At 48.1% G+C, this 212762-nt stretch overlaps 5 protein-coding genes across 13 annotated transcripts in view; 1 reads left to right on the top strand and 4 right to left on the bottom strand.

Moving 5' to 3' along the window:
• Nucleotides 1-39926: 39926 nt before the first annotated feature.
• On the bottom strand, nucleotides 39927-55800 carry gus (splA/ryanodine receptor domain and SOCS box containing gustavus). The gene is made up of 6 exons (XM_089574059.1): nucleotides 55540-55800; nucleotides 51493-51700; nucleotides 49421-49690; nucleotides 48287-48510; nucleotides 46115-46317; nucleotides 39927-43476 (listed from the first exon to the last, which is right to left on the bottom strand). Exons 1-6 carry the CDS (start codon nucleotides 55671-55673, stop codon nucleotides 43337-43339), a joined length of 1179 nt encoding a protein of 392 aa, XP_089430185.1. The 5' UTR covers nucleotides 55674-55800; the 3' UTR covers nucleotides 39927-43336.
• Nucleotides 55801-71888: 16088 nt separating this feature from the next.
• Nucleotides 71889-86792, top strand: LOC149364059 (46 kDa FK506-binding nuclear protein-like). Its single transcript, XM_089574058.1, has 9 exons — nucleotides 71889-72125; nucleotides 72358-72447; nucleotides 74572-74841; nucleotides 77166-77333; nucleotides 79133-79251; nucleotides 82159-82239; nucleotides 82722-82874; nucleotides 85211-85337; nucleotides 86611-86792. Exons 1-9 carry the CDS (start codon nucleotides 72116-72118, stop codon nucleotides 86736-86738), a joined length of 1146 nt encoding a protein of 381 aa, XP_089430184.1. The 5' UTR covers nucleotides 71889-72115; the 3' UTR covers nucleotides 86739-86792.
• Nucleotides 86793-93940: 7148 nt separating this feature from the next.
• Nucleotides 93941-117643, bottom strand: Iru (E3 ubiquitin-protein ligase Iruka). 4 transcript variants are annotated; one of them, XM_089574053.1, is made up of 11 exons: nucleotides 117527-117643; nucleotides 116862-116932; nucleotides 115288-115333; nucleotides 112514-112707; nucleotides 108464-108496; nucleotides 107310-107350; nucleotides 107203-107230; nucleotides 104997-105072; nucleotides 99970-100063; nucleotides 98687-98802; nucleotides 93941-95145 (listed from the first exon to the last, which is right to left on the bottom strand). In XM_089574053.1, the coding sequence occupies exons 1-11, from the start codon at nucleotides 117617-117619 to the stop codon at nucleotides 94744-94746; spliced, it is 1194 nt and encodes a 397-aa protein (XP_089430179.1). In that variant the 5' UTR covers nucleotides 117620-117643; the 3' UTR covers nucleotides 93941-94743. The 4 variants fall into 4 exon arrangements, with proteins under 4 accessions (XP_089430179.1, XP_089430180.1, XP_089430181.1 ...); XM_089574054.1 differs by having other exon boundaries at nucleotides 104997-105069; XM_089574055.1 differs by lacking the exon at nucleotides 108464-108496.
• Nucleotides 117644-118560: 917 nt separating this feature from the next.
• Nucleotides 118561-176351, bottom strand: LOC149364057 (transducin-like enhancer protein 4). 5 transcript variants are annotated; one of them, XM_089574048.1, is made up of 21 exons: nucleotides 175912-176351; nucleotides 147699-147863; nucleotides 146862-146906; nucleotides 146710-146772; nucleotides 146060-146134; nucleotides 144705-144734; nucleotides 141849-142038; nucleotides 141205-141221; nucleotides 139533-139637; nucleotides 138937-138978; nucleotides 138316-138465; nucleotides 137627-137753; nucleotides 136664-136788; nucleotides 135320-135405; nucleotides 127872-128121; nucleotides 127125-127226; nucleotides 126414-126559; nucleotides 125354-125465; nucleotides 123863-123945; nucleotides 123028-123208; nucleotides 118561-122497 (listed from the first exon to the last, which is right to left on the bottom strand). In XM_089574048.1, exons 1-21 carry the CDS (start codon nucleotides 175930-175932, stop codon nucleotides 122390-122392), a joined length of 2223 nt encoding a protein of 740 aa, XP_089430174.1. In that variant the 5' UTR covers nucleotides 175933-176351; the 3' UTR covers nucleotides 118561-122389. The 5 variants fall into 5 exon arrangements, with proteins under 5 accessions (XP_089430174.1, XP_089430176.1, XP_089430175.1 ...); XM_089574050.1 differs by having other exon boundaries at nucleotides 135320-135390; XM_089574049.1 differs by having other exon boundaries at nucleotides 144705-144731; nucleotides 175912-176350.
• A 24890-nt stretch (nucleotides 176352-201241) lies between these two features.
• LOC149364056 (transducin-like enhancer protein 1) overlaps nucleotides 201242-212762 on the bottom strand; it is a 41972-nt gene continuing 30451 nt past the window's right edge. For both annotated transcript variants that reach the window (XM_089574046.1, XM_089574047.1), the window contains 8 exons: nucleotides 211857-212037; nucleotides 210164-210232; nucleotides 209058-209159; nucleotides 206630-206775; nucleotides 205575-205686; nucleotides 203598-203680; nucleotides 202629-202809; nucleotides 201242-202456 (listed from right to left, as the gene is read on the bottom strand). In XM_089574046.1, the coding sequence (XP_089430172.1) occupies nucleotides 202349-202456; nucleotides 202629-202809; nucleotides 203598-203680; nucleotides 205575-205686; nucleotides 206630-206775; nucleotides 209058-209159; nucleotides 210164-210232; nucleotides 211857-212037 (982 nt within the window). In that variant the 3' untranslated portion in view covers nucleotides 201242-202348. The remainder of the gene's footprint in view (nucleotides 202457-202628; nucleotides 202810-203597; nucleotides 203681-205574; nucleotides 205687-206629; nucleotides 206776-209057; nucleotides 209160-210163; nucleotides 210233-211856; nucleotides 212038-212762) is intronic.

The following is a 212762-nucleotide window of genomic DNA, read 5'->3' as shown; positions in this document are numbered from 1 at the left end:
CATGCTCTGGAAAAGCTCCTTTCCAACAGGAACACCGCTTCCAACTGCATGCCATTATTACTTTTTATTCTTTTACGCTGTCCAACCTATACTTTGTACCTAAAAGTGGAAACGGGAAAGGACATATACAAGATTACACAACTCATGAGCCCGATTTAGCTCCAAACTTAATTATAAAACACTGGGAAGGCAGTAACGTCGACGCAGGCAAAGCCACAGGATGATGGTTGCACGCCAATCAACTGTGCGTTACTCTGAAATGACCCGTGCTTCAGTTCGTTCATAATAGAGAAGCGTGAACGCGTTTGGGACGGCGTGACGGAAAATCAACCCTTTCGTAGAGAAGGGTAATCCTAATACCACGAATGATCGGGGAGTGCAAGCCCCTTGCCAGAAATTAGGCGGACGACAGCCCTACCGCAGAAGGGCCACTGAGACGAAATTCCACTGCTTCAGATGTTCAGGCATGACGGAGTATAGTACGAGCGCCTTCGGAGCATTTTCACGGACGACAACCCTTCTTCGGAAGGGTCATTCCGGTGAAATAATCCTTAACGAACGACATCGGGAGAAGGCCGTGCATCGCGGAAGAGGTCCGGCATAGAAGGCGGGCGTGATGGTCTACAGGCAACCGAGTCGCGCGCCGCACTGCATCATGGCGTGGCGGAAGGCGGCTGACGTGCCCGCGGTCGCTGCCGCAGTAGTGTGCCAAAAGAAGGCAGCGGGAGCGCGCGCGGGATTTTCGAATATCGGCGGCGCGCGCGCGGTCTGTTTCGGGCCACCCACGGGGCCGTCACGGACCTGACAGGCGGCGCCTCAAAGGCTGCCAACGGGGCCCGCAATTATCACACGCCGGACGACGGCGCCCCGCCCCGCGGGCGGCCGCTTCAAAGGGGACGCCGCCGCCGCCGCGTGGCCCGTTCCCCCCTCCCGGCTGCTGCCGCTGTCAGGCGCGGGGAGATTTGCACCCAGGCTGCCGGCGAACCGCGAGCCCTGCCGCGAAGCCAGCAGCAGCAAAATTCACTTTCGCTCCTGCCGGCTTCCCTGCAGCCGCCAGCCGGCCGACCAAGAAAACGCAACGCCGATATCCTCCGCCACGCAGCTGAACCAGCAGCGCATCACCCGCGCGTCGCTATATACTACCACTGACCGCTTCCACAAACGACACCGCTGGTCGAAAGAAGGCGCGAAGGGCACGCGCGCTTGCTGCGCTTCTTGCTGCGGTTCCTGCTTCCGCTGTCGTCGTCGTTGTCGTGGCGTTGTTTCGGGGCGAGTCGCTCGACCGAACGAGGGGCGCCCTCGAGGTGCAGGGTGCGGGCGGCAGCCGTGCGGCGGGGGCTATCTCGTTCGCTCCCCCCTCCTCCTCAGTCCGTGGGCCGATCAAGCGGAGTGATACGCGCGCCCCGTCATCGGCGGCGGCAGCGCGCAACGGGAGCGCCCGTGACGGGGAGGCCGGTCCGCGGCGTGACAGGCGAGCGCATCCTCTCGCGGGCGTGCAAAACAAGCCCGCGGCGGCGGCGGCGACTGTCGTCGACAGCGGCGGAGGCAGGCGACCTACCGCCGGCCGCACACGCGCGCTAATGGCCACTTGCCAAAACGCGAGAGACCTCCGGGGCCGGTCATTACCGGGGCGCCTCATTGGCACCTGTCTGCGCCGCCGCGGCCCGTACAATCGGCGACATGCGCTTCGTCCCAAATAGCAGCCTGTCGCCGGAGACTCCTTGTAGTACTGCTCGCTCGCTGCCTGGCAGGTCCCCCCGCAATGAGGGGAGCGCTGCGGAAAACACAGTCGGCGTCGGTTCGGTCGTCGCAGGGACCCACAAGCGAGGCAGCCGCGGGTGGCCCGTAGCCTCCCGTAGCATTAAATCAACCTCTTGGTCGCACCACTGCGGAAAGGGCGCGTGCGAGGAAAGAACAAGTCCGGAAGCACGCGCCCTGCGCCTGAGACAAGAACGAGCGCCAAGGGGTGCTCCATCCCAGCTGGGAACACGCGCGCCCGTTTCATGGCGATTACACAGCCGCCCGTTCCTCACAGCGCGCTGAAGTAAACGCTGTTCTTGCTGGATGCTCGGGCGCGCAGAACGCCGTTCTGGCGATGGTGCCGCTGGCTGGTGAACTCGGGTGTTCGTGCCCTTTGATTTTGGGCGTGTAGAAGGGTTGGGACGAGCATAAACGCACGAGCTTCTGGAACAAGGCGCGCGTTCCTGCAAGAATAGGAGCGCGTGTGGTGCAATTAGAGGCGCAACTATAAATATGCAACAGCGCATATTTTTATAGACCAGATTTTTGAGCCTCTCCCGGGCGCGGCCATTTTGCGCCGACTGGCGCGCCGCGGTGCGGGCGTTTCTTTGGGGACTGCGGGGCTGCGGCAGTTCCGCGGCCGCGCCTGCATATAGCCGCGCTTCGGGCGCTAAAGAAACATTGTCGAGCATACTTCCGCTGCGTGGCTGTGTTGCAGGAAGTGTTTACGTTATCAAAGCGATAACATTGACGTATTTTAATGACATTTAGTTTGACATTCAGATTAAAACGCGCTTGTGCTTATATCGAATTCCGTCTTGGTGCTCCACCGCAAAGAAAATTTTTGTTCAATATCAAGCATTAGATGTGCGGATAGCATGCAGTTCCAATTCCCATGCACTCTTATTCCTTCCTGCCGGCCGGCCATAAAGCCCCCCTCCACAAACAGGGCCTTCTTGTTGCCGCGCCAGTTATCAACAAATTACCCCTGTGAGCTCAACTGCGTCGCAGTGCCAACAGAAAACAAATTTTGCCATGGTTTATTTATGCAACCTGGTGCATAAAAACGTACTTTCGCTTAATTTATCAAAGCTTGAATAGATATGAGCAGCTAATCCAGCTTTCACTAATTCTGAGGTTCGAAGTCGCGTTATTTTATTCAGGAGCTCTCGCCGCGTGTGAGAGCGTTGCGTAGCCGTTTGGCTAAGTGTAGAAAATGTAATGAAATCGCGCATAGTATTTTCCTATGAATAAGGTAGATACCGCACCGCTGCGGTGGCTCAGTGGTTACGGCTCTCGGCTCTGGCCCAAAAGACGCGGGCTCGATCACGGCCGCGGCGGCCGAATTTCGATGGAGGCGAAATACTAGAGGCCCGTGTACAGTGCGATGTCAGTGCACGTTAAAGAACCCCAGGTGGTCGAAATTTCCGGAGCCCTTCACTACGGCGTCCCTGATAGCCTGAGTCGCTTTGGGACGTAAAACCTTAATAAACCAAACCAAACTAGTGTAGATACCAACAGCAGAAAGATACTATAGATAAACCTTTACCCCCCAGATCCCTCTGACATGCGTGCGGAAAAAGCAGCTGAAATCGGTAGCGGTCGTGCTTACAATCGTGTCATGAAATGTGTTTAATGGGAACAAGAGCAAGCTCAGCGCAAGGATGCCGAACACGTACTGGTGATCGAAAACACGCGCTCCGTCGGGACAACCTTCAGTCTGCAGCTCGCCTATCCAGTTACTATACTCCACTGAGTCAAATCAGTAGATCTACATTCTGATGCATAAAATTATCTTAGATGATATCGCACGTGAACGGCGACAACAAACGACACGACAGCGCAGAAATCTGCTTAGAAGTGCCGGTTTCCAGTCCGTACACTACCTGGTCGACTACCCTCGGATGTCACGTTAACGAGTAACTGCGCGCAAGATAACCGCAGTACTGTCTGGAAGAGGGAAAATGTGAGTAGTGACGCACAGCACACACCCTCATACGTTAGCTGATGAAGCACAGCAACGGCAGAAGCGAACACGTAAACATGCGTTCTACGCGCGGCGCCGGCGCGACCCGCAGTCCCTCGGGCCGCGCGCGCCGACAGATGGCGACTGGTGTCGAGAGTAGGAGCGCGCCCGCAGCCTGCGTGCGAGGGCAAAAAAATCTGGTCTATATGCAGTCTGTAAAAAGTATGGCGTTAAGTTCGAAACATCTGGCCCTGCTGTACAGCGCGGTAGCAGCGAGGAAGGTTAGCTATCCGTACGTACGGTTGCCACGGGAACTGTACATTTCTTTGCAGAGGGCCATGGAAACTTTTTTAGTTTTCACACAGTGTTTTTTCAGAAAGGCATGATTTTAATATTTGTTTTTATCGTCTGGAATATGAGCAGCGAGAATGGGTGATGCGGAAGATTGCGTTGTTATGGTGAGGGGGTTACAGAAGCCACTCACACGCTACAAGATGATCGAAAGGGGTAGAAATTATCCTGCTCACTTCAAAGGGAATCTACTAAGGACGCACAGCACTGCTCTACAATCCGTAGCGACCACTTTGAGAACTTTCGAGAGTCACCAATTTTTGAGAGAATTTGAGATCGAAAACTTAGAAGTGACCAGCAAGGCAAGGATTCTAAAGTGCTAAGAAAAAATCATTTTTTACATGGCAGCAAAGTACGCACGTGGGCTGACCGCGTGGACCATACTGCAGAAGACAAAGCCGCTGCACAAGCAAGGAGCGGAAAAGACCTTGCTGTACGTGATGCAAACTTTCTGTGGCTCTGCAGCCAAGGCTAGGCAAAAAAAGGGAAGGAGACGGACCTTTGTCCCCGTTCCTTGGGCAGTGGGTTGCTGGTTGTTCGGGCTTCCCGCGCGGAGGATGAAGGGGGGAGTTATACGGATTAACCGCGACGTCATGAGAACCGGTCTCTGCCATTCCCTGGAGGGCTTTCTGTGAGGGGTATTTGCCACTGCCTTCTTTAGTTGTATCCGACTATAGACCATTTTCAAAACTTCGATAGTCAGCATCTTTGCACAGCAGAAACCTTACACCTTGACGCCTCAGCCCGTCCACATGCTCGAAGATAGGTACAATGCAGCAGATCCACAACGCAAGACTGTGCTCCATCAAGCAAGCTATGCGCTTGCATTAAGCTGGCTTGTATTCTGCATGAACCTTGTTTAATTTTTTTTGTTTTTTGCGTACTATTGCGTCGCAAACAGTTGTTTGTCCTCGAAAACGCACTGACGAGCCACCCCGCCATCCCAGTGCTCTGAGTAGCGGCAACTGAGGTGATAAATCAAACACTTGTTCAAAGCAGTAAACGCTGCAGCGAACGCATAGCAACGACGTTAGCATAGCGCTGCCTGGGGATTACAATAACCGGTTGGGAAATGAGCTCCGTTACATTTCGCCAGTGATGGGTCTATCCAGTGCAGCTTGTGCAGCACACTGCACGTAAATTGCTGCTGCGACATGTAGCTTGTTTGCACCGCAAGCATAGCAAGCTGTGTTATGCAAGCCTGCCTGGCTGTGGCTTAACAGACATGCGCGATGCAGTCGCGACTGCATCGCAGGGCAGGCGTGTACGAAAAGAACGCGCAATTCTGGCTGTAAAGAACACCGCACCGCCGTGGTGACGGGGTTTTCACAGTGCAGGGAAACTAACTTTCAGGGTTTGAGCCCGACAGCGTTAAACTTGCCGTTCGACGCGGACTCCAAAGTCTCTGGGATGACAATACCCCATTGGTCGAAAGGGATTATGACGTCTCAACCCTCGTAGCCAATCATGTTTGGCGTCGACGTCAGAAGTCACGTGGTGGTTTGTGGTGTCAGCCGTCACGCCTCACAACGATCACGCTGTTCAACAGAAATGACGTCACTACACAATTCTTCATTCGTCTAAAGAGTCGTGACTGCATTCACCACCATTAAGGAGTGCCTCAACATGCAGAAAGAAGAGCAAATGCGCTGAAAAGAAAAATGGTTGAGCCGGGACTCGAACTGCTGCCCTTGGGTCGTGATCCGAGAGGGCTATCCCTCGATCACTGAGGAACGTTCGATTGTGTGTCTTGAGTTAAAAACAAAAGAAATAAAAAATACAAAGAAAATTTAAAAGGATATAAAAAAGAAATGTCCGTGTATGCGAGGTGACATATAAAGAGGGCTCCAGGCAGTTGAAGGGACCCATAGATTGCTTGGGGCCCATAGATTTATTGGATCTGCCTAGGTGGGTGTGTATAATGTGTCTTTTTAGACGTTCAGAAATTACGATAATTTACTCATCTCAGTTTTGTAGATATAATACGTCTTTCGTCCATCTAATTTCTTTTCGTTGTCTGCAATATATCATCAGCCAGTAATGACGAAATGCTAGAATGTCGAGACTTTTACTTCACATTTTAGGTGGCTGGGCATCTCAGGGCTAAGAGATTCACACTTCATTAACACTGTGCGCTACAAAGGTCCCCACTGAGAGAATGGGATCACGTTCTTAGTGAAGCCACTAAGCTGAACGTACTATGGCGTTTTTCTGTAATTTTGTGTTTTCTGTAGTTTTTATTGTGTTATGTGCGCGCCAAATTCATTCGAAGGCGACCTGCCGGCGCTCACAGCGCAAGGGTAAACCTGCTTGTTCAGATAAAACTCGATCACTTCATCAATTCTGAACAATACTGCACTGAACTGGTAGAAAACACGACCAACCAAGAGGACCGTTCTGCCTGCTGCGTAAGACCAACGTCAAACGAATCTTGTTGAGACCGCACTGCAGGTAAGTCATACAGTCATCCTAGAATTGCTGGAGGCCTCACCCTGCCTCACTTTGCACCTGTTTAAGCTCTGCAAACGGGCCTATTTTGCACGCTCATGTTTTTATTAAACTGCAGCCGCGTAGCTTTGGAAGAAGGCCTTATCTCACCGTCTCGCAGAAACACCGGTTGTGAACAACGTTTGTATCGCAGTGGTGCACGCATACATGTGTGTTTTCATTGTTTTGTTCAACGCATACATGCTTACTCTAGTTAGCTACATCATTTAGAGCAGTTTACTTAGCCTCCAAGTGGATGTAACATCTTGCATATGACATGCGCACAGTCATCTGAAACTGACTTGTTACTCGTAATGGTGGTTCAACAGCGCAAACACACACAGACCAAGAAGGGACAAGACACACAAACCAGCGCTTATTTGGGTGTCTTGTCTCTTCTTGGTCTGTGTGTGTTTGCGCTATTGAGCCACCATTATGAATCAACACCAACTAGCCCAATCTGCAGTTCTTCTACAGTTGACTTGTTATTCTCTGGACTGTGTCACTGTCTTTTTTTGTTTGTCGCATCACAATGTTGAGTAGTCTAACACATCAATGATTCATCGATCCTTATACAGGAACGTAATGTCGAACCACTGCGGCTTCGTACAGGGCCTCGACTGTTACATCCAGCTCGAACAGTATACATGTTCTCTGCTCCGAGCATCACGTATTCTACTATCGGAGTCTCCATTGTTCTTTGCAGCACTGTGATATTGGAAGGCAAGCAGCGGCTGGCATACTGGACTACTCACGTCACTCGCTTGTTTCAGGCAATATTTTGTTTGTATTCATTGGCCACTGTGGTTCATTCCAAACACAGTTTAACGTTGTCGTGGTAGGCTACGTTATGACTTGAATGCAGCTTTCTTTTTAATTACCCTAAAGCAACGACGAACTCAGCAACTCTAGGACGGGACCGAGAGACCATGAAATTAAGTATCTCTTCGGGGCATGTCAACAGGAGTAGTCTGGCGCCGTTCGTTGTCCAGATGACATTCACACACCGCGCCCTCGTAGGAGTAAAGACACCGACGTCGCTTGGAATAACGGAGGAATAACGTCGCTTGGAGTAATAAACGCCCACGGTAATATTTGCATAGTAAACCATGTTGCGGGGATAGTTGGTTATGCATTTTCTTTCGTTCAAATTTAAGCAGCGCTAACTTTTAGGACGAATACACAGAGGACATGACAGGACGGGCGTCCTAAAAGTTAGCGCTGCTTAAATTTGAACGAAAGAAAATATTTGCAGTTCAGCCAGTGGCGCACGCCTCCCGAAGGCAACCTGTATATTATTCGCGCTGTCTTGGTCGTGTCAGCGAGTCCATAACGCGAAAGGCTTGTCTAGCTTCCTAACATGCATAGCATGAGGAACCCGGACAAATACGCGTATGAGATTGATTGATTACAAACATCTTTATTTCTTCAATGTTCTCAGAACATGTGGGTGGGCCGCCTAGTCCGGTAGTCCACTGGCTGCTGCTGCTGCGCTGGCCCTCCCCACCAGCCAGTGCTGACGGTCAGGATCATCGCTGAGCAGAATAGCCTCCCACTGCTCCTCCGAGGGGTTGGGAATGGGGTCAACTAAGGGATTATATTGGCATGCCCACACCATATGGTAGAGGTTAGCTACCGCTCCACAATGTGGACACTGCGGAGAGTATAGTGTAGGGTACCACTGGTGTAATTTAGCTGGTGTTGGGTATGTGTTGGTTTGTAGTCTCCTAAGGGTGTTCTCTTCTAACTTTTTGAGGGATTTGTGTGGTGTTGGGTACTGCTTTCTTGCTGTTCTGTATGGCGCAAGATTGTCTGTACGCTGCATGGCCACACTGTTTGTACGTTGGGATAATCCACTCGAACTTTCTGTTGGGCTATAGTCGGTTGAGGTTCGTCTTCCTTGGTGTTTTGTCCCGTTTCAGCTCGTTTATCACCCTACTCGGCTTGGCCAGCTAGAAAACTATGAACAATAAATTATGACACCCGTAGGTAAAGAAGCAGCAAAAGTTGCCCCAGAATGCGTCTCCAAAGAAAGGCTGGGCGAGGGGGCTTGCGACTACACCACGGTGGACTACACTGAGAGGTAAAACGACTTACAAAAACATACGACAAAAAAAAACGCAACGTTACAAGCACAAGTAACAATCATAAATAATTCATTTCGAGGGCAGCTGTCGCCAAACACGACGTAAAGTGACATTTTAAACAGAGAAGTTTGCCAATTAAGAATAAAGGTCAAAATTAGCCCTTACGAAAATTTTTAGACAGTCTATAGTCTTTCCATAGCCCTTTGTCAATAAAGACTGCAGGCTAGTCTATAGGCAATACAACCCCTACAGGCGATGATTGAGTAGACTTGTCTATAGCTATATCTAGAGACAGGCAACAGTCTATAAGAAGTCCATAGAAAGTCAAGATACCATTTTTATCAGAGAACAAAAATGCGAAGAAAATGTTTGTTTGCATGATGCCTGAAGCTGTGCAAAGCAGTGGGCCCCGAGGAGGTGATTTTCGGCAGGCAACGAGGGGCACAGCACCGACCGGAGGAGGAGGCGTCGTTGTTGCAATCGGCGGCCAATTCAACTCGCGCCTGCAGCAAGCCGAATGGCACGAAGAAGCGTTCGGACGACGCTTGACAGCGGCGGCGCGGCCGGTTTCCGAAGCCTCGCGAGGTCCTTGGCTCCGGCGACGACGAGCTCTTCGCGGCGGCGCCTTCAAAGGAAGCCGACTTGGCGCGGTGGGAAAAGGGAGCCCACAAATGACGCGCCGCCGCTGTTCGCAGCCGCCGCGGACTTCGATACGTCCAATTACCGCCGCTCTGGCCCATCTCGCGCCCGCAGAGGGTCCAGCTATAGCCTACCGCCCGCACTTGCAGACTGCGCGCGCGCGCTACTGAAAAAGAAAACTGAACGGCCCACGCAGAATTGCGGACAAAATTGTGCTCCAGTCCCGGAGATCCGATTCCGTTGCCTCTCGTTCGCTGAAAGTTGGGGGATTAACTACAACTAGGTGCTCTCGTAACTCTGAGGAGAGAAATGAAAGGGACGAGACTGTCAGTGCCTGCGAGTCCATGCGAAAGCTTGCGTGTCAATGAGAGTCAAATGATAAAGCCTGCAAGTAGATGCGGGCGGCAAACAAACAAAAAACTCTGGCGGCAAAGTATCGCTGGTTAGGCCGTCATTTATATAGTTCGGTCAGCAACGTTAATGTCAGCCATAGGTCAGTCAGCTCCAAGTGAAAACGTGGAGCGCGTTTATACCGTTGTTTCTTCCGAAAAATAAACAGTTGTTAGTAGCGCTTCGTCGTGTGTGTCTTGTACGCAGCCAGCGCTTCCAAAACGTAAAATGATGGCGTACTAACTAGCCCCAGCAACCATCTTGTCATCACCGATCCGCAAACCACTCGAAGCATGCATGTTCAACAACCAGTGCGTTCCTTGTGAGCGATCTTCACCAACGTTCTTATACCCCTCTCACACGAGCAGTTTCAATACCCATTGAGTCAATGGCCATCGAAATTTGCGAGGGCCATCCAAATGCACCGCTGCCACAGAACATATTTCAACGATCATTGGGTGAATGAGCATGCGATCCGACAGATGGCGCTATGGGTAGCAACATATAAAAAAGATACTGAGTGAAACTGAGTACGAGCAGAATGTCCGAGCAGGTGCACTGTTAATTTAAACTTTTTTTTTGGAATGAGCTATTCGACTACTTCACAGTTCGGCGCAATCTAAAAACAGCGATGGCGGGATGACGACGGGCAGCGACGCGCACTTCGTTTCAGAAGCATTCACTTTTCGCCGGCGAAGCTGCGACAGATCGGTGACAGTCTTTGTCGTGTTCATAGATGCTATCGTTGCAGCATTTGTGGGGCACTTCTTGGTATGCCGCAAAGTACGCAAAGAGGCGAAAAAAAACAAGAGAAACGAAGCGGAACACCGCGACGCATCTGTTTGTTTACACCTGTTTGTTTACCAAATAAGAACTGGTTTGTGAATAATGTAGTCGAAAATTCTGCCATTAAATCAAAAATATTTTTTTTTATTTCTAGTGTTTATGTGTTGTTTTTCAACGTATGGTGAATGCGAGGCTGTTCTCAGTGGCAGAATCCAATGTCCATTCGCGAACCTCCATTGAGTCGATGTGACCGCCCTGTGGCACTCAATGGGTATTTAAACTGCCCGTGCAACAGGGGTATTAGTTTCGTTTCATCGCAAGACGTAGTTTCTAACGTTGTCTCAACATCCTCCGTTTCTTCTACTAGCCTTGACAGAAACGCGGCCAAGCAGTGACGTCTGTGACAGCGAAGTCCGCGCTGATTTTTCGTGTTTTCTGCAAAGCCTATACAAATAGGAGAAGAGAATAATTAAAGAGCCTAACGGTAATAGTTAAACAGTTAACTACTACATATCAGTTCGACAACCTGCTAATTAGCACTTCTTAGTTGTGCTCTGATGCATTACACCACTGACAATGCTATGTCGGAAAAAGCGCTGCTGTTTTTAGCGCTCATTTCTACGATACCTACTATGAAGGTGGACAAGGTGTAAACCATGGAGCGAATGACTTTTACTACACACTCTGTGAAACCTGGCGACGAACCAGCGACGGACAAAGCATCAAGTGATACCCAGCGCAATTGAATGCTAACTCTCACGTTGTTGCCGCATTCGTGCTGGATGAATACCAACGAACGCACAGTACAGTATATGCAAACCACGGTGCTTCATAACTTGTTCGCACCTTACAGGGTATTCAACACAGAGTCCCAACTGATTTGAAGGTGATTTATATTACCTCTACACAGGCGCTCACACAGTCACAAAAATTTATTTACAAAATCTATAGACTTTCCATAGGCTTTTACCTATGAAGTCTAAAACTTTCTATACACAAACCCTATAGTCTAGTCTATAGGGAATACAAACTCTATAGACAGTCTATAGAATTATGGCCATACACTTTCAGTAGGCAATAGAATGTACAAGAAGTCTATAGACAAACTATAGACCACTTTTATAACACAGTATTCTAAAGGCGTTTAGAAGAACTTGGCTGCGTCTCTTGACCATGCTTCCCACCCGATGTCGACAGCGGCGATAACAAAAACAGGACGCTTTTTTGAACTAATTTGGCAATTTGGGTAATTTGGCACTGACGATGAAAGTGGCTCCCTGGGTCAGTGGACACTTCAATTGCGCTTTCAGTTAAGTGGCGGTGGTGTCCACCTGCAAAAAAACTGTTTTCCCACAATATATCGTGCTTACCAATGCTAAACCACCAGCCATCCCTTTGAAACACAGTGGAAATCTGCAAAAATGGCCCATTGTTAAGCAGTTATGTTGCCATAGCCAGTGCAAATCGACAGAAAACAAGCGGTGACTTCAGTGCCATTCTTGGCACAGGCTCAGCTTAGCCATACCAAAATATATTCGCGGAAAGACGCGTTTTCGCATTTTTGAGTCATGAACCGTCCAGTAGTGCTGCCTGGAATCAAAATTTTGTTAAGAGATCAAAATTTAAAAGCGACGCATAAGTTATATATATCCTGCATAGCAACAACGAACTTGCGACATGGCTGAAAGTCCGTACGTGAACGCGAAGAATGCTAGGTGGAGGCCTAGAAAGCATGTCTTCATTAAAACTAGAGAAGCGAAACGCGCCTCTTGTCATTGTGGCTTTTCCAAAACGTCAACGACTAGCCCCCGTAAGTTCATGGTAAGTCATTAAAGCGACACTAACAGGGAATGCCAAACTAAGCAAGACGGAGAGATTATTGGAAACACCACCCACATTTTTTTTTGGTTTTTTTATCTGCACGGAAAAGTGGCTGCGTTGCGGGGAAGAAACCGCATACAGTCCCGAAATCCTTTCACATTCAAAGCGCCCGCGAAAATTGAACTGCCGTGACGTCATTTTTATGTACCAAAGCCAAGATAATCTTGTCTGACAGTAAGGCAGCTGTTCACAACTTTTGTAAGGGGGTGGTCTCCAGTCAAGCCACTAAATTACTACGAAGATACCCCTCAAGCAGAGAGGTCTCCCTCATATGGGTTCCTGCTCATGAGGGCATTCCGGGGAATGAGGCTGCTCACAGCCTCGCTCGAGAATTATACATCCGAGCAGCTCTGGAAGTGCCCCGGAGTGGGAATAAAGACCCTCTCATAACGTATAAAGAAATTACTGAAACACCAAGACTAGATAGGAGAACACTCTCACTTCCGGATAGGTCACTCACTCCAAAGGAGTGCAGGGCCTGGAGGAGGCTTCAGGTCAACAGATTCTTTCCCTACTGTATGCTACACGATGAAGACACTGGGGAGCCTGAGCTCTGCAGCAGCTGCCACAGAATCACTTCGCAAAATCACTTAATTTGGGAATGTCAGGATTCTCCTGGGGCTAAAACACAAATCATCCCAGACCTTGCCACCTGGGAAGCGCTGATCCGAAGCCACGACCCGGATCAGCAGAGACTCATCATCCGTCAGGCGGAGACAGCTTACCACAAGACTCTCTCCGCGGTCTCCGGTGCTGAGAGCCGGCTGGGAGGCGCCCAAAGTTCATTCATTCATGACGCCTTTGCAATGGAGATCTCCGACCAATCAAAGGCGCCACTTCAAAAGACCAGAAAGTAGTAGTAGTAAGTGGTTTTAATTATAAATGGTAAATGGAAGGAAAAAGACTGTTGGTAGCCCCGGCATCTGCCATCGCTGCTGGAAGCACCTGAGCTGGGGCAGCAGAAATAAAGGATAGCAGGCAGTGTGTAGACGTGAAATTAAACAGGTGAGGGGTATGGGGTTTAAATCTGGGGGAGCTAAATCCGTTCTCCCCGTTTAAGCGCGGCTGACATAGTTCAAAACCGCCCGGACCCCACCCCGTGGTCGCGTACGCTATCGAGCGCACGCCGACCACGGCGGGCCGTGCTCTGCGGGAACAAAGGAACGACACACTGGCTGACACAAACAAGGCATTTATTGCTATAACAACAATAACGCCAGCTAGCAACAAAATACACTGAGGAATCGAGGAAGTCCGACTCACCAGCACGGTTACGAGCGAACGTTCGCCCACGGTAGGGCAAAGGGATAAACTCCGAGGCCGAGCGGTACGGGCTCGGCGACAGCAAGTTCCGACCAAGAGGCGCCCGTCGACGAAGAGCGGAGCTTTGCGCGTGAACGTCCACACGCGATCCGGGACCCAGGGAGAAGAGAGAGCTAGCCTTCCCTCGCGCGCGAGCGGCAAAACACGCCATCCGTGGCGCTGCTGTCGCTGCGACGCGAGCGCCCTCCCCTGTTAGCTAGAGTAACCAAACTGAGAAGGGTGCGTTGCGGAGGAGCTAACTACAGGAAACTAGTGCGTTGAGGGAAAGCGAACGCAAGGGACGAAGGCGTCCCCACAGGGGATAGTTCAAAGGACAGGGGGAGAGGTACACTGGTAATAAAACTATTTACATATTAACATAATAACATATATACAGGTCGCGCGCGCGTGAAGTTCTTGTAGAGCACAGTACAAACACACGCGCAGCCAGAAACGCGGCCATAAACCGAAACTATATAAATGGGACCAAGGGCGTCCGCAGAATTTTTTGCAGGGGGGGGGCCCGTTGGTGCCCCGGGGGGGGGGGGGGGGGGGGTATATTCGTAGCAGAAAGGCGCTATTTGCGGAGTAAATTTATTTATTTATATATAAATAAAAATTAAACAAAATGCACACATGAAAGAAAAATTACAAACAGCAAATTAAAGCGCGGCTAGGAGAGGTACATTGGAGTTTATCAACGAAGAAACAACTAAAATTAATAAAAATGCAAAAAGATGCTATATCACTTCGTGGAGAAGAGTGCTCAGTCTTGCTGCATACGGGTTCTCGACTCACCCGGATTGATGACCAGCACACAGCACAGGCAGAGTTTCGTGAGACGTACCCGCCGTCTGCTATCCCAGTGTTGCCATACTGTAGTGTTGCCAGACTTGCGCGACTCCCAGTGTTGCCAGGCTATAAGGTTGCCAGATTGTGAATTAAAACCCAGTGTGGCCAGACTATTTGTTCCCTCTCCCTTTTACATTCTCCTCCGCCTACAGCTACGCTGTCGCGCCGGAACCGCCCAGCTCGTTAGAGCAGCCTTGCCCGGAGTGGCCGCCGCCTGTTCGCAAAGCGAAAGAGCACGTCCGCGGCGGTTACGAAATTATTTTTTTAGTGACTTGTCGAGCAGGCGGGTACCACAGACGAAATCTGCCGATGCGTGGCCCCAGTGAGCGTATTAAGACGAGAGAAACGCGTGATTTCGTTGAAATAAGCGTGCTATGCTCAAATTCACTTGTCGAGCAGACGGGTACGACAGACGAAATCTGCCGATGCGTGGCCCCAGTGAGCGTATTAAGACGGGAGAAACGCGTGATTTTGTTGAAATAAGCGTGCTAAGCTCAAATTCACTTGTCGAGCAGACGGGTACGACAGACGAAATCTGCCGCTGCGTGGCCCCAGTGAGCGTATTAAGACGAGAGAAACGCGTGATTTTGTTGAAATAAGCGTGCTAAGCTCAAATTCACTTGTCGAGCAGACGGGTACGACAGACGAAATCTGCCGATGCGTGGCCCCAGTGAGCGTATTAAGATGAGAGAAACGCGTGATTTTGTTGAAATAAGCGTGCTAAGCTCAAATTCACTTGTCGAGCAGACGGGTACCACAGACGAAATCTGCCGATGCGTGGCCCCAGTGAGCGTATTAAGACGAGAGAAACGCGTGATTTTGTTGAAATAAGCGTGCTAAGCTCAAATTCACTTGTCGAGCAGACGGGTACGACAGACGAAATCTGCCACTGCGTGGCCCCAGTGAGCGTATTAAGACGAGAGAAACGCGTGATTTTGTTGAAATAAGCGTGCTAAGCTCAAATTCACTTGTCGAGCAGACGGGTACGACAGACGAAATCTGCCGATGCGTGGCCCCAGTGAGCGTATTAAGACGAGAGAAACGCGTGATTTTGGTGAAATAAGCGTGTTAACTTGAAGCACTGGTCATACTCATCCTGGTCACGGCACCAGTTAACTTGAAACTCTGATCCTCCTGGTCACGGCGCCAGTTAAGTTTCTCCTCTGGATCGTCGTCGGAATGGCCGGCTCGTCTATGCATGTGGTTAGCAGTTCGAAGGGCACTTCGCGCCAGTGGCTGTCCCAGAGGTTGGTTTTAGGGGGGGCGGACGAACTTCCGTATAAAAAAAAAAAATAGACACATTTTTTTATCTATATTTTATTTGTACAACTTTTGCGCGTTTTTTTTTTTTGAAAATTAAATGATGAACGATATAGATGTTATACCATAACTCTTGCCTTGAATGTTAACGGCTACGTGAGAAATATTCATTTCGATGCCAGGGAGAAACAGGTCGTCGGATGAGACATCCCCCCGCCACGGTGGGTCTAGCAAGGTCAATGCACCTGTCCGGGCATTTCACGAGTGCGATTGGCGGCCCTCATTACTCAGTTCGGGGAAGGAGCTTTGTTCCGCCCTTGGTCACCTCCGACAAGGCGGCTGGGCGGTGCGTCTTGTGAAGCCAACCGAAGGGACGATCCCCACGCTGGCGTCGCTGCGTCTCATGGTGGGATAGGTGGTAGCGGTTTATTTTAAAGAAAAAAATAAAAAAAAGGCGAAGGAAAAGAATGTTGCCGGCCGCGTCAATTGCCATCTAGTATCGTAAGCACGCGAGCTGCAGCCGGCTGAGGTGAAAGGGAAAATATAGCGAGGAGAAGGACAGGGAAGAGCTTTGTATGCTATTTATAAAATACAAAAAGTAATCAAGTTCGCGCCGCTCGCGCGCAAATGTCCGGGCTCTGTCCGAAAGCAAGAGCGCGCGAGCGGCCACTGTGCACAATCGTTTACAGAAAACGACAAATTGTACGTAGCGTCCTGTCTCTAACTAATCGCGCGCGTGGCACACTGCACGAGCGGCCGGGGTGGGGCGCCCGGCCTCGTAGAGTCCGAGGTAGCACCTAAGGAGCGTGCATGCCACGCGTGCACTACCTAGCGAAGAGCAAGCGGGAAGTCAAGCCCGCCTGCTCGCCCACGGTGGGATAAAGACATGAATGAGTGGCTCCACGTCGCCCCGACGAGGTTGCTGGCCACCGCAACCGCATGTGAATGGCACCGCCGTCGTCGCCGCGCCGGCGCCAAGGCAAGACAACAGCGGGGCATGGCAGGGCCCCGATGCCTCGACAATAACTACGAATTTTAGAATTGTGTGGAATAAAACTGCCGCTAACACGTTGAACGTACAAGGTAGGGGACTACTGGACACATCACAGACGAAAAAGGTTTGCTGATTTACGTCAAAAATCACATCTCGCCCTGTGAGAGCCCGAAAACGTACGTTCGGGAAGATATGCAAAGGCTTTTGGGGAAGGGGGGGGGGGGGGGGGAGCGCCCCCTCCGCCCTTTGGACCGCCACTGCTTCGCGCCTTCGTCCACTCGTCCGGCGACACGTTGCCGGTTGGGGCAGCAACTCCAAACTTCTTGAGAAGCAAAACTAGTTTATTGAAGACGGAAACAAAACTAAAGGCAACAGGAGAAAAAGGCGGTTAAAAAACAGGCGGTTTGAAAAAAGGCGGTTTGAAAAAGGGCTGTAGAAAAGCGGCCGAGATTGGGACTCGGCGCGCTCCTCTTCTTTGTTTGCAGCTGGTTTTAATACCGTCGATAATTGGTCGGAGCTTTATTAAATCTGCTCTCGCGCAATTTCAATCAATACTGCTGGAGTGGCACTGTAGGTACAAGTGGGCGGCGGTCAGTGCTCGCCAGAACCCGACTCCCGACCTTACTGACCCCCACCCACTTGAGAGCTAATCTCTTTTTAATAGGAAACGGTCGTCGGCCCCTTGGTCCCCGTTTCCCGCGGCCTTGGAGAGCGTCCGAAGCGCGCGACGCGCTGTCACCATTCCTAACCCCTCTAGACTTCCGATGGACACGGTAGTTACCGTCGAGAGGGGGAAGGAACCTACTGGCGCCGTAGGCGTCTAGCTTACAGGTACCAACGACGCGTGCTCAGATTCACGCAACATTGACACTTTTAATTGGGGTAGGCAGTGTTGAACTGAATAACTGATAACAACGAAATTGTAGGCTGTGCTTGGTGAGCTTCGAAAAAAGTGCGAAATTTGGGCGTCGTCAGAAGCAACCTTGCAGAAATAATTACTTCATGTGCGCGCATCCTATTATTGCCCAGTCACTTCGCAGTGGCTAGATATTTTTTTCTTCTGGCAGTTAAGAATGCTCTGCAGCTCGTGCTGCGTTGAAAGCCGCATTCAGAACAGTAATTGTAGGAATGAAAACATCTTCGACCGAAGTCCGTCTTGATGGGTTTTTGAGATAGTTGAGAGGAAACTGACGCCAACCAATATTTTTACTTTTTTGCCCACCGTTTCGGGGCCAACTTGGTCCCTTCTTCAGGGGTGACTACAGTGTGCCAGCAGCAGCGGGGTGCTGCCTTCGCTCTGCCTTTGTTAGCCCGTGGCGCAGTGCACTAACGCACGACGAGGGAAGCGTTCCTGGAGTCCTATTCGTCGCCGCCTTTGTGAACCGGATGTGCCATGACTCCACATGTCGCCTCTTGAACGGTTTTTTTTTTCGCGCAGATTTTAAAGGTTTATTAAAACGAAATACAAATGAGTTGTAAGTTTCATAAAAAAGTTAGTACAGTAGGAGGTCCCAAAGTGAAAACTGTCTGGGGAACCTCCCATCAGGAATACATAAGAAAAGTGCACAAGTTTGGCAGGGGAGATGGAACAAAAGTATACAATTAAGTTAAAACCTATTAGTGTAATTTGCGCCAATGAATAAGTTATACAATAGTTAGCGGGCATAATTTAACAAAAATGGCATAAAACAGCAAAGCATAAGAGCAAGAGAAAGAACACAAAAAGACATCGGATAGCAATGGGCATTCAATAAATGCAGATATAAAACATAGGCGGAGGAAAAAAAAGAGGTTCCAGATGAGTAACAATATGACCGTTTGCTGTCAGAGTGGGGAACAGAAAATAAGATTAAGGCAAACTTAAGCATGGCATGAAGCTGAATGGGTTGATATGAGAGATGTTTTTTTAGTAAAGTGTAGAAAGCGGACTGCGAACGTGCGGATTTGATTGCTAGTGGTAATGAATTCCAGGTTTTGATGGCGGAGAAAAAAAGCAGTTTGTTTTCCATAATTTGTACTCACTTTTGGTAGAAGCATATTGTTTTGTTCAGATAATCTAGTGTTATTGCTATTAGCAAGGAAAGATGCGGAAAAACAGAGAAGTTGATTTCAACAAAATCACGCGTTTCTCTCGTCTAAATACGATCACTGGGGCCACGCATCGGCAGATTTCGTCTGGTGTACCCGTCTGCTCGACAAGTGAATTTGAGCTTAACACGCTTATTTCACCAAAATCACGCGTTTCTCTCGTCTTAATACGCTCACTGGGGCCACGCATCGGCAGATTTCGTCTGTCGTACCCGTCTGCTCGACAAGTGAATTTGAGCATAGCACGCTTATTTCAACGAAATCACGCGTTTCTCTCGTCTTAATACGCTCACTGGGGCCACGCATCGGCAGATTTCGTCTGTCGTACCCGTCTGCTCGACAAGTGAATTTGAGCTTAGCACGCTTATTTCAACAAAATCACGCGTTTCTCTCGTCTTGATACGCTCACTGGGGCCACGCAGCGGCAGATTTCGTCTGTCGTACCCGTCTGCTCGACAAGTGAATTTGAGCTTAGCAGGCTTATTTCAACAAAATCACGCGTTTCTCTCGTCTTAATACGCTCACTGGGGCCACGCATCGGCAGATTTCGTCTGTCGTACCCGTCTGCTCGACAAGTGAATTTGAGCATAGCACGCTTATTTCACCAAAATCACGCGTTTCTCTCGTCTTAATACGCTCACTGGGGCCACGCATCGGCAGATTTCGTCTGTCGTACCCGTCTGCTCGACAAGTGAATTTGAGCATAGCACGCTTATTTCAACAAAATCACGCGTTTCTCTCGTCTTAATACGCTCACTGAGGCCACGCATCGGCAGATTTCGTCTGTCGTACCCGTCTGCTCGACAAGTGAATTTGAGCATAGCACGCTTATTTCAACAAAATCACGCGTTTCTCTCGTCTTAATACGCTCACTGAGGCCACGCATCGGCAGATTTCGTCTGTCGTACCCGTCTGCTCGACAAGTGAATTTGAGCATAGCACGCTTATTTCAACAAAATCACGCGTTTCTCTCGTCTTAATACGCTCACTGGGGCCACGCATCGGCAGATTTCGTCTGTCGTACCCGTCTGCTCGACAAGTGAATTTGAGCATAGCACGCTTATTTCAACAAAATCGCGCGTTTCTCTCGTCTTAATACGCTCACTGGGGCCACGCATCGGCAGATTTCGTCTGTCGTACCCGTCTGCTCGACAAGTGAATTTGAGCTTAGCAGGCTTATTTCAACAAAATCACGCGTTTCTCTCGTCTTAATACGCTCACTGGGGCCACGCATCGGCAGATTTCGTCTGTCGTACCCGTCTGCTCGACAAGTGAATTTGAGCTTAGCACGCTTATTTCAACAAAATCACGCGTTTCTCTCGTCTTAATACGCTCACTGGGGCCACGCAGCGGCAGATTTCGTCTGTCGTACCCGTCTGCTCGACAAGTGAATTTGAGCTTAGCAGGCTTATTTCAACAAAATCACGCGTTTCTCTCGTCTTAATACGCTCACTGGGGCCACGCATCGGCAGATTTCGTCTGTCGTACCCGTCTGCTCGACAAGTGAATTTGAGCATAGCACGCTTATTTCACCAAAATCACGCGTTTCTCTCGTCTTAATACGCTCACTGGGGCCACGCATCGGCAGATTTCGTCTGTCGTACCCGTCTGCTCGACAAGTGAATTTGAGCATAGCACGCTTATTTCAACAAAATCACGCGTTTCTCTCGTCTTAATACGCTCACTGAGGCCACGCATCGGCAGATTTCGTCTGTCGTACCCGTCTGCTCGACAAGTGAATTTGAGCATAGCACGCTTATTTCAACAAAATCACGCGTTTCTCTCGTCTTAATACGCTCACTGGGGCCACGCATCGGCAGATTTCGTCTGTGGTACCCGCCTGCTCGACAAGTCACTAAAAAAATAATTTCGTAACCGCCGCGGACGTGCTCTTTCGCTTGGCGAACAGGCGGCGGCCACTCCGGGCAAGGCTGCTCTAACGAGCTGGGCGGTTCCGGCGCGACAGCGTAGCTGTAGGCGAAGGAGAATGTAAAAGGGAGAGGGAACAAATAGTCTGGCCACACTGGGTTTTAGTTCACAATCTGGCAACCTTATAGCCTGGCAACACTGGGAGTCGCGCAAGTCTGGCAACACTACAGTATGGCAACACTGGGATAGCAGACGGCGGGTACGTCTCACGAAACTCTGCCCACAGCGGCAATATGTTCACAAACACGCAACTACAGTCACTCAGTCAGTCTTCCTTGAACAGCAACTGTAGGCGCCTCGGATTTTTCTGGGCGAATTGCGTAATTACACGTGTGATAAATTCACTTCTGTGCTTCATTACACGCTCTCGGTGCACACTCATCATACACATTGATTGGAAAAACTGTTGAACGCGTACGTTGAAAACAAAAGATGACTATATATACAACGAAAACTTATTTACAAGATAAATGCACGCTCGCAGCTTCATACACCTCGCTCCATCTTGCTTGCGCATCCGCACAGTCGAGCAACCGCACACACACTGCTCTCCGCTCGTCGTTTTCTCGTCCGCTGTCTTGGTTGTTCTCAGCTTCGCTGACAACCGGCCACTAAAAACACCCAAGCACAAACACAGAGGCGCGCACACGTGCAAGGGCTTACTTGCCGCAGTATCCCCGAATGCGCACTTTGGGGGTGAAAGGAACGCCGCGCAACTTCCGAGGGGAAGGGACACTCGCCTCTCCAGTCGGAAAATTTGTTTTTGTGTTTTTATGGGGTTCAGAGCCCCAAAACGACTCAGGCTATGAGGGATGGAGTAGTACAGAGTTCCGGGTAATGTCGACCACCTGGGTCTCTTTACCATGCACTGACACGCACAGTACATGGGCGCTGTTGTGATTTAAGGCCCAGCCAGAGGTGACAGGCGAGCCAGGCAGGCGCCATCGGGCTGCGTTGACCAAAGGCGCTGGTTTTCGCAGAAGACGCAAAGAACGCTGGTGTGGGGGCGCCTCGGGAGACTGCGTCGCCGTGAACAAAAGCAGCTAATCCCCTTTGCCGGAGATTCTGAAAGCGGCGCTTCTACCGAACTGCGCTACCCGTGGATCGGAGGAGACAGCGAGCGGCGGCGGCGCCAACTCATCGCCCGCTTGCCCCTGAGCAGCCCGACAAAGCGGGGGTGGACACGGCTGATTTTACCTTCCCTCCTTAAGAATTCATCGGTGACCGGCGTAACGATAGGCGAAAACAAGATGCCCCGTGCACTGTCTGCCTCCGTGTCGCTATCTCTCTAGAGATCAAAGAAACAGACACCCATCTCAAGGCGGCTCGAAACACATGCTCGCCGGTGCCGCTGTATGTCTGGAACAGGTCGCCCTTCAGTAGAGCTAACGATGGCGTGGTTTGAAAACGGCGGAACGACGCACGCCCGGACGCGGCATTTCGCAGATGTGACCATGCGGGGCTGCTTTTACCCTTTTGACTGAGCGCACCACCGCCCCTGGCGTGCGGCCATCACTCACGGTTCGAGTGAGTGATTTTCCAGGGGGGTGCAGCCGCCCCCCCTTGCCCCCCCCCCCCCCCCTCCGGACGCCCATGAATGGGACCAGTTGAGGCGGCCGTCGCGGCGGCAAGTTGCAAGTTCAGGCCGCGTCAGCCGTTCACTCAACACAGAAAGGCTGATGCTCTCAGCTGCATCACGCGCGACTGCGTTTCGTTGTAACGTAGAAATAGTCTCCGTGGGTGTGCAAGAAACCACGCGAGGTTATCCAGGGCAGCCGCCGACTGCAGAACACACTGCTGATCGTGCTCACGCATCTATTCATCGGTGACGACCATGCGAGCCTTCGGTGCGTTGTTAGCGACGAGCGCACGTCACACATCGGCACGCCTGTCACATGCTCGCTGCCCGCTCCCAGTTGGGCGCTGCGAAAGAAGCAGGCGATACACGCACCACTGTGTGACACGCTCTCGTGGGCGTGGCTAGCGCTTGTTCTGCTCTCGCGGTTTCGGCCGTGTGCGCCCCCAAAATTCCTTGCGCGGTGAGCGGCGACAAGAACGGCATTTTAGCAAATCTAAAAACTGACATAGACATTACTTACGGACAAGCCTCTCAATAAATATGAAGCTTAAAAATAATAGTTAAAGTTAGCTATTCAATATCCAGGCTGATAGTTGCGAAATCTATACCCCTGAAAATGCTATGCCCCCCAAAAAAAATCGTTCTAATTCAGAAAGCCTAGTTTTAAAAAAAATGCTGTGTCTTCGGTGAAACAGCCTTTATAAGGGCATATGTTTCTCGAGTTCATTTGCAAAATATCGGGAGTTACGATCCACTGCAACTCCCGTTTGTTCGAGGACGTGTTGCACCCTCTATGTTCCTGGCTATGAACTACAGCATATACCGGGTGTTCCAGCTAAATGTAACCAAACTTTTGAAAAAGACGAAGTGTCCTAGTCCAGTGAAACCAACTCAGGGTTGTTCATAGTCGCGTGGCCTAGTCTTGAGTATTTTTTTCGCTCTTCAAAGTTAATTAATTAGTTAAGTTTAATTATCTAACTTTTTAATTATTGATTTCAAGAAGAAAGTGTCAATGCAAAAGTTTTAGGTCGCCTCGAAAAACCGCTAGCAGTGCTGTTTCCGTGAAGTTTAGATTTACGTAGCTTCATTTATTGGCCTTAAAAGAAAGTTGTCACGTGACCAGCTGCTCGCTCACTTCTCTGCCCCACAGTGCACCCAAAGTCTCATCGAGGAGAGGACTTCAGAAAAAAACGGATTTTATTCTTTAAGGCGCGTCTTGGGACGTTGAAGTGGCACAGTTGTCATGTGGAAGCTTTTTCTTATTGTGCGCGTTATGGTTAAAGGCCGGCAAAAAAACTACTTTACGTAAATATTACTTTGCTGCAAATGTCTCAGTAAGCTGTTTCTCAAAGCGATCTACAGCTTTTTCATTGACACTTTGTTCCTCAAGGCAATAATTAAAAGGTTAGTTACTTAAGCTTGACTAATTAGTCAACTTTGAAGAACGAAAAAAAAAATCTCTGCGCCTCCCGTAACCGAGAGCAGAGTAAGCATGAAATGCAGAGCGATGCAGAAGCGTACGTGGACACGACGAGACGCAGGCCTGACAAGAATGTATACTTGTCCACTGACCCCGGGGAGCCAGTTATGCGCACTTCCTTTCCTTAAAATTATCGCAGAGCATAAAACGTTGTCAACGCCAACGCCAATAAACGCAATGAACGCCGAGGGCCTATGTCTTCAGCGCCGCGTTTTTGGCACAAAGTTGTCAATGCCTGCAGCCCACATCTCTTTTTCATCACCCCACGTACCTATAAGCGCGATTGAGGCGTCCACTGACCCAGGGAGCAAGGTATGTGCACTTCATTTCCTCAAATGGCCGTCGCGGTGGCTCAGTGGTTATGGTGCTCGGCTGCTGTCCCGAAAGACGCGGGTTCTCTTTCTCTAAGCGGCCTTCTCTCAAAGCCCCTAACAGATCACGTATGACAACGAAGTGTATTGTGGCATGTATGTGCTTTTTGCATGCGTTATTAGAAATCGGAAATTATAATTCCGTGCATTATCAAATGAACAGCGCGACTGATATCTTGATAAACATTGAGAAGACACTGGCAGCAGTATTTTTTGTGACTCGTTTGGAGAGCAACCGGCGCTTGTATGCCGGTCCCGTAGGAGGGCTTAGAGAGTCTCGTTAAATCTCGTTAAGTCTCGTACGGTGCCCGGATGTTCTCGTTTCAGAGCCCGGATGATGGCTCTCGGTCTCGGCGTGACGTCACCACACTGCCGACAACGGGAGCTAAAAGCATTTCATGCTTAAAATACTGCAGATTAGGTCACGCGACTCTAAATAACCTTTTTTTTTGTTTCAGACGGCTAGGACATCCCGTGTTTTTTAAAAGCTTGGTTACATTTAGCTGGGACACCTGGTATAGATACATTGCAGAGGTTGTAGTAGGTTGCGTTACTGTAGTCACTGAAAGCGTTCCTGAACATGTTCCGCCAGAGTTGCGCAGAGGTCAGTTAATATTGTTTCAAGCTCTGCGGAGAAGCCGCTCCACGTGTGGCAGGAGCAGGAGCAGCGATTAGGGCATCGCCGGCGGTGTTCGCTAGTTCGCTTCGATGGATCACAAGCAACGAGTTTTAACGAGAGAGTGTTAAGGATCCCGTTCAGCGGAGAACCCGGCGTAGTCGTGTGTGCGGAAAAGTGGCATTGGACGAGAGTACTGTGACGTCACATGTGGAGCTGTGACAGGGGCGCCGGAAGTATATTTTCAGTGGGGGGGCTCGAACAAGTTTCTTTTTACTATTTTTTGTTCATGTACTTAGGTTTTTCAGATATTACAATCCAAGTTTGGCTCAAGAGAGAATAATTAACTGCGTGAAAAAAATTGTTTTGCTTACGCAATGTTTCTTTGATCGCTAGATGGTGCATCTGCGGCCACTGGTGGCACGTGTTAAGTTGCTCCTGCTTTGTTGTAGGTATCCAGCTCCTGCCGAGTACGTCGTCGCTTTTGCCGCTGCCAGTCAGCAGCACATCAGTTCAGCAATCTGCGCCTTATCGACCTGCAAGCAAGCCCTCGGTGGTGACAGCGGCGCTGCCGTCGTCTCCGTGACGTCATCACTGCTGACCGCACCACCTGGATACATAAAAGGAACGGACAGCCCCCGGACCCTTGGGATCTGCGGCCACTGGTGGCACGTGTTAAGTTGCTCCTGCTTTGTTGTAGGTATCCAGCTCCTGCCGAGTACGTCGTCGCTTTTGCCGCTGCCAGTCAGCAGCACATCAGTTCAGCAATCTGCGCCTTATCGACCTGCAAGCAAGCCCTCGGTGGTGACAGCGGCGCTGCCGTCGTCTCCGTGACGTCATCACTGCTGACCGCACCACCTGGATACATAAAAGGAACGGACAGCCCCCGGACCCTTGGGATCTGCGGCCACTGGTGGCACGTGTTAAGTTGCTCCTGCTTTGTTGTAGGTAGGGTTCTGTCTTTTTCTTTGTAGCTATATTTGTCAGTACATTGTGGCCGCTGATCCCGTTCTGGTCTGTTGGATGTTTGCAACTTGTAAACGCACCTTGCAAAATGGGCATTGATGTGAACACGTACCGCGCTCGCATTGGCACCTTTCTACCATCTTCACATCGCTGCAGTACATTAACCGTCCAAACAAATACCGCTTCCGCGCTACTTCAAGCTCTTTTACCACGACCTTCTTATGTACTAGCATCTGTATGCTTAGCGCTGCTCCTCCTTTCTGCTGGAGACATTGAGGCCAATCCTGTACCTGGAAAGGTAGAGGACGTTCTTAACTTGCTGGAAGACTTCATTGCTGAAAACGACCAAAATTTCAAGGCTACGACAGCCACGTTGGAAGAAATCAAGCGCGATGTTGTTGACATTAAATCACGGATTGATGTCATTGAGCAGAATATGGGTGGCGTGTCCGGCATTAAGGAAAATGTCTGTTCTGTTCATGGGGCGATTACTGAAGTCAAATCTGTGGTTGCAAGCACAAGCAATGACCTTGGAAATGTAGTTGACGATCTTAACAATAGAATGAGGCGAAACAACCTGTTGGTAAAGGGCATGCCTGAAACAGAAGGCGAAGAGTATGAAAATACCGAAAGCAAAATACTGGAATTCATTTCCACCCACCTAAAAGTTAAACTGGATGCAAACGACATTGAACGAGCCCACCGCATCGGCCGGCGTCGCGATGATTACAAGCGTCCAATCATCATCAAGTTCCTAAATTTCAAGGTAAAGGAAGAGGTACTGCGGAATGCATTCAACCTAAAAGATGTCGTGCCCAAAATGTGGTTGGAAGGAGACTTTTCACCCAAAATCCAACTACAACGAAAAAAACTGAGGGATTATGCAAAAAGTATTCGGGAGGAAAATGAGCGATTCACTATTCGGTTTAATAAGCTGCAGTTGCGTGGTGCAACCTACAAATAATACCCCGCTTTGGAACAAGTTGTGAAGGTATTCGAACAAGAAGCGCGCAGTCCTAAATGACCGGAAACTGAAAGCAAGTGGTCATCCGGCAGGCTTCGAGAAATTTATGTGCTTCTTGCAAACTTCCGCAGTATTGTTCCCAAACTTGACACCGTGAAAGGCATAATTTTTACGTGCTCTCCAGACATCATTCTTGGCACCGAGACATGGCTAACGCCCGACGTTTCCAACAGCGAACTATCACTTCCTGTGGACCTAACTGTTTTTCGAAAAGACAGGAAAGAGGGTAGGGGAGGAGGCGTAATGATCGCCATACGGAGCGATTATCAGCCATGTCCCGTCGCCTTTGAAACGTGTCTTGAGCTGATGTGGGTCATGGTTCGGCTCAAAGGTGTCACATATGTCATAGGTGCATGCTACCGGCCTCCAAACAGTCTTCCCGATTTTGTCGATCACCTGCACGATGCACTAGAATACATTTTCGCTACATACCCCCAAAGCATTGTACTGTTAGGAGGCGATTTCAATTATTCCGCTATTAACTGGAAAACGTCATCTGTCACTTCCGGATCGAATCGCCATGAATGTTCCCGCCTGCTTGATACAATGACAGCGTTTCATTTAACTCAGCTGGTACAGGAGCCCACCCGAGGTGGTCACGTTCTAGATCTGTTATTTACTAACCTTCCTACTCATTCCCGCACCTACGTACTCGAAGAGATAAGCGATCACAGATTCGTCCACAGTTTAGTACCCATGTACGTTCCTGCCAAGCATATTACGACCAAATGCATCCTAAACTACCCGAAATGCGATCATGAAGAAATGAACCGCATGCTAAGAGACTTTGCGCATATGTTTCAAACCACTTTTGTAACTCGCACGGCAAACGAAAATTGGTTGTTATTTCGCGATAAGTTGAAGGAAATCGAGCATGCCTGCATCCCAAAATTTCACGTCAAAACAAGAACTGACTCCCCCTGGTTCACAAAAGATGTTAAGAAGTGTCTAAACAAAAAGAAAAGGGTGTACCGCAGAGCTAAGGAAGTTAACTCTGACAGCGCCTGGCAACAGTACAAAGACGTATCTGCTACGACTGAAATCGCCATAAAGAAGGCTAAATACAAATTTTTTAACCACACTTTACCCGACTTGTTAAAAGCCAACCCTGCAAAATTCTGGCAAGTGATAAACCCTAAGGGCAGCCATGAGATACCAGTATTGAAAGATGCGGATGGACGTGTGGCACCTCCTGAGGCAATGCCTGACCTATTCAACAAGCATTTTACAGACACCTTTACAACCGAATCAGTGCCTTTTAATTACCGTGAATCTCAACAACCGTTAGTGCTTCATCCATCAGAACCAATCATCATTAGCGCAGCTGGTGTTGCCCGAGCTATTGAGCGACTTCCACTTAATTGTAGCCCTGGTCCAGACGGTATCAATACCAAACTTCTTAAACTTACCGCGCACGTGTCGGCTGCCTTACTAACTTTAATATTTCAGCAGTCTTTAGATACAGGATGCATTCCCGATGACTGGAAAACCGCAAACGTCAGCCCAGTTTTTAAATCCGGTGATAGCACGTCACCGGAAAATTATCGCCCCATATCACTAACATCGATTTGTTGCAAGTTGCTTGAACATATCCTCTATTCAAACATAATGACCCACCTAAACGCTAATAACTTGCTTATTGCTAACCAGCATGGCTTTAGGCAAAAAAAGTCCTGTCAAACACAGCTATTTGAGCTCTTAACAGATCTTCATGAATCGGTACACGAATTAATATATACTGATGCCATATTTATAGATTTTTCAAAAGCTTTCGATCGCGTTCCCCACATAAGACTAATGAAGAAAATTAACAACCTACAACTGCATCGCGATATCATCCGTTGGATCGGAGAATTCCTAAGTAATCGCTCCCAAAGCGTCAAAATTAAAGAGTATTCATCGAGCAGTTCACGAGTCATATCGGGAGTCCCACAGGGATCCGTTTTAGGGCCATTACTATTTTTAATTTACATTAATGACATAGCATCTAACATATCATCTAACGTGCGACTGTTCGCTGACGACTGCGTGATCTATAGAAGGATAGTCACCCCCCTTGATACAGTTATTCTACAGACCGACTTAGTGCGCCTAAATTAATGGTGCCAGCTATGGCAGATGGAAATTAATGTCAAAAAAACAAAGTTGATGACCTTTTCCACGCGCACTAATATACCTTCTAATGTCTACACAATTAATGAGAATACAGTTGAAAGAACGGATTGTTTTAAGTACCTAGGTGTTTATCTCAGTGCTGATTTAAGCTGGAACACCCACATAAATCACATCACAAACAAAGCATTTAAGAAACTGGGACTCATCAAACGTCGTCTATATCTTTCCAACCCCGAGACAAAGCTTCGCGCGTATACTACACTCATAAGGTCAGCTTTAGAATACGCATCTTTAATATGGAGTCCAAGTAGCGTTTCATTAATTAACCGTCTTGAGTCTGTGCAAAATAAAGCTGTCAGGTTCATCCTTTCTTCATACTCACCGTATGAAAGTGTGTCATTATTGAAGCAAACTATCAGTATTCCCGACCTTATCACTCGACGCAAGTTCTCTCGTTTATCGTTTTTTCATTCCTTGTACTACGATGGCTCCCCGTTCACAGCTGATCGCATCGCCCCTGCCCATCATGTTTCATCCCGGTCTGATCATTCCCACAAAGTGCAACCCATCTTCGCACGAACACTGAAATATCAAACATCACCCTTACTATTATCCATGGCAGAGTGGAACTCGTTACCGGCTGACATAGTTTCTGAAACTGAGTTATCACATTTCCAAAGAAAACTTTCATCGCACCTTGGCCTACAAAATTCACCGTGATATTTTCAGTATTGTCGAAGCATTGTCTTATACGCTCAACCTATGCATCTTTCAGCGACTGCAGTGATGTGTATTTGCAATTTGTATATAGTTATTCTTTGTATTTGTTAACTACTGTGTGCCAATAATCTGTATTGTGTTGTTTTCATGCCCTCCCCCCCCTATGCAATGCCCACTTGGGCCTTTAGGGTATTTAAATAAATAAATAAATATTATACAGGCATTAACAAGAAAAAACTACAAAAAAGGAATTTTCAGTGCGCACATAATTATTGCTATTTGAAAAATTTACATATTTAGGCATTCGCGCATGAACAAAACCATGACATAAAACAATTTAAATACCACAATACAAGCACACGCGCTACAGTACATGTATACAGTTACCAATAATGTACGCAAGCAGGAGACATTTCAGACAACGCTGCTCTTTTTAGGTGGTTAGGCGGGACCAAAGGTTGCTGCTCGCTCCGCTGTTCTGCTCACAAACTCCCTGATGACGTCGTCTAAACTTAATTAGGAGCGCCGTTCTTTCTTTGTGTATACGCAAAATCAAAAGATGCGATAACCTCTTTTGATGGTTTGGTTTGGTTTATGTGGTTTAACGTCCCAAAGCGACTGAGGCTATGAGAGACGCCGTAGTGAAGGGCTCCGGAAATTTCGACCACCTGGGGTTCTTTAACGTGCACTGACATCGCACAGTACACGGGCCTCTAGAATTTCTCCTCCAAAGAAATTCAACCGCCGCGGCCAGGAGTCGTTCCGTTGCGCAAATACGTTTTTCTTCTGCGCAGAGCACTAAAAGAGCGTTCCCCAGAAGCGACAGACGCTGGTATGGAAAACAGAAGCTGAACATACCTAACGACCTGATCCATCAACTCGCGCATGTTTTGCGATTCCCTTTGTAGGATCTCCAAATGCCCAGAGCTATAGTAGAATCAGTACCGTTTAGAAGAAGAGTTGGTAATAGCATAAACTGCGCCGAGAGTCTGCACAAGTCAAAATCAGCTGTATGCACTCCCAGAGCTGCCTCTACTTCATCTGCTGTATACCGACTGCCTCCAGCGGCGCTGGTTAAGATGTGTTCTAGTTTTACGAGCTGTTCCATGCCCGGCTGCTCAAAACGCTGTTTTGTTTCACTTATGATTCGGTCGGCAGCAGCGAAATACTCCTTGCGCAGCGCGGCCTTAGCGTCAAGTGCAACTGGCTGGACAGGTCTATCAGTCGTCTCATGCCTCGCAAGAGGTTTTGTCGGCCTTGACATACGAGGTTCCTTCAAGCCTAGGCGCGCTGCTGCTGCGCTCGTGTGCTGTCACAGCTTCTCAAACGCAGTTTCAGAGCGCAACTGGGAGATTGCCTCGCGGAGAGCCTCTGCTGCCTTTTTTGCACCTGCGGTCCAATATGTTGAGCTCTGGAGAGCCCTTGCTGGTTCTTCACAAGGCCCAAAGAAGGCTACGGAAATGTGGATACCTAACAAATAGGTTTTTGAGGAAAGGAAATGGAGCAGTATCTGTCTCACATATCTCGGCTAACAAGGTTTCAAATTTCTGCAAAAGCCGATCGTAAACTCTAAAAATAGCCTTGCTGCTTTCGGTCACTGAACCTGGTGTCTGCAAGAGCTCCTTGAGTGTCTCTTGGACTCTGGCGTTATTCTCAACGAATCTTTGCATCGACTTGACTCTAACAGTCCATCGCGTCGGTCAAAGCGGCAGTAAGTTAATTGGCCTTAATCCACTCTCCACAGCTGACTCGCGTCCTATAGGAAGTACTATGTTAGCATAATCCCTTTTGCGCTTCTTGGAGTCGAGGACTGCGTTGGAAACATCCTTAAAAGTGCTAAGAGCGTCTCCAATTATGCCGCAACTCCTGCTAGCCTCTTGCAGTACCGGATCTAAACAGTGATTACTGCAATGAACATACAGTGACCGTGGCTCACTGTCACTCAGTCTTTTTTGCACACCCGAAAAACGACCGGACATATTCGCCGCCCCATCAAAGCAGTGGCCACGTACACAGTGAAAGTCTAGGCCGAGGCGTAAAATCACGTCCTTGATGGCCGAGTACAGGGTCTCAGACCTACTGTCAGGCGCGTTATACAGGCCGAGATACTCTTCCCGCACGCAAAAGGTGAACTGCTCGTCACCATTTACATCGGTTGTTCATCAGCAATTATACCAAAAAATGGACTAGACTTCACGTCCTCTACAATTTCTCTTTGCACACTATGGGCCATAATCTCTATAAGCACATTCTGCATGTCACCGCTCACCCATTTATTTCTCTTAGTTATCCACGTCTTAAAGGGAAGCTGAAACGGTTATTCAAGAATTCGAATCTATCAAGCTTCTAGATAAAGCATCAAAAGTATTTTTGCACTAGCATTTAAAATGATGTCATAATCATTGATTAAAAGCACGACGATGTTTAGGCTCATTCTCCCTACGTTGGAGGAGTGCGGGGAAACTCGACAGTGACGTCATTGTTGCCGAAATGTCAGATGTCCGCTGCTTACGCCTGCATGCTGCTGTGTGTCGTCAGATGGGGCCAAACAATGCATAATGAGCTTCACCTTCGATGGCGTCGGTTTTCTTCCATGGAATAACCGTTTCTTCGCTGGAAACGTAGGGCCGGCATACGTGACGTCATTATCGGGGCCTCTGCCCGTCACTGTGCACTTCGGAGAAGCCTGAACGCCGACGACGACTTTATTCGGCGATTACGCCACCATTTTAAATCCTAGAGCAAAAAGATTTCGCAGGCTTTACGTGCTTTTCGCACATTCGGCAACCTTGAACTCATCGAATCCTAAAACCGCTTCAGTAGCCCTTTATGGACTGGGACATCCTCCGATCTCTCGCCGAGCAAATCGAGCAAATTTCCATCACATTTACCTCGTCCTCGAAGAGCTTTACCTGTGCGGCAGAGGTAGCGCACAGAGTTAACTATGACACGAAGTGCTGCCCTGGAGGCCAAGTAAAATTTGCACTTTTCATGTGATTGGAACTTCTCGATAGCTTTTTTCCCCATTGTTAAAACCAACCTTAAAGAGGTTCTATACTTCCAGCACTGTCCCCTCTTTCATCGAAATGTCGACGGCACTCGTGACACAAGACTGCGTCACTCTTGCTTTCATAGAAAAGCCAAGGAAATCGCACAAACCAATCACGTTGACACCATCTACCTCCTCGGTTTCTGTGGAACCTGTAGGTTTCGGCTGGAAGTGACCGACATTCGTACAGCGCTGACTCGCCCTCCCTCGATCTGTTTCTTGAATTCGCGAAGGCAATTGGTGAATTCACATTGCTTGTTTCATCAAGCTGGTTCCTCCTGCTGTTCGACGTGAAGGCCTTGGTGTTGGCGCTTCTACAAATGAAATCAAAGACGTATGGTCACATTTTGCTTTTCACAACGGGCTCCTTCTCCTATTTTCAGTGAATGGTTTTTAAAATATGCGAAATCAAGTTTCCTCAACATTTTCCCGAATCAATACATAACGAGGCATTATCATTAGCATAGCAGATAGGTGACTTTTTTTTTTTTTTTTGGAACACTTGCCCGCGAAGCAGTCTGCAGATGGTAAGGACAGCTCGGAATGATGGCTACAGTCATCGCCGAATGGTTGAACATCGACGACATTCGTTCTGTCGGGACGGGCTGGACTAATTTCTGCAGTAGTAGTGCCATCTGGTAGCGACCGGCGAAAGCGAAGAAGCAAAAAGTGTGGTTGAACGGATGCATTGACACAAATGGAAGTCGAGATGAAATACTATAGGAACTGTAAGATATCGTACCTTGAGATTCTCCTCTTCCTAGGCACGTACGCTTTGAAGCCGGTATGAAGAAACTGTTTATCTTTTTTGGGCCAGACATTACGTGTAAGGCTGGAATCAATCAAAAAATGCAGTCAGTTTTCAATCGCTGCTCACATAACTGCGATGCGATGAGGCGGACGCCCGGTCAACAAACCGAGAACACTGGGGGTTACAAAAAACTCAGTGCAGCAGCGTCGACTGCCACTGCCAGGAAAAGCAAAAAAAAAGGACGAACATCATCGCGTACACAAATACGTACCTAAATATACAGTCCGACAACTGGCTGCAACTTTTTTTTTTAATTATGAAGCGTTATATGTTTTAGGCCTGCCTCGGGGACAGAGAAAAGGCTGCCAATTTTTTTTCCGACTTCGAGCATTGAAACCAAATCCATCAAAACTAATGAAAACAAACATCGAGCTGCTATCATGCAGCAACGCTCCTTTATACGACAACTTGACATCGTAAAGTCGTAATGTGCCGATGCGCGTGATAAAAGCGTCTTAAATCATACTGCCACAGATATTACGACTATCATAGCTGCACCATGCACCAGCACATTTCTATAATTTAACCTATTTCAAAAGGAGCAAGACTAAGCATGCATATTCAACTATAATAATAATGTAAGCGTAAATAGAGCGGTACATACCCGAATAAGCCCCCCAAAAAGCCGGAACTGTCCACGGAGGTTGACAAACGGCGCCGGCCTTCCTTGATCGCAATGCAAGCTTCCGCCAAGCCCCTAAAGGTCAACTCCCAAGGCCCTTCCCAAGCACTTCTTTACAGAGCCACTAGAATGGACCACTTTTCCAGTAACGTACTGTGCATGTGCAAAGCCAAATTTGACGACTGAATTTTTGAATAGGAGAGGAGCTCGCTGAACGTGCTTTTCCACGACGTCCCCTCGACGCGACAAACTCCTGCACAATAATGGACCATTTGGAGAAATCTGTAAGTCAGCTTTCTGCAAGGCTTGTTTTCCAACCAAAAGGTCTCGTTCCAAGACGACACTCTCGCATTCTTTGTGCAGTCGCGTTCCCCCTTCTGAGTAAAGAATATCGCCGTTCGACTTCAAGATGGCCCCGAGAGAGGGGGGGTGCCACTGTCAACCTCCTGTAGCACCGCAGTAGAGGTAGAGTGTACTAGAATTCTAGTACACTCTAGTAGAGGTTAGGCAGGAAATGCAAGGAAACGGGCTTTGCTTCCGTGACGGCAGGAGTCGGCTGCCTGATACAGGAACTCTGCTCATAATAACTTTCATAGAAGTTTCTGCTGAAAAAATTAGACTGGCCCGCAGCGTCGCGCCAACTTTCCTCCCTTCACCCCTCGGATCCGTACCCCTATCCCGAACAATGAACAGCCGTACAGCCCACCAGCCACTTCGCGACGACAAAGATCCTTTCGTGCGGCACGCTGAGCGATGGCACATCCGACTCACAAAGACGACGGTGACTGGGACTCCGGGAAAACTTCCCTTCGCATACTGCGAATTCCAGTCACTCCTGAAGAAGGGACGGAGTTGGTGCCCGAACCTTGGATTGAAAATAAAGGGTTTTCTGCATGAAGGCCATGATATATCCTTTTGCATTTCAGCGCAGAATGAAACTATAGCGAGCAAGTGGCGCTCGGCGTGGTACCTGCGCCAGTGTTGTTATTGTTAAAATTACCATTCCATGAAAACCAAAATGAGGGCTAGCACTTTAATTCATACCTGTTCCAGAGACTTGCGGGTGCCTTCAACATGTAGTTTCCTACTGGGACGTCATGGAAACGCCGAGGTCGTAAGTTAGGTTACAGCAAAAAAAAAAAAAATGTATGGAATTGAGATGGGGGAGGGGCTGAGCCCCCTCATGAGAATACTTGGGGGGGGGGGGGGGGGGGGGGCTCTGGCCCCCTCTGTTCCGGCGTCCCTGAGCTGTGAAATGATCAAAACAGAAAACTGGCGCGTAGAAGATCGCGACGTGACTCAAACGTCATTAAGACATGTATAAAGTAAATGAACTGCGCTGAAAATAAAATTGGGGTAGCTGGACGGTAATCGAGCCCCCTGATTTGTGGGTTGCAAGTCAGACACGCTACACCTAGGCCACACAGACACATTCGTACGGCTTGGTTAAAGCGGGGCTTTATACGCATGTCGTGCGGTCTTTCACATACGGAAACAGTGTCCATGTCTGCGCGGGCAAGATGAGCCGCTGACGGGACTTGTTAACTCTATCGCGGCATACCTTTAAAGGCGGAGCTTAAGTGTCGCACCAATTTTTTGTTACTGTATACTGTTCAAATTCACAGCCACTGATGTAACAGTCCAAAATTATATCGAATAAGAACAACGCCCTGAAAACTCGACCACATAAGTCGTTCGAAAATCTTCGGGGATTTTCCCAGCGTTTTGCTGCATCATAGCATGAACTGGACTGACATGCATTAAATTGAGCGTATCGCAACGCGCGTTATGCTAAACAGACTTGTACCGCCACTTCTACCACGCACCGCTCGGCGCAAGTGACAGTACCAGAGCGCACGTGCAGATGGCGCCAGGTGCCTGAACGAGGCGCCTCGGGGGAAAATGTCCGTATGCGAAGTAGCAGCACTGCACCTGCTGTCTGCTCCGCCGCAACGAAGTGGAACATTTGACGTCAGCTGGATCATGTGAACGCCGCTCCGCGAATAGCCTAAAGGCCCATCTCCATGGGTGCATCCGAGGCTCACGAGCGCAGCGCCTACGCGTACCCAATGTTACTAGTGACGCGTACCAGCGTACGCCGGGGCCGGTCTGCGCATGCGCGACGCTCTAGTACACTCTAGCGACGCGCAGACGCGAGCTGGCGCTGGCGCTTGGCAATAGCCCCACCTCGATGGACACTTCCCAGGCGTACACGCGAAGCGCCTGCGCGCCCAGCACGCGCCGCGACGGGCATCGAAAAGTGGCATTCACCTCCATGCTCCTGGTGCTGGCTCGCTCCCCCTCCCGAGCCGACTGAAAGAATGTCAAGCCGTAAACAAAAGATGTTTGGGGAGCGCTGAAAGGACGAATTAAACCGCGAAGAAAAGTTCGGGGGACACGAAGCTATGAAGAAAAGAGTCCTCGAGAGCCCCGCGGTCCTCCGATTGTTGTCAACCGGACCCCGCTTCCGACGCGCGCGCTAGCGCCCGTGCGCAGGCGCCGATATCTGACATGCACAGATATCTGCGCCCCGCTCGCGCCTGCTTGCGCGTCGCGCCTCGCGCATGCGCAGACAGGCTCCAGCGTACGCCCGTGCGCGTAGGCGCTCCGCCCGTACGCCTCGGAAGTGTCCATCGAGGTGGGGCTATGTCAGATATTCGCGCCTCGCTCGCGCCGGCGCCGGAAGTGGCCGCTGGTTTGCGGTCGGTGTAACCAATCAGAGAACGCAGTTCTCTCGGCATCCGGTACGGCCCTTCGCGCCGTTTGCTTCGGCTAAGCCACCATACTTCGGCGAGCCGAGCTGAACGCCGTAGCAGCGACAGGTCATCGAGTTGCATATGTTTTCCTACGCTTGTCGCGGTGCGGCTGCTCCCTGGTAGTTCACTTTAATCTGCAATTTTGGGGCACGGGTTCATTTATCTACATCAAAATATTTTTTTACGGAAATCAGCGTTTTCGCGTCTTTTGCCCAAGGAGGTGTCGAATATAGTGCTTCCAGACAAGCTCTCTCTTTATTTTAAGGTTCACCGCATTCCTAGTGCCCCAAAATGGCGTCTCCCGATCGAACAATGGGCATCACCGCCCTGGGAAGCATTGAGGCACCAGAAGCAGAAGCGCTGGAAACTCACTTCACGTACAATGCAATGGCTCATGGTTTTGCTTTGCTGAGTCGTCGGCACGTCCGGCGACGATATTAGGCTCAGATTGAGCTCTGACTGAGGTTAAGCTGATCCGATCTGTTCGCGCCGCATACGGAGGTCGATGACGACGATGTGCGAAGTACAGCGCTCGAGTTGCAGTTCAACGCGAAGCGCGATTGGCTGCGGCGATATAGCATAGTGCACTCGTGCAGTGGCCAACAAAGTTTATCTGTTTGCGCCGCCGTAGGGTTCAAAACCCAGTCGCGGCAGTATTTATTTCTGCATGGGCTGTTGTTGAGCTGGGTTTCGCCAAGGTCACCTTCGCATTGGCTACAGCTGGCGCGACGCTCCTCCGAACTTACTCGAGCTTCCTCCCATTGGCTGCAGCTTGCGCTACCATTCCCAGGGTCCTTCAACACAGCTCCGATGGCGCAGGGAACTACTATCAAAGGACCCTGGCCGTAGTAAATCAAACGGCCGCGTACAAACCTCGGCGTTTTTATTCGCTATTACACCAAATCTCAAGGCGTCTACACCACGACACTGACACAGACATCCAGCATGAAAGTGGCGGCTATCCGCTGCGCGAGCACAACAGTCCACGAGGCAAGGCGCGCCCACGGCCGTCGGCGCAAGCTCGGCTCGACAATCTGGGGCGCCAGTATCGCTACCATCGCTACATCCACCGACTACCGAGCGACAGCTGCGCACAAAGAAAAAGCGTTCGGGCAGACCCGATACCACGCTCGCGATGACGTCACGTGATCATACTTGTTTCCGATGGTGTGCTGCTTGACTCAGTCGCACGAGCAAGCACATGTTGATGTCCTTGAAAGCTTTCATGAATGGCGGTACAGCACCAGCAGGCAAAAATTAGTGGGGCAAGTCATATGTGCAATGCCTGAATCAGGCCTTCGGCTTATTCGGGTTCTATATGCTCAGTACTTGCACGAATCACTGAGTGCGGGTGGACTTAAATGCGACACTCACGGGCCCAACTAGGTTTACGAAATCCCGCTGCAATTGTAAAAGGCTGTTCTTGAAGCTAGGGCAATGATGAAAGGAAACTGATGACCGTTATAAGTTAGAAAAAAAAAATCAATGTTTTCCAGATTACTACTACCAGTGAAACGTTTAGACGCTGCAAGCGCGGACGACAAGAAAGGTGTGCTGGCGAGGCCATTGCTACTTGTCATAGAGCACTGCGGCTGTCCGATAGACTGAAACGCTACCGTGGAACGAGAGTGCTGTGCAGAAAAAAATACTTATTATTCAGTGACCAACAATGGCCTAAACTTCGCACTAAAAAGTTTAGCCATTTAATGTCATTATTTTCAGACTGAACTTTGTTATGACAAAGGACGCAACGTAGACCACACTGGGTTTCTGAGACTGATCAAATAGCTACCACGTCTGATGGGGCTTGCTTTCGCGCTGGTGAACTCCGCTGCTTCAACAGTCTCTCTAAAGCTAGTCTTCCAGGGATAGCGCCCAGGGCGCGCGCGGAAGTGCATTCAAAAAGTGTCCTGTGCTATCTAATTTTTCACAGAGCCCTTACAGTCTCCTGTGAATTACAAGCCCGAGGCTTTGTGGCTATCTCCCACAACCTGGGCTGACAAAAAGATGCGCAGTCAAAAGCTGAACTCAACTAACGCTTTGACAGTGAAATTAAGCGCATGAGATCTGTCACAGTATGCGACGACAGGCCACATGATTTGACGCTGTCGCAACACTACGCATGCACCACTCACTCTAAGACCGGCAGGATCAAACTTGCCCACCTACCATTTTGCTGATTTATGAAGTTTACAGTTTAGGAGAGTGCAGAAGGCTTATTGGACAAACTTTTGCGGCGATATCTGAAAGCAGCCTGCCGCGCGAAACTGCCGCGCGAAAGAACTGCTGCAATGTTGAATCCTTCCATGAAGCATGCTTTTGAGTGAACACATTCCTGAACCAGATTAGAAAAACAAAGCAACATCCTTCCATTTGCATAGGCAACTAGACCTGCTACCAATGTGTCATACTAGTGAACACAATAATTCGAACTTGAAGAGAACTGAAAATTTCTTCAAATTATGCAAAGCTCAAGTTAAGACACGCATTCTTAATGTTCAGAGCCCCAGTGGGACCAAACCATCAGTTCTAATAAACCGGAGTTTGAATTAAGAGAGTTCAAATTAACAAGACTCAACAGAGATATGTGAGACAACTTTTTGCTGCCACTGAAAAAAGCTGGTCCATCAATGTAGATAAGGTCTGTCCTGTCAAAAGCACATAGGCACTCATAAATAAATAAATATCCAAATAACATGCCGGTGCTCATAGACAGCTCTGCAAAATTACGAGACATTCAACACCCAGTTCAAGCGTGTCACTTCCAAAGCTGAATGTACAGTCTTTGTCAAAAGTAACCAGGCTGCATGGTTTGCTTCTAGCTCGTACAGTGGAGCCCTTACACCTTCCCTGAAGCTGAAATGGTCGTTATAGGTAAGGACTGGGGGTCTTCTTACCTTCCAACACGTTTTGATCTTTAGGAGAGCCACAAGAGCTCCACTATACAAGCTAGAAGCAAACCATGCAGCCTGGTTACTTCTGACAAAGACTGTACATCCCCATGGCATTATGCATCCAGCAACTACTCCCAGTTGACTGGCTGCAAACAAAACTTCTCTGGAAACTTATCAGAATGTCAAATTGTCACTGAATTTAATTCATTACTGCACATGACATGGGGACTATAACGTCCATTAACACAGAGACAGCAATAAATATATTACAAGCCGTATGTGGCCAATGCCACACTAATACAAGAATGAGCCTATGCTTTCTGGTCACCGATGTCAGCGACACGTTTAGAGGCAAGCACCGAAACACTGAAAGCGGAAATGCCGATCACTGGAGCCTGCACAAAAATTACACAGCTGCATGCCCACTGCACAGCTTTACAAGGCCGAAAACTCACGTCTTCCAGCATCAGCTGTGACAATAAGTGTCAAGAGACAATTCTCTCGTCACCTGCAACAAGGAACAATTTTTTGGTAGATGGGCTGGCATGTGCTCAGATACTGGTGGAGAGAGGGGTAGGGTTAGGAGGAAACAGTTTTGTGTCAATAAGGGGAGGAGAATTTAGCCTAGGCCACTTCCCTGCTATGTCCCCGTCACAAGTCATTGGAAATGCATAATACTAGTTCCATCAAATTCCATGGCAATCCCTTGAACAGCTGACAGATGACCCACACCAAAAATTGTGCGTACACATTACCTGACTGCATTGCAGTATTCACTTGACCTGAAAAATTCTAAGAACTAGCTTTCCAGCCAGCAAATACTAATGTGCACAAATTATTACTTCGTCCTTCACACTGCTTCCCAAAAAAGTGGACACATTCGAAAAGCTTTCCATGAAACTCAGATGGCAATACATTGCTGAAGGGAGTGGTGGAATACAGTGCAACACACTTATTGCACCCAGCTCTGGCATGAACAGACTGTTCAGAACAGATGGTCAGAACAGAGGCGGCAAGTGGAAGAACAAAAGCAGAGGCCCGCTGCTCACAGCAGCTATACCCATTACAGCAAAAGCACACGCAAAACTCATAACTGGGTTCCCTGCTTCATTACCAGACTTCATTACCACTTCATTACTTCATTACCACTTCATTACCAGACGTGAAAATTTCGTGCGACAAGCCACGAGCAGCACAATCCGTTTTCGCACTTCGCGCCACACACACTGGAACATACCACAACAGTAGCCATCTCAAAGCTGACATCACCTGCGTGGGTCTCAAGGAAAAACCAAGAAGTATCCTGCCCAAAAGAAGATTCAGCATTGTTCGCTGCAGCCTTCTCTCTTTGCAGCAGGCTGAAGACAGTGCAGCAGCTTACGAAGCAGCCAACTCCACGCACTATTCCAGCCGAGGATGCTGCTGTCAGCTGAACGCAAATGTCCGAGCGCACCTGTCTCTATGACAGCAGTGTGATTGGCGTCTATGTACACTGAGAAACCATGGTTGAGTCCACGTCCACAATGTTCGGCATACACGGTGTCACAGACACAAAAATATCCTGCCGCTCTTGTTCCGGCTGCGGATGTTGTTGCCGCCAAAGCAGACACAATCCTCGTCGGTACAGCCTACAGCTCTATGGATGGTGTCCATCTTGGAGAGCGTGCCAGCTCAAAGTGATCCCGAAAGGAGAGCTCAAAGCGAAGCCGACGAATAGGGACGACGACGATGACAACAACACTGTGCACACAACATTGCATTGGCAGACAGTGCCATCACCAGGAGTGACTAAAGTTTGCCCACACACAAGGCAAAAGGCAGCAGTGAGCAGGCGCTGTGATTATTCTTTACTTTTTTTTTTTTTTTGCAATGTCGCACCACGCTGCACAAATGCCTCCGAGTGCCACACAGCAAGTTCCACGTGAATCACACGTTCCTCCACGGTAAAGAGGTGTGCCTGAGCTCTGCGAAGCCCCCACCTGCTGTCGCTAATTTCTTTTCATTTGGCCAATTTTATCGGAATACAGCAAGTGTGGCTTTTTTTTTTTTTCACCTAAATCACTAATACAATTTTTACTAATTACTTTGACATGCTTCATGCATATCACAGGGTGGATTCGTAACAGCCGCAATGCATAACGGAGAATATAACAAAGATCCCATCAGTTATCGTATCGATACTCGTATGTCCCAAATACTATGATCAGGGCTCACGCCACCAGCCTTGTCACTGGCTGGCATACAGTTACTCCTCACTGAGCATAACAACAAAAAGGTCAAACATCTAATCACTAAATGTTAAAGCATTGCCATTCTAAGCAACTGCAACACAATAAAGAGCAAAACACCTTCAATACTTTCACATGAAATAATAATAACCTGGCAGAGTGCCTCAACCTGCAGCAGCACTACAGTCTGAATTTAATTCCCCCCCCCCTTTTTTTTTTACTTATGAAAGTGGTTTTCAACAGTGATTCGCATGATGCATTTCGCAGGTTGTGGTATTTAGCCTACCCACCTATACGTCAAGCAAGAGATTGAACGTGCAACAAGAAACTGAACAGCATTAAGCAGCAAAAAGAAAAAAAAAAAGCAATCAAATATACTTTACTGTCAAAAATCTGGCCGTCGTGGCATCACAGCCTATTGCCGAAGTGAAACGGAAATGTGTTAAGAACACAATAAATAAATAATGGTTTGCATAAATATATACTTAATTATGTACACTTAAAAACCTCGAGAAAGATACCGCGCACACCATGCCTGACTCTATGCAAGAGCCGCTAGCTTTAAATTGGGTGCGCTCACTGGCCTGACTTAATATCATATTTACATGATTCCGAGCACTGCTTCCTAGTAAACAGTGGAATGGGAAAGCAAAGAGGAAAGAGTACCGAGAAACCTGAAAGATGCCAGCTTGTCAATGGCAGGCAGAAAGCAGATCGAAACGTATGTCCGTAAGATGGGCACATCTTTTTGATCGAATCCAATTCACCACAGCTCAGCTCTCGTGCACTGATGAGCACTGACCCCAAAGCTTTCTTCGAAAGTCTTGGCATTTCCTGAATGGATAACTACCCTTTAACCCACAAAAGTTGCAGCAAGGTTAAATGTACTCGTACTAAGATTTGTTTCTTCAATAGCAAATGCCGGTTTTAGAAGAATGATGACAAGCTTGAAGGCATGCAAGAACAGCACTGCAGATTATCAATAGCTTCAATAAAGATTCCTACCGTTTAAAAGAATCAATCCATTCAACTTAGCAGACTAAATTCCATTAAGACCTACAAGGCTAAGAGCCTCACACAGTACGAATTGCACAGTTCCTGTCTCAGAACAACTACAAACAACAAAGCAAGGACTGAATTGTGCGTAGCACTTCCGCATGTAGGGGAAAGAAAAAACAGAAAAGAAAGAAATCCCTGCCTTAAATCAGTATAAACACGGCACGAATCCACCCTGCGCTTTGCTCATGAGGAAGTGGACTCCTGGGGCAGTCTCGCGACGTGAGACAGGTGTGAGGCTTGGGCTCGGCAGTTGGTGGCCTCTAATCGGCCCGTGCGGCGAAGGGCTGGTGGTCATTAACTGGTCCGGTCCTGATACAGCAGGTATGCCTTGAGAGCCGTCGGGAGGTTCAGTTCATGCACCCGTGATAAACGAGCCTTTCCAACACGCTGCCGAATCACTCGCCGGCAGATGTCCTTCAGGGGGAGTGGTTCCGCTGCAAGAGCATCATCACCGGCTGGTTAGAGTACAACAACAAAGGCTTCCAGTAACTTAATTACCATTACAGGTGTGCGGTACTTATGAATTTCTTTAACTCACCACTTAACCCAATTCCCTGATATCAAAAACTATGTTTATGTTTCCCTTAGCCTTCACTCTGTTGATTGAAAAGACCAGCAATGAGTTTTGCGTATTACATACATATAAGCAAACGAGCACCACTCACTGCTCAAGTAACGTTTAAGCTCCCTACTGACCAACTATATCTTCCACGTGTAATGTACAATGGCCATACCCATCTATATTTTAAATATCATCAGCTTGTGTTTGTTCATAATCCACGCTGCTCCCTTTCTTTCAGCTGATGATGTCATTAGTCATTAAACTTACAAACGAGAAACATACATTTCCAATCACCACCAGCGGTCCTCCTGTCACAGTAGTCATATTCTATCGCCTTCCGTATTATTTCAATGGCATCCCTGTTGACTCGGATTACAAAACAGCCCAGGATTTACACTTGCTGACAACTGCGGCATTGCAGCCAAGGCTGAAGGACCACAGTGTAAGTGTTACCCTGGCAAGTCCTGAAGATAATGAGGACAAGGCCAAGATATTTGCACAAGAAATTCTACCCCTCTGACATGCTCAACAAATGAACGACATCATGGGCTGCCCTCGTAATTACAGCATTATGCAGCTGGAGAGAAAGTACCAGTGTGTCAGTTACCGAAGACAAAAGTGTTTCTGCTTCAGCTGTCAGTCGCCAGACGAAAGAAAAAGAGAGAGCACGCTCATTTACAGGCCGTACTACTTGGTCTTGGCTTCAGTGCCCCAGAATGTTGTCCCCAAGTATAGTATTTCAGTGAGAATGTAGGCAAACACTGCTACAACAAATGCCACTACAATGAAACTGATACTAAAACAAAGCGCTTCTGATATTCCGTCAGCAAAACAAGGTACAGTCGAGCCCACTTACAATGGCCACAGTTATAAAGAACACTCGCTTATTACGAACAAGGGTGGAGCTACCGTCAAAATATGTATAAGGGCTATGGAACTACGTCTCAGGTAAAACAAACATCCGTGGCAGCACCCCTCGGATATAACGAACTAGGAGGCGCCGTTAACTCATCCCCGCTCAAAAAAAAAAAAAAACGTCTGTTTCCCGTCAGCACAGAGACTGAAGAGCGTCTCCCAGCTCCTATGACCCCCCCCCTAATAAATTGCTGATCCCCAAAAAACAACAAAAAAGGCGGCATTGAAACTGCAGTTAACCATCAGGCAAGCGCGGCCCAACAGGCTAAAAGGTCAACTGGCGTGTGCACGCCAAATTGGTGCGGACTGCCAACGCATGCAGGCAGCACACAGGCGGCAGATGAACATGCGTAATAGCAGGTTCGTCTCCGCACACTTACAACTGTCTAGAGAAAAGAAGATGACGATGCCAACCTAGTGTAATCAGCTGCCATAAATGTTTCAATCATTCTCATACGCAGCAAAGGTCTCAGCCAGCAGCCCATGACCACGGTTGAGAGCTTATAGAAAGCGGCTTGACAGAGTCTGTCTTGAAGCATTTTCGTCCGCAAGTGCTTTCTGGCTGTACTAGGGCAAGTCCTCTTACTACAAACTTTGGACACAACGAACGCAAATCGTGCGATTGTCGGGTTCATTATAAATGGGCCCGACTGTAATGCAATTTATTTCCCCCACAGAGTAACTTTTTTTTTTTTTTTTGAAGCTGGATTCCACACTTCAACAAAATTAATTTTTACGCAGTAAAAGAAATCTTGCAATTTGTTTTGCAATGAGGAAACATATGGCTGCAAATTTGTTAATTTTAACCCATTCAAAGATGCCTATAGAGTTCAATAGCCCGTTAGGAGTTGCCAAGAACCTGACTTCAGCGACCTTCAAATACACTACTGACATTCCTCGCAAGTAACTGAGTGGCTTTAATCATTGCGGCGCATCCTGTGCAGCGCGAACACTAGACACCAAAGTTCAAGAAAATGATAAAAATCGCAAAGATCTTCCAAGAGCAGACTGCAAGCATGAAACAAAATCAATCAAGGCTCTGACATTGAAATCACCGATGTTAACTAGTGTTTGGCTACCTCTGAAATGGCACCAGGAACTATGAGTATGCCACTTACTCATTATCTTGTATGAAACAAAAGATAAGATTTAATTGAGGGCTTCAGGCTATTAAATTGCATTTCAGGCAGATTTTGAATTTCTCATCATTGAAGCCGTAAAGCAACAATGAAAATGGAATGCAATATCAAGTTCTAAAATGTGCACACCTCAGTAACTTTCAAGGTTCAACTCAAAATGAATGCTAGCACGCCTGAGCAATTTGATATCACAGACAATTACGACTACGTGGGTTACCATAGCTACCATGCTAATCAATCATGTTATTACCACACATGCCAAGCCTGCACACCCCATGTGTTTCTGCACAAAGCACATCAGGGTGCTTTAAACCTGACACTTATTATGGCACGTTTTGCTACAGCCCATAAAGAACAACAAGGAAGACAATGTGGCACGACTTGAAACGAGCCCAGAAAGCAAGCTTTCTGAAACCAATCTCTGGAGGAAGGCTGTTCATAAAAAGGAGCACTCACGATCAAGTCCGCCAATGTATTTCATGGTGATCTCGCAGTGCCCCCATACGGCGCTGACTACAGGGTAGAGCTTCTTGCCACGCAGGCCTCGAAATGCCACGCCGAGGTACCGGCCTTCAACCACAAAGGCCAGCGTGCCTTCGTCCATGTCCAGGACCACCAGGAACGCGTCCGGCACCAAGAAGAGCTCGTCGGCCGGGCGGCTGCGTTTGTAGGACAGACAAACAGAAGCTTACATTTAGACTGACACGATTTGTACAACCAACAAGCCAGGCATGCCTACATGGGAAAGACTGGTTTATCGGATTTACCACCCCGAAGCTACAGTGGCAAGGCAGTGGAGAGCTCCAGATTAATTTCGACAACACGGGTGATTTTACGCTTCACTTCCACTGAAATGTGGACGCTGGGATTTGGTTCCATGACCCTGGCCTCAGCACACAAATAACAAAGCCAATGAGTCCCTGTAGCAATAACTTCAAAAGTCAAGTTTGTGCCCTTGCTTTGAACGTGCTATTGTAACACTTCTTAATATGTGTCGAAAGAGCAGTTACAGATCAAAGCATTTTCAGAGAGACAAAACAATAAAAGCATTTGTTTAAAAAATGGTGGGCATTTGAATACTTCAAAATGGTTTTCTGTTAGGCTACCCTGCTTTTTTCATGCTGCATGCTCAGGATATAGATGATGAAAAAATAAATAAATAAATAAAAAATTGTATCTCAGAAAGGATGTTGCAGCCTGTGCTTGACACTGCAGAGAAAGTCTCCATGAAAATATGGACCACACAAAGGGCATCAAATTCACAATACCATGTTCAGCAGCAGATTGTTACAGCCACTGAGCCGGTATGATGGGCAGCCATGCATCATAATGGCATTCATGGCAAGTGCACCTGTCCAAAAATTTCTTTTGCCATGCCCAGTTCCATAGCTCAAGATGCACACACAGGAGTTGCCATCAGAAAATATGGCTAGACTTTCAATTTTGCGGAACCTTTTCAATGTTAAAAAGATGCTACTTAGACTTACCCACGATGACCAAATTTACTCTGTGAGATGTGCTGTTTACAACTAGCACTCATGGATTCCTATACCATGCCGCGTTCTTATGAATTTCATGAGCTTATTCATGCTGAGCCATTCATCGACATGCCTACATGACCTTCCATTGCTCTGCTATATTTTATGCAATGATTTTGTAAAAGCTAGAGTAATGCAAGTATTGAAATTTTTGAAGCTGAATTGAATATGAATATCAGCTCAGTATAAAAAAAAGTATTTCAAGAAAAGATGAACAGGCAAATGCTATCGTCCTTATATTTTTTTTTAAATAATGCATGGTGTCAAAAAGCAAAAAGACGTCATGCAAATGAGCACGAACTGCATGCTGAAAACTTGCTGTACTGTCGCAAATCACTACAGAGCATCATTTCAATTTATCCTTCTCACCGACTTCTCCAGGTGCACAAAATTTCCCTGATAATTCTAGGTTTTCCAAGTCACTACACTCCGTTCCATACATAGCAGGCAACGCTGCAGAGGTTCCTGAAGTAGTGTGTCCGCGAAACTATATTACTCCGCCACGTATCATTCGTTCTTCTCGAAACTCCAGTCACTGCTTGGACGAATACAAAAAGCGGTATAAAACGATGTAGTAGCATTGAAAATCACAGTCAAAGCTGTGAGGCACTCAGTGTTCAGGCTCACTGGACCTAATTTTCACGGAGTGTGAACTAGTTTTGGGGCGCGGATTTAGTAGAAGCCCTACCAACCACGTATCATACCGCCAAGTGTACTTTTTGCTTCTCGAAATCTCGACGAGTCGCAGGACAAAAATGTGGCAAGAGGCAAAACGATTTCCAGGAGGTGCCAGTCACGGCACTTTAAGATTTGTCGCAACGATATATGCTTGTGTTCGCTTTGGTTGTATGGCGAACTACTTTTTGCGTGTGGACTTAGCCTGCGTGAACGGGTGCGCTAGCTTTGGCAGCGTTGCCTGCTATGTATGAAACGGAGTATAGACACCCTGGATAACGTGACAACTTTTCATCAAACAACCCTTCCCAACTTTTTATGCCCCACTTCCTTTTCAAGATGGAACCCGAACTCTTCCGCAGCAACAGCGCACCGGCTGCAGCAGCTAAAAAGGGAAGAAGGGTGCACCACTCACCAGTCACCGGGGTAGGTGACGGCGGGGTTGTTCTTGACGTCGTGGTAGAGCTTGTTGCGGCCCAGGTCCCACCCCCAGGACTCACGGTTGCTGCCCACCAGGGACTGGTAGCCGACCGAGTGCAGGGGGGCATCGCGGGTGGCCACACCCACCACCGCATGCGTGCCCCGCTGCCGGGTGCTCCAGCGGACTTCCCACACGTGCAGCCCTCGGGTGTAGCCCACCTGGGAAGATATACATATTTGAAACGCAGCCGGTGAACGATCAGCCAAGCCAAAAAGCCTGCTGAAGTGATGCTGAGAACAAACACGTATAATTAGTGAAAGCTGACTGTCTGGCTAGGTTTCAATCATTTGGCTATACTTGGCTATGACTGTTAGGGCATTTTTGGCTACAGTGATGTCTGCTTGGCCACAGAAGACATTTAATACTGAAAAAAAATGGATTTAAAAATGCCACTCAATTCAAACTAGTGATGTCTATAACAGAAAGGACCCCATGACGACTGTTTGGAAGTGAACGGCAATGTGGCCTATTTTCCGAGATCCGCTTTAAAAAAAAAAAAAAACTACTAACATCATGGTAGTTTACTTGAAGGTATTACTTGAAATAATGGCCAGTGCATAAAAACCTGCATTTTATCTTTTTGGCCTTTTTTTGTGTATAGTGGGTTCATTTTCAGCGAAAGTAGCTTTTGCCGTTATAATGTGGACTTTGAGAAATGCGACAGTGGCGTGTGACTTAAAATTATGCTCGATGCTAGGCTCACTCTGCCCCATAACACTGTCATGCCCTGATCAAGCTCTGCCTATCATTCAAAATTAGCACAGTAACCAGTTCATATAGCGATACTTCCGTTTTTGAACCTAGTTCAAACAGAACACCTCCTGCAATGCTACAACTATGGATGCGAAGGAATTCAAGCCAACCACTACTTTTGATAGCCTGCAGCTTTGTTGCATTGTAATTGTTCTAGAGCCTTTACCCAATTCCTCTTTGTAATGCTTTGGCCTCAAATGGACACAAAACAGAATAAATGAACATCAGCGGTTACACAGCCACCTCCCTGCATGCTACCTGTTCCCCAATGAATGCAATGTCCAAGCATGCTCCCTGCCAGAGAGCACTGCCCACCTTGCCACGGATGCAGTCCGTGCTCTGGGCCACAGGGTGCCGGTGGAAGGTGAGCCGGTCATCCTCCTTGACAAAAATGTTGAGCGACCGGTCTTCGGGGTTCCAGGCATGCCGGCACTGTAGCTCCGCTCCAGCCGGCGGCATATCTAGAAGCAGCTCAAGACGCAGCGGCCGCTGGGGCTCCCGCACTTCGTGGATCCAGCCAGGACGATTTGGGTGGGGAACTGATGGGGCACCCACCACGCTCTCTTCCTCCATTGGCTGAACCACCTGTGCAACAAAGAACTCAATGAAGAGAGAAGCTCACCACACACACAAGCAAACACCCTCTGTGAAAACACTTTCGACGTTCTCGCATAAGCAGGTAAATCATCTTCTGTGCCAAGGCAGAAGCTGGGTAAAGTTGGCACGACATTCTAAAGAAAGGTAAAGCGCGTTGTGTGTCATTTTCTTCGTTTGTTTTGTGTTTAGCACTGGTTTACCTTTCTTTAGAATCATATTCTCTGCTCAGTTAGCAAGCAGCACCACACTAACAAGCATGCTGCTATGACCAGAAAGCGCTAGCAGGCACACACCAGCACCCCTGCCAATGAGCACAAAGAGTGAGCACAAGCGATATAATGTGATATATTTTATTAAGAAGAAGCCACAAAGAGTGCAGAAGGCATAGAAGTACTACATGTGACTATTTTTCTAGGTTGCAGCTTAGCGCTAGAAAATTCAGGGTGCCGCCATAAAGCTACACAAAGTAAACATGTACTTCAAGCCTCAGGGTGTTCAAAATATCGTATTTTTTTATCATAGTGTGCAAAAGGACCTGGTGATTCGTTCCAAAGTACTAGACACCTGCAACATTTTCTCCCTGAAGAAGTCTTTTCTGGATCCTGCGGCTTTCTTATCCTGTACTCTAGTCAGATACAAATCAAGAACAAAGTGGCAAATGAGTAATTTCAACATATTTCAGCACATGAGGAAACTTAGCGCAACCTTAACTAGAACTGGTCACTATGCTTCAGGCCAGATGGAGCAAGTTCAATTTTGCACTTACAGATGCAAGGTTTCACCCCCTTCACACATGGCAATCATGTGATGAAAAATCATTGAACAATCATGCACAACATGGCCGGAGAAAAAAAAGCCACCCGCCGCGGTGCCTCAGTGGTTAAGTGAGCCAGAGTTCCCGGGTTCAAACCTGGCCGCAGCGGCTGTGTTTCGATGGAGGCGAAACACATAGGCACCCCTGTGCTGTGCGATGTCAGTACACGTTAATGATCCCCAGGTGGCCGAAATTACTCCTGAGTACGGCACCTCTTTCTTCCTTTCTTCTTTCACTCCCTCTAGTATCCATCCCTTTATGGCACGGTTAAGGTGTCCACCGAGATGTGAGACAGTTACTGCGCCATTTCCTATATCACCAGCTAGTCAACGAAAAAGTGCGTTTCAACGCCATCTGCAGGCGCCATCTCGGACCCAGACAGCCAATCTGTGACCGTTATTATCAGCAGGCATGTCGCTTGACTTGTTTCAATGTTTCATTCTTTTGCTCGCCAAAATTCCAAGCGGCACCGCAGCAGTAGCAATCTGGTGGCCCTCTTTCCATTTTGCGTCTTCTTTTTTTCAACGTGCGTTCGAGATATGGCTTGAGAGCCGGCGCGCGCACCATCATGATGCAATCAAATGCCCGCGCGCATGGCTAACTTGTCGTGGAAGCAGTGCATTTTTGAAACATTGAAACGAGCCAAGTGACATGCCTGCTGATAATGAAGGTCACAGATTTGCTATCTGGGTCTGAGATGCCGCCTGTAGACGGCGTTGCAACGCAGTTTTCCGTTCCTCCGGCTCCCACCGCATGGAGTATACCACTTTTGTCCCCGATAGTACATGTGCTAACAAGAGCTATGTGCAAGTATATGTGCTGTCTTTGTTTGTCATCTACATTTGTTTGCATTTGTTTGTTTGTCAAGTACAAGCTCCACAATAGTTGACAAGCGAAGGGAACATGGGGTCGAAAAACACCTTGCCAAACTGCCTCTGACGCATCCTGGTGGAGCAGCACCAGAAGGGGTTCTCACCTTGAGGCCGGTGGTGACCTTCTGCCCCATGGCGGCGCCCCTGTGGTGGTGTCGGTGCCTGCGCTGCTGTCTCCTCCAGAGCGCACTGGGGCCGAGCCTTAGCGCCTTGGCTGGGCAGGCAGGGCCATGCTGCGGCTGCAGCCACGGCACCACTCGGCCCTCGCAGCACAGAAGCAGGCGCGGGGGGGGCACTGCCGCAGCCAAGCACCTGAAACGTGAAAGAGGGCAAATGACTATCAACTGCTGCTCTATTTCTGCCGCCTTTTAATGTGTTTAGCACCTATATACACTACACCTCTTTGTTTAGTGATAGCACAGCGAGCCTCAACACCTGCCTCTATTGTGTTCTTTCTGTCCTTCGAGCACTTCAAGTGGCCCATGGATCACCAACTAGCCACATCATTCACAATGCTATCTTCCACAGTAGAGATCTAACAGTGTACTACAGCAGCCATAACAGGCCCTGCATTTGTTAAAAAAAATATCGGTGGCACACGGGCTGAATTCTCTGCTTTTCATTGAAGAGTATCTCTCTCTCTCTCTCTCTGTCTACACTCACAGAGCACAAATGACTTTTAGAGAAAGCTGTCCCAAAAATTGCATAGTTTTAGATGCAGATCACCTGAACCTAATTACCTCTTTAACCTAATATCTGAACTCATAAACCTCATGTTCATTTTCACAGAACGACTGCCATACATCCGAAACAAAGCTGACGAAAGGCCCTCATTTTGAGCAGTTCAGCAGTACTTATAGCACAACTGGGCCGATGCAGGCACCTGGAGCATGTAAACGTAAACAGATAAATTTTGAGAAACATAGCTGTTGCTGCAGCTGAGCAAAGTATAGACGGTGGAGTAGATTTGTAATCAGGGAGTAATTACTCATCGACATCCACCCGAACGCAGCCATACGGCTACAAAGGAAAGCTAAACAGCTTTCTCGGAAACTTCGTAGATAAAGAAAAATTCGTCCTGGTCTGGGGTTTGAACCCGGGACCACCGCTTCAATGGAGCAGTCGCTCTAGCAACTGAGCGAACCGGGACGTCATGCTTATGGTAGGGCAAGAGCGAATTGATCAGTAACCTTCCTTTGTAGCCGTAAGGCTGCGCTCGGGTGGATGTCAATGAGTAATTACTCCCTGATTATAGACATAGATGTGCACAGGTCTTTCCATGAGGGGTTAAAGTTCACGGCAGTGCTTGTTCACTTCTTCTGGATAGCAGGGAACAATATGGGACAAAATTTGCACACCTCCTTCCCCATGTCTATTAGAGGGGACACTACTCTGCTTTCCCCTACTCTGCGCACTCCTATTCACATTGAATGGAAGCTGCATCTTTGCTTAACCTATCCGAGGTCTATTTTAAATGAGGTACTATCTGCCCAGAATAGTGCAAGACAAAATAATATCAGGGCAGCACACAATGCAATCTGCGGTAACATACAGGACGGTGAATTAGGCACGACGATCTGAATACCCAAACGCAGAAAAAGGCAGTGAAAGAGCAGGGGCCCACACTCAAGAAGCCCCGAAGCTCAGCAGCAATACCTTGGACCTGCCACTTGAACAGACAACCAAACAATGGCGTCAGCAGCACATAAGTAGTGAGTTGCTTCAGTGCATTCCAAAGGACTTACAGTGGCAACGTCATCTCTGCGGCCTCCACAAAAACACTATAGATTCGGGGCACACAATCTTGGATGCGACGCGTACGACCACAGACTACGCTGACCGACGCGGGCCGCAATCTCCCGAAGGTGAACGCTCCCGCGAGAGGCCGCAATATGTCCCAGCACTACAGGAGGCACTGCCACACTCCGGAACGGCGCAGTCGCAGGATGCAGAGATGAACGACGCGCAACTCTGGCAACGAGTCCCGGAGCATCACACCAAGGAGAAGCACGTCGTCCCCAACACCGGCCGCACTCGCGAGCACTCCTGCGCGCGCTTGCGCGAGACCTTTTGTGGCGCGAGGCCGGTACACCCGAGGCGGGCAAAGCCGGGAGGCACAGTAGCAGGCAGGCAGCTCGCGCACTCTTCCGGTCGGCCGAGCGACCAGCTGTCGGCGGCGCGGAAACAGCTGCTGTCCGTCCCGGTGCGCGGATCGTGAAACACCTCCCCCTCCCTCTTTCCCATCGTTTCTCTTCTTTCTTTTCTTCCGTCTCGAAATCGAGGCGCGGCTACGACAGCACGTTACGCGAAACCTCGGAACAGCATGAGCGCGGCTTCCCTCGACCCCACCACCACTCGCCCGCCCTCCCTGGGGGCCTGCCTGCCCAAACTCGGCAAGCTTTCTGAGAGTGCCATTGACCTCCTTCGCGAGGGCCCCCCCACTTCTCTGGGGGTGGGTTCCCACAGGCAGTCGCGCAGACCTGTGCGGCTTCGCTCGCTAGAAGGGAGACGCCTACTCGCGACGACAGTGTGACATTAGGCAACAAAAAAAAGTAACGAATGAACGGAGCTACGCTGCCGCTGACCACAATCTTCTTTTTCTTCATTTCGTTAGCGGACATTTTTTTGTTGCGCAGAGGACGAAGAACCTAGGGGTCTTTTTTTTCTTTAAAATTTTTATCACTGATTTCCACTGGTGCGTGAATACGAAGCTACACGACGGTTTGGACACTTAGCCAAAACGAGAACCTAAAACAAGCCTGTCGTAGACGGCGACAGATGAGAAACCGATCAACGTGACCAGTCGAGCGCCGGTCGAGCTCCTCTTTCAATCAGCACCCTGCGCGCGGCCGGCCAGTCATTAATGAGGCGGAACATGCAGGCAGCAGCCTGGAACTTTTGGACACACAATTGGAACCCGATTGGTTCGAAATGCGGTTAATTTCTTTGTTTTCGACTGCTCCATAAAAGGTTGCCACCGCCTGTGACTGAACAGCTGATAGTAATCACGCAATGCCTATACCCCGGCGTGGTATTAGCGGTGCTGTTCACCGTCAACTACAAAATGAAAGCCATGGAACGAACAACCTAAAATGGTCGTTACAAAGCACGGCTGCAAAACGCCAGCGGCGAATGAATGGCGGGTCAATTCTTGGCGGCACCCCGCTACCTCACAAATAGACAACCTGCAGTCTCGAGCTTGCAGTTATCGGCTGTTCGCCCGCTTCACTCATTACATATTCCCGGTCTCGCTGCGTTTTCCGCGTCCTAAACACGCGACAGCGCTTTCAGCCTCAACCTTTCCATCGGACGAAGATTATGCGCTTTCACGGAGCGCGCTTCGGCTGTCCGTACGCGCTGTGATCGCGAACCGGCAAAACACCCGCCGCTGCAGCTGTCACGGCATCGATTGCTGTCCGGCCCGGCGCTGCGATACGCGAGAGCGAATGGCAGCAAGGGCATAACCGGAACACGCGCGCTAGCGGAACCGGACGGGGAGTAGCGGAGGGAAGGGGGGGGGGGGTCAAAAAGGCAACGGCTGCACACTCGACCCCGCTCCTCCGCGTCACTATATTTACGGTAACGGCGACCGCGTGGAGCGAAACCGGACACTTGAACGCACGTCGCCGGCAAAGGGGTGAGAAGCGAGCCAAAAAAAAATAAAAAACGCCCATATCGACCGCTTTTTCACATCGGGGCACAACTCGCGCATTGACTGCGCGCCTCACAGAGATCCCAGAAACAACGCTTTTTTTTTTCGCGCGTACTTTGCAAAACAAGGCGGAGCAGCTTGCGCTTGGAGCGCGCAACTCTCGCTCGCGCTATGTACTGACGCGAATACCGGTTAACGCGGAAGTTTCGATTTCTTTCGGGACCTCGCAAGCTTTCGCCGTCGATAGGCGAGTATACGTACAACGCGCGAAGTCGGACACGCGCTTATCGACGACCCGCGCTCCAATCAAGGCGGCACAAACCAGGACCACTCGGGAAGTCCGCGCACACGGATTGACCGCTACACAGCGAACAGACCAGGTGTGCGGGGCGCGCCAGACTTCTAATCGGCCGGCCGCTTATCGGTGGATGGCAGATAAAGCTGCTTCGATCGACCGAGTGCTACACAACACGGCGCTGGCAGGGGGGCCGAGTCTCACCGGAAGTGCTGCGGCTCCCGCCTGAAGTGCGGTAGCGGCGGCACGTATCCCAGGCCGGCCTGCAGCAGCCACGGCCCGAGCGGCGAGACCAGGGCCAGGGGCGGCGGCGGCCTCCCGACACACGGCGGCATCATCGCGCGCACGACAACAACGCGCCGTATCGCTAGCTGCTGCTGCTGCTGCCGCCGGTGCGGCGCCGACCACGACTCTGGCTCCACGACGAGCGGCGCTCCTCGGCGAGCATGGGGCTCTCCCACACTCTTCCCCGGGCGGCAGAGGGGCCTAGCAGGACGACGACGACGGCACACGCCACGGCGGCGGCAGCTGCTGCTCACGGGGCGCGAGCAGCGAGCGCGGGGGACCGTCTCCTCGACTGCACGCGGCGCCGCGATCGATGCTGCTCTGCTGCCGCGCTCGCACGGCCTGCCAAAACGGGCCGCGTCCCGGCCGGGAAACCCGGAGTGCTTTCGTTCATTATCTTTTTTTCATTTTCCCCAACCGCCAACGTCGCGAGTCCTCCCTCGGGGCCCCCAACTTCTAAGCAGGCCCGAGCCGGCTTCTTTTCGGAACCCGTCCTCCTCCCATTCAGCTGCACTGCCCTGCCTGCGTCCGTCCGTCCGGCCTATTGTTTGCACGAATCGCAGCGACGCCCAAAGCTGGTGGACGACACCACCTACAAAGACCATGTTTCCGTGCAGGTCATTTTCTTGCTCTCATATCAAACCGAAGTAACCGATTTCCAAAGTAACGCCCGATCTTCCTGTCCAAGTTCGTTTTGTTTTTTTTTTTTGTTTTTTTTTTCGCGGAAACCTTGTAAGATCGAAATGGGATCTTGTAAAGCCCCAACAAGACTTCCAGCTAATATCCACGCTGCCTCTCACGGAGACCCTCTCCACCGGCCGCAACGCGGAACCCCCCCTGCGCGAACTCCCCTGCAGAGCATGACCTCGTCGCAGCACAGAGGATTCCAATCTCGGCGAGGAGATGCACTACAGGCAACAACGCCCAGACCTGCCGTACAACCGAATTAAGCCCCTGAGCAAGCAGCTTCTCAGGCTTCGTAGAGTAAAGCCAGAAGTCTCCCAGGTTCGACATTATGTTGTGGCTCTCTTCCTCCGACTACGTTCCTTTCTTATCGGCCACGTCTTATCACGGCGAGGGCACGGAGGCGTCACGTAACCCCGGCCCTAATCTTTTCTATTTCTTGCCCACAGCCATGGTCGCACAGGCAGCTGCATACAGTTTCTCGAAGAGAATGCTGACCACAACCAGCATCGTTTAGCGAGAAAATCGTTCACTCCAACTTCTGAAATCAATGAAATTTCCGGGTGTGAAATGCAAAGGGTGACGTCACACTAAGTATCTACGTGAAAGATACCTTTAGAGCACCAAAGTCAGGTGAATCTAGTCCAGCGCCTGTCTGTTGTTTTCCCATAACGACACCGCGAGTTGCGCTAAACCATTGCGTTCGCAATGAAACGATGAGAAAGAGCTAAGACCGCGCCGACTAGAAGCCACCACCATAACAAGCGGCTTCAGCAAGCGGTAACACCCATTGCATCAATAGGCAGAAGCTTCAGAGTCAGATCCACGCCCTGACCGCTGGAAACATGCAAGGACTGCGGAGCACACGACTTGGTCCTTGCAGACGCCGCTGTTTTCGGAGCTGGTGAGACTGCGGGCACTGTCGTCGACTGCACGGAATCGCCCGAGGATTCTGACAAGACTGAGAGAAACTACAGGCATCAACCGACAGTCGAAACGCAATCCATGCAAGCGTCGTTGTGCGCCATGTCGACAGTCTAGAGTACAACAGAAAACTTCTATCGTTACACAACAGTGCCAGTGCGGGCTCCAGCAGGGTGTCTACTATAGGGTGTCCTTGGTCTACGACTGCTTCCCGAGGCGATGACAGCAGCGCAATATCTTCGGGGTTGGATTAAAAAAAAAAAGCGGTTGGCAACTACGGAAGATCCACAGGACCAATGAAGACCTACTTATACAGGAAAGTAATGAATATAATTAAAAAAAAAAACGTTCAAGACTAGACGAAGAGTCTCGTTACGACACGTTACGAGCAGTTTGCCCTGGTGAACACTGCAAATGGACTTTCTTCACTTTCGTGTAGAGTTTTCCGCTCGTTCCGGACCTTACGAATAAGGCGGAGTTCACGATGAAAGATATCTCGCAGGATTCCGGAAAATTCGCACCGCCGACATTCTAATACAATGTGGTGGCAATGTGATATTCCCGGTAGTGCCCTTTACAGCTGCTAACCAATTAATAATAACGACTACCACCAAGTAAGTCAAGTTTATCCTTCAGGTCCATGCCGTGGTCGGAGAGACAGGGAATTCAGGAAGAGAGAATTCTATTAAATTAAGCCTTATGTCCGGAGAATTCTTTGAATAGGATTACGAGACCAGTGGGGTAGGCACCGTGTTCAATCCCTCACTTCGATTACCCGATGCAACCGATCAGGCAACCGATCAGGCAACCCACGCTCTGAAAAACTGGTCCACCCGATCGGGCAAGGGAGCCAGCCGCTCCCGCTTGAAGGGGAGGCGGGGATTTGGGGAGGGCGCGGATTGGAGACAGCTCTATAAAAAAAAAAGTAAGTGAGCGACTCGGGATAGTCCCCACAATGAGGGAATTTAGGGAGCCGGGACATGGCCGATGAAGAGGTGTGTGATGGGAGTGTATACGTTTAGCTCCGCGGGGCGATGCTAGCAGCGGTCTTGTAGGGGGAAACTGGAGGCAGTGGAATGTCATGGCTGGGGTCCTCCGGTGAAAGTGCCGGACCACAAATACTCGCGCATCGACTAAGCTATAACAATAATTTCGTTATGCAATGAAACAGTTAAAAGAACATCACTTGAACGTTTTGCGAAACCCCGAAACATCACTGTATCCGAAGCAAATGCATTTCAATCGAACGAATTTCACCACACTGCTACCGTCAGTTGCACGAACATTTCAGCAAATACGAAATTCTCATCCGCTAAACATCGGCCACTGCTGTTCTGAAGCTGAGCGGCTTACGTAACTTCGCAGTGCCACATTTTCACGTGCAGAAGTTCGGGAATATGTTATGACTGCGTAGCTGGCTTTTCTTGAGCAGTAGCCGCTATAGCCTCACTTTCAGTCTCGGGAAGAAATCGAGGAAGAACCTGATTTTGAAGAAAGTGCAACCAGAATTTCAGAAAGGTACTAATGTTGACTAGAGACGCGATGTAATCCTTCTCCGCCCAACCGGCATTCTTACCAAAAAAAAAAGCATGAAAACAGACGAATCAGTCCGGTTTACTAAACCGGCAACGATGAACACATAAGTACACAAAAAATCGCGCATTTTATTCGTTAAGAAAAGTGCACAACGCATGCGTAGGGTTGTCAGCGTTGTGAAATAAATGTCTCTATGAAGGGTTCGAATGCTTCAAATCAAATTAACTTCAGTTCTCATTCCACAGCGAACTCTCACCTGAGTGAACATTTTCCGAACGCCCCCCGGGCTTCGTTCAAACGGTATTTCACTGTACACGGTTCCGCTGCTATGAACTACACCATTCCTATTGATGTATGTGACGGCCCTAATGAGGGGTCACAATGCGCAACCCGGTGGGTTGCCGTCTGGGATTCGTGCAGAGGGTGGGAGTGAACGAGCCAACATCACAACTGACTGATAAGGAAAATATTTAATCGTCAGCTGTGGCTGCCTGAAGGGGGTCGGCGATCTGCTCACCCGGCGACGAGACGGGGCTTCTTGTGGAGTGGAGGGGCGGCATCAGCTCCACCACGGGACCATGGAAGGGCTCAGCAGCTCAGGGTCGATCTCGGCCACCCGGACGGAACTCTCTTGGCTCTCACTCTGCTCCTGTCCCCTTCGCTCCTCTTGCTTGCGGTTTTTGTTCAGTTCGTCTTCCCTAGGCACCTAGCCAGGGAACCCCCGGTCGCTGCTCGAGTCCAAATTCTTGAGCTTCTTCATAGGCTCCGCCCTCAGCACGTCACCGCGCACACACCACGAAACACAAGGGGGGGGGGATCATGGCGCTTTTCAGTCGCGAATTCTTTGGCTTGCCGCGGGCCTCTCAGGTGCATGCGGGCGGTGGGCTGGCGCCGTAATCCTTCCGCCGTCGCCGCCACTCAAGTGTTTCTTCTGTCGGTCCACAGGAATGCACCGTTCGGGAGAATGCGCCGCCCTCAGTTTCCCCGGCAAAGTCGTCACGCCTGTCCCATTCTCGTGAGGCGCATTCAGGCTCCCTACGTTGGGTGCGCTGACCCAGCGCCATCTTGAATGCTTTGGCTGACCTGTGTTGGGGGGGGGGGGAAGTCTGCAGGCGCGTCAGGGGCAGCGACGGTGCTTGCCAGCCGGGTCGGAACACTGCCGCCGGAGGCAAGGCTACAAAGCGTATGCCATAGCGCGCACATCACACATGGTCGGCGCCAGGCGGCGTAGCAAACGAGCATTTCACCCAGCGCTGGATTAAGGGGGGAGGGGGGGGGGGGGGTTGCAGCCTAGGGCCTCAACTGCGACAGCAAGAGAAGGGGGCCCATTTATATTCACCTGCTTAGTGTATGGAACCACGGGCAATGGAACTTCGAGCGACACATATGAAGCGAGAAAACCAGTACGAGAAGGCGGGCCCCCACCTGATGTAACTTCGTTTAGCCGAATCAGTTGGGGAGAGCTTGTCGAGCTGCAAAAACAGGAATCCCCCACCACCCCGGCGAGGCCCCCTTCCTTACGAAACGATGTGCGTTTGCTTACGGATTGCGGAAGGGTTTTCATGGTTTCCTGTCAATCCCCCGTCCAGTGGCGTCTGAAGGTGCAGTGTGTTTGAGAATCCTAGAGTCGGCATAACATCCGCTTTTACAGAGCGGCCAGGCGGGACTCTCGCCTCGACGCCAAGCATTCCGCTGGAGCTGCTTTCCTAATCCGGAAAAAATCCAGTAATTTTTAAAACCACAAATATATCCGCTAATATGCAATGCGGTGCTCAATGTGAAAAATACTTGCATTGCGCCCTTTGCATGGCTTACAAATGCAAGGAAATGCAACGCTATAGTGTCACAGCAGGGTAGGCGCGCCTACTTGTGCGAGTATCATACACAGATAGTTGAAGAAATAAACGCGCGCAGTAGAATGCTTCTCTCAGCTACACCGGTGGATTGTTCGTGTTCAAGTTTCGCACAGATATGGCATTTGGTCGTCAGAATTGTTTCATACAACATCGGGTTTTTTTCTTCACCTTTACCCAGTTGAAACACAAGTCAGGCTGTGCTAGCTTCTTGGAAGTCCCACAGTTTCACTTCCTGCTCCGGCGTCCACTATGAAAGCGAAACACTCGTTTATGGGTTTATGTTTAGGTTTATGTTGTTTAACGTCCCAAATCAAGTCCGGCTATGCGGGACGCTGTAGTGGAAGGCTCTGGATAATTTCGACCACCTCGGGTTCTTTAACGTGCACTGATATCGCACAGTACACGGGCCTTTAGCATTTCGCCTCCAACAAAACGCGACCACCGCGGCCGGGGCGATTTATTTTGTTCGCTCTTTTTTTCTTGGGGTTGGTTTCGTAGAGCCAGGTGAAAAATGTTAATTTCTGAGGAAATAAAAGGCGCAGTAACTGCCTCGCATATCTCGGTGGATACGTCAACCGCATCCTGAGGGGAGGGAGGAACGTGTGAATAAAAGAGAGAAAGGGGTGCCGTACGTAGTGGAGGGCTCAGGAATAATTCCGACCACATGGGGATCTTTAACGTGCACTGACATCGCACAGCACACGGACGCCTTTTTGCATTTCGTCTCCATCAAAACGCGGCCGCCGTGTGGCTGGTTTTGAACCCGGGTACACGGACACGTGTCGCGCGCTCCAAGAGTCGCGTTGTGTCTTGTGCGCTGTAAAACTAATGCTAATGCGTTGCATGAATCCCATTAATTGCACTCTGCTCTTTTAATTTTGGTGCAACTAAAATGAAACATGGGATATATTCCAGTATAGTGTAGCAGGCGGGTGAGGGGGCGGGGGGGGGGGGGGGTTCTGTGAAGGGGAAGGGAGAGGGGCCAACATGCGCATTAGCCCAGGGCCCCCATTTTAATCCGCCCCTGATTTCATCAGACTAGTGGACAGATTTTACATTGTCGAGTCGGGTTGTTGCCGCCATAAACACTTCGATCTTCGATCTGTTAACAGGTCATAATGCCACACGTGCCAGCAAGAATACAAACGAACGGCGTACTGGCACGACGACCTAAACGGTTTTTGGAAATATTTGCAAATGCATGAAGTAACAACTCGCTCAAAACGTAACGCGTCTGGTCTAGACGGAAAAGTTAACTCCCAAAAACGAACGAAAGAGATTGTACGCGCTATACATACAGCGAACGATTTCGTTTCAGACGCCAATGGAGCAATCCCGTCACACAGATTTCGCGGCTGCCTCATTAAGAATGCATACCAGGTGTTTCAGGAAAGACTAAGTAATTTTCAAAAATAGGCTTTTTGGTGTAAAAATATGGCTTTCACGGCATAGCAGTACCAGTGTTGGCGGACACCGGAAAGCCGGTGAACTGTCTTCAGTAGTGAGCTGGTTAAATAACTTCTGATAATGAACTTTTAACCATCACAGCTAGGCAGCTGGTTGCAATTTGGTTTCGATTTGTAGCCAGCCGTTAGTAATAGCCATATCAGTTTCTAGAATTTTGAAAAAGCGATTATCCTTGGCGCTGTGGCTCGACAAAATTTGGCTACATCGTGCCAAAATACATGCGCTTTCGAAAAGCATGCAGGCAAAGCAACCTTTCCAGTACACGTAACTAGTCAAAAAATCTCAATTTTGTCGAGCCACAGCACCAAGGGTAAAAGCGTTTTAGAAATTCTAAAAACTGATATGGCTATTACTAACGACCGGCTACAAATCTCTAACTGCAACTTGGCGCCTAACTAATAGTTAAAAGTCAATTATTAAAAATTAGTTAACCAGCTTGCTTAAAAACGATTCACCGGTTTTCTGGTGTCCGCAGCACTGGCAATACTATGCTGAAAAAGCAATATTTTTACCCGAAAAAACCTCATTCTGAGAATTACTTAGTCGCCTCTGAAACACATGATATGTAGCCACAGCCAACTTGCTCAAAACATGCCTGCACATCATACCAACCTCAAAAGAATTGACCCATATGCCTGCAAACGTTAGGTCAGTGGCTTCATGACACATTGTCTGCAAGCAGTTTCTGACTCATTCGTCACTTCCATACCCTTGTTTTCCCCTCTTCACGGCAAATAAGATTTACAGTGCCGGCGGCCAAACAGCGCCACAGCAATCGGAGCAGCAATTTATACTGCGAATCAACGTGCCCGCAAACATACCAGATATCATCGAAATATCGCACACACAAAAATTAGTGAGAATCGTATTTTCAGCGAATGGGAATGAAGACAGACGGACGGACGGACGGACGGACGGACTGATTCTAACCAACCACTATCGAGGAAAGTCTCGAGTAGTGGGCGCCATTTTAATATGTATTTTGATCCATAATTTTACCAAGCTAATCCTTTTGTTTCGAGGAAGCCGCAAGGCGTACGAAGAAACGTTTATCGGAAATATACTCTCTCCCCACCCCCGCTTTTGTGAAAAACACAGCAGAATAAAATTTCGCTTCTTTTCTAGAGCCGTAAACAAAAGACTCAACACGTTACACGGCCGTAGACAAAAGACTAACTTCTCAGGACAGACATATGTTCAGGCAAATGAGGGGCTGGTTATGACATACACATGAGGGGCGCGAAACAATCACTGAAACCAAGGAAAGCATAGGAATTTCTTTTTTACTCAGGTTAATCAATCGGATTAACAGTTTAATCGCATTATGACTCAGATAACCAATTAGAAAGTACTCGGGTTTCTCGAAAACAAAACCATACTCTTCAACTGAAATTGCATATTTCACTTGAACGCGCCTAACTTGCCGAGGGGGCAAAACGGAGAAAACACACACGCAGAAAAAGCGGTAGAGTTTTAACGTAGTTAAACCGAGCAGACGTGCGAAAGCGTGTATTAGCCTGGTTGGCCCATGGTTTTGCTTTGCTGAGTCGATTTGATCCATTCGCGCCGCGGATTGAAGTTGGTGAAGAAGACGATGTGCAGTGCATAGCGCAAGAGTGTGTTGCAGTTTAACACGAGGCGTGATCGGCTGCGGCGACAGCGTAGTGCTCTCGTGCAGTGGCCGCGGGTTCGAAACCCAGTCGCGGCAATATTTCTGCACCCTCAAGGTCAGGGACGCCACGAGATTCTTGGTTGGGTTTGACCCCGTGAAGTAGTGTTTTCGTACTGAAAGCTAGCTACCAGACCGCCTCACATGTATGTACTATAAGTTGCCATGCGTGAGCAGGAAAAAAAGTAAACACGGATACGGGTGACAACAAGGACAAAGCATGCGCACACATCCGATAAATATGCGATTTCCTTGCGACGCAGAAAGACAGGCGTTGTGCACAGTTCTGATCTTCCTCAGTAATCTACATTACATTAACCAGCACAAGCAAGTACGTTACTACACAATTTGCATAGTTTCGATGTTCCATTCCACCGCCGCTAGCGGTAACAGACCCCATTACAACACAGTTTAGACGGTTTTACTAGCTCGCTTTGCAGATCACTAGCTAAGCCTTTTAATTTTTATCATATAGAGCAACAAGAATGAGGGCATTGATGGATAAAGGTCTCTCCCGATTACATTTAACTGCTCCCGGTCTGTGCAAGCCTCGGCCGAACTGTGCTAGCAAATTTATTGGTTTCGTCACCCCATCCGACTATCAACTGACTACCGAGCTCCTCCTCTCGATGTCCACTCAAGACCCTAACAGACCATCCGTCGTCAGCTTTGCGCATTACGTATCCTGCCCATGTAATTTCTTCCTTTTTAATAAATTTTTGGATAAAACATTCTCCACTCATGTTAGCTGCTTTACTCTGCTCTCTCCGTCTCCTGGTACTACATTATCGTTTTCCATACCCTAGTCATACCCCTTTCCTAATGTCACAAAGTTCGTCCGAGCCTTGCGTTTCTTTTTCTTTTTGGCCAAGGTGGCCACGGCGCCGGTTGTTCGCAAGCATGTCGCGACGCGGAAGCAGGTAAGCCACCGTTTCTGCCCACTCGCTTGTGACGCTTGTACGTTTTTCTTTGTCCTGTCGCTCTTTCTTATCCTAACGTTTTGTACAGCATTGCTTTGATCTTGTAACATTGTTGCATAGTTATCGCCCTTATGTTTTGGTTTGGTTTACGGGATTTAACGTCCCAAAGCGACTAAGGCTATGAGAGACGCCGTAGTGGAGGGCTCCGGAAATTTCGACCACCTGGGGTTCTTTAACGTGCACTGACATCGCACAGTACACGGGCCTCTAGAATTTCTCCTCCAAAGAAATTCTAGCCGCCGCGGCCGGGATCGAACCCGCGTCTTTCGGGTCAGCAGCCGAGCACCATAACCACTGAGCCACCGCGGCGGCACCTTATGTTTTCCTCTTCTTGTTAACAGTTGTTTGCGTTCTCATTCTGCGTTCGTTATTCGCGTCTTGCTTGTGTATTCACGCTACCTTGTTGGGCTCGGTGTTGTAACTTTCTGTTGTTATCGTTTGCCTCAGTAAAGGGGTTTGGTAAAGAGCTTGTCTACGCCCCATGCGTCCGGTCAAAGGCTAATCAGGCGTGGCCCATATCGCTGGTCAGCAGTCGAACCTCATCTTTTGCACGCGGGGTGGAGAAGTTTGTCGCTCCTCCTCCTCCAAATTTACGGACAGTGCAGTGGTGGGCAGGTTGGCCCGATTAATTATAGCTTCGGCGCCAACCAACCATCGAGCCGCCCACGATATCATGACACTTAACACTTGTGCACGCTCTAAATACTTCAATTTCCACTTCACTTGAACCTTACGAAATCGGCAAAGTAAGATCACTCGGTAGACACGGTATAGATTGGGCCTGCTCGTGTCGGAGGGTGGGAGAAACGGTCATTTTTATCGGCAACACATAACTTCCAGCATACCCCTAACAGAACGCTATAAGCACAGTTCTAAGGACTCTGCTATAACCTTCTTGTGAATGGGGAGGAGGGTGAGGGGGCTGCTTTTAACGCGACGTTCACAGTGACGTCATCCGATCGTGCACGCGCATCACGGCGCTTGGTCCACAACGCTCGCGCTCGACGGAGAGTCCTTACTCGTAAAACCAGCGCCTAAAAGACAAAATTAATCAACAGGAAGCCACACGTCATACCTCGGGACCACAAAACACTGTTAGCTTCGTGGAGATGCTCTCTCAGGCAGAAAGGCTCGTCAAAACAAGCTCTCAACCTTTTATCTTCGTGGCATAAGACGCGAACCTTAGGAAATATCGCATAAGGGGACGTTTGAGACAAACAGAAGTTGGTCCTTATCGATAGGGTACTGAGATCTAATTAAACGCACACCATTCTCACCGAAAACGGAGCTAGGAACGACAAAAACGAAGTGCAGGTGTCGCCACCATACGCCGCAGATCCCAAGCCGTGGTTACATGGCAGCGTCAAAGTCGCAGCGAAGCGAGTTGGCGGTGAATGCCGGGTGTCTATGCAGCATTAGCAAAGAGCTTGTTAATAAAAACTTTGTCCGCCGGGGAAAGCATGGAGGTGTCAGCGAGAAAACCCTCAGGAGTGGTATCATGAGGACGGCGACGACTGGCGTTCCTGAGGTGACTTAATCGTAAATATAAGACGACAACCTTCTGATCACGCAGAGCTTCAAGAGACAATTATGGGACGTCCTCTTCAAGAGGATCCCGCGGAGGACGCTATACACGATGTTATACAATACACAATTTCAGGTGTCAGACGAGAAAATCTAGTGTCACTTCCAGCGGCAGGAGTGTCCACAGAGGGCGAGCGCACATCTGCTTGGGCTAGACGACTCCGGCACTGTTCCGAGAAGTATGGCCACTGTTGAGGACGAGGTTCGGGGTCGCGGCTCGACGGATCCACGGTCTGCACGACGCCCGTTCCCACCTCCAGGCCAAGGACAGGAGTGCCGCAGAGCGACGGAGTTAGAAGGTGGCAAAAGAAGGCTGAGTTTATTTACATAATTACATGAGTGAAGAACGGAAAGTGCTCTTCGACGGCATTCGTTGCGAGTTTTATACCATCCTTCTTCCCTAGCTTCCCTAGGATGATGACGTCAACTCCAGGGCAGGTGTGGCCGGAAACTCACTCGCGCGCACACACTTCCACTCCCGCACCTGTGGACACGTCACGCGTTGAGCCGGGGAGAAAAGGATGCCCTCGAGGTAAAGTTGAGGTGAAGTTCTCGGACGCGACGAATGTTCCCCCGGGCTGTTGACACCTGTCCGTCAGAAGACATCAGTCACGAAGGGTCGGAATGCGAGACCGTCAAAAAGGCGGAAGTGGGCCTTTGTCCTTTGGGGCCGTTCTTGAAGGTTGCGGAAGTCCCCCGCCAGCCCGCCGCGGTGCTCGGTACGCAGAACAATCATCGAGACGACATTCGCAATGGTTACTGCGAAAAGGGAGAGGTAACGTTCACGTGCTGATGACTCCACGCACGTGGGCCGACTCCGGAGAATTGGGCGCTTTTGTGTCCATTGGGCCTGCACGGAGACGTAGCAAAGGAGGCTACCCTAGCCTCGTGCCGAATCCGGAACGACTTGAGGCAAGCGTCGTTGAGTGACAGGGGTTTCTCGGAACCATCCAGGCGACACGTGCGTGTTGGCTGCTTCCCGCTGATGCCGTCCTTAACACCACGCAGGGATTTGTACAGGAATTTTCGCCGTATACAGAGAAAGAGACTGCGCACGTGGACAGCGCGAAGTGCGTTCAAGCTGAGTAGAGCGTGTGTCACTAGCTGAGAATGACACTAAACTTGCCGCTGTGACAGGGCTATAATATGAAATACGAGGTATTAAAGCAAAACACTAATGCAACACAAAACTCAGCAGCGGGTTGCTTTTTGAAATAGCACGTTGTTGGGCGAGTTGGTCGTTCAACGTATAAAGAAAGACGGAGAAGGGGACAGCCGCATGGGGTCTGGAACTTGCTTTAACTAGGGATCTTGCTCGGCACCTGCAAAGTTACTTTTTTTGATCAGCACGGATCATGGGACGACAAGGAAGTACTCCAAGTGCTCAGACACGCAGAAAACTGTGCCTGTCCTGTTCTCTGTCCACTCCATGTCTTAACTGCGCAGTTTTTGTTTTCCTCCTTGACTTCTGAAGCCCAGGCATGCTGCTTACGAGAAGTAACACCCAGAGAAAAAGAAAACAGTAGGGTTTTAACGTAGTTAAACCGAGTAGGCCGTGTGAAAGCACCTCAGACAACACCGCCTAAAAGGCAACCGCATGCAAGATGTTATCGTCAGCCGCGATTAGCAGCCACAAGCGGGAAGGGGGTGGGGAGCAGCTGCGCAAGGCATCCGCCACTGGCGCTCCGTCAAAGGTTGAGGCTTCACACATAACTCGGGTTTTTCAGCTTTGCTAGTTAGGTAGCGCTTTCGCGCTAGACGCATCCACGGCAGGTAGGTTCCGGAAAAGAACTGGAAACAATTCAGCACACTTAACATAACGTGAAAGTGTTCGACCAGTCCACAAGGAAGGCAAAGTAAAACTTTCTGCAATGGAAACCGGCAATGCGAGGCTGGAGTGTTGGTGAGGGAAAGTGAAGATAACAGAGATAGCGCACTTAAAAAAGTAGTCTATAGAGAGTCTAGTATAGACTTCTTATAGACTTATTTCCGTTTGTCTAATCACAGTCTGTAGATTGTCTACGGACAAAAGTCTAGTAAAAGTGTATGGCCATAAGTATATAGATTGTCTATAGACTGTCCATAGGATTTGCTTGGGTTTATGGGGGTTGAACGTCCCAAAGCAACTCAGGCTATGAGGGAAACCGTAGTGAAGGGCTCCGGAAATTTCGACCACCTGGGGTTCTTTAACGTGCACAGACATCGCACAGTACATGGGCCTCTAGAATTTCACCTCCATCGAAATTGGAACGCAGCGGCCGGGATCGAGCCCGCGTCTTTCGGGTTAGAAGCCGAGTGCTATAACCACAGAGCCTCGGCGGCGTCTCCATAGGATCAGTGTTGTCTGTACTCTATGCTCTAGGATTTCTCTATGGTCAGTCTATAGACTTTGTACACAAAAGTCTATGGAGAGTCTATAGAATGTAAAAAGAAATTTTCGTAATTACCCGCCGCGGTGGCTCAGTGGTAAGGTGCTCGCACCCGGGTTCGAACCCGACCGCGGCGGCCGCGTTTCTATGGAGGCGAAACGCAAGAGGCGCCCGTGTGCTGTGCGATGTCAGTGCACGTAAAAGATCCCCAGGTGGTCGAAATTATTCCGGAGACCTCCACTACAGCACCTCTTTCTCTCTTCCTTTTTTCACTCCTAACTTCCTCCCTTCCCTTACGGCGTGGTTCAGGTGTCCGCCGATATATGTGAGACAGATACTGCGCCATTTCCTTTCCTCAAAAACCAATTTACCAAGGGCGGTACAACTTAGCTCCGTACAGCCGTCGCTACAAACTGTCTTTTTGTACTTCAACAAGAAAGCATAAACCTATTGGCACGTTAAATGACCCCTTCGGGAATTTTCCTTCGATGTCCATGTCGTTAATTAAACTTTTACAGGTGGTTCATCTCCCCGTCCGGATCTCCTGACATCCCCGTCAAGCATGACAGCCAATAGTTAACTAGCAATACTGCAGAAAAGCTGACCTACAGGAAAATGTTTTCCAACCAAGCACCCTCGTTCACTGACTGCGTTTTCACTTCCTGCTCTACTCACAACAGGGGTTAGCCTCAGGGGAGATGAATCAGTCGCCTCTATTGTAATCTTTTAGAAATGGAGATGGGTGGATTCGCTGTAAGGAAGAGAGGCGACCCTAAAGAATATAACACATTCCTCAACTCAAATGATAAAAATCCCACAGATGCCCTGTACTGTTGCAGACTTCAACAGGTGTTTTGCATGCAAACGGCGCAAAATGACCCAGAGCTGGAGAGTGTTTTAGTAGGGTGTCGAAAGAAGAAAAAATAATAATTTTGGTTTAGTTTCAGTAGGGTGTCGAAAGAAGAAAAAAAAATAATTTTGGTTTAGTTTCAGTAGGGTGTCGAAAGAAGAAAAAAAAATAATTTTTGGTTTAGTTTCACCTATATCGTTGAAGCGTGAGACACTACGTGGGCCTCACCGTGCGCACGCAAAAAAAAAAAAAAAAATCTCCAAACACAAGGACCCACAAAATTTCATCACAGCTTGAAGGCGCGATCAGACCACCAAACATTTAAGAATGCACAGTGCCGGTCGCCCGAAGACACCACCCAAATCGTTACTGCATGTTTGGACTGCCAGGAAAATATTTTTTTTTTTTTTTCCGGGGATTACGAGTTAAATGCTGCGCGCACCAGTACTACGTCTGGCCGAGCCAGAGTAATCGCGATGATTAGAACCAAGGCAAGGATTAAAATTGGGGCACTTCGCCGTAGACGTGCAACAGACATTTTGCGAAACGAGTTTTTACATGTTCGTTCCATTTGGGCTCGATACACAATAATAAAGTTAATACGACACCTCTGCCGACTCTTTAAGTTCCCGTGTTTTCCTTTTCTTTCTTTTTTTTTTTTTACGGCAACGACTACCGAACGCACCGGTATGCGGAGCCTCGAACCGACGCGGCAGGTGCATTGCAAGAGCGAAACTCGAGGCGGAAAGTGGAAGCCGAGAAAATAAATATTACGACATAACGACGCAAGCCCCCACCTCACTTTATTTCTTTTTTCGCTGAGTTACAGTGAGGAGACGCGGGGATAGATGTGGAATGCAGGTGTTGCTTCCACGCGGCTGACCCCGTTTCGGTGCCCAAACAAAAAAACTCCGAACAGAGCCGAGCAGCCGCCACACCGAAACGAAGGCCCACACGCCTTCAACTCCACACGACGCGACGTGCAACGACAAATTCACTATCAACACGCACCCGAGAGTTGGCAGGACACACATATGCCATAAACACTGTTGCGGTTTAGTGTCAAGTAGTTCGTAATGATCACCTACCGGTGATCTCGTATGTGGCGACGGGGGAACCGTGTCAGCAGACGTTCGCAATACGACATAAGCAGTAAAGCGCGGCCGTCCGCGGATGAATTTCTATAGCATGGAAGCAACAGGGCTGTACTATGTTTTCTTACTCGAATATGACGGCAGTGAGACGAGGTGGGCGTTTATCTGCTTCCTGATGAGTTAGGCCCAAGTTGGCAATGACTGCGACCGAAACTGAGTGTCACACATACACGCGAATCGCTGGTATTATCTCAGACTGACAAAAGGATCGGTCGACTACAGTGTTAAGCGCAAGACCAGCATCTACCAGTAGCATGCTTACGTTCTACTTTTCAGAATAATTGCACGAAGTTTTGTAAAACAGTGAATCACGGAACGTCTAGTACGTTATTGACGACTGGGCAAAACTAGACAGACAATTTCCAACGCAGGGTGAGAATAAAGGTGTCAACCCATGAAAAATGATGTCTTTTCACACTGGCAGGTGTTTTAACCGTCGGTGTTTGTCACAATATGATGTTCTTGCAGCAGATTTGCTGATGTTCAATAAAACTGCAGCTACAGCTGCTTTAGCATGGCGACTCACCGGGAGGTTACCAGCGGCAAGCCAAAGGCAGGGGTCGCTACAAGGCCGTTCAAACTGTCGCACAACACATGTCACGTCGTTGGCTTCACTGGTATTTCGAAGCACAAGTGACAATCACACGTCACGCTGAAACTTTCCGAAGATTTCGGTGTTGGTACGCCATTATACTAAACAAAATGGCGCTGAGCTGAGCTGTGCATGTAGCCCAACTGTCGTAAAACTGTTGAGTTATAACCACGCTTGAGCGAGTGGCAGAGAAGCAGTGAAATATGGTATTTTTGAAAGTAATAAAGCCACTATAAAATTCATTATTCGCAACACATGTGTACAGCGCTGCGGCTGGTCTAAAAAAATACCATAAAGAGATAAAAGCCAAAACCACCAAACGTTTGCAGTTTGTTAATTCATAGTAGTGCCACTTAAAGTGCATTGTTGCAAAGAAATGAAGCTGATCACGACTGTAGCGTTCTCTTTAAGCAACAAATTTTTTATTGTGATTGTAATTTATTAACAAATTTTACGCAGATAATGCAGTTGTATTCGCAGTTACGTTGTTAGTTATTTTTATAGAAACATAACTTATTCAATAAAAAAAATTTTTTTTTTTGTGAGGGGCGCGCAAATCGCTTGTAGAACAAATAATTGTTTTCTTCCACACAGTGCAGTTCGAGGGCTACACATTTCTGGACGGCACCTGGGGCGCCCTCTGTTCGCGCACGGTGAAGAAGCGTGCGTCAGTGGCGCCGGTTCGCGCGTGTGCCTTTTTCTGTGCGCGGCTTGCGTTCCATGCGTCCTCTGACAAGGCAAGGCAAAGCGCGGCAGTAGCGAAGGATCTGTAACCGCTGCGTGAACACTGAGACGATCCATCGCGTGGCAGAAGCGACAGGGCGGGAAAAATGTTTTGGGGTAAGCGCATGTTCTTTATTCCTCGTATTGCATGCGCCGGTACCGGTTGCAGTGAGGTAGCATGATAATAGTTCAGTTTTAGTGATTCTAGTTCTAAACAATAAGACGTGGTGATAGGACCACGTGGGTGGCACAACTATCGCGTTGTGTCTTCTGTAGTTGTGCTTTAATGGGGACAAATGATCTCGAACGACCACAGTGCGTACTACATGCCGACCGCCGTCTTTTGCAGGCGTCACTTTGGAGAGCGGGAAGCGCTATTCCCAGGTGGTCGATACTTCGTATCACCTATCCATGGCTGCTTTGGAGCCAAGACAGGGAGGTAAGCCGGCACACAGTCTATCTTTGCACGACGAAGTGGTTTCTCCCAACACCCCGCATCGCCAAAGTTATTTGCATCATCTGTGCTCCAGCTTGTCTAGCCGGTAGGGTTTCGCGAGTGGTAGCATAACTCGCTTTTGTGGTTGGTAAACTTAGCGCAAAGCATGAATAATAGCTTAAAAGATTTCACAATCAGGGCAGGAAATCACAGTACTAGTGCGGCCTTGTAAACGGCGTTTGTTTAGCTACGCGTGAGATTTCTCTCTGTCGCATGGTGATTTGTCACTTTGCCTTGCTCATAATAAGTGGTCGCATTTTTGGCTTAAATTGTAAGTGGTGGCTTTGACAGCGCACATCGGAGCATGTGGCAGTAAGCGGATTAGATACGCGCGCAGGCTTTCACAACTGTCCTGTTCCACCAACATGGCACCTGATGTGAAGTCTGTACAAGCCACCCCTAATTGTGTCATTCTTTTTATTAAGAACTAACGAGCAAGTCATATTCATGAGCGTTGTAAGTATTGTACTTAAGTCCGTAACCATTTAGTTAGCATCTCGTAATGGCCGCATAATACATCTTGAGCACCTTTCATTTTTCACCGAAAACAACTTTTTGCCATAATTAAGCCATCAACAGTAATCAGCTGTCATGTGGAGCATTATCCAAGCCATTTTATATCTCTTGAAATGGAAATTGCCTCGTGATGTGAGGATATGATGAGGAACACTGTCAGTCTTGTTTTCCTTTTTATATGGGTCGAGTCCTCCGAAACACTATCATTATAAGTGAACATTAGCAGTGGCTCAAGGCAACACAGTAGACCTCTCAGTTGTAAACAATGTGACATCAAGGGTGCGCAGCCCAATGGGCTAAATTGTCCACTTTTACCTCTGAAACAGTTTCTCACAGTGGTCGAGCATGACCTCGACCACTGTCGACCACTGTCGAGGTTGAAACTGGAATTGAGCCCTATATTAAAAGCAAAAATTTTTTCATTATGTGCCCAAGTGAGCGTTAACACCCTCTGCTAAGTGGCATTGTAGTCAGCTTCGTGTTACCTACTTATTCACTTAATCATTTTGCCAAGTCAGTGTTGCTGAAGTATTGAAAGCATGTTTTGTAAGTAACAACGCATCAGCTGGCAACTAGTCCTGTATCCACCGATCCACTCCAAATGCACATGAAACTAGACAGCCGTACCGGTTAGTGACAAGTAGGAGTAGTAACAGTGCTGGTTATGCTGCCTTGGTTACAGCATTTTCCGCAACATCTGAAAACGGTGCAAATGCTCTAAACGCAGCCTTTCATGCTTAGAACCTTCTCTCAGGAATGGGTCGAGTCAGCAGTCCTTAGAAAAATTTTGTTTTCCTTCTCAGGCAGAGAACCTATACTGCATGCATTGCTTGGTATTGTAAATTAGAGCTGTGCACGGGCTCGGGCCGGCCCGAAAGCCCGTACCCGGCCCGGCCCGCGGGCCGGGCTCGGGCCTTGCGGAAGTCTATTCGCCCGGGCCGGGCTCGGGCCACGGTATATTTGTCTCGGACGGGCCGGCCGGGCTTCGCGATCGCGATTGCTCCTGTGTGGCTCCAGCCCCCTTGCTCAGAGTTTGAGCTATCACAGTTTTGGAGAAGCAAGGCAGCGACATACCCAAAGCTTTCTCTTCTTGCCAAGAAAGTGTTAGCCATTCCGGCTACCAGTTCAAGCAGCGAGAGAAATTTCAGCGATGCCGGGTTCATTATGCAGGAGCGCCGCACTTGCCTCAAGCCGTCATCAATGGACGATTTGTTGTTTTTACATAATAACTTGGAGTGATAACTCGCTACATGCGCCGTGTTTGCATGTACTCACTAATTTTCATCTAGACCATGAGAGCCGAGCTTTTTAAAAACACTGAAATAAACTGATTTTCCTTAAATTATCTCTTTCTGTTTCGTCGTCACTTCAATTTCAGTTTTGCAGGTCGGGCCGGGCCCGGGCCGGGCCTTAACTCGGGCCGGGCCCGGGCGGGCTTAGGTTTCTTCAGTGTCGGGCCGGGCCTCCGTCAGTAGTGCAGGGCTCGGGCCGGGCGCGGGCTGAAATTTGCGGCCCGTGCACAGCTCTATTGTAAATGTTGTTTCCACGCAGGGGAGCCTGTCATGGTGATGTTGGAACATGGAAAGGCGGACTTCCTCCTCTGCACACTGGACCAGGGCAGTACGCGACAGATGCCACTGGACCTCAACTTTGTTGAGGGAGAGGAGGTGACCTTCTTCCTCAATGGCAAAGGCACCGTGCATTTGACGGGCTACTTGACTGATGGCCTAGAGGATGATGACGAATCTTCAGATGAGGAAGTGTCTTTACCAGATGAGGAGGAAGAGGACCAAGGAAACGAGCTCGCCGTGGACCACGAGCGTAAGCTGCTCTTAATAGTTTCTCACTTTATCATCTGCTTGGCTGCCTGCTTATTGGCACATCCTGTGCCAACTTTAGCAGCATACAAGAAGGACGTCATGGGAGAGGCACGAACTGAAGACTTCAGTGACTCTGGAGCTGTATTATGCACTTTATTGTGTGTCGCTACAGAAAGTGACATCGTCCACTCTTTTGCATTGTTTTGTTTGTAACACTTTTATGATTTGAAATGCGTGACTTGGTAAGAGGATTGTGATGCACACACTAAATGCAAAGAATAGAGGGTCAGTATCTTTATTGTTTTTATTTGTCGACAAACCATACCGTTTTATAGTTCCAAACAAACAGCGTCTATGTACTTCTTGCACATGTATGTCGTTTGATTGGAACTATACAAGTTTGGGTTGCACTGGTCTGGGACATCTGTCCACACAGGCCAACAGTAATCCGTCCTGAGTGTCCCCTTTAGTACAGAAAACCTTATCGCATTGCTAAAGGGTACTGAGGTGTCGCTGATGGGTCCCTCTCCTGTTTTGTATTGATATGACATGCCTCCAAAATTTTATGAGCTATTCACACAGCAGCCTATTTGTTCCAAGTAGGACTTATGACATGTTAATGGGATTTTATAGATTACCTCCAAACCACAATCAGCGTAGGGCATGACAAGTTGCTTAAGGCAACCTTTTTCTTCTTGCATTCAATGCCTGTGCACAAGTGGGCTTGTTTCCGAGGTCCAAAACAGCTGCTGGCGCTTTATGCCTGCTGTCAGCTTTCAGAAGATTATGGGAAAACGCATGTGGGTATGACACAACAGAGGAGGCATTTGTCCTGTGTTCTGCGGACTGGGTATATGTTCCTTATTGTGCCACAATCCTCTTACTAAGTATGTACTGGGACTTTTTTTTTTTACCATGTCCCCAATGTAGACGGAGAGCTCAGCGCAGTAAGGCCGACTCACTTTTCTTCCTCTATGCTCGTCTTTTGCTACACTTTGTCGTGGACACAAATCGCATGACATTTTATTTCTTTCGCAGACGAAGCCCTCAGGACTAGTTAAGCAGGTTCTCGAGGGTGGAATGTTTTGAGCCGAGGGTCATGCACCACCTTGGTCTTGTGCGAGCAGTGGTCATTGTCAATAAGGTGCAGTATGACGTAGTTCAGATTACTGATGCACTAAAGCGCTGCAAAAGGGCCATTGTAGTGTGACAGAAGCTTCTGACACAAGCCACACTTACAGAATGACATCCACAGCCACACTAAATCACCGGAGACATAAAAGATGTGCTCATGTCGGATATTGTAGTGCTGCTTGGAGCATGCCTGCTAATCCAAAATGTGGATGCGGGCAAATCAGTGTGCTTATCCAGCTCGGCACAGAATGGCGGCGATAGAAGGGTCATCATAGAGATAGACAGGAAGGCCAGTTGTCTCACGTTGCACAGTGTTGTATGTGTATGGAACGAAAGGCAGGATGTCTTCCCAGTTCTTATGATTGGAAGCAACATATAGAGCCAGCATAATGGTGAACGTGCAGTTTGTGCATTCAATGAGGCCATTTGTTTGGGAATGATATGATCCTGAGTGACGGAACTTGCATGCACAGAGACAAAAAAAAGCTCTTCAACCAATGCAACATCGGGAACAGTGCAGAACAGTATCGCAGCTACTTCAGGGTATGGTTTTAGGTGGTAAACAGGCACAACGACATATTGGTTACCATTGGAAGACCATAGAGCGGTCGGAGATGTGACAAGGTGCAGCTGTCCTGTGGACGTGACATAGAGGGCTTGAAACTGCCATGGCTACATAGTGTTGAGTCATTTGACGCATTTTGGGCCTGTGAAATCGCTCCAGTGTGTGGCGAAGGGTCCGGGCAACTCCCAAGTGAGACGTAGCATTGTTGCACATCAGTTGAAGAATAGGAATGCAGAGACTAAATTCTTGTGAAGTAAACTGGCATGAACGCAGAAACGGTTAACAGGTGAGGCACTTGCGGTGTCAAAGAGCGGCGTCAATGTCTTGTCCATGTGTTGTTCACAGTCTACAGAGCATAGATCGTAGTTTTTCTTATAATCAAAGTTAGGCACACTGCTAGTCGGAACCCAGGAAATGCATGGGGTCAAGACTTTAGCCTGCTGTGCACAGCTGTCATGTGGGGCTTCATCACGGCTTGCGGGGTCCTGGTTCCAAAGCAGTTCCTCGCGCAGAATATGTCGAATCATGTCAACCATAGACGCACAAGCGGTAATGATATATTAATGAACAAGTATTTTTAGTGAGGGCCAATGAGTAACTTTTGTCTCTCCTCCTCTCTCATTCAGCCCAGAAGCCATCGAAGCGTAGCAAGAAGGCCAAAAAGCTCCCAACGCCTGTGCTGCCGGCATTCAATGGGGAGAGTGAAGATGAGTCTGACACTGACTTTGATGTGGACCAGGTGGAAGACGAAACAGAAGATGAAGATGATGAGGATATAGATGAGGAGTCCTCAGGTTAGTGATCTTTGAATACAGCATTGTTCCGCATAAGCCGGACACTGGCCTGTTGAAAACTCAAACTGTGGTGCTCATTTAAGGTTAAGTACCCTTTTTGAGTGGGCTTAGCACAGAGCATTTCTTCACATTTTCCACAAAATATTCTTGAGTGTGTTCCTATCCAGCGTGCACTGCACGAAATAAATTTGATAGCCTACTGTGTTGGGTCACAGGATTAGTTACCTTACAGTCACCTAACTTTAATGTTGTATTCTCTGCTGTTTTTTGCAACAGTGCCACCTGAGGCAAATATGGCAGTCAAATTAAAATGTTTTATTAGAAATATTAACAATCCCAAAACCAGATTTGAAAATTGTAGCATTAAAAGGTTGCAACAACTCTATATAAACACCACCGCAGTGGTTAAAGGGATCATGAAATGGTGTATACTGAGGTCAGGGAAAGTGCACAAGCAATGGATATTTCATCGCTTGTCTACACACTGCAAAAATTTTTCAGCTAGCTTCATAAACACCAAAGATAACGGCGATTAAGAATGATGCTCCTTCCATTGAGGAGGCGCACCCATACTGTTCACTGATATCATCATGGTAGGGAATGAATGGTGAGGTGTCACCCTATTCAGTTGCTACTGCGAGCAGTGATTTTTAAAAATTATTTGTAAAATATAGCGCCCACGCAGAGCTTTTAAACTTGGCTCAAATATTCAAAAGACCACCTCTACTGATATGTTGCACTAGAATATGACCATCTAAATCATTTCAGGGTCCCTTTAATGGCTACGGTGTAAATGCTGGTAACAGTGCAGTGATCATTAAGTAGATTGCTTAAGACATGATGTTTTGCTATGGATTGAGGTTATCAATAAATTCTGAATTTTGTGCACTGCTGAGGCTCTGCATTGGGATACTGCATTCAGTTATAAAATGAATGCGAGTTTCCCAGTTTCGTGCAACAGTAAATGTTGTTGCAAACAAATGACATTAGGGTTGCAGGGTACAGCTTGAAAGAAACAGTAGTTGACGACAACGTGTGGCTTGCAGGGTACTGTATCACTTTGCTAACCAATCACACCTCTAAGGAAATATGACAGAAGCCAACAGCCACAGAAACCAAGGGGCACAGGGGATTTTTTTAAATTAATTTATTTATTTTGTGGTGTTGATCAATTTAGAATATTACTGAATATGTTATCGCTTAAAGCTAATTGATTAGAAAAGCAGAAGAAAAAACAACCACATGCCGCCGGTGGGATACGAACCCACGATCTCCGAATTACGCGTCCGGTGCTCTACCTCTGAGCTACGGCAACGGCTGTCAGATCTTCTGCTTTCGGGGGTATTTATATTTACAAGTAACCTAACCTTTGAGAGTGTTCATCAGCGCCACCCACGTTCATAAGCGGCGGACGTAGAACGTCCTGAGTTACCGCAGGTGTGACGTAGAACGTCATCGAACGGAGAGGGTGGAAGCTGCGTGAGACATTTTAATATTTCATTCTAGTAAACAACTCAGAGGCATCAAAATCCTTGCACATAAAATATTGTCTCATGATCAGCTTTTCGTTAAGGTAGTGGGAAAGGCTTTCACAGAAGGCTATTTTTCTTGTCGCTGGGAAACAGTGTGTGGGAGCCATGAGTGTGGGTGGAGCTTCATTGCAGACGTCACTTGTGTGAAATGACATTAAGTTTTCCATGTGAGAGGATTATTGCTTTTGTATTTAATGTAAGTAGACTGCTTAATTTGTGAAAGGGCTGGAGTAAGTATTTAAAAACGTCTTTCATGTGGTTGCGCAGAAGAAGAGGAGGACCCTCAACCGTTGTCACTTGTACAGCCAAAGCACTCGCCACAAAAACGCCCTGCAGACAAAGCGCTTGGAAACGCTACCCCATCGGGTGAAAAGCGTGCCTTGACGGTACGTCTACATTTTGTTAAAGAGCTCAGCCTTTAGCATGTGCATGACTGTATGAGGATTTGTTAATGGACTGTTGGCTTCAGCTGCCTGGTATTCGCATGCATGATCGTGCCACTGGGTTATGCACAGGCGATGATTGGAGGTAGGGGTGAGAAATAAAGGAAGGGTAAGAGCTGGTGAATGCGAGGTGTTTTTCTTTTTTACAGCGTACTATGATGCCATTTAGCCAGTTTTGCATAATGCATTATGAGCAATTGATTACTTGTAATCAGTTACATCTTTTGTAATTTTGTAATTCAGTTACTTTTTTCTGTAATTGATTGCTAGTATGCAGTTACTTTTTTTTTTTCCAAAAATAAGTTGTAGCCAATGATCCAGCTATGAGGACCTCAGTCTGAAGGCAAGCACTCGTGCTAGCAGGGATGTTTCCTTCATGACCGAGCGACCACAGACCTGCTGTGGAGAGAGAGAGAAAGAAAAACATTAATTTTCTGACCATGATCGGGGTCGGAGAAACAGGCACGGTCGTGTTTGGACTGCAACCAGCTCACCACTGCCTTTTACGGCAGTTCTCATCCTGAGAAACCCCCATCCTCTCGGATGACGCCGCAACTTTCCTCCCATTACACCCAACATGGCGGCTTCCACGCACAGCAACAACGAGGCGCAGTGCTTCATAGAGGCTCTGGGCACTAGCATCGAAGTTTAAATAACATCGAGCTGCTGCGCGAGGTGTTCATACGTTATAATACTGCCCGTCCCTCCAGTGTATACATTGAGAGTGTTCAGTCAAGCTGCGATGTCTTCATGAGGAAACTTGGGAAAATTAGCGATGACATCATCGAAAAACCGTTCCTCGTGAAAATTAACTTGTAACAAAATGTCAACCAAGCCACAGTGTTTCATTGTAGTCTGAGTAAATTTGTGTAATGGCAATAAATGTTAGAAGGAAAATAACGCAACGGCAATCAATTAGTTCTTTGTACTTGTTGAGTTACTTTTCTGGGGCTGTACTCACTGTCGTCAGTTGTATTTCAGATGGAGTAATTGTAAATGTATAATCGGTTGGTTATTTTCTGTAACATGTACAAGACCACATTTACCCTAGTGAAAATCCTTTGTACAGCTGGATTGTAAATTTAATCGAGAGTGCCGGTCAGTACTGACACTGCCTCCACAAATGCTATGTGCAGTGATAAGCCTGAGCTGACATGAACGTTTAGAAGTGCCCTGTATCGAATGCAATTAATGCAGATCATAAAGCACAAAACTGCATTTTCCGCAGTAGGTCTACACATTATATATGTGATGCTACTGTAGAGATACGCATGGCAGTTGACACAGGCGATCTCGGATGTATCAAATTATTCCTTATATCAAACTGTTAGAAAATCTCCTTGAAAAATCTCTTCCAGAAGTACAGCAGCGTTCTCCGTGTTTATCGAACTCCCATTCAGTGGAACATTTGATATATCGAACTGCGCCCCTGCAAGTGGTGCCTTTCCTAACAATGCTTCTGCAAATACTTCTTGTGCACGGTGCCAGGTTGGCTGTGCAGCCTTCGGCACCTGCTGGGAGCGCTAGTGCTGTGAAACTGTGGGACAAAGTGACCGTGGGGTGTGCTTTAGTGTGACCTTTGGGCTGGCGCACTTAGTTTCAGTGCGACACTGCTGGCATGCGGTGAAGCCAGCCTAACTGATTGAGGGCTTGCAGCAGCTTTCGTATGGCCTGCTTCCCTGCTAAAGGTGATGCAAACGTCAACTGTAGCCAGCCTAGTTTTAGTTGTGGTATCATTGCATTTATAGCGTACCGGCAACAGAATTATACCCGTGCCACACGGACAGATTTAATGCCATTAAGTGCTTACTGCCTTAAGTTTTAATGGCATTCGTGCGGTGCCACACGCATAAATTTAATGGCATTAGCCTTACTGCCATTCGAGACCTACTGAGTTTGCCACAACTAATTCGCCCGTGCAATGTGTACTCTCGTTCCCATTCCACACGCAGAAAAGCATGCAACTTTGTTAGTAACAACTTCCTAACCAGTAGGAAATAGTCAATTCTTAACTTTCAGTAAGATGAGGCATCTATACCGCATTTTCGATGTGAAGAGCGCCATTTTAACCAGCCTTATTGACAAGTACTCTCGACTTATGTGCTGACATGCGAGTTTATGGCTACTTTTTCGACTTGTAAAGCAGGAACAGCCGTATTTTCTGGAAAATAGTTTTATACATTGTATTTGAACAACATTCCCGATATATTGTGCTCATTAGGAATGTTTATATTCAGATGAAACTTTTGACTACCTTGCAAGCGTTATCGTCATCGTCACTTTCGATAATGGCATTAAATGTGGACGTGTAGCACGAACTCCGAAAATAATGGCATTAACAAACTTAAGGCCTTAAGCATTTACTGCCATTTCTTGTGCGCGTGTGGCACGGGTATTAGACCTCTTATGATCAATGGCAGCTTCTTCCAGAGCACCGTCCACTGTGGCTGCAATGCAAAGTGAGCTAAGCCTAGTGACACCCAGCGAGCATTGTGCTGCCAGTTTGCCGGCGGGCAGCATGTTGCTGCAGGAGGCACGCCGTTAGCATGGGTGCACTGTATCCACTCTTCTGAATCACAGCTAAGCTTATGTGTTGCCATGTTTTATATATCAAGCTGTTTTGCGAGCCCCTTCGAGTTCGGTATATCTGGGATTGACAGTACTAGGCAGTTGGAATTAATCGGGAGCCCTCCACTTTAGTGTCCTGTATAATCCACAGCATGGAGTTTAAAAATGCGCTTTGATGTGATGTGTGGATGTATGTCACGTGCTGTTTCATTTGTGTTCAAATGGTTATACCTCTTCTTTCCGGCCCACACATGACCATACTCCCTATCTCCTTTTATGCAGCCTTCGTCTTCACCCGGGGATGCCGTGGCGAAAAAGAAACGCAAGAGAAACAAGAAGCAGCGGAGCGAAACTCCCACTGCAGTAAGTAGCCAGTACTAATGGGAGTGGCAAAGTGATTGTGCTTCAAAGAAACCAGCTGATCTTGATGCAGAACTAACTACTTACACTGTCGGTGTGAAGTCGGGAGCCAGTTGTCCAATTTAAAGATTTGTTCAAACTTAAGTTCGAGCATCTTGACTCATGGCTGATGTTACGGCTACCCCGAGACCAACAGCATGGGGTGTGCACTGTAACTGGATGGCAGCATCGGATAAAATTTTGTTGCATTTCAGCTTCTTTCATGCTGTCGAAATGGGGTGCAGTTCCACATTTCTCACAAAGGAGAGTTTTAAACTGAAGTTGCTTGAATGAATCCACATATGAAGGCAGTGCAATGTGCTGTACAGAAAATACTTAATGGTTGTTTACGTTCGTGTGAATTTGCAGACTTTTGTGCTCAGGGTAATGGCAGTAGCTCTATGCGGATGAAAACTTATTGATGTTGCACGCACGTTTGTTTACAGGATTTATATAATGCACAGGCTGAGCCCCAGGGAGCAGCCAGAGCAGCGCACACACAAGAAGACAAAGGGGCTGCTTTGACTCAGCTGCCCGGAGGTGTGGTCAGCACTGATTTGCGGGTTGGCAGCGGCCCTCCGGCCAAACCTGGCCGAGTCGTAAGTGTGGCAGCAAAGTTTTTTTCATGCAGGGACAGTGGTTTTCCTCTGCCATCAGCTACTGCATTTGTAGCAAAGGTGCGAAAGGGAAAACCTTATGGTGCCGACTTCTTGCACTTGGTAGCTTCAGTTCAACGTAGTCCTTATTTCAACAAAGTCCTTGCACACTTCTTTTGTAGAGGAGCACAGAATCATTTACGTAGCGGCAGGTGATCAAGGCTGGGCTTGCAACCGTGGGGTGTGAGAGCTAGTCTGATAAAAGCAGGTTTTTCCAGTCAAAAGACCCCCTTCCAGACATTGACATTGGCCGATTCTCATGAACCTGCTAGCGTCAGTGGTGTGACGATGTAGGGAGGGGATTGTCCCTTTCATCTGCCACTCCCTGCATTGTCACGGGGAAAAGCCGCTTTTTCTTTACTTTTATCCGACTATAAGGTGCAGGTGGTTTTCTGCAAATGTTTCCTGTCAGTTTTACTTGTCGTGGACCTGTTCTCGATTTTGCTGCCCATGAACTTAAGCTGTCTCTGTGGGCTACTTAAAAGTAGTTCGCCAGTCACAGCTACTATGATGCTGGCTGTCGGATACTGCTCATACTGTCAGACCTAGTATCTCATAGTAAGTACTGCAAAACCTCGTTAAATTTGGGCTTCAAGGGAGTGCAGAAACATCCAAATGTCGAGTTATCAAATGGTCCTCACAAAACTGCCAGAAACCGTTTGCATGAAAGTATCATTTATAAGGTGAAAAACTGGACGTTAATCACCTTTTTTTGGTAAATGGTAAAGGTCGATGCGGTAACGCTTGAGCTTCGCATGTGACGTGCGTGGAGTTTCGGTGCCCTGGAATAACGAAAATACCACGCAGATGGAAGCGTGGTATTCAGATCGGTAACTCAGGCAGAGCAATTGCTGACAAGCCACTGCAAGGCTAATCCCGCCTGCGCATTCACACCCCCACAGCGGAAGCAACGGGAGGGAGTGTGCATACGAGGGGCTGATAGGTACCGTCGCCAAAAACTATGTGACCGACTCCCTCCAGGCCTATCAGGAGCGCGCCATCTCAATACACCTGCCATTGCGTGCATGTCAGAGGGGTTTGGGAAACAATGTAGTAGTATGCAGTTACGGCCTGAGGACAAATATTTGAACAGTCGCTTGTCGAGCAGGTCATACCTCGACACAATGCAACTGCGGGAGTCGATTCGAATTCTGAAGGGCGTCCAGATATAATAGCCCCTTGTATAAGATGTATACATCCACATATAATAAGTAGTTTTCTTCCACGTATACCTCACGACGCAGTCACTAATGGAAGCAGGACAACCGCACTTCGCAAGATGTCAGGAGCACGAAAGCAGTGCGTGGTCACTTTTAAAAAGGAAGTGATTTTAGCTGCCGAAAACAACCACACTGCGTCAAGTGCTGCTACATGGAATGGATTAGGCACGGAGTACCTGCATTTAGTGCTGCCAGGCCTCTCCAGCCACGCTTTGCATTTGGAACGCAAATGCTTGGGCCAGCATTCCCGAGCAGCGAGCTCGTCAGTCGTGCTTTCGAGAAATGCAAGGTGTTGGAACGCACTCAATGGTACCAAAGAAGAGTTTCAATGGAAAGGCATTTCTGGCAAGGGATTCTCAGAAGACAGTACACCCGACGACGATAATCACTACTGCCCCAACTCCAAGGACACTTCCGACATACACGTAGACACCGCGTACCTGCATGCACACGCATGTGCCTGAGCTGGTCTGTGCGTGTGCAAGGCACGAGACGCAAGTGGGTGCAAGCGTGCCACCCAGATTTGTTTTGCATGCCAGATATCAGTGCTCGCGCTGCAGTCCCGCACACGCACCGGAAGCAGTGCGCCAGTTTGCAACAAACATAGGTCTGCAGGGCTCTTGCGATCGCTGAGGCGACTGTGAACTGCTCTTTTCTTCAGGGCGTGATATTAATGATGAGTGCCGGTGTGGGGTGGCACTAGAAGCCCCACCCCGCGAGTGTCCATCAGTTCAGAAGTCAAGTATGAAATGCAGTGAAAATAATTGCTTTCGGTGAACTTTCTTCACTCGCATTATACACGGACGAAAAGTTTTTTTTTTCCCGATTTTGCTGTCGCCAAATTAGACCTCGTATTATGTGCCGGTTTTTACGGGTACATGGCGCTTGGCAAGGCTCGGGCGACAGTCTGAATTAACAGGGCTAGAATTGGCGTGCTTTTATTGTACTGTGCGATACTGGCAGACTGTATGAAAAACTTTAAGGAAGTGTGATGTGATTTAGATGTGTTGACGCCACCCTTCAGAGATGAGAAAGGTTTTCGTTTCCCTCCATTCGCAGATGCACGTTTACTACACGGGTAGGCTGGCCAACAACAAAGTGTTTGACTCGTGCACGTCCGGAAAAGCATTTTCCTTCCGTCTCGGCAAGCATGAGGTCATCAAAGGCTGGGACACAGGAATCCGGGGTAAGTGCCAATGCTTGCTTTGTTCTCGGAGTAAATGACCATCAATAGAGCTAGTATACTGTGGCTTTGCAAGCAGGGGACTGGCGTGGCAGGCAAACACCTGTGAAGCGCTGATCCAGTTGCATGGAACAGTTTCACATGCTCATGTAGTAGAGTTCTCTTGTGTCACACACTGTTTTCAGCTGTTATACATAATCTACCCTGTGTTCTCGATACTCTCTTTATTAACTTCCAGGGAGTGAAAATCCATAAGAGAGACTGCAGCAAGCTATGAAATATAATGTGCATGTCTGGCAAGCGCTACTACCTGTCTGTTAGAATGTGATAAAATTGGCAATTTGTTCTGATCATAAATGCTTCAGAGCACATGATTGGCTGGCTTACACTGTTTACATTGGTAAATTGCAGCATGTGGTGCTGAGCAGAAATTGTGCTCACATAAAATAAATGTTTGCATTCACATTCCAGTGCTATTGTGGGGGTATTTTGGACACCACATTGCAGGTCATCGCTTAGGGCATAGTTTAATACCCGTGCCACACGGACAGACTTAATGCCATTAAGTGCTTACTGCCTTAAGTTTTAATGGCATTCATGCGGTGCCACACGCATAAATTTAATGGCATTAGCCTTACTGCCATTCGCGACCTACTGAGTTCGCCACAACTCATTCGCCCGTGCAACGCATACTCTCGTTCCCATTCCACACGCAGAAAAGCATGCAGCTTTGTTAGTAACAACTTTCTAAGCAGTAGTAAATGGTTAATTCTTAACTTTCAGCCAGATGAGGCATCTATACCGCATTTTCGATGCGAAGAGCGCTATTTTAAACAGCCTTATTGACAGGTACTCTCGACTTATGTGCTGACATGCGAGTTTATGGCTACTTTTTCGACTTGTAAAGCAGGAACAGCCGTATTTTCTGGAAAATCGTTTTTACATTACATTTGAACAACATTCCCGATATATTGTGCTCATTAAGAATGTTTATATTCAGATGAAACTTTTAACTAGCAAGCGTTATCGCCATCGTCACTTCCGATAATGGCATTAAATGTGGACGTGTAGCACCAACTCCGGAAATAATGGCATTAACAAATTTAAGGCCTTAAGAATTTACTGCCATTTCTTGTTCGCGTGTGGCACAGGTATAATAATGGACTTTTTTGTCATTTTTTAGCATTTCATGCCAGTGCACATCTTCCTGAGGAGTGAGTGCTGCCTTCTAAGCGTAGAGCAAGGTACATTTGAGCACTTTCAATTGCCCTTGCAGGTATGAAGGTGGGCGGAAAGCGTCGCCTGGTCATCCCTCCCAGTCAGGGATACGGCAACAGCCGCATGGGAGCCATTCCGCCGAACAGCACCCTGTTCTTTGACGTGGAACTCAAGGCTGTCTCCTGAAAAGCTCATGTCTCTTCTCATTAAAATTGTCATCATTTTTTTAACCTAGCATCATCCGGCCTCCCTTGCCCAAATCTGAACTCAAGCACTGAAGCAATATCCAGGATTGAGACGTGAAGTGCTTGTGTTCCTGGTATACACAGATCCAACAAAAGCAGGAAATTTACTATCTAGCGTCTCACCAAACAGAGCGCAGAAGTAAGGCCTACTCCTTTTCTTGTCATCGTGCTACAATACTGCGCCTAGTCGTGGGGGTTAGTGCCAACAACGTTGCCAGTTCAGAAAGACCTTATCGGCTGAGAGGCGTTACTTTGAAGCAAGCTTGCGCAGGCTATCTATAATATGACTAAGTTCGACCTGACTTCGCTCGCATTCAAGCATGGAGCAAAAGTGCAATCAGTGAATTGCTGCACAACCTTGTGCCAGCTGTCATAGTGAGCAGTCAAGCACCTACTCATCTTTGCCCACACGTGTCTGGCTAAAATAATTGGGCACCAATTAGTCGCCGACCTTATGCCAGCCATATACCATTGGTCGCTTGGGAATAGAAGTGCAACAATTTACTTATATCTGCCTGCTAGCACCAGCTCTCAATATGCATTTGTTGCATTAGTGCCCACCACAGGCAATGAATTGCAATAATAAACATTATAAAGTCTAAAATGTGCAGTGCAGTCCCAATTCTGTAACACAAAGTGGTGCTGCAGTGTCAGATGCACAAGCGTCAATGCAGAGAATGAATGCTGAATGAAGTTAAGTCGCAGCTCGTTGCAATGGACTTGCATGAACCAGGAAAAAGTACACTCTGTGCAAAACAAGGGAAGGATCGCAACAAAAATTTTAGCTTTTTGCCAGACGTGCTTTATTTTGAAAAGACTGTACGGTAACGCCTCTCTCAGCCGATTAAACAAAACCTGCAGTGACTTTGCACTGCTTTCTATTACATACACAGTTGCAGAACTTCAGCAGAGCAGTTGTCTTGATGCTCCAGAAACTCCATAATTGTCTTAATGTGCTGAGTGTTGTGCAATCTCACTTGCACAAATATGAGTCTTTTGCAGTACAACTTCAGTGATGGACTGCTGTGATCATTAAAGCCGACCTGCAGTAATCTTCTCACTGCAGTTCTACCACATAGCCGCAGAACTTGAGCAGAACAGTCATCTTGCTGCTCCAGGAAGTGTGGAAATATAACTTGACAGCTTCGATGTGCAGAACGACATTGTGCAAGCTGTGTAACCTGGAACTCACTCTGTTCAGCACTACCTTCATCTTCTTCATGGCTGGCAGTGATTGATGGATACCTTTGTAGCTGATGGTGGAGGTATACTTCATTTCAGACGCATGCTAAGATCTAGAACATCCATAGCTTGCCACGCCAAAGCTGGTTGGTCATCTCGTTGATGTGATGACAGCTGGAGGAGGACGGTTGAGCAGTTGAGTTCACAGTTGTAGGGCCTCACATTTGATGGAAGCGGGCTCTGCTGTGAACGCTTGGCGACGAGTTGTTACACGCCACAAATGTCCACTATAAAAGTTTGTTTCAGCCAAATTTTTACCCCAAATTTAATCTGCTGAATGTACAAGGACTAAATAAAACTAATGATGTCGCCCGTTATATCTCGATGTCTTTTATTTGGTTCTGTTGTCACGAGCATCAGCTGCAATATGCATGCCACTGATGATAGATTTTAGTAGTAGTGTAGGCTACAAGAGGTACCATAGTGGAAGAGTGTGGGTTAATTCCGACCATGTGTTCACTGGAATCTTTGTTAGTGGCTGTTTGAAATCCACGATTCTTTCATGTAAGTATCTGTCACTGGGATAGTTGTTACATGATGCAAGTATGATTAAAAAAAAGCACAAAACCGGAAGGAACTAGACGGGGTAAGTAGGTTGAGCACTCTAATTGAAGTCCGGGCTTTGTGCTATCATGACCTCGTGCATACAGACTAATGAAAGTTGAGACATTTGGCTAATACATTGCCACTTCCCAACAGCTATGTTCAACATCGGACAAAGTACAATTTTTATGTGCTGATGCTATGCTCTGGAATGCAAGGTACATTGTAGTGGAGAAGGCTCGGTTAATTTCAACCACTTGAGGCTCTCCAACGTGTGCTCCCATTGCATTGCATATAGGTTGCTTAGAAGCTATGGAACTAAGATGCAGAATTGAAGAAGCGTAGCTTGTTGGGCCAGTTGGTGCATGGTATGTAGAAAACCAGCGAAAAAGACGCATTCACAAGGAGGAGAAGTACACAGGACAACGCTGGAAACACAACTGAAAATTCTTTACTTCGCCAACATCAGAACAGGGCGCACATGCGCGAGAGCACCACAAATGCTATCAAAACAGCAAAACACAAAACTGATTAAGCGAGCGAAGAAACATGTGGCAACCTATGTCCCATTCATGAAAGTGTACTCTTTTGCCGTGAACCTGACAGAGCTGTCGCTGACGCATTCAGTACCTAACTGCTTGATTTTAAAAGCTTCTAAGATTTCTCGTTCTATCTGTGTTTTGCCGCGGCCGATGATTTTGACATTATGGAACAGAGGGGTGCAGTCTTTGCAGTGGTTGCAGTGTCTTGGAAGATTTGCTGCGTTGCCTGGCTGCAGCGAAGTGCGGTGCTGCCTCATACGGTCGTTGACGCATTGACCCGTTTGACCTATGTAGGCCTTACCACAGGACAGTGGGAGCGAGTAAACAACATCGGTTGTGCATTTGGTGAACATGCTCTGGTGTTTAACATTACATTTCTTTTTTGTGCTGATTTTTGAGATACGTGAACAAAGCGACGACAGTTTGGTGGGCGCAGAAAAGACTACCTTAACACCGTATTTCTTGGCTACCTTCTTAACGTTATGTGAGACTTTATGCAGGTATGGCATTACAGCAGGTCTGGATTCCTCACTAGGCGTTTCATCTCTTTTGTATTGTGACTTAAATTTACTGGTCAAACTTGTGAAGAGAGGCATTGCCAACCTTTGCCTCGGTAATGCTCTGCGCAGGTCTTGTGCACACAGTATGCAAAAGAGTTTCTTAGCGCAACTTGACCGCTTGAGGTCAGCGGGCTACCCTGAGGACGTCCTCGTTTCTATTGCTGAGACCTTGACCAGTAAATTTAAGTCACAATACAAAAGAGATGAAACGCCTAGTGAGGAATCCAGACCTGCTGTAATGCCATACCTGCATAAAGTCTCACATAACGTTAAGAAGGTAGCCAAGAAATACGGTGTTAAGGTAGTCTTTTCTGCGCCCACCAAACTGTCGTCGCTTTGTTCACGTATCTCAAAAATCAGCACAAAAAAGAAATGTAATGTTAAACACCAGAGCATGTTCACCAAATGCACAACCGATGTTGTTTACTCGCTCCCACTGTCCTGTGGTAAGGCCTACATAGGTCAAACGGGTCAATGCGTCAACGACCGTATGAGGCAGCACCGCACTTCGCTGCAGCCAGGCAACGCAGCAAATCTTCCAAGACACTGCAACCACTGCAAAGACTGCACCCCTCTGTTCCATAATGTCAAAATCATCGGCCGCGGCAAAACACAGATAGAACGAGAAATCTTAGAAGCTTTTAAAATCAAGCAGTTAGGTACTGAATGCGTCAGCGACAGCTCTGTCAGGTTCACGGCAAAAGAGTACACTTTCATGAATGGGACATAGGTTGCCACATGTTTCTTCGCTCGCTTAATCAGTTTTGTGTTTTGCTGTTTTGATAGCATTTGTGGTGCTCTCGCGCATGTGCGCCCTGTTCTGATGTTGGCGAAGTAAAGAATTTTCAGTTGTGTTTCCAGCGTTGTCCTGTGTACTTCTCCTCCTTGTGAATGCGTCTTTTTCGCTGGTTTTCTACATACATAAGATGCAGAAGATTTAAAGCTCTCATTTCAACAGCATCAAGTGCTAGGTTCCGACATTTCAGCCCTTGTAGAAGGTTATCTGCAAATCAGTTGGCTCATTTTGGCTTGAAAAGCTGAAGGTTGGTGGTAGCGTCATGCTTGTAAGATTAATGCATTATCTACTTTCTTGTTTGCAAAGTGACTCACCATAGGGCTGTGCGATTTATTTTTCATAACTTTATTATGGTTGTGGTTTTTGAGGTTTCATGTCCCAAAGCAACTCTGACTATGATGTTGCAGGGAAGGACTCTGGAAATTTCACCTCCATTGAAATTCGACCGCCACGGCCAGTATCGAACCTGCATCTTGAGGGTCAGCAGCCGAGCGCAATAGCCACTGCGGCGGCATAACTTCATTATTGTTTTTTTCGCCTATTTTCTACAAGCAGTATTTAAATTTTTTTTTCATCCCTTGTTGCTCCTGATTGCAAGCTTTTTCTATACCCCTGTGTAGACACACCGTAATATAGCCAACAGCCACAACCTCGCTTGCATGTCCTGCTTGGCTTTTGCCAAGTTTTAATTAATATGGTTTTTAGTTAGCAGCATTCAGTGCAGTGTTTCTGCATTACACTTTCCAAGGTTAACTGCCCACACCGAAAACACCAGCGCCCTGTAAGGCACACTTCAGCAAAAGGCAGATGCCTTTTCTTAAATTCACAAGGCTCCTGTCCATAAAATTTGACTCATTGCAAGCATGAAACCACAAAACATGGATCATCTCTGCCACACTTTATCAGTGTGACCTATGTTTAGGAAGAAATTTTTAATGAAGTCAGACTTCATAACATATGTTGAGCACTTTCTTCAATTAAAAAAAAACAATGAGCTGAACATTACTGTGGACAGCTAGCAGCAAGAGTTAACGGGATACATACACTCGAGCACAAATTTACTGCAGGGCTGCCTAGTCACTAGCTGCTGATGTTCCAGTTTAAACTGAACAAAACTGATAACAGTACACCAAATTAATTTTCATTCAGGTTGTGTGGTATCTTTTCCTCATGCTTTTCTTGTGTTTTTACTTGTGCCATTTCATTTATATGCTGCCTTGCTTGTAGCAATGAACCATTTGGTCCTTAGTCAGCACTCATGTTTGTCCTTCTCTTGTCTCGCCGTTTTATCCAATTCTGTGCTGTTTTATCCAATTCTTCAAATTTTCTGGATTTTGGTTTTAACTAGTGAATGAGCTTGGTATCCTTACCATGTTCACCATAGTTTGCTGGCTATGGGGTATACGAGTTGTAGTTAGTCTCAAGAACAAAATTAACAACACTTGATACGCAAGCATGGCGAGATCACTATACCAGGTAGTGCTGTCGCATATTTTGAGGGGTTACTCTGTAATAACAGATGCACGCCAGTGCAAACCAGAACTATCTATTAGCTCTATCTATCTATTACCAGAACTATCTATCTATTAGATCTATTGATCTATTAGCATAACGCTGTCAATGAACTGTGATCACCCGTTTCAAGCCCGAGCCTTCATCTGGTTAGAAAGTTTTTCCACTGCATGCAAGGACCCTGACCCCATTTGTAACCATCATGTTTGTAACGCCAATGTGAAACCATGAGCAAGCATCGCAGAATGTGCTCCTGCAGCGGCTTCAAAAGTTCTTTCCAGTCTTAAATTTTGCTTTTGTGAAACGTTTGCTGCCATCATTGTTAGCTCGAGTGAAGCAGTGGGCAAAGAGTTGCAAGATATTAGTACGAATGTATCGCAACCAGATACATACAGATTCCCACTTGAAGGAGACTATAGAAAAGCATCGCCCCGCCGCGGTGGCTCAGTGGTTACGGCGCTCGGCTGCTGACCCGAAAGACGTGGGTTCGATCCCGGCCGCGGCGGCTGAATTTCTTGAAGGCGAAATTCTAGAGGCCCTTGTGCTGTGCGATGTCAGTGCACGTTAAAGAACCCCAGGTGGTCGAAATTTCCGGAGCCCTCCACTACGGCGTCTCTCATAGCCTCAGTCGCTTTGGGACGTTAAACCCCAATAAACCAAACCAAAAGCATCGTTCCATTTTCCTCAACATGGCAAGTGTATATGTGTAGCTTGCTTGTTTTCACATGCTGCTTTTCGTTTATTTGGTCCTTGCCCAACAGTTTTTTTCCAAATATGTTTTGGTCTCACTGCACATCATTCATCTCTATCACTGCTTCTCTTTCCCACGGCGACAGCATATTATGGTGCAAGTCATTAGGTCACACGTGCATTAACTACCGGAAAATCAACTGCTGGTACTAACAAGCCTACGTAAGCTGTACGAGATTTGACTGCACAGGGGTACCACGTACATAACAGAATAAATGAAAATTCTTTAATCGGAAATAATGTTTACTAAAGAATAGAGAATTCAGTTCCAAAATAAAACTAAAAATAAAAAGTCCAGCCCTTACTTGTACCTCTTTACCTGGCACTGATACTGATTTAAAGCTTGCGCATCCCATCACACTTGTGCCCGTTTTAGGCAACTGGCTTGTAGGACAATGTAAATTTTTTTCCACTTGTTCACATCCCATAAACTTACTGTCAACTGTACTAAGCGCCCACAGCTTTTTACCATTCAGGATTCGGGAGTGGCATGTAATACAGCTCATTTACAGCTTAAAGTAGAAATCACTTACCAAGTACCCCTTTCGTACAGGTGGCTTCAATCTAAAAAGGATGTGTTGATCACTGCTTGCAGAAGCACAGCTACTATATGAACAGCACTGCTTTGCACACTGCAAAAGCTATATGTACTTTTGTTACAAAATTCTCAACACAGCTGCGCTTGCAAGCTTCGCAAAGCTTACTACAGACATCCCTATGGATACAACATAACGAGAATGAAATGTGAACGGTGCAACTAAGATGTGAACACAATATCATTACTAATGAATAAATACAAATGTGGTATGCGATCACTTCTAAAATGTAGTCACTAGTCATAATACTTTACAAGGTATGATTAACATCACAATATCCCCAATGTAAAAACTTTCCATCTGGCTGTTTTGAATTGTCCCATCACATTTCACAAGTCTTCCAATAGTTTAATGCAAGCAAGCAAATTTTTCGTACTCTAACAAATCCTCAGAAACCCATAACAGTTGCACACTTTGTTACCGATGCAATTTTTTCTTCTTTGTAAACATCAAAATAGCGACTTTCCGACTTGTATTTAGCTACCACCCTATACACCAGTTACGTCGCTCTGTCGTCTCCAACAGGATGTGTTAAGACGGCACCACAACACATTGCTATTCAGCAACTGCCGATGCCATAAGAAACACCCTCAAGGCTGAAGAGCAGCATAGCAGGGGCACTTGCCCGCTTTCTTTATTCACTTCCTGAGGCCCGGTGGACAGAGGTCGTGGCGCAGGCAAGCCACAACTTGGAGAGAGGAGTGGAGGCCAAGACCACCCTCTCAAGGAAACACCGGCAACAGCCCATTAAGGCTTGTCACACGTTGTGAGCGCTAATTATCGGCCTGCAGGCAAGACGCACAAGCCTACAGTTGGAGCATGCCATTCTTTTTCTAGCACTGCACAAGGCCTTGCTCGGAGCAAAAAATGCACAAGCACGTGCTCACCGTTTAACAAGAGAGACACCTGCAGGGCAAGAGCAGATGTGAGGGTATCTCGGCCTGGACCAAAAGCCAGAGCCAGCCATATTTCCGTCACACTCTCACGTCTGTAGCAAACTCATTTATCACACCGTAGGCAGTCTGCCACTTTCCTGCCGGATAATTTTTCACACTAAACAAGGCCAAGTTAAAAAAAAAATTAATCCAACTTACTTCGGTGTGTTAGATCATCCACCTTTTTCCCAGGTCCAACGAGAGAGAGGTGGGGGGGTACAACACAGAACTGCACATGGGGCAGTGTCCCCCAGCCACCCTCCCACTCGCCATTTTTTTTTCAGACACCACCTCCGCCATGCTTCCTCAAAAGACTTCACTTTCTTTTTTTCTCAATCTAGTCTTCACTCCCGCGCGGTAACTGCAGTCCCAGCTGCAAAACACCGCAGCGAGAGGGGGAAAAGTGTTTTTTTTCTCGTGGAGAGGAGTGCACAGTTCCATGGGAGTGCTGCCGCGTCGAGCAAAGTCTTTCAGTCGCACTCGTCGTTGAAATCGTACACTGAGTACTGGTTGCCGCCCGAGTGGCTTCCTCGTCGAGACGTCGACGAGTTGGCGGGTGAATGCCGCCGAGGTCTGCTCGTCGGCGGTTGTGAGGAGGTCGACGAAGATGAGGACGAGGCTGAGGGGGGTGGTGGTTGTTGCTGCTGCGGCTGCTGTTGCTGCTGCTGCTGCTGGGTGGAGGAAGAGCGGCCAATCCTCGACCCCACGTGCATGCGCATAACTGCCGCCATGGCATCGTGGCGGTCGCTCTGCGAGCGTGGCAGCAGCCCTGCGCCGGCTGCCCGCGATGGCCCCGAACTGCTCCCAGCAGCGCCAGACTCTGAACCGGCCTCGTCGTTTAGCAGCTTGCGGCAGATCGGGCATGTGCCATGCTGAAAGATACAAGCGAGGTTGCTTCATTAACTGACTAATGCAACAGCTGCTTGAGGACTGCAACAAGTAAGAGCACACATACTGTATTTACTCGCGTAATGAACCTTACCCCCAGTCTTGTCATTGAGAATTTCCTTTTTGTTTAACCACACGTAAAAAACTTGCACCTGTTGACCTTCAGGGCTAGTATTCGGCAAGTTCACTTTATCTCGCAGTGACTAGTCGCCACCGTCGGCTATCATAAAATTATCGGATTGCATCGTGATGTGGCACCTTTTGAGGTGAACGATGCTGAACACTGGCGACATGAGTGCAGGCCACGCAACTTGTCGACCACGCGTTTTTTTTTATGGTCGGGCGGAGGCAGAAGTGGACAGACGGGCAAGTGGGCATGCAAACGGCGAGCGGGTGCACAGACCGGCGAAAAAGCCGGTGGATGATATGAAATTCGGACTCTTACAGAAACATCTTTTGAAGTTTTTTTTTGCCGTGTAATGAACCCCCCTCCTAAATTGATGCCAACTCTTCTGCAAAAAAAGTGTATTCATTACACGAATAAATAGGCAGTTTGTGAAGCCACCTACTCAGCCAGAAGACGACGCATGGAATTTCAGCACACTGTAGAGATGCAGCTGTTCAAACACCTCCTTTCTGGACAGTTGCAAGCCAGTTAACCGCTTCCCTTACAAAACAAATTTTTGGTTGGTTGGTTGGTTTATGGGGTTTAACATCCCAAAGCGACTAAGGCTATGAGAGACGCCGTAGTGGAGGGCTCCGGAAATTTCGACCACCTGTGGTTCTTTAACGTGCACCGACATCGCACAGTACACGGGCCTTGAATTTCTCCTCCAAAGAAATTCAGCCGCCGCGGCCGGGATCGAACCTGCGTCTTTCGGGCCAGCAGCCGAGCACCATAGCCACTGAGCCACCGCGGCGTTTGGGGTAAAAAAAAAACATATACCGTATTTACTCGCGTAATAGGCGCACTCGCATAATAGGCGCACCCCTAGTTAGGGCGCGAAAAATCAGATTTTTTTATTTCCTCGCATAATAGGCGCACCCCGAACTTGGCACTGTGATCAATACTGTATTTACACGATTGTAAGCCGACGCCTCACCACCCCCCGCTTCCCAATCTTTATTTAGCAGCAGCTGCTGCGGACCCACAGCACGTACAACAACATCGCGTAGAACAGCCGCACACAGTTTTCAGGGATGCTCACTTTAAACGTCTGTTTGGAAAGCTTCATCTCCAGCCGGAAACGTTCCCGACTTAGGCCCGCGAAAACCTCGGCGCTTGGAGTCGTGTACGAAAATTTAGGGACGCCGCAGTCGCAACTGCCGCACTTCTCGGCCACGTCGTATTTTCCGACCTGCCGCACGCTTGCCGCGTTAGAGAGCAAACTCCCAGCCGTGTAGCTGTTAAGGTGCTTGCCCATCGAGCTAAAACATCAAAGCTCCGCGGCAAAGCCATAAACCACGATAACTATCGCGCTACCGCAAATCCCGGCACTTGACAGCAACAACAACAACAAAAAAAAAACGAGCTGGAGATGCTGATGGCGATATAGATAGCGAAAGCTCGCGGCGGAGGAAAACGATGATGATGATGATGAGCGTGGCCTTGGGCGTCCTCCGTGGGCGGCATCTGGAAGCTCCTGTGCGCGTGTGTGGCCTCCGCGATCAAGCGCCCGTTGCGCGCAGCTGGAGACGATCGCGGAGGCCTCGGCGCGTGCATTCCGAAAGTTTCGATGCGGCCGATACACGGACCTTTTTTTTTTTTAACATTTTCTTCGCGAAAACGGGGAGCGGCCCGTACACGAGTGCGTTTACGCGGTGTGTTCAATTTTGCGAGTCGAATAATTTCCGGAAATTTTACCCCGCGTAATAGGCGCACCCCGAACTTTGAGCCGGATTTTCTGGAAAAAAAGTGCGCCTATTATGCGAGTAAATACGGTATATATATATACAGCGATCTACAATTGGGACGGAAGGGCCCATACCAACCATAATTTTCAGAAAAACCAATCGACACTCACTGATTTTTGTAACTGAAATATGCTTAAAAGGGACTGCAGCAATTGCTTTCCCTTTCGTCAATTTTGTGATGACAATGTTTACATGTCCCCTCATTTTCTTTGAAGTAAAATTCAATTCTGTACGGGCAGCTCCAACATCAAACCAGGGGCGGAATCCACGAAAGAGTTCGCTTTGGAACGCATTCGCTTTCTCTCTCGCCACCTCGCTCCACTGGCCATGTGTCACCCCTGGTGGTGACGTCACTTCACAAAAACAGGACCATGGATTTTGTTTACGTCACAAGACATATCAATCAAGTGAAAGCGAACCTGTTCGGTCACTGTGTGTGAAACTCGGAAAGTGGCGTTCGCTTCAGCACGAGAAGAAACATGCCGGTACCTCCCGTTGCCCCACTGTTGTTCGCGGTGCTCAGCTAATGTGATCGGCGGCATCGGCGGTCGCGCATGCATGACAATCTTTTCAACATGCCTGACGATGCCTTCCGAAGGCACTTCAGGCTGTCGAAGGGACTCGTATGCCGGCTATGCGAACAGCTAAAACCCCACCTTGGACCAACGAGGTAAAGTGCACTCAAAACAGAGTGCAAATCACTCTGCACGCTACGGTTCTTCGCTACCGGGGGCTTCCAGGCGGCAGTCAGCAGCAAGGCAATCATACGGCTCCCACAGTCGTCTGTGAGCCGGACAATTTTGGCCGTCGCTCAGGCAATCGTGCCTGTCGGCACAGAAAAAAACTGGGTGTCCGTTTCCTTCGACTCCCGAGGAGAAGTCCCGCGCCAAGGCAGTTTATGGAGTGTGGTCGCATCCCCGGCGTCATCGGGTGTGTTGATGGAACGATGATCACCCTAAGTGCGCCTTACAATCTTAGCCCCGGCGAGACGCAGGCTTTTATGACGTGAAAAGGGTACTACGCCCTTCATACAATGTAGGGATGCTCCTCCATGAACTCAATGAGCACTTCATGCTGACGCATTGAGACGTGCAGGCCCAGGCAACAAGCTTTGAGCGCTGACATGACTATACCGACTAGTGAAAATGTCAAGTTGACAAAGTGCTGCCACGTGAAAAGTCTCCCGCACAAGTTCAAAATGGTTAGCGCCCTCTCGCAAACACAAATTAAAACAGCACAATCGAGAGCACCCTCTCGGGAACACAAAGGAAACAAGCCAATCAAGAAACATTGAAACCTTCTCAAAATAAATTCTATTTTATTTTACAAGCTCTGGGTAATAAATTCGCAGTATTGTAGCCAAACGCACCGAAGTTAGCATATGGCCCCTTAAAAATACAAGCAACTGAGATGGGACCACCCAACAAAGCCGACTGGCTGTTGTCTGCACCCTCGTCCTCCCAGCCTTCTCCCCCCGATGCCTACGTCAAATTGACATCACGGCAAAGCGAACGCGTTCCAAAGAGAACTCTTTTGTGGATTCGGCCCCAGCAAACTAGACCACAACCCTCGTCGTATAAGCTACGAACTCTGCAAGATATGCACACTGACCAGTTCCAGCCAGGGCACAATGCAGTCTGGGTGAAAGTGGTGCTGGCAGGGAAGTCGCTTGACTTGTTCGCCCGTCTTGAACTCCTCCATGCACACCGTGCACTGCAGCAATTTGTCTGCAATTGGACAAGACGCAGACACACATCTGTCAAGGTGCAGAAACACGTTCCCCCTACTTGTCTCCTTTCCAAGGCAAAACAAAAGAACAAGAACGAATACAGGACTATGCCTGCGGTGTCATATAAAGGTCCTGACAATTGTTGAGCATGTTAACAAAGTCGCACCTACAACATTAAACCAGGCTGCACTTTTGAGCACTGCATCCAAAAGTACCACGATTTCACCAAGCCACAGAGTAAATCCCGATGCCACCGTCTCGTATGCATCATTTTGACTGCCTTGCACCCAATTTCCATGGGTCCCTTTCTTTTCTTAAGTGTAATCAAATTTACTTTGAGTTGTTTGCTCAGGATTAGCATCCAGATATACCTATTCATGTGGACCAAGATCTTATTGCTTCCGTCGACAAACAAAGCCTAACAGCATCATTATATCTCATCATCCATGTGCTTCACCGCACAAGTGCCAATGACTGCACTGCACAGTGCCATGCGGGAAGCAGGTTCTTTTTTCGGGCAGAACATATGTTGAGATGGCAGTACCAAATCTTGGCCACATAATGTAGTAGACGGCAACTAGCAGCTGTAGTACTACAAGCATCCCTATTACATCTTGGGTTGCACAAAAAAAATCGGCAATTAGGATAAAAGTAGCAGGTAGAAAACAATGCTCCAGAGTGAAAAATAGTTTAGTTTTTGGGCTGGTTTCTCAAGGTATTTGTCAAAACTGCTACTAACAGCACTCAGAAATCTCGCGACGGCCAGAAAAACAACCAAACCGAGGTTATTTGAAAGACGGTCCGGATGCGTCCGGCCAAACATATTCCTGCTCTACCACGTCACCCCTCACTCACCCAACCTGTCGCCCTGAGATTCTTTTCTTTTAACACCCCCATACGTAAATGCCACTGAGAAGGAAGCGCCGTGAAAATATGGCAGCAATCCAAACAGCTGTAGCAGATGCGCTGAGAAGCCTCCTGGATAAAGCTTTTTCTGCTTGCTTCTATGACCTCTAGAAATGGACAACTACTTTGACAAGAACTAGAACTGCTATGTATTACTGTATTAACGCATAACTCTGTGTGCCAAATCCTGGTGTTTTTTTGACAAAGGCTGAATTCCACCACTGCATGTGCAAAGCACCACAAGCGCGGCTGCACTTACCAACTTGCTCTTGGGCAATCTTGACAGTGGGGATCTGCTCAATCTTCTCCTTTGCTAAAGGAGGGGGCCCTGTCCCGTCCAACTGATTGAGGAGCTGCGAACAGGGTACAAGCTGTCTCAAGAGGCAGCATCAAGGGGCCAACAGGTGCGCTACGCACAAACAGGCCACACCATGTCTAGAAAAGCCAGCAGCCAGGAAACCCGCACAATATTACAGGCACCAGAAAGTCCCCCATAGGTTTACCTTCAAGCTACGAGCCCTCGTAAATGGGAACCAACATTGAAACAGCACGCACTACCTTCAGTTTAAGGGGTGACACTGGTCTTGAAAAGAAAATTTTATTAATTTAGTCACAGTTATGAAATTTTCAAGGCACATGTATTTTTTTGCGCTGATTCTAGATATATCATTTAATTTCATGTAAAACAATTCCTTGAGCACTTATGCACTTTTTATGCAAGTATTTTGCGGAGAGTTTTGAAGAAAATTTGCTGCAGGAAACTCGCTGAAACGTATGCCATTGGGTTCTCTTGACACCAAGGAATACAATAAGGGTGAAATTTGTGGGGACGCGTTCGTCCCCTGCGTTCACTTTCCCGCACTGCACCCCACTGTTGTTAGCTGCCCCCGAAAAGCACTCCCTTTAGTTTGGTTACTCTAGCTAACAGGGGAGGGCGCTCGCGTCGCAGCGACAGCAGCGCCACGGATGGCGTGTTTGGCCGCTCGCACGCGGGGGAAGGCTAGGTCTCTTCTGCTCGGCATCGGGAAGCGTGTTGGACGTTCACGCGCAAAGCTCCGCTCTTGGCCGCGGGCGTCCTCGTGTGGAAACGTCTTCCCCTCAGCTCGTTCCGTCGGGCCTCGGAGTTTATCCCTTTGCCCTACCGTGGGCAGACGTTCGCTCGTAGCCATGCTGGTGAGTCGGACTTCCTCGATTCCTCAGTGTATTTTGTTGCTAGCTGGCGTTATTGTTGTTATAGCAATAAATGCCTTGTTTGTGTCAGCCAGTGTGTCGTTCCTTTGTTCCCGTAGAGTACGGCCCGCCGTGGTCGGCGTGCGCTCAGTAGCGTACGCGACCACGGGGTGGGGTCCGCGCGGTTTTGAACCGTGTCAGCCGCGCTTAAGCGGTGAATACGCATTATCTCCCCCCATTTAAACCCCATATCTGGCAGCCCAACGTGGGGCCTGCTCTTGGAACATTGGACGACAGTCTGTTCGGTTCGAGGAACACTCTTTGTCCGGACTTGACAAGTGCTAGGCCTAGAGTGAAATTTGATCGCTAGGACCTGCGGCATGCTTTCTTGAGTGCGAGGTGTATTGCGCTGCAGCATGTTTGAACTTTTCGACATGCGCAGCATGTTTTTTTTGTGAAGTTTTCTTCCTGGAGTTTCTTCAAGAACCACTTGGTCCGCATCGAGGGAGCGCGAGGCCTAGCGCCCGCGGAGTTGCCGAGCTGAAGCGAGTGAGTACGGAAGCCGCGTGGGTGGTCCGAGTTTTCTGTATATATTTTCTCGCTGTCTCTTTCTCGACTCTGGGAGTCGCGGCTCCGGGAGCCGGGTGGCCTGGGGCCACAGGTGCCGCTACGAGCTCGCTGGTATTGCAGCTCGGCACCGGGCGTTCCGACACCGTCCGATACGGTGGGCGCCGATCACTCAGCAGCTGCTTCGTGCAGTGAGCGGGGAGGACCACCCCACAGCGCTGATGTCTCCTCGCGGCTGCGCGCACGAAACCCGTTTCGGGTCTTTCTTTTGTTGGGGGTCGTCGACCTTCACAGTGGTAGTGAGGCCTAAGGCTATTCATAGCTGCCTGCACCTTGTCAAAAGTGACACGACCACCGGACCGTGGTATTGAGAGGGGGCGCACTTTGCTGGCCCACCCGTTTTTTTTAACCTCGCATGAACCGAGCATTCTCGTTCAACTCAAGAAAGGGCTTTGTTCACTCGAACTTTGCATTGCGCCCGACACGTTTTGCTAGCGAGTTGAGCATTGAGCCACCAGGCCCTTGTGTACGCCGTTTCCCCTCCCGTGACCTACGTTAAAGGCGTGCGGAGTGTGTTTCGGAAATTTTGCAGATCCAGTGGAGCCACTCCGGCTTGCTGTCGTGTGCACATCGTCTCGCTGCCGCCTGCTGCGACGGAGCGGCCTGTATCCTGTTCGCCGCATCCATCCGGGGCAGCTGTGGCGAGACCAGACAGCAGCCACCTCTGGCTGCTGTTGCCCTGGCGACTACTGCGGAATCTTGGACTGCAGTGGTCAACCGGCCCTCCTCTTCACGGGCCTGCGGGCACATAGTCCGCGGGCCATGCGAGTCGTCCCAGCGGAGACCTTCACGCCGCCTTCGGAATACCGCGGAAGACTGCGTGCACTCTGTCGGCGTGACCTCCGCTGCACGACCTGCCTCAAGCGCATGAAGACCAGGAGACTCCTCCATAGCATGTAACTTGCAGGCGTGTGGGTCTATTTAAGGTTGGGGGGATGTGGGGACGCGTTCGTCCCCTGCGTTCACTTTCCCGCACTGCACCCCACTGTTGTTAGCTGCCCCCGAAAAGCACTCCCTTTAGTTTGGTTACTCTAGCTAACAGGAGAGGGCGCTCGCGTCGCAGCGACAGCAGCGCCACAGATGGCGTGTTTGGCCACTCGCGCGCGGGGGAAGGCTAGGTCTCTTCTGTTCGGCATCGGGAAGCGTGTTGGACGTTCACGCGCAAAGCTCCGCTCTTGGCCGCGGGCGTCCTCGTGTGGAAACGTCTTCCCCTCAGCTCGTTCCGTCGGGCCTCGGACTTTATCCCTTTGCCCTACCGTGGGCGGACGTTCGCTCGTAGCCGTGCTGGTGAGTCGGACTTCCTCGATTCCTCAGTGTATTTTGTTTCTAGCTGGCGTTATTGTTGTTATAGCAATAAATGCCTTGTTTGTGTCAGCCAGTGTGTCGTTCCTTTGTTCCCGTAGAGTACGGCCCGCCGTGGTCGGCGTGCGCTCAGTAGCGTACGCGACCACGGGGTGGGGTCCGCGCGGTTTTGAACCGTGTCAGCCGCGCTTAAGCGGGGAATACGCATTTATCTCCCCCCATTTAAACCCCATAAATTGTCTTCCTGCCTATCATAGAACTTGAGTAATAGGGTACTGAAGCTGCAACTTCACACACGGGAGTACACATTTTCCTTCTCATTTCTGAAGCGACAACTTCAAAACTCTATAACTTAAGTTCTATGATAGGCAGGAAGACAATTTCACCCTTATTGTATTCCTTGGTGTCAAGAGAACCCAATGGCATACATTTCAGCGAGTTTCCCACAGCAAATTTTCTTCAAAACTCTCTGCAAAATACTAGCATAAAAGGTGCATAAGTGCTCAAGGAATTGTTTTACATGAAATTAAATGACATAATTAGAATCAGCACACAAAAATACATATTCCCTGAAGATTTCGTAACTGTGACTTCATTAATAAAAAAAAAAATTTTTTCAAGACCAGTGTCCCCCCTTAAAACCTACCCTTAGAAGTTCGCTCTTCACCTGCACAAGTCGTCTTCCTCCCTGCACCCGCCTGCACCTGTACACTTTGCCTCTGCCTGTAAGCCACAACACGTGCTTCATAGCCACAACCAAAAATAAGCCAATGAAACATTAAGTTACAAATTCTGTTCAAAGTCAGTATCCACTGCTACTCACAACTGCCGTCACCACTGAACAACCCCTGTCATTATCGAAATCCACAATATTATGCGAAGTTTCAGGCTAAAGCCTCACTTAAACTTGTACACAACGGTACAATACAGCAGACTCCCTCGAGAACAAATCTGAAGGAGCCGTGAAAATTTGTTAGTCTGGTCAGACGTTTAGCTTATCAAACCGTTTATTAATAAATGACGATACAGTTAAACCAAGTTGGTTTTAATAAGACTCTACTAAACTACTAAATTTAAGCTTAGACTGCACGGCCCCACGTGATCCTAGATCAGCAGCTTCACTACCTCGAATCTCCAAGAAGATACAGGGTCCCTTGCACTGTTAACACTGTGCCCACTTGTGATGGAATGGATTGGATAAAGAAGTATGGTATGCAGCTTTGATGAGTAGATTGGTCTGGCATTTGCTGGTGGTTCGGTTCCAGGCTGGGAGGCATCCAGTTTGGGCCTGTTTCCACAGGCGACACCGAGAGCAGTCTCCTAGTAAGCCAGCCTCGCCTGTGGCCACCTCACCGGGAACACTCCATCGAGCTCCTGTGTGTGCTGTCATGTAAACATACCGTCTATTGTGTAACCACGACCTCTTGACCACGTTCCTCCACTACATCCCTTCATGCTGACTAATACAATAAAGTGTGCTTGGCCAAACACAAGTCTGCACGAAAACACGTATTCCTTCATATCACCTGAGGACCCATACAGCTTGCAAAAGTTCCACCATGCTAGTAGTACAGTCATTGAGCTTCAGGGCCCATTGCAATCATGAAGCGTCCACTGCTCGCATACCAGGACTGCAGAAATGAAAACATGCTGCTACCTTTCATTACTTCTAATAGAGTGGCCTCATGTTTTTTTACACCGAAGCCAATCCTAAATGCTGAAGAACAGAATACAGGCCGACGTTTCCAAAACTTGCACGCATTTTTACCCTTCGGTCGTGTTCAAGACAGCAGACAAGCAGAAAGCTTGATAAAGCGAAATGTGAACACCCATCCACAATCACAGCAGGCTGCTATGAATGTGCTGTGCAAGTGCAGGCTTCAGTAACGGTGCAAAAAAATGTCGTGAAAATAATGCTTGCAACCTTACTGGCCCAATGTTTGTCTACTTATCTCGCCATTCTCCAATGTCCATAACCTCCAAATCCATTAAGCAACATGATGAACTCTCTTCTACAGTCCAGTAAAGCCCGAATATACGAACTCGAAGGGGATCGCGAAACAGTTCGATATAGCCCCAATATAGCTAAACAGTCCCGATTTAAATGTTTGCAGTTCTCTTCCCAAGAAAAGGAAAGAGTACAGCATTTTCCCCTTCGCTGCACTTGAGAAGGAAGTCCAGTAGCACCTGTGTGATGACAGCATCCAAGCCTCCTCGGCCCCAGGCATAGTCTCCTGGGTTGCCATGCAGGTTGACCAGCCTGCTTTGGGAAGAAGTAGACACGCACAAACCTGGTCAGCTACAACACACACACGGCACAGTAGCCCCCACTTTCCAGAGGGAAACACGTTCGGCCCATTTAACCTGCCTGCATTTACTTCAATCAAAAGTTTTTTGTTATAACTGAATCCAATGCAGAGACAGTTGTGAAGACTACACCATATTTACTCCCATTTGGTTGATGGTTCATAATGGCTGACCCCCAACTTTGGGAACCAAAAAAAAAAGTGGTAGTCTCATTAATTAAGAGAAGCTCCCAACATTACAAGAAGGCAACCAACGCAGCACATCACATATCAAAGCTGCAGTGTCACAGCAAGGAACTCGTCACCAAAGACAGCACAACTGTGCACCAAAGAGGAATGCACAGCAGAACACACGCGAGACCTAAAAGCTTTCATTTCGTCTTAAAGTTCGGCAGGCACCCTCAACATCCAACATGGCCACCAACGTAGCAAGCTAACTCAATCCCATTTACTTAATGGCTTGTATGACTTGCCATGCAGTTGGGCGACTGGAAGAAGTTTCGTTTTTTACAACGAGGCCTCAAACACGCACAGTCAACACGGCAACAGCACAGCAGGACTATGTGGTTATTTTTGTATCAGCTTCGACAGACAACCTTTCGTGCAGCCTGGAATGGAGGCCAAAATAATGAAGTACAGGTACCATGCCGTCACCGGTTGATTTCTGCACGCATCAACAGTTTTATGGATGCATATCCCGTAAACTAGGCTACACCGCCTTCACTTAAAAATGGTAATAATGAAGTCTTTTTCGGTGTAGATGTGTAATAAGTTTGAATCGAGGGGCGAGAAAATTTTTAAATGAAATTCTGCGAGGAATAAATAAGTCTTTTGCTGCGAGATAAATACCAACGTACAGAGAAAGAAGCACAGAATGGACTTTTAGTAAGAAAATTTGATCTCGAAGGTGGTCGCTCTCCCATGAAGACTAGGCATAGGAATGCAGATTTCTGAGGTACCGTCTTTGTCAAAACTGCCTGCGGTCATGAGGCGGCATTGCGATCACCGGCGCTTGCTAACAAACGCAATGCCACCTCACGACCGTGCTCCCGGGCAGTTTGTGCCTGCCCGATTACTTTTGACGAAGATGGTACTTAAACCTTCTACCCAACTTTCTGTGTCCTGCAATCTCGCTCCTCATGTTACATTCGAGTACTTTCTTTCCCCCGTTTCACGCCTGCAAAATCAATCCTCGGGTTACCACCATGAATGCTTTACATTCGGGTCAACACAACAGCTTTTGAAGCTGTCAAAAGGGAGTAACATGCCACTCATCCCCATCCTTCCAGTACAATGAGTTCCACTCATTGCTTCTGGACATAAACTGAAACAATGCACGAACAGTCCAATTCAAGAAACCGTTTGTGCTGAAGCGCCAGGCAAATGCTGTCGAGGCACTCAACACAGCTACCGGGAACACCCTCAAGGTTTATCCGATTTCTTCTTCCTTTCACGGAGTAGCTAGAGCTCCCTGTCAGCCACACCTCTTTTTCAACACATCAACTTCATGGCAGGTCATCCGCAACTAATTCTGTGTGCAAGCAGATACAGAAGTTAGCCCTGGCATGATCAAGCCAGGAGATCTTAAAAGATTTCAGCGCCAAAACTGTTGCAAAAAATTCAGTGATAAAGGAAAATTTCAACAACAGGAACAAACATTTCGTTCTGCTTAATGTGTAAGTGGAAGCCACTGTACATAACGTACAGCAAAGGCACTTGCTGTTATCTACTGAGGGCCAAGACAAACATAGCTTCGGCGCAACATCAAGACAGAAAACAGAAACTGAAGTGTAACAAGATTCTGGCCGGAGGAATGTCAGGCTCCCCAAACACAGCCATTCTTTTGCTTCAAATAAATCGCAATGGGGCTGACAACAGCTCACAGAAATCTAGAATCAACGTATTCCTCTAAAATAGCAATTTTCACTGCCAATCCCTTAAAAATTTCCCCTAACTTGGTTACAAGCACCAACTAGCACAACTCTCTTCTTCGTAATGACCCGTAGAAATCACTGCATTACTCAAGGATGCTAGGACCCCAGGAGCAAGACAAGGGTTCCACAAAGATGCCTCCTCTTGATACTCACACTGGGAGCCCTTGATTGGATATGAAACCTGCAAAATCGGGGAAGAGCAACTCAGAACACTGCACCACTGATGAATGGTCAAAAGGGTTTGCACTTAGGCTATTTACCTGTGGTTCCTGTGAGGTTGGCAAAGATTTGATGGATGATGCTGGAAAAAAATGGGACGATTTAGCGCGGTTAGGCCAAATGCGAATTAGGTGCACTGGCACCTCGATTAAGGGGGGACACTAGTCTTGAAAAGAAAATTTTATTAGTTTAGTCACAGTTATGAAATTTTCAGGGAACATGTATTTTTGTGCGCTGATTCTAGATATGTCATTTAATTTCGTGTAAAACAATTCCTTGAGCACTTATGCACTTTTTATGCAAGTATTTTGTGGAGAGTTTTGAAGAAAATTTGCTGTAGGAAACTCGCTGATGTGTATGCCATTGGGTTCTCTTGACAACAAGGAATACAATAAGGGTAAAATTATCATCCTGGCTCTCATAGAACTTGAGTAATAGGGTACTGAAGCTGCCACTTCATAAACAGGAATACACACTTTCCTTCTCATTTCTGAAGTGACAACTTCAAAACTCTATAACTTAAGTTCTATGATAGGCAGGAAGACAATTTCACCCTTATTGTATTCCTTGGTGTCAAGAGAACCCAATAGCATACATTTCAGCGAGTTTCCTGCAGCAAATTTTCTTCAAAACTCTCCGCAAAATGCTAGCATAAAAAGTGCATAAGTGCTCAAGGAATTGTTTTACATGAAATTAAATGACATATTTAGAATCAGCACACAAAAATACATACGCCCTGAAGATTTCGTAACTGTGACTTCATTAATAAAAAATTTTTTTTCAAGACCAGTGTCCCCCCTTAAAGGTGCACTGAAGAGAATCTGAACTTGTCTTTTTGCCGCGGGAACTCGATCTACACGTTCTGAGCATTTAGAAATTTCGAATTGTTGCCCTAGCGGCCGATTTCCCTAATTTAAATCGGATTAACATCCGGCTCCCACCTTTTTTTTTTTTTTGATTCCCCGCAGACGGTGGCAGTAGTCTACCAATGCATGGAGTGCCTTTCAGGCAGTCGCATGGTGGCTTTGCTGTCGCTTTTACTTTGTTTTTTAGGCTTCCGCGAATTAATAGATCTAGTTAGAGAATACATAGCTGCAATTTAGGCCCACGAAAACAAAAACACGCGTGGACTCTTTGCTTCCACCAATCACTACGTATCACTCCACCGATGGCAGAGCGGCAAGCCCCCACGGACCTGGTTGAAAGGTTGGTCGACGCCTCCCACCGTCTGCGGGGAATTCAAAAATAAAGGCGGGAGACGGAAATTTAATCGGATTTAAATTAGGGAAACCGGCCGCACAGGGCAATAATTCAAAGTCTCTAAGAACACTCGGAACGTGTAGATTGAGTTCCAGATTCCTCTTCAGTGCACCTTTAAGGTCAAGCAGGCTTCAGAAACAAATCGGCGAAAACACTGAGGGTGGCTCAACTGCTAACAATACACTAAAAAGCAATCATTAATGTAAATACAAACAAAAAACTGCGGGGACAAATCAACGAATAACTTGTAGATCGTAGAGGTGGGAATGGCCAACAGCGTTTGAAGGCAGAGTCTGTTGCAAGTAAAATCTCAACCTGAGGCAGCGCTTGTTCCGCAGCAGGAGCAACACTGAGAAAGTAAAAAATGAACCTATACTCCCTCGAATGCGCAGATGTGTGCTTTGAGTAAAGTCAAATACCTCTCTGAAGATGGCATGTAACACTGGAAGCCCACAGGCCTAGACAGAAATTGCAAATAAACGCATACGATAAAAATATTTCAGGAGCAAGCCCATAAGGCTTCAATAGCATACGAATCCCTTGCTCGTTTACTCTGCCTTTAAACTGCACTCGTAGCCACTTTGTCTCTCCACGTTCCAACAATAACTATCCAACTCTCTAGCAAACTGGGTTTTAAAGTTTCACATGTCCCATAAAGTCTACTATATACTCCCAAATTTACATTCTTCATCACCCGCTTAGTTTCTACTTGTAATAACATTCACATGCACAGCCCCACATTTTGTATACACCCCATAAGTTGACCAAGAGTGGATAATCGTGTGCGAAAGTGAGAGCAGCGTCACATAGAAAGGCAGCTGTTGCATTATGTCCATTAGGAATGCACCCAAACGGAATCCTATGTTTTTTTTAGTGCAAAAGCTGCGCTTGCAATCCCAACCAAGAATCTTGTGTGAAGCCTCGGGTAAGCTCTGGTTAGTTCAGAGGAGCGTCACGCATGCTGCCAGCTGTAGCCAATGGGAGGAGGGCATTGCACCAGCTACCGCCGAGTGCAGAGGGGGTGTGAAGATGAAGATCGAGAAACTTGCGTGCACATGCAGATGCCACAAATAGGCGGAGAACAAACACATGCTCTCATACGTCCACTCGGTTTAACTACGTTGAAACCCTACCACTTTTTTTTCTTCTGCTACAGAATTTATTGACAGTAAAAGCAAGTGGTTGCAGCAATGACCGCGTTGCAGTTGTGAAAGCACGAAACACAAGCACACCTTACCAACATTTAAGTGCATATGTGCACGAGGCACGCACTTTGATTGCATACGTAGCCCCCATCAACCTTTTCATCATACAGAAAGAACTAAAGCACGAGCTTCTGTAACGAATGTTAACCGCCGGCACCAGGCGACGGCTGCGACTCCTGCTAGTTGTTTGAATTGTATCCATGCACATTGTCAGTGCAATTTCACAAAAGATCTTCCTTTTGCAACAGGATGAAGTAGTCTTAGCGAAGTGCCACAGTTTGGCCTTTGATGCAGCATTCCCACCGAGATTTACCAAACGGCACTTGTCAATATGGCCACAGTGCTCGCATGCAGCAATGGTCGAACAAAACTATCGAGAGCAACGCGAAGTCTAAAAATGTAACCAAAGTTCTCCACAGCATAATATCAGACTGATTCTGGCGTAAGGCCCTACAGCAATGGCTAGAAGCAACATGGCAGAGTAGTACCAGCTGACACTACCAATTAGAAGCAGCTATCACATACAGAATTGCCGAAGAGGCAATTTCAGTGTGCACCCTCTCCTACGTTGGTTTCTTGGGGGTTTAACATCCCAAAGCAAGTCATCCTTACAGAAAAACTTTGCACTGCATGTCAGTGAAGAACACTGCTGTTACACAGTTATCTGGGGAGCATGTTTTCGGATGCGTGCTCCTCATGAATATGCCCTGAGGAGTGCGACCTAAGATGCAAGTCAACCTTTTGGGTGGGATGATGAACATAACGTGTAGCCCAAGGAAATAGAAAGCAGGTAATGCACTGTTAATTTTCAGTGAAGAAACTCCCCAGGGCACAGTGGACAATGAAAACATGAACTCCCCAGTTGAGGGATTAAGGGGAGACGTGGGTCTTAAAATGAAAATTTTTATTATTAAAGATATCGTAATTAAATTAGGTGTGTACAGTCGACGACCGAAAAATCAGGCATCTGATTTTTCGGACATGCTTGATTATTCGGACTTTTTCGTGGCACCACGACATAGCCCATAGAGCCAATGTTTAAGAGCGCTTGAAATTTCGGACGCACCGCAACTGACCACTCGATTTTTCGGACCTCGTTCGCACTCGCCGCCAGTATCCAAGCCGCCATATAATGTGTACAGTGGAACCTCATTAACTCGAACTGCAGGAGAGATCGAAAACTTGATCAAACAAAACGAAATTCAAGCTTAAAGGGAGCCTCTTAACTTCCAACGCTGAAATTCTGCGCGAGTCGGCACATTGCGCTCGCATGTTTTCGAATTCATACTGTTCTTGAATGTCTTCCGCCTCACGAACTTGAACCACAGTCTGAGTTCATGGAACTCATCTGTGCCGAGTCTTTCGTCCCGAATACGGAACGCAAATACGATCGCGGAGGCTACGCGCATGCTCGCGATCGAAGCGCGCTTTAGCGCGCCGCCGGAGCAGATCGCAGAGGCCACGGCGCGCGCCGTGGCCTCCACGATTTGCTCTGGCGCCGCGCCATTCGCGGAGGCCACGTGCACACAGGAGCTTGTAAGTGCAGTCTACGGATGACCTGTGATCATCATCATCATCCACTTCTTTCTTCGTCGCGATTTTCCGCTATTCACATCGGCATCAGTATTGCCAGCTCCAGCTTTTTATGGCGTGTTAGCGTGTTCGCCGTAGTAGTTGTGATTGTGGCTTTCGCGTGCTGCCGCCGAGCTTCGCAGTTTTAGTGCGATGGGCAAGCACCTTAAGCTACACGGATGGGAGTTAGCTCTCGAACACGTTAAGCGTGCGGCAGGCAGGAAATTCGACGTGGCCAAGAAGTACGTCAGATGATGGTGCAACCAAGAGAAACAAGCTGCAAAAAACACGCTTTCCGAGGCAAGCCATGAGAGTTTCCCGAACTGGAAGAAGAGCTGCTCCTTTATGTGATGGAATTTCGGAACAACGGCTATGCGTTGACTGCGGACATGCTGCGCGGCTTCTTTTGGGATGAGCGTGCACCAGAGCACAGCACCAGCTCAAGAGTCTAAATACTCCGCGAGTGACGAGTGAACGTAGAATAAATGTCGCTCATTCTCTGGTTGCCGTTTTTTTACTTAAAAAAAAAAAAATTTTTCGCACATCGCGTGTATGGGCCGCACCCCAAAAATTGGCCCTCGAATCTGGAAAAAAAAAAGTGCGGCCCTTATACGCATTTATACGGTATGTCGCGCGTCGAAATATAATGATGAGGAGCTTTAGAATGTGTGCTTTAGAATAAGGAGCTTTAGAATACTGGTAATAAGTTCCGTGATTTTTTCGGTGAAATTTGATTTTCCGGACTTCCCGATTTTCTGGTCATTTTCGCGGTCCCTAGAGAGTCCGAAAAATCTGTCGTCGACTGTATGTGTCTCTTCTTCTTGCTTTAAAAATATAATTAGTTTCAGTATATCTCAATTAGTTCCATATTTTGGGAAAATAACTGAAACCTAATTAGTTAAATTCTTATGGGTTGTTAAAGACACTTTCTACATATTTTGATTTCGACTGAAATGGGGCTTTAACCGAAACCGAAAATGGGCTGTAACGAAATATATTTTAGTAGTTGGAGGCTGAATTTAGACCTTGAAAATAGGAACATTAGAGTGTACTGATCCCGAACATGTCATTTTTTCCGAAATCAAAATCGCCAGATTTTTTATTTGATTCCAAGACCCATGTCTCCTCTCCAATACTGCCCCATCCACCTCAATGAAGAGCGCTTGTTACAGAATGCCGCCATCCCTGCAAGAAGTGGGGTGCCTCACCCTTCCAGGGGCTGCCTGGCCTGGCTTTCAGGATGTGGCCTGCGGCCTGCCCGGCCGGGTGACCGTCGTCGCACCATGGAATCGGATGCCGAAGACGACGGCGCATCTGGGGACAGGTTGTCGTCCACCATCCCACCAGGGCCAGGGCCACGATCCAGCCGCCGCAGGACATCCATTATCGTACTATTCCAGAGCTACACAAAAAAAAAGAAAACCATAATCACTGCGCAGCTACATTCATCATCATCAGCCCAACTAAGCTCACTGAAGGACAAAGGCCTCTCCCACTGGTACCCAATTAACACTGCCCTGTACCAGCTGCGACCATGCTATTCTCCAAAACTCCCTAATCTGATCGGCCACTATGTTTGCCTTCCCTTGGAATCCACTCTGTTAACCTAGAGGGACAATTAGCTATCTGCTCTTCACATTACCATGCCCATTTCTCATCATTTTCCTTCCCACAGCTCACTGCACTCGCAATTTAATTTGAAGCCTTCTTGTTAGCTTCTTAACTTCTGCTCCATCAGTGAGTACTGGAAAGATGCAATTGTTGTACCCAAAGTTGCCACACTCAAGATAAACTTGAAGGTTGCTATTGTTACGTGACGGCAAGCGATGAAGAAAGGACTGCATGACCGATGGCGATGATATGATTTAATGTCTTCGAGCCTAGCACGAGCGCTCCTGCCCATGCCACTGCCCGCTTCGTCGTCTTCTATCCGTCACATGGAAGACACGACGACACAACGACCGCCGCAACTGCCCTGTGACCCCACTCACCGCCCACATGAGAACCCACATGAGAACGATCCTAGAAGACCCAACGACCTACGACCCCACTGAACCGAGACCGCCGCCATTGACCAGAGAACCCATTGACCACCGACACTCACACGAGAAACAAATACCCCAGCCCCTGCCATTGGGTGCGTCCACGGGCCTCGACGTTGACTTCCAACAACCGGCGGCTCCTCAGTCTTCGTGGACCTGGCTTCACCCGCTCATCATTTCTTTTATCGTGACGGCAAGCCCATCATCTTCTCTTCTCTGTTCATATGTTCTTCCACGCCCATCGTCACGTCCTGCTTGTCATCGTCTGTGGCATTCTTCTAGTTCGCGCGATCGGGACGATCGCTTCGTGGCCCCGAGTCATGTGACGGATAGAAGACGACGAAGCGGGCAGTGGCATGGGCAGGAGCGCTCGTGCTAGGCTCGAAGACATTAAATCATATCATCGCCATCGGTCATGCAGTCCTTTCTTCATCGCTTGCCGTCACGTAACACTATAGTTCTACCATTCTTCTAATCACACTGTCACACGTAACAGTGACACACAGGTACAGGCCAAATGTGCTGTTAATCCAGATATAAAATATCTCAAAAAGAACCAGGGCACTGCCTTTGTTGTTTCTGTGTTGTCATGCCCAGAGAAAACTCAACTGCTGCATACACCGCTCCCATCTTTGTCCTTTCTGGCAGCAAGCACTGCATTTTCGCAACACCTTTCCGCCTAGAAAATCCCCCCCATAACGACGCAAGCATCCACATTCGCCGAAGCCATACACGACGCAAAGTGCCGGGTCAGATGCACATCCCTTGTCGTTTAAAATGCTGTCTTGCTTCCGTTCAACCCTAGTGCCTGTTACTAGCCACTTTCAGTAGTACAGTTGAAAAATCCAGTGCTAAATAAGGCAGCATAGGTTCCCCACACCGTAGAGGTTCATTTTACATGTAAGAAGACAAACGACCGTTCACGATAAACACTCCTTCCATGATTCAGCTGATATACGCTACCCTTGAACGGATTCCGGAGATAAGATAATACTGCAGTGATCAGACACTGGCAAAATCAGGCAATGATACAAATGCGGTGCCAGCCACCAGAGAGCAATAATACACTGAACAATGCGACTGTAGTCTCCGCACATGCCTTCAGGACTGCTGTGTCATCTCTACACTAATATATACAGGCTTGTACTCCTTAACGCACACATGCATTCGTGCCTAAAAGTGAACCTCACACTGCCAAGCTATGGAAGCTGTCACTGTCCTGCCAATCCATTCATCAATGCGAAAGCAGCACTGGTTTTGATGATTCATTTTTATGGCTCAAGGGAACCTGTGGCCAAAGAGCGCCATGGATGAAGGTGTCTTCCGTCTACTCAAGGTGAGGTAAAAGACCCATTTCCCAAGCATCTGACCCCCAAAGAAGCCGAGCACCAGGCCGTGGGAAACTTGCACTCACTGAATCATCGGTGAATACTAGGCAGCACTGGCCATCAGGACCTGCACCTCCTACATGCGAGACAGGTGCTCAAACCACTAGGCCACCCGTGCAATGGCAGCACTGTTTTCAAATCTGTCTCAATACCAGAAAGAACTCTGAACAAAGCATAAATCCTGTTAAATTTCACTTCACACGATTTTCAGTGCTAAATTAAAATTTTTTTTTTTCAAAACCAGCAATAACGCGCCCGACTCTGTCAATCCGCAAAAAGATTTAAACACATCTGCCGCAATCTTGTCGCAAGTTTGGGACAGTTCATGGTCCCTTCAAAGGGTAGTGGCATCAACTCCACCCCCCCCCCCCCAGAGTGCACACATGGGCACTGTGCACGGTGAGATCAACCTCCTAGCTCTGAAGCCAGTACACAAGTGTGCAGCCATTCTGTTCTGGCATGAAAAGATGTCTCAGATTATGCAAGCTCGTCCATTGTGCAAAACAAAAATGCCACAGTTAGCATCTCTATATGAACAGCAAGGAAACTCACCTCTCTAAATTGTGCGGCATGGTCTAAATCATCGTCGGAGTCCTCTCTGCAAGGGAAAAAAAAGAAAAACCCTATTCGAAACAGCCCATTTGCAAGAGTTCCCCACACCAGGCGTGTACTTACATGACATCTCGGCTTCGTACACGACGACTTTTAATCAGGAAGAAAAGCAAGCACTTGTCAGAAATGCATTACTGTTATGTCAACACTTACGAGGATTTTCTAAAGCAAAAAATCACGTAAACTATAATGAGCAAAAAAAAAGAGAGAGCACATGACTTAAAAGTATTGTCATGTCAGTCCACGCGAACTTTTTTAGCCAATTTATTGAGGCGCTATCACATGCTTACAGTAGCTAACGACCATTATGTCTTCTCTAAATTAACCTCGAGTAGGTTCTGGCTGACATTGCAAAGCCTGACTGTTCCCAAAATAAAGTGACTCTGCTCCACGGCAAATATGCCAGACTCATGACACTGCACTCTTGCAAACTTGAGCAGATAATTTTTTTCTGATTATTCATGTCACACCAGTGCAACAGCGCTAGACATGTGCCACAGTTTAAAACTTTTCCTGGTGTCCGGAACATTCCTGTTGATTCCTTTTTCAGAGGCCACCAGTGTTTATACTGCATGAGAACAGCACACTGTTTAAGCAAGCATATCAAATTGAGAAATTTCAAGAATGCAAGCGGTACCAAGCCTTGCGTGTCACTGCACACGAAGGAGCATGCTTTCCTTGACATCGTTCGAGATTAGTTATTGTATTTCCCGTTATTGATTGTTTTGAGGCATCCTTTAAACAATGTCACTATCTATTCATTCAGTACAGAACTTCAAAATGGAACTGCACACAGCAGTTTCCAAAATGCAAATATGGAAATCCTCTTTACAATGCAGTAGTCTACAAATATTAAAAGCACAGGATGGGACATCAATGAGAACAGGAACAGACATGCTATAACATTTGAGACCTTAAGTGCACTTCTCTTCAGTGAACCTGACATTTCTGTTCAGTGACTTCATGGCTAGCCATGCATTTCTTTCCCGCTGCAAAAAAATAGCCAAGCACAAGCCGCATGAACAAGAAAGTTGGTGGTGTTACATAAGAATCTAGACTGACTGCAATGGCTTTAGGCCCGGCCAATTACAGCTGGAAAGCGACAAGTCCGGGAGCTAAAATTCGAGTCGGCCATGTTCTACCAGCCTCGGCAGCAGTTTCACGAAATCAGTGCAACAAACTGGCAAAAGGCCCCAGTACCGCAAAGTTTCAGCCATATTATATTTTTTTTTTCTTGGAAGAACATGTGGCACAGCCGAGGAGCACATAGAACGTCAGTCGCACAGCTTCCCCACGCAATGCCTTTGTCGCGAACGAGAACAGCGGCGACGGGTGTTACATCATGCCGAAGAGAAAAAAAAAACACCTCCGGCCTGCAACCGTACGACTTATAGTGCGCAATTAGAGGCTTAAAGGCATTTCGAAATGAGACCTAAGGGTCAGAGCGGCGACGCCGACTGTGCGGTTGCGTGCGGTCTGCCAGACAAAGCATACACAAAACCACGGCTACTCACATAGACGGCTCCGGGGGACCCTGTGCCAATTCTTCGATGAAACCCGACTGACACCGAGGGCAAATGTATTCCTGCAACACAACGAGAATCGGTGGCACCGTGCTGAGAGCCCGATCTCGCGAATCCAACAACACCAACGCGCAGGAACACGACGGCGAGCACTGCGCCAGAGAGCCTGCACTGGCGAGCGTCACCGCTCCGAAGTAGAGCCTGCGCATAACGCCCGCAACCCTCTTACGCCCCGGGATGCAATAACGGGAACTGGCTGCTTTAATGCCAAACCAACAGAATAAAAATGTGACAAGAGTACGTTATGTAAAACGAAAGAACACTAGTGTACTTCCAGACCGGCTATCCCTACAAAATTCGTTTCAAATCGACGAACGCGTAATCTGAAGTCGCTACTGTTAACACTGCGTCTGTAGGCACGCTTACAGCGAAGTAAATACGGCCCTGGGTACGAAGAACCAGATTGGATACACGTCTCAGAAACCACTTGTCCAGCTCCTACCCGCATTTCTTAGCTCGTCAACCACTCGGCATCATTGCGAAGCCAAGGAGACAGCAACATTAGGCCTAGACGCACAGTCAATAAAGTTCGCAACGAGAAAAAGTCAGCGTGCAGAAGGCCTCGGAAACTAAATCGCGAGGCGCATTGTTCTTACCGGTAAGACGGGGTTAATTTCCTGATTGCATTTGTGGCAGAAAAATCGTACAGCAGGGGTTTCAACTGCTGCCTCTGCCATGGTTCTATCCATGGATGGTCCTTCCACACACTTTATCCCGCAAGTTTTCGTCTGAAACGTGATAGGGCGACACCAGGCAGGTGATCCCTTGCTTCCGGTTCCGTTACTTTCTGGGTTGCAGTTTCGGTTTCGCCTTCGCGGCTGTTGTTGTTGCAGCCTACGACAGAATGGCACATACCCACTCTGGGGGATCGGCCAAGAATCGGGTGGTAAAGGTTGGTATTCACCTGTACGTAGTAAAGGCAAAAGGAAAGCACACGGGAGAGGAACACCGGGGGAGTCTACCACAAGAAGGGCACGGAGAGGATGAAAAAAAAAAAAGAAACAAAACAAAAACAAATAAAAATAATTATTATAATTAATAATAATAATCATAAATATATATATATATATATGGTTTGGTCAATCCCACGCGTGGGTATGTGCGCTAGTCAACTTCTAATCTCAGCTGAGAACGGATGTTAATTCAAAACTATATTTTGCAGCCCCACGTTCTCTCTTCTTGAAATCTGATTATTAATTTATTTATGGGAAGTATGCAGATTTCTTTGACGGTTAGAACGCCTGTTTTTATATGCACAAACAAAAAATAAACGGATCGCTGAGTAACTGCTGCTTAGGGCCTGCAAACACACCCAGCAAGCATGAGCACTCGCAAGGTGTTAGGAACACACATTAAATCAGGAAGCCACACTATCAAACATGTTTCAACCTTCGGGATTTCTGCACTCGTGCCCGTATAAAAACTGGCCATGACCACCTGGTTGGGGTAAGCTTTGGAGCAATCTGCCGCTCTATTAACCACATACCAAGCTTTATCCATAAAAATAACTGCCGAACCAGTCAATGGTGATTGCACAGCACAGGTCCAAGAATTCTCGCCTTTGCTATTTATATATCGTTTTCAATCAGGAAATGATGAAAGGATGAAATACTTCAATAAAGACAACAAGTTCTGGTTTTGTGCAAACACATTTTATGAAACCAAACATCGTATTTACAGAAACCAAGTCATGTCAGCATCCCAGCTGTAAAATTAAAATACAGGAGGCAGAAACTTGCCTCCTTTTCATTTACATCAAGTGTCAAAAAAAAGGGGAAGGGGAGGGGCTATTTACAATACAGTATTTTGTGCGCACATCTGTGCGTGGTCACGAGACCGGAGTTGAAAGCAGCCACACAAGTCACTCAACATAAAAAGGTGGCACTTTCCTCTGCCCGTGTTGCTGTCCTCCTGCAAATATTCCTACTTAAATATGCACACAGTACAAGATTGAAACTATATTGCCTACAACCAATTTCTAGATTTGACATTAAAGCATCGCTTTTATGTACAAATAATGATTTGTCAGCACCTTGACTGATTGCTGACTTGGATGACAACCTAAAATTTTTGCACAACAATCATGGAAACCATGGAGCAGGATGTTTCGCACTAAGCAAGTGCAACACTTATGTACGCGACTCGCAGTGGCTAAAACGAAGATCACGGTTCACCATGGGTATGTTTTGAACATGCCCTTTTCCTCTACCGCTGATGACTGTCATGGAAACAGCAACATTATACTCAATTTTTCACCCAATTTGGATGCATTCAACAACACCAAAAACTAAATGATTCTGCCAAATGAAGCAGTCAAAAATGTAAAGACAAAATTCAGAGCCAGAGAGATTGAATAAAGCATCCTATAAAACATCACCGAGCTCACTACAAACCAATATTGCTCTCATGAAGAAAAAAAAATGGTTTCTAATTCAAGAATTCTTTTGTGCTAATGAGTAACCCCAATAATTCTATCCAAGCATTTAGTAACTGGACAACAGTTTTAAGTTGGACTGTTTGGTGTAGTGTTGTGATCTAAAGACAGCTCCTGAATACGGCATGACAGCTAGAAAGGGCAAAACATGAAACAAAAGCCATAAAACATTATAATGTGAATTGTCTGATGTTGGAGCATAGAAACCATTATTGGTTGTGTTCATCACAGGTGGCTGAACTTCCTAAATATGAGATTAGAGCCTTAACACTGAATATGGAGTAGCCAATCAGCCACTTCTCCAAAGAACACTGGAAAGATTCAATGGGGACAGCGCTTCAGGATCCGTGTAGGAATTAAGGCTTGCAAGTAGAGGCAGTCTCATAGAAGATGAATTATGATGAATAACTGGTCAGTTGTTAACCAATGCTTAAGCTATGCCCTCTTTGTCAAGCCCTGAATTTACAGCATCATTAGTAACACAAGCTAGACCCAATTCAGCATCAGTACAAATTGTTCTTCAACTGCATATATACCATCATTAAATTTCCACGCCCTAACAAAGCTGCAAGTTGAAAAGACTAGATGCATATTGATGAGCACAAAGGAAAAAAAAAAAAAATGTTCTAACTCAAATCCTGACACGTACCACTCCCAACCCTCACATTTAATGTTTTGCGCGTATCATGCCATGCACTGGTTGTTGTACAAACTGCTGCGAAAGAAAATGTTTTTTTTGTACTTTGTACCCAGCAAACCAATAACATTCTGTTGCAATACTGCAGCAGGTGCTAAACTCAGTAAACTTCAAGTGTTTGCCAAAATGACATGTTAGCACTCAGTTCTCGCCTTCCTGGAACATGAAATAAAAAATTCAATGACTCCCAAAAGCCACCAAAAAAGACAGAAAATTCACAACATAGATTTTGCTCCAGTATAGCTCAGCACTTTTTACAACTTCGTCAGGCATCGAGCAAGACTGCACACATAAAAAAAAAAAAACAAGCAAGTTGTTCAGATGGTGCAACAATGGCACTGTCCACAAGGCCGCAAGGTTCTTATGTGGTTCAACACAGTATACGAACGTTGCACATCCCCAAAGGGTAACACGTTGGCAATGATGTCCATCCACTTCAAGGACGTGTACGTCAAAGAGTGAATTCCTTTTCACTGCATTGACATCAAACCCATGCTCTGAGCCCATCGCTTGCAGATTCAACAAGAGTGCAGAACACGACTGGCCGATTCATTCGACTCATTTTAACAAAAACATCTTCAGCAAGCCAAGTTAGCACTTGAAATGTTCTGTCATCTTTTTACAGCGCAGGTGCGATCGAAACTCATCACCATGCTATTCACTGCCCTCAGTGAGCCCACACACATACACACACAAGCACACAAACACACATGCATCAAAATCGTGATCCATGAAGTGATGTCACAATGTCTTGATGCCAGGACAGTAAAGCAACAGGGAGGGTGCATCACTGAAGACAGGCCCTCCACAGAGCAATGCAAGCCGACACTAAGCCACTACTAAGTTATTTATTAAAGAAACAAAAAAGAGAAACCAGCTGAAAGCATCAAGCCATCTCTCCCATCTGTTGACGAGACAACCGGAAAGAAAGATAAGATTCCAGGTTTATAAAATGTGATGCCAAATTCATTGTTGCGTCATGTAAGCTGCCCCCATGCACAATAATGATTCTGATAAGATGGAAAGGGGCACCAAATGGTCTTTACAATGTCTTTGTCAGTGAACATTGTGATATGCAGCCAGCGGCCTAGTAATGAAGAGGTAGTTCACGAGGGTTTCTTTCGTCATGCAGCTTTAACCTTGTGGACGTGTGCAGTTTACTGACAGCATCTAATTCCTGCGTTTCAGGCAGCACTGTGCGTACACTGCCTTTTCACACAAGAGGAGCAACCAGCCAAACATGCCGCACTAACCCACCGATATGTTCCCAAGTGATGGGGCAGACGCCCATCTGCGATTGAATTGGCCACCCCATCCCTAACCATGCCACCTACCCAGCAATTAAATGCTCATGACGCCCTTCACAGTCGGAGCCCTTTGATGGTACAAGTTGAAAAACTCTGCGCTTCGAAACCTGGCTATTCCCCAGTGGCCACTTTGTGGAGGTTAGCGAATGGAGGCACCAGCTAGGAGCAGCATATGAAAACCGCTGCCATTCGCCACCATTTGCCTCAGAAGTGTTGAAATGTATCACTTGTTTTAGCTTGTCATTTATCACTCAAGCTGTTATATCCAAGCATTTTTGTTATTCCATCTGTTTCACTGATTTTTTTGTCAAATGCCACCGCAGTTATCAACCATCTCCAAGTTTGAGACTTGCACACACTTAATTCTACTGCTTACAGACGTTGCAAGCCTAAATGTTTTGGCCTAATCAGACTGCCAAATTTCATTACATGGGACCCATGGGAAGTTTCACAAATCGTACTTTGAAAGAGCTCCGTTTCACACCCTAGCTAACCGAAGTTGCCTAATACAGAGCTATGATCAAGACAGCAAACTGAAACAAATAATGCCCACAACTCTGCACCTTATTAACCTGAATTAAGACGAGATGTGTGGGACATGGTGGCAAAGGGCTTCGCATTAATTATGCTATCTGTCACAATACCAGAAGCTGCTTATCACAGCACCTTTCCTAATCGCTGCAACAACTAAGCACTTTAATCTGTGCTTCCAGCCACTGTGTCAACGTCAAATGCTGTAGGAACAGTGAAGTGGTCAGAATCACAATGGCTGCAACATGCAGAGCTGGCAGCGGCAGCACATGGGTTGTCTTGAAAGTGCCGACAGTGCAGTCTCTGTGAAACTAACATTCAATGCAGAGAGTCTCCAGTTCAGTGCTACCAGCACTAACAGCAACCTCATGAACAGTTTCTTGCCACAGCAAGGAAAAAGGGCAGAGAAGAAACCTCTGCTTTGTACACTGTGTGCAGCCCTGACTTTGTGCTGATCAACACATTAGGAACAATCAGGCTCGGTGGGCAATCAGTAGATCACTTCGTACACAGTGGCCTTCTTGTCTCCTGAGCCGGTAACGATGTACTTGTCGTCGGAGGAGATGTCACAGCTCAGCACTGACGAGGACTCCTTAGACTAGAGACAAATGTGGGTAGAGAAAAGAGAGACACAAAGGCCAGAGTGAGAATTGCAGAGGTAGAAACCTAGCAGCAAGTCAGGAGGCACTTTTATCATAATGACAATATGCAACATGATTCCATTCTCTTAAATGCACAATGGCACAGCTCCCAATTCATGATTAAGCAACACCACGAAGCAAAAGGGAGAAATCTTATTAGAAAGGATCTGTACTGGTGTTGTGGTTCAAATGGTTAGCACTGCATTTTTGGCATGTGTGACAATATTCCGAATTCCCTCGTTCAACTCACGTTTCTTTCTTTCCTTCCACTCAAAACTCTACCCAAGGTGTGTGTAATTACCTTTTAGATCAGATATTGAGAAACTTTTAGCCGAATTCACTATTTCAGGGACCACGAGATAAGCTCAAAGGCCCAACCAGAAGCAGTAGAGGATAGATGGTAACAGAATTGCACCACTCAGTGAACCACTGAGTATACAGTTAAGCTATCAGTGGTGTTATCTGGGAGATCACTGAGGGTTTATACCTGGAAGATGGAGGCTCCATAGGGCGTCCTCCAGGCATTGAGCAGGTTGTCCTTGCCCGTGGAGACGAACCACTTGCCGCATGAGGCAAACTTGAGCGATAGCACGCAGCTCTCGTGAAGGTGCAGCTGGTATTTGTCTGGCTTGCTGCAGTGCAAAACCTCCACATTGCTGCTCTCCATTCTGCATCCAACAGAAAGAATGAAATTTTGTTACTCACTCTTCTACCCCAATCAAATATAAATCAGATACAAAAATTATGAGGCCGGTGAGAACAGATCTGGAAAAGGTAAGGTGATAGCTCAAGCTAGATGCTGCTAGAGCATGCCAAAACATTCCTAGCAAAAAAATAAAAAGGAGGGTAGAAGAAAGTAAACAGAGAAAACCTGTACTGTCCTGCACACAGCTGTAGTACCAGATCTACATGGCCGTACATGTATGCCACAGTTCATCGATTGAAGTGACTGGAATGAATTCATTGAACACCCCCCCCCCGCGGTGGCTCAGGGGTTATGGCGCTTGGCTTCTGGCCCGAAAGACGCGGGTTCGATCCCGGCCGCGGAGGCCGAATTTCGATGGACGCGAAATTCTAGAGGCCCGTGTACTGTGCGATGTCAGTGCACGTTAGAGAACCCCATGGTCGAAATTTCCGGAGCCCTTCACTATGGCGTCTCTCATAGCTTTAGTCGCTTTGGGAGGTTAAACCCCATAAACCAACCAACCAATCATTGAAAAACACAGCAAGATACCTACTTCTGCCAGTTTTTCTTTACTTTACTTTTTTTTTCTGTGTCGGCCATCAGAAAATGGTTCATAAAAGAGCTAAAGCAGGCTCACCCAACAGCCAGCCACTCTCCCGTGGGGCAGTAGCCCAGTGAGAAGATTTGCGACGTGAAGTCGTGCTGCTGCAGCTGCCGCCCCTGCAAAGACAACGACGCCAAAAGTAGCCATCAGATGGACTGCTATGCAAAGTGTATTCCAAACATTTGGCAAACCCTCAAATCAAGCGATTGGTTGCGCAAGCAGCAAAACCACATGCATAAGCCAACAATACTCGGAAATGTCCCCGACGCGCCTAGATTTATCTCGATTGATCGCATCCAGGCGGAGTCGACTCTACGTTGTTCCAGAGTGTGCTAGTAAATTTCCAAGCTTTATCTCGAAAGTTCGCTGTCAGCTTTAAAAAGAGCGCAACTGAGAGCGGCAGGCATTCTGTTCGATGACCGCCGAGCACGCTTGTTGCTACGCCGCCACCGAGTGATTAAGTTCTTTGCGGGCGCAAGTCAGCCCAAATAAACAGTTTTGTTTAGAAGCGATTCTCGCTGTTTTCCTGTTCGCCGGACTGCAGTCACAACTACGTGACAATATGTTATTCACATACCTGCATTTAATGACAAAAATAACACAAAATCATCACGCGATAATTAGACGTGCACTGCCTTTCCCGCCTTGCTGCAACATTGCCTCTGGAGCACTTCCAACAGTGGCACTGGCCGATAATCCCAGTGTTAGAGATATTCCTATTCTGTTACCTCACAATGATCCTCAAGTAGCTGGAGTCAGCAGAAACAGAAATTCACATTAACCAATTGCAGCAGCCACCACGCAGGTCTTCTATCAATGTGCCAGGCAAGCGTTCACGCTAATGCACAAAACCAACTCGCTATAGGACGCGACCCAAGATATCCAGGTCATAACTAACATGGGGTTTCTCAAATTTGGTTCTGCGGAACCCCTAAATTCTTTGGAGTGCTTGCTAGTTTTCCCTAGCACCTAAATTCCCACACGCTTCAATCCCCATTTTTCCTTCACTCGATATTATTTTGGGGGCTAATAAAACTGTAACTGAGGCTTTTTTTTTAAAGGGCTATGTGCCTGCAAGCTCTTTTTTGCATTGATGTTAGGCAGGAAGAATGGAAGCCATGACACAGGGGGTTTTCAAAGCCGCTGTGGCTCCCCGTGCCTACGAAGATGAGAACCATTGCTCTTACATATGCCCCAAAGCCCACACAAGAAGCTAGACTGAGTTTGCAGAGCAAAACCCAACTTCATGGGACATTCTGACAATACGCTGTCTTTACGTACATGCCGTAAAACCACATTGAGTATGCAGCTTGGTAACTGCTCATTTGAACTTCTCCAACTAAAGAGTAAAGTTCTATAACCAGCATTGTTCTATAATCAGCAAACAAATGCGCCATGATTACACTCTATTTCACACTGTCTGCCTCATGTGTAACCCTCTCTGAACGATCTGAACGAACCATCTCTGAACGACAAGCAAACACAACCTGTGCACCACACAAAAATCAACGCAGCAAAGCTCACCTCTCGGAGATCCCAGGAGCGTACAGTGTTGTCCAGGCCACCAGTCCAGAGCTTTGTGCCATCACTCGATATGTCGATGCAGCTCGCACCATCTGTGTGGCCCTGGAACTGCCTGCACATTGAAAGGACACATTTTCAATGCCTGGATACAGTCTCCTCTCGTTAAACATGGCACAAAAGCTGTCACTGTTGAAGAAGCAGAATCCCAACAATCAGAACTGTTTTCAATGCATGCGTCTCCTTTTCGTGTTCGTGGACTAGGCTTTATTGCTCTTTCCCATCTCAAAGGATGCACACAAAATAACCTCATACATATGCTGCCATTGTGCATACACAGAGTTGTAGAAGTCAGCACCTGATGTTTAGCTTATCCAGAGCAAAAGTGAAACAGTTAGTGCCAAGGATTTTTTTCTTTTTCTTTTGACTATAAGAAATGAAAGAAAGTTTTAGAACAAGTCAAAATTTTTCTCGACCTAGTTTGCCTTATTGCTAACTTAGTGTACTTCTAACATTTGAAAAGTGAATACATCAATGGCCAAATCTGGCTGAACTGCAACAAATATGAACGCATACAAAATACCTGTCCCCACACAGTACATCTATCCAAAAAAAAAAATATAAACATGTTTGCTCATTTTTTTTTTCATGAAATCCTCAGAATGGTTTACAAACACCGAGGGGAAGCTTTCACCAGCTCAAATGAAAGCAGAACAAAAAAAATGGCTGAGGCTTAACTTGGTTAAGCCTGGAGAATGCGAAGCATCATCGTGTCGCGTAATTTGGAGGCGCACAACCACAGCGACGGCGCGAGGTGGGCCCCCGTTTCTCCACTGTCGTGACGTCATCAAGTCACGTGGTGTGACGTCATGTATCACGTGATTTGGAGGCGCACAACCACAGCGACGGCGCGAGGTGGGCCCCCGTTTCTCCACTGTCGTGACGTCATCGTGTCACGTGGTGTGACGTCATGTATCACGTGATTTGGAGGCGCATAACCACGGTGAAGGGCTGAAGAGGTAGCTAAAGTAGTATGCTTCGCATAAAAAAAGCTCATTAGTACCTGACGAGTGTCTGGTTGTGCAAGTCCCACACGGCAATGTTCCCGTCTGAGCAGCAGCTGAAGCACACCTTGGAGTCGGGACTGATGGCCAGGGCATAGCATGCCGGAGCACTCGAAGTCAGCTCTGCCTTGATGCGCGGGGTTGGCTGCGGCAAGGAGAGACCATGGGTTCAACACATGCTTCATCCTTTATTGGGGACTTCTCACTTTTTTACATGGACAGGCAGTACATTTAAAGTATCGCACACTGTAGTACTACCAGGACCTTGTGCTGAAATAACACAGCGTATAAACCCGGGCTACTTGAAAGAGCAGTGAGTGTAATGCTATAGATGTGCTGGAGAAAAGAAAATGAACTAAGCTTACTTCAAAGTTCATTATTCAGCAGGCACCAACAAGAAGCTACTTCTAGCTCCCCCATTTTTTTTTACTTCTTGTCAGTTTAGATAGCTAGCTCAACAAAGCTGGATATTTCTCCCCTGCAGAGGAGAGATTAAAAATGTGCCACTCAATGTTGAACGTTCACAGTCTACAGCACACTTTTAAACTTTACCCCTTCAGCAAGCATCAAGAACAGATCAGTCAAAACAGTGCTCAGGAAGATGAAACAGGTTCATTTTATGACCTCACTTCAAGCCATTATTTCTCAAGAAACAATATACAACACCGCTAGACAAGTGTTCCTTTTTTTTTTTTTTTCAGATTACTTACCGCTCCTAGATCCCAGATGCAGATAGTGCTTGCTTCACCACCAACAATAAGTGTCCGTCCATCTGGCAACAGCTTGCAAGAGCGGATGTAGTTGTCTCTTTGCTGCAACGCACAAAGAAATAATAATTAAGCTGGCTAAGACTGCCTGAAGCCTTCTTAAAACTCGAACAACATAATTCTGAAACTGAGAGAACTAAATTTATTTAAAGCAAGCTAATAGTAAACAAAGGCTAAAATAAGGTGAGGCACATTAAACTGACAGATGTTTGAATAGAGGCAGGAATTCCTTCATAAGCCGCAATTCTAAACTGTATTGCCTGCATGCACTCATTTCTGTCACTATCAGTCCACTGGCAACATTCACATGTGCTCTTCGGTGCACATCCTAGTCACTTTACTTAGAAGACAAGAATCACACCCCAGCAAGCCTATTTCCATCACACACATGATGATAGGCCAGCAGCCAGACAGTGTTTTACATGTGCCATATAGCCCTCCACAAAAGATCACAATTTTGTGAATAAACTTTGTGCACAGTTGCAAAGAACACCTGTGACTTGCACAGTTGCACACATGTACAGATCGTGCCTCACAGAAGGGAAACAAGCCAGTGGTGGGCACAGTGGAGCTCATGGGCATTCGTTTTCAGCCAGTTTTTAGTGCAGCAAACAAATTTTTGCAAACTCTCCATAGAGGCGTGCCACTTTGCAAGAACTAACTCCAAAGCAGTATTAAGCCCAAACTGACCAGGCAGTCCAGCTGTGAGACAGGGGTCTTGGATCCAGGCTGGCTGATGTCCCAAACCTTGACACAGCCCTTGCCACCCGTGTAGACGTATTTGGTGGGGCTCGAGATGGTCACTGCACACACCACTTCGCCATGCGACAGGGTGTTGATCTGCCGTGCATGTCGTGGAATGCCGGCACCCATGAGGGCGTCTGGTGGAAATGGCACTGGCTGCATCTGGCCCTCTGCACTTACGTGGAACGAATAGGCCCTGCAGAGAATTGCGCATGAAAAGGTCAGCCAGTGAGACTCCGTCAACAAGACTCCGAGTTCAAAATAGCCTCAGGAGTGACGTTCAAGGCGTTATCATTGATGATTGTAAGAAAAAATGCTTTTATGAATGCGATAATAAACTTGTGCCCACTCGTGACATTCCAAGTGCCCCCCCATTTTTGCAGCTTTTAGCGCCTGATAGATCGGTACCCTGTTTTAATCACAAAAAGATAACTCTCACCGAAAACGGAGCTTCTATAATTAGAAAAGACGAAAACATGAAATATAAGTGTCACCAACGCCGCCCCATTTTTCAAGTGGACTGCGTGTGTCAACACCAATTTTTTCGTGCAGACCCCACAGGCTAGACTACATGCTATTCACTTTAAATAGTGGCGACTAGCCCTTTTGGGTGCAGATCTGTCCAAGTTCCGTGTGTGTCGCTTCCTTTCTTCAAAAGCGCTCTGTGTGTGTCGTTTCCTTTCTTTGTGTTTGTCTTTTGCGCTGAACTAAGTTTCAACAATCAAGTCGAGTGGCGGGAAAAATTTTAAATTCAATTTCCTCAGCCATTAATGAGTCTTTTGGTGCCAGACAAATGTTAACACACCCAGAAAGTGCCAAAGAACCAAATTTTACAGAGAACAATAACTGGATGGAGTTGTCATCAGAAATTCCATTTCAGAAGACAGATGCAAGAACTTTGCCTGACTTTTACTGCCTGGCTAAAGTCTGTATTGAAGTGTATTCTGTCACTATCCTGCAATGGCCTCAATGTGAGGCTAGTAATTCAGATGTGGATTTATAGGCACTGCCCCAAACCCAACTGAGAAATTTTCTACGGGAAAACTACGTGAAACCCTATTATTTTTGATGCTGAGAGACACACAAATGCATTGCAAAAAAAGGAATGCCCGCTACCAACCACTCCCTTCAAGAGACACCCTTAAATCCACCCCTGAATATATTTTTAAAAGAAAATACATATTTTACAAATATTCTAATATTTCTATACAACAGTCAACAAAGATATGAGCAAGTTCTGGCATTTCAGATCGCAAAAACCTACATTGTCACTGTGTCCTCCTCCTAAACTAGAAGTACAAACATACAGACTGAAGTAACTATTCTTGTGCTAGCTTGTACAAACAATCATTTCGGTTACAAATTAAAAATTTTCAAGTCAAGATTGTGCGCAAACGTACTTGCTCATTTTAGCCCCAAGGATTTTGACTGGCACGATGTTTTAAACTTTATCGAGGAACCGTCGTGCACCTCGCAGTAATGTGTACTGCTGGCCAAACCTTTAGCTCTCTAGCATGGCTGCTGCGTCAGCACACTATGATGGAGTGCATTTCCAAAAGGTCAAAATTAATTGCATGCTTACAAAATGCGCACAGCTGGAAGCATCGTCTGCTGTCTGCTAGGCCGTGCCTTCTTCTGAATGCTGGCTTCTCAGATAAACCAACAGCATAAGCACACGTGTCATCCCATGCACATGCCTCAAAGCAATCTGCCTGAATAGCAAGTGGATGGCACGCATAAGCAAAAGTGTACATACGTGCACGTACATATGCACACACACACACACACACATTACGTACCCTATAGCAACCGACTGAGGTATTGAAGTTTAAATTAGCCAAGCACGCTTAAACACGAGATAACTGAAAGCATGGATATACTGTTTCTTACTTCCAGGTGTACGTGAAAGCTTTTGTCTGTAGAGAGAGCTGCTATCAACACGGTCTGCTATGTTGAACTGTAATACTTGCTAGCTGCAGCTTTGCTGTAACAGCCCCTCTACACAATGTGTTCCTGGAAGTTCGCAGCAGCCATCAAAATGCCACCTTATGTGTATCAAACAACAGGACATAAATTACAGGAATGTCGTCGAGCAACGCACTGCAAAAGATCTATGATGATGAGACCTTAATCTAGGGGCTAGTGTAGATAACAGCTCTTTCCAAACTAATAAAATGCTCACAGCATAAAGTAAGAAAAGGAAGATCTGTAGTTTAGATTATCTGATGTTTAAGAATGCCTGGCCTATTTTTGAACTTTAATTCCTCCATTAGTTGTTACCTTTCACACAAAAAATTTTAAAAAAAAAACGGTTCCACCCACTTGCTACCTTTGGCAGATGGGCTTGTAAAGCGCGCAATGACGGGAGCCGGTTTGTCTGCAATGTGCTAAGGTGCTAAAAGGTGCTAAGAGGTGGTGCCCAGCCCAGAAGACGAAACACCCTAGCAGACAATATTCCTAGCTGCACAACTTTTGGCAGCATGCACTTATCCTTGCCCTTTTTGCAAGCTCACTCTGTCATAAAGTGCTGACGTACAGAAAAGTCAGCGGTTACACAATATAGCTAAACATTTGTCCAACTGTACATACTCTCAACCAATATTTCGAACTTGGCATAATCCAAAAGTTCGATCTTTCGGATAAAAATTCCGAGGGACACTTACGCTCTGCCTTTAATCACTATGTGAAAGACTACATGACACACGTATGAGACCCCACTTTAACCAAGCCATACAAACATGCTCGCATGGCCTAGCAGTAGCGTATCTGATTCTCAAAGCAAGGGTCAGGGGAAACTGCAACAGGACTGCCACGTAGCAGCTCTAGAGACAATGCTAGTAACATTAGTCGTCATCTGCTGCTTGTTTATAAGAGGGTGAGGAGGAAGACAGCATCCGATGGCCTGTGCGCTTGCACATTGCTCACAGTTGCTCCAATCGCTGAAGATCCGATGCGCCGCTCATGGGAGCTACTTGTATTAAACATTTTGGCCAAAAATGCCGACACCGGTTTTACTGCACAAGGGGGACCTTAAGCTGTCATGTAAAATAGATGACAGCAAGACTGGGGAGTCTGAAAATTCGATTTTTCAATCCAACGTAGACACAAGAGAGCATCGTTACCTTCTCTCATTCGGACAAACTAGCTTGGCCAGGCTTGGCAGGTTTTGCACGTTTTCTGTTACCATCGAGTTAGTCCACAATGAAGGGCGTGCAATACCACAGTTCAGATGATGCTGCCGCCTGTGGCACAGGCAGGATTGATTTTTGAGGAAAGAAAAGATGCAGTAACTGTGTCACTTTTCGGTGAACACCTCAACCATGCTGGGAGGGAACGAAGTAAAACAAGGAAGGCACCATCGTGAAGGCCTCCAGAATAATTTCAACTGTCTTAGGATCTTTAGCATGCACGACGAATGCCTTTTGCGATTCGCAGGATTTTCATCCACCGCAGGAATTATGGGAAGATATGTATTCTATTTGGCTCGACTAATGCTGTACCGAAATTATGGTCTATTTCGCAACGCTTCTCTTGAAGCAAACCTCAAAGAAAGGCTTAGCCAATTTTTACACAAGCCTAATTTGAAACGTTCACTCTTGATAAATTTGCTAAGGAATTAAAATATGCTATAAAAAAAATAATCTCCATACAGTGTAGAGCACTGAGGCTATGGTGGCTAGGTCTAGTGACTGTATCACTGGTACCACACTGAATGTTTTCGCAGCGGAATCCATGTTTTTGGCCCAACACTAGCCACGCCAAATATGAAAACTCATCTTTCCAGTATGTCGCTGGCAGATGAAATGCAGCACAGCCAGTTTTCCCTCAAAGTATGTATGAGAAACCGCATATAAACTCATGTAGACAGTGCACCCTGCATGTACAGTGATTGGGTGAGGCGAGTCTCCCGAGTCACACAAAGGATCATGGGAATGCCACCTGCTACCACTACTTCCAGATCCTACTTCCTCCCCTGCTCACTTGTTTAATGGCAGTCGCTGTTTTCATATCACTTATTCTACCAATTTATTTGTACTGCATCACTACAAGATCAATGCGATGTCGGCTCTTCTCTGCTCTGCTTCGCGATGTGTTTTCACATGAAATGCATCCAAAATAATGAAATGGTACGAGGCTTTTATAAGTGTGCAGCGAGATGCGCTGAGACAGCTACTCGCATAGTGGCGAGTATGGATTAAGGTGCCCCTATGCAACTTCCTTTGGTACGGTGTGCCGAAGCACTATGTATGGTTTGATTGCTAGCCAATTGGCAGCCTTCACACAGTGTGAGGAAAATACATCAATTGTCCGCTTGACCGTAGAGGTGTCAGCACTTCATAGTGCGATGAAAAATAAATACATGAATACCGTTGCGTTAAACTAGTTGAAACGCATGAGAAACTGACCGCAGAGCATATGCAGAACTGCCAGCCTACACCGGCATATTAACGCTGACAGAACGCTCTTACATTTCGGGATAATCAGTTTCTGCACTCAAGACACACAAACATGGCGCATGCAGATTTATGAAGATACTGTGCAGCACAAATATTTTAGTGAATAAACGATCCCAGCATGCATGGTGCCTGCAATGCAACAGGCAAAGAGTGGGAGGAAATTATAGCCGGAAGAGGTAGCTGGCAGACGATTTTCCTTACGATTTTTTGCGTCGACTTCGGAAACGCACCTCAAGTTGGATAGTAGGGGCAGTGAAAAATATCAAAAATGCGACACATAACTTGCACCACTACGTCCGTTTCAGTGGTCACAAATCTTCGAGGTCAAAATGCTCGTTTATGGCTTGGAAACGACCAGGTTAGAAGCGGTCTGGGAAAATAGTTTCTCAAACTATTTTTCTCAAACAAAAGCGGTCTTCAGTGAAATTTTTGGAAAGAAGAATATGCAGTAATATGAGTAGTATATACTATGCTTCACACTGCTCAGGATTCATGCCACTGCTCCCGCTTAATAAAACACATTGCGGGGCTAGTTGGTGATGCCCGTCCTGTCATGTCTATCTGAGTATTGATCTAAAAATGTAGCGTTTTTAAATTTCAAGAAAAGAAAACTGCTCCTGCTTTTACCGCTATTCATGAATGCTTTCCTCATCTCTCATATTGAGCATCGATTGGGGGGGGGGGGAGTGCACATCGCGTAGTGTGACGCAGAGTGGCTTCATATGTTTCATAAGACAGAAATTATGTGGTACTCACAGAGAGAAACCTGCGTGGCTCATATATTTCACCGACTTACCTTTGAACTAAAAGAAAAAATTTTGCGGTGTGCATGACCGACCTGACTATAATCTGTTGGTATCACATCCCAAATAACACGTAAAGAGTTGAGAGCAGCCATGTGTGAAATGTTTTTGCCACTTCAGTTTGCGGAAGTCAGAAATGCATTCTCAAAACGCCCTCACTAGGAACAGTTTAATTTACTACACTTCTAGAACCATAAAGCAAGTGAAGTGCTAATAAAAAGTGATTGTTTATATTGTTAGAAGAAACAATCCCAGGAGCAGTGCCTCTAACTAGACAGATTAAATGTCCACAAGCTCCTTGCTACAATACTGAAATCTAACTGTGCCTACCTGCTCAAAGACCAGAGCTGTACTTTTTAATGTGGTGATGTACTTTTGCATGTGTAGTACTGCAACAGCACTATATAGTGAAGGTTCAAACAGGCCACTTTCAGAAATTCAATAAAGACAGCACTAAAACGTACAGATATTAGCAAGCTGTAGCTAATTATATTGAAATGCTTGCATATGTTCGGAATCCTCCCTCATCAGCTATCATGTTCCTAGCACTTATATCCCATAAACACAATGTGCTGAGGTGGTGAATAATCACTGCATCAGGATTGTCTGGCTGGAGGTTTAGTGAACGGTATATGCTCGTACATGAATTAAGAACGAAGCATCAAATGCCCCTCAGAGAAGGCCCTCAATAAGGCCGTCTATTAATTCTCATGAAATCGCCTCGTACCTGCCAGCAGCCATGGCAAGTGTGAGGCGTTTGACCATGATCTCATCATAGGTTGATGCAAGTGGCTGGAGGGCCCCCTTTGAGGGGCATTTGCCGCTTCATTCTTGTTAGCTGCATACGTCTGACACACCTCTTACGCAGCACTTAGCTCAGCTCCTACTAGCCTCAGCTGGACCAATCAAAGAGGCACGTGGCACAAGCAGACACCAAGACCCTTCGAGGAGTGCCTTGCCAACACCAAGATTGAGGTGTGTATGAAAGGAAATAAAGCACTCCCAATGCAGATTGCAACAAAACCGGGTCTTTTATTCTCAAGTGAAATTTACAGGGTGTCTTTCTTGGTCCACGGCCTTTTTCATGCCTCACAGCTGGCCTTATGCACCTAAAAAGCTCAAGCTCGTGTTCACCAAGAACCTCTTCAATCTGACTCGAACGGGTGATCAAGGAGGCTGTCTCATCTGCAAGATTTCAAACAGGTGACCCTTCATTCACACTGCAATGCAAGACAGACTGGCACAGTTCCAATCTTTAATCTGGCGGAACTCATTTACAAGGTAAGTACTTCCTTTTTATGAAAGCAATTTTATTTTTGTAAAAAAAAACTTAGAGCCACCTTTTTAAACCTATTACTGCTCTGTGTTCGGTGCGAAAGATGCACTGTCCAGTAAACAAAATTACTGCCACCATTTACAATATCTAGAACAACCTCTTTTTCTAAAGCTTTGATTACGCAAGCACCCCAAAAATATGCTCCTCTCATCAGTACGCTATGGCAAATCTTTTCATAACCCTTACGAATGCATTAGTAATAAAGCAAAATGGCTGTCAACAAACTAATTCAAGAAAAAAGGACACCTTCGAAATCCTCCTTTAAACAAGCAACATTTACAACAAATCATTGTTTAGAAGTTCAAACCTGCAGTGCGCAAGTCGTGTAAAACTTCTTAGCTGACCTAAGCCAACAGCTAACATCAGCCCAAGTGTTAGTATGATTATTATGCGTTTCTTTGGAGTACCACTCAAAGTGGATGTAAAAGCTTCTTAGTTTCTAGTGCATCAATAGCTGTACCTTTGTGAAGCCATACATCACCCTTCACCTTTCATTTCCCCGTTTCTCCCCATTTTCCCTTTTCCCACTGGGATAGTAGCAGACCAGAGCACAATGGCTTAGGCAAACCACTCTGCCTTTCCTGCAGACAACTCCCTCTCTTTCATGAACATTTATGGAAAAGGACACATATTGTGCTATACAACCTCAGATTCTATCACTGAAGCTGGAAAGAGCATGATGCCCATTGTCGTTCAGGTTTCAACCTGCTAGCGGCCAGACGAGGAGCCTGTATTTAAATCCCAGCCCGGGATGACCACCCAGCAACTGAAAGTAAATGCAAGTCGAGAAGCACTCACGGTTTTCCACCAGGGATGGTGCCGAAGTGAGGTGGTGGCCGCAAAGACGGGTGTGCGTCAAAGCCCGCAACCTGCGATAAAGACAACTGCGATTCAGCGTCGGTCAGCCACGCTTCCCTGCAGAAACGGCCAACCCCAAGACCAGGCAGTGGCACCACACCCGAGAGGTTTGCTAGACAGCCGTCTTTTTTTTTTTTTTAATCCCTCATCTTCTATAATTTAGGTTTGTTTGCACCAATTAAGCAAGCATGAATGCATATCTTCACAACATCATCTGAAGCAGATATGAGCAACAATCCACAAAGAAATCAGTGGCATAGCTGGACATTTGCGTGTATATAAGCTGGATATACAAGCACTATAAGAAGGATTAAAGAAAGAAAGAATGGAAGATTTTTTGGGTGGTGGAGGCAAAGATGTGTCCAGTTTTTGAAGGAGGTGACAGATAGGTGACAGATAGATACAGAAGGATACTGTGCTACTAATATACATGGTGTCAACAGCAGTCCATAACTAAATAACCTGGCTGGCCTACCCTCACTGTGCTACCGATTAGCATGCATGATGAACAAGACACAAAATGCAATGCATAAGACAAGAAGTAAGCAGTAGGACAGTACTTATGAGCTGTATGGTAGTATGCCTGCCCATTGTCCATTTGTGAGCCTATGCTTTTGGTGCCACCAATCAAGTGCAATAACTGTAAGCATAATGGCAATGAACTAATGCCTACTGCATAGAGTATAGGCTGAATAAAATTGCATACATGCTGTGTTCCGTCCATTTTTTTTTTTTTTTGTAATGGAATTTGTAAGGCTCAGTTTTTTTCCCCCGACAGCAGTGACACTGCTAAATGGAGGTAAGGGGTGGTGGGTCACACCCCAAAATTTGCCAGGAACATCCTTTAGTCTCTGACAAGGTGACCTTATTCACCAACAGTTGTCCAAATGTCTTAGTTTGTGCAATCACTTATGATTTTTAAGCGTATGTGCAAAGTTCTTGTCGATCTTTATTAGCATTGCCATGAAGATCATCATGTAGCCAAAAATTTTACTCCATGCATTGCCTCAATGGATATCCTAGTGCCATTCCTAGCTACAGGAGTCCCACTACATGGTTTTAAAAAAAAGACCACGGGCTCTACATTTTAACAATGACTAAACTGCTGTGTGTGTATGGACTCAACATAAGCAACACTAAGCTTCTGTCCCATACTGAACAAAAGCCACTGTACTTGGCCTGGACCGAGGGGTAATAGTATCACTGGGTGTAGAAGGGTGCCAAATGGGTGGGTGGGGTGCACAGCCATGCCCGGTCTGTGGGGTGGCCGCCAGAGGTGCCCACCAGAGATCGCGAATAGGAACTTAGCGCCGAGCTGTGCAGCTGGGGGAAGGCTGCAGGGTTGGCAGCCGCCAGGTCAGCCGCCGCCAGTGCGTGTGGTGCCCCTGCCAGGGGGTATGGGTACGGACCTGCAAGAACAAACAGGGGAGGGGGGGGAGGAAGCAAGAGAGCCACACGTTTAGTAAAAGAAGCCCGTGCACAACATTTTCCAGTGCTCCACTTCCTCAAGAAGGAAAAAAAGAACAGACAAATGTTTACACTAAGTTGCTTAATGCGAGAACCACGTAATAGCTGCAGCTCTGTGCTACAGACACCCCGTCCCCCTTTCCACACTGCACTGCCACTGCAGTGCCCTCTTGCATCATGCCGTGGCACCTCATACTCTCCCACTTTGCTCTGTTGTAGCTATGTATGCTCACCCTCTGCACCGCTCCACCCTTGCTGAGTCAAACCGGCTATATCTTCTGTTAAAATTAACTTCTGACAGCTTTAATAAGTCTTACACAATATCATCATGCTTGTATTAAAGGGAATGTGCAGTATTGAAAACATACCCTTCTCAAATTTAGATTTTCAAACTTGTTCAAATTGCAAGCAAATATCCACAAAATTCTCTATGATATACATAATCACACAACATGCCAGCACAATTACTACAAATTTCAAAAATGACGGAATGAATTTTACCTCGCCCACTACAGCCACCTTTCATGTATGAGGCAGTCTAGCTCGCCGATCTTCCCAAAAATGCTCTGCATGATGCCCGTACACAACAAGCAGAGTGACAAGGAATGAAACGTGCATTCAGCAAATTCAGGCTCAATCACCAACAGCTGGTGCATTAAATGACACCTTCCGGCCAGGCCAACTGGCCCCAAGAAGACTTTGGTTACAAAGCAGTCCCTACGCAGATGTCGGCAACAACAGAAGGGAAAGGCAGCATCAGTGAAGTTCCTGCTTGCTCACCAAGGGCAGCCGATTTGGAAGAGGAACCTGGCAAGGACGCCTTGGCTGCGCCGCTGGAACCAGGCGTCGTCGACCCTGAACTCGTAGGCGTTAATGATTTTGACACCGGGGTAGGGGACTTGTCACCCTTCAAGGGAAAGAAAGGTTGTCCATAGTCAGACATGTTCCGCCACACAAACACATGCAAGAAGACTTCTCGGAGTTAATCATGCACACAAAATCGCACTTCACAAATTGGTACAAGGTGTGTGACGCGACTTGACTGTCAAAAGTGAACACGTTCAAAAGCGCCATGTATGGCCCAAAGCATTTTAAAAGCCTTACGAGCAGGAAAGCTGCGCACGAGGTTATACACTTGGCCATGTTACTTGGCCTATACATCCACTCACAAGCCTTCCATGAGCATGGGAAGGAGAACGCAACTCCATTGCGACCAAGGAGCCTTATTTTTTCTTTAAGCAGCTTTTGATAGCATGCTCCACATAAATGGAGCTAGAGGGTTGCTGAAAGTTTGATACAATATTGAGACTGCATTAAAAAAAAAGTACACAGAATACCATTCACATGCAAAACAGGTTGGCTGCAGTCCACACCGGTGCTTAAGCAGAATAAGTCACTTCAGTAACAACAACAACAAAAAGGAGAGGTGCATTTCTCAGTGCACCCGACAACAGAGCAGTTATCCTCACCAAGCCATCCTTCGTAGACTTTGAGGAGACGGGGGTGCTACGACTGGAGGAAGAGCCTGAGCGGCTGGGAGGCCGCTCTCGCTTGATGGGTCTCTCGCTGCCATTCTCTCGCGGTGAAAGGCTCCCATTGTTGGTTGGCGACACAGGGTCCTGAAATGGGTGCAAGTCAGTGAAAAGAGCGAAAGAAATTATAGCAAGTTCGCAATGTGAGGCGACTGCAAGGCTACTGGACTTTCCACCAAAAGCAGACCCACCCAGCAATAACTAAAAGGCCATCTTCAAGAGTCGCATGAAGCAACACCCACAGACTGCCCACGTCAGGAAGGATCAGAGAGCATTTGTGGGCAGAAACCCTAAGGCCAAGGTTATTTACTGAAAACAATACTGCTTCAAAATTCATGAGCATTTCGTGTCCATGTTTAACATGCTATACATAGCTGTAGTACCTCAATCTGCTCTCCGCAGTCTGTGGAAGCACAGTTTGCTCTCTGTGATAAAACTTCCATGCTTACTGTACCAAGCACTACGCTGGCACATCTATACTTGGACCCTGGGACGTGCAGTATCCTAGCAAGTAAGCACTTTCAGCACAAATATCAGTGACATCGATAACATGCTCACCTCGTTTGCGACATCAACTTCCTGGTTTTCGTCATCATTGTCCTGAAAACAAGGATAACAAGATTTAGGTGCCAAGTTTGTGGAGAACCAAACTGTGCAAACATTGCAGCAATTGAAGAAGGCTACTTTTTGCTTGCATTTACGTAATTTCTGTGCTCTACATCTTAACTTCCAAATAACAACCGAAATAAATGAAGAAAGCCACACCTAGCTCTAACTTCATGTTCCCATAACTAGTAAGGCAGCGATCAAGCATGTGTCAGCCACAGCTGCAAGTGCTCAGTTGTTTCCAGCTTAATCTGTAGGTCAGCAGGATACATTGTTGGGCGAGTTCGTTCATTACGAAGGGAAGGTAAGTGCGCAAAAAAGGACGATCACAAGAGAAGAGACAGGACGGGCGAGTGCAAAACGACAGGACGACAGGAGGAGCGAGTGCGCTCGTCCCATCCTGTCTCTTCTCTCGTGATCGTCCTTTTTGCGCACTTACCTTCCTTTCGCAATCTGTAGGTGCAATGCTAAAATAATGCCGTCAGAACATTGAGGGCAAAAACTAGTTATGAAATCTCAAAAGAAGGCGTCATATTTTGGAAGCTTACATGGACAATGACGTCATGCTTGTCTTCTTTCCGCCGTTTTTTGTCAGACTCTGTGTCCGGCGTCCGGGTTCGTAACTTTGCGTCACGCGGGGAGGGTGAGTTTCTCTGTTCAAAGAGAAATCAAATTTGGAATTCTTAAGATAATTCAAGCTGGCAATAAAAAGCTGAACTGCAAGCATTTATGCCCACAATGTACTAGACCCAAGTGCAGCGGCATAACTGATAACTGCTTGCTCTGGCAAATCCATGTTCTAAGCTGACCAAACACACATTTCACGGAAGCCGCTACTGAAAACAAATGAATGAGCAAACATATAAGAAGCAATCACTTTTAATTAAAATTTCACCCCTAAAAAAAGAAATGAACCCTATGAATACGTCTGATCAGGTCAGTATAGGTTCTTCCAGACACTCGTGTTGGCTTGCAACTTCCTTTCACTCAAGCCTCATTTGACTGCTAGACTAGCTAAAGCTTGATGAAGCACATAAATAATCTGGGCTTGCTAACACCTCGAGTTCACTCAAATTCAAAAGCTCAATGCAATTTTAACAATGCAATAAGATGTTTTTGTGCACTAGCTTTGAACAGTTTGAACATCAGACATGAGAGCAACGTTCCATTACCCTCACTATTCAGATACTTCTTTTTTTTCAGACTGCTAATACATGACACTGGGAAAGCCTTGTGCATGGTATTTTGAGTGGCATATGCAAAAGCAGCCAGATACAGATCAGGAATGAGACTTAAGACAGGTGCCAATTTTATCATGTGAAAAAGTGTGCACTGCAATAAAAAGAAAACAAGAAAGTGGTAAAGGCAAAAATGCAGCCCTAATAAAGAAGAGAGAAGTTGCGCAAGCTGCATTGGTCTCTTGCTCCCATGCTTTCAAAACAAAACAGCCCTCTGTTTCTATCTACAAGACGATGAGAGGTTTGGCTACACAGCAAAACACCTCACTCCATCAGAGGCATCTCATTGCTTGCATCAGTATGGTAATCACGATGCATGCTAATGACAGCAGTTGGCTCCAACAGCTAGCAGTAGGCAGCCACACATGTGACAACGTAACGCTAGAAATCTTTTTGCAATACACACACACCGAGGTTTTCACATGGACAGTAACTTACACAGCTTCCCACCTGAACCACACTGCAACTGTTAAAAGAGAGGGGAATAGTGTACTTAATTTAGTTCATTCAGTGAATGACGTCGGGGCAGAGTGATTGACATGGGAAAAAAAAAAAGCACTCGCATTTCTACGTGCTGCTGTAACTTCTCAAATCATTAGGAAAAGCAATGCAAAGTTGGAGTTATGGCACACACCATGTGCAACAGCACATACAACACAGAAGAAGTGTCAGCACTTGTGTCCATCTCTCTTCTCATGCCCCTACTGTTTCACACAATGCCACTTAAAATGCAGACCAAAACAACTGGCCCTTTATGTTACCAAGCTAAACATCTATGAGGTCTGCCTGCAAAAGCCAAACCTATATTTAAACTCAACTTGTACATTAAGCACAGGCCACAGATTCAACTGCTTTGAAAAAAAAAAAAAAAAAGAGTGCATAGTAACTTCCACTCTCTATTCTCCAAAGATTGTTCAAACTTTGCAAGACTACGGGCTAAACATGCCTAATTCAATGAGTGAAGGCTGGACACGGTACTCACCCTATCGTCAGCAGCGGCTGTTGATGCATAAAGGGGCCCCCATTTGGAATGCAAAGAGAAAAAAAGACAATTACATAGTCTTCAAATAAGCACAACTGCTGGCCTCAGGAATGCAAAGCACACAATCTGCAACTGACAGTTACAACATTCAGGAAGCCAGTCTTGTGCAAACTGGCCTCTGTGATAAGAATACACGCTTTGTTGCTTCCCAAATATTGTTTGTGACAACAAGGATTAACTCAGAAATATTTACTACCTTAAAGATAAGAGCTATGATGCCCAAAGCCCAAGGCACATTTCGAATGACTGTCCACAGTAATCTTCAGCAACATAACTAATCTCAAAGCAATCTAGTAGATAAAAATGATTCCGCACTGTGAGACCAAAGATTATTCAGTAAAGATCAATTGAATAAGCAGTTTTCTTTGAATGCATTTCCTTTTAATTTTCCTCCAGCCATCAGCAACTTCCTCAGGCTAGGTCAAGTTTCCTTTGATCAACATTACACCTGAAATCTCACAAAGAGTCTGTATGCTGAATTTAGCAACAGCTGGCGAGCACACCACACCAATGAGAACATGCTGAGCAGAGTTTTTTTGGACATGCAAACATGCCGAGCGAGAAAAACCAGCTCGCTTACGCACCCTGGGCAGCGGCGGCTGCTGCAGCGGCCCTCTTGTCATGCTCCTTCAGTGCAGCCACAGGAGCCAAACCCGAGGAGAGGGCCAGCAAGCTGGCCGCACTGTTAGGTGGGCCTAGGGCGAGTGCGTGTGGCATTAGCGGGCCCATGCCACCAGGGCCACCGTGCGCCAGCTGCTGTGCCTGCATCTGTTGCTGCAAGATGGAGCCACACACAAACACACCCAAGCTGTCAGTGCCGAGGGCCTCTGGAGTCTAAGAAACAGAATGAGATTGTGAAGGCAGGCAAGGTTTAACGTCCTGGAGCTGCACCTGAACTGTGCGAGACGGTGTAGCGGAGGGCTCTGCATCAGTTTCAACCAAATGGAGTTCCTTAACGTGCACCGACACTGCACAGCACACAGGAGCTTTTTTTGCATTTCGCCTCTCATAAAACGCAGCTGCCGCAGCAGGGATTCGATCCCGGTGACGTTGAGCCCAGCAGCAGAACGCTACAGCCCCTGAGTGACCATAGACGGTGGGAAACAATGTATATACAGAAATATGACTTTCTCACTGACACGAGCATGACTAGACAGCCACAAAACAGCACATCATGAAGCGCAATTTATAAATGCACCTTGACATTTTTCTGTAGCTTCTATCTGCACAAAACAAAACAAATGGCAAGTTCTGTGACAAAAGAAGGCCTTACTAAAAACCTCTTTCCGAAACACAACACCACTGATTCAGTACACATTGGGCTACTCCTGCCAACAATAAGACAGGGTTTGTGAACCGCAAATCCTCCACATGTATTTACACCCGCCGTGGTGACTCAGTGGTTATGGTGCTGAGCTGAGGACCCGAAAGACGTGGGTTCAATCCCGGCCGCAGCAGTCGCATTTCGATGAAGGCCAAACACTAGAGGCCCATGTGCCGTGCAATGTCAGTGCACGTTAAAGAACTCCAGGTGGACGAAATTATCAGGAGCCCTCGACTGCAGTGTCCCCCGTAGCCTGAGTCACATTGGGACTTTAAACCCTATAAACCACAAATCACCATCATATGTATTTATGTTCGTGAACCTGAGGAACAAGTCTGGTATATTAAAGACAAACAAGACAGCACTGCTAATCGTCTCGCTGTAACCTTGCTAAGCTGCTTTCATCATGCCGTACTGCAGTGCTCGCTTCTCTTCCATCAATCTAAATGTGACACACACTCTGCACAAAAAAATGTGACTTCAAAGCTCGCTTCATAACATGCCATGATGCAGCTCGCAGTTACATACGGAGAGAGTGCAGCTGTGAGAATGTCAGTCTTGGATATGGCTCCCATATATGTTTATGCACAAAACTGCCCAGCATTGAAGCAAGAAAATGCAACGAAGGTCACTAAAACTTGTACATCATAATAAAAAAGCACATTCAAGCAAACACCTAGCAGATATGCACAGCAGTGAAACGGCAGAACAGCAGCAACAAAAATGAAGGTCAGAGATCATTATGATGCATGCTTGGGCAGAGGGTGTAACAGCACTCATGCAAGTGAATGGTTTTCCAAAACATGCTCCAAATTGGTTGTCTAATGCAACAAAAACCTCATAATACTATATGGCTGAAGCCTAGGTTTGTCAGTTAGCAACCATCTACGAATCTCGCACACCCATTATGAAAGAGCCAGAGAACTGCTTTCACTTCAACTCCTTAAAAGTCCTTTTGTTTAAGGGCTGCAACGTCACACCATGAGCATCTAGCTCCTAGATAAGCGTCATCTCAGCTAGGAGAGTTCCAGGTAGAACTCGAAAGGTAGAAGCCTTCACTAACCGCGACCCCCATGTAATTCGTGGCCTCACTCCTATGTACCGAAACCCTGTAGTGCTACTGCAGATGCACATAATGCGAGCCCTCCAAGTTGGAGCAAACATCTATTCCTTTGTGTGAGTGCATGTCCATTTCTTTCTCATTCAAAAGTGGAAAACACCTGTCATGCACAGCTGCTGCTTTGTTGAAGAAAAACAAACCACACTACTCCCACAAAAGAAATGAAACCCAAAGCCACTACTATATCATTTTCTACTTTCTCTATCTGTAATCTCACAAGTCCTAAACACTTAAAAACGTTTCCACTGACACCAACAATAGCGCCAGGAATTAACGACTCTCCCTGCTCTTCATCTTGCTCCTCTTCCCCCACAATAATAATGCATGTGCTTCGCAGCAAAAGGGTCAATGCCAGGACAATGCACACATGCAACTTTGCTGAGAAACTGGCAGCTTCAACATTCAGTCTTTTTGGGGAAAACGCCCATACAGGGATACAGACAAGCCTGCAAAATCAGCAGGTTAATTGTACTTCTAGCCTTTCAGAAATCATTAGCCCACAAGGCTGCCTGCTCTAGCAAAAAAGCAAAGTGTTCTTGTCTGAATTTAAAGATTGCTTGCATTTGAGCGTACATTTGCCCCAGGGAAATTCTGCCCCCATGGTGATTCCAAGCAAACCATTCGATGCTACTTCCCCCACCCTCTTCAACATCTCTTCCTGCAGGCGATCAATACGGTCTCCTTAAAGATGCCCAACTTTTAATCTCTCGCGGTAAATCCGACACCACCATAACCCAAACTCCGCGCCCACACCTCGGCTTCACGCCGCACGGCGGTTCATCCGCGGACGCGCGTTTCCCCATTCACGCGCTAGGGCGCACTGGGCTAAACACTGACGCACAGGTAGCCAGCGCAACGTCGTTCCTTTTCCAGAGGAGGAACAAGAAAGAGGGGTCATACAAGGAGTGCAAAGAGAGAGAGAGAGAGATAAAGAGAGAGCAAGAGTGGGAGAGAGTGAGAAGCGAGCCGCTCTCCTCCTCCTCTTCCGCTACTCACCATGAGGTGTGCCAGGCCGGTGTGCTGCTGCTGAAAAGAGACCAACGCGCCGGTCACCACGCAGCTCGTCTCTCGCGGGCGTCTCGATTAAGCGCTCGCCGCCCGGCCGCGCGGATAATTAAATCGGCCGCGGAGGGGGGAGCAGGCGCGGCGAGCGAGCGGCGGCAGCCAGACAAGCCGCGTAATGAGCGCCCGCCGCCGCCGGGGGCGATCGATGCCTCGCCTCCCCAAACCGCCACCGGCGGATTAGCGCGCGCCACGCCGACCCCCTCCGCAACCGCTATTGCGCAACGGTGAACTCCCTTCTGCTCCACGGGTTGCGCCTCGTGGGGCCGGTAATCGCACACGCGCACGCATTACGCGCGCCGTGCGTCTCTGCCACGCACATACACGCGCTCAGTTTCACTAAAAAGCGTGCAGCGGTGCGGAAGCTGGGGCCAGCGTCAGCGTAGTACCGAAAGCAAGAATGGAGTCAACGGATCGCCATGACTGAAAGCCCGCCTTTTGGCTGGCCAATCGCGACAGCCAAAGGAGGAGGCATCGGCCAATCATGAACCGTTCTGGCATGCGAGAAGTTTCGCGAATTGTCGGCGCCAGCCCCACAGCTTCCGCAACTCTGCACAGATTTAGGGATGCGCGATGAAGGCTCTTTCCGAGAAGAGGGAGAGGGGGCAAGACACTTCGCGAGCGTCGGAGTGACTTCCTTCCCCTTTTTGCCAAGCTTAACCCATGACACAAGAGGGTGTAAAGGGAGTGATAGGGGTGCGATGTTACAAAATGCGATAGATCTGAACAATGACAGCGCAAGTTGAGTTCCCCTGAGAGTACCATGCGAGGACCCAACACTGCGATGAGTCAATGGTGCTTCTGACAACGCCGCTTTTATATTTATTTCTATAACGTCACAACAGCTAGAAGATTCGCGGGAATAACGTGTCACAGCAGGCACAAAACGGGAACAATGGGAGGTCATAGGAAATGACTTTTTTCCTACAGTAGCAGATGGATGATGATGATGATATCAATTCTAGTTGGCTGCTGTCAGAAGCAAACGTTCACTGCACAGTGGCAGAGTAATTCACGTAGGACATTTCAAGAACGGGCCACGGTGCCCCCGTGACATATATAGGATGCTACACGGCAAAGACATGTACGCATGACACCATCCAAGTGAAACTAGTTCATTGTGTGCTGACGGAAGAAATACTCGTAACGCGGAGAACAATGCACGCCACGCAACCAATGCTTCGTATAGCTAAGGGGAAAGCACAGCGTTAATGTAAACCCCGACTCCGCCTATACTTTTCCGGCGCTGACATCGCCGAACAAAGTGTGCGCAGTCAGGCGTCACGTACCCCGATGATGGCGTTGAGTTCGGTCATGGTGACCTGCTTGGCCCGTTCCACGGCTGCCGCCACTTGCTGCTGGTGCTGCGTTGCAGAGAGTGGCTCAATTCGTCAAAGCTGCAACACCTTTACAATTTCGACACTCTGGCGTGCTTAGTTGCGTAAGCGAGAGATGCATAAGTGTTTTTTTAAGGGTGCTTGCACATCCATCGCGAGATAAGCGTCTCTTCGCAAAAGCCCACTATAGTTATTCACATTTCAGTCCGTTCCACTTACCCCCAGCACCACAGCAGCATTTACTCAAGTCCGATAAAGTTTCCACCATGCAAGGCGCTCGCGTCGAGACCATGCAGGCGCCGTTCACGACGCTAGCGCCATCACCTGCAAGCTGACCCGCACCGATCGCACAGCGAATACATACCCACATTTTGTATACGTGTACTGCGATCAAACTAGGGACACATGCCAAGCTACCATGCTGAGAATTTCTTTCTCTCCTAACTGCATTTAACTTTTTTTTTTATCGCCACTGGTCATCAAAATCTCTAGAGGCACCAGCGCGTCTTACAACACAAGAAATCGTGATAACACACGTGCAGTCGGTGTGGTTGAATGCCCGAAGACATTTCAGCGTTCTGAGAGACTGCGAGCGAACTTACCTCTTGCGAGAGAAACGGCAGGATCTGGGCGATGATGGCGTTGAGCCTCTTGGCCACCTCCGTCTGCAGAAAGGGAGGCGCATGCGGGGGGACCCTTGTAACGCTACGTATACTCGCAGGTCCACTCGTGCAACCAAAACGGCGCCACTCACCTGCTTGTGCATCTCGACGTTCAAGCCGTACGACATCTCGTAGTACTGTCGAGGGAAAGGGAAAAGAAACAGGTACGCGAAGGTTGAGAGGGAGGCTCACTAAAAAAAAAGCCGTACTGAACTCCCCACAAAACCGGTACAAACTTAACAGATCACCAAACTGTGAGAGATGAGAGGAGCCGCCGACCCTCCACACTTCCCAAAACTAACTGATACCCGTCGTCGCGCTGACGACGGCTACACCGACGCCGTTAGCGAGAAGGCCGGACAGTTCAAATGACGAGGAAAAGGCGAGAGGATGACCCGAGGACAGGGGAGCAGGCGAGCTTGTGACATCGTTAGTAGAGGTCGATCCAGCCTCGCCTCCCGAGACGACCGTCCGCAGAGCGAGCTCGCGCCCACTATGCGGACATTTCGCCTAGCGCTAAGTGCATCATCGACTGCGCCGACGCCGCCATTATCTTCAAGCAATGGACCACCGCAGCCACTTCCAGACGCCACCTCGACACATCCGGGAGAACGGGCGTCCCGTTACGCATCGCATTTGTCATTGACAAAATTGTGTGCGTCTTCTCCAATCCGAAAGATAGTAAGTAAGTCGGCTCTGATAATTAGAACTCGTAGAGGGCCGAAAGTTTGTTACAATTACGAGGAAATCGGATTAAAGGTCGATGCTGACAGCCAGAAAGCGTCAGTTCGGATAAACGGGGATTTCGAATTAAGCGCGTTCGAATTAGAGAGTCCACACTTGTTTTCAACACGCATCCCCATTCGGGATGCCGAGAGAAGGTTGGGAAAGGGTTAGAACGGGCTATGAGGGAGGCATGCAGCACTCACCATGACGTAGTGCCTCTGCATCTCTGTCTTCTCACTGGCCAGCTTCTCGCACTCCAGCTTGAGGCTGTGGTACTGGGCCTGGAGAAAGTTGAACTCCTCCTTGATGCGGTCGCACGTCTCCGACACGGTGAACTTGAACGGCTGACCCGCTTGCGCCGGGGGTCCCTGCGGACAACACGGACGAGATTCCTGTATATGCCCCTCCGCTCTTGATCCACTCATCCACAAACGCGCACCCAGAAATGAAGTGCAAGGACAACACACGGCGTTTCGGCGAGCAGGGACGTCATCCGACACGGCGCGCGCTTCCCAATGTAGACCGAAAATATCTGCCATCTCGGACATCTCGTTTTGATCCGGACGTCCGCAAACCCCAATAGATGTTCACGGGACGTCTTCTGGATGTCTTTTCTCGGCAATAATCAAGGTCCACCGTTAGTGAACCAACGCATGTCCAGCGGATGTCCGCTTCTGGACGTCCGCCGACAGTGAACCAGTGGGTGTACCCCGGACTCACTTTTTCTGGGTCCGTAGTTTCGTACCGAATCCGGACACCCATGAGAGGAACGAAATTCGAATGTAAACGCACAACCAAATCGGAATGTTTAAGAAACTCACAGAGAACTTCTCTCCGTGAAAATTTTGAATGCGGTCAAAAAGGCAGAACTGGCTCAAAATAGCATAGCAGCCCGTAGATACTGTCCCGTCGATGAAACGAGATGGCAATGATCAGAGATAGAGGCGGAACCCCTTAACAAAATTTTGCACTTGGACTTTTTAAATTGCACATGCCTTAGTTTGCACAAAATTTCATTAAAACAATGCACTTATTAGCCACCCACCACAAGCACATAACGGTCACCCTTCACAGTTGGGCATAGAGGTACGCGAGCCCATGACTTCACAGGTTAGGGCGTGAGTTTTACGTTCGAGTTGTGCTGCGCCGTAGTGCCCTGCTGTCGCCCTCTTTTCGCCTTGCAGAGTTATTAGCTTAATTAGAGCTTTTAACTACTGATCAAAATTACCCTGCTTGCGCGATTGCAGGGTCTGCCAGCCTGCAGGATTTCATCGCCGTTTTTGCAAAAGTTGTATGCATGTTACTTGTTATTTGGGTCTTCAGCTGATGCTGAGGAAATGTTACATTAACCCTTATTTATGCTTTACAAGCTTCCACGACGCTCCATGAAACGTCTGTACGTCCCTCTTCGGTCGTTAGGGGGTTCGCAAAGTAAATAACGGATTGTCCGACGGACGTCTGAACATCCGAGCGCTGGTGACAACCAGATGTTAGTAGTCGGACTCCAGATGCACTGTGGGACGTTCCATGGACGTCTTTGGGACACTAAAATCCAAATGCTAGCGTCCAAAAACGTCGGAATGCCCGGCCTCGACGTACGTAGGAGTTTCATTCGACCGGCTTTTTTTTTTTTCGCGGGCGGGACCGTCCCAGAGAAGTCCACAGTTCCTATTCGGGACCTAACTCCGCGTCCATGCGACATACGATTGTGGATGTCCTTCGTACATTCTTCGGACACCTGCGGTCTACTTCCTCAGCTCTTGCAAACATTTAAACCGTCAGTTCGCAGATCTACAGACTGTCTGTGGGCAGCATAAAGGAATTTTTGTAAAGGAAGAATCGTCGATGTTTTGCCGGTTCGCTGGCAACATGTCTGTTGCTATCAATAGGCAACCCGCCTGTTGTTATCACCACCTACGACATAAATAATTATAGCCAATAACTCCCGTCGGCTGTTTGTCATCGCTGCAAGACAACAAGGTTCAATAATCCTCCATGGCAGCTCCGGACTCATTTCAGACGCTCGTCAATTCTCCGGACGCAGTGCTTACGAATCATACGTAATTATCGAACCAAAATTCGCATTACCGAAGTGGCCCTCAGCAGCTCACTGACTGCATGATTGAGGTGTGACGCCAGCGCCGTTATCCTGCACATTAAAAATATTTTCACCCTTAAGGAAGTAAAACTGCTAGAGCACCCTTGTACATCCTTAATTTTTTTTTTTAGAAGGGTGCACTGAACAAACGATACGAGCACGCAAACACTACTAATGCACCAGTGAAGTGCGCGATACTAGAGAACTGGCTATAGTGGTTCTAAGAACACGTTTTGCCGGCACTGCGACACGATGGCACTGTGTGACCGCTGGTATACGCAGCACGCGAGGACTGGATGTCGGACGTGTACTCGCGCATTCATATAGGAACTCAATCTACAGACGCCTCTATAAGACGAGATTACGCATTGTCGATCGCCAGACTCACGCCGCAACCATCGTGGTTCATGATAACTACTGGCCAACACCAAACCCAGACACATCGTAAACCTGTTCGACGCCATTTTCTGCATACCACAAAGAGGTGACAACGAGCTGCTGGCATGCAAAATCTGCGGTTACCCCGCCTATACCAAAGGCCTTCTAGCCATGCCTGTGTCCCTCCTCTTAAAGGTCGGTTTCACCGAGGCCAGCGGTGATCCAGCAGTGGTGACTGCAGTACACCACATCTACCGAGTTAGTCAATCAGCCGTCGTGGGGAAGCGCCAATCCCAGGAATCGGAAGACAAAAAAAAAAAGACTCCGTGAAAGGCAAGTCGTGCCCTCTTCACTTCGGACGGAGGCCGGAGCCCAAAACGGCACCCACGTCCAATATATTCTCGAAAAAAAAATTGAAAATTGCAAAATTGTTAGATACTGTTATGGAAATATTGAAGGTAATGGTCCCCTTTTCTGATATGCAGCGAAATCGTTCTCTTTGTGTTTCCATCGACCGCATCGAACAGTTAAGACTGCCATAGAAAACCAATGGGGAACGCTTTTGACTATTGCAAAAACGTTAATATAAAACAAAAATGCAAGACTGTCATCGGATCATCTGCGTATATATAATGAAATCTTACATAATATTGTTACGCGGCGGCCAGCCGAAGAATGAGACGTGGTGAACCATGGCTATGAGATGATTTAATGGCCGCTGGCCCTGAGCGGGCGCTCCGCCCCGCGCCACTGCCATCTTCGTCTTCGTCACACTACCCGGGGCCTCCTAGCGATCGTCCCGATCGGTGACGAACAGACGGCGAAATGGCGATGGTCTTGAGTGAAGGATCGAACAATATGTAGAGGTTGGTGCAGTGCTGGCCGCCACGATGAGAAAGATGAGAGAATGAGTCCCGGTCCACGAAGCATCCGCGCCATAGGGTGCCAGGAGCTGACGGCCGAGGTCTCTGAACGCACCGAACGGCGGGGGCAGGGGGGCGGTGTCTTCATGTTTGGGTCTTGGGTCCGTCGGGTCTTGGGTCCGTCGGGTCTTGGGTCCGTCGGGTCTTGGGTCCGTCGGGTCTTGGGTCCGTCGGGTCTTGGGTCCGTCGGGTCTTGGGTCCGTCGGGTCTTGGGTCGTCGTGTCGTGTGGTCTGGGCGGGGGACGGGGCTGGGGTGAGCGTCGAGGTCGGTTCAGGTCGGGCGGGCTGGGGCACGGCCGTGCGGCGCTGACCAGGTACTCACGGCCGACGTCCACGGCAGGCCCAGGACACCGAAGCTCCGTGACCAGGATGGCGATGAAGGGACCCCAGCACCTCACACCAAATGTTACGCGGCGGCCAGCCGAAGAATGAGACGTGGTGAACCATGGCTATGAGATGATTTAATGGCCGCTGGCTTTGAGCGGGCGCTCCGCCCCGCGCCACTGCCATCTTCGTCTTCGTCACAATATGAAAACACGGCGTTCATAAAAGGTTTTCCGCTCAAAAATGCTTTTGTCCAGAATTGTTGTGTACGAATTAATTAGGCCCAGAAAAGCGGGATAAGCTGAAATCGTTCAATGCAAAGCTGTGAAAAGGCACACAGAAGCATGATGAAGCATGGCCGGGGTAGAGGGTCGACGCGCGAGCTCTTTGATGAAGATATCCCACTGAAAGGGGGTGGAGCCTGAATACGTCTGCTGCCCTCCGATTGGACATTGCCGAAGAGCAATGAAGCGGTATAAGACCCCCAAAGGAGGCCCTACAGCCAATCGCGTCTACTGATTGTCAGTCATGACACCCAGGTTGATCCTTTTGCACCTAGAAGTGCGACATCTCAGTGCAGCTAGGTGCCAGTGGATTAACCACGGATTTACCACGACGCCATGACGATCGGTCGACAGCACTGGCTGGAGAGGGCCTCCTTTGAAGGGAATTTGCCACTTTTTATCCCGATTTGTATCGGACTATGGAAAAAGAAGGCCATTTAAAAAAAGAGTGACAAAAGGGGTGGAGTGGCGTGCGCGTACAGTACATACAACCACGCGAACGGATGCCAAAAGCCCGACCTCTCCCACCGAGCCAGGCGTGCACCGAACCACGACACATCCGAAGCGAACCAAGAACCGACCAAGTTGGGCGGAGAGGATTGACGCAGGACGAAGTGCCCTACCAGCCAGTTGTGAGCGGGTCTCCAGCTTTCCCCCTCCGGCAGCGCTTGAAATAACGTTTAATCGCCTTAGCCCTAACCTCAGCAAGACCCCCAAGGCATGCAACCCAATCGGATGCGTTGAGACGAACCGCCGACAGGCGAAGACGTCACAGAGCCACGCACCCTTTAACGGGGCACAGGCGCAAGGGCATTTGCAGCTACTTCATGAAGCGCAAGGGTGCGTAAGGATGTGATCTTATACCTTTTGAACTGACTCGCAGTTGATCACGACGTTGGCATGAAATATGATGGCAGTCATTCGAGCTTTCCGTTAAAGGAAAACTGCTGATTCCATGCTTCTCTATATAGCTGTATCACCATGGTAGCGTCGTATACGATAAGTCTCAATGACGCCTCAGCCTGGTTATGTTGGAGTTATAGATATATGTGTTATGGTTACAGTTATATGTTTAGTTATAAACCATTAGTAGGTTCGACTGTATTATTTATTTGTGGTGTATTGGAGATTAATAGTGTAATAATTTTATCGCTTTAAGGAAATTGATTAGAAAGCAGAAAAACAAACGCATGTAGCTGGTGGAATCCGAACCCACAGCCTCCGAATTTCGCGCTCGGTGCGTGCGGTCCGCCAGAAAGTTAGGTGGGCGGATGAGATTGAAAAGTTTGCGGGGATACGCTGCAGCTGGCCAAGTACACGGTTAATTGGAAAGACATGAGAGACGCCTTTGCCCTGCAGTGGACGTAGTCAGGCTGATGATGATGATGCTCTACCAACTGAGCTACGGCGACGGCTGTCCAGTCTTCTGCTTTCGGGATATTTATGTTTGCGTGCAACCTAACCTCGAGAGTGTTCACCAGCGACATTCTAGTCCATAGCGGCGGACGTAGTAAGTCCCGTACTACCGTGAGTGCGACGCGGAACGTCGTCGACCGATGGGGGCGGAAGGTGTGCGAGAACCCTTATACTAGCTATGGCATGACTTTCTTCACACGAAGATGAAGTTGTTTATTCGTGGTTCTTGAGGTCCGGCAGCGCAACACGATTCGCGGTGGCTCAGTGGCTTCGGCGTTCGACTGCTGATCCCAAGGTCGCCAGTTCGATCCCGGCCACGGCGGTCGTATTTCGATGGAGGCGAAACAGAAAAACGCCCCGTGTGCTGTGCGATGCCAGCGCACGTTAAAGAACCCCAGACGGTCTAAATGGATCGTGGAACCCTGCACTATAAACGGCATCCCTCATAACTCATGTGTCGCTTCGGGACGTTAAACCCTACGACTTACTACAATTACATAGCCACTGACATCCAAGTGACTTATTGTTAACAAAGATATATACCGCGTTATATACCTCCACAATCAGTTCTTTCTTACTTTCATGCTGTCACACGACGTCGCAGGTGCCCATTCTAAAAAAAAATTCAATGCGATTGAAACTATACGCTGCTCCTGCGCTCCCAGCCTTCACAATAAAAAAGAAAGCGTCCATGATTTCCCGCTCTAGTTCGTCCTTCCACGGTCGCTCGATGTCATTCGATCTTTTGAGCCTCATTTTCTCTAAGCAGAAAGCAGAAATGGCACAGGAGAACATTCTAAACATAATGGAGTAAAAAGGGAGCCAGCTGTTCTCTACCGCACTCCCCTTTATAAAATGGTGGCGCTAGGGCACAGCTTAATCCCTTTTAATTCCTATATAGGCTTATTCGTGTTTACAGTGATAGTACAGTCGCTCACGCAGTTCCTCACGAGACCTATCAACGAACTAAACCAAGAAATCGTTGGTACTTCTTTCATTGTGAAGGCTAGCTGGGAATGCAGACATCAAAATTGCGTCAGTACAGCACTGCTGGACAAAGAAATTGATATTTGGAGGAGCGGGGGGAGGGGGGGGGGGGGGGCTGGACACTTTCGGTGTTATGCGACAGCATGAACACAAAAAAAAAAAAGGACTGTGGAGCAAAAATATCGGGAGTCTTCGTTGACAGCAAAATTAGCTGGATGTCAACGCCCGTCCAGTGCTATCTTATTCTTTACATAGCGTCCTTGTTAAACCGGTGAACTGAAAAGACTAGCTATTAATTACACGGGGTTTATTTTAGGCTGCTTTCAGAGAAGACCGCACACAGCGTGCTTCTGCAACTCTGCAAGACATATGTAACTGTCTTCGTGCGATTTCGCCACTTGCCAGCATATATCGGTTTCATGAACTTTCGGAACAAGTGCGAAAAATCAACAAGATGGATGACATGTGATGACTGCATTTCACAAGCGAGCTAAGTTCAACGACGGAGACAACGCCACAGGTTAATACGGCGCCGTTATGGCGAATACACCGTGCATGCAACAGGATGAAACTCCCGCTGACACACACACACATGACACACAGCACAGTTCGAGAGAGCCACAACCTTGTTTTCGAAACGGCGTGCTGCTGTCAAAGTAATTTATCGTTTCTATACAGTTGCGTGTTCTCACGCGAAAGAACATTGCTTAGTTCCTTTGTCCCGTGCCGAGTAAAGGCAGGATCAAGCGACAGAGCGGTGCGTCGCAGTGAAAAATTTCTAACTTCGAACCACGTTGCTCTATATAGCCGCTCGAGCCGTCGCGGCGGCGGCACGCAACAGGTTTTTGCGTCACGGCGGCAGAAATCGCGAGCGTTTTCGCTCGCATGTGAAACACGCTTAAGGAAAAAAAAAAAAAAATGTGGGCTTCGGTGCGCCCCAAGTAGGTTCACAGGAAAATTAAGCCTTTAGACGAAAATTGCTTTTACAGACATGCGGGCCTATAGGCCCATTTCTGCATGCCCATTGCGAATTTATGAAAAATAACGGCCGGAGGGCCTCCTTTGCGGGGCACTGGCCGCTTAGGTCTTGATTTGTATCCTATAAAGTGGGAAAGGGTAATAGGTGAGGACTTGATTCTCAGAAAACGGCTCGTCCTCAGGAGGCCATAGAAATAATACACGAGTCACTGGAAGCTTTGACAGAGGATGGACTGGAGCGATGAGAAGAAATTTAGGAATTGGTTTTGAGGAAATGAGAGGTACAATAACTGTTTCGATTCTCAGTGGACACCTCAGCCGCGTCATGAGGGAAGGAAGGAAGGCGGGAGTGAAGGAAGCAAGGAATAGGTGCCGTAGTGGAGGGCTCCGGAATAATTTTGACCACCTGCAGGGATCTTTAACGTGCACTGGCATCGCACAGCACACGGGCACCTTTTGTGTTTTCGCCTCAATCGGAACGCGGCCGCCACGGTCGGGTGGGTTAAAAACCCGGGTACTCCTGTTCAGAAACCGAGCCGCAGTCATAAATGGCGAGCGAGGAGGACTGCAGGAGAGGGAAGGAACACGCGTAGTACCTGCATGATGAGGCAAGCGGCGTGAAGCTGGGAAGCGCTCAGCGGCCTGTCACTGGAGCGAAGTGAAGACAGGTTGGTTGGTCGATGACGCCACCGCCACAGCCCGCGACAGGTAAATTGGTTTTTGAGGAATGGAAATGGCGCAGTATGCTTCACATATCTCGGCGGACACCTGAACCGCGCCGTAAGGGAAGGGAGGAAGGTGGGAGTGAAAGAAGAAAGAGAGAGGTGCCGTAGTGGAGGTCTCCGGAATAATTTCGACCACCTGGGGATCTTTAACGTGCACTGAAATCGCACAGCACACGAGCGCCTCTTGCGTTCCGCCTCCATCGAAACGCGGCCGCCGCGGTCGAGTTCGAACCCGGGTACTCCGGCTCGTTAGACGAGCGCCTTACCACTGAGCCACCGCGTCAATAACACAATCGGGTCGTTGGCAAACGCTCGGCAAAGACAAACCGTACTGCAGGCGAACGAACAGCTGTGGGACACATCAGCCGCTGGGTTAAGCAGGTACGACGACACCGACCCAGCAGTAACGCGATGAGTAGGGCATATTTTGACGTCGTCTTGAACTGGAAGGTCAAGAGCCATTGTAAGAGGTGATGTTCGTAAAGCCACGTCGTCAAACGTTGCGAGATACGAGAGCCAAAGAGCAGGCAGTTAAAACGGAAGAAGTAGTTATCGATACACCTCCGACAGAGCGGACCGAACATCCTGTTTGTTGAGCCCACATGTAATGATACCGACCTTTGCTGATCCCGCCGCGACAGCAGCAACAGTGCAGAAAGCAGATGTCGAATATCTTGGCGTGCTAATCATATCGGCGAGTTCGCGGCCTCGATAAGCCTCCGCACTTTGTTTATCCAAGATTTCTCCTCGGGGAGCGCCTATACACACAGCTGCGCTATCATGGCAGCCGGCAAACGTTCTGCTCTTGCGAAGCAATAAAAGAGGCCCCGTTCCGCAAATAAAACCAACAATAGCAGCAGCGGCGAAGAAAAGCTACGAGCGGGGATAAATATTAGGAATTACGACCCTACTTTAAAGCTGAGGGCGTTCGCGCCAACGCAATGTACACGTGTCCGAAGGCGCAGGCTATCTTCTCAACACTTGCGCAATAAGCATTCTCGAGATCGGTGCGTGCCCTCATAACATTTACACACTCCGCTGATTTCGTAATGCATGACATGCATTAATTAGTGTTATATTGACACCCTTATTAGTGCTATATTGACTCCCGACCACCCTTTCAACCTCAGCTCTCCCTAACTATGCTCTAACCAGGATTAGTAAAAGATGTGAATTAAGAGGGTTTGCGGAGTAGTGCAATCCCTCCCCTTTTTGAGTACCCCATTTTGAAGGGGTACTAAGGAAAACTGCATCGAATTATTATTCTCGGTAAAAACAGTCTCCGGGTATGCTGACGTTCATCCGGTAGCGAAAGGCGCATTTATGTTTGAGGAAATGAAATTTTAAAATATTCTCACCATGCATTCAATTCAAATTCCTGACGTTCGCAGCGAAAAAAATGACTCCGTGATAACTGTATATTGATGTGAATGGGGCTGCAGCGTAGCCTCTGCAATCCGCGACAAAAGGGGGGCTAACGCACGCATTTTACTTGCAAAATCGGCCGCAGATGGCGACACTTGTATTTCGCTTTGTGGTCGCGTCTAGCTTACAAATGCTCCGGTTTTGGTTCGAGTGGTCTCTGTGATTAGGACGCGGTAAACCTATCGACACTAGCCAACTTCAATGGCAGGATCGCTTCAAGTGTATCAGTTAACTGTAATGAGGAGAGCAAAAAGAGCCGCTATATAGTGGACGGCTCCGGAGTAATTTCAACCACCAGGAGTGTTTTTTTTTTTTTTCACAGAACAGGGACGTCGTTTGCATTTAGCTTATATCAAACGCAGCCGCCGCAGCTGGATTCGATCTCGCGACCTCGCTGAGTATAGTACGAGACGAACACAACTTTCAAAGCGACGGCGACCGCGATGCTCTCGCTCACTCTCCCTCCACATTCAAAGCGCGCGCAATCTGTGCCGAGCGTCGAGGCACTGCATGCGAAGGGCGAGGCCTTACACACACACACACGCACGTACGCAGCTGCGCACACGCAAAGATGCGTCGAGGGCGAAACGGGCATCGCTTTTCATCGAAGCCCAGCTGCAGCGTGCGGTGGCGATGCTGCACATACGGGAAGAAGAAGCCGTCATGCCGGTACACACGGGGAAGAGCAGGCCGGCATTTCACGACACGCAAACGCACGCATAAAGCGCCGCGAACGCACGCAGCGACCTCGAGCGGGCACGAAGCAAAAATAACGAAACATTTACACTAAATATACCAATGACTGACTGCAAGCCGCTTACACAGCTTCATCAAAAACTCGATTCGTTTATCGAAAACTGAAGCCCGATGATGAACAAATGCAGTGTGACGACACCTTGCCTAAGTGTGCGCAACGTTCCCTGTTACCGAGTCTTGTTTGAAGCGATGTTGTTTAACTATATGTACCTACTGTTGCTGGTACACCGGTGCTCCTTCCTTTTCTTTTTACTTTTTTTTTTAGCATCTGTTCTTTCCTTTTCCTACTACATGGCACTTTGCCGCACCAGCCCGTGGTTTTTGTACAGCTTCACGGCGAAGTACTTTGCCTGAAAACTGACGCTACGACGCAGATTGAACCATATAGTGCTGCCATCTGTGAAGCGTATGTCGAAAGATAAACCGGAAAGTTTTGGCACCTGTTCGATGGGTTTGCACAGGATCCACACCACAACGCAGAACCAATGGACGGACACAAAATCCAAAGATTTTTTTTTTTTTCTTGGTGGAACGGGGAGGGGGGTACAGGGAATATGCAAGGTGCAGGTCAAAAATATATTTCCGCTTTAACAACAAAAAATAGACGCTAAAAATTAATCCGGTCGTTTAGGAATCGTGTACATCGGATATCAAACGTTGAAAAGCGACAGGCACAACAACTATACGTACGCACCGTTCGTAAACACCTCTCCCTCTCGGTCTAATTTTTTTTTTTTTTCCAATATGTCACCACTTGTTCTGAAGTGTCCCTCCATTCTGCTCTCTTCATGCAAATGGAGAAAGACGCATCAAGGACAACGCGACTCGAGTCGCCCTTCTCCATGCGTCCTCGTTTTTTTCCGGTACACATGAAATATGCGAACCCGCAACCTTTAAAAAGCGCCTCACACTTGTTCCCACACGTTTCGCTCCAATTCCGCGTACTTATCCTGTACTCAGAGGTTGGACTTTTCTGTTTAAACCGAATTAAAAAAAAAAAAATCGATAAATTTGACACCGATTTTAAACGTTCGAAATTCGGTTTTAACCGGGAAACGTCACTATTCAGGCATTATTGCTTCGCTACCTTACACGTTTCCTGCAAACCGGGACGTTCCGCTGCTCGCCAAACGTCGTCTGCTAGCCTGTTGTGCACTTCAGACAACGTGATGCACCCAGATCAACAGCCGAGAGATAGCATCATGATACACTTATCAGAAATAAAGTTGAATTCGCGTTTTTGTCTGTCGGTTCCATCATTTATATTCCACAATTTTTTTTTAATGGCGATATCATTTTCTTCGACAAGCACAGATGTATATGTACCACGATACCGGCGTTAATTTCTGGTAAATGCACTGGGCGTGACGACAAAATGGCCGAAATATACTCAAGAGAGTTTTGACCACACAGGAATATACCACATTACACTGCAACCTCCCCCCCCCCCCCCACCCACAGAAAAAAAAAAAGTCGGCAATTCGTCCCTACGAATGAATATTCAGATAAAAAAAAAACAGCGAAAACTGAGTACTGAAATAAACGCCAAAGAAAAAAAAAAGCCGAAATCTCAAGAAACAAAAAACCAACGCTCAAACCCCTTTACTGCGCCTATACTCGAAGCAAATCTTTCGTTTGCTTTAACGACTGAATGTACTGAACTAAATAAACCTTGAAGCTGCCGTCTGCATCGCTCTATTACAGGAACATCCACGTACGGTTCTCGGGCGTTATTAAAGACGTTCTCTCTCCCTCTCCCTGCTTTTTTCTCTCCGCCAGGTGCGCGCCCTATTGCCGGAAAAAAAAAAAAAAAGAAAGACTGTCATCCCACGGGCCTGAGCAGAGAGAGAACACTGCGTCGGCCAGCTGAACTGTCAGCACAAGTGACGCCTTCGCGAGGCGCACGAGCGAAGGTCATCCATCACGCCGGCAGCAAATACCGCGCAAGCACCGCGAATTGGAGCTCAAAGGACTCCCCGACAGCGGCCGTTCTACACAGCGAGCTGCAGCTGCGCCGCCGACTTCGTGCGAGCCGAGATGAGAGGTGTTATTTGAGAGCGAGAAAAAAAGAAAACACAAATACGGCACTGAGCGCGAGCGCTCGCAACGGTCCCGATGGCGAGCCTGCACGCTTGTCCAACATAAAATGCCGGCTACACTCTCTAATCGATTGGGGCCGCCAAGCAGCGCACATGTGTCCCGCAGTGACGCGCCATGCGCACGCGGCCATTTCTGGACAGTCGATTTATCATACGTGCACACACAAAAACAAAACGGGAAAACTGCGACCGGTACACGAATTCCATGTTTGCAGCGTCACTACGTGGCAGAGCTGGACGTTCAGTATGGGGGTGATCGTGCCGAAGGTATATATCGCTGGCTGCGTACAATGTGATAGCTTTCAACACCTAACCCTGATGAGTGTGTGCTGCTTATCGAGGGCGAGAACTATCCGCGATGAGCTCATTCTGTAGAACGTTCGCAACGAGTTTGCGCTTTGAGCCAGGTAAGCTCTAAGCGTCGCGTGTACGACAAGCCGCGTATTGGCCGTGGTTGACGGTCCCGACAATCGGTGACGGCCGGTCGCCGTGACCGAGCCGCTGCGAGACCGGACTTCGGTTAGAGCAGAGAGAGAGAAAGGGGGGGGGGGGGGGTATTCGAGTTTCGGAAGTCTCAGCCAGCGCAAAAGACGCAGACGTATAGGAAAGCATGCTAGCAGCACACACGGATGTATTTTCTGCCCTTCTTCTATATGTCTCACTTATATACGCTAGAGGAGGGTGCCCGACCTGAATTCGGTGGTGTTTTGCGCAAAATATTATTCCTAATATAGTGTCTACAATGCATGATTTACCTAATTACCGCAGCCGCAGACTGCCCCCCCCCCCCCAAAAAAAAAAAAAAAAAACACGTGATAAGCCAAGCCATTTTTGTGCAACGGAAAAAACAAAACAAGACAACACGCAAGAAGCTTGGCTGAAACATCTATGAACGCGCCAAAATGTACTTCACTGATAGACAGAGGTGGCCAAGATGAGAGAAAGAGGATAAGCCTTCTGCCTGATGTCCAGGTGGAGTGAGAGGAACTTTTCGGGATAACGGGGGAGGGGGGCTTGCGCAGGGCGGCATAATTTTGGCCGGGTGAAATTTAAGGTCAGCGTTGAAAAGCCAACGAGTAAAACTGCGCAAAGAGAACGGGACGAAAAGCACACATAAGCCCTCAAATGAACCAACTAGCCGGCCACAGCGTCCTACTTCAGCGTTGAAAAAAAGAACGGTTCGTGAAATTTGTGATCCTAACCGGCGGATTAGTCTTGGATGGCAGTACCTCTCTAGCCTGAGATACAAACACACGCCTCAAAAATGGGCAACGGGTACGTTGGATCAAAGCATTTGGGCTACTTTGGTTGCTTTCTTGACAAAGCGCCCATCACGCCAAACTTCATAGGGCTGCAAAGGCTAAATTCTCGTACAGCGGACACACTTTGCCAAAGGATGCTCCTCCCCTCACTGTATCCAGTTGGCCGCAGCTACGTCCTCGCATGACGCTCCAAAACATTTTACTGCTGTCACCGTGACAACCTTAGCTTGTTATCGCGTTTGATCTTAATCCCGGGGGCCCTCGACCGGCAATAAGGATAGAGGCTATAGACTAGACTGCAGCGAATGAGGGGTGATAATAAAACGGCCCCAAGATCAGGCAGCGGCCACAACAATCCAACGACAGGAACGGGCCAACTTTAATAATGCATGAGCTGCAACTTAAAAAGGCCACGCATTAATTAAGACGCGTGGGCGGAAAACAAAATGGATGGTGATGATTAAGGTGGCGACGACAACACGTTGTATAATTTGAGAGACACGGTTTGTTTAAATATTCAGCGCGACAGGCTCCCGGCAAGACGCAAGCTTGCGGCGGAAGTTCGAGGCAGGCGCCTACCCGGCGACCCGTAATAGACGCCTCGCACGGCTCCGCTCGCGAGTTCGCGGCGCATGAAAATTAACAAGCGGCGCGCGCCCTACATAAATTCTCCCCGCCACCACTTGAACGCGCTTGCCGGAATGGCGCCCCCCCCCCCCCCCACCCCCCGAACACGCACCGGAGTGAGTGACAAACACGGAGCGCTCTTTGTCGCTCGGTGGATGCACTAGGCAAACAGAAGCCGCTTGTCCCCAGTGTGCAGTACGACTACAACGCTGTTGCGGGCCTCTAAGGGGCGGCGTCTGAAAGTGCTTCGATTCTGAACACAGGGTCCCTCACAGCGCCTCAACTAATATCTAGTTCCCTTTTATTCTTCTGGATCTTTCTCTTATGTCTGTATACCGACTCTCAGTACAATAAATTCAAATCAACGGGTAAAAAATAAAGACATACCGTGAAGTGAAAGTATTCACCAAGGAGGAATGTAAGTCGAATTAACTTCGTTATAACGAAACGGTTTATAACGAAATAATGGATATAACGAAAGAACGACGATTCCCCTGGGAAGCTCGGTCAACACGGCCTACAACGAAGCTACGGTTATAACGAAATAATCGCCGGGCCTCTTAAACTTTGTTATAACGAGGTGCAAGTGTATTTTTATTATTTGCTACAACCCCAAAGGCCCCATTAAAGGGGTATTAAATGAGGGGGTGGAGTTCAGGGCACATAGTTGATAGGTGTTCTGAATCGTGATGGGTCAGAATGAAGTACGACAGCGTAGGACAAGTCATTCCAGCCCTTTGCAGTGCGGACAAAAAATGATGACAGCCGAGCACACGTCCGGGCAGGGGTAGGGATCTCATAGCTAAGGGCTACGGAAATTTCGACCACCTGGGGTTCTTTAACGTGCACTGACATCGCGCAGCACACGGGCGCCTCTTTCGTTTCGCCTATATCGAAATTCGACCGCCGCGGCCGGGATCGAACCCGCGTCACTAGAGTCAGCAGCCGAGCGCCATAACCACTGAGCCACTGCGGCTGCTATACTAGACGCCGAGGGTGTAGATAAACACATGTAGGTGATGTCTGTGCAACTCCGAGCGCACATAAACATGAAATGTAAAAAAAAAACGCACCCAGGAACCGCGACAAACTTCAAATCGAGCAGATACTCGAACGAGACACCTCGTTTAAAGCGATAGTTTTAAGGCTCCCGTTCAGCGGACAAGGCGGCATCGGTGTTGCGTCGAGAGACCCACGCCATGACATCCTTGCCTATAATACTTGACTATAATACTTGCCTATGATACCTGACTATGATACCTGACTATGATACCTGACTATGATACTTGACTATGATACTTGACTATGATACTTGCCTATAATGCTTGACTATAATGCTTGACTATAATACCTGACTATGATACCTGACTATAATACCTGACTATGATACCTGACTATGACACTTGACTATGATACCTGACTATGATACTTGCCTATGCTTGACTATAATACCTGACTATGATACTTGCCTATGCTTGACTATAATACCTATGATACCTGACTATGATACCTGACTATGATACTTGACTATGATACTTGACTATGATACTTGAATATAATACTTGCATATCATCCTTGCCGCCGACGTGCGGCAGCCACCAGCCATCGTTTGAAGTGAACGGCGATTTTGCCTGGCCTCAGGGATCCGAGTTAAAATATCCACGCGCGCAATTTCCTTTCGATAGCGGACGGAGGGAACAGCTGTATTTCATTCTTGCTTTTTCTTTTTGTGGCATTTATAATATCACGCTTACAAAAAGCTCCGTTTTCCGTTTAAATTGCGTCTATCCACATACAGGCCAACTTCAATTTGCCCCCAGTTTCCCTTTCAGAGAACAAATTCTTACTCAACAGGGAGAGAATCACAGACAGCGATATAATGAAACTGCTATCTGCGTTGAAATCGCGAAACTGCCAGCTGCTCGTATACGTATACGATACACCCCTCGCACGTTATCAGCTGGCCGTCGCAAGCATCGTTCATTGACGAGTATAGCCTCGTCTTCCCACAGAACGGGCGTTTCCCTAATCAAACGAGCCCGAGTATCCAGTCGCGAGCCAGCATACATGGTCTGGTCTGAAAGTAGTAGGACTCATTTTTTTAAACAAAATTTATTCAAGAGAATAGTACAAACGATTACAATTTTTCAAGGTAGCACCCTTCCGCACCTACACGCTGCTGCTAATGAGTTTCACAGTTTTCGTACGCATCCAGGAACGCCTGGACCGGAATGCTGTTCAGCTCCCTCGTCACGGCCTGTTGAACCACCTCTACCGATCCGTGATGTTTCCCCTCGAGCATCGATTTTATTCTCGGGAATAGAAAAAAGCCTGGCGGGGCCAAGTCGAGGCTGTAGGGGAGCTGAGGCAGTGTTGCCGCCTTGTGCTGGGCAAAAAAATCGGGGTCCTCATTCACATGATGAAGAAGATCCTACCGGTTGGCCTTTTCCTCCTCTGGCAACACTCCCGGCACCAACTTCGCGCACGCTTTCCTCATGGATAAGTTTTCTGTCACGATCTCAAAAACTTGGGATTGAGGAATGCTCAAGTCATCAGCAATCATTCTGATACTCATTCTACGATCACTGTTAAGTAAATGTTTCACTCGCTGAACATTTTCGTTGGTCTTGCTGGTCGAAGGGCGTCTGGAGCGGTCGTCTTCCTCCACTCTGTCCTTGCCTTCTCGGAAAAGCTTGTGCCACTCAAAAAACACCTGATCTACCCATGGAAGCGTCACTGTAGGCCTCCTTAATCATGTTGTGTGTCTCTTTGCTCGTTTTACCAAGATCTACTCAAAATTGGATCGCGTATCGGTGATCCAGTAAACGCTCGACGATTGTGCTTGACGAGACGTTTCGACAGGGGTTCACAGTACAAGCGACCTCCTCTCTTCAACGGCCGAGAGCCGACTGCCGATTTTCCCCAGCATTCCCCATATCCCCCTTCAACGATCCTGCACGCGCAGACCACCTCTCGTCCGCCCGTTCGCGCAGGAAAAAACCAGTCCTACTACTTTCAGAACAGACCCTGTATATGCTCGCTTCGCCGCAAGGTAACGAACAAGTCGCAGAGCTGCAGGATACGCCTCCTGCACGCAGGCGCCGAGAGACTGAAACTGTCTTCAAACTGACTGTTCTCAGTAAAAAATGGAATCTCTGGCTCTTTCTGGGAATGTTGAACTTTGTCCGGCAGCAAAAGGCACACCTGTTGCAGATAAAATTGCATTTAACGATTTTCACTTCACTCTATGAAAAACTCCTGACGTCTACACAGAAAGAGACTGGTTGCCATAGTTTTGAGGTCAATGGCATTGTACCGTAGCATCTGAGATCCGGGCTTTAAAAATTGGTGATTACCTGCCAAACCGGTCGCTGGTGGCGACACTTGCATTTGCTTTTTATATATATATATATATATATATATATATATATATATATATATATATATTATAACAGCTCCTTTTTCGGTGAAAATTGTCTCTTGGCTATTAGAACGCGATTCTATATCGACAAAGGCCAACTTAAATTTCTCCTCAGTGAAGTCTCTAAGACGGACTGGAAAAAATAAAATAGCTGTCCTCTGCTTGTCAACTAAGTATAAGGAAAAGAGTTGAAAAGAGACTTAGCTCAAAAGGCAACACCGATGACAGACGATGACAGTATTCCGTTTGACATTCTCCGACTTCACAAAGAGCGGGAGCATTCATGTCTAAAGGGTCACGGACAGATTTTAAACGATCGCGCGACCCAATTAGTAACCGTCTCCGACGCGACAGTTTTCAATTTCTTTCAGTATTAAATTTTTTTTTTATCGCTCTCTCAACCAAAATGTGTTCGCTGATCTATAAGCGCCATCCGTCCACACAGGCATCCACGGAATGTCGCAAGAGCTGCCACACTTGACACCCTGTTCTTTCTGCCTCGCCTTTGTCTGCCGCTATCGCCGATATCGCTGACTCGGGGAGGACATCGAACCGTTCGCGATCTCGTCGCCGACGTTCCACTACGCACGCGATCGCTTGGGCTCGTATCGAGCGAAAGCTCAATTGACGCGCTCTCCACCCCTCCCATTCACCGCCTTTCACCACATGCCAAGCAGGTCAGGGGGGGATTCTCCGAAGTAGGATGGCGAGAAACTGTCGAAAGGTCAAACTAGCCGCCTGCTTGGCTTACTCGAATAGTCCGGAGGGTACTGATGTGACATGGAAAAAAAAAACAGATATAGAATATATTACAGAAGTTTATAGTGTAGCGCGATCCGCAGTCTGCTACCATGGTCAGCCATGCGCATCTCGAGGCATTCTGCGCATGCGCAACCGGCGCCTCGAGGAACCGGTTCGCGGTAGCGGATCGCGCTGTGCTAAATCTCTCTATTGAACGGAAGCCACGAGTGCGGACCCCCGCTGGAGACTAAAGTGACTTAAAGTCACTGGAAAAAGTTTCAGACTACCGCATTCTTTTTCCTTGCGCAACCGGACATGGACGCCGTAGCCCAGTGTTGCCAGAATAGCAAGCACAAACTTTTGAAAGGAATTTGCTAAGAATGACACCTCGACAATCCTTCTGACTAGTCCCCGGTATGCTAAATCTGTCTATTCTCTACAGTCTGCGCGGTCAGCACGGTGTACAAAATATTCACCTCAGCGTCGTTGTGCACGTATGCCTGTCCGGAAAAACTACTCCATCGCAAAAAAGCAAACAAACAAACAATAGACACTGCGTACACTGTCTGTGGACGGCATATATAGACCGGTAATTTTTGTAAGAGTTTTAAAGAAAGCGTATTGCTTCCTGCTACCACATCCGCTGTACTCACGTCGTGGTAAAGCGTTTTCTATCTAAACCTCACGCGTTCAGTCAGGGCAGTCGACCATGCGAAGACTTCAGAGGCGAAATTTCGGCGAAATTTCGTGTTAGCCAAGAGACGTATTCAGTAGTGCCCCCCCCCCCCCCCCCCTCCCGGCACAGAAGACGTCAGGAAACCGGTATATGTCTCCGCTATGCTAAAAATGTAAAAGGCACTGTAACCACAGATCAAAAGAGGGGCAAAAACGATTTTGCGCACAACGTAAATAATTTAACGTATAATATTAGCACCGCCGAAAAAGGAAGCACCGGTGAACTCAGGTCACTCAAAAATTAACAAATGAGTCACGGCGGAAAAGAGAAAATAACACCTCTTTTAAAAAAAAAAAAAAACTCCCAACCTTCATCGAGCACAAAAGAGATAAGGTCAGCGTAAAAAACGTAAAAAGAAAACAAGGAATTACGTTATTTAAATAATGGCTCGCTGGATTTCCGAGAACTAAATACCGAAACGCTATACACACTATACGGCGAACTTGTTCTCAACAAACAAAAAGTATCACCGCCGAGTTAGACGTGCCGGGGGAGTCAATATACTGCGGCAGCAGCAGCAGCAGCTGTTTTACTACGAACTCGGCCATTTTGTGTTGCGTTCAATCGGTGATACCACGCGTCGTTCGCTGTGATCAGCGTTTCAGCGGAACTTATCCCCCTCTTTCCTCCTATTGCACGACATTAAACCCACGTCCCAACGAACGACGATCTGAGCAAAACGCTTCGCAGTTTCCCTTTCCGACTTTTATCATCCGGCAATGACATAAAAATGAAAAGAAAAAAGAAAAATCGCAAACAGGTGACGTCACCTAGGCGGCAGTGGAGCGGGCACGAAGTGTATAAATTTGGAGGCGCGGTAAAAGATTTGCGTCGAGTGAAAATTGAGCAATAGCTAATTTTGAGGTGTCCCTATAGTTACGCCCACGTCGACAGCGACTGCTGTATAGAAAAAGACTAATTTTGACCACGCGACCCTGAAACGTTTCCTGTGGTTGAGAACTCTAACTGGCATACATTAGATGGGACACAGGGGGCGTATTTATTAAGGATTCTTTTTCCTTTCTCTCGTACTACCTCTGTGCCATATAATTTCGATCTCCGGATGGTCCAAACCATTCCGGAGGCCTCCAGTACTGCACCTCTTTCTCTCTTTCTTTTTTCACTCCCACCTTCCTCCCTTCCCTTATGGCGTGATTGACGCGTCCATCGTGAAGTAAGACATCTACTGCGGCGTTTCCTTTACTCAAAAAAAACAACACTCATTATGCGAGTCATCGGCTTTGGTAACGGAGACGGCGACCGACACTGCTCATCCATTCGGCAGTGACGTCACAGGAGCAAAATAAAGGATGGGAAGAAGAAAGCTTACAAAATACGCCTCCACTTCTACGACACCGAGAAGTGCACATTTAGCTAGTGGAGGCCCCCTCGCAATTAAAGCAATGCGGTTCAGGAAGCCACAATGGTTTGCAACGCAGCGCGAGAAAGACAGGGCGGGGTGTGGAAAGGGTATACATAACTAATTTAGAAATACATAGCCGAACTCAAGGGGTGTTGGAAACCGAACATGAGAACTAAGCGGGCGAAAGTTATTACAATCCTGTATAAACTTGTCCGAGTACCCTTGAGCAGTGTTTGCGAGAAATGCAACGCGGTTATCAGCACTAAATTCGGCGCGACCGATCAGATGAAAGGAAGCCGACGAGTCGGCGGCCGGTGAGGACAACTCTGGGCAATTCTTTGCCCTGGGTAAAATTTCCTTGACTCGGCTTTTTGCGGGTCCGCTGACGTTTCATCGGCAGCGAATGAGGCGCATTTATTACCAAGAAATCTGGAGTTGAAAATGGAACACGCTGAGAGCACAGATCGATTTCACCACCACGCTCACTGAGCATGCGCACAGCCTGTGGGGCGGCCGTGATGCCTGCAGGTGTCAGTCGAACCCGGATATATCGAATTCGAAGGGGATCGCGAAATAGTTCGATATATCGATAATTCGATATATAAAAATAAATGGAAATAGAAAAAGCTTTTGTGTAACGTGGAAACAAGAATACACTGCCCCCACGCTTGACGCGTTCTGGCAACGCGTCGAGCTGCCCGCCGGCGTGTTGGCAGCGCAACGCTCGCTACAGGTGTTTCTACGCCTAACCTGCTCCGCATCGAATCTGCAGCGGAACATGGTTTGGAACTAGCCACTGCCTACCAGAAGATGTTTGATCCTGTTGCCGGTAAACTATAAATACAACACTCTCATTGAAGCTAAGGTACAATTGCTTTCAGCAACGACTTCAGCAGCGAAGCATGCCAGGCGAGGAACGCCGCAAGGGCTTAGTTAGGTTGGCTTCACCGCATGACAGCGATGTGGCCTGGAAAATGAATACGAGACCGCAGGTCGCCCTCAAATATTCCTCACGTTCACCTCGCCGCGCGGTTCCACAACGCCAGCACTGCAAGCAGATACCCCATGGCTGCGCAGTCGATCCGTTTCCACGCGCGAAAGAGCCGGTAGGATAAGTACAGTTCGATATATCGAATGTTCCTCTAAACGCGAGTTCGATATACGCGAACAACAGCGCTATACTTTTACATGGGATTTTGGGGATGCCGGACAGTTTGATATAAACAATAACTCGACACATCTGTGTTCGGTATACCCGGAACGGGTCTTAAGCTGGAGGCCGCCTTGAGACAGGTGCCCAGTCCAGCCAAGCCGCATCGTGGCATGGAACAGAGGGTTTATTCCCTTCGGTGCTTCTGGCGCACTGAAGTGGGGTGCATTTTGTAAGTCTGTGAGTTTTGAAATGAGCGCTATCAAGGTATAGGCACTTCTTTTTGGCAATAAAAGAGAGTCTTTTCCACAGGGTATACATAAATCATCTAACTAAAATTTTAAATCCAATGGGATATGTATGCACAATTCTAGGCGGACACAACTCCAGAACAAAGCGGCACTTGACCCTCAAAGGAGGCCCTCCAGTCAATGGCCTTAATCCCAGTGCACCTGTCAGCCCCCTGTGATATGCGATGCCAGCAGGTGCAAAGGGGATTAACCCGCAGCGCACTGAAAATCGGTCGACGCCATTGACTGGAGGGCATCCTTTGAGGGGCATCTGCCGTTTCGTTCTTGAATTGTATCCGGCTACAAATAAAACTTCGGTCCGGAAACAAATCGTGTAGTGCAACACTGAAGAGTGGCCACGTGGCTACTACGCTTTTCCTATATGTTCCATTCGGGGAATTTTTCCTTCTTTAGGGAATCTGAAGAGTAAAATTTGGCGAAAAGGAAATATTTCACAACAGAGCTGCGGGAAATTTTAAGAACCGAAATTGTATCACTTTTTTTCGAATTCTCGGAATTTCCAAGCTGCTGCAAGAAAAAAAAGAGAGCCTGAAACATGGACCGTCTAATTTAGAAAACTTTCGGTTATGGCGCTGAACATCATTGTTTCCTGACTTCATCAACTTCTCTTCAAAGCATGGTTGCTGTACAGCGCCGTCAAGATGCACTCTCCTCTAAGTGGTGGCGCTGTGAAACGTTCAGTGAAACCTGTCTATTTAAAACGCTATAAGTGGATAGCGCGGCGTGGTCTAGCAACATAGTTCCGCAAACAGAAAAGTACTTAACGCCTCTGGAGTTTTCTAGCGTTGCGGAGGCGATACCAGTACTTGTTTTTTAACGCGACAGCACTCGCAGCCCCTTGGGGCCAAATTGTGTCGTCGTTCATAAAGATATCCACAGCCTGATGGAAAGTGACGTCACCAGACGGAAGCACTCCCATTGGTTAGAGAAAGTGACGTCAACAGACGGGAGCATTCCCATTGGTTGGAGGAAAGTGACGTCACCACGCGGAAGGATTCCCATTGGTTGGAGGAAAGTGGCGTCACCAGACGGGAGCATTCCCATCGGCTGCAGGAAAGTGACGTCACTAGACGGAAGCATTCCCATTGGCTGGAGGGAAGTGATGCGACTTCCGGCAATAGCATCAACATCTACTACACTATCGCACGTTCAACACATAACAGAATTAAGTGTCCCTGTGATTCTTTTTTTAGTTTTTCTAGCTTACAAAGGCTTTGTATTCTGTAAAAGTATATTTCTTTGTCACCTAAACGCGGCAATCGATCGACACAGGCCAACTTCAGCATGCCCCCAGTGTCCCTTTAGCGCTCTTGACGCCTTCATACAGCGAAGAGCAAAGTTCCAAATGCAGCCGCGCTGACGTGCCGATGTGTGGACGTATGCGGGCGACGACGTGGAAGAAGACTTCGAAGAAAGCACACGCAACGAGGGGAAATTGATTCGGCCGAGAAAACACGCGAGGCGCAGAGACGCCTTTGCAACGGTTGGGAAAGCGCGCCACGGTTGGAAAAGCTCGGAGCGACAAGCGCGTCCCTCCCACAGCGCTCCAATGAATAGCACGTGGGCTTCCAGTGAGGCAGGCCAGGCCTTCAGGGCCATTTAGAGGCGGCCGCCGGAAACTGGTTATCGCTTTATACAGTGTCTGCTGACATGGTGTTACGCCAGGCCCTCCTTCCTCCCTCCCTACAACTCTCGCTCTCTTTTTCCTTCTTCGCAGGGACTAAATGAACTTTTATCGTCTCATCATCAGCCGGATTATAAACTCACAGCGGGGAAAAATGGTTCTCCCAATTAAGTCCAATTAGCCCCGACCTGCGACGACCGTGGCCACCCTATTACAGAAAGTCTCCTAACCTAATTTATCCAGGTATACCCGCGCTGTATTCCACCCCAGGCTGTGCCCTTTCAACTGGTTCCACCCACTCTGCTACCCTAAACAACAGGCGACTGTATATCTGTCCATTTTCCTCGTCTTAGCGTCAGCTATCATTAACTCGCGTTTGCTCTCCAATTTACACTGCCCGTTTTCCGTCTCTTAACGATAAAAATACAATTTTTGCCATTCCACAGCCCGCTAGCTGTTCTATCAGTAATCCGGTTTCGAGCTTGGAACTGATTTCCACGACTCCTTAAATGCATCGGGACGGGTAGCGGTGAACATCCAACTCTGAAAGGGCACGGGTCATACTAAACGCAACGGCATTCATGGGTGGGCCAAGGCAAGGACGCTTTATATATGGGGCCCACTTGAGGCTGAGCAACACAGTAAGCGGGGCAGCTGTCGTCAGAGCAATGGGCGGGAGGGACGTTCGAAGAAACCGTCCAAGCGGGGAGCGAAAAAAACAGCTGCGCGAGGCTGGAAACTCCTTTGCGTCACTGCGGGACCAACGACAAGAACCGAAACGTGAAAACATGCGGCAATGCCAGGGTGTCAACGCCCGAAAAGCTCAACGCAACCTTAACGTAAGAAGCCGATGGTTCCGCCAAGACAAACACGAACAGGCGGCGGCGTACCTCGCTGAAGCGTGGCGCAAACGCACTATACGCAAATACATGCGCCTGATCGACAGTGCGGCCCCTGTGGAGTGAGACAATCTCACTGCTGTAATTTGCAGCTGTGCAGCTATTTTTTATATCCTAAAGTACAGTACATTAATTAAGTTTCGCGCTGTAATAATCAGCTCAGTAGTTAAACCTTATAAGATACAGTAATGTTCAAGGAGATTATTTCTAAGCTCGTTGTTTGTTGGCTTTTTTCTTGCTTTTTCTGAACCGTCCACAATTATTTCTCGTTTGCTGAGGGCGCGCAAAGAAAAGTTTTACTTCATAAGGCATCTCGAAAGAGCACGTGAGAAAAAAAAAATACTTATTTGATATCATGGACACATTTCAAGGCATTCGAATTCATGCAAATTCGAATTCAAGGCAAATTAAGTAATTTCGCCCTGCCAAGAAAAAGCAGCCATGCCGCCATCGATAGGGGGCATCAGTAGCCTGTATTGTACTTTGGCTCTATGCACCGAGCGTCTCATCATATAAAATACTGCTTCAAGAACTAAACGTGAACCCTTTGATACGCATACAGGTCCTTCCAATACGAAAAAGAAATCAGTTCGCACAAAAAAGTCGAACGTTTTGGTTATTTCACTATTAAAGTTGACAATATAACTGTTGGATATTATACTGCAGGAAGAAAACAACTAGTTCGGAAACAGGAAAAAGTGTGCCTGTTACGTACAATTATGGAATAATCATTAATTGAATGTTCGAACTTTGCTCGAGGGATTGTTACGTACAATTATGGAATAATCATTAATTGAATGCTGAAACTTTGCTCGACGGACGGCCACTGAAAATTTTTCTTTTCCTTTGTATGAGTCATGCCGTTTTTTTTCTTCGTCTAGTTTTTCGACGCAATGCATGTTTTGTGCCTATAACTGGTTACAACGGCCGGTTAACCAGTGGTAAAACGGTTCAGCCTTAAACCCCCCTATCTTCTTTAGGAAGACATACAAAGAAACACGGGCGGACAAGACGAGCGAAAGGGTTTTCGAAAGAGGCCCGCATCATGCTGGTCGGTCGCCGCCGAAACCCCCCCGGAAAACCTTTTAATCATTCAACGAAATCTCGGCACATGTGGGCGGTCCCGGATTTCGTATTCCACCGGAATGCAGGCCGCGTCGCACCGCACGACGCGGCATCGAACGCGGCATCGCGTTGCCACCGCTGTCTCCTCACTAAGAAGGAAGGAAAGGGGAAAAAGGCGGCCGGGAGAGGAGCCCGTCGAATAACAGGCGCGAGACGCAAATAGTCGATTGCGCTCTGCGGAAGCAGGTGGAGGGGGGGAACGTGTGGGTGCGGGGGGGGGGGGGGGGGGGGGGGGGGGGATCCGAGGCAATCGATTCAACGCCGCAGCGGAGTCCTCTTCTCGCTACCGAGACCCTCCCCCACCTTCCCCCCGCCAGCGCGTTCGAAATGAGCCGGCGACAAGATGAAGAAACGCCCGGCCGCCGCTGTGGATCGGTGCTGAGCCCGGGAGGGAAATTTGCATTCCGCGCAAGTGCCGCCTTGGCACGGCGCCGGCGGTCGGTGCAAGATGCCTCCACGCCGCAAATAAAGAAACATCAAAACGGAGGGGAGGGGGTGAACAGGGGCAGAGTGAATATGACCACACGCACAACACTGACCCCCCCCCCCCCCCTTCCTTTTTTTTTTGTTGGGCGTTATGCTATCTCTTCTGCATTGTGAGAGAAAGACGCCATAAAGCGTAAACCGCAACGGTGCGGGCTGTTGTCGCGTCTCCTCCACCTAGCAGGTAATTAAGTCGCCCTTAATTACACATAAGTGCGATTATGCATGACTACTGCCCATTCACGTTCCAAGAGTGACTGCCGCGGGCTCTCCTGACTTGAATCAAAATTGGCGCGGAAAACATTTTCTGTGTTCCTTCGTCGCTACCTGTGCGCTCAGCTCTTAACACCGACTCGAAGAACTAAGTGTAACGGACTGATATGGCAAATGGCCAGCTGAATCTAGAAGCGGAATTTGTAACTATTTACTGAAAACGAAACATTCCATTATTGAAAATAAGCGAAATTTTGGACAGAAAAGAAATCATTTGGATGCAGCCCGCAATATGCTTCTGCACTGATTGAGGAGCTCACCTTATGTACAAGACATGAGCAACAGCTTGAATACCACGGACTCAAAAATAATCTACTAAAGGTCTCTGAGGTTGTGAAACTAAATATGTTTGCTAGACCGCATCATAGGCTTCGCGAGTCATCGCCCGTGAAACCGACGATGCGAGTATTCTGTAGGGATTGTGTTCAAAATTGGTTAAAGTCCTGTGAAACCTCCAACGCGCATGTCGGACAAGACAGCTAACGCCTGCCTGTTAGTCAAAATCAACCGCAAATGCAAAACACACACAGCCACCTGTGCTCGTGTCTAGAAGGCATCAGAGTACAGCCGGACGCCACATCCGCCCTAAAAAGCCGATAAATAATGGCTTCCGCCGCGTAAAAACGATTAAAAGTGGAGAGAAACGACCCAGTCACGGCTATGTAGAAACGACGTACATCATAAAGAGCTCAAAAGCAACATCCTCGTCTTCTGTGCTGAGCTGTTAAAACTTGCCTCAGCGATACAACACCACTGTGACGGCCATAGCATGAACACTGTCCACCGGTTTAACCGCTCACAGCGATGCAGTTACAGATCGCAGAAAATGCCCAGCTTCGACACTCCAACACTCCCCTCCCCCTTTCGAGTAGCGCGGGCGAGCGGCGCGTGAGAAACTAAAGGTGAGAACGTGAGGGGAAGCGCATCCGCCATGCGGCGGCTCCGATGAGTCCACACACAACACAACTACGACCGGCCAAGTATGTAGTACCGAGGCGCCGAGGGGGTGCATGAGCAGACTCGGTTTCCCGGGCGAGGCGTTCCCCCCCGCCGCAGCCGAGCAGTGACGGAAGGGCGCGAGAGGTGGCGCCACGCTCGAAACCGACGGGGCGAGTCGGCTGCTGCCGCCTCACCGCACGCGGCGGCAACGGCAGCGCGGCTCATCGGAGCGTGACTAATGTCCGCCTCGGGGGTAGGCAGCAGCGCGTCTCGGTGGACAGCCAGCTGAACCCCCGCGCCAGAAAAACAATAAACACACCGCCGCTCTCGCTGGTCTGCTGCGGCGCTGTTATTTGAAATGCGGCAACACGCAAGCGCCGCTCCTGGCGACGACGATCAGGGAAGTCGACTAGGGCCGTCAAAAGCTTAGCCAAGTGTGTGCGCGCGCGCGCACTCAATTATGGGCTACCAAGTAGAGCTCGCTGTAAAGCGCGTAGCGTCACCTCCTGTTTGAGGGCGCCTTCTTCGTCGAACTGTGCAATACCGCATCGGCGGAAGCCCGACAAAGCAATGGGCTATAGGTTTGAGTGAACTCTTGGCCTGCGCTTCTTTAGAACACACACTCACATGGTTGAGGTATTCGCTTACCACTTCAGTTATTTTTCAGTCGGTAAGGTTTAGACAGATCATACACAAGGGGCCCCCATCGGGCGGCGCATACGGTTCAACTGCGCTACACTTTGGCGCGCATCGATCAAGTCACCACGTTCGTCATTGCGAGCAATGATTCCAGTCGCGGAGGTGTCGATCGCCGCATAAGTTCGCGGCGTGGGCGAGGTTCGCATACGTTACGAGGGCGTGGTGGCGACCCTTGCAAAGCCTTTTCGGCGATTCACCGATTGACGGCGGCGGCGGCGCCGTACCGAAGGCGCCGGAAGAGCGGGCATTATAGCAGCCAGCTCGCCTTGCCGGCGGCGGCTTTCACGAGCGGGGGGAGCGGGCAAGACTCTCGGGGGAGGGCGTTTTTAATGAGCGCCGCCGCTAAGAAGAGCAATTTGCGGCCACTCACCGGATGCCTATTGGGGAACATTGCGGATCGATGCAGCCGCCAGAGACGGCCGTCGGGGGGCGCCGCCTTCAGCTGGCTGCTGTCCACGCCGGCGCGGAAGACGCACCGGGCTCTCAGGCGCCCGCCATGGAGTCAAAATCCCGCACAATCCGAGGTATCCGGCCTCCTCGCGTGCCCCACACAACGCGAAACCCAGGTGCGGCGTGTCCCCAAACACAACACAAGGCCGAGACGCTGCGAGCAATGGCGGCGAGCAACGACAGCGGCCGAGCAGGCGCCTCGGCGGTCGACGAAAGAGCGCGCTGTTTCCTCGGTGGGCCGCGGTGTGGCGCAGCGGCGCAACAATCCACAAGCAGAGAGGCGCGATGGGGAGGAGGGTGTGACACCCTCCCGGCGGGGCTCAACCCGACGACCACCGGCAAATCGGAACACCAAATATGGCTCACAGTATGATTGCCCTTATCAACAAACATGACCGGTCGCCAGCGCCACTTTCTCCCCTGGCGGCTGCCGGTTGCCGCGGGGCGGGACGCCGCGAGCACGTGGGGCGCCCGCCTCCAGGCACCGCTCGCCAATGACTGCGCCGCTCGGCGCCTCCGCTGACAGCCGCGCGTCAGGAGCGCGTGACCGGCGCGCGGCGCCCTGATCTGTAAATACAACCGCGAGAGATAACCGGCCCGAGCAGTTTTCCCCGCTGCAAGATTTCCGGCCCTTCGAACTTGGTCGTCTTTCGCTCCCGTCGGCCTCAAAAGAAGAAGCGCCGCCGACCGCGCGCCCGTTCTCCACTATAAACAAGAACGCGCCCTCTCGCCCGGGCGTCGCGCCTCTTCCCCACATCCGCGCTCCGGCGCGCGGGCTTAATTTAAATAAACTCTCCCGCGCTCCGCGAGCCTTGTAAACCCACTTAGGTGGTGATACATTGTGGTGGCACTGGGAGCGCACTAATTGCGCGCCGCCGCCGGCATAATGGAGAGTAATTGACGGACCAGGCGGGCGCGCACTCTTTTCATAATTCTCGCTTCGCCCCTGCGGCGGACGGCTTCACTCACCAGAGCAAGGAGTGGTGAAGTGTCACCCTCTCCGGTGACGAGGCCGCCTCCGGCTGGAATCCGCCTCCAGAGAAGCGAGCGACGACAATTAGACAAGTTTTCGCCAAATTGCCTTTCTTTTGAGCCTGTGTTCCCGACGACCGCCGTTTTCCGTGACACCTAGCGTAATGTTCGCGTGCAGTCGCGAGCTGCGGCTTTTCTATAATGAATGCCGCTTGTGAGGAATACTCCCGCTCGCGGTATACGTGACCCGAATCGTGAGTCTCCCGAAGACAACCGGCAGAGCCGTAACTCGTAGAAAGGATGACTGCCGTAAATGTCGCGTACGGAATGGTCGTTGCGGGTCAAATGCGAGGTCAAGAAACCAACCGCTGCGGTGAGCGCCGCGCGCATCGTCTCTGGCCTCTATCCACGGCAGAACGCATTGTGTTTCGTCTCGGGCTGTTGCGTGAAGCGCGTAGACCCCGTCCGCTGGCGCTGCACGCCTGTTTCTCGCTGTGCTCTGTCAAACCGTATACCGTGTTGCGTCAACAATAGGTAGGTGCACGTAGCTGCGCAGACTTCAATATGTATATGGTGATAAAGACGAGCACTCCAGGAACCCGCTAGATGTCTCCTGCAACTGTATTAAACGCACTAATGCGGCAACCTTGCTGCTGGCGGTCTCCTTCGGTGCTTGTCTAGAGGTTCCCGCAGTTGTTGACGTGTAATCAAACATTCTGCGTTAGTAGCGAGCAGATTTGTGGCAGGTCTAGAGGGCCCTGCAGTATGTGACGTGTAATCAGACATTTCGGCGTTAGTAGCGAGCACGTTTGTGGCAAAATTAACTCCAGTAGCCGCTGAGCTTTCTGTGGAGCTTAACAGTCCACATTAAACGTAGCCAGGCGTCTTTCATCTTCGGACTATAAGAATTAATTGCTCGGCCTGTAAATTATGGCCGAATAAAGGTCTACTACAACTACTATACTACTAAGAATTAATTCTGCGACCAGTAGGTACGCATAGTCGCTTTCTCACCAGACGCACCTTCATCGCTGTAGATTACATCCACAGCATTTAAAAAGGATAGAATTTATAACGACTAGTGGTTTACTCTATGCATTCTGGTCATCCCGGTTAGTAAAGTGGGAGAATGGCGAAATGTAATGCAATTGCCATAAAATTCGCAGTGAGAAAGGGTGTCGGTTGCTTTGCATACTTATGGAATTTGAATAGTATTGGCGGGAAGGGCATAAGAAGGATAGTGGCTAAATGAGCGAAGAAAGGCTGAAGGACAAGGAAGAGCAAAGCTATAGGGAGATGCTTTTTATTCAGAAAGATAAACATAAGCACATATATATGTAAAAACTTCGCGCGTGTGCTATATGGCAGGTGTGGGCTGAACTCTGCAAATTTTGCGTCGTTGAAATCACCTTCTGTCGATCAATCAATAAGCGTATATAATTAGAACTGAGTCGTCGCCAGACACGTCGTTCAATCCAACATCCAAGCGTCTGGTTATAGAAAGCTTTCAAAAGCCTCACCGGGGATTTCGAAAGCACCTCAGTTACGGAAAGCTTTGACGGAACGGGGTTAAACGTGCTTATTTTTAGCGATCGGCCGTGGGACTGGCTGTAGAAAGATAGTTGCGCGTTTCTGTAGATTACATAGTTTTCTATAGTCGATGGGCTGTCAAGCACGATACAAGTCCTTGGCATGAGAGCACAGCACTACTGATAACATTTGATAGCAGCACTTCGTTCATCTTTCTCGAACCCTGTTCGGACACCATTCGGACTCGAATCGCGCTTTCCTGTCGAGCGTTTCACCTAAGATGTTCTGCATTTTTTTTTTTTTTTAAGATAGGCATATTGGGTTAGAAGAGTGATTTTCGACATAGTATTGTCAGTGGTGTAGCGCATCAGAATAGAGCCAAGACGTGCTGACTAGTAGGCTTGTTAACTAATACTGAGTAGATAACTTTTTCCTATTGCTGTTAGTGTATTTACAGGTGGCGCGTAGCCGACCGTAAGCAATATTCTTACCAGTTTTTTTAATTTCGAAAGCGCACGTCGGGAACTTCGTAACTTTCTTTTTTTAGTGGGGACAAGACTTCAGGTTTGTTTCGTTGTTTTTCAAAATTATTTTTGTTATTGATTTAATAGTAAAATATTTCTTTATTATATTTTTCCTTATTTTGCACTGCGAAGTGGTGTATTTGTGAATGCACATAAAACTTAAATTCAAAGGTGCATTTATAAAGGTATTCACACGAGTAGTGATCGACCGCATTAAAAAGTTTGCCTGCGGTCTGTTTCGATTCTGCTAATCATTCTCATTAAGAGAAGTTAGTCAATCAATGACTTCTGTTCGGACATGATTGATTTAGGGTACTGAAACGAATTGCTTCACGACTGCGTACATACGAAGCGAACTATAGCCAAGCCCTACTGGGCCTAATTTACATTATTAACGCTTAATTTATTTCCTTATTATTTGGTTTGTTAGTATACTAAACCGTCTCTTGGAGAACAATACAGCTGTAATCTAACTATATTAAAATGACAGAATTAGAGGTCCCGTGTTAGAGAAGCGCCGGCGTCTGTCCGTCCATGTCACCAAAAAGCAGGTGCACGCCCAATGGTTGCGCGCTAGCTGTCCACCATTAAAATTTTTGTTGCGAAAGCCACACTACGCGAGTCGCCGAACCATTTCGCGGAACTGACGAAAGGCCATACTGCGCATGCGCGAGGAGCAGTGACGTCACACGGCGCACAGGTGGCGCGCCGCCGCCGTTGGTGCGCGGGTGACTCAGAGGTGCCGCCTCCGCGCTCGTCAGTTGCGCACGCGCAGTAGCGGCGCATAGGCGTGCCGGGGCTTGGCCGGGGCCGTCGCCGCTGCCGCGCGCTCTCCATCGCCTCTCTCTCTCTCCTCGTTGTTTTCGCAATCCTCCAGGTTTAACCGGAGCTAAACCACTGACAATTTAAAAAAAGGGGATAAATTTAAGTAAGTTCAAGGCAGTTGCCACCAACCCATCGGGGCATTGCGCATCAGCTGATTGGTCGAGAGATGGCCTCCCAAAGAACTACGTGTGCAAAAATGAGCTTTGTGGGGGCTGGGTACGAGCAACCTGGGTCTGGTAAGCTCCACCGGTAACTGTGTTTGAAATAGACACCTGCCGGGGCAGGGGAGCATCGCTATCGCATCGCACTAATTCTATCGCATTAAAGATTCATGTGAGAGCATCAAATGCTTATCCGCTGCGCCACTGCGCTATAGTAGTGCTATATGGATTCCCCGCGATCTGTGAATATTTAATGCATAGCACCGTTCAAGATTCCCTCTCTTTCATTAATGAACGAGAAGGGATCTTTAGTGCGGTCGCACTGTATACTTTAAAGAGTATATACGCTTAACGCGTTAAGCGTTATTTATTTTTTTGCCTCTAATTCTAACGCCATGTCTGACTCGGACTCAGGACAAACAAGAAAAAAAAATTACCGACGATTACGTTACTTCCTAAGGCGAAATTTGAGCGCAGCAAATAAGCTGTTTCACCTTTTCGATAGATTGAGGCAAAGAAATCGAGCAACATATGTATGCGCTATCACAGAATTTTTTTTTTATTTTTCACACGTATTCCTTTAACAAAGACTCCACTAACAGTTCTTGACAGTCATGAAGGAAGCTTTGTGGTCGGAGAAATAGACTGATATATGTTCGACTTGGTACACCAATGCTTGATTCTCAAAGACGAGATCTATACAAGTGCCTCGCGAGGTTGTCACAGCCGTGGGACGCGTTACGAGCGAGAGGAACGGGATGTTCTCCCGCATAAGTGTTAGGAAATTGCTGTTTGTCTTTATGTCAACATTAAAGTCCCCCACTACTAACATCGGTGTGGATCGATGGACGGTTAATGCGAGTTGCAGGAAGTGCACGACGTCTTTCGTGAGTGCGGTAGGGGCGAAGTAGGCAGCTACTACCAGCAAGCCGTTGGGCAACTTTGCGGCGCACAGTTCGCCAACTTCATGTGACGTGCCAAACATTTCGACTGGTATTGCAGAGAGACCTGTGCGCAAGTAGATAGCGACTCCCGCCGCTCTGTTGTGGTCTCTGCGAGCACCACAGCAGTATAGGAAATCTATGATTTCGAGAGGCTCTTCGGGATCCATCCAGGTTTCAGCAAAGCAAAGTACAGAGGAATGGCGCAGTATGTGATCGTTGTGTACGTCCTTGGCATGTGCGGCAAGGGAGCGTACGTTAAGAATGTGGTTGTGAATGATGAATCAAGTGCTGCCAGCGAATGACGCGTCCATTGGCTGTCTGCGTGTGTTACTGATGTGTGGTTAACATGTTAAGCTTCGCCTGTAAGAGTGGAACGCGACAGCGTCTTGCAACGCTGCCAGGGAGTCCACAGAACGCCATCGCCAATTCGGCTGTACGCCTTGCTGGACGGTAAATTTATTTTTTGAGGAAAGGAAATGTATCTCTCTCGCATATCTGGGTCGACACCTGCACCTCGCCGTAAGGGAAAGGGGGAAGATGGGAGTGAACGAAGACGCCGTATTAGCTAGACGCGCCTTTGTTCATTCCAAACCATTCAGCTGGCATTACGGAGTGGCTAGCGTGCTCGTATCGCACTCCGGAGACCCTGGTTCGATTCCCCAACTCGACCAATTTCGTTCTCGGTTTTATTGATTTATGCGGTCTAACTAGAAAGGTTAATTAGGCTGTTTCATATTTATATTATTGCATTTCTATCCATCGTGTTCTGTCATTAACCTGTCAATTGTTGGAACTGTCTAGGATGTTCGACACAACGTATATGAAACGAGCAACGTCTTACTGAGTGGGGAAGTGTGTGGTGGTGGAGGGAACGCGGCTTCGTACTTATCTGTTTTTTTCAGCAGCGTCTCCTTCCGCGGACGCTGTTGTCGCTGCGGCGCGCGTCTTTCTTTTCTTTTCTTCTGACCTCTTCATTCTCCTCTATATTAATTAGGCTAATTGATTAATTAAGCAATTAAATAAACTCAGTCCAACTTAGTTGCAGCATCGCTATACGATCCCTTTGATTGGTTGCATGGTTACTAGCCAAAGTACAATTGGCCCCATTTGAAATTCGCGCACTGTGACGTCACGAGCATTTCGACCAATTGAAAAGCGTGACATTGGGGGCGGAGCTGGTTACGAGGCCGACGACGACGCGAAACCCAGGAACGGACGCCAAAGAGCTGCGCTCTAAAAGAAAATTAGATGGCTTCTGTTGCATCAAACCTGAAGTATTGCGTTTGCGTAGTCGCGAAATATCTTGGTCTGCATAAAGTAGCCATATGATGATGAAGACATGTAGCGGACAGATAACGCAAAGCTCGTATATGACTAACAGAAAGACGGGATGATCTATATTTGATCGTTGTCAATTCGGCAAAAAGGTGATGTTATCGAGCAACAGATATCGTGAAGAAAATAAGTATTGGACCATAAGACATCCGACGTGACAATTCTGCGAATGCATGCAGTTGGATTCATCCTCGATGATTATGCTTTGAAGCTTTCACTCTGCTGAGTGCTTTATATATACTCAAAGCCGAGGAATGCTTCCAGTAGACTGCAAGATGACTCAGGGAGGGGTGTCCAAAGGGTGCATGGGTTGACTTGGTTGACTACCACCCATTTATCAGTAAAATAGAGGGTGAAGGGGATAGTCAAGCGCCTTGCTTTTCCAGCGTGACTGGTTTCGGGCCATTCTTCAGGCTTCAGCCTTGAAGAGCGACTTGCAAATGTGAATGCGCCGTAAAGAGACGCCTGCCGCTTTTCGTTTCCGCCAAGACTGCGAGAGTGTCATCCGGGAAGGAGAGCTTTCATGGGAATGCAAACCTTGGAAAGACGGTGCTTTACAAATTTCCCCGAGTGGTTCAAAACATATGCAGTAGTAGTGTCTTTGCAAGATGCGATGCAGTTCTGTTCCAACTTCCACATGACAATGCAGGAAAGAAGGTGGAAAAAATAGCTAGACAGGAGTTGCAATTGCACATGGGACGACAATTCACGAAGTAACTTCAGTACAAACTTAATGATGACATGCTACATCTAGTTTCTATTGCTTTCAGGTTGGGCATCGATTCTGAGCAACCATGACTGTTTTGCAGTCCCGACGGCAGCGTGACATCGGGTGGCACATTTCAACTCATTGAAATTAAGTGCCCTTACAGTCTAAGGAAAAAGTGTCTTATTGACCCAAAGAAATCAGATATGTGACATCCATTATGTGAATGGACAGTTGCGTAAAACCCATTCGTACTGCACGCAGATAATGATAATGCTGTATGTCCTGAGAATCGACAGTGCTTTACTTCATGTGTATTGTACTTAGAGAAGCATAGCTCTAGCAATCAAGAAGGACGAAGCATTTCTTGCCGAGTATATACCAGAATTAGAGGACTTTTATTTCAGCTATTTCCTGAAAGCGATGATTAACTGATTGCCCAACGGCATTTTGTAAATATGTACAAAGCTCCCCCTGTCCTTTCATGCTATATATCGCTACCGCTGACTATAGCTGTCTGCGAACTGAACGAGAGTTGCATTCACCTTTTGCCCCCACCTTTTGCCCCCTCTGTTAACCAGGTGCCACGCGCTCTCCCCAAACTGCAGCGCACGGAGCCTATACAGATGGAACACACTCGCGAGTGCCCAACCCTGGCCCACATAGTCCTTATTGCTGTGCACCATGGTCTGTATACCTGTGTCACAAGACTGGTTGTCAGTTGTGCCTGCAAGGCATCCATATTCTTTGGGCAGTCGCAAGCCTGCGAAATGGCTTCACCGCATCGGAGCGATGGGCAGCAACTCCTTATTCGGCCGCGCTGGTCAGTCCATGACACGATCAGCGATGAAGGTGGAAGGGAATCGGATGATTCGTCACGTGATCGATCTACATTGCGCCAGCGAGAAAAAGAGAAAAGGCGTGCTGACCGCAAGCGCCGCAGAGAGGAGGAGAGAATGAGCATAAAAACGGAACAAGACAAGCCACAAGAGAGTTTGGCCGGCAGTTCGACAGTGCAAGCGGTTTGAGTTCGAGCAAAATGTAGGCAAGGAGCTTCCCCAACGGGCGTCCAACGAGACAACGGTCAAGAGGACAAGAGAAGCAAGCGAGACCACAAGCTACCAACGGAAGCGCCCCGTATACGATCTGATTCGGAGACGAGACGCCGCCAAGAGGCCACGAAACACCGAGGAGACATCGGGCCACAACGAAACGATCCATAAACGACACCCCGCGGACGACCAATCATTAGGCTGGCCACGATCTTCTTTACGGTGACGAATTCTCTGTAAGCTCGAGCTTCGAGTGAGAGAGAGAGAGAGAGAGACCCTTTAATGAAATGCAGAGAATTTAGCCGGCGTTTAAAAATCGCTGGCATGCTACTCTGCGTAGGAAGGGGAATTTGGGAGAAAAAGACAGAAGGAGAGCAGCGTGGAAGAGGTAAAAAAAAAACCCGAAGATAAAATGCGGCCATGAAATGGGTACTAAGGATGCAATGGCGAGTATTGATGTAACCTATGGAATGATGGAGCGCATAGTCCGACAAATGGGCTGACGAAGTTCACTGCATGAAGAATGCACGAAGGTAACGTGCAAGTGAATTTAGAGCTTATCAAGATGTCCAATGTCTTTTAAATATGTAAAAAGAAAGTTCATTGCAAGTCTCTGTTGCCTGAAGCAGGCTAAGGGACCTAAAACTTTGACCATTGTTAGGGGCACTGGGCAGAGCTTCTGCATGCAATGTTCATAGTACGCACGCTCGTTAGCATACGCAGGGCACACAAGTAGGATATGTTCCACAGTTTCTATAGAGGCACAATTGTCACAATGCGGACTGTTCGTTTGTCCAAAACGGTATCGCAAGCCGTTTGTATATGCAGAATTCAGACGAAGTCGGTGATAAAGTGTTTCCAGTGTCGAGGAATTCTGGGTGAGAGTCTTGATCTAAGATGTGGGTCGATTGAGTGAAGAAATTGGTACTGATGTGTCGGCAAACTCCAAAGCCGATACGTTTCTTCGTAAGCAAAACTTTTAGCCATTTGGGACGCATCCGATTTCGTGAAAAAAGTTCGAATGTATCTCCGATGTTGATGGCCCTTACGGGCCGCTTCATCTGCTTTTTCATTAGCCAGAATGCCACAGTGAGCAGGTACCCACTGAAATGTTATGCAGTGGCCTGCGGCAATAGCTAAATGATGTATATACCCGATGTCGAGGGAAACTGGCTGGTGATTCGTTTTCTTCAGCAGGTTGGCCAGGATCTGCAGAGATGCTTTTGAATCGGTGAAGATAACCCAACGGCCGGCGGTTCGGCGCAGGATGTAAGAAACAGCTTCCTTAATGCCGTGAAGCTCAGCTGTCGTAGAGGATGTCCTCCGCTGCAGCCGGTAAGAAAGGGCATGGTTTGTTGAGGGCACATAAAGGCCACAAGAAGAGGTTTCTTTAGTATTTGAACCATCGGTGAAGATATGGATGTGCTGCGTATATTCCTCCGTTAAGTAGGCGAGAGTAGTTTGCAGAAGCGCTGCCTGTGGCATGCGGCTCTTTGCATTCACACCTGGAACAGACTTCTTCACCTTTAGAGGAGAGAGTGTCCATGGAGGAAAGGCCAGAGGTAGTAGCTTCTGTGGCTGATTAATAGTAGGACGCTTTGCAGATCCCATAAAAACTCAAGCAAGCTTCAATGAATGAATTTGCCACACTGGTCCTAAGTCATGCCGTCAACTGGAACATTTTCAAGCGTAAGTATTCACCCTTGGCCTTCATACCTTTACTGTCAAAATCCACGTCTATTGCATGACTACACAGATGACACGTTTTCAAGATTGCCCATTCCTGATCCACATAGTCCTTGTTGCTGAAATCCATCAGGTTCATACGATCTATTGGAACATTATCGAGTGCGCACTCACTCTATCCATATACTGGATTGGATTGGAGAAACTTTTTGATTTAAAAGATGAATGGTCCCCTAACGGAGGGCGACCTTTCCCACCCAATCCGCAAGCTTGGCTTGCGTGTTCTTGTCAGGCTCCCTCAGGAGCCTAAGCCAGGCCTCCCGGGAGGGAGCCGGTAGAAGGTCTTTTGGAGGTGGATTTCCCTTACAGTCCCATATAATGTGTCCGTCACGTCCAGCACATGACTAAAGGTGGCGCACAGTCTACAGTGTGCCCATTGGCCCACATGACCCTTATTGGTGAGGCCCACTAGGATCATGACTGGTTCGAAGATTCTCGAATGCGCACTCACTCTGCTGAAATAGTCTTTTCATCCACATCCACCTGGATCACATGACTGCTTCAAGAATTCACGAGTGTGGACTCACTCTCTGAACACATAGCCTTACCCTCCATATATCCACATCGATCACATATCGACAGATGACACGCCATCGATAGTGACCATTGGTGACCTATAAAGCCCTTATTGTGAGATCCACCTAGATCACATGACTGGTTCGAGAATGATCGAGTGAGCCCTCACTCAGCCTCCGTCGTTCAGATCCACCTTGATTACGTATACCTACAGATGGCACAACCTCGATAGTGATCATTCTTGGCCTCCATAGCCCTTATTGCTGAGGTATACCCTGATTGATATGATGGTTCAAGTGTTGGTGCATCCACTCTCTGCCTACGTTGAGGTGCACTCGATCACACGAGTGCAGAGGCACACACTCGAGAGTTCCGATCGATTCATGGCCCACATAGTCTCTATGTCCAGATCCACTCCGATCGCATGACACTCCCTGGAAAATGACCATTCCTGGCCCTTATAGCCTTATTGACGAAATCCGCCTGGACCAATTGCTGGTTCGAAAATTCTACATTGGCCACATTGGCCACGAACTACATTGCTACATTGGCCACGAACTTGCGATTTCGTTGTGGCGGTGCTCCGAGGAGGCACAGATACACACCTTGAGCCGTTGCCTAGCAACCGCCGCAGCTGGCGGACGCCGCGCCATCTGGCATGACGTCACACCGCGCGCCTCGCCGCGGAGCCGCCGCCATTTGGAATGACGTCACACCGCTTGCATCGTCGTTGCGCTCGCCTCCGCTCGCTTCTCCAGCTGTGTCGCATGCCTGATAACATGTCGGAGGATTGAAAAGGAGAGCTCGCGTGCGCCGCAACCACTGTTGAGGCGGCAGTATATGGACGGCGACAAGTAAAACGCTTTCGCGTTCTGCTCTTAAAGGCGAAGCTTATCTAACATCTAACATGTAGGCACAGAAGATAACATTTTCATTTCCCGCTGCACCTCGACGTCGTCTCTCAGAGAAGCTTGGGCACAGCTACAACTATCGCTGGAATGGATAAAGGAATAAAAATCAGTAATTCGGAACAGCACTTGAAAAAGCACGGCGTCAACAGCTTTTTATTCTGAAAAGGACACGGATGAGGAGGTTAATTAAGTCCAAGAAAGCAGGAGTTGCAGCGTCGAATTCCAAAGAGAGAAGGGAATCAATGATGTGCACTTTGAAAGAGAGAATTTCTAATTAAGTTGAAAGCGTCAGTACTGCTTTAGCTAAACTGTGTCTGCATACGGTCGATGCACGCAATGTGGAAGACTTGACCTGTTCGGCTCTTTGTCTTACGAGTTCACAGTACGTCGACTGGTATGAGCCCTCTGATAAAAGCGCTAAGTAGCGTGTCAACGTTCGCAGCCTTCTGAAGTGGGATAAGAATTAAGAGCCGCCCAACGCTAATTGTCAGCTCTCAGTTTGAAGATTAGCTGCGAACCTCTGGTTTAGAAATCACATGGCCGGCATTCCAACCTCGGCCGTTTTGTAGCGAAAGCAACACTATACGCGAGTCGCCGAGTCATTTCGCGGAGCTGACGAAAGGCCATACTGCGCATGCGCGAGAAGCAGTGACGTCACACGGCGCACAGCTGGCGCACCGCCGCCGTCGCTGCGCGGGTGACTGAAGGCCCAACTCCATCGGCGCCCCTCGGTGAGCGCGCGGAACGCCTGCGCGACCAGCACGCGCCGCGACGAGCGTCGAAAAGGGACTTGCATCTCCATGCACCTGGTGCTGGCTCGCTCCCCCTCGCGAGCCGACTGAAAAAATGTCAAGCCGTGAACAATACATGGTTGGGGGCGCTGAAAGGACGAGTTAAACCGCGAAGAAATGTTCGGGGAACACGAAGCTATGAAGAAAAGAGTCCTCAAGAGCCCCGCGGTCCTCCGATTGTTGTCAACCGGACCCCGCTTCCGACGCGCGCGCTAGCGCCCGTGCGCAGGCGCCGATATCTGGCACTGTCAGATGCGCGCGTCGTGGACGCGCTGGGCGGTGGCCGACGCGTCGCGCATGCGCAGACCTGTTCTGGCCGACGCGTGGGCCCCCAAGCGCGCAGGACGCGCGCCGAAGAGCGCCGATGGAGTTGGGCCTTCAGAGGTGCCGCCGCCGCGCCGCTGCCGCGCGCTCTCCATCGCCCCTCTCTCTCTCCTCGTTGCTTTCGCATCCTCCAGGTTTAACTAGAGCTAAGCCACTGCCAATTTTTTTTCTCATATATTCGTTTCTGGTACTTTGCTCCCCATATCCTGAATTATGCTGCATCACTTGCTTTGTTGCGCACTGATAAAAACACGCTCCACATGCATTTTATTTAATTGACGTGCTATAACCTGTGCCGAGTATTTCCTTTTTCTTTTCTTTGCCCGTTGGTTGGTCTAAACTCTTCTGTGCTGTAAGCATGTGTTCAAATATTTGTTTAATATGTATCACCATTTTCCCCCTCTTTTATCGCTTATACTTAGTCCATAAATGAGCTGTTCTGAATTTGACCGACACTCCCTTTACATAATGCCCTACGGGCCCAGCTCTAAGGTAGCTCAAATAAATAAATGCCAGCGGGTGACGTAAAACCAAAGGCTCCACGGCCTGACTAGGCGTTACACCTCTCACACGAGATACAACGTGCGATACAACTTGCGAGTACATTTTATGCATACTAACGAGAACGTGGTTTTAGACTTAAACAAATGTATGCACTAAGCAGGACCTAAGTGCAAAAATAAAAAAAAACACAGCGGAATGCAGTAAAACGGAGTTTTGACGACTGTTCTTCATACAAACTGTGCTAATTAGCCTCAGACCCGGTGCATAATCGTAGGGAAGATAAAAAAATCGTTACCCCCTCTTTTTTTTTATACCCTCCAAATTTCGACATTGTGCTTTTTAGAATAGGCAGATGATCATCCACACCTTTGTGGAACCAAGTGCGCTGGCGTCTACCCTGAAACCCCCCCCCCCCCCCCCCCCAACACTGCATGGTAGAACGAACAGCTCCTGACTCGGTCCCTCGTCGAGGCATCGGAAATTAAGTCTTTCCTCTCTGGCGTCGTTTCAGCTGATATTTGGACATTTTCAAACCAACCAATTAAGAGAAAATTAAAAAAGTGATCAAAACAGCTAACTCAACTACTGAGAGAAAATTCTTCGGCAAGGAAAGCACACCTGCAGCACCTGAAAACGTCTGTTGACATGAAAAGAAAGATGCTTAAGAGTGCTAGACCTGTGGCAGGTGTGACAAGCCTTGCGCATCACACATACTGAGTAGCTTCTGAAACTTATTATTAATTTTGTCTTCTGTGCGCAGGAGGGGATTTTTATTTAAATAAAAGAAAGGGGGGGGGGGAGCTACCGTTGCATTCAAGCGAGAAATTGTGTTTGCGAAAACACTGCCCCCCCCCCCCCCCCCCTTTTTTCAACGAATGGATGTTTAAGAGCTGCACTAGAACGTTATAGGACCCCCTCCGCTCCCCCCCCCCCCCCCCCCCCACACACACACACACAACACAACTTACTAGTGCGAGGAGACATAGTTGTGCACTGGGACTGCTGACCTGGTCACGCCGAATGTGTTTGTGATGCGCCTTGATTACAACGAAAAATGAAATACACCTAGCTCAAAAAAAAAAAAAGATGCGAACATCCCCTTAGTATATACACTCCTAAATTTTAAGAAGTGAAAACAAGTGTGGACTTAAGTTACTGCTGCAATTTTTTTTACCTCCTCAAGTGAGATCTACGTGAACAAATATAATACACTCTAAACAGAATAAAAGGGGAGTAATCTCTCCTCTTGCGCCCCTCAAAGGGAGAGCTAACTCCCGTTTTACTCCCATACAGGCGTATTCGTGCTTAGAGCGTATACGTCCGGCAGTCTTTCAGAAGAGCCATTCTCCAGTGGGTGTCGTACATGTTTAAGCCGTATACGTCATGTAATGACCTCGTATACATGGGTTGCATTTACAGCAAAGTTCCTGCGCAATTTCTGTACGAAATGCAAACGCCAGGAGCGTCAGCAAACTAACACTCTTTTGTGCTGAATTCAGCTTGTACAACAGATGCCGTCGGTGTAGGCCCGTTCACTCCTCCGAACCCGCTGCCAGCGAGAAGCTCATTGAAAAAAACATCCTGCCAAGAACGTTCTTTCTTTCACATGCACCATGTATTTCACCTGAGATGTTCTGCAATTTTTAAAAACAGATTTTGAGTTAGAAGAGCGCTCTTTTTTTTTTTCTACATAGCAATGTCAGCGGTGTCATCATCATCAGCCTGTCTACGCCCACTACAGGGCAAAGACCTCTCCCATGTCTCTTCAATTAACGCTGTCATTCGCCAGTTGCGGCCACCGTATTCCCGCAAACTTCTTAATCTTATCCATCCACCTAACTTTCTGCCGCCCCCTGCTATACGCTTGCCTTCTCTTGGAATCCAGACCAGCGGTTATCTTGCCTTCACATTACATGCCCTGCCCAACCACTTCTTCCTCTTGATTCCAGCTAGGACGTCAATAACCCGCGTTTGTTCGCTCACCCCCTCCGCCCTCTTCCGGTCTCTTAACGTTACACCTACCATAGCTCGCTGCGTTACTTAAGCTGAACCCTCTTTATCAGCCTCCACGTTTCTGCCCCATACGTGAGTACCGGTAAGATACAGCTACGGTCAGCGGTGTAGCGCATAAGAATGCAGCTATAAGAAGCACTAGCTAGTAGGCTGGTTAACTAATACTGATTAATAAACTTTTTCAGCTATTAATGTTCGCTTCGTTATTTATTTAGAGGCGTGTAGCGCTCCGCAATATACCTATCAGTTTATAGAATTTCGAAAACGCAGTTATCTTCGGCGCTGGGCCCAATAAATTTTGTCTACATCGCGTCGAAATTCATGCACATTTGTAAAACTTGCAGGCAAAGCAACCCTTCCAGTGCACGTGCTCGTTGAAAAAGCCAAACTTTGGCGAGCGATCGCTGACAATGCTATGCCGAAAAAAGCGCACTTTTAGCTCGAAAAGCCTGTTTTCAAGAACATCTTGGAAGAAACACGAAGTACACAGTCATCCCATATATACCACACCGAGTCTGAATGCGAGGAAACGTGTGTTAGTGTAACAGATGTTGGCAAAATGGCACCTTCCCGCATAAGCCGAACATTCCTGTTATTGAGAAAAAGGGGGTAAATTGATCTCTAGAGCAACCTTTTAGTAAGAGGGTGTGCACTATAGAGGACAACTTACTCCCTTTTTTTACGGTATACAGGGTTAGGGACAGATTTATTCTTGGAGGGGACGTTCAGGGGCTGTAGATTGAAAATTTGAAATATATGTTTATCTTTATTCTTTTTTCGTCCAAATATCGGTAGATGTACATATATTTCAAATTTTCAATCTACAGCCCCAGAACGCCCCCTCCAAGAGTGACCTATAAATCTGTTGGTTTATGAGGGTTTAACGTCCCAAAGCGACTCAGGCTATGAGAGACGCCGTATAGTGAAGGACTCCGGAAATTTCGACCACGTGTGGTTCTTTAACGTGCACTGACATCGCACAGTACACGGGCCTCTAGCATTTCGCCTCCATGGAAACGCAACCGCCGCGAACGGGATCGAACCCGCGTCTTTCAGGTCAGCAGTCGAGCGCCGTAACCACTGAACCACCACGATTCCAGCATGGTCTTCATATGTGAAATTTATCGCTTGGGAAGAACGACCCCCCCCCCCCCCCCCCCCCCCCTTCCTACCCCGTAAGTCTGTCCCTGAGTATACCGGGGGCACTTGCGCACGTGACAAAAGCGCGAATTGCGCATGCGCATCTGGCGTCTTTGTTTAGCCCATGCGGTGAACTAGAACGCTGTGCATCACCCAGGTGATCCCTCCATTACGGCGACTCCTCACACTTCAACTATAGCACGACACCGGATGACGGTTAGTTCCGGGACGCGAAGCACCGCTGTTTCAATTCAATACCATTTTTGTCGTCGTCAGCCCTCGCACCTCCGCCTTCCTGCGCACGCTCGTTTCATGCGTCCACCGACGGCGCACTCCGTCGAGCGTGCAGTGCTGCCGACACACGGCCGGGCACGACGCGAGCGGAAAAAGAAAGGGGGTGGGGAGAGGCTCTTTGTTTCACGACGTGGGCCGCATTATCGGCGAGCGCTTCACTGCACACGTGTGCCGCCGGAAAGCAGGGGGAGAGGATGCGGCCCCGTTGTCTCGTTGATCCCGTTCACCATGGAGGCGCGGAGCGAGACAAAGCGTGCGGGAGGAAGGCTCAGCAGGACAATTAAAATCCATCTGCGCTCCTCCGGCTTCGGAGGCTGCGTAGACGGGTATATACGTTGTGCGTGTGCTGTTATGACATCCGCTGAATTCGCGCAAACTCTCGCGGGTTGGCGCGCAGGCGTGTATCCGTTCATGCACTCTAGTGACTCGTTCGTCTATGTATTTTCTTCGTCTCAGAACAACAGAAATGAAGAGGTATAAGTGTGTACAGACGGCAGTATATGAAGGGGCGATAGTGTGTGCAGTGAAATGAAACTGCTCCCGATCGAAGCCTTTATCCAATGTACTTCTCAAATGTAGCCACCTTAGCCCACTTGCTAGTTGCAGTATTGCTTTTTTTTATCACTTATGATTCAAGCTCTCTCGCTTGTCTTTGTAATGTTGGTGTATTTTAACGCGGCAGCTTTAAGGAGCCCGTGTCGCAGCAAAGTCGGCCTCAGTGTCGGCGTAGTTGAACTCGCACGAAAAATACATGAAAATTCCCCAGGAAACTAACTATAGCCCATCAGTTAACTCTTCGGAATCAACCTATAGGTCGGCCACCTAGGTGACATGACCTTGTGGCGTCATCACATCTTGCCCACTGGATGCAAACTGCCCACCGTGACAGGTGGCAGTTAAATTAATGATTGGTCGCGAGAGGCTGCTCGGTAAGAGCAACCTTGATCGCACAAGTCCCGCCGGTGGCAGCACCTGTCATCCCAGGGCAGTGGCGCATCGCTTAACCGCTGCACCACTGTGCCAGGAGTGGTATGAGGACTCCCAGCGATCTATGCATGCAGAGAATGACCAATTCCGCATTTTTGGGGCATTAATCCATTAACGCTGTCGCATCATCATGCCCTAACGCGCAGCTTAAGTGCCCCCTCCATTATTTTATTGATTTTTGTCCACTGCTCTAACAGCTAGCCTCTGCGAGGCTAACAGCTGCTCTAAAAATATAAATTATCGGAACAAACTCAAGGCGGATAAGACAACATAATGCTAGTAATTATTCATTAGCACACACCTGCGCGAATCCCTAAGGCTACAGGGGGTGGGGAACCTCATACAACTTTCTCAGAGGTTTCGCAGTCTAAGGAAAATTCGCATGGGCTGCGAAGTTCTGGATAAAGCTGCAAGTAGATTTTGGTTTGTTGCTGTATGGCTGCACTGAGGTGTATGCTAAAAAGTAATTGCTGCATTTACAAACGCTTTTGTTTCGAGACAGCCGGCTGTTCGCGCTGTACGCTTTAACTATTCTGTGAATTCTGTTCTTCATTCAGAGGCGCGATGATAAAGTGAGTGGCAGAATGAACTCACTTCGTGATCCAAGCTTTGCTATGCACGACTTCAAAGAAGAATGCCTGAAACAATGTGCTACATCTGTCGCACAAACATTTTGTGAAAACGCGCAAACATGCGGCTGCCGCGACATTTGGTGTTGCACTAAACCACGCATGTTAACGATGCTAATGGCTAGAACTTTCAACTCTTTGTCGAGTCCCTTGACGTCTGATGTGCCGGCCTCTTTTTCCGTTCGATGCAGTCTCATGACCTTTGTGTGCGAAGCGAGGTCTCGGTGAGACACGCGCCTACCTGCGGCAGGTTGTACGCGCCAAGGCTTCGCGTCAAGCTGCCATCAAAACGCCTGTGAGAAGGCCGTGCAACTGTCGGCGCAAGTTACCGACACAGTCAATTCTCGCACAGCCTCGAGCCCATCTATGCATGCCGCCCTTCTTGACGGCCCAGAACGCTGCTTCCAGGGGATGCCTGTGGAGCAGAGCCGTCGCCGGTGTCATGTCACTTCCCAGCCGGCCCCGAGCACGTCGCCCCCCCCTTTCCGACTGTCTTTACCGCGGAGCGGGGTTTATGCTGCAAGTCTCTCTCCCACCGTCGCCATGGACGGTCGCTGGACCGGTCGTCCCCCCACACCGCACCGCAGCAGTAGACAAAGCGAGGCCACGGTGCTTTAGCGTGATGCGACGCGTGGCGCCATCTGGCCACTGCTCCCGGTCTTCCCCCGTGGGGATGGATTTCCGGCGCTCGCGCAGACAGGCGGGGCGTGTCGCCGCCGCAGTGAAGGGCAGCGTAGACCGCACGAATCCCGGGCCTGGCAACAAGAGAAGGGCCCCCTCGCGCTAGACACCGTACCCGTCCCGAGGGGCCCACCGCGCGTGACACAGGCGCTAATCTAGCCAGCCCATCTAGCCGACAAAAGCGACTGAGGAGGGGACGGGCCCACACCAAATGGATAATACGGGCCTGCTCTTCTCCTCACCCCGTCTCGCGCGCCCGACTCGGAAGGGCCCCCCGCGCGAATGCGTTCCGCGTGCTCAAGCCGCCACCATGCAGCCGGTCGCTGCCGCGGTTCTCGTTCAGGAGAGGGGCACCGGTGCGGCTGTTTCCCCTTTGTATATCTTTTGCTGCCACTGGTCCCCCCATTCTTCCCCACCTCTCGAGCGAGTATATCAATCTCGTGCACGCAGTGATCTCGAGCATTTTCGGTATCATTCAAGATGGCGGCCGCAGCGCGACAGAGGAGGGAGCCATGCACGGCCTCGGTTGAGGCGAGACGCGCCACCGTCTCTTTCGGCTTGCGTTCCGCTCTGCCGAGTTCGCTAGGTGGCGAAGGAGTTGGCGAAGGCGTGCGGGCAAGAGGGATACATGGCTCCAAACAATGTCGTCAGCCCCAGTCCCCCACCCGCAAGATCCCCCTCCTCTCGCGGCCGCTGGCAGACACAGCCGAGCGGCCAGGGAACACGCCTTCCGAATGGAAGCGAGAAAGAGAAAGAAGAAGAAAACTTGGGAACAATAAAGCCTCGGCCAGACACGAACGCGCAGAGCCCAGAATAAATAGCCGGCGAAGAAAGAAAGAAACGAAGCCGGAACGTCTGAACAAAGAAAGCGCGGCGGAATGGGGGGTGGAAACCACCCCAGAAAAACGATGTTGTTGTTCGGGTGGAATGAAGAGCGAAGCGACGCCCCCTTCTTCCCAGCGGCGGCGGCGGCTTAACAAAACAAAGCAACGGCAAACGCAACTGCGAACGAGACACACTCGTAGAAGCCAAACACGAAGCAAAAGCGGGGCTGCTGCGCCGACCAGACACGGCGCATACACGCAACGCACGCACGCTGAGCACACTCGCTCGCTGCCTGGCATACAGATTGTCTATGGAAATGGAACGGCCGCCGCCGGCGAGAGCAGGAGCTCCACTCCCCACTCCGCTCCCCGCCGCGCTCCCCTCTTCGCCCCACGTGACTTTGACGTGCTCCTGTCAGCGGGATCAACTTGCAAAGGTGGGGCTCGAGCGAGTGTTTCATCCGAGTCGGCGGCCGCTGCTCTCACTCCTCGACGCCGTTAAAAAGAAGCGCACAGCCGGGACGGATTCGAGCGAAAAAGAAGCAAGTGCAGAGCATCGCATACAGCTGGCGAGAGCAAGCACGTACAAAAACAGGAAACACGTAAATAGGCGACGCACCAATACCAGAAAGAAAGAAAAGAGACAAGCGGCGATAAAAGAAGACATTGACTACGTCGGGAAAGCGCACAAAACGCAAAAGTGTGCCGAGGGGGAAGAAACTAACCGAGCCGCAGATAAAAAACGGCGGCGAGAGGAGTGTGCCGAGGGGAGGAGAAAAAAAAAAGAAAGCAAAGAGAGGCAAGAGCATGAAAGGCAAGCAAGTACTCGCGGCGTAGTAAAGAGCGAGGGGAGAGGAGCAAAAGCGTCTCGCTGTCGACGCGAGTCGTGTTTTCCTGCCTTTTGGGGCATTTATTTTTTGCTGCGTCGCTGGCCGGTCCTCTGCTTATGTGCCTCTCTTGCCGGCGCAGATAGAGCGTTATTATTATTCCGGTGCTACGAGGGTGATATGTGCCTACACGCGCAAGCCCCCCCTCCTGCTTCATACCGCCTCCTTTCCCCCCTGCCGCTCCACTCTGAGAACCTTTGTGTTCTTTTTTTTTCCACCTGTGCGTTTTCTCTCTTGTATCCCGGCCCCGCTTTCTCTCCGCTTCCTGATCACACTCCGCAGCGGCGAAGCTCTCTTTGTGCGTTGTTTGCTTTCACCGTCTTGCGCCGGCTTCGTGGGTGTTGCCTGTCTTTCATTCGTCTTGTCTCTCGTGCAAGTTTTTGCTTCGCAGCGGGTGTGTTCCCTCTGCCTTTTCTTGTTCGTTACTCTGCTGCTGCCGCTGCTTCCCGTCGAGAAAGCGTCAGAAGAAAGGAGGGGTTAAAAACGTTCCCGGCTCCCCTTCCATTTATCTGTACTTGCTGGGGCCGTCTTTGTGCAGCCGAGAGCTGCGGGAGGACTGAAAGAGCCTTTCTTCTCTTGCTGTTCCCCGCCCGTCCATAGGAGTTGGTTGTCTTTTGTGCGTTGGAAGAAGCCTTCCTCTCTGAGCCGGTGTGCGTTTTATTACTGTTCTCCCCCCCACACCCCCCCATCGCACGAGAAACGGCACGGGATCGACGCCTGCTCTCGTCTCATCAGCCGGGCCGGCGTGCAGCGCAGCAGTAACTTTTTGCTGCGCCGCTTTACGACCCGCTTTTCAGCGCTTATCATGATTTTTTTCTCTTCTTTCTCCTCGCCGTCCGCCGGCACTTGCCCCCTCTCGCTCGGTGCTGCTAGCTGCATGCTGTCGGGCGGAGCCGCTTTCATTTTGATGAGCGCCGCTTTTCGTTCTGTTCTTTTGCCAATTGTCGGGGCCGACAACGCGCAAGCACGTAGCGAGCGAGGGCCGCTCTTTTTTGCTCCCCGCGTTTTCGCTCTGTTAGGCTTGCGGCAGCGACGGTGTTTCGCGTTCAATTTCTTGGTCCATCCCGCACTATCTTTTCATCTCCCGCATCGCCCCTCACCCCCTTGTCTTTTCGGAAAAAGGCGGTGCTTCCGCCGTCGCTTTCATTTTCGGTTTTCTTTTTTTGTTGCACAATGACGCTCGGGCCCTTCCATCATTTAGGTTACGCTCAGAAGATTTTTTTTTTTTGCTTTTCTTTCTTTTACTTTGCGCTGACTCATTTATTCATTCGTCTGCCGGTTCTTATCTCGCGGAGGAGACCCCAGGAAGAAAGGAAATGATGATGTGAGCCGTGCTCTCTCTCCGAAGAGAAAAGCAGAAACTGAACGCAGACTCTTCGTCAAGGCGAGAGGAAATCAGGCCATTATTCATGGCTCTCCCCCGCGCCCCAGCGCGCCGCCGAGGAGTGAATAAAGAGGTCCCTCCTCCCCCGCGCTGTTGCGAGATACTCCACCGGCAACTTGAGAACCCCGGGCGCGCATCAATTACCCGGTGCGCTTACCTGAAACATCTTTCGCTCCCTGTGCCGGGGTCAAAACCATAACTTCCAGGGCCCAAATTTTCAACGCTCGTATATCGAGCGGTGTGGTGCACAGCCTCTGGGCACCCCATGTTACTCGCCATTACGAGTCCCCGGGTTCACGCCCCCTCCCACCATGGACAGAACTACGATGAAGAAAATTCGAAACGGTGCTGCGAACAGTTGTTGCGAGTCCGAAGTGTTAGCTCTTTCCAGAAGACATGCTGTGGTAACCGTACGCTAGCCAGAGATCGAGCTTCCTAACGTTTTTCATGTGAGAACAGTTCGATAACAAAAAGCGCATTCAGCTTTTGCTTTTTCACAATACTGCGTTGAAGTGTGCGCTTTCGTAAATGTTACACAAGGGCAAGGCACGTAAACTATGATGTAGTTATGGTGCTTCTCGTAACCGTAAGGTGATTCTTTTGTTTTTGATTTTGCACTTGCCAGGCATTCTTCAGCGGTAGGAACTATTCTAGGAGACAGCTCATTAAGCTTTTGTGCCAGTGACTCAATAGCTCCCAATGAAGGACTGTTCGATCGTTACAAGGGATGGAACAATAAGCTGCCGGGGGTAATGACAATTTCGTCTCTCTAATCGTTAAAGTGACGCACGCATAAACGTCGTTACTCATGTTAGATGTTTATCGGCTCGCAGGATTAAAACACAACAAGCGGCAGCCTACTGCTACATTAAATTTTATGCGATGGGCAGAACATGAATGTTTATGCATTGCCTTGCGCAATCTGCCGTTTTTCCTCCTATAAATTATTCAACTCTGCTTCTATCTATATTGTTAAAAGCTCTGGAACGCAGCTCACACAGATGATAAACCGAAATACTAAATAAAAAGTCATTTTAGTTTAGCCTCGATAAAGCTGCCGAGTGGACAGCAAAATAGAAAAGGATCGGTACAAATACTACTCTTCCTCCATAATTACTTACGGCTCATACGAGATCCATATATGAATGTCGTTACCGCAAATGACATATTCGGATAGCTAAGTATCCTCGCGTGGCCAGATACATGGGCCGGGAGCCTTCGGTTGTGACACTACGCCGGGCATTCCGAAGAGCCTACCCGATACAAATATCGCTGTGCAAATGGTTCTACGTGCGTTCAACTACAGCCCAGGCGACTGGCAAAAACACTGCTTTCAAATACCGAAAGCGGTAAAGGAAATTCCGCTCTTCGGCAGCACTTTTTTTTTCCCCTGAGCTCCTCGACAAGCTGGCGCGTAACCCCTACCCTGTAACAGAGGGCTAACTGCGCGGGGTTTTCTTTGTGCACGCCAAGTACGCGGCTGGCGCTTCACAGAACTGGAGCTCCCCGTCGTCATCCTGTCGCCGTCTTGTAAAAGCCAGCTCGCGAACCGCAAAGCTAAACCGGCTCCCCAGGCTGCCGAAGAACTACCTCCCCACCACACCTCCCCACGCTGAAGAGTTTTTCAAAAATACCCGGGCGAGCAGCGCACAACACAGGAGCAACCCGCTTCTGTTCCGCGGTTGCTAGAGCACCCCCATCGCCTCCGTGGGAAGGAAAGGCAAAGGAGGGGAACGCAGGGGGGAAGAAGCGCACGACACTCCGCGTCTTCTTTCTCCTCTGCTTCGAGGCTACAAGGCCGAGCGAGCGGAGGCCAGAGGCCTGGGGTCGCCCAGGCGCCGCAAGTTGCGTTCCCCCCTTCTCCGCCCCTCCCCCACCACTACTTCCCCTACAGCCATCACTGGGCTGACTGGGCGCACACTTCGGCGAGAGCTCCCAGAAGGAGAGGCGCCTAGGGCGAAGAAGCACGGTACATGCCGCAGCGGCGGCGAAAAGGGCGGGCGCTTCTCCGGAGCGAGTCGCAAGGGGGAGGCGCGGTGGGGGGGTGAAGAGAGGGGGAGGTGACTGGCGCGTCACGTTACGCCCCGCTCCGCAAAGCAGTCATCGATTTCCCTTCCCGCCGGTTCTTGTTGACGTCTCCGCGGCTGTCCTCTCCCCACCCCCCCACACGGCTTTCTTCCCCCCGGCCTGGCGCTATTTGCCCGTCTCCTTTGTCGCCTTTTAGTGCTGCTGCTCTGGCCGGGCGTCTCCCCCACACCGCTTTTACTGCCGAGAGAAGTGGGATCTCCACCCCTTATCCCCCTCCCGACCGGTCGACAAGAAAACGGGAAGGCGCGCGCGGCAGGGGAGAAGGGAGCCCGAAATAACGTAGCCGAAGCACCAGAGGAACAGCCAAAGCGGAAAGAAGAAAGGCGGATGAAAATGGGATAGGCCGGGCGGCGCGGGAAGCACATAAATTGGGAATGAGGAAAGAAGGGAGAGCGCCAATGCGATTAGAGACGGCGCTGCGACGAGGGAGCTGCGGGTGGCGGTGGAGGAGCGGAATTTTCTCTACTCGGCGAGCAGCAGCTAGCGACGAAAATTAAGCGGCGGAATTGGACGGCGCTATACGTTCACAGCGAGGAATACGCTAGCGGGATCTGAGGCTCGGAACGAGGCACCATAACGTTATCACGTTCTCCTGCTACTCTAGGCAGCTCCAACCCCCCTTTCTCCCCTTCCACACTTTCTCCTTTTCATTTTTCTTTCGGGGATACTTGGAAGTTTTGTACTGCTGCAAGGCGCGAAACGAGATCTCTCTCCAGCACGCAACTGTGGGCTGCCAGAGGAGCGAGATTATTCAAGGGACTCTGGAAAAATGGACTCGCCAGACACTGCGTCGGTTAACTAAGGCGTGCGGCGTATGTGGCTATGACGTTGCAACCCATCCCAATATCTGATGGAAAAGGGCATTTTAAAAGTGAAGAACAGAAGCAATGAGATTTCAGCAAAAGCCCGCCTTTAAAGAAAATAGCGCTTGTTAATCAGTGTTTTACTTCTACCAATATTCAGCCGCAAACATGCAATATGAATGCAAGAAACGATGCCAACAAAGCAATAACCTGAAAAAAAAGATATGAGAAGAATTGGCCATAATTTACGTAAAGTGACTACTGATGGTTAATGCTTCTCAACAGAAATCTCAGTCTGGCAGAAATCTGCTCACTATATGATAGAAGTGATGCATAACTCAACTGTCATTTACTGTAGTGACAAGGACGGCTTTACTAGCACATTAAATGTGTTTAGTGCTCCATTCAGGCACAGGTGGGACTATGCATGTGCTGATTGCACCACCTCTTTTTATGCTGACACAGAGTTGTGGTACATAAAAAAGATGAAGTGGCCTACAGCCATGGTCTAAACTCTGATCCAATCCCAATTCGTTGCCGGTAGCTTCAAGTCGATCGACTGTTTATGTTGCATGGCTGGTAGTAATCCGTTAAATCCACTGTTCCCCCAAAGTTATGAGGTCGGTCCTGTATATAGGACCTCCACTTGTGTCTTTGGCACACACGCTGACTGCACGCATCCAGTGGGAGGGGGCATTTAACGGAACAGTTTATTGTACTAAGATGACAAGGCTGGCACCGGCCAGCATGGCTTTGTACACAAGGGCGGCCAACCAGGCACGACACAGAGAAACTGTAGAGCCTTGGGAAGGCCAGCCCATCGAATGCAGAATTGCAGTGTGTGGCAAATACACCTCACTTGCACAAAACGTTGGCAGCAATATGGAATGTTTCCTGAGCTCAGTAAGGTCACAGGGCTACGGGAAAGTTTTATGCATAGCTATGAGACCAGAGGCATGTTGTCCTTCAGGCAAGACCGGCCTGCAAAGCAGCACAGAGATGGCCTACAGTGGTGATGCCAATGCTCAGTATCCTCTCAAACAAAGGGTTGTTTGCCCTTTAGGGTGGCATAACAAGGAGAGTGAGACAGAATCGATGCATAACACGGAGATTCACTGCGCTTGCGCTTACACTTGAACAAAAAAAAAAAGCAAAGATGATCAGAACATGTGGATGTGTGCAAAAATTCACCAGCCACTCCATTGTGAGATAAAGGAATACTAGCAGTGAGGTCCTCGCTATTACGGAGCATTCACTCGCTGTAGTCACCAGAATGTTCTTGCACACACCCCCTCGCCTGCTGGTTTCTATTTTGGCATGGTATGTACCAATGGGGTGCTTCATGACCAACTTGCAACAAGGTCTTGATGGCACTCTGTTTGCGTGCTCCTGGTGAGATGGGTGCCACAGGTGAGTGTTCAGATTGAGGGGCACTGGCATGCTGTCCGAGTCCAGTGCACAATGCCCAGCCTTTGGAATCAAAGCAGGACTGCTTGCTGTCGTCGCGAGGACACTTGGTAAAGCTAAATCGGGTCACAACTGCTGGCCAATCAGCACATAGCACTGGGTAAGCAGCTTAACACTACAAGGCCGACACGTCAGCAGAGGTTGTCAAACTGGAAGTCCTTGGTATGTGACGTCTTGAAGCCGAGTCACCTGTCCAACTTATCAGAAGCACGTCTCAGTAATGTACAAAAGTTATGCTCGTGAACAACCAAACCGATGCACGCGCGCACAACCACAAGCAGATGATGATTTCTGGCTGGCAGACAGACTTCAGTCCAGCTTAGTAGATCACTTCGTACACAGTGGCCTTCTTGTCTCCCGAGCCAGTGACAATATACTTGTCGTCGGAGGAGATATCGCAGCTCAGCACTGATGAGGACTCCTTGGACTAGAGAAAAGTATGTGGGAGGGAAGGAGAGACACAAAGGCCAGAGTGAGATTTGTGGTAGAAGAAACCTAGCAGGAAGTCAGGAGGCAATTTTAAAACAACAGCAGTTAGCATCACTGCGTGCGGTTATGTTATCAGTGGAGTTATCTGGGTAATCATCAGGGGCTTATACCTGGAAGATGGAGGCTCCGTAGGGTGTCCTCCAAGCGTTGAGCAGGTTGTCCTTGCCCGTGGAGACAAACCACTTCCCACATGAAGCAAACTTCAGCGACAGCACGCAGCTTTCGTGAAGGTGCAGCTGGTACTTGTCTGGCTTGCTGCAGTGCAGAACCTCCACATTGCTGCTCTCCATCCTGCACCAAGTGGCAAAGGCAAGGGTTTAGAGTTCAGCCCCAACGCTTTCCTCGACGGTCCTAAAAAAAGCATAATGTGCAATCGTGGAGAGTTCTACAATTTGTCGTTGCTGGCCTGGAAGCAACTGAAATGCCATGCAAATTTAGATGATATTTGTTACTTGTGGATGGAAGTTTTCCTCTTCAGTGCTGAGACAGTGAGGCCACTCCTCAGTATTTACCACCAAAAGTGACAAGAATGCTTTCCATTTAAAACCTTGGAAACAAAGCCCTCAAGAAAATGTGCATCCTGCCCTCAGAAGTTCAGCTATAACAGAACTGAGCAAGCCCGCGACCCTTTGGGACGTTCCTAGATGCCAACATGTTTACGTGATTGTTCTTTTGCGCCTTACTGAAAGAAGGCATAGACTGAATAGAAACCCAGGAAAACCAAGACAGCGGACAGAGTGACACTGAGCTAAGAGGTGTGTGAATTTAAGTGCGAGTCTGCGTGGATAAGGAAATGAGTGATAGCTATCATGTAAGTATTTTTTTTGCTTAACTTTATTTTAAGTCACTTGCTATTGCTAGCGATGTTGCAGCTAATAATCTGGATACTCCTGTCAACCGTTAGTCTCAAGCGATGACTGTTCGCTACCAGCCCCAGTTTTCACAGCTAGTTTCGGGCCGAAGTGTACCAAGACATAGATCGCGGAATAAAATGTTACATGAAAAACCAATAGTAGCAATGCAACGGCTATAACCCCAGGTCAGTGCAAGAGTTCCTGTAACAAGTGAGTATCGCTTACCCAACAGCTAGCCATTCTCCAGTGGGACAATATCCCAACGAGAAGATCTGTGAGGTGAAGTCGTGCTGCTGCAACTGCCGCCCCTGCATTCACACCATCCAACAAAAATATGTCAGCATACAGAAAAGTGAGCCTTTTAGAAAGGCCGCACAGCAGCCTTATTTTATGCTGAGTTAAGAATGTTCTGTGAGAGAAACCAACATACTTAACTGAACTACCGTTTTACTTGAACACATCAATCAAAACGTGGCCTTCTATGAAACAATGCTCCTTTGCCAAAACAAATCCAAAGGGGCCCATGTGCTATGCAATGCCAGTGCATGAAGAAGAACACCAGGTGGTCGAAATCAATCCAGAGTCCTCTACCGTGGCATTTCTTCAACCTCCCCGCATTTTCGTGACAATAACCCCACCCACGTAAGGTACAATACCAACTCAAAGCAACCAAACAAGCTTCTATACAGTCTTTCATGTCAAAGCCGTGAGAAACGAAATGATGGGAGCCACTCTAATTTCACCATCACAAAAGACTGCAATGTCCAGCTGGTACTGAAAACTTTCGAAAATAAAAAAAAAAATGAATGCAAGAAAGGATCTATGCTTCAGCTATAGTGTGAACCAATAGCCCTGACTCAGTCTGCATTACCACAGTGTACCATAGTCACACAATTATAAGTCAATCTATTTCTTTCTATTTGAAAATCCGAAGTGGGGGGGGGGGTCGACTTACAATAGAAACCAAAGCATGGCACCATAAATAAAGCCGAGACAAACGAGATATCAGGGGCGCTAGAGCCTGGTTTCAATTTTATGTTTGCTTTAGAGCTCTGTCCAGTAACATTCGGCTATTCTGTGCGCTTGTTCAGAAGGATTTTCTATTTTTTTTTTTCTACTTTTAACTGCGCACTCAGTGCTCATGAGGATGTCAATAGTTCACGAAAGGATTACTGTTCCAATCACGGCAGCACCGCAAGCCACCATAGCAGCATCGCTCAGAATGGCAGCATTTTTGAAGAGTGTCAGTAGCTGAAGTAGAGCCAACGCCGCTCACGCAGTTTCTCTCTGGCTCTGCTTGATGCATTTTGCTTGACTGCCGGCCCTGTTTTACAGTTTTTAATGCAGTGTTTCATTAGTCGTCATTTGTGCTCCGGGGCCTGTAAGTGTTCGGGGCCTGTAAGTGTTCGGTGCTCGTTCATGGTTAGTTCAAGATGGCTGCCATTCTTTACGGCAAAGAAACGAACAACTGCGCACCTGGCCACAAGTTCGACATTTCGTAACGGGTGATGCAGGTGTCGCGACTGCAGCGAAGCAAAATTTTCAGCTGTTCCACACGGTGTCATGGTGCAGTTGTTTGGCAAAGTGCAGGATTTTGCAGGCTGACTATGCGCTGTAGTAGTTTGCAAAGTGGGGGATTTTGTTAGATGACGACGTTAGAACGACGTGCTATGGGACCGTGGCAGCGATGACGATGGCAGCACTAGTGAGGACAATGGCACAAGTATGGCGTTGCATTGTCCAGTGACACATGTTCATTTTGGAATGCGCCTTTTTTTTTTCTCCTGACAAAAGATACAGGGGGGGGGGGTTGACTTATAAACGTGCAAATGTGCTACCACTAAAACCAGTTATCACAGGAGTGCACTTATTTTGACGAGACCACAAATTTTCCGTGTATTGCCATCAGGGGAACACTCAACATCATCCAACATTCAAAACAAATTAAAATAATGAAGCGAAACTCTCATCCAGCCTTTGGCTGATTATAGTGACAACTTGAGCACATTAGGTAGACTTCAGACTACCTAATCTTAGTTGAACACATAAACAAACATTACAACTACACCAAGGCAAACTAAAGGACAAAGGGTGTCTCAAAACACAGACTGCTAAGGATAGTTTCCTTCATTGCACTGAATGGGCGCTGCCAACTAAAGCATGCTGTGTTCAGGTCCCAAAAGCCAGAAATCCAGTTCTCACCTCTCGGAGATCCCAGGAGCGTACAGTGTTGTCCAGGCCACCCGTCCAGAGTTTGGTGCCGTCGCTTGAGATGTCAATGCAGCTCGCACCATCTGTGTGGCCCTGGAACTGCCTGCATATTGGATGGGGAAGGGGAGACAGGAAGGCGTTCCTCAATGGATGGAAAATTTTTCTGACACTGAACTGTGCTGTGTATGCGTATGTTATGCACAGAGAAATAGATTTATTGAACGTTGAATTGAACAAATATATGAACTAGCCAGTCCGCTTAAGCCTCGTGGCTTGTGTATGGGACTGGGCAGGCTTGGGTGGGTCGTACGCTGAGCAAGCACAAATCCACCGATAAGTAAGGAGAAAAACCCCCTGGAATGTACCGCCATGCACGGCTAGGCAAACAACTTCAGCCTGCACTAACAATCTCTCTCCTTAGGCAGTTATATGATGACAGCTAAAGCTGGCTTAACTGACAAGTTGACAGATGCAGTACACTGCGATCGACAAATAACACACAGCTTTTATGAACAGTCACAGTCTACTGTAATGTGACAGATGGGTCTGTAGTGACTTCAATAATAACATTTAGTCATGAAAATAGTTCTACTTCCCCATGAGTGCCAATAAAAAGGCATTTCATGCTGTATTTACATCCATTGATGGTAAAATCTAAGCGCTTACAAAATGTCAGCCCTGAGAAATTTAAAAAATCATGCATACTGATGATGAAAGCCATCCGGTTTAGAGACGCAAAGGTATCTTAGCCAAAGAGCACTATCACCAGGCTCAAGCCCATCATCAAGACCATAACCAACAGCTCAAACCACCAGGCCACTGCTGCGGTATGCACAAATCCTAATGCCACTTTTCACTATTTTCATTGCTAACTGTGACTAGTCTCTTGTAATGGTACATAATCTTGTAGCATAACAATGTTTGTGACCAAGTTATTGCACAGAATATGCACTCCGCCAGTGCGAGAATTAAGCATCTGGGTATGTTATCCAAAGCTGAGCAGTGTTCTATACGCCACCAGCAGCTGAAAAGAGTGAACGGCATACCTGACAAGTGTCTGGTTGTGCAAGTCCCAGACGGCGATGTTCCCGTCTGAACAGCAGCTGAAGCACACCTTGGAGTCGGGACTGATGGCCAGGGCATAGCATGCTGGAGCATTTGAAGTCAGCTCTGCCTTGATTCGTGGAGTCGGCTGCATCAATGTATATTTTATGCTTAGGTACTGAACACGCTAATCGAGTAGTACTAGTAACAAACAAATTACAATAAAGTGAGAATTATAAACTATAGCTCTCTTTTAATGCATAGCAGGTACAGAAAAAGATGATGAGACAGAGATGGTAGCAACAATTCTTGTAGTGCAGTTTTGTGCGAATTTCTGAATGCAAGACTTAAACAAGAAACAAACAAATAATAAAGAAATAATTATTACTAACAGACCACCAATGCATAGAAACAGATGAGAAGATGAAGATAATGAAGAATTTTGACGGTACAGGTGAATTCCAGGCAAGCTTCGATTGCTCTTAGTGAATGGCATAAGCATCTCATTCCTATTGAGCATTTACGAATGTGTGGCAAAAAGATATACAGTATAAACGCGTGTTGAAGTTTGAAGCACGATCGAGGTGGACAGCTGCTACACGTATCTACTTGATTCCAATTAACTAGTTAGATTGCTACATACGAGATGGCACTGTGCATACTATCATCATCGCCATCGATTTCTAATAAATTAAATATAACAATCGTTCATACGAATTTTCTTGTGAAAATTTCAAACTACGAGCAGAAAAAGCAGCTTAATTACTTTCTGCTGCAACCAGCAGTGGACTCAATAAAGAACAGCAGCAAAACAACGTTCGGTGCACGCGCAAAGAGTAGCGCCATCTAGTAACAAGGCACATAAACTCTGTGATGAAGAAATTTTCTTCTGTAATTACTGATAACTAGGGTCTGTGCATAACTAGGATCTGGTGGATGACCATGCACCAGAGCTCAACACCAGCTCAGAGTCTGAAGACTTGGCGAGTGACAACGATTAAGCAGAGAATAAATGCCACTCATTTCCGATTGGAGCGTTGCTTATGTTGAAAAGAATAAAAATTATTTTTTTGCATTCGCATACATGAATGTATTTATACATTCAGGTATTTATACGCGCAGCGTGCCAAATAAATGTCAGTTGCTAGTTCAGCGCTGTGTTGTCCATTTCCTCCTTTCTTCCGCTCTCTTCTTTGGCCTTCGGCCTTGCGCTGTTTCAAACAAATCATATCATACATGGATTGTACTCCGGAAATTGGCACTTGAATCTGGAAAAAAAAGTGCGGCCCTTACACGCGTTTATATGGTATCATCCTTTTTGATAGCTCCCAGGTCACAGGGATTTCTCCTGGGCCTTACAATGCAGCTTAAATAATGACACCAATGCTGCAAATCTTTGATTTCCACTGCCACGGGTGCCAACTACACCCGGGGACAACTTTCTGTGCACTACAGCAGAGACTACAAGTGAGAGCCATCAGCTTCAAGACCTCTGATGTCAGTTCGTGAGCACATGAAAACACTACACTGTGTGGCAGTAGTCATTTCATGCTTGTAGCTTTTTGTAGCACCAGAGAAAGTTGTCTCCTAGTACACAGAGCCCTGCTAGATGGGCCAGCAGCAAATGTTTGTTTGTTTGTTTGCAAACAAACAAACAAACAAGCAAATGCAATGGCCTGGAAACATTCGAAAAGGTTGGTATTTATTTATGAAGGAAGTTAATGCAGTGAAGTTTGGTATTTACGAAGTACTGTCTGCATAAGCCACAACCGTTAACACAGTGTCACGCTCTATAGTGAGGAAAGAAACGAAAAGGAGAATCGACCACGCTCTCAAAAACGAGTGGCCGCCAGGTGCAATACTGGCGATTCACAGACAACACCAGCTACGAGGACAAGGCATAAGCAATGACAATTTAGTGCCTGTGGGTATCCGGTAACACAATGGAGGCATGTGCAATGGTGGCTGCAGAACTAAAAGCCTCTAACACAGTGCTTTGCTCTCAGAATGGTAGTGACAAAACCCATCAGAAAGGTCTAAAAGGCGCACACGTGCTCAGAACATTTAATGAATGTCCAGTAGCAAGTATTAACACGGCAAAAGATGTGGTAATAGTTTAGGGTTAGCTCCTTTTTTGGCCATCACATGCTGCCAATTAGGTATATAGCGAGGGCTTTTGCCAGGAAGGTTCAGGGAACCTCAATTTCAAGTAATTGGGGGTAGCCAGCAATGTGCCTGCTGTCAGCATGTGTGTCCATAAGCTGCTCTAAATGCCTATAGCACCGCCATGCCATGTGCAACGCAGTGGAATTTCCCGTTTCCCATCCCACATCCTCTCCTCTGTTCGATGAGAGAGTGAGAGGCTACGCATTCCAGCCTTTCCAAAAATTTCACTGACCCACTGCCTTGAGCAGCACAAAAGTCACTTACTGCTGCCAAATCCCAGATAGAGATAGTGCTCGCTTCCCCACCAACAATGAGTGTCCGCCCGTCGGGAAGGAGCTTGCAGGAGCGAATGTAGTTGTCCCTTTGCTGCAACAAAGTATGAAATATTCGCATGAGCATTTCGATAAAGTGACAAAGAGAACGGGAAAGATTCACCGAAGGTGGAACCCTATAAGACAGCGATGACACACTGCCTCAGACATCCTGAATGCACTGCAGTTAACAGAGCAAGGAGTACGTCGGCTAAGCAACCTTAGTCATATACCCAAGACAGCTAAACATTCTACACTACTTAAGCTGAAAAAATAGCCAGTCAAGCTTCCAAACGATGCTTGACAAATATTTAGTGCTTATAGATTTATGAACCAAGGGTTCAGCTTTCTTGAGTACAGCTCTTTTTCTTTCTAACTTCTTCACAGACAAGTTTATTTTGATGGGCCATCGAAGGATGCCAAAAGAGGAAGGAAAGGAAGATTTTGTGATGGCACAAATTTTAAAAATGACCAGGCCACAGTGTATATAAATGTTACTGTTTGGGATGACGGGAACACGAAAAAAGTCCAAACGAGCACTGCGGACTTTTTCAGTGGAAAATAATAGAGCCAAAGAAGCAGGGTCCGCTCCAATGGCAGGCGGCAGGCTTTGCCGCACTACACATGCGGCTGATGGTGGTGCTGACTTAGTGAAAGAACAAGACCTAGAACTACCGACGCTCTGCACCATTGTTGGGAAGCAGGACGTAGTCATGAGGAATGCACAGTTTTGCACAGTTCTGCAAAGTTTTTCGCCTTTAGTTGGTGAGGGGAAAACGGTCCAGATGGGCTATGAGGACTATTTCGGCTAATAATAGCAAAAAATAAATAAGGTTGTACTTTGCTTTCTTATTGAAGGTGACTTGATTTGGATCATACGAATTTTCCTGGGGAATTTGTGTCATAGAGATCCTACTGTACCATGTTTAGATAAAGGGTATATTACTTCTCTATCGAGAACAGAGCTTCAGTACCAGAGAACAATATAAATGCGAAAGACGGGTGCATGAAACTCTTTCTGTGAGCTGCCTGTGAAAGCTTGCTCTTGAAGTCACTCACCAAGCAGTCTAGCTGGGAGACAGGAGTCTTAGTGGCTGGTTGGCTGATGTCCCAGACTTTGACGCAGCCCTGTGAACAACATTATCAAGCATCAGTCAGGCATCAGCTAAAAGGTTTATGGTTTGAGGAGGTTTGACATCACAAATCGACTCAGGCTATGAGGGATGCCGCAGTGAAAGGCTCCAGAAATTTCGATCACCTGGGCTTCTTTAACGTGCAATTTCGCCTGCATCGAAATTCCACCGCCGCGGCCAGGATCGAACCCGCGTCTTTCGGGTCAGCAGCTGAGCGCCATAACCACTGAGCCACCGCGGCAGCTCATCAGCTAAAAGCAGTACAAAGCTTAGCTTCCTAGCAGACCAAGGATAAAACATTTTCTCTGAGCCACAACATGCAGAGGTATCTTTCAACATTAACAAACTATATGTGACCTAGCAATGGTCAGCGACACTTTTGCACTGCTCAGTGAACATGCATCCACAACACTCTGTGCAGACCATGAGTATGGCTTGTTTGCAAAGCAAACACTGCGAGATCTGCACAGCTACAAAATCAACAAAGCACTTCTACCTTGTTTAAAAACTAGCAGTTGAGCACATCACGTTCGCAATAAACAATCCAAGGCAATGACAGCAAAGTTAGTATGGAACAGAACCTCTAGCAGCGATAATTCAATGAAGCAGAATGTGATGCCGCAGTAAAAATACAATGTGCAGAACTCCTTACGACCCCTCCCCATCCTCCAATATTTTTACTGCCCTTTCATAACATCGCAAATTAACACAATGATAACACTCGGGTAGAATTCAAATGTAGCATTTCAAAGGCAGTGGATATGATTGGGTGGCGTGTCTTTCTTTGCCATTACAGCTTTTGACAGGAATGCGCTGAAAACAGGCAACTCAAACGGCTGCAATGAGGTCGCTTTTTGAAAAAAAAAAAAAACATCTATAAATGCAAGTGACAAGCAGTGAACATGGTCTAGAGACTAATTTCAGAAAGTAGGAAAAAAAAATGGATAAACTACAGATGACCTTCAATGACCAAAAACAGAGCAGAACAGATGGTGACAGTGGTCAGATTTTTAATGGGGCTCCTGTAGCAAGCAGAAAAAAAAAAAAAAAATGGCTGAATACTTGGTTCTTGGTTGAATACTTGGTTGGTTGAATACTTTCCTTGGTTGAATACTTGGTCATTTTAATACAACCACTAGAAGCCTTCGTCGTGGGGGAAGACAACGGCATGGCTACAGCGGAATGCCGACTAACCCCGAGACGCGCGTTGGGTGAGCGCCTGCATTGCCACGGAAGCCGCGTCTGCCTGCCCGGTGGAGCGAGCGTTTCACCTACACCGAGTGTGAACGCGCGTTCGAAATGCGCGGGAATGCCGCTCGAGGACATTCCGGTGTCTGTGCGATGGCATCGTTCTCCCTCTCCCAGCGCGTGACGTCATCGTGTCACGTGGTTGGTCGCGTACAGCTCCGAGCGACGGCGCGAGGTGGGGGACCTGTTTCTCATCTGTCATGACGTCATCATGTCACGTGGTGTGACGTCATCGTGTCACGTGGTTGGACGCGTACAGCCACGGTGACGGCGTGGGGCATAGCTCTAGCAATATGCTTCGCATAAAAACCACCTGGCTGCCAAGCACCAAAGAGGAATGCGGGAGAAATTCTGCGAAAAAAAGTGCGCACCTTGCCTCCTGTGTAGACATATTTGGTTGGGTTGCTGATGGTGACTGCACAGACGACCTCGCCATGGGCCAATGTGTTGATTTGTCGCGCGTGACGAGGGATGCCGGCCCCGATCAACGCATCAGGTGGGAATGGCACTGGCTGCATCTGGCCTTCTGCACTCACGTGGAACGAGTAGGCCCTGCACAAAAGAAAGCACATTAGCCATCATGCATTCGCACTGGCTAAGAATGTCGGGGCAGTGCGGTCAACTTTCCAGATGCTTCAAATCACATCAACCAGTATTAGCACAAAAGAGACTCAAACGCACTTGGAAGTTGGCATGGGCCTGTGCAAGAGAAGCAGATGCACATTCTATGCTACCCGAATCTGCAGGCGAAACAGCAGGCATATCAATAATAAAAAGGCGAACTGGGGAAAGGTGGAGAAGGCGAATAAATAAAATCAGGCGCGTGTTGCCTTCTGTTTACCCTCATGCCAGGTACGAATTTTGATGGCCTAACTGAAAGGCTTATAAAAACGGATAAGCCAAAGAAGCCAACATTCTCTCATGTGAAGAAACACCGAACTGTAGTCAATGTAATGCTGTTTGGAAGTGATTAATTTGTTAAGGTATTAGGTAAGTAAAAGAAAAGACAACACCACACTTTTGGGACCAAAAACCCGGGTCCTCCTCGTGTTGCTTTACTAATAAAGTGTGCCTGCAGCTGCCCCACCTCCCTTATGCTTTTGCAGTCCTTCATGTGCATCAATAGGGGATATTCAAAATTCCGCAAGTGTGCTTTCCCGCATAACAATGTTGTCCCTAACAAGATGGCTGACCATGCGTTTCCAGCTGAGACAAAGCAAGAAAGACTGTTTTTTTTGTTTGATTCTTCCAAAATACGTTTCTTACATTCTATCCAC

The sequence above is a fragment of the Amblyomma mixtum genome, chromosome 2, assembly GCF_055824585.1.
Source record: "Amblyomma mixtum isolate Tamu chromosome 2, ASM5582458v1, whole genome shotgun sequence".
In the NCBI taxonomy this organism is placed as follows: Eukaryota; Metazoa; Arthropoda; class Arachnida; order Ixodida; family Ixodidae; genus Amblyomma; species Amblyomma mixtum.
Note: the sequence above shows the minus strand (reverse complement) of the source record. Positions and strands in the feature narration are given on the sequence as shown.

Bases quoted from the DNA above. Each gene is read 5' to 3' on its own strand.
- gus (XM_089574059.1), bottom strand. From the start codon at position 55,673: ATGATGCCGCCGTGTGTCGGGAGGCCGCCGCCGCCCCTGGCCCTGGTC. The intron at 51,701-55,539 runs GTGAGACTCGGC...TTCACGTTTCAG, and splicing joins CGGGAGCCGCAGCACTTCCG to GTGCTTGGCTGCGGCAGTGC. The intron at 46,318-48,286 runs GTGAGTGGTGCA...CTACAAACGCAG, and splicing joins GTCACCTACCCCGGTGACTG to CCGCCCGGCCGACGAGCTCT.
- LOC149364059 (XM_089574058.1), top strand. The intron at 72,448-74,571 runs GTAAGCCGGCAC...GTTTCCACGCAG, and splicing joins TTTGGAGCCAAGACAGGGAG to GGGAGCCTGTCATGGTGATG. The intron at 82,240-82,721 runs GTAAGTAGCCAG...GTTTGTTTACAG, and splicing joins GGAGCGAAACTCCCACTGCA to GATTTATATAATGCACAGGC.
- Iru (XM_089574053.1), bottom strand. From the start codon at position 117,619: ATGGATAGAACCATGGCAGAGGCAGCAGTTGAAACCCCTGCTGTACGA. The intron at 116,933-117,526 runs GTAAGAACAATG...GTTGTGTTGCAG, and splicing joins AAATTAACCCCGTCTTACCG to GAATACATTTGCCCTCGGTG. The intron at 100,064-104,996 runs GTGCTACTGGAC...CCCTGTTCGCAG, and splicing joins TGGATGCTGTCATCACACAG to CTCCTCAATCAGTTGGACGG.
- LOC149364057 (XM_089574048.1), bottom strand. From the start codon at position 175,932: ATGTTCCCCAATAGGCATCCG. The intron at 136,789-137,626 runs GTGAGCAAGCAG...TTGTTCTTGCAG, and splicing joins TTCCAAATCGGCTGCCCTTG to GTCCGTACCCATACCCCCTG. The intron at 125,466-126,413 runs GTACTAATGAGC...TTCAATGTGCAG, and splicing joins CACAACCAGACACTCGTCAG to GCAGTTCCAGGGCCACACAG.